The sequence below is a fragment of the Schistocerca cancellata genome, chromosome 1, assembly GCF_023864275.1.
Source record: "Schistocerca cancellata isolate TAMUIC-IGC-003103 chromosome 1, iqSchCanc2.1, whole genome shotgun sequence".
NCBI classification, from domain to species: Eukaryota; Metazoa; Arthropoda; class Insecta; order Orthoptera; family Acrididae; genus Schistocerca; species Schistocerca cancellata.
Window position 1 is genome coordinate 410,844,541 of NC_064626.1, and position 288,358 is coordinate 411,132,898.

Sequence of the window (288,358 nt, forward strand, 5' to 3'; positions counted from 1 at the left end):
TTACAGCGACCATGTCTCCGGTTGGGACTACTTCCTATTAAGACGTAGTGTTCAAAACGAAATATTTAGCACAATTTGTCGTCTGTGTCTTCAGTTGCGCCTGCTCTCCCAGTTCATCCGTTTTCCTGACGACAGGTGCGACACCACCCACAATACTGGTTCTACTGCCCTCGGACTGATTTCGCAGGAAGAGCGCCTTCCAAAACTCGAATTCTTCAGGTTGCCGTGTCTTCTTATAGACAAACATGTTCTCGTGTGATTAAGTTCGGAATACTGCTTGAATTTAACAGATAACTGTTTCATACTGATTTAGTTTATGCTAAACAGTCGAGATGATTGTTTGATCTGGAGGCCACTAGTTACTACAAGCCAACAGAGATATACTACATTGTGCATACATCTCTGAAAAAAAAAATTGGAAAGTTATGTGGAGCTACGAACTGTCAAAATAAACGGTATAAAAAGTTAACTACATGCATTGAACCACAGCAAATGGGTTAAACAGCATGACAAAACGCTGACACTGGGAGACAGAATGAGAAAAACAAAATATCGACTGGCTTCTGAGAAAGCAGAATTCTTCCAGGATGGTTGTCTACAGTGAGACGAGACTTACAAAGAGGCCGAGGAACAGCATCTACAGCGATTGATGAAGGTCGTGCCGTCCAGATGCTGGTAACGGCGACGTCTTGTGTCAGCCTGTGGAGCTCGCATGCTCCGCGTCCTCTGCTAAATGCTGCGAATCTCGGACCGCCTGAAAGCAGACCAGCGGTGCCATCAACAGCGTAACGTAGACAAGACGGCTGTGGCAGGCGCTGGCAAGACTACCATCTCCCACCAGCAGCTGCCAGTGAGGTACCATGACTCCTCCAACCCGTGTGCCGTTTTCTTCTCCAAGGCTCCATTCAAACTGAACTCCCTTGCAAATTTTTTTTTTATTTTTTTTAATGATCTGCCAAAGTAATTCATTCAGAAACACGCTGTTGTCGGAATTTCCCTGTTCGGCTACCACCTGCTTCTGCCCTATTAGGACGACTAGGTTTCCTTCGAATCGCCATTTTTTAGCGCCGCTTTCATATTCTTCCGTTGGGTGTGAATGTTGCTTCGAACTGTCAGAATGGTATAGCCGTTCTCCCATCCAAGAGGATTCGATTGGCAAGCGACGAACTCAGAAAGCCGTCAAATGTGAGGGAGGTCACAGCAAGATAGATGAATTTCAGTAAAAGTCTTTTCTGATATACAGAGCTGCAGCGGAGTGATACGCCTGCCAACTCCCGGTGAGCATGACCTGGCGTCAACTCATGGCGTCTTTGTACCCGGTGCACTCGAGGCGGCCGTACAGATTGTACGCCAGGTGCAGCTCCTGCAGGCATGAGATCCATAAACCTGGCGGTGTTGAACCTCGGATACCAAGGAGCGTACGCAGCATTCACCTGATGGAGGCTGCCTGACCGATGCACGGACCAGCTGAACTCTTCGCTGCTGTTAGGTCATCGAGCCTTTTCCTGGCGGCAAAAGCAATCGCCGACAATTGGTGCAATGCTGTGTCAGTACGTTGTTAAGGAGTCTTGCCACACATGGATGTAAAGTGGGCGGAATTTCGGTCAGGTGTGTCGTCAGCCGCGTGCCTTCGAGGACGGTAAGTGGATCACCGTGCTTCGAAACAGCACTGCGCTGCAGTTTTCTGTCCGCACCGCAACAGCGCAGATGTGCCACCCTGTCACCGTCGTTCTTCAAAGACAGACGATTCCAGAGTCTGAAGGGACAGCCTGAGGTGCACATTTGTGTAAAACACGGCTAACCGCCTCTTCCCAGAAAACCATCATAGGAATTTTCCTTCCTTTTCCACGTAAAGGTACTCTCACTGCCTACTCCAGTGATCAGTATCACCAAAACATCAAATCAGTTCGCTCCCACGTTTACCATCATACGAGTATGCACCCATTTCTGTCATGGAGCGTAGAACTGCTACCAGGACGTGGATGACTTCGCCGTTTGGCCTCGTAAACCACTAACCATCATCATCATCATCATCATCAGAATTGTTACCAGAAAATGTGATTCCAGAAGCATTTGATACAGCAAGTGAATAGGTTAACTACAGTGTGGCGCACGAAAAAACGGCCCCGAGTGCGGACTGCTCGCCATTTAGGCACGAATTGGTGCCCACCACGAGCAGATACAACAACAAACAGGTAAATACGTAATAATTAGACCATAAAGAAATAACAAATAAACCAGTTCACTGGAACCCATAAACCAGGCGGTGTCGAACGTCGGTCGCCAAGAAGCGTACCCAGCATTTTCTAGGCGGGGGCTGCCTGACCCGATGCACAGACCCGCTGAGCTCTGTTGCCGGACTCTTCACGGCCTGCAGGTCATCTAGCTATATTTACTGAATTGATCTAGTCTTTTACATTACATTACATTAAGCGCAGAAAATGACCTCCTCGTGCTTCGATGCGCTTTTGCGTGTGCCCTAACATGTTGATAAACACTTTGCACAACTCTGCCTCATAAATTCTCAAAATTTCATTACGAATATTGCCCTTAAACTCATTCAGGATTATTGGGGTATTTGCGTACGCTTTTCCCTTTACCTTGCCCCACAGATAAAAGTCACAAGTGGTTAGCTCCGGCGAAAGCGGAGCCTACAGTCCTTTGCAGACAGTCATTTCCTCTGTGAATCTTTCTTGAATTTGTGAGACTGACTCGCGTGAAGTGTGACGGGTCACCTCATCCTCCTGAAAGATAGCATACGTCGTTCAACGGGGGTGAGGAGTCAACTGTACATAAAATTCCTCAAAGATTCTCAAGTACACACCAGTGTCTACTGTTTAAAACAATATGAAACCCATAGTCCGAGCTGCTGATACGGGACACCACGATCTGATTTTTTTTTATTTACTATGGATACGTTCCTCAGTTGTCGTACAGTGATTGCTTGTTGACCAATATCTAGTGTTCTGGGAGTTCACATGTCCACTCAGATGGAACCAGGCTTCATCACTCATGAAATACAGCATCAGATCCAACATACCACTATCAATTGTTTGACATAGCCACGAACAGCAATCCACATCTTTTGCCTTACCTTTCTCCTTCCGCTCTTGGACACGTGTCATTTTGTAGGACTTCATCCCTACACGTTGTAAAATACATTACAGGACTTAAGCGGAACATTCACTTGTTGCGACTATTTACGTGTCGAATTCTTTGGATTCTTGATCATTCGTGCTCGATCACAGCAGGTGTACGAACGAACAGCTCTCGACTCGTTTTTGTGTTTGAAACTGGCCCCATAGTACGTCAGCTTATCACCAAATCCTGTGCACTGCTCTTTGCTGGTATGGAAACGCTAGGAAACTCCTTTGAAAAAAATACCCCCGTTTCCTTAAACGAACCGGTACACGTATACCCCTCACTACTACGATTCTTTCTTGAAGAGGATACATCTCGCTAAGATTTTTACTTCCCACGCCTTAAACAAGTAGCAACGACTTTTGTACTGACGATATAAAAAGTAGTTGCAACAGCTTCGAAACAACAGATAACAACTGGGGGGTGACAATGAGCAGTCTAGTACTCTGAGTCGATTTTTCATGCGCCACCCTGTAGTAATCATCACACCTGCGAAACGATGTCAAGGATTTTTTATGGCCACAGCGCGTTTCCGTCACCGAATCAGTGTTGTTGCATGTTCTAGGGTGACTGAGATACATAGTGGCACGTGGCTGATTCGATACGCAGAGTGTCTATAAATCCTATGTTGCATGATGATGTGTTTCAAAGCAGATGAGTGCTCGAGTGCGAACTAAATTACGTAATGATGGAGAATTAAAAACTGCCGCCTTATTTACTTACGGAAGTAGTCCCAAATGGTTGAATCTACTCGCAGTAGATCATGGCAGTGACACTTACAATGACAGTTACGTACAGTTGTGTATTCTTATTACGCCGGGTATGTGCTTGATCCGCTTTTCACGAATGACGTTATGTAGCGACCAGAATAATGTTAAGTAATGATGTTTACTTTCTGTCATTTGCCATCTTGAATTTCAATATCAGAAAATAGTCTGTCCCCACTGTTGTTTTCCTATCTTCACTGGACATCGCTTTAGCTAGCGTACGACAAAATTAAAAAGGTATCACAGCGGCTATTACTTTCAATGGCAGAGTGTGTACTGTTCGCGCAAGAACAGAACTGCCGTTGTCCTAGTATTGATTCTTCGGGCGGAAGCAGCAACATCTGTTTTCCCAGTAAACAAAGAATAAAATGAAGAAATATGTAATTTCCTCACAGCGAGAAGAAATGCAATTAATTTGCGAACGAGTGGTAAGAGGTGGTGAGTTTATGTGTACAGTTTCTTTGAATCTCTTCCGTAATAGAGGCATGCATCACTAAAAGATTTGTTATGCAGGTTTCCTGGCGATTTAGTTTTCTAATCTTATTTATTTGTGAGCTCATGAGAGCCAAAGTTATTGGGCCATGGAACTAGTCAGTACACATTTCAAAAAGTGCTGATTAAAAATTTATGATCAAAGAATTAAAGAAACAACTCGATTGTAAGAGAGTGCGCGAATAAAAAAAACATTACAGAGAAAAGTTATCGACCAGTGCGAGTAATTCCTGTACAGAATAGAAGTGTGCCTCAAGAAAACCTTTCACCTTGGGATTGAATACTTGAGGTTTATCACTGAGTTATTCAGATTCTATTGAAAATGAAACATGTTGAACAGTCCACTCCTTTCTGTAAAATGCTTAGCGAAGTGTTATCGAGGTTCCTACTGTTTTCCGCCTAGTGTGCAGTGAATTGACGTTCCTGATTCTTCTGAATGAGTCACTATTGTAAACAACAAATTCCGTGATGGAATTTACACATTATGATGGGAAAAAATCTCGACTCACCGTGAAGGAGTTATCCGAATGGGATGTAAATTGGTAGATGTGATGTGACTGTACAGACAAACGAATGGTTACAATGTCAGAAAAGTTGGATGAGTTATCCAAGAGAAAGAGCTTCCAAATTGAGCATATCAATAAGCATTGGTCCACCTCTGGCCGTAATGCAAGCTGTTATTCGGCTTGGTATTGACTGACAGAGTTGTTGGATGTCCTCCTGAGGGATGTCGTGTCAAATTCTGTCCAGTTGGCGCGTCACATCATGAAAATCCCAAGACGGTTGGAGGGCCCTGCCCAGAATGGTCCAAACATTTTCAGTTTGGGTTGGGGGCCGGGGTTTGGCAAGCACGAAGGGCAACAAAATGGCACATAGAACATCGTCTTCGGCCTGGGATCTTATTGACTGGAGTGGAATTGTCTTCAGTGATGAGCCCCACTTCGAACTGACCCTCGATGACCGGCGGAGACGTGTCTGGAGACGCCCCGATAAACGATGGGATACCAGCCTGACTTTCGCCGGCCACACAACTGAACGACCAAGAGTGATTGTCTAATCATAGTGGGACCGCTTTGACTGTGATTTACAGCACCCTTGCAGCACAGCTGTTCGTCGACGATATTCTAAGTCCCTTTTTGTTACCATTCGTGGAAAGCCATCCTCGGCTTACATTTCAGCAAGATGATACCCTCCCGCACAGGGTGAGTGTTTCTAATGCTTGCCTTTGTGCTTGCCAGTTGCAAACGTTTGGATCATTATGGACCAAAAATCCCGGGATTTTCACGATCTAACACACCAATTGGACACAATCCGGCATGATATCCCTCAGGAAGACATCCAGCAACTCTATAAGTCAGTGTCAAGCCCAACAACAGCTTGCGTAATGGCCGGGGATGGACCAACGACTTTTTTAGTTTGTGAAACTCTTTTTCATGAATAAATCATTCAACTTTTTCTGAAATTGTAATCATTTGTTTATCTATGAGTGTCAACCGCATCTACCGTTTTCCGTTCCATTCGGGTAATTGCTTTGTGGTGCATCGTCTGGCATAGTTAAAGTAAGCAAACAAACCTTTGCGTTTCAGTGTCAGAGACAGTGGAGATCATTCTTTCAGTGAAGATAGTAGCATTCAGTTTCTGCACAAGATCTTCAACGTGATACTTTCAGGAAAGCCTTCCATCCACCCTCATTCCTAAGAATTTTAAATGGTCGCCTACATTGTTTGACCGTCTTGGGACAATAAAATTTCTCTTTTACAAGAAATTCGTGTCAAAAAATGTATGCACTGCATTTTGTTGTAGTTCAGCATTAATCCGCTCCCTGAAAGCCACATGCTAATTTTATTGACTGCCCTATTAGCTATAACGTTCACATTACCTCGCACGTCTTTCACAATAACATTTGTGTCATATTCAAACAGAAAAATATTTTGAGTCATGTATCAAGTTCAGTGGCAGATCATTGATATATATTTAGAAAATCAAATACTCTAGAATAGAATGCTGTGAGAATCTATCCCCCTCCCTCCGTCTTACAGTCACAGTCAGTGTAAAATCTCTTCCCTGTCTATTGACGATGGAGGACAACAATCTGCATCCTGCTTTCCAGATATGAACCACTGTTAAGCATGTTCTCTAATCTCGTGATGTTCCAACTAATGCAAAAGTGTTGCATAGTCACACATTCAGATAGTGGGAAAACTTTGAGTAGAGAAAGTTTTATTTCCAGCACTAGTAGACTAGAGTGCTGTCGGACGAACATATCATGTGGAGCAGAATGCAACGCAGACGTGATTCTTAATGAATGGGTAAAAGTTACATCATGGATACCGTTAGGAATAGCTGACAATCGGAATAACACCTTTCCTTAAACAGCGCAGCTGGTGGCAAGAATTTTAACAACATGGCAGTAAAATACTGGGAAGGTCTTACTTTTAGCTTACAACTCGATCAGCGGCTTGGTGAACAGAGCGAGGAGGCACTGTGCTTAAAAACATTGAATTTGCATTCGCGAGGAGCGCGGCTCAAATTTCCGTCCGGCTTTTCAAATTTTGGTTTTCCTTGGTTGTCCTAAATACCTTACGGCAAATGCCTAAGTGGCCCCTTAGAGAATGACAGAGTCGAATTTCATTCCATTCTGCTTCCAATCCGAACTCGAGCTCCATCTGCAACGATCGTTTCGTTAATGGGGCCTCAAACTCCTAATCTGTCTTCCTACGTGTCAGGTGAGTCATTGTGGATGGCGAGCCTCGCTTTCCTTGCTATCACTTCATTTTGACAAAGAGCAAACACTGTTACATAGTACAGTTACTTTGTGAACCGTAATCGATGTCGGTTCCGGTACGAGACAATGTGGCTCGCCGTTCGCTTCATTTGTGAAAGCCAGTGATCAGTTCTATTTTAATTTAATGGTGATGGCAGAAACATATCAATGATAGCAGTTAATTGGCGAAATAATTGAAAGCAGCTGTACATGATTTTTCAGAAAATATGACTGAAGATTAATATATTTTCTGTACAACTGAAGATAGAAATCTGAGATGGATTTTAACTTACGCACAGGATTATTAAGCTTTTGTTTTCAGAAGAACCATCCCATTTTACAAAGATATATCTTCTTCTAGCACGCACATACAAACTTAGGGTAAATTTTACAATTGCGTTTGCTATTGAAGTAATTATTTCTATTCACAAGCGTTTAATGTACTATCCGCTGGGTACATGATAAACATCCAGATGATAAACTCATCGCCTACTTTTACGAGTATGTGCAGAGCTATAGCAGACAGTGCCGTTGCTATACGGCGTCAGAGTTCAACCAAACTTTTTTAAAAGGGAGGCACACAGACGGAGTCTTCCACAAAACACAACAAACATCACATACCATGAGTTAGGCGACCTTGGCTGCCAATGACGCACTGCGATAGCCGTACACTCTTACGGCCGATCCTTCGTTGAGGAAATACTCTTACACAGATGTGTCAGTGCGATGGTGTTCCGCCTTATAGCCGAAGCAAATTTTCAGGACTTCCTTGAAATTGAGGAGAAAACAATATTTACAACACATCCAGGTACGTAATCCCTCAAACCGTTCTTTTGACAAAAATAACAGGCTATAAATCTTTTCTCCGGGAACGATGCAGAATACACGAAGCTTTTGAAGGACTCTTCCATAATCGACTACGGTATATGACTTTTTTCCCCCCACATACTGCCGGCCGAAGTGGCCGAGCGGTTCTAGGCGCTACAGTCTGGAACCGCGGGACCGCTACGGTCGCAGGTTCGAATCCTGCGTCGGGCATGGATGTGTGTGATGTCCTTAGGTTAGTTAGGTTTAAGTAGTTCTAAGTTCTAGAGGACTCATGACCTCAGAAGTTAAGTCCCATAGTGCTCAGAGCCATTTGAACCATTTTGAACCCCCACATACTTACGTTATGACGGTTCACTGTCCCACTTAAATGAAATAAAGTTGTTGCTTTCCATCTGTACACCCAGAAGGAAGTAACAAGACTCTACATGTTGCTGTTTGTCATCGTAATAAGAGACTTTTAGCAGTTGAATACTGTATGGTTTGAAAAACAATGTCGCAGCATATGATACCGGAGAGACACTTGAGGAATGGCTTGCTCTTCCTGCCGCGACGACTAGGCTTCTGTGGATTGCTGCTATGTTAAATGTGCTCTTGGTCTTGAACGTGTACGTGGGAGCGACCCGTTTATTTCCCTTTACATAAACAATCTGTCTCTTGAAAATCCTGGTACCATCGTCGTATGTTCTGAGTTGTTTGTGGTACAAGACCGTATTCTCGGCGAAAATTCACATCGCTTAGTTGTAAATGAACTGCATCTGTTGAAACGGCGAACGCAAAGTGCCTTTTGTTTCTTTGTTATCGTCATCTCGAAAGAATGAGCGAGCCGGAGAGCTATTGCATCAGGGAGACTCCTGCTGGCGGCCACATGAACCAGGAACTTACTTCTGGCGTCCAGGTAGACTTTCAGTTTCGATACTTGTGTTAAAATGTACCCCCAAGTTTAAGTCTTTATTCGTGTTGAAGGGATAGAGGAAACGAGTGAACATTTTGTTACACCCTGTCTGGAACAGATAATCTTTATATGTAGTGGAAGTCAGGCGTACTACAGAAGAATTTTAATCGAAATTTAATTGTCAAGGCAGTCAGCCAACGTGTAACGTATCATTTCCGGCCGTCGACCGTCGGCTATTGTGAACTGCAGCGACGGTTTCCCTGTTTCCGAAGAACGGGGGCTGTTCTCCAGCCTGGATACAATGGGCTGGGATCCCTCAATCCGGCTACATTGGTAATGGTCTGGATCAACCGTGCTGTCGTCAAAGGCGATTGATTTCTGCAGAAAGGCCAGTGTTTCCTAACACACTTTGAGCAGCAAATTTCTCAATGTGTCGACAGGAAGCAGTACTTCACTAGAAGTAAGCAGGAAAAGGCTAGTTTAAGTGCCTACATTCTGCTCTGTAAACTAACTGTAGGTTAAAATAATTTCGTGGAGCAGTTATAGAACTCGAAAGATTGCGAGCCGGGCTGTAGCCCACGTGTAACACTGTAGTGGAGACATTGCTTTCGTTGTGTATTTTAGAAACCACGATCAGACAGATTATTGCTGACAGTACGGGAAATTGGGAGAATCAGAATTTTCTAGGCTTAGTGAATGTGAAAACGTTTAGTCATGGTGCCAGTAAATAGTTGAACAGCCATGTTTTAGTGAACGAGACAGACTTGGAGAAGTTTGATGGTAGCCAATAAATTACGTGTCATTGAAAAGTTGACAATGATGTATTTATGTGATCCCTTCCTTATCGGATTTGAACTGCATTCTTGTTTTGTTGTTGTGGTGATTATTAGTGGGCGTACTTGGTAGCCAGTTGGATGGAGGTGGTATCTGAACTGTTACTGTTGAATCTACTCTAGTCCAGTGGTCGGATTTCGGAATCTTTCAGATGGTATCTCCTGAAAGGTAATTCTGCCACTTAACTGTTTATAACGTATTTATTTCACTGTCTAAATTTTGATCTTAGACCATTTTCGAGTGTTACACCGTCAAAAATCGTCCAAGTTGCGTGCAACAGAAGTCGTCGTCGAAAAATACGTATGACGTTATGTCACGGTACCTTACGAGGACAAATGGTTTATGTAACACGGTATGTACTTTTCGACGATGGCTTGTGTTGCACACATCGGACGATTTTTGACGTTGTAGCACCTGAAAGTGGTCTAAGACCGAAATCTAGATAGCGAAAAAACACGTTATGTACAGAAATTTACATGACTGTAGCTCTAGAAAAAGAAAAAAAAATCATCGATTTCGTGTGGTAGCTTGGTTTCCTATAGGGCTTTGATTAACAGTAAAGGAGTAATGATTTCAAACTCACCTCGTTTGTCGAAGCAAGGTTGACGATATTGTGTTAAGAAGTACGATGCGATGTTCTCTCGGACACGCGTGCATATCCAAAGGAACAGGCACTGCGGCGACTACAGCAGTCATGAAATACACGACATGTATTCACAGTTGTGAATGTGGACAACCACCAGCTGTAGAACGGAATGACGACTGTGAATATTTGTGCCGAGCCGGGATTTCCCGCTTTACGAGGGCGGTCGCCTCAATCGTTTTCGCTATCTGCGCACGATTCACGGCCGACCCAAACTTCCATACGTCGTCGTTCATGTGTCAAATAGTTCTAAGCACTAAGAGACTTAACATCTGAGGTCATCAGTCCCCTAGACTTAGAAATACTTAGACCTAACTAACCTAAGGACATAACACACATCCATGCCCGGGGCAGGATAATAAGGGTAGAAAGACGGATCCTCAAAATTACAGACCAATATCCTTAACATCGTTTTGTTGCAGGATTCTCGAACATATTCTCAGTTTGAATATAATGAATTTCCTTGAGACAGAGAAGTTGCTGTCCATGCATCAGCACGGCTTTAGAAAGCATCGCTCCTGCGAAACGCAACTCGCCCTTTTTTCACATATTATCTTGGATGAAGGGTATCAGACGGATGCCATATTCCTTGACTTCCGGAAAGCATTTGACTCGGTGCCCCACTGCAGACTCCTAACTAAGGTACAAGCATATGGGATTGGTTCCCAAATATATGAGTGGCTCGAAGACTTCTTAAGTAATAGAACCCAGTACGTTGTCCTCGATGATGACTGTTCCTCGGAGGTGAGGGTATCGTCTGGAGTGCCCCAGAGAAGTGTCGTGGGTCCGATGTTGTTTTCTATCTACATAAATGGTCTTTTGGATAGGGTGGATAGCAATGTGCGGCTGTTTGCTGATGATGCTGTGGTGTACGGGAAGGTGTCGTAGTTGAGTAACTGTAGGAGGATACAAGATGACTTGGACAGGATTTGTGATTGGTGTAAAGAATGGCCGATAACTCTAAATATAGATAAATGTAAATTAATGCAGATGAATAGGAAAAGATTCGCGTAATGTTTGAATACTCCATTAGTAGTGTAGCGCTTGACACAGTCACGTCGATTAAATATTTGGGCGTAACATTGCAGAGCGATATGAAGCGGGACAAGCATGTAATGGCGGTTGTGGGGAAGGCGGATAGTCGTCTTCGGTTCATTGGTAGAATTTTGGGAAGATGTGGTTCATCTGCAAAGGAGACCTCTTATAAAACACTAATACGAACTATTCTTGAGTACTGCTCGAGCGTTTGGGATCCCTATCAGGTCGGATTGAGGGAGGACATAGAAGCAATTCAGAGGCGGGCTGCTAGATTTGTTACTGGTAGGTTTGATCATCACGCGAGTGTTACGGAAATGCTTCAGGAAGTCGGGTGGGAGTCTCTGGAGGAAAGGAAGCGTTCTTTTCGTGAATCGCTACTGAGGAAATTTAGAGAACCAGCATTTGAGGCTGACTGCAGTACAATTTTACTGCCACCAACTTATATTTCGCGGAAAGACCACAAAGATAAGATAAGAGAGATTAGGGCTCGTACAGAGGCATATAGGCAGTCATTTTTCCCTCGTTCTGTTTGGGAGTGGAACAGGGAGAGAAAATGCTAGTTGTGGTACGAGGTACCCTCCGCCACGCAACGTATGGTGGATTGCGGAGTATGTATGTACATGTAGATGTAGATGTACATGTAGAACCTGCGACCGTAGCAGCAGCGCGGTTCCGGACTGAAGCGCCTAGAACCGCTCGGTCACAGCGGCCGTCCGTTCATGTGTCACAACTTGGACTTGTACACATTGCGAAATTCCCGTACGAGGGGAGGATATTTTAGTAGAAAGTAGCTGCCTGGTATCGGTAGATATACGATATTGCATATGAGATGCAAGCATGTCCAAAGGAATACAGCATCGTTCTTCTTAACAATACAGGCACTGCAATATCCTATGTATCCGCCGATACCAGTCAGCGACTTTCAACTAAAATGTTGTCGTTATGGACGAGATTTGCCTATTGTGTGTACGAGTCGAGGTTACGACACGTTGTAGTCTGGATTTGGCCGTGATTCGTGCTCGTATAGCCAGGGCAGTTAAGGCGTCCGCTCGCGTAAAGCGGGTCCCGGCCTGGCTCAGCTTTTCATTGTCGTCATTCTCTCATACAGCTGATGGTTGACTGCAGTCGCAACTGCGAGACTGGCGGTTCGTGCGTAGCAGTGCTGAGAAATAATCTGGGTTCGTCAACAAACGTTTCCAAGGAAGTCTACTCAATAATACGACGCCCAATTTGTCTCTTTCATTGCTAAGTCCGCCCCGTTAGCTGAATGATCAGCGTGATGGATTGTCAATGCTATAGGTCCGGGTTCGATTCCCGGCTGAGTCGGGGAGTTTTCTCCTCCCAGGGACTGGGTGTTGTGCTGTCCTCATCGACGTCCTATCACCCTCATCGACTGCAGGTCGCCAAAGTGGCGTCAAATTGAAGGCCGGCACCCGGCGAACGGCCTGCCTGAAAGGGGGGGGGGGGGTGGGTGGGGTGGGGAGGGGGCTGGCCATACGATTAAATAAATTAATTAATTAATTGCTAAGAGTGTGTGGGTTCTGGTCGCGACCGTGAATGGTTCTTCGCACGGCAGCTCCGACCGAGAGAAGGGAAGGAACATTTCAAGCTGCTCGTAAGTATTCGTGGCTCTCCTCTAGTGTCCCAAAAGCATCGAATTCGTGAGCTACAGAGCTCGCTTTCAACGCCGGCAGTCGCACCACGTTCACGTGTGCGCCGATGCCATTTACTGATAGCGAGCAGCGCTAGAAAGTGTTCCCCCGCGACTTGTGCAGAGCGAAAGCAGCGGCGTGCGCCGGCCCAGCCACGGCGGGCGGGCGACGAGCGAGCGCGTGCGATGATGTCAGCCGTGGGCGGCCGTGGCAGCAGCCGGCGCTGGCTGGCCTCACTAGCGACGTCAGCGGCAACACAGACCACTGGCCGCCTGCCACAGCGCGGCTCGCTGCCGACCGCTCTGTATTTATAGTCGCGTTGCTGGACAGAAGAGTCACAGCGCCGACTCTAGCGCACTGCTCCGTGTCCTACTAATGTTCGACCGCCCAATACTTTATACACTACTGGCCATTAAAATTGCTACACCAAGAAGAAATGCAGATGATAAACGGGTATTCATTAGACAAATATATTATACTAGAACTGACATGTGATTACCTTTTCACGCAATTTGGGTGCATAGATCCTGAGAAATCAATACCCAGAACAACCACCTTTGGCCGTAATAACGGCCTTGATACGCCTGAGCATTGAGTCAATCAGAGCTTCGATGGGGTGTACAGGTACAGCTGCCCATGCAGCTTCAACACGATAACACCGTTCATCAAGACTAGTGACTGGCGTATTGTGACGAGCCAGTTGCTCGACCACCATTGACTAGACTTTTTCAGATGGTGAGAGATCTGGAGAATGTGCTGGCCGGGGCAGCAGTCGAACATTTTCTGTATCCAGAAAGGCCTGTACAGGACCTGCAACATGCGGTCGTGCATTATCCTGCTGAAATGTAGGGTTTCGCAGGGATCGAATGAAGGGTAGACCCACGGGTCGTAACACATCTGAAATGTAACGTCCACAGCCGGACGGTGTGGCCGAGCGGTTCTAGGGGCTTCAGTCTGGAACCGCGCGACCGGTATGGTCGCAGGTTCGAATCCTGCCTCGGACATGGATGTGTGTGATGTCCTTAGGTTAGTTAGGTTTAAGTAGTTCTAACTTCTAGGGGACTGATGACCTCAGATGTTAAGTCCCATAGCGCTCAGAGCCATTTTTTTTTTTTTTTTAACGTCCACTGTTCAAAGTGCCGTCAATGCGAACAAGAGGTGACCGAGACGTGTAACCAATGGCAACCCATACCAAACCATACCATCACAGCCGGGTGATACGCCAGTATGGCGATGACGAATACACGCTTCCAAAGTGCGTTCACCGCGATGTCGCCAAACACGGATGCGACCATCATGATACTCTAAACAGAACCTGTATTCATCCGAAAAAATGACGTTTTGCCATTCGTGCACCCAGGTTCGTCGTTGAGTACACCATCGCACGTGCTCCTGTCTGTGATGCAGCGTCAAGGGTAACCGCTGCCATGGTCTCCGAGCTGATAGTCCATGCTGCTGCAAACGTCGTCGAACTGTTGGTGCAGATGGTTGTTGTCTTGCAAACGTCCCCATCTGTTGACTCAGGGATCGAGACGTGGGTGCACGATCTGTTACAGCCATGCGGATGAGATGCCTGTCATCTCGACTGCTAGTGATACAAGGCCGTTGGTATCCAGCACGGCGTTCCGTATTACCCTCCTGAACCCACCGATTCCATATTCTGCTAACAGTCACTTGATCTCGACCAACGCGAGCAGCATTGTCGCGATACGATAAACCGCAATCGCGATAGGCTACAATCCGATCTTTATCAAAGTGGGAAACGTGATCTTAACGCATTTCTCCTCCTTACACGAGGCATCACAACAACGCTTCACCAGCCAACGCCGGTCAACTGCTGTTTGTGTATGAGAAATCGGTTGGAAACTTTCCTCATGTCAGCACGTTGTAGGTGTCGCCACCGGCGCCAACCTTGTGTGAATGCTCTGAAAAGCTAATCATTTGCATATCACAGCAGTTTCTTCCTGTCGGTTAAAGTTCGCGTCTGTAGCACGTCATCTTCCTCGTGTAGCAGTTTTAATGGTCAGTAGTGTAAATCGGAGTTTGAACTATCTGTGGACTAACAGTCACCATGTACAAAGGACCACGATGAAAAGTTACGGGAAGCCAACGAGGAACTTGACCTAACAGACTGGCACCAATACTCGCAAATGAAGTACTATTCAGAAATCGTTCAGCCTTAGCCAAATCCGCTATTACATTAAACTTTGGATAATCTACATTTACATCTATACTATACAAGCCACCTCACACTGAGGTGACAAAAGTTACGCTACACCTCATAATGTCTTGTCGGATCTCCTTTGGCCCGGCGTGCTGCAGCAACTCGACGTAGCATGGGCTCAACAAATCCCCTGCAGAAATATTAAGCCATGCCACCTCTATAGCTGTCCATTATTGCGGAAGTATTTTCTGTCAGGATCAGAAGTGATCCCTCGATTGTGTCCCACAAATGTCGGATGGGCTTAAGTCGATCGATCTTGGTGACCATATCATTCGCGCGAATTGTCCAGAATGATCTTTAAATCAGTCGTGAACAGTTGTGGCCCGGTGACGCGGTGCTTTGTCATCCATAAAAATTCTATCGTTGTTGGGGATCATGAAGCCCATGAACGGCTACAAAATCGTCTCCAAGAGCCGAACATAACCATTTTCAGTCAATGATCGGTTAAGTTGGACCAGACGATCCAGTCCATGCAATGTAAACACTGCCTACATTATTATGAAGCCACCAACAGCTTGCACAGTGCCTTATTGACAACTTATGTCGGTGGTTTTCTTGGGCCTGCACTACATTCTAACCCTACCATCAGCTCCTACTAACTGAAATCGGGATTCATCTGACCAGGTCGCGGTTCTCCAGCCGTCTATGGTCCAACCGATGCAGTCACGAGCCCAGGAGAGGCTCTGCAGGTGATGCGCTGTCAGCAAAGGTACTCGCGTCGGCCGTCTACTGCCGTAGCCTCTTAGCGCCAAATTTCGACGCACTGCCCTAAAGTATACGTTCTTCGTTTGTCCCACATTGATTTCTGCGGTTTTTCCCGCAGTGTTCCTTGCATGTTAGCACTGATAACTGCACGCAATATTGAATTCTCTAACGATTTCCGAACAGGTATCACCCGTTCTTCTAGCGCCAACGACGATTCTGCGTTCAAAGTCTGTCAATTCTTGTTGTGAAGCCATAATTAATTCGGACACCTTTTCATATCAATCATCTGAGTACAAATGACAGGTCCGCCTGTGCACTGGTACATCTGGTGTACGCGATACTACTGTCAACTGTGTAAATACATTCGTTATCCCATAACTTGTCACCTCATTGTACTGTTTGAGGCGCGGGATATTTTGGATACCATTATCATTTCTCTTCTTCCCGTTTCCACTCTCGAATGTTCCGTCCCAAGAACAACTCCTCTCCAAGAGTCTAATTTCTCTTGAAATATTTTATATAGGCGGTATTGAACAACTTTAATAAACTTCCTGACAGATTAAAACTGTGTGCCGGACCGAGACTCGAACTCGGGACCTTTGCCTTTCGCGGGCAAGTGCTCTACCATCTGAGCTACCCAAGAACGACTCACGCCCCGTCCTCACTGCTTTACTTCTGCCAGTATCTCGTCTCCTACCTTCCAAACTTTACAGAAGTTCTCCTGCGAAACTTGCAGAACTAGCACTCCTGAAAGAAAGGAATCTGCCAGGAAGTTTCATATCAGCGCACACTCCGCTGCAGAGTGAAAATCTCATTCTGCCAGCTTTAATAAAGGTTATAAACTGCATCAAGTAATACATAGCTGTACTTGTTTTTATGTTAACTACCGAGCATGATCGTCGTGTCATAAAAGACGTATTTACTTGTGCATTTCTCAACTGCAATAATTAATCAAAGCTTTGAAATGCTCCATTTTGGTATAAACTGTAATATAAAATAACCATGACGCCGTCCATGGAGACGAGGCGCTCGCCGGAGCTTCAGTCTTGGTGGTGACTTAGTACCTATGTACCGCATTTTTAAAATGTGACTACGCCTATTCAGGATGTTTTAGTTTTATTTCTAGACCATGCCCTTGTAGACATACTATAGAATCAGGTTTATCTTCTGAAGAAGTCTAAATTACTTGGGCTGAAACCTAGGTAAAAGTTGGTTTCATTACTGCAGTCGAGGCTGACAGTTTCTTTTATATTAGATCATCACCATTGCTGACTTGGCTGCAATGTTGAAAGTACTAAAACAAAATAGGTTTTTCCCAAAAATCCGAGGTCTAATAATAACACTGATTAATGTGCCCCTACTAACCATACAACATTTGCTTGACGTGTCTTTTATTTTGTTTCCGGACAAAAACTTATTTGGGTTAGCCAAGATAGACGTGACATCTTTTCTTCAGCTATAATGAACACGGCATATTGGTACACAAGGCCGTGCCCGAGGCGGGACACAAAACCACGATGTCCTTTTCACGAGGCAGCGATGAAATCAGAGAAGCCATTGACTCTTTGCTGTATGTGCCGTCCAACCAGATTAATGAATACACGGGACTGCTTTCAGAAACACTCACTACTGACTGAACAGGCCGGGCTTTTGTTTCGTAGGTTTGATGACATTCGTTTGATCAGCACTACCTCCACAACGGCATTCCTCTAGCCTTGTGTTATAAGCAGTGAGTTCGTTATCTCATAATACAATAATACGATTTCTGTGATATGGGTGTAACTGGCACACGTCTTTTCATATTACGGAAGTACCAAGTATTTCCGTACTGTTAAATTTCTTACTATGGGCAGTATTCACAATGTAAATCTGAAGAGATATGGAAGACTCTTCATTTTAGGCCAGCACACTGACTATTAACTGCAACTATTTTATTTTAAAAATTAAAGTCATTTTAATATTCTAATGTTCAAGACGTTGTATACATTTTTCACATTTTGACACCACATTTTGTCGTCTCATAGTTTAGCCTTACCTGAAACACTGTCTTACTCTATTACAGTACATCATCAGATGATGTACCGTTAGTCGCTTTATATGTTATGGATACTTGCAGATAACTCCATATACATACTTTTTCATTTTTTTAGTTTCTTCCCATACAATGAGCCACTAAGCTGTTAAATTCATGATACAAGATTGCGCTCACTACAAAAACTATCAGAAAGTAAATTAAAATTGTACTGCCTTCGCGGCTATATTGGGTCGTAGCTTATTCATTAATTGCTACAGAGCTGCACATGGTGCTGTCAGTCTTTGAGTACGTACTAACAGCAAATATGTGTGTGTGCTTCTTTTCTGATACACTTCGTCACTTACACAACTTAGTACGCAAGGTGTTAAACAGGATATAGCCATTCCATTACTGGTAAACGACACCACCAGTCCGTTCATCTCCTGGGGTGTATTGCAGGACCAAATCTATACAGCGATACAAAATTCTACACTTTGCAAGCGGGAAGCTCACCCGTTGAAAGACATAGATACGAATGATGTTCAAAGAAAAGAAATAAAGTTTAAGTAGAAACTTGAAATATTAGTAAGGTAAGTATTGCTAATTTACTATTGTAACGATACCGTAATGCTATCGAGGATTAAATGTGATGAAACTAAACCTTAGGTAGCCTCACCAAAGAAATCATCTGGACGTAATGGCACTCTCCAGTTCTTAAAATCCTAGGAATGTATTCCAATCTTGTGGGGTGACTGAGCTGCCCAAACTACTGCTGCCGTATTTTATTTTAGTATGCTACTAAAAGCAACAGCATTCACCAGAATATTTCCCCTCTAAAAAAACTCGATACTAATGTCTCCTTTACAGGTCTAGTACTCGTTGAACTAGAGTCTGCTGCTACTACGTCATGTATAGGTCAACTGGAAACAACGGCATAACTAGCTATAATTGCAATATGTGACATCAAGAAGGGAGCACCCGTGGTCTAGGGGTAGAGACTTTGATTCATAATCAAAACGTCTTCGGTCCCGGGTTAGATCCCCGCCACTGCCTAAATTTTGATAAATAATCAGCATTGGCGGCCGAAGACTTCCGGCATAAGAAGTCAGCCTCATTCTGCCAACGGCCTTGTCAAAGAGGGCGGAGGAGCGGATAGAGGTTCAGGGCACTCTCTTGTCCTAGGGGTGGGACATTGCCCCTAAAGGCGGAAGAATCAGCAATGATCAACGACATGAGGATGCAGAAGGCAATGGAAACCACTGCATTAAAGACACTTAACGTGTATCCACAGGACATGTGGCCTGTAATTGAAGAAGTGTCATGATGATCTCTCCATTGGCAAAAGATTCCGGAATAGTCCCCCATTCGGATCTCCGGGAGAGGACTGCCAAGGGGGAGAAAAAGATTGAATAATCAACGAAAGGATAACGTTCTAAGAGTCGGGGCGTGAAATGTCAGAAGCTTGAACGTGGTAGGGAAACTAGAAAATCTGAAAATGGAAATGCAAAGGCTAAATCTAGATATAGTAGGGGTCAGTGAAGTGAAGTGGAAGGAAGACAAGGATTTCTGGTCAGATGAGTATCGAGTAATATCAACAGCAGCAGAAAATGGTATAACAGGTGTAGGATTCGTTATGAATAGGAAGGTAGGGCAGAGGGTGTGTTACTGTGAACAGTTCAGTGACCGGTTTGTTCTAATCAGAATCGACAGCAGACCAACACCGACAACGATAGTTCAGGTATACATGCCGACGTCGCAAGCTGAAGATGAACAGATAGAGAAAGTGTATGAGGATATTGAAAGGGTAAAGCAGTATGTAAAGGGGGACGAAAATCTAATAGTCATGGGCGACTGGAATGCAGTTGTAGGGGAAGGAGTAGAAGAAAAGGTTACAGGAGAATATGGGCTTGGGACAAGGAATGAAAGACGAGAAAGACTAATTGAGTTCTGTAACAAGTTTCAGTTAGTAATAGCGAATACCCTGTTCAAGAATCACAAGAGGAGGAGGTATACTTGGAAAAGGCCGGGAGATACGGGAAGATTTCAATTAGATTACATCATGGTCAGACAGAGATTCCGAAATCAGATACTGGATTGTAAGGCGTACCCAAGAGCAGATATAGACTCAGATCACAATATAGTAGTGATGAAGAGTAGGCTGAAGTTCAAGACAGTAGTCAGGAAGCATCAATACGCAAAGAAGTGGGATACGGAAGTACTAAGGAATGACGAGATACGTTTGAAGTTCTCTAACGCTATAGATACAGCAATAAGGAATAGCGCAGTAGGCAGTACAGTTGAAGAGGAATGGACATCTCTAAAAAGAGCCATCACAGAAGTTGGGAAGGAAAACATAGGTACAAAGAAGGTGGCTGCGAAGAAACTATGGGTAACAAAAGAAATACTTCAGTTGATTGATGAAAGGAGGAAGTACAAACATGTTCCAGGAAAATCAGGAATACAGAAATACAAGTCGCTGAGGAATGAAATAAATAGGAAGTGCAGGGAAGCTAAGACGAAATGGCTGCAGGAAAAATGTGAAGACATCGAAAAGATATGATTGTCGGAAGGACAGACTCAGCATACAGGAAAGTCAAAACAATCTTTGGTGACATTAAAAGCAACGGTGGTAACATTAAGAGTGCAACGGGAATTCCACTGTTAAATGCAGAGGACAGAGCAGATAGGTGGAAAGAATACATTGAAAGCATCTATGAGGGTGAAGATTTGTCTGATGTGATAGAAGAAGAAACAGGAGTCGATTTAGAAGAAATAGGGGATCCAGTATTAGAATCGGAATTTAAAAGAACTTTGGAGGACTTACGGTCAAATAAGGCAGAAGGGATAGATAACATTCCATCAGAATTTCTAAAATCATTGGGAGAAGTGGCAACAAAACGACTATTCACGTTGGTGTGTAGAATATATGAGTCTGGCGATATACCATCTGACTTTCGGGAAAGCATCATCCACACAATTCCGAAGACGGTAAAAGCTGACAAGAGCGAGAATTATCGCACAATCAGCTTAACAGCTCATGCATCGAAGCTGCTTACAAGAATAATATACAGAAGAATGGAAAAGAAAATTGAGAATGCGCTAGGTGACCATCAGTTTGGCTTTAGGAAAAGTAAAGGGACGAGAGAGGCAATTCTGACGTTACGGCTAATAATGGAAGCAAGGCTAAAGAAAAATCAAGACACTTTCATAGGATTTGTCGACCTGGAAAAAGCGTTCGACAATATACACTCCTGGAAATTGAAATAAGAACAACGTGAATTCATTGTCCCAGGAAGGGGAAACTTTATTGACACATTCCTGGGGTCAGATACATCACATGATCACACTGACAGAACCACAGGCACATAGACACAGGCAACAGAGCATGCACAATGTCGGCACTAGTACAGTGTATATCCACCTTTCGCAGCAATGCAGGCTGCTATTCTCCCATGGAGACGATCGTAGAGATGCTGGATGTAGTCCTGTGGAACGGCTTGCCATGCCATTTCCACCTGGCGCCTCAGTTGGACCAGCGTTCGTGCTGGACGTGCAGACCGCGTGAGACGACGCTTCATCCAGTCCCAAACATGCTCAATGGGGGACAGATCCGGAGATCTTGCTGGCCAGGGTAGTTGACTTACACCTTCTAGAGCACGTTGGGTGGCACGGGACACATGCGGACGTGCATTGTCCTGTTGGAACAGCAAGTTCCCTTGCCGGCCTAGGAATGGTAGAACGATGGGTTCGATGACGGTTTGGATGTACCGTGCACTATTCAGTGTCCCCTCGACGATCATCAGTGGTGTACGGCCAGTGTAGGAGATCGCTCCCCACACCATGATGCCGGGTGTTGGCCCTGTGTGCCTCGGTCGTATGCAGTCCTGATTGTGGCGCTCACCTGCACGGCGCCAAACACGCATACGACCATCATTGGCACCAAGGCAGAAGCGACTCTCATCGCTGAAGACGACACGTCTCCATTCGTCCCTCCATTCACGCCTGTCGCGACACCACTGGAGGCGGGCTGCACGATGTTGGGGCGTGAGCGGAAGACGGCCTAACGGTGTGCGGGACCGTAGCCCAGCTTCATGGAGACGGTTGCGAATGGTCCTCGCCGATACCCCAGGAGCAACAGTGTCCCTAATTTGCTGGGAAGTGGCGGTGCGGTCCCCTACGGCACTGCGTAGGATCCTACGGTCTTGGCGTGCATCCGTGCGTCGCTGCGGTCCGGTCCCAGGTCGACGGGCACGTGCACCTTCCGCCGACCACTGGCGACAACATCGATGTACTGTGGAGACCTCACGCCCCACGTGTTGAGCAATTCGGCGGTACGTCCACCCGGCCTCCCGCATGCCCACTATACGCCCTCGCTCAAAGTCCGTCAACTGCACATACGGTTCACGTCCACGCTGTCGCGGCATGCTACCAATGTTAAAGACTGCGATGGAGCTCCGTATGCCACGGCAAACTGGCTGACACTGACGGCGGCGGTGCGCAAATGCTGCGCAGCTAGCGCCATTCGACGGCCAACACCGCAGTTCCTGGTGTGTCCGCTGTGCCGTGCGTGTGATCATTGCTTGTACAGCTCTCTCGCAGTGTCCGGAGCAAGTATGGTGGGTCTGACACACCGGTGTCAATGTGTTCTTTTTTCCATTTCCAGGAGTGTAAAATGGTGCAAGCTGTTCGAGATTCTGAAAAAAAGTAGGGGTAAGCTATAGGGAGAGACGGGTCATATACAATATGTACAACAACCAAGAGGGAATAATAAGAGTGGACGATCAAGAACGAAGTGCTCGTATTAATAAGGGTGTAAGACAAGGCTGTAGCCTTTTGCCCCTACTCTTCAATCTGTACATCGAGGAAGCAATGATGGAAATAAAAGAAAGGTTCAGGAGTGGAATTAAAATACAAGGTGAAAGGATATCAATGATACGATTCGCTGATGACATTGCTATCCTGAGTGAAGAAGAATTAAATGGTCTGCTGAACGGAATGAACAGCCTAATGAGTACACAGTATGGTTTGAGAGTAAATCGGAGAAAGACGAAGGTAATGAGAAGTAGTAGAAGTGAGAACAGCGAGAAACTTAACATCAGGATTGATGGTCACGAAGTCAATGAAGTTAAGGAATTCTGCTACCTAGGCAGTAAAATAACCAATGACGGACGGAGCAAGGAGGACATCAAAAGCAGACTCGCTATGGCAAAAAAGGCATTTCTGGCCAAGAGAAGTCTACTAATATCAAATACCGGTCTTAATTTGAGGAAGAAATTTCTGAGGATGTACGTCTGGAGTACAGCATTGTATGGTAGTGAAACATGGACTGTGGGGAAACCGGAACAGAAGAGAATCGAAGCATTTGAGATGTGGTGCTATAGATGAATGTTGAAAATTAGGTGGACTGATAAGGTAAGGAATGAGGAGGTTCTACGCAGAATCGGAGAGGAAAGGAATACGTGGAAAACACTGATAAGGAGAAGGGACAGGATGATACGACATCTGCTAAGACATGAGGGAATGACTTTCATGATACTAGAGGGAGCTGTAGAGGGCTAAAACTGTAGAGGAAGACAGAGATTGGAATACGTCAAGCAAATAATTGAGGACGTAGGTTGCAAGTGCTACTCTGAGATGAAGAGGTTAGCACAGGAAAGGAATTCGTGGCGGGCCGCAACGAACCAGTCAGTAGACTGATGACAAAAAAAAAAAAAAAAAAGAAGGGAAGAAATACGAATGACAATCTTTGAAGGCGCCGTCGCCGACGAGGTCATTTGAGACGTGACACGAGCTCGGATTCCTGGTGGTAGAATAGGAAATCTGTCGTGTTGTTCCCGATGAAACCAACCCAGCGTTAGTCTTAACCTGTTTAAGACGACTATGGACTGTATGTCCGGAAGGAGATTTGACTGGCAGCCTTACCGAATGTGCGTCCAGCGTCTTGAGACCGTCACTTCGCTTAGTGCAACGGGTAGCAGACTGCCTATTTAACAGCTGATTCCCTCATGTATAGTACCCTAGATTGGTGTCATAGTAATGAATGAGTCAAAGCTACCTCAGAGAAAAAGAAAAGTTTTGCTGTACGCGTCACAGAAACGGCTGTGGTTTATAGCTCATATACCCCTATTGGCACATAGCACGGATTCAGAAAATATCATTCTTGTCAAACGCAATTGGCTCTTTATTCAACGGAGTGACAAGTTCTATCTACAGTGGACCTCAGGTTGATTCAAAATTTATAGGTTTCTTAGAAGGCTTCTGACATCTTTCCGAGCAAGTGGCTTGTAATCAAATTACGTGCCCATATAGTACGACTGGAGTCGTGATTTGTTGCCAGAAAAATCACGGTTGGCAGCAATTGTCGAGTGAAACACAAGTGACATCTGGCGTACCGCAAGAAAGTATTAGAGACCATCTGCCGCTCCTGTTCTACAGAGTGCCAAGGGGCATAAGCGCAGATATAGTGATCGTTGGTATCTTAGTACACTCAAGTGCCCAAGAAACTGGTAAACAGGCAGAATACGGCGCTGCGGTCGGCAACGCTATGTAAGACAAGTGTCTGGCGCAGTTGTTAGATCGTTTACTACTGTTACTATGGCAGATTATCAAGATTTAAGTAAGTGTTATAGTCTGCGCGATGGTACACAGAATCTCCAAGGTAACGTTGAAGTAGGGATTTTCCCGTACGACCATTTTCACGAATGTACCGTGAATATCAGCAATCCGGTAAAACAGGTAAAACATCAAATCTCAGACATCGCTGCGGCCGGAAAAAGATCCTGCAAGAATGGAACCAACGACGACTGAAGATAATCGTTCAACGTGACAAAAGTGCAACCCTTCGGCAAATCGCTGCAGATTTCAATGCCGAGCCATCAACAAGTGTCAGCGTGTGAACCATTCAACGAAACATCATCGATTTGGGCTTTCGGAGCCGAGTACCCTTAATGACTCCACGACAGAGCTTTACGACTCGCCTGGGGTCCGACATTGGACTGTTGATGACTGGAAACAAGTTGCCTGGGCGGAAGAGTCTCGTTTCAAATTGTATCGAGCAGATGGCCGTGTACTGGTTTGGAGACAATCTCATGAATCCGTGGACTCTCTTTGTTAGCAGGGAACTATTGAAGCCGGTGGAGGCTCTGTAATGGTGTGGGGCGTATACAGTTGGAGTGATGTGGGATCCTGATTCGTCTAGATACGACTCTGACAAGTAGAACGTACGTAAGCGTCATATCTGATCACCTGCATCCATTCATGTCCATTATGCATTCCGACGGACTTGGGCAATTCCAGCAGAACAATGGGACATCCCACACGCTCAGAATTGCTACAGAGTGGCTCCAGGAACACTCTTCTGGGTTTAAACACTACCGCTGACCACCGAACTCCCCAAACATGAACATTATTGAGCATATATCTGGGATGCTTTGCAACGTACTGTTCAGAGACCTCCCCCCTCCCCTCCCCCACTCGTAGTACTCTTACGGATTTAGAGACAGCCCTGCAGGATTCATGGTGTCAGTTTGCTCCAGCACAACTTCAGACATTAGTCGAGTCCAACGTCGTGTTGCGGCATTTCTGAGTGCTCGAGGAGGCCCTAACGATGTTAGGCACGTATACCAGTTTCTTTGGCTCTTCAGTGTATGTACCTACCTCCGTGCGTTAGTTGGTTTTCCTCTGCTTGTAATAGTCTTCCCGAAAACACATCACATAATTTACTACCTGATTTTCCTGCACAGTTGTAACTGCACCGCTAAGTGGACTATGCTTCTGAGTATAGACTAATTGTTTTGCGTTCACGTGTCCACATTTCAACAACTGATCCGCTGCTCAGGAGTAAATAAACGTTAATAGCTTACTCTTCCCACACATGCTTGGAGATACTAACCACCCTAAAAACATACTACTCCTAATAGCTATAATTATTACATCAACACAGTCACCATAAACTGCTTTCATTCTCTGATGAATCTCCTTTGAGGTGACACCTTCTGCTATCAAGAGTACAATAATTGCAAGTTGCTTGATTCGCACTGACCGTCCATCTGCGCAGGGTTCCATACTTAACACCGTATCAACACATCCGCCAACTGGAGCTATAGAGAAGAGGCTACGGAACAAGCCAGTACCTGCTGCATACCAATGCTCCCAACTGTTGAAGAGTTTCGAAGGTGGAGGCATTACTTTTCAGGCAACCCTCAAACCACAAGCAGTTGGAAAGACATGAATGCCACAATAATCGCTTACCTAAATGTCGGTGTTTGTACACCCATATCGAATCGCGCTATGTTGGATATACGCTGAAGCAACGCCTCCATACATTAAGTTTTTTATCGCCCGTCATACAGTATAAACGATTTATTAATCTGCGTACCGTCTCTTTGATTGCTGAACAGATGATGTTACCATTCCCCAACTAGCAGATAGGCAACCATCTACAACACATTCAAGACAAGATTTTCACACATATGAACAAATATTAATGAGCATTTAGCATCACAGGGTGCCCCAGGAGCCCCAGAGAGCTACAAAACCGAGAAGAATCGCTTCACCGATTTTGGCAAGATCAATGTGTAGTTTTTTTTTAATAGATAGTGATTAAGGTTAAGGAAGAGAACTTTATTTAATTTCTATAGTAATGAGTCAGATCACCAACGAGTGCTATCTTTCTACAGTTGTCAACAACTTTCACCCACACTGAGACAGATTCCGATTCATTTATTTTACGACGATTCCTGGTCCTGAGAACCAAAGGCATAGTCGACATGTAATTCGATGAACCCTTATCTCTGTTGTACACTTCACAAATCTGAAATGTCCGATAACCGATGACATCACGTGAATTGAAATTGTCTAGCCCTTTTACTTTATCGACTTTTGGTTGGTTCAAATGGCTCTGAGCACTATGGGACTTAACTGCTATGGTCATCAGTCCCCTAGAACTTAGAACTACTTAAACCTAACTAACCTAAGGACGGCACACAACACCCAGCCATCACGAGGCAGAGAAAATCCCTGACCCCGCCGGGAATCGAACCCGGGAACCCGGGCGTGGGAAGCGAGAACGCTACCGCACGACCACGAGATGCGGGCCGACTTTTGGTCCACGTACAAGAGCAACGGTGACCCATCCGTTACCGTGTTCATTCGTATCCTTGTTCGCGAGAGTGAAGTTCAAAACTCCACCGCAAAACACCGATGGACCATGCAAGATGACTTGGGCGCCTACGAAATCCTTAGTAGTAATAGAAATGTTGTCTATTGCAAGACGCGAACGCCTACTCTCCTAACGTACCGCGCATGATTTAGGTAAGACATCTGTACGGTGCTAAAAGTGACGATTGACGCTAAACAATGAAATGTGAGGTCCACGACATGAGTATTAAGAAGAATCTGTTGCAGTATTTTGGGAGTATCAGAACATACTAGAAGCCAATATTTCGTTGAGGCTTCTACTAGAGCCATCTCATTCTATCCACAGCAAATTGTTCAAATGGCTCTGAGCACTATGGGACTTAACAACTGAGGTCACCAGTCCCCTAGACTTAGAGCTACTTAAACCTAACTTACCTAAGGAGAGCACACACATCCATGCTCGAGGCAGTATTCGAACCTGCGACCGTAGCAGCTGCGCGCTTCCGGACTGAAGCGCCTAGAACCGCTCGGCCACACCGGTCAGCTATCCACAACAAAATATTGGCTCATAGCATGTTCTGGCACAGGTATCAGCCAAGCAATACTCACGGGCTGCTGATAATGACTAGACAGACGAATATGTTATAGTCACCTGACAGTTTATGTGAGCAATTGTTTGGCAGATATGAACAAACATGTAAATCTTACAACTTGTTATGCCCTTTGTACGTTGGTTTTTTTTTTTTTTTGGCATTATTTGCATCTCCACTTCATGACTGGATATGAAACAGTCTGTCAGCATCAGTGAGCGCAAAGCCGCTCGCGTGTAATGATTATTCAGGCGGCGCTGCGGAGCGAATGTGGTTGAGGAAGGCCGTGCCAGGTGAAAGCCGTTTCGCAAGCGAGCATCTGCGGCCGGCCTTAACACCTGAGCGGGCGCGAACTGTTGCGCTGCCGCGGGCCCCCACCCCCCGCCGCTGACGGCTGCTGACGTCACGGCGAGTGGAAGGCCTCCGCAGAGTCCGCCGCCAGCCGCAGCGCACTCGGCCGCCAGCGTTCGCCCCCGCCGGGCTACTCCCGCGGCACCGCTCGGCCGCCACTTGTTTACTTGGATCGCGGCCCACTGTGCCGGAACCGCGACTGTAGTCCTGCCCGCTCGGACGACTCTAGTCTTACAAGTTTATCGTCTGCAACCTAACAAATGACTCAGTCTATTTTATATTTCTAACAGGCACAGTGACGTAAGCCAGTCGTGGAGAAAAATGGAACGACACTGGTATTCGCTGTTCAAATGATGTCGACTGGAGCGCGACCTCTACGAAACGGCACAGTACCCCGTTCTCATCCTGTTTCTCTTTTGAGACGCCATCGGACTGAAACTGAACTTTCGTCCTCGTGCGGACTGTGTAGCACAATTTCTGCGTACGACTGACAGTAGCCGTGTATCGGGTGTCGGCAAGAAGGCACGCAGCAGTTTCAGCTCGCCTCGCCGAAGAGTGACGTAACGCGACCGCAGTAGCCACTTGCTGACGCGATGCCGCCCAGCCAGAGAGTCGCCGGTGGCGAACTGAGTGGCGCCATTCGTGTGCAGGCGGAGGCGAAGGTGCCGTGCGGCGTCGGCGGCGGCGGCGGCGTGATGGAGGCGTCGGCCGCGGAGGCGCTGCTGGTGGCGGAGGCGGCGGGGGCGGCGGCCGGCGACCCCGAGCTGCAGGCGCTGGCGCCCTCGTCCGCCCCCTCGCCCTCGGCTCGCCGGCCGCAGCAGTCGCAGCGCCACAGGCCGGCGCAGCCCCAGGACGGCCACGGCTGGCGCTGGAGGCCGCCCTGGTTCACCATCGCCGTCAGCATCGTTGAGGTCAGTACCTCTAGCTGCCAAACGTACCGCTTTGTAACGAGTCTTGCAAACTACAACATTTTGCACTTAGGCTCTTTAACCCTTTCGCCCGTAATAATTTACTAGCCTCAAATGGTTCAAATGGCTCTGAGCACTATGGGACTTAACATCTGAGGTCATCAGTCCCCTAGACAGAACTACTTAAACCTAACTAACCTAAGGACATCACACACATCCATGCCCGAGGCAGGATTCGAACCTGCGACCGTAGCAGTCACGCGGTTCCGGAATGAAGCGCCTACAACCGCACGGCCACCGCGGCCGGCTACTAGCCTCACTTATAAAATTTTGCGTATCACCTAAAACTAAAGAATGATCTGTTACCAATAGATACCAAAAACATTTAATATTTCAGTGTTCCATTCACTGGAAGAGCTTCTTATAAAATTGCCATTCAGTTAAAAGGTGTTGCATCAAAATAAGCTGTTACTACAGTTGCGCTCTACTAAAACTACGATTCTGTGGTTTTGGTGCAGTACGTAAATGACGTACGTAGTGAATGATAGGTTTACCGATAGTACTGGTAACACTGTTAGGAAAGAAACATAGCTGAATCTCAAGATTTTAAACATGGCTGAAACAGCAACTGTTGAAATTCTTCACGGTAAATGATGACAGCCAAAACAGTTGCAGGATAAAGATTTATTAAAAATCTTGACCAAGATTTCGGTATATATAAATATACCTTCATCAGCAGTAAAATATCCTGAACAGGAAGACATTTTCATTAGCAAAAACTTAGCATCGGAAATGAGTAAGAAAAAACACTATAACTTAAGTAACCGTAAAATTACCAGCGTATTACAGGCACAAAATTACTTGGCATTAAATCCGGAGTTTACAAAATTACGTGTAACGACTGCCCAAACTATTACATTGGACAGACAAATGGTTCAAATGGCTCTGACCACTATGGGACTCAACTTCTGAGGTCATTAGTCTCCTAGAACTTAGAACTAGTTAAACCTAACTAACCTAAGGACATCACACACATCCATGCCCGAGGCAGGATTCGAACCTGCGACCGTAGCGGTCCCGCGGTTCCAGACTGCAGCGCCTAGAACCGCATGGCTACTTCGGCCGGCTTGGACAGACAGGTAGACCCATTAAAGTAAAGTATAAAGAACATATGCTAGGTAAAAATGGGGAAAACGTACATAATTCCACGTTTGCCGAACATCTATGGCTCTTACAGCATACGCCACATAAACTGGATGACGTAGCATTGCTTCATGAAGCGAGTGAGGGTTACAAACTGGACCTGCTGGAAGAATTAAAGATTTTCAAGTATCTGTCTCAAAAAGATGGTTTTGTTCTTAATAAACAGGTGCAGATTAGAAAAAAAATTTTTTAGACAGTTTCAAACCCCTCCTTGCTTTACTGTAATATAGTATGGCTGACTACAAGTTAGTTTTCTTGCCTGTTGATGCCGGTAAAATGCGCTTTTCCTGTCTTGTTGGGATTTTACGTATTTTTGATGTTTGCTGTTTGTGATTTTCGATGGTTGTGTGTGGTTAATTGACTATTATGTTTTTATTCACAACGACAGATGGTTTCGTTTTACTTTAACATTTTGATTGTTTTCACTAGTATGTATTTTACCGTTTTACGTTACGCGAGATTCTCGCGCAGAACACTAGTGCCCTCTCTCGTTAGATGTGTTCCACAGCGCAAGCTTCATCTGCTTGACACTACGACACATGTAAACTGGTTTCATATTTTCTATTTTACATAAATGTTTTTAAATGGTTCTGATATGTTTTATTTATTAAGACAGAAGGTTTGAATTAGCATAACTTTTAATAATTTTGCTGCGCATGTGTATGTATCCATAGATTTTAATGTCCGCGAGTATCTGGCACATACCACAAGTGCCCTCTTTCGGCCAAACCATCTGCCCTAGGGCTTTCACACCCTCGTCACGATAGTTCATAGGCGAAGTACAGATGCTAAACTGTGTTCAAATTGACCCTGTGTCCATAATCACGTTGTATAAATGGAGATGTTGTCTTAACTGCTAACGACGCCTTTGGCACAATTGTTTTATTAATCTCCATTGCAAGATGTAATTTTAGTAAGTGACTAAAAGTTTATGTGCCTGTAATACTCTGGTAATTTTACGGTTACTTAAGCTATAGTGGTTTTTTTTTCTTTCTCATTTCCGATGCTAAGTTTTTGCTAGTGAAAATGTCTTCCTGTTCAGGATATTTATATATACCGAAACATTGGCCAAGAATTTTAATAAATCTTTATCCTGCAACTGTTTTGGATGTCATCATTTACCGTGAATAGATGAATGTGTGAGAGAAAAACTGCCAACCGACAACTTCTCTTTCTTTTTGTTTGTTTTGCACGTAATTGGAACCGCTCATCGTTCAGTGTTAGTCCATTGTGTATTTTTATCCTTACAAAATATATATAATGCATTTATGAGGTAATAAAAATTAGCTCCTCGCGTAGCTCTACCGCATTTATGTAACCAAAGCAACTGTTTACAATGCAAGTACACTTTACATGCACAAACACAAATAATCTATGTAAAAATGGAAATGCCGTGTGGCTAGGGCCTCCCGTCGGGTAGACCGTTAGCCTGCTGCAAATCTTTTTAGTTGACACCACTTCGGCGACTTCCGTGTCGCTGGGGATGAAATGGTGATGATAACGACAGCACAACACCCAGTCTCTGAGCGGAGGAAACCTGCGACCCCGCCGGGAATCGCACCCGGGCCGTTAAGCATGACATTCCGTCACGCTCACCACTTAGTTACCAGGGGCGGACAATTATCATTGTAATTATTGTTGTTATTTTGTACTCAATAGAACGTTCTTCATCATGATCAAAGGCAAGAGCTTCCTGTTATTACTGATAAGCGCGTAAGTTGTTTAGGAATAACAGAAACGTTTTTTATATAAGCTCGATGATGTACTGAACCGTTGTTTGATATGTTTTGGTTTTGTGGGTTTTTTTCCAATTATACCTGCTTTTGAGAAATTTGCGTTTCCTAGCGCTAAATGAAAACCCTGTATTGTTTTCTTATTTTTACATCTCTGTGTTTGGCGTTACAACTAAGTAATTTTCGAATAAAACGTGAACTATACATTAACAGTATCAGTTTTTCTACAAATACTGTTTTTAAGTAACAGACAGGAGAATAACTACGTAGAACAAAAATTTTTCTGTGTTATGTGGTTTTTTTTTAATCCTCATTTAGTTTCTAGACGGTTCACAGCTTCTGGTTACTAAGGGTATCTAATAAGACACTGATTGCTTATGCAAAACAAACCGATTGTAATGAGGTGACGCCCGACAGGCATGCAACACGTCTAATGTACAGGTAACGCGGTTGTGATCTTAACTGACCAAAGCTACTAGGAAAACTACTGTAATGTACAGTCTACGGTAGCCTACGATAGTTTTACAACTCTACCTATTACACGTCTCATAAAAGAAAGCATATCCTGCCTCACAGTTGCAACAAACTTGATAAACATAAACAAGCTGGTGTTTCATCGATCACATGTCCACACTGTTTCGGTTTTTACGCAGATAGGTCAGGTAGACTATTTGATATTCGACACAATGAAGACATGTCAGCTCTTTGGTTGAATGTACATCATAAATCTGCAGTGGCAACTCGTCTTCATGACAGCAAACGCGGCATTATAAACATCAATAAAGATCTCACATTCTGTCATAGACAACCTTCAAGCACAAAACTCAATCTACTAGAGGCACTTGAGATACACAGATAATGATTCTCCAACTGACTGACATGGTGAATGAACAGACAGGTAGTGAATACAGTACATTACTTTCTGTATTGTGTAACTACTGTCCCTTAATACAACAGTCTCACTAGCAGCAATGAACACAATTTCGTGAGCCCTGGCTCAAAAAAGAAATACTCCCTGTAGTGTCCATATCATTTCACTTACCACGGTCGCTTCCTCTCGCCCCCTCCCTCCTCTTCAAACACAACCCCCAGAACGCACAAAGTGCCACTTTGTAGGCAATTTCATTTACGGATAACTGAAATAGTGTGAACTTATGAACGCAAAAAGCAGTAGAAGTAGTAAACTCTAACGATTATTAAGTCACTACATACGTAAATCAACATGTCAAATTTCGTCTTTAATATATAAGCATGTCAAATTTAAATTCTTAACAGTCACTTCTCTAAATAAACTTTTAATTTCGTATTTTATATCGTCAGTTATGTAAATGGAAATTACAGTAGATCTAATACTCCATCATATCACTGTAACACATGTTGATATGCACAATTTGAGCCATATAGTACTGTAATACGCGTGTTAAACAGCGCAAATGTGGACGTTTTCAGCAGTGCAGAAGACGAAAACGTATCGTCAGACGCAGGTAATATGTTACTTGCATTAATTTCTATCATTCCTCTTCCTTCATCTCATTAATGACATAGATGAATAGTTAATGTCACTGCATCTAGCAACTGTGACGATCTGTCATTGTTAGGTGAAAAACTGAAGCAGATGTGAGGCTCAGTATATCCACAGTCCTTGAAAATGGAGCTGCAGCTCCAAAAGACGTTGGACAGCAATTAGAAAAATATGTGACTGACGACGGAATGTTATTAATTAATAATCCCTAACCTAGAGTTACAGTCGCGGATAACTCATGACGTAATGCCCAGAAAAATATAAAGATTATTTAACTGTACTGTCTTTCTAATAAATACCTCGCAGGCTGTCCTACCATTCGCACGACTCGTACCATTCTGTTTAACAGCTGTGTTCACTGCTTTTGCCCAAAAATGCTTAGGCAAACCCTGAGCTAGCATGGTTCGAGCACTGCAGCAGTCCTGTTCGTACCATCAGCACGTCCATTTTGCTCTGAAGTGTAATGATTTGTGGCGATGAGTTGTACACCACATTATTTCATCAAATCTCAGTAGTCAGTATTCTCAAATTCGCTTACGTCATCACACTGAAATGTTTTTGGTGCTAGACAACAAAAATTCTTCACAACTTCTGGTTGAGAAAATAAGCCATGTGTAGCCATCAAAAATCATACGTAAGGCACAGAAAATATTCACATCCTCCCAGCGATTTGCACTCCATAGGTCCATACAAATCAGTGCAAATCTCTTCTCCATCTTGTGTAGCACACTACTTACGCGACTGAAAACTGCTCCGACTGTGCTTACCCTTATTAACACAAGCCTCGTAAAATTTTTCGACAATGTCTTCAGCACCACATTGCTTCTAGAATTGTTGAACATGACGTTTATTCTTGTAAATCAAGTGTTCGTGTCAAATTCTCTGATATTCTTTCGATGCAACATTTACGTCAGGATTACAAGGATGAATTGGTTTTGTCACTTGACTCAATGTCTTCAACAAACTGCTACTGCATATGCCACACGCTTTAACAACGCCATTTATTCGGAACTCACACTTGTCTTTTGATGGATAAAAGTCGGATGACCTGTCCATTGCAGATGACACAGAAAAGATATTTATTCAAGAGATTTATTCACGCTTCTGGAGTACACAAAACATTATCTGTGACTTCCATTGTTCATCGACAAAAGCTTCAACATAAATAGTCTATTTTCCTGGTGTCTCGATAGTCGAATTATTGCCCATACGTATCTGCAGTGATTTTGCAGACTTAGCACACGATTTGTAGCACTCAGTTTTCTTAGCCGTGTGATTTGTTGCTCCACAATCGGCGATCGACGGGTCCTCGTCTAATTCTACACACATTACTTCACCAATAAAAGGCTGGTAAGGCAATTTAATTTTGTTTATTTTACACCTTGTTTCTGTTTGACACTTGGACGTATTTTTTAACATGAACAAACCCACGATAAGCGAAAAATTCAAGCTTCGTTTTGTTTGTCGTCTTTTCCTACTTACTTGATGAAGTAAAGTTCATGCCGGTGGCGCCGTCTCTATTTCTCGTTTCTTGAAAATTACTTTGGTACCGAACACGTCCATTAAATGTTTTAGTTTCTATTGATCTTTATTTCTTGCCCACTACGACTGTCGCAGACTTTCATAACTGTCAGGCACAGTCGAGTAGTCACACCATTCATGTTGAGCCATCAGGGTGCACAATGTTACTGCAAGCGAAGAAGCTTTTGAGTCGAGCGAGATGTGTCACCATGACATTACCTGAAATCACATGACAGTTGAAAAATTATGACTGAACATAATGTGTAGCCTGCTTTGTTTTCTGTTCAGACGCAGTATGTAACAGCTTGTCCCACATACCTCGCGCACTCACACGCAACCAACAACGCCTTGACTTATGCTCCAACAGTTCTAGCGACGATCTGACTCACTGCACCACCAACTTTGTCCAGAATTTTTAGTGCAGCATCTATTTGTGCTGTTGCAGCATCCTCTCACGAATCCCCTGTTTTTGCGGATGGCCAGTACACTCCTCGTCTGCACCGTCTGAAGCGCGTAATATGTTTTGTAATGCTAACTTCCATATGGTCCAATTTTCAGCCCCACACAGTTTCTCAATCCCATGGAAATACATTGCAGTCTCATAAAACAACTCAGATTTACAGTTGCAAAAATTCCAGACCAGAAAGTGCCGGACAATTGTTTACATTCAATACGAGCCGTGTAAATCATACAACACAACTGCGTTTCTGGTCTCAGGAGATGTGCAGTAACAGTACCTTATATACCGGGTGTACAGAAAGTGCGGAAACACTTTCACTTATTTATTGCACAAGAACCAAACATTGTACAGATATCATACGTATGTCGTTTTGAAGAGAAACCCTGAAAGTTTTTTTTTTTTTTCGCCGCCACAGCGTAGTTTGATAATTTGCCGATAGTCAGCGCTAGTCGCAAACATGGCGAGTTCTGGTGTGGAGCGAGCTTTCTGTGTGTTGGAGTTCGACAAAAACAAGTGTGCTACAGCAGTTCAACGGATGTTTAGAACCAAGTACGGTAAGAAGCCACCAACAAGGAAGGCCTTTTACCACTGGCACAACAAATTCGTTACGACGGGTTGCTTGTGCCCGGCAAAGAGAAGAGGACGTCCCAGCGTGAGTGAAGTGAATGTGGAGCGCGTACGAGAAACATTCATAACGAGTGAGGTGCGTCGTGCAACCCGAGAACTCTAAATGGCTCCATTGACAGTGTGGCAAGTCCTGCGACAGAAACTGTACATGAAACCATTCAAATTGGAGCTAGTGGAGAAGCTCAATGACGACGACAAAGACAAGCGTTATGAGTTTTGTTCTCAGTTGCAGCAATTGAATGAGAAAGGGGGTGGCATTGTTGATTGCTTAATTTTCAGCGACGAAGCAACTTTTCACACTAATGGGAAAGAGAAGAGGCATAACTGTCGAATCTGGGGTACAAAGCATCCATTAGAATGCATTGAATTTGAGTGTGGTTCCCCAAAGGTAAATTTTTTTGTGCCTTGTCACGTCGAAAACTGTGCAGGCCATAGGCCATTCTTCTTCGCCGAGAGCACTGTCACTGGATATTCCTACTTGGACATGTTGCAGCGATGGCTGATGCCTCAAATGCAGTCGGACACTCCGATCATCTTTCAGCAGGATGGGGCTCCACCCCACTTTCATCATGAAGTTCATGGGTACCCAAACACGGAGCTGCCGCATCGATGGGTCGGCCGTGCTACAGAAGGGGACAGCTGTTTCATGAAATGGCTTCCCCGATCAGCAGAGCTCACTTCGTGTAACTTTTTTCTGTGGGGACACATTAAGGATCGGGTGCATGTACCACCTCTACCACGCGATGTAGCAGAGCTCCGGGAGAGAATACAGGAAGCGACTGCCACATCCGACGATGCCATGCAGGGACAGGCATGGCAAGAATTCGATTATCATATTGATGTCTGTCGGGTCGCTCATGGTTCACGTGAGTAAAAAACCTTTAAGTTTCTCTTCAAAATGCAGTATGTATGGCATCTGTACAATGTTTTGTTCTTGTGCAATAAATAATTGAAAGTATTCCTGGACTTTATGCACACCCTGTATTTGAGCGGTGTATGTTCTGTCGGACATCACATTGACATTAAATATTATCCGAATTCCTTCGGGAATCAGTAAGTTACGAGTAGGGCTTTAATGGACGCCGATCTTCAGCATGCGATAAGTTGGAAATCTGGGTGATCAGGGACCGTGTCCGGATGGCCGAAGCGATTAAAGCGGCCGATCACGAGAACCGGTAAACCCGGGCTCGAGTCATGGTCGGCACAAATTTTCAACTTTCGCCAGTGCATTACCAGTGTAGCTGGAGGTCATGAATTCCCATTTATACCATACCTTTCATTCCCCATTCACTATTTCTTATAAATCATCATCATCATCATCATCAGCCAATTCAATCATTAAATGATGTGGCCTCTTCGAGTCGTGGATTCAGGTAGGCTTTCAGAAGTCTTCTCCAAGTGGGACGGTCTTGGGCAGTTCTCTGCCAGGTGTTACCAGCGATCTTCTTGATGTCTTTGTCTCATCTGTCTGGTGGCCTTCCTCTAGGCCTCCGGTGCTCTCTCGGACTCCACTCCAGTACTAGCTTCGTCCATCTGTTGTCTTTTCTTCTTGCGACGTGGCCAGCCCACTGCCATTTCAAGGAACCTACTCTCTCTAAGATGTCATTAACCTTCGTCACAGACCGGATGTCATCTGCCCTTTTCCTGTCCTTTCTTGTATAGCCCAGCATTGATCTCTCCATAGCTCTCTGTGCTGTCCTAAGTTTCCCTTTTGTGAATGAGTTCAGTGTCCATGTCTCGCATCCGTACGTCATCACAGGAAGAATGCATTGATCAAATACTGCTTTCTTCAGATGGTGACATGGTGGCGTATTCCGAACTATGTAAGGCAGTGCGAAGAGAAATGAAAACTGACATACAGAAATTCACTGAAGACACCTTACGAGCAAGCTTGGAGAACAAGACAAGTTTAAAGTCAGCCAAACGCAAACTCGCAATCGGTAAAAAGCAGATTATCGCACTCGATGGAAATCACAGTCGAATCACTGAAAAGGAGGCGGTTTTGAAGTTCATCAGAGACTTTTATAGCAATTTGTATAGCAATCCAGGGGAAAATTTGAGTGTATCTAATTTAAATGATATATCTAGTGTTCCAGATATACTCCCATCGGAAGTCAAGTGTGCTCTAGATAGCATGAAGAAGGGAACAATGCCGGGTGATGATGAGCTCAGCGTTGACATCCTCAAACTGGCAGGAGAGGTAACAATAAATCACTTGGCAAAAGTATTTACTTCCTGCCTGCACTGTGCTTCAATCCCACAATCGTGGAACAAGGCTAAGATTATTTTGATACACAAGAAAGGAAGTATTCACAATATTAAAAACTACCGTCCTATCAGCTTGCTCTCAATTTTGTACAAAATTTTTACAAAGATCTTGTTAAACCGAATTAGTTCCACCCTAGACTCAGCCCAACCTATAGAACAAGCTGGATTCCGAAACAATTTTAGCACTATTGACCACATTCTGACCGTTAGTGAAGTGATAAGCAGAGCGAATGAATACCAACTGCCTCTCTGCATTGCCTTTGTTGACTTTGAAAAGGCATTTGACTCCGTTAGCCATGTAGCTGTCCTCCAAGCTTTGAGTGAGCAAGGAGTGGGAGCAGCATACATTGAAGTGCTCAGCTTATGTTAACATCGGCGAATCAACTCAAGAATTCCGCATCATGAGGGGTGTCAAGCAAGGCGATCCCATCTCCCCAAAACTGTTCTCTGCTGTATTGGAAATGGCTATGTCAAAGCTGAGCTGGGAAGGTAAGGGAATTAGAATTAATGGAAGAAGGCTTACCAACTTGAGATTTGCTGATGATATTGCCTTACTGGCCAAAGACTTCGCAGAGCTCCAAAACTTAGTTACAGATCTTGCATCGGAATGTCAGCTGGTTGGCTTGAACATGAACCTTTCCAAAACAAAAGTAATATCCAACAAATGGGTCCCAGCTGGAGATGTGAAAGTCAAGGACAGTCTACTAGAAGAGGTCAGTGAATATGTCTACCTTGGCCAGATTATAAATATGAAGGGAGACATAAGACCAGAAATCTATCGACGCATCAAGCTTGGTTGGCAAGCATTTGGGAAGAATTCAGAAGTATTCAGATTTCTTATAAATAACAGTACCCAATTCCTTTCCTGAACCGCGGATTGAGTCCGCAGCCTATTGCAGAAACTCACATAAAAGGGGACAACATGAAGCAAGCGCACAACATAGTTCTTACAGCACGACATGCATATAATGAAAAACATCGCATACGCAGATGTGCTACATAGCAAAGAGGTTATTATAAACGTTTCACGTCAACGTCTAATACTGTTGGTGATGAGACTCAATATGTTAACGCGCACCCACGGCCCAAGTTGCCCCCCCCCCTCTACTATCATCAGTGTGAGCTTTCTTCTATCGTTATTTGTACATCTACTGTGGAACGCATCAGTGTTCCCCATGCCAGACGACAACTGAACCGTGCTCGTGAATGTGTAATTTTACTGCTATTGCGACAGACATGCCGGCGTCGTTTAACTGCCAGCTCACATGACACTGCTGCTCCTGACTAAACTCAACGTCCGAACGTTAATAACACCCTAAGTATCATCGACGTTAACACTGTCGCCGCTGTTGTCATTGCAGTACCACAGACCAGTTATTCAAGTTCCTTAGATAATTGTACGAGATATTTTCGAGTTCTTCTTATCATTCTGCATTTCCTTGTTGGAGTACGACAAACATGTAACGGAGCGTCGAATTGCTATGGAAAATACTATTTTATTCTCTGAAAGTCCGGGTCGTCAGTCCTTTCTCTGTTATTCTAACAACATGATGCCTGTGAGATTCCAATGCCTGCCTGCGAGATGCCACTCTTCACTTGAACGCTACAGCAGGGGCGTCCGCCCCCAGAACGCGACGAAGTAAAATACGTTGATGCAATATGAAAAGTATATAAGTTGTCTATTGATTTAATAATAAAATCTGTTTTAAATGGTTGCCTAGTAACTGTCGTATTAGGCATTTGCCACCATGGTTGCTTTTTCAAGTTTCATATGTCAATACTGAGGATATGTTTTAAAATAAGCCAGTTCTTATTGGGATAAACTGAGATGTAAAGACCACGGGGCAATCTGACGCGCTGGCATTGGGCCAGTTTTGAGTAATCTCGTTGCCCATTGTTCACACCAGTTGCAACTGCCGGCGGTTATGAAATCACGCCGAGCAGGCAGATGAGATCTGGACTCGTGTTTTGCGGATGTAATTAATGTTGTGAATACCATTCCCTTACGCTCCCCCCCCCCCTCCTGCCCATTCTCTCCTGGACAAACAGCAACGTTCAGAGAAACGATGGTCAACCGAGAAATAACGCTAAATTTGAATGGTATGCTACATAATGTACTTGCGGATTCCTCAAGTCTTAACTATAAGCAAAGCATTTAGATGAGAAAGAAGATAAAATGATTCAAAATAATGGATACTTTGATGTGGTACGTTGAGTATGTACAGTCGAGCTCTGTAGGATGCATCTGGATATCTCTATGTGTTCCTTGTCGTTGAAATGACAAAGAACATTGGTTTCCTGTAAAATGTGCTTAATGGGAATATCCACGAATTGAAGAATTATTTCTAAGTTTTGATATCTATTCCTTTTTTATTTCTCGGTGTTCTTTTCAGTTCATCTACTGCATGTTGCGTGCTGAATATTCTTACCACGATGTATGTCGTCCGACACGCTCCGCTGGACGCATGTCTGGGAAATCAGACGGCCAGGTACGCTACCTGAAAGTCTTAGTCCTACCCTCCTAACTACTGTCGTACGTCCCCGTTGTTTCACGTGTGGAAACTTCCCTCTACTCCTAAGAAGATGTGCGCGTGGTAACCGTAATCTGCAATGATCAGTTCATAACCTAATCCATGAAGAATGTCTTGTACATTGGTACGCAGTTTCAAACAAAGTTCATCAGACCAAAAAACTGACACGACGAACTATGTGGTGTGTACAAAACAAGGCGGACAGTGGTGCGATGCATAGTGTGACGCTCCAGCCGTTAGCACCGCTCTCACGCTTCCGTAGTGTGAGCTTCAGGGTGGTCGTAGGATATTTAACTGTATTTTCATATTCGTTCATTTAGGTACGATGACGCTACTTAGCCATTGTAGTGTTCATTATGGGTGGTATATAGCAATCACAAGTACTATCCCAAAGAAGGTTAGCCTCCCTCCGATTGGCAGGGTGTGACGGGCGGTATCGCGCAATAGGATGATTCACTCCGACAGCATCCCTGGGCGTTTTGATTTTATGAAGCATCGCAGTTCCTGCAAAGTGCCTTCATAGCGCTGCTTATTGATTGCTGTTCCACGCTTGAGGAATTCAACGAGTAGAGGGCCCCTGCAATCGACGGAGGAGGTCATCATCCCCTTATCGGAACTTGCGTGAACAGCTATGGCTTTCTTTATCAGGCGATGTGGAATGTTTCCCATACTGGCTTTGCCCACGAGCTGTCGGTATGCTATCGGCCGGAATCATCCTGTCGCACGATAACATTCGCCCCCACACTGCCAATTGGCGAATGGTACGCTTCAATGTTTTGGTTGGACATCCTTCGTAGAGTCGGGATCTCGCACCCTGAAATTTTGACATCTTCGGTAACCTGAAGAAAGAAATGCGTGGACGTCGGTTTCATTCGGACGAGGAAGTGCAGGAACGGGTGCGGTTGGGGATCCATCAGAGGCCAACAGCGATCTATGCAGCAGGAACTGATCGTCCCGTCTCCCAGTGGGAGATTGTTCTAGTGAGCGTCAGAAGAATGAGCTGTTTTCCAAAGTGGCGCTTACCCCAGCATTGCCGTTTACCAGGGTAGGCAACAGCTGGAGCGTGAGACATGGCTCAAAGACAGAGACCACACTGTCGGTGCTTCAGAGTGCTTTCCGTGTCTCTCTGCGCAGAACGCATCGCGTAGTCTGCCTTCTCACGTACATCAAGCTATAACGTTCGTAGAAGAGTCGCTCTGGCATTTTTCACGTCTAACGCAGCGCAGCTGACAGCAGTGACTCCTCCCCTTTCCTTTCCACCCCTCTCTACCTTCAATTTACATACCTTGAAACGGTATTTGTCAAGTGTGTGTAGAAAGATAAGATCATGTGCTTCACACGATAAGTCAGTGGTCTATGAATTATTGTTCTTTCTCATTGCACAATGGTGTTTTCTTTCTTTCTTTTTTCTTTTCAGAACACCGTGAACTGTATTTTAAATTCGCATGATGTACGTATGATCAAAGTTAACCAACTGTAGTATCTTAAACGTCTCTTGCAGTGAATGTGTAATCTTTTCATTGTAATTCAAACTCCGAGAAAATCTAATGGATAGGGTGAATTGATCAGACACACACGAAAGAATCTCACGCACATGACATATGAAGCTGTGAAATCAGGTAGTAACCGCTACTTTCATGATACATTTACCGCAAAGCACCGTTCAGAAAGTAAATCATTATATTCTGTGGTCCGGACAAAAGCTACTCGATCTGGAAGCAAATACAAACTTCAGTCATTTGGAGAACGATTTCGACTTTTGTGTACTCTTGAAGCGTCGGGGTCTTGCGGTTTTCGAATCCTTCCTTAAAATCAGCTTCCAATAGAGACGAGGAGTTCAGGATTGTCGCTGAATTACGGTCAGCACTTAAAAGCAGGAGGTCAGAATGATTACGCAGAGGATCCATAAACTTAAGTCAGAATACGCAACATCACACAAACGAAACTGCAGAATGGATCCTATATGCTTATCATTCGTGCGGTTTCTCTTGACCTTATCTTCATTAACTGTTAAACTTCGTTAGAAAAATGGACGAAGAGAATGTTAGGGTTTAACGTCCTACCTACTACGAGGGCATTGGAGTACAATCTCGTATTAAGTAAAGATGGAAAGCAAATCGGCCATCCTCGGTAAACCTAAGTCTGGGTAGCCGGACGGGGATTTTAACCGTCGTCGCTGGCCGGAGTGGCCTTGCGGTTCTAGGCGCTACAGTCTGGAGCCGAGCGACCGCTACGGTCGCAGGTTCTAATCCTGCCTCGGGCATGGATGTGTGTGATGTCCTTAGGTTAGTTAGGCTTAAGTAGTTCTAAGTTCTAGGCGACTGATGACCTCAGAAGTTAAGTCGCATAGTGCTCAGAGCCATTTGAACCATTTAACAGTCGTCCTTCCGAATGAGAGTTCTGAACCTTACCTCTGCGCCACATCGCTCTCTACCAGAAAGAGGTGCGTTGGGATGTGACGAAGAATGTTTACGAAGCTATGTGGACAAACAAACAGCTGCATGTTGTATGCTTGGCATAAGCAAACAGGAATAAAACTTAGTCGCGGCCAGAAGTGTACCACCGCTTCTAGCCTTTGACAATCGCCTGTAATCGGCGAGGATCGACGCTTGGTGCAGGGATTGGCTGTTGATCCTCAACGTAAATGAGCGTGACGTACTGTGCATGCATAAGCAGAAATACTCAAGACAGCAGAGCAACCATTGACAGCAGCCACGTCCATAGAATACCTAGAGGTATGCATTTAAAGCGGAATGACGATATAAAACAAATCGCAGATAAGATACCATCTTTGAAAGAATCCTCAGGAAATGCAGTCCATCAACAAAGGAGGTAGCTTATAAAACCCTCATTCGACCAATACTTCCATATTGCTAGTCAGTCCATACCAGATAGGATAGAGGAAATAGAGAACATCCAAAGAAGAGCAGCGAGTTTCGTTTCAAGTTCGTTTAGTACGGATGAAAGTGCGACGAAGATGTTCAGCCAACTCCAGTGGCATACGCTGCAAGAGAGATGTTCTGCATCACTCTGTGGTTTAATGTTACACTTCCGATAGCGTACGTTCTTAGAAGAGTCAATCAATCGCCCTACGTATATCTCTCGAACAGACCATGAACGTAAAATAAGAGAGATTCGAGCTCATACGCATGCTTGTAGCAATCGTCCTTTTCGCGAACCATTCGCGACAGGAGCAGGAAAAGGGGGAAGCGACAGTGGTGCGCACTGCGCCAAGTCCCCTCCGCCGCACACCGAAAGATGGGTTTTCGGAGTAATGACGTAGTTACAGATGTAGAGGAGAGACTCCTCAGGCTCCCTGAGGTATGCCGTAAGCAGCTGAATCCACTCATTGCTGATTACACCGTGCAGAGGTTCCAAATTGCGAGGGAGTTGACTGCTTCGTTTCACTTGTTGTTCCAAATAGTCCCACACATTTTGTAACTGTTGGCGATTGAGTGATTTAGCGGGCCACTCGAGGTGCGACCGGATGCCTGAATTATCGTCAAACCAGGAGCGTATGCGTGCAGCCCTCTCAACGAGCTTTTATCATCATGAAAGATGGAAGTGCCGCTTATGTTGAAGATGTAGAGGAAAGGGCAGCCATTGGTTGCAGAGAATATTGGAAGCTATTGTGGTCCTAGTTCATGCTAACCATAATGATTGGTCCCATATCACAGCAGGAATAAGATCCCAATATTTCAGTGAACCACCTCTGGCCTGAAGGATAACCAGTACACACTGTGCTGTAAACGCCTCTTTGCGTCATCGGTGCCCCCGATGGATGCATCGTTCTGTAAGATACAAAACAGCGACTCGTCGGACCACGCTACACGGCTCCATGCAGGTGTTACCCAGTTTCTGTTGTTGGGTGTACTACAGGCGTGCAGCTTTATGTGCCGCTGAGAGCATTAATCTTTTGAAAGCGATTGTCATTGATCAGGCGTGACAGTCATCTTCAGTCGCTGTCAGGTAGCACATGTTTGCGACCACTGTTCTTACGCTGTGTTACATGTCTGAGAGTGGTGGACTGCTGTTTATAGATAATGTAGACAGTTCGATTTCGTACACAAACAAAAAAAAAATGTTCAAATGTGTGTGAAATCTTACGGGACTTAACTGCTAAGGCCATCAGTCCCTAAGCTTACACACTACTTAACCTAAATTATCCTAAGGACAAACACACACACCCATGCCCGAGGGAGGACTCGAACCTCCGCCGGAACCAGCCGCACAGTCCATGACTGCAGCGCCTTTGACCGCTCGGCTGATCCCGCGCGGCCACAAACAAATTAGGCAACTTAATTCGGGAGGGGAGGGAAGTAACATGAATGAGCTTCCTGTCATTCTGTCACGTCGATCTATCTTACCGCGCAGATTACTCGTAACAAACTGGTAGCTTCACACCGCTTCACTGTGATAACTTACGTCAGCGCCGAAAGGTCCCACGATAGCCTGATACCAGTTCCATACCGCCTATAAAGGCTGCGTATCTGTCGATCACAGGGGTTGGACGAAGATATTGGGAATGCCGCGAGAAATTCATGCTTGAACATAAATGCAGAGGCTAGCCAATTCTGCAGATTGCGCTGTTGTTCCTGATCAAGAACGACCCCTGTGCAGTGCCCTCAACACATTGCAAGAGTCAGTCGTCTTCTGTGTAGTTGTGAGTGTATTATGCCAGAGTTAAGTGAATTCGAACGGGGGCAAATTGTTGGTATTCGTACGGTGGGTGTTTTACTAACTAAGGTTGTCGAAATGTTTGGTATGACAAGAGGCACCGATTGAAGCGGAAAGACATCAATTGCCAAGTCACAACGCGAAGTGTGTGCTGAGTGATCGTGACAGGCGGTCATTCAAGAGGATTTTGAAAAAAATAAAAATAAAAAAATAAAAAAAGAGGACACAGCTGCAGGAGACAGCGCGGGACTGAGTGTTACAGTCACGAACCCTAGAAACGCCAAAACAACAAGAAGGAAACCCCATGATTAGGGCGAGCTGAAATACTATAACCACTTATATGTGACGCAAATGCCCTTAACAGGAAGACGTGGTGCTGAAGCCATAAAACCTGGACTACATGGCAACACAATAAAGTTATTTGGTCGGATGATACTTTTTTCAAACTGTCTGCAGCTTATGGAAATGTTAACGTCCCAAGAGTGGATCATGGCTGCGCTCGCTGATGATCCGTGTCCCATGGTTACTCTGCAAGGTCGCATTAATGCATAGGATTAAGTGACTAGTTTCGCTAATCATGTACGCCCCACGCTACATTGTTTGTTTCCCATTGCGATGCTGTGTTCGAAGATGTCTAAGCACCTGTTCACAAAGCTCGCATCACCCAGGACTGGATTTGTGAGCACGATGATGAATTGTCACATCTCCTCAGACCAACACAGTAAGGAGATCGCAACATTATCGCACCTTTGTGGTCTGTGTGATTGATATCCACGTCGTTCAACGTTACCTGTACTTGACACTATTTTGCAGGAAGAATGGCATGATTCCTGTGGTGACATCCGAAGAACTAGGTCCCATGTCGAAGGCGATGAAATCACAAGCAGAGACAATCGCTGCCACACCCAGCAAAGGATTAGGTGTAGGCGAAGACACACTCTCAGTATGTTCCAGACGCCACCGCAGCAGCAAGATTACTCACGTCAGAGCGGAGCGCCGCTTTCCCCCTTTGCTAACATTGCCTAAAACGAGCACATCGTCATACTCCAGATCCAAGAGCGCGAGTCGTGTTAGAAGTCAGAACGGTTTATAGTCTACTGAACACTGGGATGAGACTGTGATTCCGTACCGTTATCAAGTGATAAGTTAGGTGCTCAGCCACAGTGGCATATACACACACACCAAAAAAAAGTTTTGCGTCACCTCGGTTCCGAGAGTTCCGGAACCTGTACAGAAAATTGGAATAGACGTCAACATAAATATCATTTCCGCCCTTTTTATTGCTCATGAAAACCACACATAGAATGTTGTACCACCACACAGTGAGAACTTCAGAGGTGGTGGTCCAGATTGCTGTCCACACCCGTACCTCTAATAGCCAGTAGCACGTCCTCTTGCACTGATTCGTGCCTGTATTCGTTATGGCATACTATCCACAAGTTCATCAAGGCACTGTTGATCTAGATTGTCTCTCTCCTCAACGGCGATTCGGCGTAGATCCTTCAGAGTGGTTGGTGGGTCACGTCGTCCATAAACAGCCCTTTTCAATATATCCCAGGCATGTTCGAGAGGATTTATGTCTGGAGAACATGCTGGCCACTCAATTCGAGCGATGTCGCTATCCTGAAGGAGGTCATTCACAAGATGTGCACGATGGGGGCGCGAATTATCGACCATGAAGACATATACCTCTCCAGTATTCTGGCGATATGTTTGCACTATTGGTTGGAGGATGGCATTCACGTATCGTACAGCCATTACGGTCCCTTCCTTGACCACCGGCGGCGTACGTCGGCCCCACGTAATGCCACCTCAAAACAGCAGGTAACCTCCACCTTGCTGCACTCTCTGGACAGCGCGTGTAAGGCGTTCAGCCTGACGAGGTTGCCTCCAAACGCGTCTCCGACGATTGTCCGGTTGAAGGCATATGCGACACTCATCGGCGAAGAGAACGTGATGCCTATCCTGAGCGGTCCATTCGGCATGTTGCTGGGTCCATCAGTACCACGCTGCATGGTGTCGTGTTTGCGAATATAGACCTCACCATGTACGTCGGGAGTGAAGTTGCGCATAATGCAGCCAACTGCATACAGTTTGAGCCGTAGCACGACGTCCTGTGGCTGCACGAAAAGCATTATTCAACATGGTGGCGTTGTAGTCAAGCTTCCTCCGAGCCATAATCCGGTCATCCACTGCAGTAGTAGCCCTTGGGCGGCCTGAGTGAGGCATGTCATCGACAGTTCCTGTCTCTCTGTCCGAACAACATCGCTTTGGTTCACTCAGAGACGCCTGGGCACTTCCCTTGTTGAGAGCCCTTCCTGGCGCAAAGTAACAATGCGGACGCGATCGAACCGCGGTATGGTTGACCTACAGACAACACGAGCCGTGTACCTCCGTCCTGGTGGAATGACTTGAACTGATCTTCTGTTGGACCCTCTCCATCTATTAGGCGCTGCTCATGCATGGTTGTTTATATCTTTGGGCGAGTTTAGTGACATCTCTGAACAGTCAAAGGGACTGCGTCTGTGATACAATATCCACAGTCACCATATATCTTCAGGAGTTCTGGGCACTGGGGTGACGCAAACTTTTTTTTATGCGTGTAAATAGACTTTACTGTGCACGTGGATTACTACCAATGTAAGTATTTCAAATTGTGCAAGTTTTAATAAAGCGATCTAATACTTTGTGTGTTGTAGCACCTGCTCGACCTCCTCCAGAAGTATGCCTAGAGACGCTAGGAGCCACTATAGTACCGAAGTGAATGTCTGAAATGTTTTTCGGTCCGAGACTGCAATTCCCCTGAAAACCATACCGCACTTGTTTTGAATGCCAACGGGTTTCCTACACCATATTGGGCATTGTAATGTGCTGTGTTTTTGGTGTTTCCCTATTTTTGTCCTCCTCCTGTATTTGCCTGATAGACCGCGTGTAGAAAGGAATTCGTTCGGTGTTGAAAACTGTGCGAAGGAAGAGTCTTCGCTGTAGTTTCGTAATGTGACATCAGAGAAGTTGCTAAGAGGCCGCCTTGAGTTGGTGGCGTTTGAAGTGCTGGCTTTGAGCTGGCGCAGACGTGCTCCACATTACGCTCTTGCCTGCAGGCCTCGCTTCCGCCCGGCTCGCCGTGTTTGGACGCGCAGCCGGTACGTCACCGCGGAGGAGAGCCGCGATGTTTATTTTCCGCGTCCCGCTTCTTTCTTGCGCGCTGCACGTTTTTGCCACCGGCGCGTGGCCTCAGCGCGATGCATAAATAACCTCGCCGGCCGAGCGCGCACAGTGCCGCGCCGGTGTGCCGTAGGCTAGAGGGCGCTGCGATCGTTGTCCTCGGCTGAATTGTGTGCACCTCCGCGAAACCCCTCCCCGTCCCCCAACCATGCTTTTGTGCCCGCCTCTTTCTTTGTCGTATACGTCGCTAGTCGACTTCAAATTCTGCTGTTAGGCGCCGTTATCGATTCTCCGCGGTAGCAATGGCAATATACGGCCACTGCAACTGACTAAAATAAACCGAATACGTAAATTTATCGACGCGTGAAAGTTTACTTCCCCTAGATTGTTAAACGCGTCCTCGTGTTCGTTTACACGAGCTTTGTGTGGGTCGGAACATCAGGATTTAATACTGATTAATAAAGGCGAAGCACTCAGAACACAAGATCGCACGTCAGTGTAATTTCCTACACCCACACACCTTCGGCGTGTACGTAAATGACTAGAACTGCAATTCTCCGTGACAAGAAGAACAGTCACCAGAATGAATCAGTTTCTTTAGTGTTGTTACCAGGCTCGGTGGGTTATGTAAGAGTCAGATGTTGAGTGATTACTGTGAAGGACAAGGAGATAGCGCAAAATGGTATGGGGCAGTGTTATGAGCACCTGACAGAGTCTGAAAGCCCTGGCAGGTACACTCAGCGTGAAAGTTCCGGTTGACCACGTCCACAAGAGAGGATCGCCGTCGAACCCACCAAGCACGTAGTAACTCCTTCATACCTGTTCCTGTCATCCAGAAAGAAGTAGTGCACTCCCAGCAACATTCTGCGTCATCCTGAACCATTCATTCATTACTGTTCCGCAATGAACTGTAGTCGAATTATCTCACGTGATGCTGGAGGAAATGTATTGGGAACGAGTAGATGATTACGTTTTTCGGCCGCGAAATAAGTGATGATGCGTGAAGTAAGTGGATATCAAGTGTAGACTGGTAGTGGCAAGAAAAGCGTTTCTGAAGAAGAGAAATTTGTTAACATCCAATATAAATTTAAGTGTTAGTCTTTTTTGAAAGTATTTGTATGGCATGTATGCACGTGAGACATGGACGATAAGCAGTTTAGACAAGTAGAGAATAGGAGCTTTTGAAATGTGGTGCTACAGAAGAAAGCTGAAGATAACATGATAGATCTTGTAGTTAATGAGGAGGCACTGAGTAGAAGTGAGGAGATTGTGTCACAACATGACTAGAGGAAGGGCTCGATAGATAGCATACATTTTGAGACATCAAGGGATCACCAATTTAGTATTGGAGGGAAGTGTATGTATAGGGCGCGAGGGGGGGGGGGGAGGGGGGGACGAGTGATGAACGCAGTAAGCAGATTGAGAAGGATGTACTTTGCACTATTTATTCTGAGACGAAGAGGCTTGCACGGGATAGAGTAGCGTGGAGAGATGCGTCAAACCAGCCTCTGAACTGAAGACCACAACAACAACGTACTCTTAAGTTGCCATCAATATCACAATACAACGGCTGTGTTTGGAGTGATACTGTGATCTGGAAGCATGGGCTCCTGACGTATGGCAGCACACTGTCTTCAGCGATGAATCGTGGTTTTCCACTACCTCGGACGATCATCACAGGCGAACAAGTTTGCGAAAGGCCTCAGTCATCCAATGTTTTGGAGAGGCAGAAAGTGTTACTCGTGCCGTCATGCTGTGGGGAGCCATGGTTAAGACTTCACGTCACGGCTGGTACAGATTGAGGAAATTCTGACGGCACATTCGAGCTCAGAGACGCAATGTGTATCGTGGTGTTGTTTTCAACGGGACATTGTTCGTCCACCTGTGGTATATGTCTCTACGAACTGTCTGCATGATGTTGAAGTACTCCCACGGCCAGCAAGGTCAGTTACAATTGTTGTGGGCCAAGCTGCTTCAGGAGAGGAATAAGAACCTTTTGACATCTTAGCTTGCAAGTCGATGAATTCATCCAGGCCAGAGAGGGTTCAAAATCATAGTGATAAGTGAAACCATACAGCCAAGTTCTTTGTTACATTAACTCGATTTTGTAGTCACGAAAATGAAGCCACATATACTCTCAACCCGCGAAGTTTCCTCCTCTCTTTCCAGGTTAATCACTTTTTTTGTCAGGCTGCGTATCTCAAAATATCAGAATGATTGACAGTCGATAACAGAATGGGACGATGTTGTCGGTTCGCTTTGGCCAGCGCGCACATTATGGCTGAGGCAGGAACAGTTTCGCACTTCATTTCTGGATGCGTTGACTCGCACTCCTCGCGAACCACCACTAATGGTTTTGCTTAGCGGGATGGTAATAGCTTTAACAACGTCCTGCACACTTCCGTAACTAATTTCAGACATCTGTCACATAAAATAAACGCGCTAAGTACAGATATAATACACACAAACTAATACGAATCACGTTATTACGTTACTCTCCTAAAGCGTCGCCTGCAGCTGTCTGTGGTACTTCAGGTAGCAGAGCGATATGAGAGCATTGTACAGAAGCGTGATCAAGCTCTTTCCCTGATAGCTTGCTGCTATGATAGCTGTTCTCCAAACAATAGCTGTCAGGCACTGTGATTATGATACAGGTATAGCGCCAGAGCACAGGTACTCGTATAAGGGACGATCATAAAGTTTAAGTTTGAGGTCATTGCTGCAGTGTAAATGCAACCCAGAGCGACTACGATGCGTGTACATAAGCACCGACATGTAGGGGTTAGTGTGGCCTCCAAACGGAAACGTTTGGATAGCTCCTTATATTTCAAAGGAAACTGGGCGCACGTGCTCCTGGCTTTCGATGAAATAAATTTAGGGAAATCACGGTAAACCTAAATCTAATTGTCAAAATAAAGGGAAGCGATCTGCAGACTGAAAATGGACAGTTTTGAATAAATCTAGCTGACGTAAGGCGAGTTTGAATCCGCCCCCTCCCCAGTATAGATGCGGTGAGTATACTGTTGCGCTACCCGGCTCAGTCTAAGAAATTGACGCATACGACTCAGTGCACCATTCACAAAGCCCACCATTCTGTACGTTGCTAAGAATTATAGCCTCTCGGAAAAATTTAAAAACAAAAACAAACAGTAAGTAGTCGATATAACCGATTTTAGAGAAACACAAAAAGGTATCGCAGTAGCGTCCACTAGTAACACTGTCGCGAGCGACATAAAAACAGTATACGTAACCAGTAACATAAAGATTTCACACAACTATAACCGTTGGCATACTCGTTGATCATCACTGTACACTGCAGAAGTTCCGTTACCCTAGCAGTTACTACATTCGCGAAGAATGGAATATCGTTAACCTGAACTAAATGTAACGAAATCATGCAACAATTTAACATAACATTTTTTTCTCAGAGTAATCCACGTGTATAGTTACGCACATTATTATTTTTCGGGACTATCTGCGAAGACTGCTGGTGCATATTTATTGGGGAATTACGCTACTAAACACGCTGATTCAAGGAACAGTAGGATCTTCAACCAAAGAAAACTGCTACTCAAAGGTGGAGCTATAGGATAGGTGAGGTGGCATAAACACTTGTTTTGTTTACAAAAGAAACGGCAGTTCTCTTTGCTTTGACAGATTTACAATGGTGGTCGAGGAGTATGCAAATACTCGCAGTACTGTGATAGCCTTGTATTACTGGTTATGTTTATTGCAGAAAAGTAAATCTTTGGATCGTGAAGCTTAAACTGATACAAGGAACTGTCATTGTTCAAGAATTAATGCTTGGATGTTCAATGGAACGATGATCATACGTCCGTTCTTCGTGATAATCATTTTCTTCCCACTACAGTTAATGTTTTTTTCATTTTGACAGAGAAGCTGGAGCAAGTCCCAGACTTGGAAGAATCAGACCGTGATTTCAGGCCATATCCCCTCGTTTTGCAGAAAATGTTCTTGAAGACGTATGTAACTGAGCACAACTGACTGTCAGGCTCTGAGGAATTCACGACGTAGATGAGAACTGCTGATGGACTGGCCCTTTGAGCTTGTATCTCGATTCCTCAGTAGTAATGTACATAACGTAAATATGTACAATTATTTGTGCTCCAGTCTCATCCATGTCTGCAAATATTATATTAGAGTCATGTACCTCAAACTTTCTTGCAACACCTACGATTTTTGTATCATTTCTTAGTAAGACGTCCAGAATGTGAGTCATCTGTTAGAGACAGTCCTCCTTCTTCCACATTCAAATTACCCCCCACCCTTCCCCTGGTAGCAGAGGACCGCTTCCGAAAAAGTGGAGGTAAGCCCGACACAGATCGAATTAGTTTCACGAATTAACGACGAGAACTGGTAAACTGGCCAGCCTGGATGTGGTTTTTACTCGGTTTTACCCATCCCACTAGCTGAACACTGGGTTGGTACCCATGTGCTGCCTCAGAGACACGTTATGCAAATATATAGAAAACATTTTCGCACTTCCACATAGGATTCAATCCAGTCACAGATAAATAGGATACACAGATTCCGTCTAGAGGGGTCAATAAGTGACATAACCTTAGATCTCTTCAAAAAAAAAAAAAAAATGGTTCAAATGGTTCTGAGCACTATGGGACTCAACATCTATGGTCATCAGTCCCCTAGAACTTAGAACTATTTAAACCTAACTAACCTAAGGACATCACACAACACCCAGTCATCACGAGGCCTTAGATCTCTTCAAACCCTTAATGTTGAGCAGCTGCAACGAAACTCATGGAACTAAAACCCAAGTGTCGCTCTCTATAAAAAGCCACGTGTCAAAGGGCGAACAACAGCTTTATTCGGCGACCAAATCTGTTGTTCCTAATCGTAAAATATTGTGAGAAGCCCATATCGACATGTGGCTTGTTCGCTACTAACGCTTTTTACTCCTTTGCATTTGCGCCATTCTAACAGTTCGAGATCCATATTAATGTACGATAAGTGTTTAGAAGTTGTTAAATGATTCTGAAACTGCTCTTGTCCATTCCAGGATGACATTAGAACTTCAAGCGTCGTCAAAAATATTGAAAGCACAGCATAGCAGGCAAATTGATCTTCGCCCTTACTCTTAAAGTAAAAAAGCGTGAAAGGAGGTATTTTTCTTATTACCGAGTAAATCCGTCCAAATATATGTGAAACAAACATTCGTAACAGAATCGCAGAATTATGACAACAGGGAGGAAGGAACGTTATTTGAAGTACAGTACACGGTACATCACATCTGTCATCAATATTCCTCTCCTGCCGTCTGTTGGTAAAACTGGCGATTAACCTGAACTACAACTTGTGATTATCTGCTGTCGGATTATGGTACTGCATCTGAAACAACAGTGCGCAATTACACCGCCTTCTTTTGTGATGGAAGTTTACAGCGAGTCTGCATTTAAAACTGTTGCAATAATAATAGTCGAGAATGAGATTTTCACTCTGCAGCGGAGTGTGCGCTGATATGAAACTTCCTGGCAGATTAAAACTGTGTGCCGGACCGAGACTCGAACTCGGGATCTTCGCCTTTTTAATAATTTTTTATTTTTTATTTTTTTCATTTTGAGCTTTTCCTCATTACAGAGGCTTATCCCCAACATAATAATTTACTCGGAAATTACTATACAAAGAATAAACGTTCTTAAACTATATTTTCAAAATATTCCTCCAGTTGTTTCGATCTTGTGTGTCTTCTTCTGCGCCCATTCTCTTCATTGAGTGCTGCACATTTTGGAGCTAGGTGGTCATAGGTCGTCCTCTTCTTCTCCTTCTCCCCTCCGGTTCGCACTCCAGTGCCAATTTTGGTATTCTGGCTTCCTCCATTCGTCGTACATGCCCGTACCACTGTAATGTCTTCCTATCCATTACGTCATATATTCTTTCTTTTATTTCCATTCTCATTATTTCGGTGTTCCTTATCTCCTCTTTCCTGGAGATTCTTGCCGATATTCTCCAGAAGTCCTTGTCTAGAACTTGTAATTTTTTAATGTGCTTCAGGTTAATTGTCCAGGTCTCCGTTCAATACAGAACCACACTCTCTAGTATGGATATGTATATTAATTTTTAATTCTGCTCATTACATTCCTGCTCAATAAGACTCAGTTGAGCATCCGAATGACCTTCCGTCCTCTATTAATTCTTTTATCGATTTCTGACTCCGATTTTCCCTCTATTTCTTAAATGGATCCCAAATGACAGGAAGTGTTTGTCTTTTTTATTTTCTTTCCTTCAATGAATCATTAGTGAAGTATTCTGTTTTTTCATAATTAATCTTCAAACCCCAAGTTTTGTATGCTTACTGCTAGTTGATTGCGCATATAGTCAGCATCCTCCCCATCCTGTGCTACGACTACTTGATCATCAGGAAACAATAAAAGATGTAGGTAAACTCCATCTCTTATTTCTAATTCCATACTATTACATTTACGAGACCTTTTTCTAAGGCTAATATCTATATAGGTTTTAAATAATGATGGCGACATGGGACAGCTCTGTAAAAGGCCTTTGCTTGTTCTAAATTTCTGTGAAAGTTTATTACCAACTTTCACTTGGCAAATGTTATCTTTATACATGTGTTGCATTATTTTAATCAAGGAAGGGTTTATGTTTGCCATATGTAGTGCGCTCCAAAGTAATTTTCTTGGAACAGTACCATACGCTTTTTCTAGATCTATGAAAATTAATCCTATGTTTTTTGATTTTTCCCTATGTCTCTCCAAAATTTGTCGTAATGTGAAAATATTGTCAACACGTGATCTCCCAGCCAAGAAATCACATTGTTCTTCTTGGGTTCTTTTTTTTCCACTTTGTTTTTAATTACTTTCTCAAATTCCCATTAATGTGTTTGTAACACAAATTTCTCGATAGTTCGAACAAATTTTGCGATCCCCTTTCTTAAATATGGTATTAATGGAACCTAGCTTTATCTCGTTGGGTATTGAATCTCCATGTATCATTTTGTTGAAGAGCTGTGTTATCAGTTTCACAATTTTGTCACCGCCATATTTCAGACACTCCAGATTGATATTGCCTGGTCCCGGTGATTTACCATTCTTTCCTGTTCTCAACGCTTGAAGTACTTCACATCCTAAAATCTGGATCTCATCATCTTCTTCTAGATATTGTTCTCTATCCTTATTTAATAATTTTTGGGAATTCTTCTCCCATTCCTTTTGTGTTATCAGTTGGAGATTGGTTTTGCTTTTTGTATCCTGTTGAAGCCGTTTTAATACTGACCATGCTTCTCTTGCTTTCCCAAATCCTAATTTGCTATTAACCTCGGCACATGTTCTTTCCCATGCTTCATTTTTTGCCATCCTTGTTTTTTTTATCACTTCATTCTTCTTTTCTTTGTATATTGATCTCGTTTCTTCTGATTTATCATTCAACCACTGAAGGAACGCATTTAGTTTTTCTCTAACGAAGACCTCTATTTCCTCTGACCACCACTCTGCTGCACGGTTGTGGTTGTAATCTTTTTTGCCCAACACCTCTGTTGCTATGATTTTCACGTTAGTTTTTATATAGTCATATATTTCCTCTGAACATCCTTCAAATTATTCAACCAGTTTCCTTTCCATCCTGGCCGCAAAGAGTGTTCTGATACTTTCGTCTTGTAGCCTGACAATATTAAAATAGTAATAATAATAATAGCAGAACTACCATTCCCACAGTAAACAATAGGGTGCCAGATGTGTTTTCAAACGAACACGTTACTGAATTGTGCCACTTATGGGTCCCAAGACGAATGGATAATGTCCCCACTGCAGAAATACTCCTATGGTATTTGGCTGGAAAGTCCCTACCCATCCAATGAGTCTTTACATCAACAGCCTGCTCTATTTTTAGGATAAGGGAATGAAACGTATTAATAAGACAACTATTCTATCAAAGATAGGGCGGTGAAAACAGCTTCAATTTACACGTCAGTATTGGAGAAAATCGCTGAATCTTTACCTCTGACTCTTGCGGAGAGATTTCCTGCTTGATGAGACCCGGAAATAGACATTCCGCAATATTTCTGCCAAAGAGAGTAACTTAACCTCCCTCATCTTGTAGTTTGAAGATTATTTTCGCTGCATTCTTCAGGGTACAGCTCGACATGCCAAGGTGTTCTGATTTTACCAGTTTCAATCATAAATCTATTCTTGATTATTATGTACAACCATGTGAGCTTATTATCTACCCAGCACCATTTGAGTTTGAACACGTCATATGACCAGAACTGTGTGCTACTAAACCTCGATCGTAATTGACAACAAATTCATTTAAAGCTTGTACTACAATGGCCCGCCCGGCTAGCTGTGTGGTCTAACGCACTGCTTCCCGAGCGAAAGGCGTGCCGGTCCCCGGCACGAACCCATCCGGCGGATTAGTGTCGAAGTCCGGTGTGCCGGCCAGCCTGTGGATGGTTTATAAGGCGGTTTTCCACCTACCTCGGCGAATGCGGACTGGTTTCCCATATTCCGCCTCAGTTACACTATGTCGGCGATTGCTGCGCAAACAGTGTCGCCGGGCGGGATTAGCCGAGCGGTCTGGGGCGCTGCAGTCATGGACTGTGCGGCTAATCCCGGCGGAGGTTCGAGTCCTCCCTCGGGCATGGGTGTGTGTGTTTGTCCTTAGGATAATTTAGGTTAAGTAGTGTGTAAGCTTAGGGACTGATGACCTTAGCAGTTAAGTCCCATAAGATTTCACACACATTTGAACATTTTTTGAACAAACTGTGTCTCCACGTACGCGTACACCATAATTACTATACCACGCAAACATTTGGGGCCGAACCGCACAATAACCATGGGTTCGGTGTGGCGGCGGTGGGGTGGGTGGACTGCTGTGCCCTGTTGTGGGGTTGTGTACCACTGATGGCTACGGCGGGGCGGAGTCTCTCCGTCGTTTCTAGGTCCCAGGTTTAATACACAGTACACTGTATGTACTGTAGTTTTAATGGCTTTTGATCGTAGAGTTTACTGACAAGTTTATAGATGCAAATAAACTTTGTCGAGTTTAATTCTCTGCTGTCAACGTGGTCTTTCCACAAAATTTTCTTGTTCTCTACAAGGATCGTTACGTAGTGGGTATTGGTTTCGTGGGAAGACTAAATCGATCACCGGGAAAGAAAGTATTATTGAAATAGAGGCAACAGAGACATCTTTTTGAACTCCAGTTATTTCGAATGTGTTTTTTTTTACGTTCTACTGACTCGACCTAGAGTGCGACTTGTTGGTATGATATTGGTATTTTGAAATTTCTGGCATTTCTTAAATATTTGATTTGTCTTGTCATTATCACTACAGTGAAAAGATTTGAAAAAAATACAATTCCACCATATTATGCTTTAGTTGGTGCAAATTCATTTAATGATAGTATCTGAAGTCACTTGTTTAAGTAATTTAGCTACACCGCACATTGTTCCTCCGAGTCCAACGAATTTCTGGTGAGTAGGCAATTACATGCAAAAGCAGAAATAGCATACACAGTTCCGTTGTTTTTTCTTTATTTCCATGAAAGTTGTAGCAGAGTCGAAGAACATCGCTCCGAGTAGACGTCTCCTGACCCGTGTCGTGTTTCTTCGTTCTGTATTCTGTTCCAGTCATTTCCTGGTGAAGGAGACGCCAGCTAAAATGTGGGATTTAAAGTGTTTTTATTGTGCGCGCGCGCTCGCGCGCGCGCGCCCCTGTGTGTGTATGTGTGTGTGTGTGTGTGTGTGTGTGTGTGTGTGTGTAACGGTATTCATCTGTGAGTGAAGTTTCAGCTCGATAACCCACATTACCGTGACACAATAGATGACCCATGCTGCATCCAGCGCGGGCTGCCTTAAGAGCTGTTATACATTGTGACAGTGAACGAGAGATCTGCTGGAGATGTTCCAAGGGGATTCCCCGCCAGGCTGTTTCGGTCCGATTCCACTGTCTGCTATCGCCGAGTAGTGGAGGACATACGTTGTTCTACGAGCAAGGCAGTACTCAACTCGAGTTAGACTTGTGGCATGTATGGAAGAGAAGAGAGACAAGGAGAAATATGTCTGTGAAGTCCTCCTTTATTCTCCAGATAAAACATGACTCCGTGTTGTCTTAGTAGAAGATATTACTAGAAGACGTCGTGGTTTTAAATTCTACTGCATCTCTAAACTAGCACATGCTGTTTCGTGTATCCACAAATGGTACACCTGAGTTGATTTATGACGTTCTACAGTCTTGATTAATAGATGGTACATTTCAGAGTGACAAACGGAAATGAAGCTTAAGCAGCAATCACACGAAGCACCATTGCTGGCTGCAGCAGACTAGGTAAGTCATCGAAATATTGGACAAAAAATTGAGTCACTAGCTCGACTGGAGACCTGAATTTGTGTCAGTTAGTAACCGAATTAATGTGTGGTACACGGATAAAATAAAATCCTCAAATATCGCCTAATACAATGCTCCAGAACGCTTGCGGCAACACGACGTTGGGTTACCAACAGAGCAGCAAACAATGGGCTCATCGATGGAGATAGTAAGAATAGGTTGGGGAACAGGTTTTATGTTTCACACAGTCTAGCTGTTTCTTGCAAATTAACTACGACCTTAATACTACTGCATAGTGAAATGCAGACAATCATATTCCGAATGGCATTTTGGGGAGAGGGAGGAATATTATTGCGTGAGTAGCAGTTGCAGTGATGACAGAAGATGTTAATGACTGCTTTTTCTAAGGGCTACTTACCATCCCAACCGCAACAGTAACTTTCAGGTGAACTGTAGGGCTCCACTTAATGTCCAACGTTTCAATGCAACTTATACAGGGTGGTCAGAAACGGTCTGAAATCCTGTAAGGGTGTTGCAGGGGAGGCTGTGCCGTGAAATAACTAAGAAAAAAATGTTATGCGTTGCGCCGATTCGGTGTTATTTAGCCCTGAAATAAGCCAATCAGGTCGTCACGCGCGCAATTTCAAGCAGCCTGTCGGAGGAGAAGTCACCAAACGTGTTCTTCGTTTGGTTTCCTCAGACCTAGCACGTAGCTTTTGCTCAGCTAGCTTAAATGTATCACTCCCTAAAAAGGCACATTTTAACTGGTAATGAGCATTTCAATAAGTGGTAACACACAGATCCCGAAATGTCTGTGCATTATCACATTTTAGCGCGTGTAAACGGTTGAATTGGCGAGCGCCACGATCTGATTGGCTAGCTTCAATAGTGAATAGCTACGAAGCGGGGCAACGTATCAAATTTTTTTCTTAATTATTTCTCAGCACAACCTTCCCTGCAAGGCGCTTACAAGCTTCTCATACTGTTACCTTAATTTAATGTTCAGAAGTAATATCGGCCGAATATGTTTGGTTCACCATCAATGAGCAACTGATTACTCTTAGTGCGTCAGTAAGTAAAACGGATGAGAATTGAGATGAAACAAATCTGGTAGCAGTGTTTCACGAACAGCTACAGTTCCTTTTTTTATTCGATGTTATGACCTACTGCACCATTGTGAAGCTACGGTCATAAAGTGACAGAAAATCTGCGACGAACGCGCAAAAATGATTCCGTTTAACTTCCCCCAGCTAATACCCGATATTTTGAAGTGAGCGGTTAATAATTAAATTAACTTAATATTATGTTTTCAGCTGAATAGGCAGAACCCGACAAACTTTCATTTTGTACCCATGATTCGTACCATAAGACGTGAATTTTCTGTGTTTACCGGGTAAAGCTTCACTGTTACTGAGCTCAAAGTACTGCCCCCTAATGCCGTTAATGTCAAATTCATACACTGAGGTGACAATAGTCATGGTATAATTCCTAACATCGTGTCTGACCTTTTGACTGACGTAGTGCAGCAACTCGACGTGGCTTGCACTTAACAAGTCGTTGGAAGTCCTCTGCTGGAATGTTCAGCCATGCACACTGTATAGCCGGCCATAGCTCTGGAAATGTTGCCTGTGCAGTATTTTTTGCACTAACTGACCTGTCGATTATACCCCAAAAATGTCAAATTGGGCTCAAGTCAGGCGATCTGGGTGGCCAGACCATTCACACAAACTGTCCTTAATGTTCTTGAAACCAATCAGTTGTGACACGTTGACATCACGCATTGTCATCCACAAAACTTGCGTCGTTGTTTGGGAACTTGACGCCCATGAATGGCCCCAAATGGTCTCCAAGTAGCCCAACATCCAGAGGACGCAGTCCATTCCATGTAAACACAGCCCACACCATTATGGAGCCACCGCCAGCTTACACAGTGCCTTGTTGACGAGTCGATGGCTTCGTGGGGTCTACGCCATACTCCAACCCTACCCTCAGCTCTTGTTGTTGTTGCTCTTTTGTGGTCTTCAGTCCTGAGACTGGTTGGATGCAGCTTTCCATGCTACTCTATTCTGTACAACCTTCTTCATCTCCGAGTAACTACTGTAACTTACATCCTTCTGAATCTGCTTAGTGTATTAATCTCTTTGTCTCCCTCTACGATTTTTACCCTCCACGCTTCCCTCCAATGCTAAATTGGTGATCCCTTGATGCTTCAGAACATGTCCTACCAACCGATCTCTTCTTTTAGTCAGGTTGTGCCACAAATGCCTGTTCTCCCCAATTCTATTCAATACCACCTCATCAGTTACGTGATCTACCCATCTTATCTTCAGCATTCTTCTATAGCATCACATTTCGAAAGCTTCTATTCTCTTTTTGTCTAAATTATTTATCGATCATGTTTCGCTTTCATGCATGACTATACTCCAAACAAATATTTTCAAAAAACGCTTCCTGACACTTAAATCTACACTTGATGTGAACAAATTTCTCTTCTTCTGAAATGCTTTCCTTGCCAGAGCCAGTCTACATCTTATATCCTTTCTACTTCAACCATCATCAGTTATTTTGCTCCCCAGATAGCAAAACACATTAACTACTTCATATGTCTCATTTTCTCATCTAATTCCCTCAGCATCACCTGATTTAATTTGACTACGTTCGATTATCCTCGTTTTGCTTTTGTTGATGTTCATCTAATATTCTCCTTTCAAGACACTGTTCATTCCGTTCAATTGCTCTTCCAGGTCCTTTGCTGTCTGACAGAATTAAAATGTCATCGGCGAACTTCAAAGTTTCCTTTTTTTTCCATGGATTTTAATTCCTAGTCAAATTTTTTCTTTTGTCTCCTTTACTGCTTGCTCAATATACAGATTGAATAACATCGGGGACAGGCTACAACCATGTCTCACTCCCTTCCTAACCACTGTTTCCCTTTGATGCCCCTCGACCCTTATAACTGCCATCTGGTTTCTGCACAAATTATAAATAGCCTTTCGCTCCCTGTATTTTACCCCTGCCACCTTCAGAATTTGAAAGAGTGTATTCCAATCAACAATGTCAAAAACTTTCACTAACTCTACAAATGCTCAAATGCTAGAAACGTAGGTTTGCCTTTCCTTAAACTATCTTAAAAGATACGTCGTAGGGTCAGTATTGAGTCGCGTGTTCCAACATTTCTGTGGAATCCAAACTGATCATCTCCGAGGTCGGCTTCTACCAGTTTTTCCATTCGTATGTAAAGAATTCGTGTTAGTATTTTTCAGCCATGACTTATTAAACTTACTGTTCGGTAGTTTTCGCACCTGCTTTCTTTGGGATTGGAATTATTATGTTCTTCTTGAAGTCTGAGCGTATTTCACCTGTCTCATACATCTTGCTCACCAGATGGTAGAGTTTTGTCATGGCTGGATCTCCCAAGGATATCAGTAGTTCTAATGGAATGTTGTGTACTCCCGTGGCTTTTTTTTTTTTTACTTAGGTCTTTCAGTGCTCTGTCGAATTCTTCATGCAGTATCATATCTCCCATTTCATCTTCATCTATGTCCTCTTCCATTTCCATAATATTGTCCTCAAGTACATCGCCCTTATAGACCTTCTATATACTCCTTCCACCTTTCTGCTTTCCCTCCTTTGCTTCTGACTGGTTTTCCATCTGCAGTCTTGATAGTCATACAGGTGGTTTTCTTTTCTCCAAAGGTCTCTTTAATTTTCCTGTAGGCAGCACCTATCTTACCCCCTAGTGATACATGCCTCTACATCCTTACATTTGTCCTCTAGCCATCCTTGCTTAGTCATTTTGCACTTCCTGCCGATCTCATTTTTGAACGTTTGTATTCACTTTCGATCGCCAACGGTCTTTCCGCAGTGGTAACACCGGTTCCCATTAGATCACCCAAGTTAAGCGCTGTCGGGCTGGGCTAGCACTTGGATGGGTGACCATCCGGTCTGCCGAGCGCTGAGGGCAAGGGTGTACTCAGTCCTTGTGAGGTAAACTAAGGACTTGATTGACAAGTAGCGGCTCCGGTCTCGTAAACTGACTTACGGTCGGGAGAGAGGTGTGTTGGCCACATGCCCCTCCAGATCCGCATCCAGTGACACCTGTAGGCTGAGGATGACACGGTGGCCGGTCAGTACCCTTGGGCCATCCGGCCTGTTCGGACGGAGTTTAGTTTTTAGTATTCCTTTTCGTCTGCTTCATTTACTGCATTTTTATATTTTCTCCTTTCATCAATTAAATTCAATACCTCTTCGGTTATCCAAGGATTTCTGCTAGCTCTCGTCTTTTTACCTACTTGATCTGCTGTTGCAGCCACTGTTTCATCTCTAAAAGCTACCCATTCTTCTTCTATTGTATTTGGTTTCCCTGTATTTGTCAATCGTTCCATAATGCTCTCTCTGAAAGTCTCTAAAATCTCCGGTTCTTTCAGTTTATCCACGTCCCATCTCCTTAAATTCCTATCTTTCTGCAGTTTCTTCAGTTTTAGTCTACAGTTCACAACCAGTAAATAGTAGTCAGAGTCCAAAAAAAAAAAATGTTCAAATGTGTGTGCATTCCTAAGGGACCAAATTGCTGAGATCATCGGTCCCTAGACTCACATACTACTTCAACTTATGGTAAGAACAACACACACACCCATGCCCGAGGGAGGACTCGAGCCTCCGGCTGGAGGGTCCACACACTCCGTCACATGTCGCCTCAAACCGCGCGGCTGGTCAGAGTCCACATCTGCCCCTGGAAATGTCTTACAATATAAAACCATGGTTCCTATAGGTCTGTCTTCCCATTATATAATCTATCTGAAATCTTCTAGTGGCTCCAGGACTCTTCCACGTATACAACCTTCTTTCATGGTTCTTAAACCAAGTTTTAGCTATGATTAAATTGTGCTCTAGACAAAATTCTACCAGGTGGCTTCCTGTTTCGTTCCTTACACCAGTCCATATTCAGCTACTACTTTTCCTTCTTTTCCTTTCCCCACTATCACATTCCAGTCCCCCATGACAATTAAGTTTTCGTCTCTCTTAACTATCTGAATAATTTCTTTTATCGCATCATACATTTCTACAATCTCTTCATCATCTGCGGAGCTATTTAGCGTATTAACTTGTACTACTGTGTTAGGCGTGAGCTTCATGTTTATCTTGGCTACAATAATGCGTTCACTATGCTTTTCGTGGTAGCTTATCATTCATTATTAATCCTACTCCTGCATTACCTCTATTTGATGTTGTATTAACAATCCTGTATTCACCTGACCAGAAGTCCTGTTCTTCCTGCCACCGAACTTCACTAATTGCCACTATAAATTTAACCTACCTATTTCCCTTTTTAAATTTTCTAACCTATCTGCCCGATGAATGGATCTGACATTCCACGCTCCGATCTGTAGAACGCCAGTTTTCTTTCTCCTGATAACGACGTCCTCCTGAGTAGCCACCGCCCCGAAACCCGAATGGAGGACTATTTTACCTCCGGAATATTTTACCCAAGAGGAGCCGTCATCGTTTAACAATACAGTAAATCTACATGACCTCAGGGAAAGTTGCGACTGTAGTTTCCCCTTGCTTTCAGCCGTTAGCAGTACCATCACAGCAAGGCCGGTTTGTTTAATGTTACAAGGCCAGGTCATTCAATCACCAGACTGTTTCCCCTGCAGCTACTGAAAAGGCTGCTGCCCCTCTTCAGGAACCAGACATTTATCTGGCCTCTCAACAGATAACCCTCCATTGTGGCTGCACCTACGGTACGGCTATCTGTATCGCTAAGGCACGCAAGCCTCTCCACCAACGGTAAGGTCCATTGTTCATGGGGGGGCATCAGCTCTTAGCAACTGAAATCGGGAGTCATCTGACCAGGCCATGGCTCTCCAGTCGCCTAGTGTCCAACCGATACGGTAAGGATCCCAGGAGAGGCTCTGCAGGCGATGTCGTGCTGGTTGCAAAGACACTCGCGTCGACCGTCTGCTGCCATAGCCCATTAACCTCAGATTTCGACACATTGGTCTTACGGATATTATCATTGTACGTCCTACATTGATATCTGCGGTTATTTCACGCAGTGTTGTTTATCTGTTAGCACTGACAACTGCATGCAAACGCCGCTGCTCTCAGTCGTTAAGTGAAGGCCATCATCCACTGCGTTGTCTGCGGTGAGAGGTAATACCTGAAATGTATTCTCGGCACATTCCTGACACTGTGGATCGCGGAATGTTGAATTCCCTAACGATTTGCGAAATTAATGGCCCATACGTCTAGCGACAACAACCATTCCGCGTCCGAAGTCTGTCAATTACCGTCGTGCGGCCATAATCACGCCGGAAACCTTTTCACATGAATAAAGTGAGTACAAATGAAAGATCCGCCAATGCACTGCCCTTTTATACCTTGTGTACGCGATACTACCGCCAACTGTATATGTGTGTAATTTTCTCGCATGTCTTCTATCAGCTCAGTGTTAACTATACTGCAGAATCAGCGCTGCCGTAAGGTAGTTGACTTTGGACACTGTAAAGTGCAATGATATTATGAACTGTAAAGGTCCCATGTTTCAATTTTTGTCAACATGCAGTACGAGAGAAATATTAGTCTAATGTGCACAGTTACTTTGCCAATCGGGCACTGCTAGAAACAAATGAAGTCGTTCGCTTCGCTTAGCCGACAAATTTCCACGACTCATCGATGATTGGCTGTCGCTGTACATCTGCAGCTTCACAACGGCCCCTTTCCGACCTAGAAAATTATGCTCGATTCGACATGCTATAGTGCTCTGAAACTATTATGCGGTTGTTTATTCCCACTCTGTACAGAATCAGTAATTTAGCCAGCACTCTGTACAGAATCAGTAATTTAGCCAGAAATAAGAATACTGAAGCTTCTTTGCTGTCAAAATCATAGGCCTAATGAAAGCGACAAAGTGCTTCTTGCCTGGGCTTTAATCAGAGGTGGGTGCTGTGTTCCATTACCATCTGTGGGAGGTGGGAGGCGTAGAGCTATGAGGCAGGCAGACAGGCACGGGTCGCGAGCGGTGGATCGTGGAACCGTAGACTCGCAGCCGAGTCATAGAAATTACTACACACAGGAAAAGAAGACGCCTCACTGGGCTCCAAGGCATACTACGAATGTATCTTATAGGTTAAAAATTCTATGGTGCTTCCGGCTGTAAGTACCGCTAGAATGACCTCCGAAAAATATTTCTAATTAAGAAACTGTTCGGTTTTCCGCTCTGTTAGAATCTGCAACCAGTAGTCTTGTATTTCACATCCACAACCCCAATCTAATCAACTGCCGATGTGTCCGGTAATCGTAGTGATGTCGCAGAGGAATGGTTCTGTCTCTTTTGACAACAGGAATACCTCACAAGGTAGTTCTCAGTTCGTTGCCTCTGGGGAACGAAAGGAAGGTTATAGTAAACGTTTCATTGATGTCGAGATCATCAGACACCAGCCGTGAGCACAGAGAATCCGGTGCAGTCCTGATTTTTTCCTGAAATAATTTAGAAAGAGCATCCGTATCAGTATTTGAATCATGTTCCTCCAGAATGCGTAGCCTGTGTCTTAAGAAGTGGGGCAACTCGTTTGATATATCTCCAAAAATGTCGTTTCCAGTCCTGGCCAACCAACTGAAGGACGTTATGGGTCATAGAGTGTACGCCACTCTGTGTAGGAGAAAAACATCGATCCCGATATTCATCTCCGAATGACGAAGGCAGTGCAAATCTTTTCAAGCTCGAGTAACGCGGCTTGATAGTAAAGAGAGGGTCTGCCCCAATAGCTGCACGGTCAGCGCGTTGGAAAGCCACGCACGGGTGCCCGGGTTCGATTCCCGCCTGGGGAGAGTTTGTCCGCTCAGGGACTGGGTGTTGTGTTGCCCTCATCATCATTTCCATCCCCATTTTCGACGCGCAAGTCGCGCAATGTGGCTTCGCACTCAATAAGACCTGCACTTGGAGGCCGAATTTCCGGCCTGGGAACTCCCGGCCACTGACGCCATACGATCATTTCCATTTCCAGAGAAGAGAGGGAGGCTTGACTACGTTAAGCAGGATCAAGCGGATGTGGGGTGCAGTAGTTACCCAGTCTTGTGAGACTAGATTCGCTATTTATTTATGCCTCAGGACGTGTCGTATCTACCGATCCTTTCTTTTAGTCAAGTTGTGCCATAAATTTCCTTTCTCCCCAGTTCGATTCAGTACCGCATCCTAACGTTTAAAATTATTTTAGAGTCTAAATATTGCTGTTTCTCATAAACGCTTTTTTTGTGTTGTCACTTTGCATATTATATCCTCGCTCCTTCACGTACTTTGCTGCCTGAACAACAAAATTCCTCTACTACTTCAACTGTCTATTTCCTACCTAACTTCCTCTCAGTAAATCGCAAACCTTTCGGGCAATCAGATGGAGTAGCCGTATGCAGGGAACTTCGTTGGCCATTTCGCGCTCGTACTAGTAAATAAATATTCTTGCTCCGCCATCCCGAAGAAAGTCGCTCGACCTTCAATAGACTTCGTAGGCCTCCACAAACCATTTATGATCATTGTGGAAAGGGGAGTCCTCATCTCCAAGCTGGAGTACAAAAAAACGCTCCCCCTCGTATCAGAAATTGTGCACGAGATTATATGCCCCCCTCCCCAGGGACGGAATTTGTATGCCATAACTGTCTGCGTCTAGTGTTAACCCATCCGAAAGTGACGATTGTTCTCTAAATGCTTGAGAATCGTGTACCTGAGGTGAGAGATGGTTACCTAGTCGGATGCGGAAAACCACCTATAAATCACATCCAAGTTGGTCGACATATCGGCCCTCGACCTTAGTCGGCAGGGCGAATTCTATCTGGGGCCCACGCAGCTCCCAGAATCCTGGACGCGACGTGGTAACGCACGAGGCTATCTGGACCGGTCGTTTCACTCACCTGTAAAATAACGTTCCTTGTCAATGGATACGACCTATGGCTAGTCGTGGCGCCAACAGTCAACTTAGCTCAAAAATTTTTGCAAATAGAAATTTTTGAGCCAAATTGACAGTTGGCGACCCGTTTATGCACACGTTGTTTTACTGACTTACAGTGAACGATATTTTACAAGTTCTAAGTTTTGTCCTGATTACGACACTAACCGAAACAGTGCTATAAAGAAAGAAATACATTAAGCGAGTAGACGGTTTTACTCACGAAATATCAACAATGTTTGCGCACTCATTTAAGAAGTCTATTCCTTCATTAATAAACCAGAGATTGACACAGAGTGAGCACGGATTCAGAAACTATCGTTCTTGTTAGACACAACTAGCTCTTTATACTCACGAAGTACAAGTGCTATCCACAGGGGATGTCAAAACTGATTCCATATTTTTAGATTTCCAGAAGGCTTTCTACACCGTTCCTCAAAAGCGTCCTCTAACTAAACTCCGAGCCTACGGAGTATCGCCTTAGTTGTGCGACTGCATTCGTGATTTCCTGTCAGAAAGGTAGTAATAGACGGAAAATCATCGAGTATAACAGAAGTAATATCAGGGTTTTCCCAAGGAAGTGTTATAGGCCCTCTATTGTTCCTGATCTATATTAACGATATAGGAGACAATCTGAGTAGCCCTCTCAGATTGTTTGCAGATGATGCTGTCACTTACCGTCTTGTAAAGTTACCAGATGATGAAAACGACTTGCAAAATGATTTAGATAAGATATCTGTATGGTGCGAAAAGTGGCAATTGGCCGCGCGGGATTAGCCGAGCGGTTTGGGGCGCTGCAGTCATGGACTGTGCGGCTGATCTCGGCGGAGGTTCGAGCCCTACCTAGGGCATGGGTGTGTGTGTTTGTCCTTAGGATAATTTAGGTTACGTAGTGTGTAACCTTAAGGACTGATGACCTTAGCAGTTAAGTCCCATAAGATTTCACACACATTTGAACATTTGAAGTGGCAATTGATCCTGAATAGGGAAAAGTGTGAAGTTATTTACATGAGTACTAAAAGAAATCAGCTGAATTTCGATTACGCGATAAGTGACACAAATCTGAAGGCTGTAAATTCAGCTAAATACTTAGGGATTACAATTACAAATAACGTAAATTGGAACGATCACATAGACAATATTGTGGGTAGAGAAAACCAAAGACGGCGATTCATTGGCAGAACACTTAGAAGGTGCAACATGTCTACCAAAGAGACTGCTTACACCACGCTTGTACGCCCTATCTAGAGTATTGCTCTGCGGTGTGGGATCCTCAGTAGATGGGACTGACGGATGACGTCGAAAAAGTACAAAGAAGAGCAGCTCATTTTGTATTAACGCGAAATAGGGGAGATAGTGTCACAGATATGATACGGGAATTGTAGTGGCAATCATTAAAACAAAGGCGTTTTTCGTTGCGACGGGATCTTCTCATGAAATTTCAATCACCAGTTTTCTCCTCCGATTGCGAAAACATTCCGTTGGCACACACCTACGTAGGGAGAAATGATCATCACGATAAAATAAGAGAAATCAGGGCTTGCGCAGAAAAATTTAAGTGCTCGTTTTTCCCGCGTGCCGTTCGAGAGTGGAACGGTAGAGAGACAGCATGAAGGTGGTTCATTGAACCCTTTGCCAGGCACTTTATCATGGATAGCAGAGTAATCACGTAGATGTAGATGTAGAGATCAACTAAACTAGAAGCTTTCAGAGCGCGGTTAGTATATAAGTTGTTTCCGCTATTAGGATCCGCTTATTGAAACCCCTTGCGGGACGTCGTTACGCCATCGTGATTTTAACAGCTCATATCACGGACGGGATGCCGGGAGTAACTGATTCGCAGCAACAGACGCGCGGCCGGACAGCTTACACGTAACCGGAGAGCAGCGAACTGGAGACTGGTTCAGGATGCGGGCAGCACGGCACCGCACGGTGTGGTGTGGTGTGGAGTGACATGGCGGCGGACACGGAGCCGCGGGAGGCGCTGGGCGTCCGCCCGCATGAGTGGCGGCTGCGCGCACAAAGGCAGGCGCCGCCAGATGGACGCGGCACGGGTCACCGGCCATCCGTCAGGGCGCCGACCAGTCAGCAGCCAGTAGCCGGGCTCACGGCCGCTGCGCCAGACCCCAGCTCCCCGCAGGCACTGCCGGTGGGGTTGCTAGGGGCGGGGGAGGGGCAGCAGGGGCGTACCTTCCGGTCGCCGGATCTACTTTTTGATGAAGTATGAATTTAAAGTAATAATCTGCTCATAAAGCTCAATGTGCAACACTATGCATCGACGTTACGTTAGAAGTAATTAGAACTAAGTATTAGATACTTCAGTTTCTACACCGAATACTTTCAGAGTCCAATCATTCTTACGACACTTACTCGGTATCGAAAGGAAAAGACTTGTATCGAACATATTTTACGTATGTTAAAATATCCAGAATTATACTAATGATTAATGACTATTGATGTGTTATTCCTTTCGACACATCGAAATTAAACACATAACCAGTTTGCAGTTGCCATACACTTCTTTATTACAAACACATACTCTTAATGAAACTAACAGTGGCAACGTTTATAATAAAAGGCACCTGCTCTACCGAACCACCAGCAGGATTCAGATTAAAACATTAATGTGCGAGGTGCCGGGGCTAGCGGTGTATTTAACACTAAATTCTTCTAGAATCTTCATATGGAAATGATGCTCTAAGCCCCCCCTTTTCTAACTCCGACCTTTGCTGTTGCACATGGATTAAGAAGAAACGCGAACTGACTGTAATCGACCCTGCAAGTGGAGTAGAAAAGAGTTTGGCACCTGCAATAATTTAATTTGATAGACATTAATTAAATAAAGGGAAGTTTCAGTAACGTAGTGAGAAATGAAAGGGTTGCTTTACCGATCCACAGAATGAAGATTCTGTCCAAAATAACAATTTGATTTATTATGACTAAACTCAAAATAATAAACAAAACACATGAAACATTTACAATACGTCAAATTGGATACTCAAATAAATGCTGTGAAGGTGAAATTGTCCATAAACTAGATTGTGACATTTATGACCAAGTGATATGTGGAGCCAATTCCTTGCAACTCAAATCTTAAGGCTAGGCGCAAATTGAGAAGCGTATAGCACGTGTGACGTGACACGACAATACAGCGCGACACGCACGTTCCGCACGGGTCGCGCGGGTGCAGCGCATATTGCGACGCGTACACCATACGAGTACTTCGCACGCGCCGACTGGCGACGCTCTGCGCTGACTGAACCGAAGCGCGCGCAACCTCTCATTTTTCTCAAACGATTTTACAGAAACTATTCTCTGAAAATATATGATTTTTGCCTTACTTGTAGCGTCAGCTTCGTGACGAAGTGCCCATCACCTCGCTAATGATCATTCTTATTGTGATGTACACATTTTAGTAAGACACTACGCAAAACTCAAAAAGTTTGCAACGAAAATTAGGGGTCGCTATGATTTTGCGTTTGGTGCGTATTACACCATATGTTGCTGCGTATGAAATTTAGCTAACATGCTGAATTTTTGTTTAGACTTGGGAGGAGATCTCTATCTGTCTCCGATCTCGAGAAAATGGATCCCATGTAGCGCGCTCACTTCCGATCTCACGCCCGCGAGAATGAAATACTCGCAACATCTCTCGTATCTCATAAACCGCTCGAGACATCGAAACGAAAGTTTGGCGAATGATAGCACACAAGGAGGAGAGTGTTTTGCCAATTATGAAACACACGGAACTTTCTTATCAATGGCGATATATCACTACTTATACTTCTTTTTTTATTTATTTCACTCCAGTGACTATAATTTTTTAATAGTTATCGACAGCTGGCGAAACAATAGCTTCCTAGTATGAAAATAAACATGAAATTTCTCCTTTTATGTTACTGCAAACCGATACTATGAGGTTTTTCGTAAGCTATTGAGCTCTGTGATTACCAATTACTTGTTTAATGAGGCCCTCTGTTTCGGAATTCTGTCTCAATAGCTGCTGTGAGATGAGTTTGGCAAATTACATTGTGACAAAGCAAGTACAATTAAACCAGTCACCCAGAGAAATGTGGCCTTTACTCATAAATGGTGATGCTTCTTCGAATGAGAAAAGGTTAACAACTCACACAAAAACAGATTGGCAATTCTGTTGGAATTTTGGTGGAATCCCCGTAACCCATCGTATTTTTATCACTGAGCGACTGGGATGGAAACTTACCAAAGGATTTTAGTCCTTCTCTTGATCTGAGCAGTATTAAAATAATGACGAGCGTTCCTTCAGGCGGAATGATGGGCACGTGCCAGATACTGTTTACTCACCTAGGGCTTGCCAAACTGACAATGCGTGATCGCGAATAAAATAGTTGTTATTGAGAAAAATAAACAATTGATCTGTCGCACAACACAATGGTCAGTGTATTGTCAGCAGCTAAGGATAATGCGCGCCACAGGAATGCACAAGCTAGCCATGTGTGCCTTGTGAAATGGTTCAAATGGCTCTGAGCACTATGGGACTTAACTGCTGTGGTCATCAGTCCCCTAGAACTTAGAACTACTTAAACCTAACTAATCTAAGGACATCACACACATCCATGCCCGAGGAAGGATTCGAACCTGCGACCGTAGCGGTCGCGCGGTTCCAGACTGTAGCGCCTAGAACCTCTCGGCCACTCTGGCCGGCGTGCCTCGTGAGATGCAGTTCGACAAACATTGTCATGAAAGTAGATCTGCACTTGTCAGCAGCACATTTCAACAAATTAATTATATCTAATCATAACACTCTTTTTGGATATTCCTACTTTCGTAATACTACCGACCAATTTCTTCATTTGTGTTGCCTGTTGTTGTATACTTAGTTTATTAATGCTGATAATGTCCATGCAACAATTGAAATGCTTTTTCTCATCACGGCGAACCAATTAAAACATTATTATTTGTGACTGCTTTTCGACTGTTTCTAGCTTGCAGTGGAAATATGTTGTTCACATGCATGTAGTACAGTGTGTCGTATTACATTATTACATTCATATCAGCGTAATCACAGTGAAACTTCCATACTTCAGATCTTGGACGCTTTTTACCGGAAGCACAAAGGAATCACACCTGTGGAGATTATCCCTTTCTAAATTTTTGTAACAGATCGTACAGATACGCTAGCTTACTAGGCAGCGAGAAGATAACCTTGCTTTACTCTCCTGCCTTGATTCTTAATCACATGATTTTATAATATTCCTTGCTTCCTTATTCACTACCCTCTGTCCCTTCTTGCGATCTAAAACATCGCGGAGGCATATGGTGCAATTCCAGCGGCCAATGGCTCATCAGTTACTGAAGTATATATTTTTCTTGACAGAAGAAAAACAAAACAAAACTATGCAGATATAAATAACAGAAAAGTATAACGTGCTAACGAAGAAAGCTGGAGCGTTTAAATGGCGAAAAACGAAACACTACCCAAAGGCAATAAAATTCAGTACACAGTAAGACAAAATTTATCGTATGGGCAATATTACCACTGCTCATATGCGCCGTTCCGATGTGAGCATATGGCGGGGCTACTTTTCCGCTCCCCGCCTCAAATTTCCCACGGTGCTAGCGAGGCAAGCGCGACGCGCGGCGCGAGAAACTGTGCCTCAACCACAACGCCGCGCGACCTGGCGCAGGCGCGTGTCGCGTCCCAGTCGCGTCGCGTCGCAATTTGCGCGGTCCCATTTGAACCTGTGATGTTACAAAAACGCGTGCTGCGCTGCGTCGCGCCACACGCGCTATACGCTTCTCAATTTGCGCCTAGCCTAAGAGAAACACCCAGCCAACCCAACATTAATTGCTGCTACAGTAGTGAGAACTCACACAATGAACACCCAAGACAGAACAAATTTAGAAAAGACGAAGAGGCGCGCTCTGCTAAGCTCTGATTGTCACCTTGTAAAATGCCCTAATCTGCCGGTGCTGCGGACATACATTAACAAGCTGTCTTCTTAACTGCAAGTACTCGATCTGGCATACCGGTGGCGATGGCTGGTTGTTTCGACGTCCCGTCGTGGTGATGATAATTTCGCGAGTATAGCCCGAAACAAATTATCCTGGTCTGGTTGTTCCAGACTAAAGACTTCCTAGCAACACAAATACGCCTCTGATGGAGACGAAGAAGGCTCGCTACACAATCACTGACGGAACAGTGAGTGATTTTAACAAGCGAAGTCACACAGTAACTCCGATACAGTCAACTTTAGTCAAAACTGCTCAAGACAGACAACATAGGCCGCTTGTACGCAGAACGGTCAATTACCAACTGTACTCGGAAACTTACGTTGAAGTCGAAACTTCAGCAACTTCATCAAACAGTTACAGTTAAATGAAAGTATATCAGACAGCTAACGGAAGGCAGGCTGTCCAGAACAGCGAGAGCTGAGTCTTGTAACCTACTCCGACCGAAAGGCGGGAGCCGACCCTCTCAAGAGCACCCGTAGAAACCCAACACAGAACATTCCCGCCAAACGACAGCGGTCGTGTTTAACGTTCCAATCAGCAACTCGAAAACCGGCGGAAAACTCCACTCTATGCTGACGCACAACTGTTCCACCAATGGAGATACTTGGCGCCAATTTCTGCGCCGATTTTGCTACGTAAAAGAGCTATCCCCTGAGCAAGCCAATCACAGTTATGATTTTGCAGAAAACGCGGGAATTTACCCGCCAAGACCGCCTGGGAACACAAGGCATTCTCACTCCTCGCTGGTAGGTCGCCAGAAAGTGTTTTCACTAACTTTCTGCAAAGTAGCGGAAGCTCTAGCCCAGCCGCTCCGTCAGGCCCCTGTGGGCGTGTCGCCCCAGCTCTGATGACAGTGTCGGCGTCTGGAAAGCATCCACTCGACTCCCTCACACCCATCGGCTTAACCCTTTCAAGATCAGCAGAACCCGCCTGTCACCGGACCACCCAAGTGACGAGAGACGCTGTGTGGGAAGTCCGCATGTGAAGGAATAGCAACTTTTCACCGCATGCAATTAGAGAGGAAAATCGAATTACTCAGAATAAAATAGAAATATGAGAGGGGGCTCATGCCACCTCTCAAATGCATTTAAGTCCCATAGACACAGATCTTTCAAAATTTACTCAACCAAGTTTCCCTAATTAAAGCAATGTTCATAAAACCACCATTAATCAAATTTAACTGATATAACTGAATCACACAAACCTTTCAAACATGCTTCATGACTTACATAGAAACTGGCTCTCACATAACTCATATCATATTCTAAAACTACTTCCAACAACTAAGACATCTTCCATGGACTTATCTTAAGCAATTCCAACAAATTAAAAGTATTATCAGATTAATATAATCAACTAGGCTTCTCTTTAGTATTACATACAGGTACGAGGTTCACACACATATCATCCTCATAATATAATAATAGCATATTAAATAGTCTTAAAATTGGGCATTTCAATTTTACGTTGAGAATTAGTGATGGACGCGAGCAGACCGAAGGTTCTAACCGATACAAGAGATTCACAGACCAGAAGGTGAAGTAGAACTATACTCAACTTTGAATTACAATTAAGCTTCCGGAAAACCACAACGCTCCACGGGAAAGATGGGATTGCAGGACACTAACAACATAACTATAGACGCCGATCCAGGTCCTTAAATTTCCCTCTTCCACTGTGGTACACCGATCGGAGTTTGCTTGCGTCGACCACTGACAATTATCTGAAACATAAACACGTCAGCCGTAGACAATATTCTGGCGCATCAGATACACAAAAAATATCTGCCCAGCTGGTTATAAATAAACCTTTAATTATACACGGCACAAAATGAACCCAAGCAGAACTGACCTATGTGACCACTTGCCCAGTAACGGCTCTTAAAATTTGTTTAGCCAATTCTGTAGAACAAAGAAATAAAATAACTACATAGAAAAAGGAAATAGGGAAAATTATTTCGGCCCGCTCTCGAAAGCCAGTCACAGACTTAACGTACTGCTTGGTATGACCTCTAGCTACGCATTTAGCAGGGCTTCATGTCTATTTGTTGTGTGTAGCTAGCACTCCCTTAAATGCCGTCAACATATCAGGCGGCCAGACCAAATAGAGTGACAAGTAACTGGAACAATCAAGATAGTTTTCAGTGCACACGGGTATTCAATTAACATGAACAGAACCCACCAAGGAACAAGTCGACGACTCCAGTTCATTCACTTTGAGTAACATGTAACAGACGCGAAGGAAATCTATCCTTCAAATGTCAAGGAAATCCCAATCACCGTCGGCAGCGGATCTGCATTTCAACGGCTAAAAACGCCGCAGCAACGGCCCACGCTCCTCCACCGTACCGATTCGGCCACTCACCACGCTGCACACATCCACAGCGCCACACGTCACTGTCGCTCACACAGCTGATACCTCAACGCGAGCCCCAGCAGAGCGCGCGCGCGCCGCACTTAAGTAGCCATCCGCCAAAGGTGCAAAGAAGACTAGCGGGCATCGAAAGTCTACTCACAACGATTGGGATTACAATGGAGACTGGCGCCAGCTGCGCACCAGCTCAACCTACATCCCACAAAGATGAACAGGGGCACAGCCAAGAAAACGGTGGAATAGACTAGGAGGTGCTCCGGTCCCCGAGATTAAGCTGGCTAAGGTGGACCCGAGATTTACGACCAGATACGACCTCAAAATTGATGGGATTCAGAATCTTCACACTCCGCCAAGAATCTTGGAATTGTGGCCTAATTTTCCCCTTAAGACCGAACCCTGTTTTACTGGCGACATCCCTCACAAACACCACATCACCAATCCTCCCCTGAAAGGGCCGTCTACCCTTATTGTACTGAGCTGCTTCACATTGGTCGGCAAGATCGATGTTATGCTTGGCCCGTTGCCAATTCTCGCGCAAGCTAGCAGGGGTGACCTGAAGTGGGAGAAGGTCATTTATCTCACACAAATTAGAGAGAGGGGAGTTGGGAATGTAAGCAAACATCAGTCGACTGGGTACAGTGCCAGTGGACTCGTGTCTGGCAGAATTAAACGCCTGATTGAGCCAAGAAAATGTATTGTCCAATCGAGTAGGTGTGAGGGAATGGTAAACACAGAGAGCAGCCTTAATATTGCGGTTGATGCGCTCCCCGAAGGAACCCTTGGGATAATAGGGAATGGTAGTTATATGCTTAATCCCGTTAGTAAAACAGAAATCCTTGAAGATCTTAGACAAGAATGCAGGAGCATTATCTCTCACCAAACTCTTCAGAGGACCAAACCAGGAAACGATCCGGGACAGTTGCTGTACCGTAATTTCGGCCGTTGTGCCTCGGGTGGGTAGGAGCCGTATAAAGCAGGAAAAGGCATCAACAGCTACAAGTATGTAGCTATTTCCCCTGTTGATACGGGCTAGTGGTCCGATATACTCGATAAAAATGAGGTCAAAAGGATGCTGCTCCCTAACAGACTGTAGTAGGCCCCTGCACGGTCCCACATCGAGCTTAGCACGTTTACACTGGCTACAGCTACCCGAAATGCCTGACATCGCGAAACAAGTGTAAGATAGCAAGAACTATGCCCCTTAGATGAAGTCATTAAAGATCACCTAACTCATGTTGAGTGAACAGTAGGGCTGAACAAAAATGACTGACAAGGCACAATGCATCTTGTAGAGGGTATAGTATGGACGTATTGGAATAATTAATGTCGGGTGATGTAAAGTAATTCACACGACATGAAAACTTTGTGGAAACACGTCGATTTACTGGAGGCTAGTTTATCCCAGGGAAGTATTCAGAGCTGAACGTGGCCAGCTGGGGAGCGGCGAAGGGAAGCGACAATAGGCAGCTTAGGGCGGCTCAAGCTCTGAGAAAGTGGTAACGGGGCACAGCCTCCAGCTGCCTTAAGATGAGTGACAGTGAGTGGGTGGTTGACCCCATGCTGGTGTACCGGGAAGCAGATGGAGAACTTGTACACCTGTTGATAAATGTCCGTCGTCCCGCTCTCAGTGAAACATGCGAGAAAGCCGCACAAAGCTACAGTGGAGGGGTCAACAGAGGACAAAATATGCGTGTTCGTGACTATAGCAACTTCACGCTGAATTCACGGTCTGCAGAGTCTGAAGTAAATCAGGTGAAGAGCGACAGAATAAAATACGCCAGCCTTCAATGGGAATGTAGGACCAAGGAATCTGAAGTACTCTCCTGGGAGTCAGAATTCCGGAAAAATTGGTGTTTTGTGCAGACGCTAATCTTGATGGATGGCCTGGGAGGAGCTAAATAGCAGAAGTTGAGAGGAAGGGAAATTTTGTGGGAATCTATTTACTTCCCAGAGCAGGCATTGGTCGGTGCTGGGAAGCGACGCATAATTAACGCGACTTGTGCTGCAGTTGGTGTAAGTGATTTGCTGGAGGGGAAACCAAGGCAAAGAGCGGACTGGGAGAAGTCCCCATAGAGGTCTTCTGTTCCCAGCTTGCCTAGAATGCGGACGTGGCGCTCTTTACTCAGCTTGCCTGAGAAAGAGTGAGCATCTCTGCAGTTTAGGACTTAGCAAATGGAATGATTGAGCTTGGAGATAGAAAGTTTTGGTTCAGCTATGTACTGAGCAAGATAGCTAGGAGTGAATAGACGAGCACAGCCTTGCAGCACCATGAGGCTGGCCGACGTCCTCACAACGACGCCGGCCCGCCACGCTGAATTCGGTGATATTGCACCTGCTCCGGCTGATTAATTTGTTGGATCACGTCGGCAAAGTTTCCATGAGGGTTTCATGGGCCGTGTATTGGGGAATTCTTCTCGCACTTCGCATTACGCCTGGGTCAGTCGATAGGAATTAATTTTAATTTATCGCGCTTTACTCCACGCAGACGCAATTTATTACCGCTGCCTGATAGGAGAGTCTTGTAATGTGATGATTGAAGGTCGGGAGTTAAAATAAATTTGTGCTAATCGACTGCATCTGTTTTCAATCAAATAGTTGTAATCCCAAGTCACTTTCTTAATTAATGTTAGGGTCCACATTTGCATCTGGTGTTCAATAGCTGAATATAAAATCAATGTGCACCCCTTTTTAATTAAAAGTGATCAATTCTGAATCAATTAATGTCAACACTGCCACCGCAGTTCAATCAGGAGTCACAGGGCCCTATTACTGTTTTTGCGTTATCCGATATTGCGGCAGTTTTGCACTCTCTGTTGATCTGTTAGACAATTGGCTGGGGTGAACACACGCCAAAACCAGATAAGTGACGGGTGGGCTGTTACGCAAGATGGGCCAAAACATGTGTTCACAAACTCGGTTCAAAGTATCTTGTAGAGCCCCAAATGTCCCCTGACCTCCGAATCATGAAAATATCTGAGGACTATGCTAACTAATTCTTGAGGAATATACACCTTCAATTCATCATCATTGCCAGCCCTTTTACACAAGAGGCCCCTGCGACTCACAACGATCGGGATGACAATCGATGGAGGCTGGCGCCAGCAGCGCACCAGCTCAGTTGTGAAGATAATAATAATAAAAAATAAAAAAACCAACTCGTCATTATCATCGTTTTGCAACTCCAGTGTCCTGGATGTTTTGTTCAAGCGCTCGCCATCTAATTCTGACTTCATACATCTTCTGTTCCAGGACAGCTTCCTATTTGTATCCTTTCTACTCTACATCTGATATTAAAGTCTCAATCAAGCGTTTTCTTGGTCTTCCCCGTGGTCTTCTTCCTATGATGTTCAGGGTGAAATACCTTTTGGCTGTTCATTCTCATTATGTTCCCATACCACTGAAGCCCTTCGTTTCTTTGTGATAATGGTAATAGGAACCTCAACACCAGCTAATTTTCTATTCACCTCAACCTCATTCTTGATTTTGGCTGGTTCAAATGGCTCTGAGCACTATGGGACTCAACTGCTGTGGTCATAAGTCCCCTAGAACTTAGACTTCTTAAACCTAACTAACCTAAGGACATCACACACATCCATGCCCGAGGCAGGATTCGAACCTGCGACCGTAGCGGTCGTGCGGTTCCAGACTGTAGCGCCTTTAACCGCTCGGCCACTCCGGCCGGCCATTCTTGATTTTGTCCTTTCTAGTTGTTTGGTTCATAGTTCTAATGAATCTCATTTCTATTGTCAGAATTCTGCTGAGGTCTTTGTTTAGTAGGGTACAGGTTTCTAAATCATATGCTAGGACTCATATGAAATTGGCATGGTACATGGTCCCTTTTGCTTTTCGAGGCATTATATCATCCCAGAGAAGATTTCTTATTTGATTGTTAAAATTGGATATTTTGTGTGCCATGCCGAGTACTTCCTGCTTAATGGTGTTGTCCTTCGAAATCATGCTTTTTAGGTACTTGAAATGTGTAACAGATTCTACTTCTACTATGACTCGTTCTAGAAATATAATGGAGGTTGTTGCTTTCCTGTTGATGGTCATTTCTACTGTCTTTGTTTTACTTGTTTTTAGTGCGAAATTTTTTAATGTGTTGTTCCAATCATTAAGTTTCTTCTGTGCTTCAGCTTCTGTCTCTCCCAATACTATCAAATCATCAGCAAAAACCAGAGCATTTGGTTCGCTGTCTACTTTCTTGATAGATTTTATGATCTTGTCCAAACTATTCCAAACAGGAGTGGTGCACTTCCTTGTTGGACACCTCTCTTTGTTTCAAACCATTCTCATCGTCCGTAGCCTATCTGGACACAGCTCTTACACTTTTAGTACAGCATCTTGACTTTATCAGTTAGGTACTTTGGCACCTTTAGGTCTTCCAAACATTCCCGCATCTTATTTCGAGGAACACTGCCATACGCTTTTTTCAATGTTCACAAATACTGTCATAAGATTTCTTCCATATTCGCAGTATTTTTCTGTCAGCATTCTTACTGCAAAAATAAGATCCTTAGTATCTCGGTCCTCCCTGAATCTATTCTTCCTCAAGCGAAAGTTCTACTGTATTTCTACATCTCATCTCTGTGACCTTTTCTAACAGCTTCAGGGTATGTGACAGCAGCGTGATGCCTCTCTAATTTTCACATTTTCGACGATTGCCCTTTTCGAACAGAGGGATGATGACTCCTTTATTCCAATCTTCTGGGATTTTGTTTTCTTCCCAAACCAAACACTCTATATAGCCAATTTAAGCCTAATATTCTAGCTTCCTCATCATATCTGAGCTGAAATCATCAAAGCCTGTAGACTTTCCATTGCGCATGCTCTTCACTGATGCTTCTACCATGTTAATGGGTCTCCATCGGTTTGGACTTCATTAATTACTCTACAGTCGTTGGTGGTTGTGTTGTCCCCATGTCCGTTTAGCAGCATATTGAAGTACTTTTTCATTTCACCCCTGATTCCTTCCTCTGTTCGTATTAAGTTACTGCCATCTGCTTCCAAGGCAAGGATATTTACAAATTCATTTCGTTTACTCTTCAGTACCTTGTATGTAGCTACTCTTTCTCCGGTATTCCTGACTTAGATGTTCAATTCCGAATTCGTTTAATCTATCATCTGTCCTCTGTTTTCCACATTTTCTTTACAACTAGTTCTTATCTCTTACTACTTTCTTTATCCGATCATTCCACCAAGGTGTTTCCTCCTCGTTTGTTTTGGCAGTTGTTTTCCCGCAGATGTCCGTGGCCTTTCTAACAAGGGTTTCTTAAAATAAGGTCCGTTCTTCTCCCACTCCCCCTTTCTCAGTTAATGTAGGTTAATTCTTACAAAGAAGAAGACAGCAACCAGCCACTATTAATACTGCTATTTGTTTAGGTAAATAGCGCCGTTACCGGTTTCGAACTGGCAAGTTCATCATCAGACGGCTGTTCACATGATTTTCAAGATACTCTTTACATTATCGTCCGTTTGCGATTTTTATTCTTCCACTGTAGCGAAGTATTTTTGGTGTGTTGTTGCCCTACGATAGAAAACAGTGTTAGAAGCGCCATATATAATGTGGTATTCACAGGTAATCACGCTCTAACATCATGCGTTCTCAGAAATGATAAGTTCACAAAGGTACATGTATCACATTGGAACAACCGAAATAAAATGTTCAAACGTACCTACACTCTGTATTTTAATTTAAAAATCCTACCTGTTACCAACTGTTCGTCTACAATTGTGAGCCATATGTTTGTGACTATTACAGCGCCATCTATCACAAAGCGAAAAACGTGGTCCAACTAAAACATTCATATTTCTTTACGTACTACACGAATATGTAATAAAAATGGGGGTTCCTATTAAAAAAAACGCAGTTGATATCCGTTTCACCTGTGGCAGCGCCATCTAGCGGGCCAAACATCTGGTTTCCCCCTTCAAGCTAGACGAGTTTCGTTCTTTGTAGTTTTTTGTTTGACATTATTTCGTGAGATATTTGGCCCGGACACGACCAATGGACCACCCTATATATGTAGTTAATCGCTAAACTCAGATATCATAAGAAGAATGTAATAATCCAACTCGAAAGAAGGCAGGTGTTGCCGAGACAAAAGCTTAATAAGTGACGGTTGCACGATAAAATCACGAATTATTGTAATGGCACATGAACTGAAGACTAGTAGGAACCAACCTTGGAGAAAATTAATTTGGTTTCCTGACAAATATGGGACCACGTAAGGATAATAATAATGGCGTGTGACAAGGGCCTCCCATCGGATAGACCGCCCGCCGGGTGCAAGTATTTCGATTTGACGTTACTTCGGCGACTTGCGCGTCGATGGGGATGAAATGATGATGATTAGGACAACATAACACCCAGTCCCTGAGCGGAGAAAATATCCGACCCAGCCGGGAATCGAACCCTGGCCCTAAGGTTTGACAGTCTGTCGCACTGACCACTTTTTTTTTATTATTGTTGTGTGTGGTCGTTGCGGACATCACATGACATCCGTTCAAGTTCTTTGTTGATCCTTTCACTCAGTTTTTTTCTTACAGAGGCCAACCAGCTCTCTGACCTAACATGCTGAGTTACCGTGCCGGCGTATTTAATGTTTCTGCTAAGATAAGCCGTAGTATTACCTTTCATGGTGTCCGCCCCCGGTAGCTGACCACTCAGCTACCGGGGGCGGACATCACGTAAAGTAATACTACGGCTTTTCTTACTAGACACATTAAAGAGAGGCAAACCTATGTTTACGACTTTTGTAGGTTTAGAGAAAGCTTTTTTCAGTGTTGACTAGATAGCGTTTGTCGAAATTCTGAACGCAGAGGAGCTAACGATGGCAAAACATTTGCCAGATTCGGCGAGTAAACCGCTGTCTTATCAGTATCCACGCTTAATAATGTGTTCAAAGCTACTGTTAACACACCGATGTTATAATATGGTAAATCTGTTTTGGCATTTTGGTACATAGGTGTAATGCCTACCTCATTCGAAACTACGAACTATAAATTTTGTATTGTGATCTTTTCTGCCTTCTTGCCATTCTCGACCAAAACGCTTTCAGAGATGCCACAGGTTGCTTACGCCCGCGTCACGCAGGCTGTCATTAGGCTTCAACTCGACCGACTGCACAGGATTGCCTGGCCGGTTGATACAGGTGCGCGGGTGGGGGGAGTGGCGGCAAGGGGCGAGCTGTCGGCCAGTAATCGGCGGAAATGGCCGTCGTTAAGGAGGGCCGTACTGCGCCAGATACCATCAGATACCGCACCAGCCGCGCCTCTGCGTGACAACGGGCCGCTCTCTGAAAGGCGGCGGTTGATTATGACGCCCTGCCTCCCCGTCACGTGGTGGCGGCGCCTGCGCCCTGCACACACCACAGAAGGGTGCTCGGCACAAACCAGTCGACTGTGCTCTGGCTGCGAGTCACCTGTTAGCCGCGCTAACAGTTGAAGGGTTCATTGTTTTCCTGTTTACTATGGTCTTATGGCGGTATCACTGCAATGTCCAGTCGCGTAAGGAAGAAGAAAGATGTGGTTTAGCGTCCCGTCGGCATCGAGGTCATTAGAGAAGGAGCCCAAGCTCGGCTGGTGTCAAGGATGGGGAAGGTGATCGGCCGTGCCCTTTCAAAGGAACCATCCCGGAATTTGCCTGGGGCGATTCAGGGAAATCACGGGAAACCTACATCTGGATGACCAGACGCAAGTCTGAACCGTCGTCCTCCAGACTGCGAGTCCAGTGTACTAACAACTGCGCCACCTCGCTGGGTATCAAGTTGTGCTTGCCTGAATTATGTTGTAGTAGTGGAAGATTCTGTGTTAAATTAGACGCCAGTGACGTACTCTTATATTATTGTTAAGTTACATTTTAGTGGTCAACTTTTCTTATAGGTAAACTGGGAGCATAGTGTTTCCGCATTTGGCAAAAAAAAAAAATATGGTTTCCACCATATTGCAGCATCGTGTAGGCCTTTCTCTGCTATGTTTAAACCGCCTGTTTCTTGCGCCCTTTGGTTCTGATTTGCTTGCTAAATTAGCCTTAGCTTCTGTATGTCTTCTGTCATCTCTCTTTTATACTTAGGAAAGAGTATCCGGGGCTTGTGCCCACCGACTTTGCTTTATTACTTCTGTGCTTGTATAGTTAATTAGTTGTAGGTTTCTTGATTTACTTTGTGCTCTCATTTCACTGCTAAAGCGATGTTTATTTAAGAAATCAACATGTTTGTAGAGTTGACATTTAATGGAAGATGTACTGTTCATGTTTTGTTCGTTCGAGTTGAGTGCAAGTAATATGTCCTTATTTTGTTATTTAAACTGACGCACTCTGATTAGCTGCGTTGTATTATAAATAAGTATTACAGAAGTTGATAAATCTTCACTCTCTCACAACCCCCAGTCACTTACCATTCCCAAAGTTTCCTGAGCCAAAGGCACTATCGTAAATCAATGTCATAATCGTTCATCGTTGTCATTGTCGTCGTCGTCGTCATCATCATCATCATCTATCTTTATCGTCATCTAGCTTTATCAATTTCACTTAACTTAATCATCATTGAATGAGATAACATCATCCTTAAAAATCAGAGTCATGTTCAGGATTTCCATGATTGTCACATCCACTATTATCTGCAACTATCGCCATCCACTATCACTCTCCATTTTGTGATCCACTATTATCCCTGATTGGCCATCCTTTACAATGTTATCTGCAATTGTTGACACCCACTAGATTCCATAATCGTCACCGTCCACAGTAATATTATTCACGGTTGTTACCATCCACTATTATCAATGTATGTCACTATCCACTATTATCCAGACCTGTCGTCATCCACTGTTATCCACAACTGTCACTATCCACTATTATTTTCGTTTCTGCCATCCACTGTTACTTTCGTTTGTGCCATCCAGTTTTATCCCCAATTGTTGCTATCCATTATTGTCAACGATTGCCTCTATCCACTACAGTACTATCCACAGTTATTGTCATTCGCTACATTCCATGATTGTTACCATACACTACGCTCCATGATTGTCATGATCCACTATTATCCACAACTGTCGCCATCCACTATTATCCACAACTGTCATCATTCACTGTTACCCTCAGTTGTGGCATCCACTATTACCCTCAGATTGTTGCCATGCACTACAATATTATCACCATTATTGCCATCCACTATATTCCACTATTGTCACCACCCATTATTATCCGCGACTGTTACTATCCAATATCATCCACAACTGTCACCATCTACTATTACCCGCGATTGTGCCATCCACTATTATCAGTGACTGTCACCATCCACTACAGTATTATCCGCAATTGCCGCCATCCACTACATTATTATCCTTGACTGTTGCCATCCACTAGTTTCCATGATTGTCATCATCCACCATTACTCATGACTGCATCCACTATAGTCCAAGATTGTTACTGTCCACTAGTATCCACAACTGTCGTCTACTATTATCCTCAGCTGTGCCACCCACGATTACCATCGGTTGTACCTTCCACTGGTGTCCCTGATGGTTGAAATCCACTATTACCCACGATGGTTTCGATCCATTGTTATCCACAATTGTCTCCAGCCACTATTATCGCCACTGTCGCAATGCATATGTGGTGTGAAGAGGAGCTTTTGTGAAGTTTGCGAAGAAGTAGAGAGGTGCTTGGTGAACTGTACCTGAGAAGGTGCATCGTGAATCACCCCTGAAGAGCTTAGTTGTTGTGTTTTCCGTGATTTCCCTAAACTGGTTTAAGCAAATGATGGGATTCTTCCTGTGAATAGGAGGTGGTTGACTGCCTTCGCCAATCGGAGTTTGTGCTCCGTCTCTAATGATCTCGTCGTGCACTGCACGTTAAACTTTCATCTTTGTTTTTTAACTATAAGTTACTTGGGAGTAGTACAAAATTGTTCGTTTCTACACTGAATGCAGTGGTTATGGTGGTACGTTAAATGTGAACGAGTCAGTTGTATACTTCATGTTTAAACTACCATTCCTCAACAGCAGCAAGGGCGATAATTTATTATATGAACGTAGAAAAAATATACATCCTGAGACAGAATGTGTGCTTCATATTCAACTTCATGCACATTTCCGTGCATATAGCCTGATCTACACAGCTACCTGGAATCATCTCTGAGGAACTTACTTATTCTACTCACTACTTGGTAAGTACATACCATTATTTACCTTCTTTGTAAGTCGTTGAAATGGGGCATAATGTAGAACGTAGAAAATGTCTAACACCCCTAACATGATAAACAGCCTTGCACTGACTATATCGTGCAAGTAACGACTGGCATAACAGTCTGCAATCTTGTAAATTTTGTTCCTGTTCGTTACTCATGCCGTACCTGCTGCGACTCCCCTGCTAAACAATTCATCTTCAAATATTTGTTATAGATCCTGAACAAAGTTAGTTCCTCTTTTCTAAAGTTTTATGTCAGAACTAGAGATAAATACCAACGACGTTTCATTAGTGGGCCTCACTGTCAAAGTGTTTTCTATGTTGTCGATGAAGACTTTTCTGTTTGTTAGGAAATAAATAACAGTAACGGTAGGAGCCAGCACCAAAACATTTTCGCATTGGCCATAGAATCAAAGGTATGGTCCATTACTGAGACAGAAGTCAATCGGTCTGGAACTACAAGGGTGTTCTGATCTAGAGATGTAGCAGACATTATGAGGGATAAAGGTGGTTGTTTTTTCTCTCTCTCTCTCTCTCTCTCTCTCTTTTCTTCTTTTTTTACAGCTATAATTTTGTGGCTAAACTAATGAAGGTTTTCTTAAAGGAGCCCTGCGCTATGCTTCATGGCTAATAGAAAGCTGGAAAGTACGTTAAAACGTAGACAAAACGTATTTTTTCTGTAGAAACTGAAGAGTTTCTTTGTGGCTGTCCGATTTTCATTTTTTTAACTGAAATTTCGAGACGTTTCTGGGATCGGAGAATATTTCAAACGTCCAGTTAAGTGGGTAAATGGTGTGTTATCAATATATAACATCCGGCCCACTGATCAGACCAGGTTGTTTCCCTGACTTCAGGCAAATAGCTATAGGACACAGATCAGCGGGGTAGAATTTGTGGCCTGTGGATCCTGTCTCCTATGGCAAAGGCAGGCTAGTGACCTGAATAGGGTTCACATGTATGGTAACACGCTTGATATTACGCACACATCTCGTACGATGGCCACCGTTATCCTTAAGACTTAACGAGAGAGGAGGAAAGATCGTTATAACTTGTTTGGTCGTCTGGATACACCTACCTCCAATCACGTACTACATACTAACGTCCACGTCGTGAGAAAATTAGCTGTTTTGCTGGAGGTTAGTGGACGCAGTCAATGTTCTGTGGATGCTCGTAATGTTCTAATTAGTGTACGTCATCGCATGGTGCTGTTTGAATGAAAGAGACGACAACTTTTCTCTTTCACAAAAAAAAACTGAGTTAAGCAACACCAAGAAAGTTGCCACAGTGTTTTGAAGCAAGGAAGTTCTCAGTTGCTGATTGGAAGAGTGATGTGCGATTGTTTGCTGCACCCAAACTTCATATCTGTCATTGTTGCCATCTTTGTTGCTTGATACGTGTGGGAGGCATAAAGAACAAGTACTTCCGGAAGAGATCCATACACTAAAAAACTAGTTCAAGGTAGATCTATTTGTCACTGGAGAAGCACTTAATGTTGTCTATGTACTTACCGCACAGATCGATGGTAACGCTTCTGGGGCTCTTGATCGCGCTACGTTTCTATCTTGCAGCAGTTTCGAACATTTGAATTATTTATTTGATGATTGTCAGCATGCACAGGAGCTTGATATTGGTTTTCCTGTCATTTGTAGCAAATAAAGAAAAAAAACTGGCAGGGAAACACGGCAAAGGATGGAAACAGCCGTGAGTTGTGCATGCAGACAACACATTCTTATGTGAGTGAGTTACAGACTTGTGCTACCGTAAGTAAGTGAATCTGACGTGTTTCACTAACGGACTGTTTAACTCCAACGAAACCATGTTGTAAAGTACTCGTATGTTTAATTTTCAGACAACTGACACTTTTAACTGGATAAAACTAAACATGCTTAATGACGAAAGACTTCATTTTAGTAGCTGTATAGATATGCCCACACATTCACAAGTCTCACTAATTTTGTTTGTATTCTCCTATATCTCGACGTCATCCTTTCAGAGGCTCATGAACAAGTGACACTGTGGTAATTTTGGTTCACAGAAAACACCTTGGATGCTCCCTGTATTTGTCCGCCATCTCGTTTTACGCTATGAGTTTTCAAGTTCATACTACATTTTTATGGAATAGTATTTATGTCTCTGGCGCACAAAATAGTGTTCCTTTTAATAAAATATAGTTATACCTGCCTCGGTGGCCGAACTCGCAAACTCGCGATAATAAGGTAGCGCTCCACAAAGAGATGAACTTTACAAATTCCGATAGAAGAAGAAGTTCCTATACCCATAATTTTCTTTGCAAGGAGACTGAAATAGTATCGTCCAGCCTCTGATTACTAGGCTGTGTGTCAGTGTGTTAGTTTGAACAATATTATTAACAGATATCCGCGCCGGCCGGTGTGGCCGTGCGGTTCTAGGCGCTACAGTCTGGAACCGCGTGACCGCTACGTTCGCAGGTTCGAATCCTGCCTCGGGCATGGATGTGTGTGATGTCCTTAGATTAGTTAGGTTTAAGTAGTTCTAAGTTCTAGGGGACTGATGACCACAGATATTAAGTCCCATAGTGCTCAGAGCCATTTGCACCATTTGAACAGATATCCGCAATGCTTTATTGAGTGAGCGCCCGTTACAGTTTTGATGGTGATCAAATCGTCGAACAGGAATGCTGAGTCCACCTGCACCCTTGACTCCACTGGAGGGGTAGGCAGTGTGTAAACCATTGGCTTTCACATTCCCTTTCATTACATGTTTATCCATAACAACACAATGAAGTTATGCTGGCAGGTATTCGTCAGAGTCAACCATACTAGACGAGTAGATACTTGAAATTTTACCGTTAGGTAGGAGGGACACGACATCTCCGTGTGGACTTCGTGTGCATTGAAGAATTTCCGCATTACCTTCATCCACCATGAACTTGTATAAGACGTAGTTTCATTTTAACATGATTCAATATTTCTCAGACATAATCAACACAAATAATAATAGTTTTCTTTTCCACTTTCGCCTCTATATTGTGACTGGAATTAAGTCAGTTGAACTTCGAAAGGTAGGAGTTACTTGGCTGTACGAAAACAATACATTGTCGCAAACACCTTAACTGTCATTTGGTTCGGTACTGAGAGTGATTCTGGCGAGCTGTATATTAATGACCTGCCAGTCAATACTGATAGTAACTCACACTTTTTATAGGTGGAGCTGTTAGATGTAATGAAATAGTATCGGAAAACAACTGTGTAAGCCGACTGGGCCCAGAATGAGTGGGCCTGACAAAGTTAGGTAAGCAAACAAAACTCCCTGTAGCACAAATAAATTCCAGTAAGTGCAAGCTCAAGTCACAGCCAAAATTATAGTAAACGATAATTAGTGCAGTTTCTTACGGAGCAATATTCTAAATTTAACAGTCTTCTAACAAGTTAGTAGTCTGTTAAGAAAACTTCAGAATTAAATAGTTATTCCAAATCCTACTTGAAAACATGATTGAGCCAACCCCGAGCCAAAATTCTACGGCTCGTGGGCTAGTACACAGTCCAAGCCAATGTCAGAACGGAGAATGTGTCCTAAAACTAAAGTGGCCATATAAGTCACTTAAAAGTAACACACAATATACATTACCTGAATTAGAATAAACAATACATTAGCCTCAATAAGACACAGTGAAGCCAAGTACAGAAAGACGGTTCATGTACCGCCAAACGGCAACTACAAATTGAGCACAGCGTTTATCCAAAATATTCAAATTAAACATAAGTCACACGGTTCTTCACTCTAACCCTGATAACATTCGAGCTATATGAAAGTCTACTTTCAAACCAGGAATTGGCAGGCTGTGATGAAATTAACCATCGACTACACCGTGCACCAGAATTAATATCAGCTAATAGTTATTTGCCTCGACGAAGGTGAGAATTGATAACAGACAGATGCAAGCACTTAATCACAAAGTAGAGACCGACATTAACATAACCCAAATTAAAGTCGCCACGAACATTTAAAATTTCCAATAAAATGCAGTATACAAAGATCTAATTAAAATACACTCCTGGAAATTGAAATAAGAACACCGTGAATTCATTGTCCCAGGAAGGGGAAACTTTATTGACACATTCCTGGGGTCAGATACATCTCATGATCACACTGACAGAACCACACAGGCAACAGAGCATGCACAATGTCGGCACTAGTACAGTGTATATCCACCTTTCGCAGCAATGCAGGCTGCTATTCTCCCATGGAGACGATCGTAGAGATGCTGGATGTAGTCCTGTGGAACGGCTTGCCATGCCATTTCCACCTGGCGCCTCAGTTGGACCAGCGTTCGTGCTGGACGTGCAGACCGCGTGAGACGACGCTTCATCCAGTCCCAAACATGCTCAATGGGGGACAGATCCGGAGATCATGCTGGCCAGGGTAGCTGACTTACACCTTCTAGAGCACGTTGGGTGGCACGGGATACATGCGGACGTGCATTGTCCTGTTGGAACAGCAAGTTCCCTTGCCGGTCTAGGAATGGTAGAACGATGGGTTCGATGACGGTTTGGATGTACCGTGCAATATTCAGTGTCCCCTCGACGATCACCAGTGGTGTACGGCCAGTGTAGGAGATCGCTCCCCACACCATGATGCCGGGTGTTGGCCATGTGTGCCTCGGTCGTATGCAGTCCTGATTGTGGCGCTCACCTGCACGGCGCCAAACACGCATACGACCATCATTGGCACCAAGGCAGAAGCGACTCTCATCGCTTAAGACGACACGTCTCCATTCGTCCCTCCATTCACGCCTGTCGCGACACCACTGGAGGCGGGCTGCACGATGTTGGGGCGTGAGCGGAAGACGGCCTAACGGTGTGCGGGACCGTAGCCCAGCTTCATGGAGACGGTTGCGAATGGTCCTCGCCGATACCCCAGGAGCAACAGTGTCCCTAATTTGCTGGGAAGTGGCGGTGCGGTCCCCTACGGCACTGCGTAGGATCCTACGGTCTTGGCGTGCATCCGTGCGTCGCTGCGGTCCGGTCCCAGGTCGACGGGCACGTGCACCTTCCGCCGACCACTGGCGACAACATCGATGTACTGTGGAGACCTCACGCCCCACGTGTTGAGCAATTCGGCGGTACGTCCACCCGGCCTCCCGCATGCCCACTATACGCCCTCGCTCAAAGTCCGTCAACTGCACATACGGTTCACGTCCACGCTGTCGCGGCATTCTACCAGTGTTAAAGACTGCGATGGAGCTCCGTATGCCACGGCAAACTGGCTGACACTGACGGCGGCGGTGCACAAATGCTGCGCAGCTAGCGCCATTCGACGGCCAACACCGCGGTTCCTGGTGTGTCCGCTGTGCCGTGCGTGTGATCATTGCTTGTACAGCCCTCTCGCAGTGTCCGGAGCAAGTATGGTGGGTCTGACACACCGGTGTCAATGTGTTCTTTTTTCCGTTTCCAGGAGTGTATTTAACAGAATTTCTTAACACATATATTCTTGCTCATGCAATTCGGAGTCGCGGACTTCAGCACCGATAAACAGAATCGGCGCATCCAGAAATTCCGGTAAAGCCTCTGACTCTCGACAGGTTTTTAATAATCCACTCGTGAGATTCTTCGGTACTTCAAGCCAAACACAGGCCAACATGGCCCCTGCATATCCTTGCCAGTTTTCGCCTACAGCCGTGCGGTCTCGGACGCCTTGTCACGGTCCGAGTGGCTCCATCCGTCGGAGGTTCGAGTCCTCCGTCGGGCATCGGTGTGTGTGTTGTCCCTAGCATAAATTAGTTTAAGTTAGATTGCGTAGTGCGTAAGCTTAGGGACCTATGACCTCAACAGTTTGGTCCCATAAGACCTTACCACAAATTTCCAAATTTACGCCAACACAGAAACAGGTGGATGGCGGCGCAAGGCCTCCTTTCCGCTTGATTCCTCCATTGATACTCCCATCATCGTATCAACGCTCATGCTGTACTTCTGGGCCCAGCAAGCACGAACTCCAGGCCATGCCAGAGGGAGATACGCTCGCTGGGCGACATCTTAGAGCCAAAGATAACAGCATGTCGATATCGATACAGTACGACAAGCCGCCCCGGCTCACTGGATTTGTTAGTAGGGAGTGGCTGCAGTGTGTACAGTGGTTATGAATCTGGCATGCGGCTTCGTTTCAATAATACACGGAAAAGCCAAAAAACTGGTACATCTGCTGAATATCGTGTATGGCCCCCGCGAGCACGCAGAAGTACCGCAGCACGACGTAGCATGGACTCGTCTAATGTCTGAGGTAGTGCTAGGGGGGCGGAACCGCGCTGCTGCTACGGTCGCAGGTTCACATCCTGCCTCGGACATGGTTGTGTGTGATGTCCTTAGGTTGGTCAGGTTTAAGTAGTTCTAAGTCTAGGGGACTGATGACCTCAGATGTTAAGTCCCATAGTGCTTAGAGCCATTTGAACCATTTTTTTGCTAGGGGGAATGGACACCATGAATCCTGCAGGGCTTTCCATATGTCTGTAAGAGTACCAGGGGACGGAGATCCCTTGTGAACCGCGCGTTGCATGGAACCCCAGATATGCTCAATAATGTTCATGTCTAGGGAGTTTGGTGGCCAGTGGAAGTGTTTAAACTCAGAAGAGCGTTCCCGGAGACACTCTGTAGCAATTCTGAACGTGTGGGATGTCTCAGTGTTGTTACAGTCGTATCTAGACGAATCAGGATCCCATATCGCTCCAACTACACACGCCCGACACTATTACAGAGCCTCCACCAGCTTCAATAGCTCCCTGCTGACAAGCAGGTTCTACGGATTCATGAGACTGTCTCCATACCTGTACACGGCCAACTGCTCGATACAATTTGAAACGATATTTGCCCGACCAGGCAAAATGTTTCCAGTCATCAACAGTCCAATGTCGGAGTTGATGGGCCCAGGCGAGGCGTAAAGCTCTGTGTCATGCAGTCATCAAGGGTACTCTCTTAGTGGGCCTTCGGCTCCGAAAGTCCATATCGATGATGTTTCGTTGAATGAATCACACGCTGACACTTGTTGATGGCTCAGCATTGAAATATGCAGAAATCTGCGGAAGAGTTGCACTCCTGTCACGTTGAACGAGTCCCTTCAGTCGTCGTTGGTCCCGTTCTTGCAGGACCTTTTTCCGTCCGTAGTGACGTCTGAGATTTGATGTTTTACCGGACTGCAGATATTCACGGTACACTCGTGAAAAGGTCGTAAAAAAGGGAAAATATCCATTTCATCCCTACCTTGGAGATTCTGTGTCCCATCGCTCGTGCGCCGACTATAACACCTCGTTCAATCTCACTTGATTCTTGATAAAAACTGCCATTGTAGCACCAATGAACGATCTAAGAACTGCACCAGACACTTGTTGTATTATATAGGTGTTGGCGACCGCAGGGCCGTATTCTATCTGTTACGTATCTGTGTATTTGAATATGCATGCCTATACGAGTTTCTTTGGCGGTTCAGTGTATAGGCGTAATGGTATAGCACGCATATTTCGACCTATGCCACCTCGCATTTAAAGTGAGCAAGCTTGACGTGTGCATGTAATTAATAGTAATGAGTATAGTATGTGACCCACAATTATCTGCTTTTGTAATCCGATTCTTGTAATGAGGAGGGAAAATTTATTCATTTTGAAAGTCGAATTAACAGGATAGTGAGATCTTTTGCTTTTGATACTAGAAAAGACATATCTGCAGAAAAATCCCTTTAGCGAATTTAATTTCGTCAGTATGTATGAAACTTTCGCATAGCTGAGATGTATAGTCCCTTTAAAAGGCTAGTAGGAATTTTCTTCAACGAGATAGCAACGATACCGGACGCAAAAAGCTTTGGGTGTGCGCGGGCCTCTCTCTTTGTAGCTATGCTATTAAAGGCACTGGAGTTCAAAAATGGTTCAAATGGTTCTTAGCACTATGGGACTCAACTGCTGAGGTCATTAGTCCCCTAGAACTTAGAACTAGTTAAACCTAACTAACCTAGTGACATCACAAACATCCATGCCCGCGGCAGGATTCGAACCTGCGCCCGTAGCGGTCTTGCGGTTCCAGGCTGCAGCGCCTTTAACCGCACGGCCACTTCGGCTGGCGCATTGGAGTCTCCAGAAGAAATACCTCTGGTCAGTCTAAATTAATTGCAACTAAATTCACCATTCAGACAACTTTCGACCAGTCACAACCACGGGAATGTCTGCGTCGACCACATTCGCGTTATTCTGAGAGTTGCTCGAAAGAACCTCATGGGAAGTGAAGTGATGGTGCTGAGACGTTCCATGTGGCTTGCGTGTTTTGAATGGGGACAAAGCGCTCTCCTTCGGTTCTAATATGCTTCTAATATGTGTTCTTGATGGAAGGTTTATGTTTGCCTGTGTGAGATATGTTGTGCTAATGGACGTGGTTGTATTGCGCTATCCTGGGAAAGAGTCCTTTCCCACGCGTCTACTGTGGCACTGAAGGTAGCATTTTTCTACAGCTACAATCGCACCAAAAAGTATTGGCACAGTTACATTTCAGTGGTTGTAGGTCAAATGAAACATATATTTCAGAACAGACCCCAGACACGTGCCACCTTACATTACATAGGTTACAAATATGTCCAAATCACCTGTCCGTAAAGTAACATACAGTATTATGAAAATAAATATCGCTCTTCTACATCCAAAAAAGTATTGGCACACGCGTATGAATCGCACAGTGTGTTCTTTTTGTTCATTGGTGTTCACCTTCTAATAGCTAGTGTGCATCCCTTTAACATCTATAACAACACGTAAACGCCTAGGAATGCTTTGTATTAAATTCCGGGTGATATCAGGGGTAATTTTCGACCATTCCTCCAGGAGCACTTCCTCCGAGTCTTTTTTACTGGACGGACGCCTTTTTCTGACTTGTGTGTCAAGATGCAACCTACGCATCAATGGGGCTCAAATCAGGGCTCTGAGGTGGTGTTAGAACCCTTCTGGGGGCATTGTACAGTAACCACTCCCGGGCTTTCATGGTGGTATGTTTTGGGTCGTTGTCTTGCTGGGAATGAAACACCCCCGTAAGGCCCAATGTCTGTGCACTAGTGTGTAAATTACCTCGCAACACGTCGATGTATCTCATATGACCCATTGTACCGTGGATTACAGCTAGATTTCCAACGCCGGACGCCGCCATACAGCCCCAGACCATGATACCGCTTCCACCTTGTTTGACTGTGGGATGCATGTGTTTGATGTCGAATTACGTATTCGGCTTGCGCCAAATTTTCTTTCTTGCATCAAATCCGAACACATTGAACTTCGATTCGTCGCTAAATATCACAGTGCTCCAAAACTCCATCGGCTTGCTGATGCAGTCCTTGGCAAACTGCAGGCGTTTCTGCCGGTTAATTTCCGATATGTATGGCTTTTTCCTGGGAGAACGTCCATGCATGTCAGCCTCATTCAACACATTTCGTATAGTTTGAACACTAACCGTCTTGTCGGACGTTGTCTGTACAACCTCAGCAATAGTTGCTGCACTTGCAGCAGGTTCCTTCCGAGCAAGTGCGATGATACGACGACGCTCTCGGGTTGTAAGCACTTTTAGACGTCCAGGACGACACTTATTCACTGTTGTTCCAGTCTCTCTATATTTATGAATGATGGCTCTTACCGTGGTGTAGCCAACAGACACCTCTGGTCCGATTTGTCGATAGCTTCTCCCTTGTGAATGGAGCAATACCACTCTCTCACCCAACGCCACTGAACGTTCCTTCTTCGGCCCCATGCTGAGCACTATCGCGCAACACAGCAACATACCAGCGAGTGAGCCGTCAACAACACGCAGTGTCTATTGCGTAAGCAGATGGCGTTGCGGTACCTGAAAACCCAGCAATATACTGAGAAGCCACGCTCTGTGCCAATACTTTTCGTGTGCAGAGGAGATACATGTTTGCCCTTAACACTGCATTTCTTTGTTAACTGTAGGCACTGTGGACAGAATTGTAATGTCTGGTATGTGAGGTAGCACGTACATGTGCTGTGTACCGGAAGGTGCGGCGTTTGTAACCAACAACGATAAATAGGCACGTGTGCCAATACTTTTTGATGCTATTGTATGTGCTTGACGAGGCATATTGAAACAGGTGGATTTCTTAGCCAGTGGTCTTTGCACTCAGAATTAATGCGGAGCAGATTCTGTTTCATTTACGTACTATATTTGATTCGTTATCGGATGAAGCAAGCCCGTATTTCATTCACCATTTTTTTTTGTATCGTATATGTCCTTTTAATTTACCTTATGTAGTAGGTCTTTGTTTGAGTATGCCATAGCCACCAATGTGCGTCATGTAATCTAAATATTCTGTATTCTTAGCATCCAATAAAATGCAAGGTTAAATAGAATCTCAAATCTTTATTTCTGTTTCATTCGTTCCACCAATTTATTTAAATGAACTATCGTTTTTCAAGATGATATTATTGAATACGAATTATTCCTCATAGCAGTCCGGTCGCGTAGTAAAACAATTAGGGATTTTATAAAAGGCTGATCTTTAGTCACGGCAATTTCTAGAGGAACTTAAACGTCACTTACTACAAACACTAATCACCAATTAGTCACTATACACCGACAGATGTTATGTGTACAAATTGGCGATTCGAAGCCACGATGGTGGACAGCTAGGGATAACTTTGGGTCGCCCAGCAGCTAATTCGGTACATATGCCCAGCTGCTGGGCTGGAGCGGAATGGGAGCGGGTGGTGATGGGCTATCTCACGCTACAGATAGCGCGCTTCCAGTGTGTACGTAATCCACTTTTAACCGCGCAACAGAAGCCGCAAGCAGCCGGTAAACAGCCCCGCGCAGCACTCTGGCCGCTCGTAAAGCGTCCCGCCGGGGGAAGCCCGCCAGACCAGGGCAGAGCAGCAGCGGCACACGCGTCCCATTGTTTGCGAAGACCGCAGAACGGGCGGCGCACCCATGTAAATACTGCACCGCCTGCGCTGCTCCCCCCACAGTTGGTGGGCGACCACAGTCCCGCTCCGTCGCGGCGTGTTTGGGCGCGAGTCTAAGCGTCCCAGTGTTTACTCTGCTTAGAGTGTCCACAACTTGGCGAGAAGGCTGCCGTGAAATACTCGTACACGACGGCCTTCATGAACCAACATCTCTAATAGTTTGGAGTATTCACTTATGTTGTGTATAAACAGAATATTTACCGTGATACAACAAAGGCTTACTATTTTCGTATCTGAAAACTGTCCAATGAACACGCAATGGAGACCTCAAATGTATTTCAGTGCTAAAGACCTAGGACTGTGAAACATCCCCTTAGAAAAATTAAGAATGACAGTGCTGGTAAACCTCTTACGCTATTTGATTTTCAAACAGCTGAGCAAAACTGAACATACTCACACATTTCTCTCTTTACTTGTTCTGACCAACACTAAACTGACACACAATATTCTTAGCGCAACGCAATGACCGTGACTAACAATAACCTATAACTTTCATGAATCACTTACCTCACAAATGGCTCTGAGCACTATGGGACTTAACATCTATGGTCATCAGTCACCTAGAACTTAGAACGACTTAAACCTAACTAACCTAAGGACAACACACAACACCCAGCCATCACGAGGCAGTACCTCACAAAAATCTTCTTTACTCGAACTATTGCAATACAGCGAGCGCTAATACTGCCATCTAAATAAAAGATTCTAACTACTGAAGGCACTAACTACTGATAGGCATAGTTAGCAAATGAAAGATTTTGATAGAGAACGAACAATGTATTTACCTTAATAGTGTTCAAAAGTCATAGTATATATATATCAGTTCATGACATCCAGTCTCACAAATTTCAAAAAAATGGTTCAAATGGCTCTGAGCACTATGGGACTTAACTTCTGAGGTCATCAGTCCCCTAGAACTTAGAAATGCTTAAAGCTAACTAACCTAAGGACATCACACACATCCATGCCCGAGGCAGGATTCGAACCTGCGACCGTAGCGGTCGCGTGGTTCCGGACTGGAGCGCCTAGAACCGAAACTCTGTGTAGAACGTTCTCCATTACCTTACTCAGTTTTAGACATACACTATACTCTGAGATGGCAAAAATCGTGAAATGCCTCCAAATATCGTGTCAGACCACCTTTTTTCCGTACCGTTGCCGGAAGTGTGTGGCACCAAAAGTCTACGCACTGGTCACAAAATTCCGTTAGACTGCAGGGCTCGGAGCTAGCATCCGATAGAGTCCCAGATGTGTATCATCATATTCAGATCAGGCGAATTTTGTGGCAAAGACATCAGTACGAATTCTGACCACTGTAACATGACTCTCTCGTGACAACGACAGTTATCCTGCTGGAAGGTGGCATTGCCGTCGGGGAAGGCATCGAGCGTGAAGGAATGCAGCCTATCCGCAGTAACATTCAGGTAGTCCACTGCTGTCATGGTGCCCTCGATTACTGCCACAGGTCCCATGGGAGCTCCGGTGAACGTGATCCATAGCGTAATACTACCGCCACCGACTTGCGTCCGCGGCGAAGTGTATGTTTCGAGCGGGCACTCGCCTGAGTGCTAGTGGATCCGGACACGGTTGTCAATCTGGCGTAATGAGGAATGTCATTCAACCGACCGGCGACACGTTCCCATTGACCCAATGTCCAGTTTTGATTGTTCCTTGTCCACTACAACATCCAGTCGTAATTGTCGATGTCGTTGGCTGGATATGGAAACAGTGGAGACCATCTGCTGTGGAGCGCCTTGTACAAGAACGGTGTGCTCCGAGACAGTTGTGCCTGCACCAGCCCTGTACTCTGTTGTCAATCTGGCACAGATAGCCGCCTACCCTTCTCTTAGACTGGGTAAGCCGCCGACTTTCACGTTCTGTGACAAGGTTTGACGTACAACATCTTGCCTGCTCGTCGTTTTCACTGTTCTTCACGGCTTCACCCATTTTCCACAGATGCTCACGACAGCAGCGCGCAAAAGTCGACCAACTTCACCGTTTCCTACACACGGCTGGCTGGCTCTGAGCACTATGGGACTTAACATCTGTGGTCATCAGTCCCCTAGAACTTAGAACTACTTAAACCTAACTAACCTAAGGACATCACACACATCCATGCCCGAGGCAGGATTCGAACCTGCGACCGTAGCAGTCCCGCGGTACGGACTGAGCGCCTAGAACCGCTAGACCACCGCGGCCGGCGTTTCCTAGACACGCGATCCAGTCACATCAATGTGACAACAGCCTATGTTCGAAGTCAAAGTGCAATAACCACTCACAGACGGCAGATTGCAGCACTAGCAATGAAGAGGATATAAAACGTGCCAGGGAAGCGAAGCGCAAAAACAGTGCAGGCGTTGTCGTAACGCGGAAACGGAGCGCTTCATCTGACGTCCAAAAGGGCATAATCATGAGCTTTCGAACCAAAGATGGAAGCACTTCCAAAACGGCTAAGTTTGTAAACTATTCTCTTGCTGCCGTGGTTAGTACATACCGTCTTCGGCGAAATGGCGCTATACAAAACCACCGCCGAAGCAACTGTGGCGCACCACGGGCCGTAGATGACAGGGGCGAACGACGACTGTGGAGATGTCTACGGGCAAACAGATGTGCAAGTATTGAGCAACTGACCGCAGAGGCGAACCAATGGGCTACCAACAGTGTCTCCCCAACGACCGGTCAGTGAACTTCGCTTCGTATGGGCTTCTGCAGCAAGCGGCTAGTTCATGCACGCATGCTGACTGTTGTTCATCGGCGGCACTGGAATTTGCATGCTAATGTCGCAAGCGTACGTCCGTGGAGTAGAGATGACCACGTTTTATGGCCCATCTGACAGTTGGTCGTTAGCGCGTACGGCGTGAAACGCATGCATTCTGGTCTGGGGAATATTCTCTTAGTATTGCGCGAGTAATCTGGTCTTTCTGACAGGCACAGTGGATCAATACAAGTACGCATCTGTCCCTGGGGACCATGTGCGTCCTGCATGGAGATTGATTTTTCACTGCACGATGGCATCTATCAGCAGAACAATGCTATGTGTCACACAGCTCTTAGTGTACGTGCGCGGTTTGAAGAGCACCACGGTGAATCTACCGTATTTCTCTGCCCACCAAACTCCTCGGATTTGAAGCCCATCCGTAATCTTTAGGACCACTTCGATCGAGCTCTTCGCGGCACGGATCCTCACCCGAGAAATTCAGTGCAGCCGGCCACACCACTGGAGTCGGCAGGGCTTCACGTGCCTGTCGGTACGTTCCAGAACATCACTGACTCTTCTTGCACGTTTCGCAGCGTTCCCGCTGTGAAAGGTGGTTATTCAGTCTTTTGACTGGTGCTCACAATGGGCTTTGTTAAATTTGCTGGTGTCAGTGCATTTCGTCATTTGCGACCCATATGGTCCTTAGAATGACTTCATTTAAGTCTTTGCTCCTGTGACTTACCGCGTCGCGTTCCCATACAGCACGAGGCGGCATTCAATCTCGCGTTGGGTAGTAGTCCTATTGCTTTGGTTCACCAGTAGAGCGAAGCCATTTCTGGGTTAACAGAACTGCAAGCACATGTCTCTAGTCCTCAAATGTCCTTCGTCTTGAGCCATACGAATTTCCGTCAAAATATCATACAAATAAAAATCCAACCGTCTTAAATAAGGAGTTCTGGTAGAATACTCTAAAAATTATCTTTGGATCAACTGTTGCGTAAAGTATTACACATATTGGAAGGACAGTGTGAATCGATTTCAGCGTCCAGCGCGCAGAATAACAGAATGTGATCCCTTTTCATGAATTCGATCGCAGCTGGCTATTGGAAAGTTTCACAATGAAGGACGAAGGTTGCTGCCTAAGACTGTCGGCTAGTTGAAGAGTCCGAAGGATTTCCGTCCGAAGGATTTCCCGTGACATCATGAAATTACTGGACGCTGAACGGGAAAAACAGTAGAAAAGACTTTTTTATCTCTACATCCTATACGTGATTCTAGTTAGTGGAAGAGTGGAGTTGGAAATTTTATATATTTTGTGGAGTTCCAAGAATGTATTTTCCACTTTGCAGCGAAGTGTGCGCTGTTTTGAGGCGTCCGGGTAGAATAGAACTGTATCAGACATCGGCTCGAGCCCAGTACCTTGCCTTGCCAATTTCCCGAATTCAGCGCTGTTTTAAACAGTTAGCAGCTTGCATTTACTCGAATTACTTGAAACATGTTAAGGCGAGGTGCCTCTCATAGGTTCAAAAATGGCTCTGAGCACTATGGGACTCAACTGCTGAGGTCATTAGTCCCCTAGAACTTAGAACTAGTTAAACCTAACTAACCTAAGGACATCACACACATCCATGCCTGAGGCAGGATTCGAACCTGCGACCGTAGCGGTCTCGCGGTTCCAGGCTGCAGCGCCAGAACCGCGCGGCCACTTCAGCCGGCCCTCTCATAGGTCCTTGCGAAGTGAAGTTTTGTAGCATATAGATGGATAAATTTCAGCAGTTACACCAGCTTGTAGAAACAAGAAGGGTGTTCCACAGTGGTCGTCAAAATCACTTTCAACGGTGTAGAGTTTGTATGAAAGCGCAGCTAAGTTCCGTTTCCGTAGGTACGGAGTCGCACCAGCAATTCCGATTTTTAGGCCGAATACTCTTATTCTGTGTCGGCACGGGTGATTAACCGGCGGCACCCAGCATTTCATTGCGAAGCTATTAGCTAGCAAGAGGCGGCACAAGTCGAAGAAACAGTCTTGATGAGTGTTGTTGAAAATTAACCTTATTTTTTCTTCAAAACATATCCTAGATTTTGAGCATCTCTTCAAGTCTCAAATGTTTTAAAACGTGTCCTGAGACTTAAATTTTGCTCCGAGGATGCTGCAAGGCACCGGTACGAAGGTGAAGGAGAGACTGCTCGTGGTGTATTATTTCCGCTCTAGTGGCCGGATGACAGGTCTGGTTGCTATCAAATTACTGCAAGACGATAATCAGCGATTATATAACAAAGTCGAGCGGTATTATATGAAACCAGTGAAGTGATTCTCTTTCACAAGTGTAGGAATGCAAAAGATAGATCTTGTTAACCTGTTGTTTACGGACGGTTGCGTAATTACGTCATCCAGCCACACCCTCGCCTGGTGCGTATCTATACAGAAATATTACCTGAAAGAAGCTGCACAGATATTCAGTCAGATTTTAATAAGATTTCAAAGTGGTGCGAAGATTACCAACTTCCTTTAAATGTTCAGACATGTAAAATTTTTCTCTTCGCAAAACGAAAGTATGTAGAATACTATGGTTATAACAACGATGAGACCCAGTTAGAATTATTTGACTCACACAAATAGCTGGGTGCAGCAGTCTGTGGAGATATGAACTGGAATGATTACTTACGCTTAGGTGGCAGACTTCGGTTTGTTGTTAGAATTCGAGAGAAATGCAACCAGTCTACAAAAGAGATTCCTTACAAATCACCTGTGCGACCCATTCTAGAATATTCTTCAAGTTTGTGAAACCCAGGAGTAATGCAGTATAAAGAGAACGGCAGCACGGGTAGTCAGAGGATTGTCTCACCCGTGGCAGAGTGTCAGAGAGAGAGTGAAGAAACTGAATTGGCGGCCTCTTGAAGATAGACAAACTATACTAATAAACCCTGGTTACAAAGTTTCAAGAACCAATTTTAAGAGGTGAATCTAGGAATATACAACAACTCCCTACTTTTCGCTCCCTTATGGACTGTGAGAACAAGATTAATTAATTACAGCACACAGGGAGGCAATTAAACGTGCATTGTTCCTATCCTCCATACGTGAATGGAGCGGGAAAATCTCTAATAACTGGTACAATGGGACATACTCTCTACCAGGCACTTTACAGTGGTTTTCAGATTGTAGACGTAGATGTGGACGTAGACGAGCACGCGTTGTAAATGTTTGTGTATCGTATTTTCTGTGGCGAAGATTGGGGACTATACTTTCATTTGCCCAAACAAGTGCGGGAAACGGACTAAAAACGACACACAGGATGGCACAATGGCCGATATTACAGACAAGAGTCGTTCATCCGCCGTGCGGTTCCGATCTGGATCTGACTGTGGTGACTCCGTTTCTTAAAATTAAGAGTAGATTTTTTAAAATGTTATTGAAGATTGCCTCCCATCCCGGGCGCTAAAGTTCAAATGGTTAAATGGCTCTGAGCACTATGGGACTTAACATCTGTGGTCATCAGTCCCCTAGAACTTGGAACTACTTAAACCTAACTAACCTAAGGACATCACACACATCCATGCCCGAGGCAGGATTCGAACCTGCGACCGTAGCGGTCACGCGGTTCCAGACTGAAGCGCCTGGAACCGCACGGCCACACCAGCCGGCGAGCTAAAGTTAATCGATAATACAGTTATTACAATTTGACTGCGGTGAGTCAGCGCAAAATGAAGCCTAATTAAAATATCTTGCAGGAAAATTAAGTTACCAGTACAAAAATAACTATTGCCCCAGATTCATCATATGACTACCTTAAAAATATCTCGCCTCTACAGGTGTTGCAGATATAACAACTGAAACCAAAACGTTAAATTAAAGAATAAGTGTTTGCACTAGCCTCACGTAGTGATTTGAAAACTGCACATTTCTCAAAGATACTGAAAATAATGAACCAATTCTACATCAGTTAATCTGAGAAATAAATCATTGATCACTGATTTAAAACACTATTTCTTCTTCAGTAACTTGCAGCCAATGCACCGAGTAGAAATTACTGCAATAGCTCTGGTGCAGTTATAATCTGCATCAATACTCCGCAAATCACACTTACGTGCTTGGCAGAGGGTTCATCGAACCACCTTCACAATAATTCTCTATTATTCCAATCTCGAACAGCGCGCGGAAAAACCTAACACTTATATATTTCCGTGCGAGCTCTGATTTCCCATATTTTATTATAATGATCGTCCTCCTTTGTAGATCGGCGTCAACAAAATAATTTCGCATTCGGTGGAGAAAGTTGATGATTGCAATTTCGTGAGAAAATTCCGCTGCAACGAAAAACGCCTTTGTTTTAATGATGCCCAACCCAACCAAATCCTGTATCACGTCAGTGACACTCTCTCCCCTATTTCGCAATAATGCAAAATGTGCTGCTCTTCTTTGAACTTTCTCGATGTACTTCGTTAGTCCTATCTGGTAAGGATCCCTGACCGCTCAGAAATACTCGAAAAGAGGACGGACAAGCGTAGTGTAGGCGCCCTCTGTAGCAGATCTGTTACATTTTCTAAGTGTTCTGCCAATAAAACGCAATTTAAGCTGTAATTTTAATTCCTAGGCATTTAGTTGAAATTAGGACCAATAGATTTGACTGATTTATCCTGTAACCAAAGTTTAACGGATTCCTTTTAACACTAATGTGGATGACCTCACACTTCTCATTATTTAGGGTCAATTGTCAATTTTCGCACCATACAGATATCTTTTCTGAATCAGTCAGTTTTTGTACTGTTTTCATTCTGGACTATTTTACAACGCCATGTTTGTCTTCCTTCTCGACAGAACACCCTATGGTTGTTGATACCGTGCCTCTTACATCATTGTTCCGCACACCCAACCCACATTCACTTGAGTTTCCCAACTATATTGCATTCCCCGGAACGCGCAGCTGTACACCGGCTCGGAAGTTTCTTGCAGTATAACTCTAATAAATCTTTTACAACATTATTAATGAGAGGGTATTTTTTCCCAACTGTCGCCGTTCTCCCATTACTCAGCAACAGCTTAAGATTTATTACCCTCTCTTTTCGATGCGAAATTAATGTGTTAGCGAGGAATAATAATCAAAAAAATATATGTAACTGGACCGTCATATCCAGGCCCACCTAAACGAAAACAAATTGTGCCGAATTTGCTGAGTCGAGGGAACCAGCTAAAGGTCAGTTGGTTGCCAGTGATTCGTAAAATACGAGTATTTCAAATGCTCAAGGAACTGCGAGGTTGCAGTAGAACAGTCCACAGACATAGGCTGCACCTCTTCCTCTAGATCACCACTTTCCAATACTGAACACCTTTGCACAGTACATAAGGTTAAATGACAAACATTAATTATCTAAAGATATCTTAAATCATTTTTGGCGCATCCAATAAATTCTCACAATTCTTCTGGGTACTTCAATCCCAGGAACGCGGAGTCGGCTGGCGGCTTCGACTTCCTAGCAATAGACATGCAACAAATCTATTAAAACTTCATTAATAAAAGGATATTTTTCTGACCTCTCGCCCTATTCCCATTATTCACCAACAGAGTGAGCTTCATGATCGTCTCTTTTCCATAAGGAATAAAAAACAGTTTGTAACTGGACCGTTACCTGGTTCTTTCCACTGTCTCGCCAGATTGTGCTCTTTGCGATAAGCCATAAAGTAGGTCTGCGATTTATACTTTAATCAACAATAAAGAAACACGCGAGAATTTCAACACAGAGATATAGGACCGATACGTGACTCAAAAACGTTTTCGGGTTTCGAAGGTACGAAAGACGTTATTCTTAATTACACACGACAGAACGATCTACTTATTACGGTAATTCCTTACGTAATGTAAGTTGCTTCGATCGTCAACTGCAGCACCTACTATACTAAACAGTCATTCATCTCTGACGCCCCTTTCGTACCGTTACTCATAAGAGCGGAGGTGGTTTATCGATGTTGCTCTTGTAGCACATGCTTTGGGCCTTGCAGTTTCAAGAGCACCGAAATGCATAATTTGCTGGGGTGGAGGTGAGAGGGGGGGGGGGAGGAGTTACGGTTAGCAGTTTTGAATCGTAAATTACTGCAAAGACTCGTGGGGCTGGGTGGTTCAACAACAGTTTCTACACCACTCTTGGTTTATTAACTCGGTGCTCACGAGAAAATAAAGAGACCAAGAGCAGGCACGTGTATAATAATAATAAAACAAGGGAAATTTGTATAAATTTCGACAATCTCCAAACTGTGATTTATGCTTCTAAGCTGCAGGGAGTGAAAAGATACTGTGACCACCAAATAAAGTGTACTTGAACAGCAATTTGTTATCAGAAACAATTAAACACTTTACAATAATAAAACACACAATAATCGATGCACTGATAACTAATGAACAATGCAGTTAAGCCCAAGGCTCACCACACCAATGAAAACAATCCTTGATATGCATGCAAGATGATATTAAAAAAGAAAGGAACAAACATCTGAAAGAACAAACACCACGCAGAATCCACAGCCGTGAAACGTTGTACGTAAACTGAAGGGGATCACTGCTGTCAGCTGTAGCAGGACATTAGAGGTATCAGAGGCGAAGAGCGAAAATGTGTACCGGCGATAACGCTGTGTCCCGGATGGTGCGGTGGATAACGCACCTGCCTGTTAAGCAGGAGATCCCGGACTCGAATCCCAGTCCGGTACTCAATTCCGCTGGTCGCCGCTGATCCCGCGCAATGTCCCGCTGCAGCTGCAGCAGTGATCCCCTTCAATTTACAAGCAACAAATATCGCAAAAATAAAACTTTCCAGTAAGTTAAAGTATGAGCAGTTCCAGTAAACTTACGAACTGTCATAGGGCATTGCTCCTTAACGGACAATTACAGGTCAAGACCATAAACTGATCAAGCAAACGGCTTAATGTCCAATGATAAGTGTCTACCACGAAGAAGCCGAACAAATTTAAAGTACTTAAATTTTACATACAAATTTTACTAAGGAACGCGATTATTCCACCATAAAGACTAGTTTACAGCAACACTGACCAAACTCAAGTGAACGAATTTCACTAAAGTAACTGTAATAACACATAAGACAGATGCAGGATAACTCAATTGATGACCGGAGGTCTTGGAAACAAGTTTTACAATTGGAGACGGTGATCTATGACTTATATGAAATTTGCTTAAAATACAAGAAATACATTAGTAACTATTTTGAGCGTTCTCAAGCTTACGTCTGAACACGCCTTCGTGGGTAGGCAGGTTATCAAGCTAACAAACATAATGAGCTTTACGCCACAGCGGTCGACCCAGACATGGTGGCTTTAGAAGACATCATTATCTTATAAGGGAAATTAATTGTAAATACAAAGTTTCCCGTATATGTACGGTGATGATGATGAGGTCCCATACTCCGAGGAGCGTAGGGAACGATGCCGGAAACCCGCACCGCCGAACTAGGCAAGGTTCTAGGTTCTAACGGAGGTGGTTTGCAATTACCTTCCTCCGACCGTAATGGGAATGAATGATGATGATGAAGACGGTACAACAACATCCAGTCATCTCGAGGCAGGGAAAATCCCTGACCCCGCTGGGAATCGAACCCGGGATCCCGCGCGCGGGAAGCGAGAACGCTACTGTAAGACCACGAGCTGAGGACTATATCTACCGTATACAACTGAAATTAGAACAATAAAGCAAGGCGAACCCTTAATCACAGAGATTATAAGGAAGTAAACAATGGTAGTAGCCGATGAAATGTACAGAAGGAATCAGCTAAGCTCAACGAGCAGAAACAGCAAACAAACAAATCACAAAATAATTATTAAACAGGCGATAGTTCTAAAAACAGCTAACAACAAGTAATGTGGTCAGTTGTCTTACCAAACTAGATATCTCGTCGATATATGTATGAGGAATTTACATTACAAATTGATTTGGTGAACGCCACAGCCGGCCGCGGTGGATGTTGATCGCCATTTCGATAATTCAAACGATGTTAAAAATATGGAACACCAATTACCCTGCGCTTTCTACGAGTATTTTACGAAAGCAAAAGTAAGAGCATCCTACTCAAGCCGTCAGTTCCACTGTAGACGTGCCCTCAGTAGGTTGTGTTCCGAAAATATAATTTCAGTTTTGTGACGAGAAGACCAATTATTTGTAATAAGAGTAAACTATGGCATTTAATTATAGTGTATTGAAACGCTGACTATATCGCTCGGATAATAGTGAAATATTCTTTATGTATAGCGTCTGTTAATGCTTAAATTAATGATATTAAATTATACTAGACGCTGCCTCAAGTATTCTACGCAAAATAAAGTAATACGTTAAAATACGTACACGTATTGATGAATAGAAATTCCGCAGTTCATCGCTGCTACAGACCCCACGGGAACTCAAACAGGTCCTATCTAAAACAAAGTTTACACAGCAGGCACTAGAGAAAAGGCGAGACGAAGACGTCTGCGGGTAGTTTTCTGATTTGGTGAATGAAGAATACTTTAAGCTCTTGCAGAGGTTAACCCTAGCAATACCAAGGGGGAGGGGGAGGTACTTTGCTCCCACACTTTGAAAATGCTTAGTTCGTTACCTTATATCTTAAAATTTTGAACAAAATATTTATTGTTTTCGATGAATTCTGCCAAATTCCATATATTTTTAAATTTTTCAGCTATACTAAATCCAAAAGTTTAAGTTTAGTAGTAGATATCAGTTTCTGCCCCCCCCCCCTCTCACCCCCTCCCATTAGTAACGCTCGTTATGGAAAATTCCGTAGTATTGCTAAGTTAACACAATCATGGTCCAAATTTGCACACTTTCGTACAATCTACTTATGAACATTCATTCTGCTGCTATTCCTGTAGCTGCGACGTGCTGTCTCTAAGTTGTGGTGTGGGAGTAGCGAAGGATGACTAACGGCTCTCCTTGACATTTACTCTGGCTCATGCAGCACGCCGCCGCGTAGTCTTGGCCTTAATCCCCTGGTGCTCTCACGGCTGTTTAACAACAAGACGCCACAGCCGCCTGCCTTTCGCAAGCGCTTGCATACACTTGTAGCACAGCGCCACTGGTTGGTAGACGGGAGGTCACACACACACACACACACACACACACACACACACACGGCGCAGCCGCCTCCGTTTTCTTGCCCAGGGCCTGCAGCCTGTTTCCTGTTGACAGACACAGAGGCCGTTCTGGCTGGCCGCCTCCACACGTGTACACACACTGGCCCTCTGTGTGCTTCCAATTGACTTCCGGCCATTAAAATAAGCCCATCTTCTGTGTGGAATCCCTACCGCGCCATATCGTGGCCAGTGAACTACCCATTTTTTCATTAGGACCTAACTATAATCGCCTTTCGTATTTACCATTAAAATATTACGACTAAATCTGTGTTATATTACATTCCGTCTAGGCCTCCGCTGGATCACCTCATTCTTAATTCCGGCAAGCTTTTCTCTTACGCAGTACTCTCAGCTCCTGTCCTGTGTCTGTTTTCCCTGGTACACTTCGCCGCAGCGTCTGTACACATTTTTACTTCTGTTAATGATCTGTTAATTACTCTACAGACTCTGATATTGTGATGATAATTCTGTACTGATGTCTGTCTTGAATGCCGCCGTAGTCCTTTTCCAGTAGTTCAATATCTTTTCTAACTAGTCTTGCCCACTTGGTGCATGTTAGTTTCCCTCTAGAAATACCGTTCAAGATCACTTATATAGTTCTCCAGTTGTCCATCATGAATATACCATGTCATTCCAAACAGTTTCGAGACTGTATTAATTAAAAATAGAGGAAATGTGCTCTACACGGCCTCCCCCCATTGGAGCACATCGCATTGACGTTCATAAAACCATATGAAACTGAAAAGTCCTTCTTTGAGATGTTGAACTCGCACCTAGCATTGGCTTGAATGTCCGTTATGTAGTCACCATATTTTCCGGAAAGATATTCTCTGGGTTTTTTATTTCAAGCAAGACGCGGCAGGTGTTTAGGCATCGTTGTTGTGGTTCGGGCGACAAGATGTGGAGACCACACTTTGTACACACTTTATTCTTCTTTAAAACATACTGAAGAATGTCTTGGACGACTTGATTTAGAGATTTTCCGCCACTGCGATTTCTGACACAGCTCTTTTGACACATTGCAGCCGTACGTCCACTGCTTAACACTAGCTGCTCACAACTGACTGATCAAATGCACATCTGTTGTTTACACTTGCTAGTTCAAGCTGCCAGCATAGTTTCTGCCCTGACGGCGCTTATACGACAGGAATAAAATACCACCAGCGTTCAATAAGTAGTGCCCTATATTTTTCTTCTCGGCCAGATTCGGTTGAAAAAATGCGGAATTTGTTGTGGAACATCGTGGAATATTCCAACTTCAGCCTCTGTAACAGAGGTAATTTCCTAGCAGAGAGCTGTTATTGAGTTTCTTTTGGCGGAAAATCAGGACATCTTTGATACTCATAGGCGCTTGCAGAAAGTCTACGGAGACCTGGCAGTGAACAAAATCTCAGTGAGTCGTTGGGCGAGGCGTCTGTCTTCAACGCAACAAGGTCGCGCAAACCTGTCCGGCCGCACACAGCTGTGATTCCTGCAATGGTGGAACGTGCGGACACTCTCATTCGAAGTGGTCGATGCATCACAATCAAACACCTCGCTACTCATCTGGACGCCTCTGTTGGTAGTGCTGACACACACACCCACCAGTAAGGGTTCTTAGAGGTGTGCGTCCGATTAGTTGCTCGTCGCCTAGCAGCAGACTATATTTTTTTGAGTCATCAGTCTTCTGAGTGGCTTGATGCAACCCCTCACGAATTCCTCTCCTGTGCAGACCTCTTTATCCCAGAATAGCACCTGCAACCATAAAGAGCAACAAAGGACCATCTGTGCGGAATTGCAAGCGCGTTACGAAGCTGGTCGCAACAATTTTTTGCCGAACATCGTCACAGGTCGTGAAACGTGGGTTTTTCATCCATGTAATGACGCCACACCGCTTCACCAACGAAGGACAAGTTCATAGCCGCACCCTCAGCTGGTAAACTTATCGCGACGGTCTTCTGGGACTATGAAGGGGTTATTCTCTTTGACGTCCTCCTGCGTGGTGTAACGACCTATTCTGAAGTGTGTTGTGCTACCCTCAGGAAACTGAAGAAACGACTTCATCGCGTTCGTCGCCACAAAAATACAAACGAACTGCTCCTCCTCCGTGACAACGCAAGGTCTCACGCAAGTCTGCAAGTTCGAGAGAGCTCGCAAAACTTCGTTGGACTAATATTCCTCATTCACCGTACGGCCCGCATCTTCCGACTTCCGTCAATTTGGCCCAATGGAGGATGCACTTCGCGTGAAGTAGTACGTGCACGATGGGGAAATTATTGGTGCAGCAAGACGTCGACCATTAGAGCGGTGCCATGGGAGCATACAAGCCCTCTCAGTAACGAGATGTAGGCTGTCACTTTGAACGGAGATTATGTTGAGAAATAGGGTTTTGTATCCAAAAGAGCCTCCCCATGAACCATGGACCTTGCCGTTGGTGGGGAGGCTTGCGTGCCTCAGCGATACAGATAGCCGTACCGTAGGTGCAACCACAATGGAGGGGTATCTGTTGAGAGGCCAGACAAACGTGTGGTTCCTGAAGAGGGGCAGCAGCCTTTTCAGTAGTTGCAAGGGCAACAGTCTGGATGATTGACTGATCTGGCCTTGTAACAATAACCAAACGGCCTTGCTGTGCTGGTACTGCGAACGGCTGAAAGCAAGGGGAAACTACGGCCGTAATTTTTCCCGAGGGCATGCAGCTTTACTGTACGATTAAATGATGATGGCGTCCTCTTGGGTAAAATATTCCGGAGGTAAAATAGTCCCCCATTCGGATCTCCGGGCGGGGACTACTCAAGAGGATGTCGTTATCAGGAGAAAGAAAACTGGCGTTCTACGAATCGGAGCGTGGAATGTCAGATCCCTTAATCGGGCAGGTAGGTTAGAAAATTTAAAAAGGGAAATGGATAGGTTAAAGTTAGATATAGTGGGAATTAGTGAAGTTCGGTGGCAGGAGGAACAAGACTTTTGGTCAGGTGAATACAGGGTTATAAATACAAAATCAAATAGGGGTAATGCAGGAGTAGGTTTAATAATGAATAGGAAAATAGGAGTGCGGGTAAGCTACTACAAACAGCATAGTGAACGCATTATTGTGACCAAGATAGATACGAAGCCCACACCTACTACAGTAGTACAAGTTTATATGCCAACTAGCTCTGCAGATGACGAAGAAATTGAAGAAATGTATGATGAAATAAAAGAAATTATTCAGATAGTGAAGGGAGACGAAAATTTAATAGTCATGGGTGACTGGAATTCGAGTGTAGGAAAAAGGGAGAGAAGGAAACGTAGTAGGTGAATATGGATTGGGGCTAAGAAATGAAAGAGGAAGCCGCCTGGTAGAATTTTGCACAGAGCACAACTTAATCATAGCTAACACTTGGTTTAAGAATCATGATAGAAGGTTGTATACATGGAAGAACCCTGGAGATACTAAAAGGTATCAGATAGATTATATAACGGTAAGACAGAGATTTAGGAACCAGGTTTTAAATTGTAAGACATTTCCAGGGGCAGATGTGGACTCTGACCACAATCTATTGGTTATGACCTGTAGATTAAAACTGAAGAAACTGCAAAAAGGTGGGAATTTTAGGAGATGGGACCTGGATAAACTGAAAGAACCAGAGGTTGTACAGAGTTTCGGGGAGAGCATTAGGGAACAATTGAAAGGAATGGGGGAAAGAAATACAGTAGAAGAAGAATGGGTAGCTTTGAGGCAGCAGAGGATCAAGTAGGTAGAAAGACGGGGGCTAGTAGAAATCCTTGGGTAACAGAAGAAATATTGAATTTAATTGATGAAAGGAGAAAATATAAAAATGCAGTAAATGAAGCAGGCAAAAAAGAATACAAACGACTCAAAAATGAGATCGACAGGAAGTGCAAAATGGCTAAGCAGGGATGGCTAGAGGACAAATGTAAGGATGTAGAGGCTTATCTCACTAGGGGTAAGATAGATACTGCCTACAGGAAAATTAAAGAGACCTTTGGAGATAAGAGAACCACTTGTATGAACATCAAGAGCTCAGATGGAAACCCAGTTCTGAGCAAAGAAGGGAAAGCAGAAAGGTGGAAGGAGTATATAGAGGGTCTATACAAGGGCGATGAACTTGAGGACAATATTATGGAAATGGAAGAGGATGTAGATGAAGATGAAATGGGAGATACGATACTGCGTGAAGAGTTTGACAGAGCACTGAAAGACCTGAGTCGAAATAAGGCCCCCGGAGTAGACAACATTCCATTGGAACTACTGACGGCCTTGGGAGAGCCAGTCCTGACAAAACTCTACCATCTGGTGAGCAAAATGTATGAAACAGGAGAAATACCCTCAGACTTCAAGAAGAATATAATAATTCCAATCCCAAAGAAAGCAGGTGTTGACAGATGTGAAAATTACCGAACAATCAGCTTAATAAGCCACAGCTGCAAAGTACTAACACGAATTCTTTACAGACGAATGGAAAAACTAGTAGAAGCCGACCTCGGGGAAGATCAGTTTGGATTCCGTAGAAATACTGGAACACGTGAGGCAATACTGACCTTACGACTTATCTTAGAAGAAAGATTAAGGAAAAGAAAACCTACGTTTCTAGCATTTGTAGACTTAGAGAAAGCTTTTGACAATGTTGACTGGAATACTCTCTTTCAAATTCTAAAGGTGGCAGGGGTAAAATACAGGGAGCGAAAGGCTATATACAATTTGTACAGAAACCAGATGGCAGTTATAAGAGTCGAGGGACATGAAAGGGATGCAGTGGTTGGGAAGGGAGTAAGACAGGGTTGTACTCTCTCCCCGATGTTATTCAATCTGTATATTGAGCAAGCAGTAAAGGAAACAAAAGAAAAATTTGGAGTAGGTATTAAAATCCATGGAGAAGAAATAAAAACTTTGAGGTTCGCCGATGACATTGCAATTCTGTCAGAGACAGCAAAGGACTTGGAAGAGCAGTTGAACGGAATGGATGGTGTCTTGAAGGGAGGATATAAGATGAACATCAACAAAAGCAAAACAAGGATAATGGAATGTAGTCGAATTAAGTCGGGTGATGCTGAGGGAATTAGATTAGGGAATGAGACACTTAAAGTAGTAAAGGAGTTTTGCTATTTGGGGACCAAATAACTGATGATGGTCGAAGTAGAGAGGATATTAAATGTAGACTGGCAATGGCAAGGAAAGCGTTTCTGAAGAAGAGAAATTTGTTAACATCGAGTATAGATTTAAGTGTCAGGAAGTCATTTCTGAAAGTATTTGTATGGAATGTAGCCATGTATGGAAGTGAAACATGGACGGTAAATAGTTTGGAGAAGAAGAGAATAGAAGCTTTTGAAATGTGGTGCTACAGAAGAATGCTGAAGATTAGATGGGTAGATCACATAACTAATGAGGAAGTATTGAATAGGATTGGGGAGAAGAGAAGTTTGTGGCACAACTTGACCAGAAGAAGGGATCGGTTGGTAGGACATGTTCTGAGGCATCAAGGGTTCACCAATTTGGTATTGGAGGGCAGTGTGGAGGGTAAAAATCGTAGGGGGAGACCAAGAGACGAATACACTAAGCAGATTCAGAAGGATGTAGGTTGCAGTAGGTACTGGGAGATGAAGAAGCTTGCACAGGATAGAGTAGCATGGAGAGCTGCATCAAACCAGTCTCAGGACTGAAGACCACAACAACAACAACAACAACACATCCAAAAGAGTGGGGAATATACGCTGAATTCGAAACCTGATTCTGTATAAATCACGTTCTTTAACAGAAAGCATAATTTTTTTCTGAATCTTTGTATTCTTCTAGTTTACTGAGTTGTTTTTCTCTATGTCCAGGCGTCCTGAGCATTCAGTACTGAAAGTCTCGCCGCGGTACCGCAGTGTCGGAATCTTGGGTTGAGGGTAACCGAATTCGATCTGCAATTGTTTCTAGTGGTCTTCTCCATCACTTTTTGAGGACAATTTTACTGACGGGGCTGTAGCTGATAAAGCGTTTTGCAAAAATATGTTCCACGTCTACGCTTTCTTTCGTTGGTGTTAGTTTTGGGTACGTAGCCCCATTTTCAAGCAACCATTCCTGCCATCGGGCAAGCGGACAGGGTGGCGTCTGGTATCACCATCGGTCATAAATGTTCTTGCAGAGATAGTAGCCTTTCTCCGATTGCGTGTGTATCATTCATGGTCATATGCTCATTGATTTTCGGAATTATCGATTCTCTGAGGTATTTTAAGGGGTCGGTTGTCGGTACTAACATATTACCCAAGTGGACCGTGTCAGGTGCGTCTCCGATCTTTGTGATGTACTCTGTCTAGCTAATGGCTATCTTCAACCGAACTCGAACTGCTATGCGGATGCTAAAAGTGAGGACAAAGACTAGTCAGTTGACTAGTAACTTCTCCTTTTTGTAACCAATTCTCATACGACAGTCATCTGTGTCTTTGTCCGTTCACGAATAACTTTCTCCAGGAGGCACTTGAAGAGATGTGGGGACAGGCCATCTCCTTGTGTAACACCACATTTCTAGAGTGAAGACATATTTTTATAATTGAAAATCCATCCAAAATTTTAGTCAACATACGCCAATGAGTACTTGACATTGTTTACTTTCAAATTGAGTGCGCTTAAAATGGGTTAGCACTGCCCTAAAATATAAATTCGAACTGTTTCAGTTTGTGATAATAAGATTTTCATTATCATTTTTTGCAATAATAAAGAGTAACAACCTCAAAAATCAATTTTATGATTCAGCACAATATAAAATCAATTTTATTTTCGCCTTACTACAGCACGTAATGTTACGGATGGCTCTTAATGCTTCTGTTATAACAGCGTCACGTAAATTCGCGTAAACTCTAATAAGGGACACGATCTAACGTTGTTTACTTGTTTAAAATTTAGAAATTCGCGGTAACGTCTTATGGGACCAAACTGCTGAGGTCATCGGTCCCTAAGCTTACCCACTACTTAATCTAACTTAAACTATCCTTTGCTTAAGACAACACACACATCCATGCCCAAGGGAATACTCGAACCTCCGACGGGGGGAGCCGCGCGGATTACTTGTTTAAATAATTATTCACATTTACCTGATTAGCAACTTCTCGTGAAGCACATTTCCGTTCAAGAACGTACCTAGGATTTCTATCTGAGCTGTCGTTATCCACATCATCCTCGGATTCGTACAAATCGTCCCCGAAAATCATTTTCCTGGCAGCTGTGCCTTTGGCATTTACCGCTATTTACATGTTGCCGTTGGTGAGACTCTGAAATTACAGATAGTGATGTGATTTCTCGCTTTATCGTGGAACTGTCAAATAATATGAGTAAAGCACATCACGTATCACCTTTTACATGCAATAACCGTTTTTCTCATCAATTGTCCCTTACCATCGTTTAAGCCGAGATCTTCAGATAGATGAGTGGCGCGCCAGGCATGCTGATCCGCGTATTTAATCGTAACCCGGATTCATTCCGTGCGCTGGCACACTATGTGATCAAAAGTATCCGGACTCCCCCAAAATCACACGTTTTTCATGTTAGGTGCATTGTGCTGCCAGGTACTCATTATCAGCAACATCGTGAAAGAGCAGAATAGGTCGCTCCGCAGAACTCACGGACTTCGAACGTTGTCAGGTGACCGGGTGTCACTTGTGTCATACGTCTGTGCGCGAGATTTCGACACTCGTAAACATCCCTAGGTCCACTGGTTCCGATGTGATAGTGAAGTGAAACGTGAAGGGACACGTACAGCACAAAAGCGTACAGGCCGAGCTCGTCTCTTGACTGACAGAGACCGCCACAGTTGAACAGGGTCGTGATGCATAACAGGCAGACATTACTCAGAAATTCCAAACAGTATCAGGATCCACTGCCAGTACTAAGACAGTTAGGCGGGAGGTAAGAAAACTTGTATTTCACGGTCGAGTGGCTGCTCGTAAGTCACACATCACGCCGGTAAATGCCAAACGTCGCCTCGCTTGGTGTAAGGAGCGTAAACATTGGGCGGTTGAACACTGGAAAAACTTTGTGCGGAGTGACGAATCACGGTATACAATGTGGCGGTCCGATGGCAGGGTGTGGGTATGGCGAATGCACGGTGAACGTCATCTGCCAGCGTGTGTAAAGCCAACAGAAAATTCGGAGGAGGGGGTGCTATGGTATGGTCGTGTTTTTCATGGAGGGGGCTTGCACCCCTTGTTGCTTTGCGTGATTGATGTTTTAAGTACCTCCTCTCTTGCCACTGTTGAAGAGAAATTTGGGGATGGCGATTACATCTTTCAACACGATCGAGCACCTGTTCATAATGCACGTCCTGTGGCGCAGTGGTTGCACGACAATAACAACTCTGCAATGGACTGGCCTGCAGAGAGTCTTGACCTTAATCCTATAGAACTCCTATGGGATGTTTTGGAACGCCGACTTCGTGCCAGGCCTCACCGACCGACTTCGATACCTTTCCTCAGTGGGCTGCCATTCCCCAAGAAACCTTCCAGCACCTGACTGAACGTATACCTGTGAGAATGGAAGCTGTCATCAAGGCTAATTGTGGGCCAACACCATATTGAATTCCAGCATTACCGATGGAGGGCGCCACGAACTTGTAAGTCATTTTCAGCCAGGTGTCCGGATACTTTTGATCACATAGCGAAGACTATCAGGTCAGCTTAAATAAGGATCGTTAGCCTCGCGTTGACACGCGAGACGGAGTTAAAAATCTAACAACTACGGAGTCAATAATTAGGTGCCCTGTAGTTATTCAACTACATTCAGGAGAGATTACGAGACCTGACCACTGGACTGGAATATGTTCGCCGCTAACAGTTCAAGACATTGCCTCCAGCTATCGCCTAGTAACGGCTGGCGATACTCTCCAGCACATCGTAACTGGAACACCGTGCAGTTTAAAGTCAATAGGATAAAAATGCACAAAAATATGACAGTCAGATTTGCTCGGAAACAAATTTAATGTGTTATCTTCACTTAAATGTCGTGAAGTCCATCTTGATAACCAAAAACTACCGTCCAACTAGCTATCTGGGCTTTAAAGTCTGATTTTAAATGTCTGCCTGTTGAAGATTTGTACACTCGCTAAACGGTAACACCGCCTAGATACCCAGAATGGCTCAACCCGAAATCCATGCCCGCCCAGGGGAATGCACTTTCGGATTCTCTCATTTTTTCTTACTGCAAGAAATAACTGTTGATGACGAAGGATCACTCTGCTGACTTCTACACCCCAAAATGGCTCCCGTCTGACTCCTTGATTTTGTGAGCTTTAGAGGGCTCCACAAAATTGTTTAACGTTACGCCTTTCGGCCAATCCGACTCGGTAGCCACATACAGGAAATTTCATTCGCCACCCCCACCCTCAAACCAATCGCTACACTGCCAGGTACGTTGAAAATTTTTCTTCTCAGTAGGTTCTTGGAAACACCGGCCATCCAGCAAAAATCTCTCGCCCATGAGCTAATGTTTTCTGACTCTTCGGTAACACATTTAGGATGACCAGGGAAAGATTGGACTATTGTACTATCACCTCCATGTTGGAGAAACTTCCTTCACCCAAAAGGTGACTCTTGGCATAGACAACTGCCACAAGAAAGCCTACACTGTTTCTTTTCATCAAAGAAGATGAATGTGCTTCCGATTATCTTACTACATCCTAGCCAACAACTGATATGAATGTCACAGAGTTTGTTGGTGGTTCTCGCTACCTTGACTGCTTACGTCTCTCTCGTAGAAGGGTGGGACCCAACAAGCGCCACACTGAGCAAGTAATTTTCACTGCAAACCTTATTATCTGAAAAAATTAGTCACATAATTGTTAACAAACAACGTAATTCAGGTTGTTTGTCTCTAATTCATCTACTTAGCCTTAAAATATCAATAATGTATACTTAGTGAAAGATTCACCAACTTGATGGTTGACCTGAAAACTAATTCGTTTCATTGTTCTATTCCTAAACTTTCTATGACTTTGCTTCCCTATGTCCTTCTAACCCGTTTACTGTCATAGTAACAGACGATCTTACACTTTATTTTTCAAAGTTACTTGCTTTCTACCTCCAAGTTCTCTCAAAGGCATGTGAAAAATGATTGGTCTTAGAACAGTTAAGTCAGCAACGCCCAAACATAGACCATGCATAAATCTCCTTCTTCAAATTTGATCTGGCAATGTTCACCTGACAAGCGCTGTTCGCATGGCACAGAACTCACAAAAGGAAGATCCGACATGCAGGTGAATGAGACACAGACCTGTTCTCTAGAGTGTAGTAACCTTTTCTGTCTTTCGACGGCGTCAGCGTCTAATGGCATCGACACCACGACATACTGAAGGTATTACAGATATGTAATGACAGATAAGTCGTCTCCCACACCTTACGGCCCTCAGTCTGAGCTGGGTGACTAATGCACAAATCACGCTCATTGGCCTCCTATGTGTAGGACTGTGGTCGGCTGACATAGGGGAGCACCGAAGAACATAAACACCCTCATATCTGTGGAGTGTTCCTCAAACCGTTCTGACACAGACCAGATGGTAATGTGGTGTATTGTCTTGCCGAAGTTGCAGATGTGCTGTAGGCGAAAGTATAGATACTAAATGATTGGAGAGTATGCCTCTGTGTCGTTAATCAACCACATAAGTACTAAGATGATGATGATTGGTTTGTGGGGCGCTCAACTCCGCGGTCATCAGCGCCCGTACAACGTCCAAATTTTTGCACATTCGAACTTTAGCCACATTCACGAGTGATGATGATGATGAGACGATGGGGACAACACAAACACCCAGTTCCAGGTCAGAGAAAATCCCAAACCCGGCCGGGAATCGAACCCGGGACAGCCGGCCGTGGTGGCCACGCTAAGGACGTCGTCAGTTACGACTGCACGGGATATTCGAGACTGGACTGTGGATCAATAGTAACGTGTCGCCTGATCGGATGATTCACGTCTCTTGTCAGACCAGGTCGATGGCCGTGTCCGGACATACCATCATCTAGGCGGCTGGCTGCTCGAAGCATGCACCGCGCTTGGGCGCACGCCAGTTGTGGCAGTATCATGATACTGGGGACACTTGCCTGGGCCTGATGCCTGTGGTAATAAGAGAAAGTGCGGTGACAGCTGTGGACTACGGGAACGTTATTATGGATCACCTGCATTCCTTCATGCTGCATGAATTCCCTGTCGCTGTCGGCACCTTACAGCAGAATTACTGTCCGCGCCGCAGTGCCAGAAGCGTGATACAGTATCCGAAGAGCGTGATAGTGAAGTCACTCTGATGTCTTGGCCACCAAATTCGCCTGATCTGGACGCGTCGGAACACATCTGGGACAGTATGGCGCGCCAGCTGCGCGATCACAGACCTTCTATTCCACATTTACGGGAACTACGTGATTCGTGAGCAGACATCTGGTGCCGCATACTTTGAAAAATCTACCAACGACTTGTCGAATCCATGCCACGCAGAATCTCTGTTGTATTACGTTTCAAATGTGTGCCAATACTCTGTCAAACAGTGGCCGTAACGTTTAGTTCATTAGTAGTGGTACATTCACACGTGCACACGCAAAAGATTTTCGACCACCTGGGTATACCCATGTAATTGCCTGAATTCTGTTAATTTTCATTGAAATGAAATGTGTATTGTGAAGCATCGCCACTAGTACAAGGACGCGTAAAAGGCAGCGCTCGGCGTAGCCGGCGCCTGTGGCAACGACCGGGCCGGCCTGTGAACTGCGGCCAGTACAAACGCGGGCGCGACCGACCGGAACTGCAGGAAATTGAGAGACCCGCCCAGACGCGGCGGCGGCTGCCAGGCGCTGCAAATGCACCCTGCCCCATGTTCTTGTTTCTCTGGACTTCCTGTCCAGCTCTAGGGGCACGGCAGCTAACAATACAAGCTTCTGCTTCACACGAAGTCCACTCCAATACCGCTGGTGTAAGGGCGTTTACACCATTCTGATAATTAGTTCGTCCGATGCAGTAATCTGGACACCACTATGTACTATGGAGTCGACCACTGCATGTCACGAGAGGCGGACCCTCCAGTATGAAAGGAAGCGGGGGGGGGAGTGAGTGTTGTGCTGTTAGTAGAGAAGCGACAGCAGCAGAATGAGTCGGTCACGAGAGTTCAGTGGCCACGAACGTAGACTATCACTGGATATCATCTGAGTACCATATCCATGAGGAGCGTTTCAATCCTTCTAAAGCTGCCCAAGTCGACAGTTTGTGACGTAATTATGAAGTGGAAACGCAAAGGATCAACTAGAGATAAACCAACACCAGGCAGACCTAATCTAATGACGGACGTGGACCGTCGAACTTTGCGGAAGTAGTCTGTAAAAGGTACTTGAAATCAGCGAAATAAGTCATTCGTGAGTTACAAAGTCCTATCAGCAGTCCTGCTAGCAAAACCACTGTGTGTAGGGGGTTCAGTGGTCCAGCTGCTCCTAATACGCGGCACGTTTCTTAGTCAGTGGTAAGTGATACTTCGGTTGGTGTAAAGAGCGACGTTACAAAACTGTGGATGACTGGAAACTAGTGATTTGGATTGATGAATGACGCTATACTCTGCGGTTTGGATTGGCGAATGCCTGGGCAACGTTACCTGCCGTCAAGTGCAGCGCCAACAGTTAAGTACGGAGGAGATGGTCTTAATGCTATGGGGGTGTTTCTCGTGGCTAGGGCGTGGTCCGCTTGCTCTCTTTAAGAAAACGCTAAATGCGGAGTAATAAGAAAACATTTTACAGCGTTGTGTACAGCGTTATGAAAAGTTCGGAGACGATGATTGTTTACATCAATATGACAATACATTCTGTCGTAAACCAACGTCTCTGAGGCAGTGGTTGTGGACAATAACATTCCTGAAACGGACAAGCCTACCCAGAAGTCGAACTCTATGGAACACCTTTGGAATGAATTAGAACATTGACTTCACTCCAGACTTCAGCGTTCATCGTCATCCTTCCCTGGTTTTGGCTCTTGCGGAATAATCGGTTGCCATTCCTCCAGACATTCAAACACCTCATTCGAAGTGCCCCAGCACAGTTGTAAAAGCTAAGGGTGAATAAATGTCAATAATGTGAATAAATGTTATTAATGTTCACTTTTGATTAGATTATATGAATGTCGGAGAGCGTCCGTCTTGGTAGGACACGTTTGTCTGCCAGGCAACGGTTAACCAGTAGTAAAAACTGGAAGAAAAGTATTATCATGATTTAACTCCCACGAAAGTGTAACAAAGATGCTCAGGAAAAATAAATGCGAGTCTCTGGAAGAAAAGTTACGTTATAATCATGAAACCCTGTTGTGTAAATTTAGAAAATCGATATTTCTACATCTACACCTACATATACACGGATACTCTGCAAATCACATTCAAGTGCATGGCACAGGGTTCATCGGACCACCTTCACAATTCTCTATTGTTCCAATCTCGTACAGCGCGCGGAGAGAATGAACACCTATAGCTTCCCGTACGAGCTCTGATTTCCCTTCTTTTTTCTAGGTGATTGTTCCTCCTTATGTAGGTCGATGTCAATAAAATATTTTCATATTCGGAGGAGAAAGTTGGTGATTGGAATTTCGTGAGAAGATTCCGTCACAACGAAGAACGCCTTTCTTTTAATGATGACCAGCCCAAATCCTGTATCATTTCTGTGACGCTCTCTCCCAAATTTCGCGATAGTACAAAACGTGCTGCCTTTCTTTGAACTTTTTCGGTGTACTCTGTCTGTCCTATCTGGTAAGGATCTCACACTGCGCAGCAGTATTCAAAAAGAGGACGGACAAGCGTAGTGTAGGCAGTCTCCTTACTGGATCTGTTACATTTTCTAAGTGTCCTGCCAATAAAACGCAGTCTTTGGTTAGCAAATGGTTCAAATGGCTCTGAGCACTATGGGACTTAACATCGATGGTCATCAGTCCCCTAGAACTTAGAACTACTTAAACCTAACTAACCTAAGGACGGCACACAACACCCAGCCATCACGAGGCAGAGAAAATCTCTGACCCCGCCGGGAATCGAACTCGGGAACCCGGGCGTGGGAAGCGAGAACGCTACCGCACGACCACGAGATACGGGCTTTGGTTAGCCTTCCCCACAACATTTTCTGTGTGTTCCTTCCAATTTAAGTTGTTCGTAATTGTAATACCTAGGTATTTAGTTGAATTTACGGCTTTTAGATTAGACTGATTCATCGTGTAGCCGAAGTTTGAGTTCCTTTCAGCACTCATGTGGATGACCTAACACTTTTCATTATTTAGGGTCAACTGTCACTTTTCGCACCATTCAGATATTTTTTGTAAATCGTTTTTTGGCCGCATCTCGTGGTCGTGCGGTAGCGTTCTCGCTTCCCACGCCCGGGTTCCCGGGTTCGATTCCCGGCGGGGTCAGGGATTTTCTCTGCCTCGTGGTGGCTGAGTGTTGTGTGCTGTTCTTAGGTTAGTTAGGTTTAAGTAGTTCTAAGTTCTAGGGGACTTGTGACCACAGCAGTTGAGTCCCATAGTGCTCAGAGCCATTTGAACCATTTTTTAAATCGTTTTGCAGTTTGTTTTGGTCTTCTGAAGACTTTAGTCGATAAACGACAGCGTCATCTGCAAACAACCGAAGACGGCTGCTGAGATTGTCTGCAAAATCATTAATATAGATAAGGAACAGCAAAGGTTGTATAACACTACCTTCGGAAACGCAAGAAATCACTTCTGTTTTACTCGACGACTTTCCGTCAATTACTACGAACTGTGACCTCTCTGACAGGATATCACAAATCCAGTCACATAACTGAGACGATATTCCATAAGCAAGCAATTTCATTACGAGCCGCTTGTGTGGTACAGTGTCAAAAGCCTTCCGGAAATCCAGAAATATGGAATCGACGAAGAATTTTCTGGAATTTTACTGCCACCATTGTACTTCTCGCTTACAGATCACAAGAATCAGGGACGGTGCTTACAGGAGCATCTACTCTGTAATTCTTCCCTCGCTTTTTACGCGAATGGAGTGGGATATAAACTTGCTGAAATTGATGTGAAGCTACGTTCACCACGCGCTGTGCAGTGACTTGCATAGAATTCGTCGCTACGCAAGTTTATTAGCCTGTGGCTTGCCTGATCTGAGTGCCATTTGCGTACACGAGTTTTTTAATGGCCACCATGTCATGTTTTCGTTGACCCTGCACGTATTTTCCCTCATTAGTCTAATATTTTCCGCGTCAGCCGTTGAGTGATGTAGTCAGTTACTAACGGAAATTCAGCTTGGCCTTCCACGCCGAATTAGTGTACTGCTGGAAACAGCAAGTAAGAGTTTGTTCCGTCTAAAGCTGCTAACGTTTCATATATAGGTTCCTTAAATAAACACACGATGTGAGTCGTCCTAACCGCAACCCTGACTTACCCGCCACGGTACGGTGTGTTGTGTCGAGGGCCTGCTCTCGGATCGCAGTCTGTGGTGGCGCTCTGCCAGGAACCAGTCATCGCTTACTTTGCCCGAGGAGCCCAGTACGAGCCACTGCTTTTTCAGTTTTGTCCACGCGTCATCTGTCATTTCACATGTGACTCTTCACATGACAAGTCGAACGTTGCTCGCAATTCATAAAAAAAATGTGCAGTATTCCAATTAATATTCAATACATTAAAATAAATTTTTAAAAGTCACGATCTGCTCAACAATAATTACCTGATCACTGACCACAGATGAAAGCTATCGAACGATTGATTTTGCTTCATCCTTTCGATTTCTTAATATGCACTGCCACCTCAAGACATACAAAACACGAACAAGGGCCTGCCACATATAAATCGCTGACAGTGCATCAAACAAGATACCATAACGCCTCCAAGTAGTTCCATTTGTCTGTCTCTGCAGTAAATAATATGAATGCTCCAGAATCAATCTTTCGTGAAGCATTGAAAAGTGTGCTCATGGGGAAGTTGCTATCAGATTAAGAATGCATGCTGCACTTTAACTCAAACCTGGACCCCTACTTTTAGCTGGCAGTGCTGTTACCGCCTGAGCTATCCAACCAGTCTTCACAGATTCTGTTCCTGTCTCCAACTTTCCAAACTCCAGTGGTCTTCTACAAACATTGCCAGAATAGGACTTATGGGAGAAATGTTTGCTAGAGAGCTTCTGCACAGTTTAGGAAGTACAAACCTTGATGTGGTAGCATAGAAGCTATGAGTCTGAGTCGTAGTCATATCTCAGTAGTCTTGTTGTCGCCGGCCGGGGTGGCCGAGTGGTTCTAGGCGCTACAGACTGGAACCGCGCGACCGCTACGATCGCAGGTTCGAATCCTGCCTCGGGCATGGATGTGTGTGATGTCCTTAGGTTAGTTAGGTTTAAGTAGTTCTAAGTTCTAGGGGCTGATGCCCTCAGATGTTAAGGCCCATAGTGCTCAGAGCCATTTGAGCCATGTTACCACATACAGGCAAACATTCTGTTTCCCTTCACCAATACCTAATTCAGTCCTGTTGTATTCGGTACCTCCCGCATGATGATTCCAGGAGTTCGGGTGGCTGGGTCTCGATTATCACTGCTTCCTGTGACCTTCCACCAAGTCGTCTTCGGACACACGGGAACAGATCTGTCCGCCACACACAGCGCCGAGACTCATCACTGAACATCACAGACGGTCACGCGATGTCCTACTTGACTCTGGATTCGTAGCATGCGAGTATCGAGTATCTGTTGTCTGTGATGTGATGTCAGCGATAAACGACACACGGTAATCCACGATCCCAACTTCCTGTAACCAGCTCCTGACTGTTCGTGGTGGTACTCTGCCGTGATTTCAGATGTTCTCATCCCTCCTATGACCTTCTCATTGTGTAGACCTTCTAGGGCGACTGTCCTACTTTTCTGAGTCCATCTCGACGCTTCTGGTTTTGCAGCCAGTACACTTCAGCCGCCTGTGTGTGCGTCTGTCGGTATGAAGTTCCAGCGTCCCTCATGCCAATGATTCGACTTTTCTCAAAGCCCTAAGGACGGCGATAAGTCGCACGTTCACTTCCTTTGGGCATGCTGTGTTACGGTCTCCACCTGAGTAGTTGCAGTAATTTTAAACGTGCCCAATAATCATAGTTTTCTATCGCTATTCTTTATCTGTGGAGGCTTTATACTGAAAATATGCTCGAATAAAGATGAATTCTTGATCACTATATCCCACAGTCATGGAAATACTGCAATTCGTATTGCTATCGTTTGGTTCAGATGTTATTTCTGTAAAGCTTTCCATTTCCACCAGTGAATCCATCTCTGACTGACGTTTTAAATTTTGAAAAAAGGCTGTCTTATCTTCTCCATCACTGATCAACATACTACGACGAAAAATAAACAGTCAGTTACATATATTCTCTAACTATACAAAGGTCCTGTACTCTTCGTTTCACGTTATGAATACCTAAACCCTGCTGACAAAGTATGTAAACAGGGATTAGAAGGCATAATTGTATTCTTCAAAGGATTAAACGTCACACAGTAACTCATGAGGTTAAAGAGCCGTTAGTTCTTTCGTATCTAACATAAGTAGTTTATGGTGAGAAGGACAATATTGTGTAACGGGAGTAGTCAACGACCAAGAGCATCTAAGGAAAACATCGATTATCTTAGAAAGATCCAGCTTTAGCTGAGATTCGGCACTGTCCCAACACCGAGAACGTTTTACTCGAGGATGCCTCCGCGAACAACTTCGACATTATATCGATCGTATAACATGAGCCTTCGATCATTCTCCTAGAGGTCTATTGGACCCTCTGCGAGACACAGCTACCGTTTTTAGCAGTGTAGAACATCCTACATCAGAATTTGCAACTGCATACTTAAAAGTGGGGTTGCTACAGTCCTAGGAGTTCACTGATAAATAAAAAGAAAAAAAATTAGCACTTAATATGCGGGAAAGGATAATGCGGATGAAACATTACTTACCGGAGTTTGCTTCAGCGATGAGCAACTTATCGTATTTCAGGAAAACTGAGCATACACTGCTTGAGAATCTGGGGATCATAAACCCCCATGTGACCAGGAAAGCACAGCGACATAGCTCAAAGGCGAATGCATAGTTTGGGATCATGTGTAACATCATTGGTCTTTTTTTTTTCTTCGTTCAGATACTAATAACGTCAATTGCTTATGTGGGCCTTTTGGTGAAATATATGGTGCTACAACTACAAGACCATGAAGCAACGATATTTTCTAGCAAGAGAATGGACCATCACATTGGCAACTATATGCTTGTGATTTTAAAAATGAACCATATCCCAACTAGTGGACTGGAGAAGTAGCCTCGTTCTACACACATCACAGCCCTCGAATTATTTTTATGAGGCTAAGTTAAAGATATCACATGGTTCAAATGCCTCTGAGCACTATGGGACTCAACATCTGAGGTCATCAGTCCCCTAGAACTTAGAACTACTTAAACCTAACTAACCTAAGGACATCACACACATCCATGCCCGAAGCAGGATTCGAACCTGCGACCGTAGCGGTGACGCGGTTCCAGAATGAAGCGCCTAGAACCACTCTGCCACACCGGCCGGCTAAAGACATCATGTATCGAACGAAAGTACGGGTCCTCACTGGTGTCAAGAAGTGGATTACTGATCCCCTTGGCAACGCTGATGAGAGTCTGCTACAATGAGCGTGTCAAGAAATGGAGTAACCGCTTGATGTGCTTCGTGCAGTTTATGGTTTCCAATTACAGGTATCTTAAGTAAGGGGAAAATTTGAATATGTATGTCTCACCTCGAAATAAATTTCACAAGGATTTCCTTTCATTTGCATGTGTAATAAATTTTTGCGTTTTTAGAGAGGCTTTGTGAACACCGTGTACAACGCTGACTGACAAGGAAGGTGGAGCATCCACAAGGGGAGGAGGGAACACAACCTACGACCAGGTTAGAAACAGAAGTGATGACACTTTCTGCAGGACCTGACCATCATTTTGGAGGACAATGCTCAAGCATGTACAGTGTAAGCTGTTACGGATTTGTTTGATTGATGGGGCTCCTAAGTGCTGTATCACCTACTGCACTCCCCTGACTTAAGACCTCGTGAGTTCAGCTCGATTTCTAAACTGAAGGAAACACTTCACGGCATTCACTTCAGAGCTGCTACAAATTCGTCGGGCAATAGACCGCGCCGCTCTAACTGCCAACACAACTGGCACTGCTAAGAGTATGCTACGACTTCCACATCACTGGCAACGGTTTACACACAATGTTGGTGACTACTTTCAAGGTCAGCAAAACTTTGAAACACGTATCTATTTTGTACGAGCTGTAAATAAATAGTTGCCACTATTAAAGTCCCAACCCTCGTATAAATGATCTAGTAGAAAGCGTCGGATGCTCTTTACGGCTATTCGCAGATGATGCAGTTGTTTATACCAAAGTAGCAACACCAGAAGATAGTAAGAATTTGCAGAACGTCCTGCAGAGAATTGATGAATGGTGAAGACTCTGGCAGTTGAACCTGAACGTAAATAAATGTAACACATTGCGCATAAATAGGAAAAGAAATCCACTACTGTACAGCTACACAATTCATGACAAAAAGCTGGAGACAGCGTCTGCCGTAAAATATCTAGACGTAAGTATCGAGAGCGACCTTAAGTGGAGTGACCATAAAAAAATGTAGTGGGAAAAGTAGACACAAAACTCAGATTAATCGGAAGAATCTTAAGGAAATGTGACTCATCCGCCGGACGGTGTGGCCGAGCGGTTCTAGGCGTTTCAGTTTGGAACCGTGCGACCGCTACGGTCGCAGCTTCGAAATCTGCCTCGGACATTGATGTGTGTGATGTCCTTAGGTTAGTTAGGTTTAAGTAGTTCTAAGTTCTAGGGGACTGATGACCTGAGATGTTAAGTCCCATAGTGCTCAGAGCCATTTGAACCATTTATAACTCATCCACGAAAGAAGTGGCTTATAAAGCGCTTGTTCGCCCGATTCTGGAGTATTGTTCATCTATATGGGATCCCTGTCAGGTAGGACTGATAGAGAAGATAGTGCAGATCCAACGAAAAGCGGACCGTTTCGTCACGGGATCGTTTAGCTGGCGAGAGAGCGTTAAGCAGATGCTAAACAAACTCTACTGGCAGACGTTAAAAGAGAGATGTTATGCATCACCGAGAGATTTTCTATTGAAATTTTGGAACAGCACGTTTCAGGAGGACTCGGACAACATATGACTTCCCCTCCCATATACATCTCGCGTATTGATCACGAGGAGAAAATTCGAGAAATCAGAGCCAATACAGAGGCTTACCGACAATCATTTTTCCCACGCACTGTTCGCGAGTGGAATAGGACTGGAGGGATCAGTTAGTGGTACCGAAAGGACCCTCCGCCACACACCATTAGGTGGCTTGCAGAGTATGATGTAGATGTAGATAACCGTCGATGATATGCACGCGTTAAAAGTGACACTGACATCGGACCATGTCTTCTAGCTGCTTCACTTTTTTTTTCTCAGGCGTTGTTTATGTGCACTTCTGAAGTTTCCTGATTACTTATCGTTACCACCCACGAATAATCTTCGAGCTCCAATATTAAGCGGGCAACGGCCTTGCCACAGTGGATACACTGGTTCCCGTGAGATCATCGAAGTTGAGGGTGGTCGGCACTTGGATGGGTGACCATCCAGGCCGCCATGAGCTGTTACCATTTTTCGAGGTGCACTCAGCCTCGTGATGCCAATTGAGGAGCTACTCGACCGAATAGTAGCGGCTTCGGTCAAGAATATCATCATAACGACCGGGAGAGCGGTGTGCTGACCACACGCCTCTCCTATGCGCATCCTCCAGTGAGGATGACACGGCGGTCGGATGGTCCCGGTAGGCCACTCGTGGCCTGAAGACGGAGTGCTCCAGTATTAAGCAGTAATGCTGAAAACATCTTTAAAGAGGGGCATCGACCCAGTGATATCGTGTTTTAATAGAAACAGCAACCGCAAAAAGACGTGTTCCGTGGGTGGCGGCCTGCGGGCCGCAAACTGCAGACTTCCAGGAATACAGTCGCTGCCAGTGTAGACAGCTGCGGATGCTGTAAAAATAGCCGTGCCTGCGGTTTCTCCGACCTGCCACCAACACCGCGTAATCTGGCGACGGTTCGAGCCACCGCTCAACCCATGTCATACAGTCACTGCTAAACGTGCCACGATGTTTATTTTGATAATATTTTCCTCTGTCTTATCGGAAATTTCTTACGGTCTCACAATATAGGTGTCTATACACAGAATACCTCCAACGTTTCGCAACATATAGGGTGTCCAGAAAAGGACTCCCTGATTTCAAAATTAAATATCTCGAAAACAAAGATCGATGGAGGAATGCAGTAAACGGTATGTTTGTTTTGCAAGCTGTAAGACGTTTATACAGCAGTTTGAAATAATAGTTACAAAAGCTGCTAACAGATGACGCTGTAATCGCCATACGTAATGCCTAGTATAAATAGTGATCCGAAGCCCAGAGCGATCAGTTCCACTATTGAAACGTGAAAGGAGGTTAGCGTACCGAGGGAAGAGATTAAAACCATGTACTCCATTGAACAACGCGTTTTTCTGGTGCTAGAGTACCACAGGTTAGAAGAGAGTTCTACGGCAACTAGGCGAAATTTTCAAGCACGATTTAATGTTCCAAAAGGACCCGATGCGAAAACCATTCGTTAGCTCTTCGCAAAATTTCAACGAACAGGCAGCGTAACTGATGATCTAGTGGGGCATGTTGGCCGCAAGCAACCCGCAGTTACGCCTGAAAATATCGCCACAGTCTCTGGAATTATTCAGCGAAATCCAACGTCATCCGTCCGTAGAATTGCATCTGAGACTGGTTTGAAACGTTCCAGCACGCAAAAAATACTGAGAAAGAGCCTACACATGTTTTCATTCAAAATTCAAACGCACCAGGCCATACCCGTACGAGCTGTGCAACAAAGGGTTGCCTTTGCTAATCAGATGCTCACAATGATTGATAGTGAAGGATTTGATGTTGTCTGCATCTGGTTTACAGATGAAGCACACTTCCACCTGAATGGATACGTGAATAAGCAGAACTGGCGATTTTGGGGTTCCGAAAAGCCATATTGGTGTGAAGCGAAACCCCTGTATTCTCCTAAAGTTACTGTGCGGGCTGCAGTATGCAACAGAGGCATTATTGGCCCTTTTTTCATTCGAGAAGCAGTCACTGGTGCACGTTACATTGCAATTTTGGAACAATTTGTCGCCACACAGCAAGCGTTAGAGGATCGGCCAGGTACTGAATGGTTTATGCTAGAATGAGCCCGACCACATCGGACCGAACAAGTGTTTCGCTTCCTTGAGGAATACTTCGGGAATCGAGTCATTGCTTTGGAATATCCCAAATTTACTGGTGCAGGCATGGATTGGCCTCCATATTCGCCGGATTTGACTCCCTGTGACTTTTTTTGTGGGGCACAGTGAAAGACATGGTCTACCCGAAGCATCCCGCCACGCTGGACGAGCTTGAATCAGCGATCTCTGTGGCATGTGAATCCATTTCGGTTGAAACACTATGAAATGTGATGGCGAATTTCATTCTTCGTTTGCGCCACCTATGTAGTGCGAATGGTAAACATTTTGAAAACATTGTGATGTGATTGTTTGCAAAGATTGTTTTCATACGATTATTTCACTTATGTCTGCTGATATGAGCTGTACAGCGTACAGCGCCATCTGTTAGCAGCTTTTGTAACAATTATTTCAAACTGCTGTATAACCTTCTTACAGCTTTCACAATAAACATACCGTTTACTGCATTCCTCTATCGATCTTTGTTTTCGAGATATTTAATTTTGAAATCAGGGAGCCCTTTTCTGGACACCCTGTAGGTGCAGTTAAAAAATGGATGCTGAACATCGGTAAGACAAGAACCTGTCGTGGTTTCAGAAATAAAACAGTTCAACAGTTTATCCACTGTAGGTACCGCACCTATATAGTAGAGAACCAAACAGCCTACTAGCTAATGGAGATGTATTATACACTCCGTAAGTTCCTTTTTACTAAGAAAAACTTTTTACTAAGATAGTTAGTTCTTAACGTAGATCCAAGAAAGATGTAATTTCCTTCGTGATCTAATGATTCGGCACTAGCATTTATATGTTCTTTTAAGACGTTGGTATGTGTTTTGTGATTCATCGTATCCTCTATAAAATGTACACTACTAGATATAAAAATTGCTACACGAAGAGGAAATGCAGATGATAAACGGATATTCCTTGGACAAATATATTATACTAGAACTGACATGTGATTACATTTTCACGCAATTTGGGTGCATAGATCCTGAGAAATCAGTACCCAGAACAACCACCTCTGACCGTAATAACGGCCTTGATAGGCCTGGGCATTGACTCAAACAGAGCTTGGATGGCGTGTACAGGTACAGCTGCCCATGCAACTTCAACACGATACCACAATTTATCAAGAGTACTAACTGGCGTATTGTGACGAGCCAGTTGCTCGGCCACCATTGACCACACGTTTTCACTTGGTGAGAGATCTGGAGAATGTGCTGGCCACGGCAGCAGTCGAACCTTTTCTGTATCCAGAAAGGCCCGTACAGGACCTGCAACATGAGGTCGTGCATTATCCTGCTGAAATGTAGGGCTTCGCAGGGATCGAATAAAGTGTAGAGCCACGGGTCGTAACACATCTGAAATTTAACGTCCACTGTTCAAAGTGCCGTCAGTGCGAACAAGAGGTGACCGAGACGTGTAACCAATAGCACACCATACCATCACGCCGGGTGATACGCCAGTATGGCGATGGCGAATACACGCTTCCAATGTGCGTTCACTGCGATGTTGCCAAACACGGATGCGGCCATGATGATGCTATAAACAGAACCTGGATTCATCCGAAAAAATGACGTTTTGCCATTCGCGCACCCAGGTTTGTCGTTGAGTACACCATCGCAGCGCTCCTGTATATGTTGCACCGTCAAGGGTAACCGCAGCCATCGTCTCCGAGCTGATAGTCCATGCTGCTACAAACGTCGTCGAACTGTTCGTGCAGATGGTTGTCGTCTTCCAAACGTCACCATCTGATGACTCAGGGATCGAGATGTGGCTGCACGATCCGTTACAGCCATGCGGATAAGATGCCTGTCATCTCGACTGCTAGTGATACGAGGCCTTTGGGATCCAGCATGGCGTTCCGTATTACCCTGCTGAACCCACCGATTCCATATTCTGCTAACAGTCATTGGATCTCGACCAACAGGAGCAGCAATGTCGCGATACGATAAACCGCAATCGCGACAGACTACAATCCGACCTTTATCAAAGTCGGAAACGTGATGGTACGCATTTCTCCTCCTTACACGAGGCATCACAACAACGTTTCACCAGGCAACGCCGATCAACTGCTGTTTGTGTATGAGAAATTGGTTGGAAACTTTCCTCATGTCAGCACGTTGTAGGTGTCACCACCGGCGCCAACCTTGTGTGAATGCTCTGAAAAGCTAATCATTTGCATATCACAGCATCTTCTTCCTGTCGATTAAATTTCGCGTCTGTAGCACATCATCTTCGTGGTGTATCAGTTTTAATGGCCAGTAATGTAGTTTTCCAGCACCTACAGGACTCGCACACCTTCGGACCATCGGAAAACCTCCGTCGTTTTTCACCGTTGGCACAAGGGTCTGCGGCAGCATCCCCATGTTATTCATATGCCACACCTCTCGGCTGCCATCCGACCCGCACATGTTATATTTACTTTCATTATAAATTATCATTCTATTCCAGAACTCTTCTTTCTTGGATCTAAATTCCTGGGTAAAATCAAGACGTTTCTTCCGATTCTGTTAACTGATCCAACATTTCTTGCGAGCTACTCAGCCATTATAACCTTACTTCTTGCAGGTATTTCTGGCTGTGTGGGCACATATCTTCTTGCCTCTTGACCCTAACCCCAAAGCCAACTTGGCTGCGCTGATTTGAGGATTTATTGATTTCCCTCACAATAAACGTCACGCTTGCATCGGTCAGTGAGCAAGAGCGTTCGTTCCGTGGTTGGTTTCTCAATGATTACGTTATTAAAAAACGATATATTATCGAGTGAACCGTCTATCTAGATGTACCGACTAATTTAGCAATCTCGCAAGATGATTTTCACTCGATATTCAGAGTAGGTTAAGTTTTGTTTCAGTTAGGGTTGTCTCACTAATCTTACTGCCCATGTTGCAAACTACACTGTCCCGGCGCCGCTCAAGCAACAACAGGAGGCAGACTGTGGTTGTAGAGGGTTGACGCCAGAGTGCTTCGTGGGTCAGCATTAAAGTTTCGTCCCCGGATGAGAATTTGAGGCATATTTATATGGTGGAAGAATCTTTTATGCAGTAGAATTTTTACGAAACTTTCTATTTTGTTAACTTTTTCGTCACTGTGAATGTATTCTGTTCCTTGTCTTTCAGTAAAAATTATTTACTGAGGTACTTTCCACAGGATTAGCTGCTCAGAATTTTGCATTCCTTTCTTTTCGCGTGTTACAGTTTTACTTTTTTTTTTTAAAAAATGCATCTAGACGAAACCTTTTGGACTCACTGTAATCATTTGCGTGTCCACTGATTCCGATCGTCCTCTCTGTACGAGTTAACCTCGGCGACGGTGAATCCTTGATGACATTCACTGCACTCAGAATATTCATCTCAGCTGTATTAGGTACAGTTGTGGTCTCTCTTACACTGTCTGTATTTTTTAAACATTTTGTAAGTCCTATATTAGATACCTTTTTATGTCATTTGGTGTTCCCAAGCCTGTCATTTCAGTCCAAAGATCTTCATGAGCACGGCACTGTAGAATGATATTGTCTAGTGTACCAGTAGCAACTATGGCAGCCAGCAGAATAAACGAGTGCTTTTAGATGACTTACGTGGGTCTCCCAGCAAGAGCTAGTTTGATAAGGAGGAGGGGAGGAGGGGTAGAGGGGAGGCGGGACTATGGACAACTAACATGCACGTCTGAAAGTACAGACAGTGTTGAGGATCCACAGCTATACGAAATACTTCGAAACTAATTCGCTGACTGCGAATTGTTTGAGATCAACTGTATTTGGTATAGAACTCTTACCCAGCGGCGACAAGAAAATTTGTGTCGGGCCGGTACTCGAGCCCGTGTTTCCCGCTTAACGCGAGCGATCACCTTAACCATTTTGGCTATCCGTGTTGATGTCAAGGAATTCGCAGTCATCGAATTAATTTCGAAGTATTGTGGACAGCGGCCCCACCTCACAGCTGACACGTAGAGACGGAGGTGGTACAGGTTTCTATCGCTGACTCATTCTCGTAGACGTAATTACTGTTAGCAAATGTGAAACATAGGAGTTGAAGAATAAAACTAACTTAAGTTTGAGGAGTCCCAGAGGCTAATTTCTACAAATGAAGAAGCGAGTGAATAACTTGAATACAACATAGAAGCGAGTGGTTATCTACAATCGTATACAACTTTCTCTAGTTATGTCGGAAAAGACCCCCAGGCAGCAAGTAATAATAAAGTCGAATACAATGTCCAAGCGTGTAGTCCACGTCTTGGCAATCTGACATGCGTTACGTGCCGACTTGACGGTGCTGTGATTTTGGTGGCGAGCAGTTAATCAGCGAGAGACGGGTGGCAGTGGCTCGGTGGCCGCACGCTCTTGTTGTCGCGTGACCTGCCTGTGGGGAAGCGACGCTGCTGCTGGCGCTGGCCGCGGCGGAAATGAGATGAGCGACTCGCCTGGCTATGCCGCGCCACGCCACGCCACCCACACGGCGCTGCACTACGCCTCGCCGGCGCCTCCCTCACAGCGAATATCGGGGCGATGCCAGTGACAATGCACATCCTCAGCTGTACTTGTTCGCACTACCCTCCTCAACTCAGGGTCTTGTACATCATATATCAAATAGCCTTTTTTTTCTTTTTTGCGTCAACATCTTGATGTTTGATATGCGGCCCGCCACCAATTCCTCTCCTGTGCCACCCTTTTCGTTTCAAAGTAGCATTTGCAATCTACGTCCTCAATTAATGCTGAATGTACTCCAACCTCTATCTTCCTGTACTGTTTTTACCCTCTACAGCTCCCTGTACTGCCATGGATGTTATTCCCTTATGTCTTAACACATGTCCATCATCCTATCCCTTCTTCCTGGCAGTATTTTCCATATATCCCTTTCCTCGCTGATTCTACGGAGAACCTCCTGGTACCTGTTTTCTGTTTGTGCAATAATAATATAGTACTGGTTTTGATAAGGGTGCGCCTAGCAGTGAGTGGCGGAGAGTACATCTGGAACCACTAACTGACCCTCTCTTCTCTGTTTCAATAGCGAATGGCACTTGGGAAGAGTGATTGACGGTTTCTAGAATTTTCTAGTCGTGGTCCTTTCGGGCAGTGAATGTGGGAGCAAGCAATATGTTGACCGACTCTTTCCGGAAAGTATTCTTTCTAAAAATTTCAGTATGTAAGCCGGGCAGACACGGACGGGGGATCCCCCAAGCGAAGATATGGACTGCAAATGGGGAAATCCATTGACGTAAGTGACTTTGACAAGGGGCAGATTATTATTACGCAGAGTCTGTGAACGAGTGTCTCGAAAACGGCTAGGGTGGTCGAATGTTCACGCGCTACTGTCGTGAGCATCTGCGGAAAGAGGCAGAAGGACAGTGAAACTATCACTAGGCGCCAAGTGGTTGGACGTCCACAACTCTTCACAAGACCTGGGGTTCGGAGGCTTGTCTGCTCTGTAAAGTAGGATAGACAGTGATTTGTGGCATCTCAGCCGAAAGAACCCAAGTGATCCGGAACACACCGTTCATCGTACATTGTTGAAGGTGGAGCTTCACAGCAGACCGACGCTACGTGTTCACAAGTTGATCGAACGACACCGTCAATTACGACTGCAGTGGGCACGGGACATCGGGAATCGGCCGTCGATCAATGGAACCGTGTCGGTTCTTCGGCTGAATCGCATTTTTACTACACTAGGCCGATGGTCGTATTCGCAAACGCCGTTATCGAGGTGCACGGCGACTCGAAACGTGCAGCGGACCACGGACGCAGACTGGTGGGAGCAGTATTATGCTATGGGAGACATTCTCCTGCGCTTGCCTTGGACCTGTGGTAGTAATCGAAGACACGCTGAAAACTGCGAACCACCTGCGTCGCTTCACGCTTGATATCTTCCACGACGGAGATGTCATCTTTCACCAATATAATTGTCCAAGTCTTGGTGCCAGAAGCATGCTACAGTTGTTTGAGGAGCATTGTACTTAACGCACGTTGATGTCTCGGCGACCAAATTCGCCTGATGTAAATCCTATGGAACTCATCTTGGTCGCTATCGGACGCCATCATTGCGTACGTACATCGGCGGCGCGCTATTTAGGCGAGTTAAATGACCTGTTCTTTGACATCTGATGCTACGTACCTCCAAAAACCTACCAACAAACTGGTCGGTCCCAGGTACACAGAATCGGTCATGTATTTCGTTTCAAAGATGGACAAACAAGCTATTAAGCAGGTGGTCATAAAGTTTTGGCTCATCAGTGTTTAGAGGGTAATTTAGCTGCATCTATGCATGGGTTTTATGCAATCACATGCTTTCAAATAGCATGGACATGATTTTCATATTCTCTCTGTTGCTACATGCAATATGTTAGTCCTACAGAAAAAAGATACAGGACTTTCTGCTACGAAAGTTAATGTACTTAAATTTTGTGCTGCGATACGTTTTCGCTGGAGACTGTAGTTTTTGAATTATTCAAGAAAAACGTACAAAAGTGACCTTCAGATGCGTTTTACTTGAATAATTCGAAAACTATGGATAATCCAAAAGATCGAAACATGTCATTTAATTTAAAAAAGGGCAACTCACTCAGTAATAAATTACAGCTATTTTAAACACAATGCTTTCATCAAATTCTATAATTCCGGTTTCCCCATCGTCAATCAAACAAATGATTTTTAAGTATTCCAGAAACATGTTATGTACCTTTAGTTCGACGTCCCGTTCTATGCACATGACCTATACCATTTCATTTTCACAGTAGAATGACGATCATAATATTTGGCTCCAACTGTTAGTAGTTCTGCCTTAAATAAAAAGAAAAATACCAACTTTCAATGCGACTGAGTTCCACTATCCATAGTGATGAGCACCACTTCGTTACGTCGTACCAAACTAAACATCTACCTGGTTAGGCGCAACCCAACAAAACTCTTACTCGTGTCATGCAGCGGACTAAGTTTTACAGCGATAATACGGCGTGCTTATAAGCTGTTTTGCCCATTCGTTAAAACTATTTCCACTCAATGTTTTGTAGCAGGAATTCATATTTACACATGTAAGGGTGCAACGGGCGTCATTTATATAATGTGCAGTTTTAGATTCACTTTGGGAAACTATTTCATAGTAATTATATTTGTTAGTTGTTGAATTATTTCAAATTATATTGTATCAACAACGTTTCTTCTTCCTTAGTACGCACTCAGTGCAACATTTTCCGTTAACAAATATGTGATTAGATACACCAGCGGCAGGAATGTAAATAGAGCATATTGCATTATTTCACAAAATATTTCTCTTTTGGACAGTCGATAGAGTCTTTACAGAACTAAATTACTAAACAATTGCCTTCCTTCCATCACGTACTAATATTATAATGAAACACAATATACCACACCGTTAATTATTTCAGGATCCGTTTCCAAGATGTTTATTAGGCAAACAAAACATTGGCAGTCAGATTTTTAATGGAATTCTGTTGTGCGTGTCATCAAAGCACTGCACGGTGGCGAAATTACGTCACGAGACTCGGGTGACAGCGGCCCCTGGTATTTAATGAATAAAACCGTCGACGGCCGCTGTGGCAGAGCGGTTCTAGGCGCTACTGTCTGGAACCGCGGGACCGCTACGGTCGCAGGTTAGAATCCTGCCTCGGGCATGGATGTGTGTGATGTCCTTAGGTTAGTTACGTTTAAGTAGTTCTAAGTTCTAGGGGACTGATGACCTCAGATGTTAAGTCCCATAGTGCTCAGAGCCATTTGAACCATTTGAATAAAACCGTCGAGATCATTTAATATATTACTTGATCTATAACGTGGTTTCGGGTATTGCCATCATCAGATCGAAGCTTAGAACTTGTAAAACGTTATTCAGTGTCACTCAACACAGCCTATGCTTAAGCAGGGCGACAACTGTTAACTTGGTTGGTGGTGACTTTAATTTACCCTCGGTATGTTGGCGAAAATATATGTTTAATTCTGGCGGTACTCTTAAAACATCATCAGAAATTGTGCTAAACGCATTCTATGAAAATTATTTCGATTAGTTAGTTCATGAGCCCACACGAACAGTAAACGGTTGTGAAAACACATTTGATCTCTTAGCAATAAATTATCCTGGGCTAATAACGAGCATCAAAACGGATACAGAGATTAATGAACAAAGGGTTGCCGTAGCGAGATTGACTACTGTAACCATCAAATCCTCCAAAAATAAAAAAATTAAAATACCTATTCAAAAAAAGCAGATAAAAATTCCCTTGACGCTTTCCCGAGAGACAATCTCCACTCCATTCAAATTAAAAATGTAAGTATGGACCATATGTGGCTTGGATTCAAAGAAATAGTATCAACCAGAACTAAGAGATTTATTCCAAATAAATTAACGGAGCTGATCCTGCTTGGGACATAAAACGGGTCAGAACACTGTTGCAGAAACAACGAAAAAAGCTCGCCAAATTTAAACGAACGCAAAATCTCCAAGATTGGCTATCTTTTACAGAATCTCGAAATTTAGCGCGGACTTCAATGCTAGAGTCTTATAATAGTTTCCAAAACGAAACTTTGTCTCGAAAGGCGGCAGAAAATCCAAAGAGATTCTGATCGTATGCAATGTATGCTAGCGGCGAGACACAATCAATGCCTTCTCTGCGCGATAGCAATGTAAATACTATCTATCACAGTGCTGCCAAAGCAGAGTTGCTAAACACAGCCTTCCGGAGTTTCTTCATCAAACAAAAGGAAGCAAATATTCCAGAATTCGAATCAAGAACAGCTGTCAACATGAGTAACGTAGAGGTAGATATCCTGGTAGCAGTGAAGCAACTTAAATCACTTAATAGAGCAAGTCTTCCGGTCCAGACTGTATACCAATTATGTTCCTTTGAAAGTATGCTGATGCAACAGCTCCATACTTAACAATCATATACAACATCTCCCTTGGTGAAAGATTCCTACCCAAAGACTGGAAAGTTGCACAGGACACACCAAAACGTAGTAGGAGCAATCCACTAAATTACAGGCCCATACCATTAATGTCGTTATGCAGCAGAAATGCGTAACATATATCGTATTCGAACATTATACATTACCTCTAAAAGAACGGTATATTGACACACAGGGGTCGCAACGCGACGTGAAACATTTCCGCAAATAAATTAGCTTGCTGTGGCTGTGTCTGGCATTTGGCAGCTGCCGAGAGACCACATTTCTGCGTTGGCAAAATACTCTGGGAATTTCCACAACCACTATGTTTCCAAAATGACTGAAGGCGTCTTTACAAACATTTCTGATAACGGGTTGAGTTCTGTGTGTCCAGCTTTCCCAGAGCCCTCGTCCCCGAGCGCAAGCGAGCAGCCAGCCAGTCACCCCCTCCATCACAGGAATCCGTTAGCCAGCTAGCTATTCTCCTCGAGGCCGGATTGTTTTCCACCTTGTCCCTTTGGCTAAAGCATGCCCAGTTTAGAGCTTAACTACATCTCCAGCTATAGTCTCGCTAAATGAGACGTCGCAACAGAGACGGAATCTGGCGCAACTCGTCAGACGGGCTTCAGCATGCGAACTGAACGGGCTTTGACTTTGTTGTCCACTTAGGACTGACAAAGGTACATACTCTTTATCAGCCACGGGTGAAGCGAATGGGAAGGGAGGGTATGCATTTAACATTTTACGACGAATGAGCTCGTGTGTACAATGTTTGGCTTAGTAAGGTGGCGTATAACTTCGCGAGAAACATTCCATGTACTAACCATGACTTAAAGAAGTTAGTCGTGGACTGTAGCATAAACAAAGGTGCAAGAATACATTGGAGATGAGATTCTTCTGAGAGTAGTGGGCTACAGCTATCTGACAGGAGGAGGAATACGACATCAGGAAGCAACGTGGAGTGAAAAACTAAAATTAGCCGTTTCAGAAATACAGAAATAACTGGAAGACCATGTCACCAGACTGGAAGACGACAGAATACCAAAATAAATAATGAGGCAGAATGCTTTTAGGAAACGGTAGAAAGATCAGTAATTTCAAGGAACAGACCGTAATACCTAATTTATATAGAAAGAAGAAGGAGAAGAAGAAATAGAACTACAGAGAATCCCGAGGGTTCTTTGTCCAATTGATTGATGTATACAGGTTGTAACGTGTATAAACGGAGATATTTTTATGTGTGGTACCTCAATTTGTAACACACCAGCATGTTGGCTGTTTTGTCTCTGCTTGGAACGTCACAAACCTTATTATCTGATTTTTCTGCACAGTCGTAAGTGCATCAGTAAGTGGACAATGGCCGTGAGTATAGATTAACCGTTTTGTGTCCGTGGTCCAGACTTCAAAACCTGACCTGCTGCCCAGGGCAAAATAAGTTTTAATGAGTTGCTCTTGCCTAGAGTTGTAAAACTACCGTAGACTATCATAAGTCAATGTAGATTACGGTAGTTTTCTTAGTAACTGTGGCCAGTTAAACCTGTATCTGGGCTACCTATTGGGCGTAACCTCATAATGATCGCTTTCTTTACTTACGCGATCAGTCTCTTACTAGATTCAGTATTTTGTAGATTCCCCTACAAACTGGAAACGTTGAACTGTCCGGAAACTGAGAAAGAAACTGTAAAGTGCCAGGTAACATACAGAACATTTTTATTCCACATATTTATCCTCCTGTTTGTTACTTAAAAATAAACTATAGTTATAGAAAATTTGAAACTGTCAATGTTTAATTCAAGTTTTATTCGCAAGTTATTGATTTGTGACGTGAGCCGGCCGAAGTGGACGAGTGGTTCTAGGCGCTACAGTCTGGAACCGCGCGACCGCTACGGTCGCAGGTTCGAATCCTGCCTCGAGCATGGATGTGTGTGGTGTCCTTAGGTTAGTTAGGTTTAAGTAGTTCTAAGTTCTAGGGGACTGATGACCTCAGTCGTTAAGTCCCATAGTGCTCAGAGCCATTTTTTTTTGTGACGTGAAACAGGCGGATATCCTAGAAAAACTAAAGAAAACAATACAGATTTATCATATAGCGCTAGAAAAAGCAATTTCGTCAACGAAAAGACAAATTTAGAAAAAAAGTGCACTGGATAAATATATCAAACATCGCGTCAACACTTCATCGAACTTACATAAAACAGGTTTCCGTTATTCATAAACAACTTTCGCATTTATCAATAATAACGGAAACTCACGCCTTTGAGTATGATGAAGAACGTTTCTGTTGAGTAGGAAATAACAACAATAATTACATATTTTTAAGCTTTTGCTTTTAGACTGTACTTGCATCAAAACTAATTGCTTTGATTAGAAGAAAAACGAGGAAAATACTCGATCAATTAATTTTTATTACTTTTTAAATGCAATGTATTTTGTAAGGATATAAAATACACAATAGATTAACACCGATCTCGGTTCTAAATATCTACAAAATGAAAAATCAAACGAACAAAAAAGCAAAGAGAAGTCATCGGAATCGTCGGCTCTCAGTTTGTCTCTTACATATTCATTGTTTCTTCGCTACCACTGTTGCCAATACAATCGGAAACCCTAACGCTTACTACGCAGTTTACGTAGAGTACTACAACTACTGAAGCTGTTTGGTACTAAACTATGTCCCAATAGGCCTCGGGAGGCCCATCGGCACCGATCGATCGCCGTGTCAAATTCAGCCCATAGGCATCACTGGATGCGTATATGGAAGGGCATGTGGTCAGCCTACCGCTCACCCGGGCGTTGTCAGTTTTCAAGACCAGAGCCGCTACTTCTCACTCAGTTGGCCTCACAAGGGTTGAGTGCAGCAGTAGCACTCCGTGTTCAGGCCACAAGTAGCCCATCGGGACCGTCCGATCGCCGTTTAATCCCCAATGAGAATGCAGATAGGATGGGCGTGTTGTCAGCACACCGCTCTCCCAAAGGTTGAGTGCAATGGGTGGCATACCCGGACCGTCACCGAACCAGGTACTAGCCAAGCTTGACAGCAATTAACTACGGTGATCTGACGCGAAAAGGTGTCAGCATTGTGGCGAGGCCAATGGCACTTGTAGGCACTACTAAACCTAAAAACATATCACTTGCAATAAGTATAATTTAATCTGAAAAGACGTAAATACTCTTTTTATGCTGACCAATGTACCGTCCTGAGTCACCAACAGAAATATCTATATTTATACTTGTTACACCCTGTATTGTTAGGTCTTTTTACAGTGAAATATTGTAAACCAATAAGCTAGATGCACATCTGGTCCCCAAGACATGTAACGGTGCTAGGGGGCGTCCACAGAACATCGTTTTCTAGGGAAAGGCCTTCAATGTCTCATCTTCGATCCACTACTCCTCACTCCCACCCTCACAGAAGCCCAGTCTCTCCACAGAGACTCCAAGAAATGTGTAATGATAAGTTTCCAGTGTAACTTCCTTTTGTTATCGTTATTTTTCACTGAAGATACTCACTTGCTGCATCAAACGTTTCCGTTACCATCAGGATAGAATACTGCTGGAATTTTAGTTATAGCCCTTAAGGCCAGGGAACTTTCTGGGTATCTAAAGGAATGTAGCGCCATTGTGGGATGTCTCAGTTGCAATTGTGGATACATACGTGGTCAAATTAACGTGACCTCCTGACAGTGAAACGTTCTTAACGAACAACCTTGCTGCCAGCCTCGTACTCCTCCGTAATATCAGAGGAGCGCGCCGGCCGCTGTGGCCGAGCGGTCCTAGGCCATTCAGTCCGGTACCACGCGGCTGCTACGGTCGCAGGTTCGAATCCTGCCTCGGGCATGGATGTGTGTGATGTCCTTAGGTTAGTTAGGTTTAAGTAGTTCTAAGTCTAGGGGACTGATGACCTCAGATGTTAAGTCCCATAGTGCTCAGAGCTATTTTAGAGGATCGCGACAAGGGCGTGCTGCAGCAGCTTCCTGTGCCGCGTGGTGCCAGCGTGTGTCTGCGTCGCAGGTGCTGGCGTACGTGTGCGTGGACGCGCGCCACGTGCTGGTGTTCAACCCGGGCCGACGGCGCGAGGCGTGGCGCTTCGTGTCGTACATGCTGGTGCACTCTGGCGCGCTGCACCTGGCGCTCAACGTCGCCATCCAGCTGCTGCTCGCCACGCCGCTCGAGACCGAGCAGGGCTGCTGGCGCACCGCGCTCGTCTACCTGGGCGGCGGGCTCGCAGGTAACCCACGCTGCGCCGAGCTTTGCTAGAGCTGCTCCACCTCGACACTGGACCGTATTGTAGGCACACGATTACATCAACTCTTTCATAATTCAGTAGACTGTAAAGCTCCAGCATTTTGCAATTATAATCACTAAACACGAGGGTAAGGCTTTCTTCTTTTTTTCTTTTTTTTTTTGGGTGATACTGCTGCTGCCATAAATTGTATGTCTTACGTAAAAAAAACTGTATTACAAGGTAGAAATTCCATGTTTACTACAAATATACGTGGAGGAGCTGGAAAATAAGTTTCCCCTGTCGACTGTGGTCAGAGTTGTGTGTGAAAGGAAAAAAAGAGGATGAGACATTAAAGATAACACATGTCTTTACTTTTCTACATAATTTCCAAGTACATTGAGACATTTGTCATGCCGCTTTATAATCTTCAAAAAGTCTTCCATGAAAAAATCATGGCGTTGCATACGGAAGAAGCGTTGAACGGCTCGTTTGACGTCAGCATTGCTTCCAAAGCGCCTTCCGCAGAGAGTCTTCTTCAAAGCAGGAAACAGATGGAAGTCACTTGATGCGGGATCTGGACTGTAAGGCGGATGGTGTAGGCGCTCCCAACGAAGAGTTGCAATATGGTTTTGCGTTGCCGTCGCCGTGTGTGGTCTCGCACTGTCATCCAACAGCAGAACGCCAGATCTGAGAAGGCCAGGCCGCTTTTTCCGAATAACCTCTTTCAATTTCGACAGAGTGGCACAGTACCGCGCAGCATTGACGGTTGCATCCTCCAGAAAGTCCAGCAGCAAAACTCCTTTGGCGTCCCAGAAAACGGTGAGTAGCACTACCTGCAGACGGAGTGCTTTTGAAGTTATTTCAGACAGGTGATAACGGATGTTTACACACCATGGATGCGGCCTTCGATTCGGGCGTGTAATGGTGGACCCACGTTTCGTCCCCTGTCACAATCCGAAAGAGAAGGTCATAGCCAGATTCATGATAACGCACGAGCTGTTCCAGGCTGAACGCCATGCGCTGTTCTATGTGTGTCGGGGTCAGTTGGCGGGGCACCCATCGTGCTGACACCTTCCTCCATCCATTTCTTTTGTCGTTTTAATCTTTCTACCTGTTTCTTGTGTTTCTGCGGTTTTCTTCTCAACTTTTGTCCATTTAAGTGTTTGTTGCTCTTCCGTCGTTGTTGTGGTTTTTCCTTTCTCTCCGTTTTGTGTTGTCAGTCTCGCTTGTTTTATTCTCACCCTTGTGGCATTGTTTTATTCGGAACAAGGGACCGATGACCTAGCAATCTGGTCCCTTACCCCCTCTGTTAAACCAACCAGCCAACCAACCATATCACTCCAGCTGCACACATCTCACACCATTACAGAGCCTCCACCAGCCTGAACAGTCCCCTGTTGACATGCAAGGTCCAAGGATTCATGAGGTTGTCTCCATTACAGTACACGTCCATCCGCTCGATACACTTTGAAACGAGATTCGTCCGACCGTGCAACATGTGTCCAGTCATCAACAGACAATGTCGGTGTTGACGCGCTCAGGCGAGGCGTAAAGTTTTGTGTCGTACACGAGTGGGCCTTATCGATGACGTTTCTTTGAATGGTTCGCAAGCTAACACTGGTTGATAGCCCAGCATTAAAGTCTGCAGCAATTTGCAGAAGGGTTGCACCTCTGTCACGTTGAACGATTCTCTTCAGTCGTCGTTGGCCACGTTCTTGTAGGATCTTTTTCGGGCCACAGTGATGTCGGAGAATTGATGTTTCATCGGATTCCCGATACTCACGGTACACTCGTGAAATGGTCGTACGGGAAAATCGCCACTTCATAGCTACATCGGAGATGCTGTGTCCCATCGGTAGTGCGCCGTCTATAACACCACGTTCAAACTCACTTATATTTTGATAACCTGCCATTGTAGCAGCAGTAACCGATCTAACAACTGCGCCAGACACTTGTTGTCTTATATAGGCGTTAACTCAAATTACGGGTGCTCAGTACGGTCACCATTTGCCACGCGACAATCGTCAGTACGTGCGTGTAATTCATTGACACGAATTGTCTGGGAGGCCTGCTTTGCAAATCTGTTCTAGGAAGCAGGGGTTTAAGAATGAGACTTGGAGATGTTAGAATTTTGAAAACAATTAACAGGCTTTCCTTTGCCAGTGGAACATTGGTACATAACAATAATACGCAGAAAATTCCTATTGGTTCTCTTGCAACCCGTCGCGGGACACGTATGACCCAATGGTGGTGTAAAGGCTTAGGAAACGTACGCGTTAGTTACTTGTTCTGTATGTCATATTCACGACAAACGTTGCTATGTAAAACGTGTCAACGGTTCAAATGGCTCTGAGTACTATGGGACTTAACATCTGAGGTCATCAGTCCCGTAGACTTAGAACTACTTAAACCTAACTAACCTAAGGACATCATACACATCCATGCCCGAGGCAGGATTCGAACCTGCGACCGTAGCATTCGCGCGGTTCCGGACTGAAGCGCCTAGAACTGCTCGGCCACAACGGCCGGCGAACGTGTCAATAGAACAAACATAGAACACACATAAATATCTAAAAATAGGGATATAAAATACAATATTAACATGTCTACATGCTGACAATTTACAAGTTTTTCCCGATTTTCAACGTTTTCGGTGACGAAGTGAAACCATTCCTTCTACGGTAGGCAGTGGACACTCTTGTCTTCCAATCTAACAACAGCCATGTTCAGAGGACTACTAGCATACATCTCTAGTTTGACGAACGCTCAGCAGCCCTATAGATTGGTCCATTAATTCACGTGTTTTCTAAATCCCATAGAAAGCGTCTGGGACTGTTTGGAACAGGGGGTGAAAATTTCGACAATTACTGTTTCTGTCCAAGGATTGCTCTGTGATGTAGAAGATGTTGTTAAGGCGAAATATGTTTACTCATAATTTCAAAATACTTCTACTATCTGTCAGACTTTTTTTCCATGCTTGGATTGTCAAAGAATTTTGTAGCTGCATATTTCACCCCTTTCTGTGCTAAAGCTAGATTCGTTAGAAGGTAAAGCGGATAAATTTTTCCTTCTAGTGTTGTAATGGGAATATCTCTATTACTCTCAGACTCATAAAATTTCATAAGTGATTAAAGGTACTGTGACGCTATGTGGATGATATTTCTAACTGCTTGAAGAGAAGCCTGCAAGATGTACTTGTGTGAACTTCATACATAATTCTAGTTGTGCGAAAGAACAAACACCACGTGAAATCCGCAGCTGTGACACATATTATGTAAACTGAAAATGTGGGGAGGGGGAGAAAGAAAAAGAAAGGGAAGGAACTAATGATATCAGCTGCATCTGCACTTTATGCAGAATCAGCGGTGATGAGAAAAAATGTGTGCTGCATCGAAACTCGAACCTGGGATCTATTGCTTACGAGGCAGTTGTTTTAATCACTGCACCACCCAGACAAAGTGTTTATCGCAAATGCGCGGACTGTCTTGATACGTTCCGTGGCTAACCCACACTGTCGTCTAGCACCACCTATCCGCAATTCCCGTCCATATCCTCCAAGCTCGCTAATTTTAGATTCCCTCTGGAGGTCGTCCGTAAATGTCCATCCACACTGAAGGTTGTAGAGTCATTGTCCATTGAGGTGAGTCACTTATTCGGACATGGACAAGAGAACAAAAAAATGGTTCAAATGGCTCTAAGCAATATGGGACTTAACATCTGAGGTCATCAGTCCCCTACACTTAGAACTACTTAAACCTAAGTAACCTAAGGACATCACACACAGCCATGTCCGAGGCAGGATTCAACCTATGACTGTGGCAGCAGCGCGGTTCCGGACTAAAGCGCCTAGAACCGCTCGGCCACAGCGGCCGGCCACAAGAGAACAAGCACCATGTATTCATATAACAGATTCACCTCGATGGGCAATAAATCCACAACCTGTTGTGAGGATGTACACTTACGGTCCATGTCCAGCGGGAATTTAAAATTAGCGAAGATAAAGGACATTGGCGGGGACTGCGAATTTGTGGCGGTAGGTCGGCATATGAGTCGACCGGGTAGCGTGCCAAGATAGTTTGCGTATTTGCGATAAACACTGCGTCTCGGTGGCGTAGTGGTTAACGCAACTGCCCATTAAGCAGGCGATCCCGGCTTAGAGTCCTAGTCCGGCATACATTTCCACTCGTCACTGCTAATTCCTCATAAAGTCTCGATGCAACTGGTATCATTAGTTCCTATCCTTTCCTCTCCACCACTCCCCCTCCTCAATTTTCAGGAGGATAATTCTGATCAGTGATTTCTGTGCAATAAATGCTTCTTGACGACGTAAAGCGTAAATTTGATTGGTCAGATGGGTATCTGCGCCACAGTCCACTCTAAATGGAATGCGGTGCTTTACCTAGTACACCCTCTTGCTCGGTATTTACCATTATGTCTACGTCAATATTCAATGTTTACTTTCATAATTTTTTGTGGCCTAAACGAATTTCGAAGCACACATGTCTCTTTTGTAGTTGACACTATATTTTCGAATTTACCAGCAGTATTAAGGTGGGGCTTGTGGTACCTTCTGACAAAGGGGAGTCAAAATCTAGAACCCGAGTAACAGCTTGATAATCTCAGTGGACAGTTAAAGACGTAGTTGGTTTTAACATGTTTTATGGGTGTTTTCGTACCATGATTTGGGCTTAGTCACTCAGGTGACCGTGAACTTGGGCTAGGATGTTAATTTCAACATTCTCGACGAGAAACTGAATCTCTTCCTTCTGCATCTTTGCGATAGTTGTGCAGGTGCATTAGCGTCTTCCAAGTTGCCAACAGCGGTTTTCAAAGGGCTACACGCATTCATTTGAAGTTTGACTATCACTCAGTAGCCCTATCGACTGGTCTGCTAAATTACACTTTTTTTTTCTAAATCCCATAGCAAACGTTTCGGACTGTTTGAAACAGTGAATGAAAAATTTCAGTAAACATCTTCGCAATTTGGTAGCTCTGTCGGATGTACCAGCAAGAGACTTCAGCTGGATATGGAATTGAGGCCATTATGGAAGCTAGAGGCAGTGTTACACGTTACACTACTTTGTTGTCACCTGTGGAGGAGGGAGAGGGGGGGGGGGATGGTGACTAATTTCTTGACTGGTATGCTTACAAAGGAGCAACTTGGCGAAATGGGTCCTTTTAGTGGCAAGAGGCTAGTCCGCTATAAACAGGCAGGTAATTTTGTACTGTATATTGCCAGAGTGGCATTACACTAGCGAGTGAAAGTAGCGAGCGGCCTCCATTGGCAGGTGAGGGTGGAGGGGATGCCTTTCTAATGAGAGGACCGGCATGGCTGGGGAAGCAGTGGCAGCGGCAGCGGCAGCGGCAGGCGGTGTTTATTTATAAGCCGCGTGCTGAGGGCCATTAGGCGGGCGGAGCTGGGACCGCGCCGTCTCGTCTCGGGGGCCCACTGGCTCCTGATGGCTCCTCGGGGCCCACCTTCCTCATTACCGCTATTTTTCCTCCCTGGCGCCCCCTGCTCTCCGACAAGTGCCCTCCCGGCTCCCCGTCTGCCTCCCGCGCCTGCTCGCTGCCCTTCAGTGGGCGTTGTGCTCTCCTGCACCTGCCTTCTCTCCTTACGGCAGCTCTCGCTATTTACGTACGAAAGGGAGAGTCCTGTGGAGGAGCCTCGGAAGGTGATGCGCTAATCCACACACCCATATAATGGCTGAGTCAGCTGCCCTACTGATGGATTTTAAGCAACCCGTAATGTCTTCAAATACCATTCGCAAGAATTTCACAGTCTCTCGCTCGCTGCGTGGCAAACTAGTAGTCCTACAGATATAAAGAACAGAAAATTTAATATAGTTAAATTTTGTACTAGGATGCATTCTCGCTAGAATCTGTAGTTTCCGAATTATTCAAGAGAACCTACAAAAGTGACCTTCAAATGCGTTTTTCCTGACTAACTCAAAAACTGTGGCCTCAATGGAAAACATATCCCAGTACAAAATTTAACCACATTAAAATTCATACAAAAAGGTCCTGTTCATTTTTTCTGTAGACTAGCAGTATTCGCTTAGCGAGGGAGATGCGAAAATTCTGCGCATGGTATTTGAAGGCGTTGCGGGCAGCACAAAACGCAGAGACAGGGCCAGCTGAAATCACCCTGTAGAGAAGACCCACATTACTAACGTCGATTTGCTGTAGGATTTTGGAACATATAATGTGTTCGAAGATTACGAGTTACCCCAAAGACAGACAAACAGCCAACATGCGTTCAGAAAATTTCGTTCTTGTGAAACACAATTAGCTCTTTATTCTCACAAAGAAATTAGTGCTATTGACAGGAGATGTCAAACTGCCAGCAGGCTTTTGACGCTCTTCCTCTAAAACGAGTTCTAATCAAATTGCGCCCCTATGGAGTATCATCTCAGTTGTGCGACTGGATTCGTTCACAGTACGTAGCAGTTCACGGAAAAAGAAGTAATATCTGAGGCTTCCCAAGGAAGTGTTATAGGCTTTCTGTTTATCCTGATCTATATAAGCGTTTTTAATAGACAATCTTAGTAGCTGTCTTAGATTGTTTGCGATGATCATTTACCGTGTTGTAATGTCATCAGTTGATCAAAACCAAACACAAAGTTATTTTGACAAGATACTTGTATGGTGCGAAAACTGGCAATTGACTCTAAATAATGGGAAGTGTGAAGTCTTCCACAATAGTACAAAAAAAAACAGCTAAATTTTTGTTATACCATATAGCACACAACTCGAAAGGCTATAAAGTCAGCTAAATTCTTAGTATCTACAATTACGAATAACTTACAATGAAACACTCACTTCATAAATTTGTGGGAAGGCAAGTCAAAGACTGATTTATTCGCGAAACACGTACAAAGTGCAACAGGATTGCTTACATTATGCTTGTCCGCCCACTTCTTATGGTTCAAATGGCTCTAAGAACTATGGGACTTAACATCTGTCATCAGTCCCCTAGGCCGGCCGAAGTGGCCGTGCGGTTAAAGGCGCTGCAGCCTGGAACCGCAAGACCGCTACGGTCGCAGGTTCGAATCCTGCCTCGGGCATGGATGTTTGTGATGTCACTAGGTTAGTTAGGTTTAACTAGTTCTAAGTTCTAGGGGACTAATGACCTCAGCAGTTGAGTCCCATAGTGCTCAGAACCATTTGAACCATTTTTATCAGTCCCCTAGACTTAGAACTACTTAAACCTAACTAACCTAAGGACATCACACACATACATGCCCGAGGCAAGATTCGAAACTGCGACCATAGCAACAGCGCGGTTCCGGACTGAAGAGCCTAGAACCGCTCGGTCACGGCGGCCGGCCGCCCTCTTCTGAAGTATTGCTCTGCTTTATGGGATCCGCATCAGATAGGACTGTTGAAGACATCGAAAAAATTCAAAAAATGGCAGTTCGTTTTGCATTGCCGCGAAATGGGGGAGAGAGTGCTACGGATATGATACGCGAATTGGGTTGGCAATCATCAAAACAAAGGCGTTTTTCGTTGCGGCAGGATCTTCTCAAGTAATTTCAATCACCACTATTCTCCTGAGAGAGTGAAAATATTTCGTTGGGGCCCACATACACGGGGAGAAATGATCAACTAAAATAAGAGAAACCAGAGCTCGCCGCGCGGAGTGGCCGCGCGGTTTGAGGCGCCATGTCAAGGACTGCGCGGCACCTCCCGCAGGAGGTTCGAGTGCTCCCTCGGGGATGGGTGTGTGTGCGTTGTTCTTAGCATAAGTTAGTTTAAGTTGTTTGTGAGTCTAGGGACCGATGACCTCAGCAGTTTGGTCCCTTGGGAATTCACACACATTTGAACATTTTTGAAACCACAGCTCGCACGGGAAGACTGAAGTGTTCGTTTTCCCCACGCGCTGTTCGGGAAGGTACCTGAAGAGAATAGCTTGAAGGTGGTTCGATGAATCCTCTGCCAGGCACTTACTTGTGAATTGGGATCTCATCAGGGTTATGACAGAAACAATCATCCGAAGCAAAAAATCGAGTAAACATGGGCTCGCCGGCCGCGGTGGCCGGGCGGTTCTAGGCTCTTCAGTCCGGAACCGCGCTGCTGCTACGGTCGCAGGTTCGAATCCTGCCTCGGCCATGGATGTGTGTGATGTTCTTAGGTTAGTTAGGTTTAAGTAGTTCTAAGTTCTAGGGGACTGATGACCACAGATGTTATGTCCCATAGTGCTCAGAGCCATTTGAACCATTTTTTGAAACATGGGCTCTAAAATACATTTCTTAAAAGCTACGAGCACTTGTTCACTTCGCTACCAAACAAGTGCTCATCTACAGGCATACATTTTAGAGCCCGTGTTTATTTTACTTTTTTCCTTGCTTCGAATGATCGTTCTGTCATGTCTTCTAATATTGACCTTTCGTTCTGGGACGTCCTGTACATACAGGACGCCCTCCTGAGAGCCGTCACGAGCATTTTCTCTCGTATTTCGGCAGATATATGTAACTTGGTTGTTGCAATACGTAGCTCGAGTCAGTCCATACAGAAACCGCTCATCACGTCTTTCATGTGATGCCTGGTTTGGACGGAAAACGTCAGTTTGTTTCCCTTTACAAACAACGAAAAATATTTTTAAAGTGAAATAGTACCAGTGACGGCATCGTCGTGGTCCGCACCGGCTGCTACCACTATGCATGAGCGCTGCCAGTCCCTGCTGGACATCTAGTTACTATACGTGTTCTGCAGTCCCTGTTAACACATGTCGATAAAACGAATGTCGCACTGGGCTAATTTGGGATTACTCTATGGAATGTGTTAAAATCATATTGTTTGCAACGGCAAACAAGCCGCCGCGTTCCGTCGAAACTGGGCGTCCCTTCGCCCTCCCCGCCCCCCCCCCCCCGCCCCCCCGCCCCCCGCCCCCCCCCCCATAAATACAATGCACGAAACGTTCATATAGCCATGCGAAGCAGAATGAAAAATCCTTCTGAATACTTTCAACTCGCGTATCAAATTGGCTAGAATGTCGGTTATGTCGTCAAATAGTTGATAACATCAAGCCTGGTCACCCGTGATGATTTTTCCCACAAAAGAATTGCGCGCTTTTTACTATTGAATCAACTCGCGGCAGACCTCCACGCACCGTTATTTCTTGTTCGAGAGTCAAGGTGCAAGTGACAAATTTTGTACAGACTTTTCTCTTCTTCAAACATCCTTTAGAATATCTTGAACTCTTGATTTAGAGATGTCGTACTACTGCGATTTGTGACACAACAATGTTGACGCACTAGGCCACACGTCTTCTACTTCAACACAGCCTGCTCGCAGCTGACTGGTCTAATGCAAATCCGTTGTTTACATTTGATAGTTCTAGCTGCCGTCGTAGTTACTACGGTGGTTGTGAAGGTAAATAATTATTACTAAATAATCTTACTCATTATTTCTTACATGACAGTCGTAATAAATCACTGACCAAAATCTTTCACTAATCAAAACTGTTCTCACTGTCAGCCAGGTGATACGCGATCTGTTGTATTTTTTTATTGTTTATGTTAGGGATTGAAAACCCATGAAGTCAAGATAGCACATGACATTTATCTGGATTGGTTACTAGTTTCGGGTAACCATCTACCTTTAGGTCTAAGATAAGAAACAGATTTTTCCTCATGTCAGAAACATCAAAAGCTTACAGAACTGCACAAGATTATTTGTCTTATCAGACAGTCTGTGAAAAAATGAGCCTTAACATCGTTGCAGAAGATGCTCAGGGTCATTTTTTCACACACTATCTGAGCAGACAAATCAGCTTGGTGGCACTAACATACATGTTAGAGGCAGCACCTGTGGCATGCTTCTGTGTTGTGATCTACTTCTTTTTTTGTGTCAGCATTGCATGTTCGATGCACTGCTATACTAAACAACAATTACGAAATATATAAATATATAATATAAATGTATTTTCACTTTAACAGGATTAATCTAGTTTCAGTATATCCGAATAATATGAAATCGACCTTCGTTTCAAAGTTTCCGGAACTTATTCTCATGAAGTTATTTATACCTCAAACAGTGTCCTTCCGTTTCATTTTCTCTCCGTGCAGTGTAACTGTAAAGTCATAGACAGTCACTACACTACTAAAGAAGTTTAACACGGAAATTAAGCAACTGTACCAGGGAGTTGGGCTTATTTGATTCCACAAATGTGCTACCCTGCAAAGCTATCACTCTATCTACAGTAAGCCTTCTTCACACAGTCTCTCAAGAAAGTTTCTTAAAGAGTTGTCTGAATAACTAGGCTGTCATTTATTACCTCACTGAAAGTAATGGAACAAACCGTTGAGCATTAACTTTCTGCTTGATAAGAATGTAATACTATGACTGTCAACGCCATAGAGGACTAAATTTAATTTGTAACATTTTTTTTTAAATTTATCGTGGTCGAATATTTTACATGTTCAGTCGTCATAATGGGACGTTGCAGTCAGAACTCACTGTAAATAAAGAAAAATGAAAATAAAGAAAATTGTCGTGAAGGAGAGATGGCTAATTACTGCGAGAGTAAAATAATGTATAGTATTCAATGAAGTTAAATCAGTTTTTAGAATTACTTTTAGTCACTGATCACATATGCGCTTTATTATTATTATTACTAGCTTCAGCATTAGCCATCTTATGATCAATTTTTGCCACTGCTCCATAGAAAATGTATCTTGTAGTTGCACGCACACGTCACACTTCTAAACTGTATTAGACTACAAACGCAAAAATAGTAGATTCGATACCAAGCTGATTCTGTGACATTCATTTCTCACAGGCACTGTGACATTAGTAACTACTGACAACGCTGTGTGTCCATGAAAAAATAAAGGTGCTTCATGGTTCAGAATACAAGTTAAACTTTAGACTCCCCTAGAGATGTTGAGGTGAACCAGACCAAGAGTAGCCGGATGGCAAGAGCATATACAGTATGTTGAGAATGAATTAGACTGTGGTGTTATCCATTTGTGAGTCAAGGCATCTGTGCCCTGCTCATTGTTTTTATGTCTTGAGCTGGACATAATTCATTAAAATTAATTGACAATGTCACTGGAATAAACAACAGAATATTATTGTCAATTACACTGAAGTGCCAAAGAAACTGGTATAGGCATGCGTTTTCAAAACCAGAGATACGTAAACAGGCAGAATACGGTGCTGCGGTCGGCAACGCCTATATAAGATAACAAGGGTCTGGTGCAATTGTTCGATCGGTTAGTGCTGCTACAATGGCAGGTTATCAAGATTTAAGTGATTTTGAACGTGGTGTTATAGTCCTCGAACGAGCGACGGGACACAGCATCTCCGAGGTAGCAATGAAATGGGGCTTTTCCCATCGACAGTTCCACGTGTGTACTGTGAGTATCAGAAATCCGGTGAAACATCAGATCTCGACTACTCTGCGGCAGGAAAAAATCCTAAAAGAACGGGACCAACGACAGCTGAAGAGAATAATTCAACGTGGCAGAAGTGCAACCCTTCCGCAAACTGCTGCAGATTTCAATGTTCTGTCAGCTTGCGAACCATTCAACGAAACATCATCGATATGGGCTTTCGTGTACTCTTGATTACTGCGCGACACAAAGCTCTACGCCTCGCCGAGCACGTTGCCTTTTCAGACGAGTCTCGTTTCAAGTTGTATTGAGGCTGAATCCATGGAATGTCAGCAGGGGACTGTTCAAGCTGGTGGAGGCTTTGAAATGATGTGGGACGTGTGCAGTGGGAGTGATACGGAACCCCTGATACGTCTAGATATGACTGACAGTTGACACGTACCTAAGCATCCTGTCTGATCACCTACAACCATTTATGTCCAGTGTGGATTCCGACGGACTTGGGAAATTCCTGCAGAACAAATGCGACATCCCACACGTCCAGAAATGCTACAGAGTGCCTCCAGAAAAACACTTCTGATTTTAAACACATCCGCTGCCCAGCAAACTCCCCAGACTTAACCTTATCTGGGATGCCTTGCAACGTGGTCTCCCCACGAATTTATGGACAGCCCTGTAGGATGCATGCTACCAGTTCCCTCCAGCGCTACCTCAGAGTCGGCCCGGGTGGCCGAGCGGTTCTAGGCGCTACAGTCTGGAACCGCGCGACCGCTACGGTCGCGGGTTCGAATCCTGCCTCGGGCATGGATGTGTGTGATGTCCTTAGGTTAGTTAGGTTTAAGTAGTTCTAAGTTCTAGGGGACAGATGACCTCAGATGTTAAGTCCAATAGTGCTCAGAGCCATTTGAGCTACCTCAGACAATAGTCAAGTCCATGCCACGTCGTGTTGCGGCACTCCTGCGTGCTCGAGGGGCTCTACACGATATTACGCGATATCTCTTCAGTGTAATACCGCATAGGGTACTTGCAATTTACACAATAGACAGCTCTTCGGTACACGTAATGCACGTAAACGGAACATAAGTTACAGTCCAAAGGCAACTTAAAAACAATACAGATTTCAGTAGGTATGAACGGGTAGGAATATGTCAGTTTGTGCTAGTACTCAATCTGGAGCCACGCGATGAAGCGCCAGCACCGAAGGCGGCAGACCTGCCTGTGTCTCCACCATCCCTTGATAGAGCATGTTTTCATACACTCCAGTGGTGCTTGAATTCTGGGTGTCCAGCTGGGACAACAGACGTCTGTTTTTGGGTGCTGTATGGATATACAAACAACTAGTGAACCCGGCTACGCTTCGAAATCGCTAAATATGCATGGAAATTGTATGAACATGTATTCCGCTTCTCCCTCATCTGTCTGTCCATCTTCTCGTCACGTTATCTTTGTCCATCTCCTCGTCCTCTCCCCACTATTAAATAATGTGTAGTTTAATTGTGAAAAAATTTGAAATAAAATGGACTCTTTGAATTTTCTAGTAATAACCTTTCTACACTCCTGGAAATTGAAATAAGAACACCGTGAATTCATTGTCCCAGGAAGGGGAAACTTTATTGACACATTCCTGGGGTCAGATACATCACATGATCACACTGACAGAACCACAGGCACATAGACACAGGCAACAGAGCATGCACAATGTCGACACTAGTACAGTGTATATCCACCTTTCGCAGCAATGCAGGCTGCTATTCTCCCATGGAGACGATCGTAGAGATGCTGGATGTAGTCCTGTGGAACGGTTTGCCATGCCATTTCCACCTGGCGCCTCAGTTGGACCAGCGTTCGTGCTGGACGTGCAGACCGCGTGAGACGACGCTTCATCCAGTTCCAAACATGCTCAATGGGGGACTACATCCAGCATCTCTACGATCGTCTCCATGGGAGAATAGCAGCCTGCATTCCTGCGAAACGTGGATATACACTGTACTAGTGCCGACATTGTGCATGCTCTGTTGCCTGTGTCTATGTGCCTGTGGTTCTGTCAGTGTGATCATGTGATGTATCTGACCCCAGGAATGTGTCAATAAAGTTTCCCCTTCCTGGGACAATGAATTCACGGTGTTCTTATTTCAATTTCCAGGAGTGTATATGGTCATGGTAGGTTACAGAGTTAATGATAGAACTTCTTCTAATGGACACAATAGTGGAAGAAAAACGGAACGTCGGCCGCTGTGGCCGAGCGGTTCTGGGGGCTTCAGTCTGGAAACACGCTGCTGCTGCGGTCACAGGTTCGAATCCTGCCTCTGGCATGGATGTGTGTGATGTGCTTCGGTTAGTTAGGTTTAAGTAGTTCTAAGTCTAGGGGACTGATGACCTCAGATGTTAAGTCCCATAGCGCTTAGAGTCATTTGAACCAATTTGAAAAAGGGAACATATTGACCGATGTAGGGAGATTTTAACATGGCCAGTTACATCTAAAAAGATTTTACTATAACTGTAACTGTTTTGACGAAGCAAGTGCGATGAGAATTGGATAAAACAAAAGCATCGTAGAATAGCTATTGTCTTTTTGGTTGCAAATAGGTAACGCAAAGAAGAGGCTTTAATGTAGCAAAGAGCTTAAAAGATCTAGCAACAAACTGTTACAGTGTAGTACATTACAATCAAAACAAAATTATAATCTGGTGAGTCTATTTCGACGCTGTCGCCTACCGCAGGACGTGTGAAACGTACAACACATATTGTCTTCTTCTGTGTGACTAGTGTGGTGGAACTTTGTGAAGGTCATGTAATAATTTTGCAGTTGCTCGTACAGTTACACTGAAAGGAAGAAGAATACGACCTATGAAATCATAAAAGTATGTTGAAATCATAAAAGATGATGGTGTTAATTCAATGATGTCGGCATTACCTTTCAAGATGAGAATAGCTCATTTCACTGGACAAATATTATCCAGGACTGTTTTGATGAGAATGAGGCTGGAACTCCATGTATTTCGCTCTATTCACAATAGCAGGGTTTGAATATTACTGAACCTTTGGGGTCTGTATTACAAAAGCAGCCTGTTGCTATTCTGTGGCATCGCTCAAATAAATGGAATAGTTACTTCACGAAACATGGTATAAAATCCCTTTGACGCACTTTACATGCTGGAATCCCAGATGGAGCTGATCCTGTAGCACTGTAGACAGATTTTATACTAGTTTCAATAATCCCTACACACGGTGATTCAACTGTGCAACGCACAACACCTTCGAAAACCACGCACGAGACTTTTATATTATTACAGTCGCTATGCACACACTGTTATTCCTACATAAAAAATTCACAGGACCCTTGTGTAGGAAATTTAATGTGGTTAGACTTTGTACTGGGATAGGTTTTCGCTGGAGGCCACGGTTTTCAAGTTATTCCAGAAAAGAACGTTTGAAGATGACTCTTGTACATTTTTCTCGAATTATTCGAAATCTACGGCCTCCAGTGAAAACATATCTCAGTGCAAAATTTAACTACATTAAATTTCGTACCAAAAGGTGCTGTTCATTTCTTCTGTAGGTTAATAGTTTAGGCATATTAAGTGAGAGAATATGAAAATCTAGCACACGGTGTTTGAATGTGTTGAGTGTTGCATAAATCCAGTGATAGGGAAAGCTGAATTACCCTATAATGAGGTTGACCACGAGACTACAGGAAGCTGCTTTGGCGCATTTAGTTAACTGCTTAGCCCCCTCCCCCTGCATTCCCCTATTCTGTTGGACATTCAGAACTGGCGTCTGTGTGTTGCTGTCTCTGATAGACGACGTCAAGTCGGGCGTTGGTACTCGAATGTACGTAGTCTTCCATTTGTAATTCAAAAATATCCCAACAGCGGAACAGCAACAGACATCAATAACGGAACACGGTATTGACGCCGTGTTAAAATGGTTCATGTTGCCTATGTTTTGAAGACATTTGAGAATCGCAGGAAGTAGGCCGCCGGCGTAAAGAACGAGCCTGTGCTCAGCATGCTGCACACATTCAAATTTCCGACACGAGAAGTGTCCAGAGAAGCTCACTGTTCATGGGGTGGCAGAAAGAATATGGTCATTTGATCTCACCACTAGGGGTGCCCTTCTAGATGATCTGATGTGTGTCTTGTAAGCAAAGGCACCATGCGTTTCTGATATCATAATTTTCTCAATTTTCGTTCATTCATAAGATGATTTAGTGCAGAGATTTCTCATATTTCTTATTGTCATCATGCCTATGAATCCTGAAAAGCGAACTGAGATCTAGCGGGATGCGCAAGTTCTCTTACTACGAGTTCATGTTTCTGATCAGACGCCACTGAAATTTCTACACATCTTGGAATTGTCTTAATTTCTTTCTTCAGTTCCTAGTTTGCCTAAAATCTTTCTCCTTCTGGAACAACATCGGAGACTACCTAGGTATATATAGTATTTTATATACTCTAATATACAGAAGAGACAGTGAAAATAAAGTAATACTTGTATAAGGAACAATCCACCAGAGCCGGCCGGTGTGGCCGTGCGGTTCTAGGCGCTTCAGTCCGGAACCATGTGACAGCTACGGTCGCAGGTTCGAATCCTGCCTCGGGCATGGACGTGTGTGATGTCCTTAGGTTAGTTCGGTTTAATTAGTTCTAAGTTCTAGGCGACTGATGACCTCAGAAGTTAAGTCGCATAGTGCTCAGAGCCATTTGAACCATTTGAATCCACCAGAATGACTAAATGTCAAATATATCGTCTTACCAACGTTGTTACGGCTCTATAGCTTAGTAACTAACACAGTATTTACATCATTTCGTAACAAACATCATCATATAAAAGTTGGTTTAACGTGGTACATGCAAATAGTATGGCAAATGATGCCCAATACAACGTTCAAGAAACGAAACATTTTGCACATTCATAGCCTACACACGTGTGGCCAATAGTGTGACAAAATGGAAACTGACGGCCACTGGGTTTTGAGACGTTGCTTGAGGCGAAGACTGCTAGGTGACGTTAGCAACTGGCCATATAACTGCATGAAATCAACAAATACTAACCTAACAACAACTTTAGGAACAAGATGTAAATGTGCGATCTTGACCTCATGCATTTTTAGTCCCTAACGTAAAGGGAAAAAAAAGAAATTTTTCATCCAGTTACACACAGCCACTTCGGATTCTATGAATCCATCTTCAGGTGCTGTGATGATATGTAAGACTTCATTGGACTTTGTGCTTAAATTCTAGGAGACAAAACAACTGTTACGGATAGGACATGTTCCACATGTGTGTATTAATTTTTGGAGTAATCATTTGCCACTGCGTCAGTGAGCCGCAATTTCAGACACAATAACGAGTTTTGTGGTGGTGAAACTGTTATCTTTTGATAGCAATGCAGTGTCCTACATGTTAATAGGTTTGATATGTGATTCTTAAAAGGTGTGCATCATGACATGTAATAAATAGCTATATAACTAAATTACTTTCGTATTAACGTTGATGTCTTCATATATGCGTTCCTCTGTGCCACATGTTCTATCTGTCCCTGCCTATACATATTTTTATAAATTTGCTTGGTGTGGTGTGTGTGTGTGTGTGTGTGTGTGTGTGTGTGTGTGTGTGTGTGTGTGAAGATTGATTTCGTTTCGACTTGTATAATTAGTACATAACAAATAGGCTAAGAATGTTCTTCCTTTCGCTTGCTAACAGTAAAAAATATGGAGTGGCATTTATCTACATGCATACATACTCCGCAAGCCACAGTACGGTGCTTGGCGGAGAGTACCTTGCACCACTGCTAGTCATTTCCTTTCCTGTTCCACTCTCAAATACAGTGAGGGAAAAATGACTGTCTGCATGCCTCCGTACGATCCCTAATTTCTCTGATCTTATCTTCGTAGTCCCCTCGTGAAATGAAAGTTCGCGTCGGTAGAATCGTTCTGCAGTAGGCCTCGAATGCCGGTTCTCTAAATTTTCTCAATAGTGCTCCTCGAAAGGAAAGTCGCCTTCCCTCCACTGATTCCCATTTGAGTTCCCCAAGCATCTACGTAATACTTGCGTGGTGTTCGAACCTACCTGTAAAAAATCTAACAGCCCGCCGGTGAATTGCTTCGATGTCTTCCTTTAATCCGATTTGGTTCAGAGCCCAAACACTCGAATAGTACTCAACAGTGGGTCGTAATAGCGTCCTACATGCGGTCTCCTTTACAGATGAACCACACTTTTCTAAAATTCTCGCAATGAACCGAAATCGACCGTTTGTCTTCCCTACAGTAATCTTTACGTGCTCATTCCATTTCACTTTGCTTTGAAGATTTAATCAACGTGACTGAGTCAAGAAACACACTATTATTAGTGTATTAGAACATTATGGGCTTGTTTTCCCTACTCATCTACACTAACTTACATTTTGCTCCAGTTGGAGCTAGTTGCCGTTCACCACACCAATTAGCAATTTGCTCTCTGTCACCTTGTATCCTCCTACAGTCACTCAGCGACGAAACCTTCCAGTATACCACAGCATCATCAACAAACAGTTGCAGACTACGCTCACCCTGTCCGTCAGATCATACCTCTATAAAAAACAGCGGTCCTTTCACACTTCCCTGGCGTTCTCCTGACAATACCCTTGGCTCTGATTGGCATGGTTGGCACGGAGACTCCTTGAGGTGGTTCAGCCACCCACCTGGAATGGTTTTTCTCTGTTTCACGCACACTGTGGCACCGTTCCTTCGTGTTAAGCTTGTGTGTTAAGTGTATCTCTAACATGACTGTACGGATGTGTTTGTACAGTGTGGTGTCGTATAACAATGAGAGAAGTGCGAGGGTGAAACACTCCTCTGGAACAGCACCAAGCAGCCGCTGAGTGTAACGTCCCAGTCCGACAGATTACCACCATTTCATGCTCTGACTCCATGAGACACTGCGGAAAAATTCGGAATTTAATACAACTGCCGTAAAGCCTGGTGATTAGAAACTTTACGCCACCTCTTCCCTCCCCTTAGTGGCCAAATACTGGAGGTGATAATTTCTTTCACTTCTAGGATTCGAACAGACTTACCTACAAGCCGAGCGCCAACGCACACGAGTTCGTTAGCGACCTCGACTAAGGAGGATGGAAGCTATCAGTTGCTGATGTTTCACGTAACTCAGCGAACTGATACGCGCACTCAAGTGTCCTGCAGGCTTTACACAGAGGTATTCTGGCGATGCAGCCAAGGCCGACGGCGGCAGAATTGAGCGGTAAAATTAAGCGCAAGGCCGTTGATGAAGCCACCGCCCCTCGCATACCTGCCGCGCCAGCACTCTGCCGCCCCCACGTAATTCCGTTGCCTCCCCCAACAGAGCGTGTTTTGTGGGGGGAGCTGTGAAAAGCTTTCAGCAACAGTTGCCACGTTACGGAACACTCCGTACGATGTTGCCCCGCCTAGAATTCTTTCGAAAAAAAGTTAAAATGCTTCTGTTGAGCCTGTACTGGCCAAACCTGAACTGTTCATTGTTTTCAATATTTGTGGCTGCAGTTCACGATAGACAAAGTAGTGCTGCGGCTGAATTTTGTGACCTACACACTACAGGGTGTGCCAAGAAGAATGGGAAATCTCCAGTGGTATGACAGGAACGATCATTCGAAGAGAAGTCTAGTAAACATGGACTCCAAAATGCGTATGTCGAGAGCTACGAGCACCTGTTCAGTAGAAGAAATGTGTTTCACAGTTGCGACGATGAACAAGTACTCAAAGTCCTTAAGATATATACTTTAGAGCCAATGTTTGCTTGGAATTTTTTTCTTGTTTTCGTCCGTACTACCACCCTTCTATGAGAGTTTGCAGTAAAAGAGATTTGCTTCACAGTAGCGAAGATGAAAACTTGTTCATAGATCTTAAAGTATGCATTTTAGAGACCATGTTTACTAACTTCTTTGCTTCGAATGAAGCAAAAGGAAATTCCTTAACAATCGTTACGAAAAAATATATTTCAGCCTTAGATCACACAAACGGCAGAATTAGTGGTTTCGACAGTTTACCAAGTCATCACCTCATTATTTCAACGCGTCCATATAATATAGACCTCTAAATTCCCAACCACCGCCCCCTTCCCCTCCCCCTCCCCCGGCCCCACGGGCCTCTGTACTCCCATGTGTAAAACGACATACCTTCCGAACTATGTATTGTAAAATAATATAATTTTGTAAGTATATTCAATGGCATATGTGAATACGGTCTTTAAAATGTGTTGCGAATGCATTTAATAGTAGAGAAATAACTTAAACCGTCATGCCTAATGATGCAATTTTACTGCATAAACAGTGAAAATATACACTCCTGGAAATTGAAATAAGAACACCGTGAATTCATTGTCCCAGGAAGGGGAAACTTTATTGACACATTCCTGGGGTCAGATACATCACATGATCACACTGACAGAACCACAGGCACATAGACACAGGCAACAGAGCATGCACAATGTCGGCACTAGTACAGTGTATATCCACCTTTCGCAGCAATGCAGGCTGCTATTCTCCCATGGAGACGATCGTAGAGATGCTGGATGTAGTCCTGTGGAACGGCTTGCCATGCCATTTCCACCTGGCGCCTCAGTTGGACCAGCGTTCGTGCTGGACGTGCAGACCGCGTGAGACGACGCTTCATCCAGTCCCAAACATGCTCAATGGGGGACAGATCCGGAGATCTTGCTGGCCAGGGTAGTTGACTTACACCTTCGAGAGCACGTTGGGTGGCACGGGATACATGCGGACGTGCATTGTCCTGTTGGAACAGCAAGTTCCCTTGCCGGTCTAGGAATGGTAGAACGATGGGTTCGATGACGGTTTGGATGTACCGTGCACTATTCAGTGTCCCCTCGACGATCACCAGTGGTGTACGGCAGTGTAGGAGATCGCTCCCCACACCATGATGCCGGGTGTTGGCCCTGTGTGCCTCGGTCGTATGCAGTCCTGATTGTGGCGCTCACCTGCACGGCGCCAAACACGCATACGACCATCATTGGCACCAAGGCAGAAGCGACTCTCATCGCTGAAGACGACACGTCTCCATTCGTCCCTCCATTCACGCCTGTCGCGACACCACTGGAGGTGGGCTGCACGATGTTGGGGCGTGAGCGGAAGACGGCCTAACGGTGTGCGGGACCGTAGCCCAGCCTCATGGAGACGGTTGCGAATGGTCCTCGCCGATACCCCAGGAGCAACAGTGTCCCTAATTTGCTGGGAAGTGGCGGTGCGGTCCCCTACGGCACTGCGTAGGATCCTACGGTCGTGGCGTGCATCCGTGCGTCGCTGCGGTCCGGTCCCAGGTCGACGGGCACGTGCACCTTCCGCCGACCACTGGCGACAACATCGATGTACTGTGGAGACCTCACGCCCCACGTGTTGAGCAATTCGGCGGTACGTCCACCCGGCCTCCCGCATGCCCACTATACGCCCTCGCTCAAAGTCCGTCAACTGCACATACGGTTCACGTCCACGCTGTCGCGGCATGCTACCAGTGTTAAAGACTGCGATGGAGCTCCGTATGCCACGGCAAACTGGCTGACACTGACGGCGGCGGTGCACAAATGCTGCGCAGCTAGCGCCATTCGACGGCCAACACCGCGGTTCCTGGTGTGTCCGCTGTGCCGTGCGTGTGATCGTTGCTTGTACAGCCCTCTCGCAGTGTCCGGAGCAAGTATGGTGGGTCTGACACACCGGTGTCAATGTGTTCTTTTTTCCATTTCCAGGAGTGTAGTAAGCGACAATCTTTCTCCCTTTCGTCGCATTGTGGCCGGTGTCAGCGACAAAATTTTCCTTAAGGTTTTAAATTACGTGTAATGTTTGTTATAGTCGGTAAGTCTTCTCATTCTCAAACATTGGACTGTTTTCAAAGAATACCGTACATAGACAATACCGCGACCAGAGTGAAGCGAGTGGAACAACCCACCGCCATGTTTTCGCGGAGTAAAGGGGCATGGTAGGCGAAAGTGCGTAAGGAAATTAGAAAACCTGTGGTAAAATTATAAATTCACATATTCACGAATAGTTACATATATGAATATTCTTTCCGTCCTGATTTATAACCCAAAAGTACAGAACTACTAACGGACAATATTTTTAAACAGTACACATTTGCAATAAGATTTATCCGTAGTATTCTTGTTTCTGTGAGCATACTTATACGTTGTGCAAGCCTTACGAATGATTTCGAAAAGAAATTCGGCTGTTGATTATCTCAGAAGTTCGTACACGTACTATCTCGCTTTTAAAACGCTCCCTGAATGCCGAGTGACTAAAAGACGAATCCACAGCCGCTTTCGACTGACTGTTGGCTGAAATCGGAACTCGGTCATAGGTCGTCCTTCGCTCGATGCATTTGAGACGATTCATCGTTTTCGTTGTTTTCACATTATAACCAGGGCCGGTTCGCGAACATTTTTCTACACAAGCGACTTTTTTATTTGACGCGCCCCTTCCCCTTTTCCTTCGTACAGTTTCACGCCTGTCAGTCTTCGCCACTATTTGTGATACACAAGTCTTTCAACTGCTCGATGCCCTCTCAGCTTGGCGCCCTAAACGGCTGCAACTAATTGTGATGCAACCTGTATAGGAACCCCACATTTGCGGCGACTCTGGCGCCCCTCCGAGCCAGGTGCCCCTGAAGGCGGCTTGCGTCGCTCCTGGCTTAAACGGACCCTGATTATGACTTGCGTGTCATGACAGTATGCTGTTTGAAGGCAGCGGTACACTGAAGATTTATCCCAGACGCGTCCCTAGGTACGATTTCTTGCAATTAAAGTCAGTTAAAGACACATCAGTGAAAAAAGTTGTTAGGAGATTCGAAGATGAACGATAATAACGTTCGAAATTACATGCGATCGCTGTGGTCATATGGTTAGAGACATGCTGTTAAAGAAGAAATCGAAGAAAGTGCGTTCGCGTCCTGGTACGTGAAGTGTTTTTTCTCTTTACGTTTGTAACGCGTGCTGGGACTTTCTTATTAATCCACGAGATGTAGGTCCTGCAATATTCCGGTTCTAGGCGCTTCATTCTGGAACTGCGCGACCGCTACGGTCGCAGGTTCGCATTCTGCCTCGGGCATGTATGTGTGTGATGTCCTTAAGTTAGTTAGGTTTAAGTAGTTCTAAGTTCTAGGGGAATGATGACCTCATATGTTAAGTCCCATAGTGCTCAGAGCCATTTGAACTATTTTGCTATATTCGATGTTATTTACATAAAAGTCCGTGCTCTACCAGGAATGAGTCTCTTTGATTTCGTGACTTAAGTATGATTAAAAACCGAAACATGAAACTGCTGCGAGTGAACCAATCAACAATGACGTTTATATTCTTTCTAGTCACAAATGTTTGTCTGTTTTTTCCGAATGTTTTGCGATTTCCGATATGTGATTAGGCAGGAACCTAAGAGTGCAGCTTAAATTACCGAGAATGAAATAAGCAGCAATCAAATTTATGGTATTGTCTGTAACTAATATTTAACTGCGATCTAATCCTTAACAACGTTTTCGTAAATGTGGCGGTCAAGACAAAGATCGCTCCACGCCGCGTGACGTCATATGACCTATTTCCGATTTTAGCCAGTTGGCACGCCAGGATAGTTTCCCGTTTTAGTCAACTGTACACAATGACTTCCGAAAATGTGTCAGATTATTGTATAGCGTGACACAGCAGGGAGATCTAACTAACGTGCCACAGCGTCTCTATTTATACCCTTTACTATATTAGCTTGGATAATTTGTGCGCCGCGAGTTAATGCCTCAGGATATATACTTAATTAACAGCAATGTAATTTTTGAAATTCAGTTATTAGCTGTATCAATCAAGGATAACCACATTTTTATTGCCCAAGAAAGCCGTTGTACAGACAACCTGCAACCTGCTTCATGTTACTGAGTTATATACTATTATCTTTTTTATTTCCACCCAACAAGCTTTGGATATGTTGTATACATCAAGTTTACGTTGAGACCGACATGCAGTCACTGCCAAGGTCGGTGTGGTTGGGTACTGAGAAGATTCCTGACGGAACAGAAAGAATGCGGACATGTTTACGCTTGGACCACAGAATGTATCTATGACAGAGGAGTCTTATTTTTACCCGTTTAATTTCTTATCGGACGTGAAGAAATGGTGATATCGCTTAATCTATCAAATTGAAAACTGCTGTCCACGTGCCAGGAAGTGACTTGTTCTGTCTGAAGGACACCATCGAATATTTTATGTCGGTGGTTACAGAGGCTTCGAGGGCGTGTTGTTCATTATTTTATGAGCCTACCTCTGCCTGGAATTCAGGTAGGATCCCCCGTTGCGTTCTCCAATACAGCTGGAGAGCTTCTGAATTGCTGTTCGAGTTTAGGAGGAATACCAAGTTATCTGAGGCGTGAAAGAGGAGGCGTCCACGGGTAGTACGTGCGGCTTTACAAAGCCACTATTTCAGGATGGCGTAGTGTTCAACGCATCTGCCTAGTGAGCAAGAAACCTGGGATCGAGTCCTATCGTAGGTACAAATTTTCATTCGTCGCTTCATTATACATACAGTACCTACAGTTAGTAAAACTGTTGCTGCGCGTTCTGTCATCGGTAGAAACTTGTATTTTCAGACAAATTTCAGTTTCTTATTGAATCGATCGTGTATACATATACATGCTTCCTGCCATTTACTCGCGCTGATAGTTACAAAAGTTTAATGACTGTACGACACACACACCAAAGAAATACTTAATCACTCTCAGAAAACATCTCACTAAGTAACACCGTCTCTAACCTAGATGATGGACTCAAACCGGCCAGGGAGAGAGTCCATACGTTTCTTCAGGAATGCCATATCCACCTGAAAAAAATTTGGAAGTTTGTGGTAAGGTCTTACGGGTCCAAACTGTTGAGGTCATCGGTCCCTAAATCTACACACTACTTAATCTAACTTAAACTAACTTACGTTATGGGCAACACACAGACCCATGCCCGAAGGAGGACTCGAACCTCCGGCGGGGGCAGCCGCACGGACCGTGACAAGGCGCCGTAGACCGCGCGGCTACCCGGCTCGGCTATCTACCTGAAGTCGCTCATAATTATATTCAGTATACCTCTAAAATTGCAGGAATACTTATTGCTATGTTCCACCAACTGTTCGAAATACTCCTGAATATTTGGCATGAGAGTATGATCGGATGATTTAGCAGGTCATTTACGGTGTAATAAGGTGTCTGGGTGTTCCTCAAGGAACCTACGCGCTCAGTCGTGGAAGCAGGACTGTTGTCATCTTGGAAGACGGAAGAGCGTCCACAGGACGTTCATCGCGAAGATGCAGAAGACGGTGCAACACTTCATCACCGAGAACACTGAAATAAACATCATGGTTCACGTTCACGGCAACTGGAATGAAAGGGGCCGAATCAGGGTAAGAGAAACACCACCAGAACATTGCAGAATCACCTCGGGCTAGAGATGCGCCCTCCACAGTCTGCGGGTTAAACACCTCAATGTGTTACTGTTTGCACTCGACACTTTGCACATTTGAAAAGAGGCAAAATCGCGATCCACCGGACTACACTACAAGCCTCTAGTCAGCAACTGTTCAATGTTTTGCCCATGAAGATGCCAAGTTTTACCTGCCATTGGGAGCAATGGCCTTTTAGCGGGTACCGGGCTCCAAATTTAAACTGCGCGCATTTCCTTTCGCAATATCCACTCAGAAACTGCGCCTGCATTCAGTAACAGGGACAATTCACTTCGGTTTTGAAGCATACTGCCACTGGCAATGCCGGACTCTCGTATCCGGCCCTTGTCTGTTAGGATCTTTTCAAGACCGTTACATGGCTCCGCCATGCAACCTATCGTGGATTGCGGAGTATGTATGTAGATGTGGATGATAGACCATTTCTTGTAGACTAGGGGGACAGTTTGCGTTGATACACCAAGAAATCGGGCAACTTCGTTCACGATAGGGTCATAGGCATATTCGAACACGGTAGTTCCTTCTTTTATGTCTCTACACAGACCCCAGTTATGGCTCCGTTTCCGCACAACCAACTAGCACGTACACATCGCTTCTCTGCCGTCTCAAATTTCAGTGGTGGAGAGGCACGTAGCCACTTGCACCAAATCTACACCATATAAACAGTTCCAGAGTAACCAGTTCGCTTCTTTCAGGTCGTCACGAACACACTCTAAGATAAAAAAAAAGATGCACCACGCAGGAATTATCTGAATGGGATGGAAATCGGTAGAAGTGATCTACATGTACAGAAAACAAATTACTGCGGTTTGAAAAAAACTGGATGATTAGTTCAAAAGAAAGAATTTCACAGACTGAGCGGGACAATAACCTCTGGACCTTATGCAAGCTGTCATTCGGCGTGGCATTGACTGACAGAGTTTCTGGACATCCTCCTGAGGAATATCGTGCCAAATTCCGTCTAATTGGGGCGTTAAATCGTCAGTGTCCGGGGCTGGTTGGAGGACCCTGCTGATAACGCTGCAAACGTTCCCAGTTGGATCAATATCCGGCGACCTTGCTGGCCAAGATAGGGTTTGAGAAGCGCGAAGGCAAGCAGTAGAAACTCTCGCTGTGTGTCAGCGTTATCTTGTTGAAATATAAGCCCAGGATGGCTTGCCCTGAAGGGTAGCAAAACGGGGCGTAGAGTGTCGTCAACGTACCGCTGTGCTGTAAGGGTGCCGAGCAGACGGTCTCCTTTTTTTTTTTTTTTTTTTTTTTTTTTGGCATCAGTCTTCTGGCTGGTGGTTTGATGCGGCCCGCCACGAATTCCTCTCCTGTGCTAATCTCTTCATCTCAGAGCAGCACTTGCAACTTACATCCTCAATTATCTGCTGGATATATTGCAATCTCTGTCTTCCTCTACAGTTTTTGCCCCCTACAGCTCGCTCTAGTACCACGGAAGTCATTCCCTCATGCCTTAACAGATGTCCTATCATCCTGTCCCTTCTCCTTATCAGTGTTTTCCACATATTCCTTTCCTATCCGATTCTGCACAGAACCTCCTCATCCCTTACCTTATCAGTCCACTTAATTTTCAACATTCGTCTGTAGCACCACATCTCAAATGCTTCGATTCTCTTCTATTCCGGTTTTCCCACAGTCCATGTTTCACTACCATACAATGCTGTGCTTCAAACGTACATTCTCAGAAATTTCTCCCTCAAATTAAGGCCGATATTTGATATTAGTAGAGTTCTCTTGGCCAGGAATGCTTTTGCCTTTCCTAGTCTGCTTTTGATGTCTTCCTTGCTCCGTCCATCATTGGTAAACTGCGTAAGTAGCAGAACTCCTTAACTTCATCTACTTCGTGACCGTCAATCCTTATGTTAAGTTTCTCGCTGCTCTCGTTTCTACTACTTTTCATTACCTTCGTCTCTCTTCGGTTTACTCTCAATCCATACTCTGTACTCATCAGACTGTTCATTCCGTTCAGCAGATCATTCAATTCTTTTTCACTTGCGCTCGGGATAGCAATGGAATCGGCGAATCGTATCATTCATATCCTTTCACCTTGAATTTTAATTCCACTCCTCTACCTTTCTTTTATTTCCATCATTTCTTCTTCTGCTGCTCGTGGTCTCGGTAGCGTTATCGCTTCCCGAGCGCGGGGTCCCGGGTTTGATTCCCGGCGGGGTCAGGGATTTTTCCTGCCTTGAGATGACTGGGTGTTGTTGTGTCGTCTTCATCATCATCATTCATCCCCATCACGGTCGGAGGAAGGCAATGGCAAACCACGTCCACTAGGACCTTGCCTAGTAAAGCGGTGCGGGTCTCCCGCATCGTTCCCCTACGCTCTGTAAAAAGCATGGGACTTCATTTCCATTTTCATGTACGGATTGAACAGTAGGGGCGGAAGGCTGCATCCTTCTCTTAAACCCTTTTTAATACGAGTACTTCGTTCTTGATCGTCCACTCTTATTATTCCCTCTCGGTTGTAGTACATATTGTATATGACCCGTCTCTCTCTATAGCTTACCCCTACTTTTTTTCAGAATTTCGAACATCTTGCACTATTTTACGTTGTCGAACACTTTTTCTAGGTCGACTAATTCTATTAACGTGTCTTGATTTTTCTTTAGTCTAGCTTCCATTATTAACGGCAACGTCAGAATTGCCTCTCTCGTGCTTTTACCTTTCCTAAAGCCAATCCGATCGTCATCTAGCGCCTTCTTAATTTTCTTTCCCATTCTTCTGTATATTATTCATGTAAGCAACTTGGATGCATGAGCTGTTAACCTGATTGTGCGGTAATTCTCGCACTTGTCAGCTCTTCCCGTCTTTGGAATTGTGTGGATGATGCTTTTCCGAAAGTCAGATGGTGTGTCGCCAGACTCATACATTCTACACACCAACATGAATAGTCGTTTTGTTACCAATTTCCCCAATGATTTTAGAAATTTTGATGGAATGTTATCTATCCCTTCTGCGTTACTTGATCTTAAGTACTCCAAAGCTCTTTTAAATTCTGATTCTAATACTGGATCCCATATCTCTTCTAAATCGATTCCTGTTTCTTCTTCTATCACATTGCCGGCCGCGGTGGCCGAGCGGTTCTAGGCGCTCAGTCCGGAACCGCACGACTGCTACGGTCGCAGGTTCGAATCCTGCCTCGGGCATGGATGTGTGTGATGTCCTTAGGTTAGTTAGGTTTAAGTAGTTCTAAGTTCTAGGGGACTGATGACCACAGATGTTAAGTCCCATAGTGCTCAGAGCCATTTGAACCATTTCTTCTATCACATCAGATAAATCTTCCCCCTCATAGAGGCTTTCAATGTATTCTTTCCACCTATCCGCTCTCTCCTCTGCATTTAACAGTGAAATTCTCGTTGCACTCTTAATGTTATCACCCTAGCTTTTAATGTCATCGAAGGTTGTTTTGACTTCCTGTATGCTGAATCTGTCCTTCCGACTATTTCTTTTTCTATTCACATTTTTCCTGCAGCCATTTCATCTTAGCTTCCCTGCACTTCCTGTTTATTTCATTCCTCTGCGACTTGTATTTCTGTATTCCTGAGTTTCACGGAACATTTTTGTACTTCCTCGTTTCCTCGATCAATTGAAGTATTTCTTCTGTTACCCATGATTTCTTCGCAGTTACCTTCTTTGTACCTATGTTTTCCTTTCCAACTTCTGAGATGGCCCTTTTTAGAGATCTCTAATCCACTTCAACTGTACTGCCTTCTGAGCTATTCCTTACTGCTGTATCTAAAGCCTTAGAGCACTTCAACTGTATCTCGTGATAACTTCGTACTTCCGAATCCCACTTCTTTGCGTATTGATTCTGCCTGACTAATGTCTTACACTTCAGCCTACTCTTCATCACTAGTATATTATGATCTGGGTCTACGTCTGCTCCTGGGTACGTCTTACAATCCAGTATCTGATTTCGGAATATCTGTCTGACTATGACGTAATATAACTGAAATCTTCCCGTATGACCCGGCCTTTTCCAAGTATACCTCCTCCTCTTGTGGTTCTTGAACAGATGTATTCGCTATTACTAGCTGAAACTTGTTACAGAACTCAATTAGTCTTTCTCCTCTCTCATTCCTTGTTCCAAGCCCATATTCTCTTGTAACCTTTTCTCCTACTCCTTCCCCTACAACTGCATTCCAGTCACCCATGACTGTTAGATTTTCATATTCCTTTACATACTGTATATCCTTTCAGTATCCCCATGCACCTTCTCTCTCTCTTAATCTTCTGCTTGCGAAGACGGCATGTGTACCTGAATTATCGTTTTCGGTGTTGGTCGATTCTGATAAGAACACCCCTATCACTCTGAACTGTTCACAGTAACACACATTCTCTCTCTCCTGCCTTCCTGTTCATAACGAATCCTGTTCCCTTTACACCATTTTCTGCTGCTGTTGATAGTACTCTATGTTCATCTGACCAGAAATCCATGTCTTCTCTCGACTTTACTTCACTGACACATACCGCATCTACACTCCTGGAAATTGAAATAAGAACACCGTGAATTCATTGTCCCAGGAAGGGGAAACTTTATTGACACATTCCTGGTGTCAGATACATCACATGATCACACTGACAGAACCACAGGCACATAGACACAGGCAACAGAGCATGCACAATGTCGGCACTAGTACAGTGTATATCCACCTTTCGCAGCAATGCAGGCTGCTATTCTCCCATGGAGACGATCGTAGAGATGCTGGATGTAGTCCTGTGGAACGGCTTGCCATGCCATTTCCACTTGGCGCCTCAGTTGGACCAGCGTTCGTGCTGGACGTGCAGACCGCGTGAGACGACGCTTCATCCAGTCCCAAACATGCTCAATGGGGGACAGATCCGGAGATCTTGCTGGCCAGGGTAGTTGACTTACACCTTCTAGAGCACGTTGGGTGGCACGGGATACATGCGGACGTGCATTGTCCTGTTGGAACAGCAAGTTCCCTTGCCGGTCTAGGAATGGTAGAACGATGGGTTCGATGACGGTTTGGATGTACCGTGCACTATTCAGTGTCCCCTCGACGAACACCAGTGGTGTACGGCCAGTGTAGGAGATCGCTCCCCACACCATGATGCCGGGTGTTGACCCTGTGTGCCTCGGTCGTATGCAGTCCTGATTGTGGCGCTCACCTGCACGGCGCCAAACACGCATACGATCATCATTGGCACCAAGGCAGAAGCGACTCTCATCGCTGAAGACGACACGTCTCCATTCGTCCCTCCATTCACGCCTGTCGCGACACCACTGGAGGCGGGCTGCACGATGTTGGGGCGTGAGCGGAAGACGGCCTAACGGTGTGCGGGACCGTAGCCCAGCTTCATGGAGACGGTTGCGAATGGTCCTCGCCAATACCCCAGGAGCAACAGTGTCCCTAATTTGCTGGGAAGTGGCGGTTCGGTCCCCTACGGCACTGCGTAGGATCCTACGGTCTTGGCGTGCATCCGTGCGTCGCTGCGGTCCGGTCCCAGGTCGACGGGCACGTGCACCTTCCGCCGACCACTGGCGACAACATCGATGTACTGTGGAGACCTCACGCCCCACGTATTGAGCAATTCGGCGGTACGTCCACCCGGCCTCCCGCATGCCCACTATACGCCCTCGCTCAAAGTCCGTCAACTGCACATACGGTTCACGTCCACGCTGTCGCGGCATGCTACCAGTGTTAAAGACTGCGATGGAGCTCCGTATGCCACGGCAAACTGGCTGACACTGACGGCGGCGGTGCACAAATGCTGCGCAGCTAGCGCCATTCGACGGCCAACACCGCGGTTCCTGGTGTGTCCGCTGTGCCGTGCGTGTGATCGTTGCTTGTACAGCCCTCTCGCAGTGTCCGGAGCAAGTATGGTGGGTCTGACACACCGGTGTCAATGTGTTCTTTTTTCCATTTCCAGGAGTGTAGATTGAGCCTTTACATTTTCAGATTTTTTAGTTTCCCGACCACGTTCAAGCTTCTGACATTCCACGCCCCGACTCGTAGAACGTTATCCTCCCGTTGATTATTCAATTTTTTCTCATGGTAACTTTCCCCTTGGCAGTCCCCTGCCGGAGATCCGAATGGGGGACTATTCCGGAATCTTTTGGCAATGGAGAGATCATCATGACACTTCTCCAATTAGAGGCCATATGTCCTGTGGAAACACATTATATGTCTTTAAAGCAGTGGTTTACATTGCCTTCTGCATCCTCATGCTGTTGATCATTGTTGTTTCTTCCACCTTTAGGGTCAGTTTCCCATCCCTAGGACAAGAGAGTGCCGTGAACCTCTGTCGGCTCCTCGACCCTCTTTGACAAGGCCGTTGACAGAATGAGGGGTGACTTCTTATGCCGGAAAGCTTCGGCCGCCAGTGCTGATTATTAATCAAAATGTAAGCAGCGGCGGGACTCGAACCCGGGACCGAAGACGTTTTGATTGGGAATGAAAGACGCTGCCCCTAGACCACGGGGGTATGAAAAGAAATGACACCTTTGACTTTTACTTCTGGGTCGGACCATATGGCGGGTGACAGACACCGCTATCTGGGGCGTCTCCAGACACGTTTTCGGCCTGGAATCTGATTGACTGGAGTAGGCTTATCTTCAGTGATGAGTCTCGCTTCGAACTGAGGCCCGAGGACCGGCCAACACGTGTCTGGAGACGCTCTGGACAGCTGTGGGCTACTAACCGGACTGTTGCCCGCTGTACGGCCCCACAACCGACTGGACTGCCATTTATTTTCGTTGAAGGACACCTTTGGTTGCCATCCACGGCACCCTAAAAGCACAATGGTATTTTCACGCTATTCTACCCTCCGTTTTGTCGTCCCTCATGGCAAGCCATCTTAGGTTTGCATTTCAGCAACATAATAAACTCCCACACATGGGGAGAGTATCTGTTGCTTATCTTCCTGCTTGTCAAACCCTACCTTGGCCAGCACTGTCGCTGGATACCTCCCCAACTGAGTACGTTTGGGGCATTATAGTCAGGGCCCTCTGGCCAGCTCGGGATTTTGACGATATAATGTGCGAACTGGACAGAACTTCGCATCATATCCATCAGGAGGCGCTCCAACAAATTTATCAATCAATGCCAAGCCGAATAACTGCTTGCGTCATTGCCAGAGGTGTACTAACGCGTTATTGACCTGTTCAGTTTCTGAATATCTTTCTCTTGAATAAATCATCGAAAAATGGTTCAAATGGCTCTAAGCACTATGGGACTTAACATCTGAGGTCATCAGTCCCCTAGAAGTTACAACTACTTAAACCTAACTAACCTAAGGACATCGGACACGTCCATGCCCGAGACAGGATTCGAACCTGCGACCGTAGCGGTCGCGCGGTTCCAGAATGAAGCGCCTAGAACCGCTCGGCCAATGCGGCCGGCAAATTATCCAATTTTTCTGAAACTATAATCATTTATTTGTCTGTAGATTTACATAACAGCAACCTATTTCCGTGTCAGTCCCATAATTCCTTCGTGGTGTGTCGAATTCTTTCTTTTTTTTCTATTTGGTAGCTTGTTTGCTCTGAGGCTCTGTGAGAGGCGCTATCTCCAGTCATGTTATTGTATGTCTATCCTCGAGTTACAATGGACAGCTGAAGATTATATTAAATCTACAACTCGTCCCAACAAAACCGTTCTGGCGTATGGTAGCCCATTATTGGCAATGCGTATCTGAGAATCGGGTGTTAGACAACGAAATGCGTTGTAAAACACTACTCTTGATCGGTGCGTCGTGAGACAGCAGCATCGGAACGCGGGTACATAAGGAAGGGTCGGCATCTGTCCAGAGGCCTGCCTTCTCGCTATCTGGGCTGGCCGCCAGCCTGTGCTGCGGGATGCAGAGCTCCAGGGCGCACGGGCAGAAGGCGTGCGGCGTCCCCGCGAACCGTTAAGTCTCCGTATGTACTACCCTCTCTCCTTCAGCGCCTCCAACGAGTCTCTGCTCCACTCCACTACCAGGGCAAATCTCCAGGGCTATGCCCTCTGAGGCATGGATTTCATCTCAGACGTGAAGACTAACAAGTTTGTGATCCGGCGAACTGATTACAGTTTGTGACATTATAAGTGACAATAGGAATGGTTAGGCTTGTCATGCTGATATCTGGATTGATTTTTCTCACTGTTAATCAACTTCGAAAAAAATTCCGTTAGGAAAATTTAAGATACTGACATGAACTGAAAGCCACTAAAAATGAACTACGACATTTCTTGCACCGTTTCCCCGCTTGAGACTTCATTGTGTAGGGCCCTGATTTCTCACTGTGCAGCATACGGTGCGCCGCTCTGTTGCCCCCGCATTGGTCCCTCACCTAGCTTGCATTTACCTTGAATCTCTTGCCCAGCACAACGTCCCAAGAGAATAGAATAAGGCGCAGGTGCCTCCAGTATATAAGAAGAGTAAAAGAATGGACCCGCAAAATTGCAGACCAACATACCTAACTTTTGTTTGTTGTGGAATCCTTGAACATATTCTCAGTTCGAATGTAATAATTTCTCTTCAGACTCAGAAGCTTATGTCCAAGAATCAGCATAATTTTAGAAAGCATCGCCGGTATAAAACTCAGCTCGCCCTTATGTCACATGATATACTGCGAACTATGGATGAAGGCAATACGCGGATTCCATTTTTTTAGACTTCCGGAAAGCATTTGAAACGATGCCCCACTGCAGGATGTTAACGACGGGACGATCATATGGAATAAGTTGACAGATACGTGAGTGACTCGAAGGCTTCTTAAATAATAGAACCCAGTATGTTGTGCTCAATGTTTGTAAAATATAACTGGGATTCCATCCGGACCTGGTGATTTATTTATTTTCAAATCTTTCAGTTGTTTCTCTACGCCAGGGATGCTTATTACTGTGTCGTCCATGCAGGAGTCTGTCCTATGGTCAAATAACGGTATGTCTGTATGGTTCTCTTGTGTGAACGTATTGTTGAACGTAAAATTTCAGACTTCACTTTCGTTTTGCTTTCTTCAACTGCCAGACCAGGCTGGTCAACAAGAGACTGAATGGAAGCCTTAGACCCGCTTAGCGGTTTTACATAAGACCAGATTTCTCGCGTTCTTTGCCAGATATTTTGCTAAGGTATGACGGTGGTAGTTGCTGTATGCTTGCGCATAGACCTTTTCACGGACTCCCGAATTTTTTTCTAACCTCCGCTTGAAGTCATTTGTTCATTCCCTTTGAACCGAGAGTGCAACACCCTCTGCTTCCTCAACATGCTCCGGATTTCGTTATTAAGCTATGGTGGGTCTTTTCCGTCCTTCATCCTTCATCCACTTACTGAGCGCATAACTCTAATGCTTCATCAAAAACGCTGATACTAGCCAAGCCTGCAGGTTGCGCTGTTGCATTTGACCGCGAAAGGCATCTTTGCTTTGTCCTTAACACATTATGTGATCAAAAGTATCCGAACACCCCCAAAAACATATGTTTTTCATATTAGGTGTATTGTGCTGCCACCTTCTGCCAGATACTCCACATCAGCGACCTCGCTAGTCATTGGACATCGTGAGAGCGCAGAATGGGGCGCTCCGCGGAACTCACGGACTTCAAAGTGTTCAGGTGATTGGGTGATACTGGTGGCTTACGTCTGTACGCAAAATTTCCACACTTCTAAACATCCCTAGGTCCACTGTTTCTGATGTGATAGTGAAGTGGAAACGTGAAGGGACACGTATAGCACAAAACCGTACAGGTCGACCTCGGTCGTTGACTGACAGAGACCGCCGACAGTTGAAGAGGGTCATAATGTGTAATAGGAAGATATCTATCCAGCCCATCACACAGGAATTCCAAACTGCATCAGGATCCACTGGAAGTACTATGACAGCTATGTGGGAGGTGAGAAAACTTGGATTTCATGGTGGAGTGGCTGCTCATAATCCACACATCGCGCCGGGAAATGCCGAACAAGGCCTCGCTTGGTGTAAGGAGCGTAAACATTAGACGATTGAACCGTGCAAAAACGTTGTGTGGAGTGACAAATCACGGTACACAATGTGGCGATCCGATGGCAGGGTGTGGGTATGGCGAATGTCCGGTGACCGTCGTCTGCCAGCGTGTGTAGTGCCAACAGTAAAATTCGGAGGCGCTGATGTTCCGGTGTGGTAGTGTTTCTTACGGAGGGGGCTTGCACCCCTCGTTGTTTTGCGTGGCACTAACACAGGACATGCCTATACTGACGTTCCAAGCACCTTATTGCTTCCCACTGTTGAAGAGTAATTCGGAGATGGTGATGGCGTCTTTCAACACGATCAAGCACCTGTTCATAATGCACGGCCTGTGACGGAGTGGTTACACGACAATAACATCCCTGTAAAGGACTGGCCTGCACAGAGTCCTGACCTGAATCCTATAGAACACCTTTGGGATGTTTTGGAACGCCGACTTCGTGCAGGCCTCGCCGGCCGACATCGATACCTGTGCTCAGTGCAGCACACCGTGAAGAACGGGATGCCATTCCCCAAGAAACCTTCCAGCACCTGATTGAACGTATTTCGCGCGAGTGGAAGCTGTCATAAAGACTAAGGGTGGGCCAACACCATACTGAATTCCAGCATTATCAATGGAGGGCGCCACAACTTGTAAGTCATTTTCAGCCAGGTGTCCGGATACTTTTGATCACATAGTTTACGTTGGAAGTGTCAATCGTGGTCAGAACAGTGTTCTTTGTAGTTATGAGTGTGCTGCGTCAGAGCTAAGTTAATTCAGACGTGGATAAATTATTGGTGTTCGTGTTGTGGGTGGTTCCGTAACCAAGGTAGACGACGTGTTTGGTGTTTCAAGAGTCACAGTATCGAAGATTTATACCGAATAGAGGGAAAGCTGAGAAACATCATCCACTAAGTCACAACACGGCACTGAGGAGGACTGCGAAGGAAAATAAGAGGACCACAGCTGCGAAAGTCGCTGCAGAACTGACTGTCCCACTCGCGAACTTGTCAGCACCAAAACAAAGCGAAGGAAGTGCATAGTTCGGGAATTGCAGGGCGAGCTGAAATTCCAAAACCACTCGTCAGTGATCCAAATGCCCGTAACAGGAAAACGTGATGCCGAAGCCATAAAATCTGGTCTATGGAACAATGGAAGAAAGCCATTCGAGTCTTGTTTCGTTTCACACTGTGTCCAGTGATGCGTCGAGTGACGCCCCAACAGTGAAAGATGCCGGAAGTTCGGTGACGGTTGGCTCTGAGCACTATGGAACTTAACTTCTAAGGTCATCAGTCCCCTAGAACTTAGAACTACTTAAACCTAACTAACCTAAGGACATCACACACATCCATGCCCGAGCCAGGATTCGAACTTGCGACCGTAGCGGTCGCGCGGTTCCAGACTGTAGCGCCTATAACCGCTCGGCACCGCGGCCGGCAGTTCGGTGACGATTTGGGAAGCTATATTGCGGTATTCCAGGGGTCATATATTTATCCACGCCTTGTGCTTTAACAGTGCCGTAATGCTTCTCATTAACTACACTTACAAAGCCTTTACAATCTCCCTGTATAAAAAAGTTACATTAGAAATCACGAGAAGTGTGACACTTGTTACACAGATCAGTCTTCAATGCCGTCCAGTGTTACTGCTGCAATTTTAGATTGATAGCTAAACGAGTCAGGTTTGATACTAAACATATCCACTTTTGCTAGTTCCACCATAACAAAACGAGAAAAAAAAACTGCGAAAGCGAAGTTATACTCGGCAGATGTGCATAATAAATCTTAACTCAGGACAATAATGATTAAAATGATTATTAGGCACCGCTGGTCATCGGGCTCAATTCGAAGCGGGATTCATCAAGACAATTCTACTCCAGTGAATGAGATTCCTGGCCGAAGACTTCTCTGGAGGCGCCCCGGACAGTGGTAGCCCGTCATATGAGCCGACAACCAGGACCCGTGGTCTGCTATGCCATTTCTTTTCATAGAACGTTGTCATCCGCGGCACCCTTACAGCTTAGCGATAAGTCGGTGTTATTCTATGCCTCGTTTTGTTGCCCTTCACTGCAAGCCATCCTCCGCTCACATTTCAGCGACATAATGTGTGCCGGCACTCGGTGAGAGTTTCTTTTGCTTGTCTTCGTGTTTGTTTAGCCCTACCTTGGCCAGCAAGGTCGCCGTATCTCTTGGCAATTGAAAACGTTTGGTACAATATGGGCAGGGCCCTCCCAAGTGTGACAACTAGGTTAACACACCAGTTGGACAGAATTTGGCACAGTATCCCTCAGGAGGACAACCAATAACTCTATCAATGCCAGGCTGAGTAACTGCTTACATTAGGGCCAGAAGCGGGCCAACGCGTTACTGACTTTATCAATTTGTGAAGAACTTTCTATTGAATAAATCGTCCAATTTTTTGCAACTGTAATCATTTTTTATCTGTACATGTACATCAAAACTACCGACTGCTGTCCCATTCGAGTAATTCCTTTGTGGTGCGTCTTTTTTTTTAAGTTTAATTTCTTATTATTACAGGAAAAAAAGAAAATTTTAATTTTTGGTGGTTTACAACTCCAGGTTCCCTTAATTACCTGCAGGAAAGTTCTGAGAAGCTTCTTCCTGGCAGACTACACCTACATCTACATTCATACTCCGCAAGCCACCTGACGGTGTGTGGCGGAGGGTACCTTGAATACCTCTATCGGTTCTCCCTTCTATTCCAGTCTTGTATAGTTCGTGGAAAGAAAGGTTGTCGGTATGCCTCTGTGTGGGCTCTAATCTCTCTGATTTTATCCTCATGGTCTCTTCGCGAGACATACGTAGGAGGGAGCAATGTACTGCTTGACTCCTCGGCGAAAGTATGTTCTCGAAACATCAACAAAAGCCTGTACCGAGCTACTGAGCGTCTCTCTTGAAGAGTCTTCCACTGGAGTCTATCTATCATCTCCGTAACGCTTTCGCGACTTCTAGATGATCCTATAACGAAGCGCGCTGCTCTCCGTTGGATCTTCTCTATCTCTTCTATCAACCCTATCTGGTACGGATCCCACACCGGTAAGCAGTATTCAAGCAGTGGGCGAACAAGTGTACTGTAACCTACTTCCTTTGTTTTCGACTGCATTTCCTTAGGATTCTTCCAATGAATCTCAGTCTGGCATCTGCTTTACCGACGATTAATTTTATATGGTCATTCCATTTTAAATCACTCCTAATGCCTACTCCCAGATAATTTATGGAATTAACTGCTTCCAGTTGCTGACCTGCTATATTGTAGCTAAATAATAAAGGATCTTTCTTTCTATCTATTCGCAGCACATTACACTTGTCTACATTGAGATTCAATTGCCATTCCCTGCACCATGCGTCAATTCGTTGCAGATCCTCCTGCATTTCAGTACAATTTTCCGTTGTTACAACCTCTCGATATACTACAGCATCATCCGGAAAAAGCCTCAGTGAACTTCCGATGTTATCCACAAGGTCATTTACATATAATGTGAATGGCAACGGTCCTACGACACACCCCTGCGGCACACCTGAAATCACTCTTACCTCGGGAGACTCCTCTCGATTGAGAATGACATGCTGCGTTCTGTTATCTAGGAACTTTTCAATCCAATCACACAATTGGTGTGATAGTCCATATGCTCTTACTTTGTTCGTTAAACGACTGTGGGGAACTGTATCAAACGCCTTGAGGAAGTCAAGAAACACGGCATCTACCTGGGAACCCGTGTCTATGGCCCTCTGAATCTCGTGGACGAATAGGGCGAGTTGGGTTTCACACCATCTTCTTTTTAGAAACCCATGCTGATTCCAACAGAGTAGATTTCTAGTCTCCAGAAAAATCATTATACTCGAACATAATACGTCTTCCAAAATTCTACAACTGATCGACGTTAGAGATATGGGTCTATAGTTTTGCACATCTGTTCGACGTCCCTTCTTGAAAACGGGGATGACCCGCGTCATTTTCCAATCTTTTGGAACGCTACGGTCTTCTAGAGACCTACGGTACACCGCTGCAAGAAGGGGGGCAAGTTCCTTCGCGTACTCTGTGTAAAGTCGAATTGGTATTCCATCAGGTCCAGCTGCCTTTCCTCTTTTGAGCGATTTTAATTGTAAAGGAATAATTTTAAGGCAAACGACCACACCAAGCCATGCATCAAGTATTTCTCGCCTGAAAATTTTGTCACGTGAAGCTTTTGGCATCGGAAAGAAACTGAATCCACATGCTTTGCCATGATATTTGTTTCATTTTCCTCCGCGTATAGAGCCTAAAGAATAAAGACGAATAAAACAAACAATACAGAGAAATACGGAAGAATAAGATGTAGTTTTATCGATATTAAATGCTGGATGATACCGTACGTCATTTCTTGCTACAGTATAAAAAGCCGCCGCATTTATTTTTAAGAAGTCAGCTAGAAGCTAAAGGCTTCTTGAGAGATTTATATTTTTCATTCCAGTCGTGGTGTAGCGGTGTAGCAAATGACGGTGAGTGTAATAAAATATACAGAACAGAGGCAGAACTGAAAAAAAAATCCAAACTTATGTTGCTCTTTCACCTGGCATACATATCACAATGATAATGGACATTCCGTGTTTGTTACAATAATTGTAGAGTAACACATATAATAGAAATACACTAATACACACGATAGTCATAAACGTACTAAGGCTTACAACACGTTGGCGTGCAACTTTCCTGGAGCTTCTACTAGGGTCTCAATAGTATGTAGAACCCGATTCTCCAAATCTGGTAAACGTACAGTCTGCCACCTCCATGTACTTTCATCTGTCTGAAAGGACCCACGATCACACAAACGCGCAAAAAGGGCTTGAAATGTTGTCTGATGTGGTCGGTGTCTATGAGGGTACTTGTGTTGGTTCTGCCGTGCTGCCTCTCGACCGTTTCTATCTGCTAGGCCGTACGCAAACACCATCTCGGCTCGTTCCTGACTTGAATACCGTATCATTCTGCTGTTTACAGTACGCTGCGTCGATCTCACAGCCTACAACACACAAACAACACACGGCACGTAGCCAGACAAACTTTCTTTTGTCAGCGGCATCTACGGTGGTAACGATGCATTTCCGGACATATGTTCGTAGGACGTTTTTCCCGCACTGCTGATCAAGAAACCGTCCCTGCAGTTTGTCGTTTTTATTAATGTTCAGCCTGTATGGTGGAGGTATATTCAGTTTATTGAGCACTTATTTGTAATTGTTAAGTGAGGTTTTATGTAAAATTCGTTCCTGTAAACAATGGCTAATATAAAGAAGTTACCTTTAAATCAACTCGCACCAACAATGCTCACGACCCACCGGTCAGAACTGTTAGTGTCTTGATCGGGACACTCCCTCCTATCTCTGTACAAAAATTTGTGACTACATGATTTTTCCCCTTAATCTTCCTTCTTTGGTCTTCGTCAGTTGGGTTATTGTATATTACTCCTCTGTCGCCGTAGCTTACTCCTATTTATCTCAGAATTTCGAACATGTAGCACCGTTTTACACTGTTTTTCTATGAACGTGTTCTGATATACTGTATGTATACGTTTGTAGATCTTATTGTCCGAAGTACGATCATATGGGACATCTTATGAAATTTGCGACTGGAGTTAGGACTTTTGGAGAGGGAGGACGCAGCATGTTATCTTGGATGGAGGCTCATCGTCACGTGTAGAAATAACTTCAGGTGCGTCCCAGGAAAGCGTGGTGGGATCCTCGCTATTCATGCTGTATATTAATGACCTTGTAAACAATATTAATAGTAACCTCTGACTTTTTGTAGATGATGCAGTTATCTATAATGAGGTACTTATGAAAGAAGCTGCATAAATGTTCAGTCAGATCTTGATAGCATTTCAAAGTGATTCAACGATTGGCAACTTGCATTAAATGGATAGAAATGTAACACTGTGCACTTCCCAAAACGAAAAATAATGTAGTATATAACTATAATATAAATGAGTCTCTATTGGAATAGACCAACTCATACAAATACATGGGTACAGCAGTTTATAGGGGTGTGAAGCGGAATGATCACAAGGCTCAATCGTGGATAAACCAGGTGGTAGACTTAGGTTTGTTGGTACAATACTGGGGAACTGCAATCAGTCTACGAAGGAGATTGCTTACAAATCACTCGTGCGACCGGTTATAGAATATTGCCCAAAAGTGCGGGACCCATACCAAGTAGAACTAAGAGGAGATACTGAATGTGTACATAGAAGGGCAGCACGAATGGTCACAGGTTTGTTTGATCCGTGGTAGAGTGTCACAGAGGTACTGAAGGAAATGAACTGGAAGACTCTTGAAGGAAGACCTAAACTGTCCCGAGAAAGTCTTGTAACAGAGTTTCAAGAACCAGCCTTAATTGACGGGTTTAGGAGTATAGTACAGCCCTCTACGTATCGCTCACATAGGGATCGTGAGGAAGAAATCACAATAATTACTGCAAGCACAGAAGCATGCAAACAATCATTCTATCCGTGCTCCATACTTGAATGCAATGGGAAGAAAGCCTAATAACTGGTACCCCCTGCCATTTACTTCACGCTCGTTTTCAGGCTGTAGATGTAGATCTACACTACTGGCCATTAAAATTGCTACACCAAGAAGAAATGCAGATGATAAACGGGTATTCATTGGACAAAAAATATTATCCTAGAACTGACATGTGATTACATTTTCACGCAATTTGGGTGCATAGATCCTGAGAAGTCAGTAGCCAGAAAAACCACCTCTGGCCATAATAACGGCCTTGATACGCCAGTGCATTGAGTCAAACAGAGCTTGGATGGCGTGTACAGGTACAGCTGCCCATGCAGCTTCAACACGATACCACAGTTCATAAAGAGTAGTGACTGGCGTATTGTGACGAGCCAGTTGCTCGGCCACCATTGACCACACGTGTTCAATTGGTGAGTGATCTGGAGACTGTGCTGGCCAGGGCAGCAGTCGAACATTTTCTGTATCCAGAAAGACCCGTACAGGACCTGCAACATGCGGTCGTGTACTATCATGCTGAAATGTAGGGTTTCGCAGGGATCGAATGAAGGGTAGAGCCACGGGTCGTAACACATCTGAAATGTAACGTCCACTGTTCAAAGTGCCGTCAATGCGAACAAGACGTGACCGAGACGTGTAACCAATGGTACCCCTTACCATCACGCCGGATGATATGCCAGTATGGCGATGACGAATACACGCTTCCAATGTGCGTTCACCGCGATGTCGCCAAACACGGATGCGACCATCATGATGCTGTAAACAGAACCTGGATTCATCCGAAAAATGACGTTTTGCCATTCGTGCAGCCAGGTTCGTCGTTGAGTACACCATGGCAGACGCTCCTGCCTGTGAAGCAGCGTCAAGGGTAACCGCAGCCATGGTCTCCGAGCTGATAGTCCATGCTGTTGCAACCGTCGTCGAACTGTTCGTGCAGATGGTTGTTGTCTTGCAAACGTTCCCATCTGTTGACTCAGGGATCGAGACGTGGGTGCACGATCCGTTACAGCCATGTGGATAAGATATCTGTCATCTCGACTGCTAGTGATACGAGGCCGTTGGGATCCAGCACGGCGTTCCGTATTACCCTCCTGAACCCACCGATTCCATATTCTGCTAACAGTCATTGGATCTCGACGAACAAGAGCAGCAATGTCGCGATACGATAAATCGCAATCGCGATAGACTACAATCCGACTATTATCAAAGCCGGAAACGTGATGGTACTCAGTTCTCCTCCTTACGCGAGGCATCACAACACCGTTTTACCAGGCAACGCCGATCAGCTGCTGTTTGTGTATGAGAAATCGGTTGGAAACATTCCTCATGTCAGCACTTTGTAGGTTTCGCCACCGGCGCCAACTTTGTGTGAATGCCCTGAAAAGCTAATCATTTGCATATCACAGCATCTTCTTCCTGTCGGTTAAATTACGCGTCTGTAGCACGTCATCTTCGTGGTGTAGCAATTTTAATGGCCAGTAGTGTAGATCTAGGTGAGGAGCTGTGAGTGTTCCTAGACAAGTGCCACTGCCGCTGCTGACCTAGCGCCGTGTTGCAGGCTCTCTGGGGACCTCGCTGCTGGAGCCCGACCTCTGCATCGAGGGCGCCTCTGCCGGCGTGTACGCGCTGCTCATCTCGCAGCTCGCCAACATCTGGCTGGTGAGTACTCCACCTCACTCGTGTCGTCAGCGCCGTGGTACTGAATGCTGCCAAACTCTGTGCTCACAGCAACTTGATTCTCTAAGCCTACGTAGAATGAGAACGACGATTACTTCTCTTTCGGAAATAGTGTGCACGTTATCAAACCTACTGAGAAATTAGAACAAAGGAAGGTGTTCGGCTGTAGAACTGGCTTACTATTTCGATCTGTCAGATGGTTTCATGCTCAAGATATCTTTGTTCTCAAATTAATCACTCACATATGCGCGTCGGTCGAAACACTTCAATCGTAATATCCAGTACCGACTTGCATCTACAAAAAGTGAAGTATGTTGCTGACCATTAAAACTGCAACTTCAAGAAGAATAATAAACAACGAAATTTTACTTATTGTACGAATCCTTATAGTAGGAATAATACATGATTAAAACTGTGATTAAGTGCTAAATTTAACAGGTGAGAGTGTGTACCGTGGAACACTTTACAGATTTCCGTCTCTAGTTAGCTCTGTGATAGAAGTTTAATTTGCTTTCTTAATCCATTCCGAAATGATACATTCATGTTAAGTGTGTTGCAGTATTTTCTTGAAACTACAAAGAGACTGTAAGACAAAAAAAAGAGAAAAAAAAGAAAAATAACGCACCGCAAAGGAATTACCCGAATGGCTCGGAAATCGGTAGATGTGATGTACAGGTATAGACGAACAAATGATTACAGTTTCAGAAATCTGGATGATTTATTGAAGAGGAAGAGCTGCACAAATTGAGCAAGTCAATAACTCGTTGGTCCACCTCTGACCCTTCTGCAAGCAGTTATTTGGCTTGGGATTGAGTGATTGAGTTGTTGGATGTCCTCCTGAGGAATATTGTGCCAAATTCTGTCCAGTTCGCGCATTAGATTGTCGAAATTTGGATTTAATAGCTGGTTGGAGGACTCTTCTCGTAAGGCTCCAAATCTTCTCAAGTGAGGAGAAATCAGGGTAAATAGCTGGCCAAGGTTGGGACTGGCAAGCACGAAGAAAAGCAGTAGCGTGTGCGAGCGGGCATTATCTTGCTGCAGGCAAGACGTGCAGAGCAACAAATCTGGACGTAGAATATTGTCGACGTACCACTGCCCCGTAAGGGTGCCGCAGATGACGACCAAAGGGCCGGCCGGTGTGGCCGTGCGGTTCTAGGCGCTTCAGTCTGGAACAGCGTGACCGCTACGGTCGCAGGTTCGAATCCTGCCTCGGGCATGGATGTGTTTGATGTCCTTAGGTTAGTTAGGTTTAAGTAGTTCTAAGTTCTTAGGGACTGATGACCTCTGATGTTAAGTCCCATAGTGCTCAGAGCCATTTGAACGACGAAAGGGATCTTGCTTTGAAATGAAATGACACCCCAGAGAGACGTCTACAGACATCAAAATAACCTCTGGCGTACCACAGGGGAGTGTTATGGGACCATTGCTTTTCACAATATATATATAAATGACCTAGTAGATAGTGTCGGCAGTTCCATGCGGCTTTTCGCGGATGATGCTGTAGTATACAGAGAAGTAGCAGCATTAGAAAATTGCAGCGAAATGCAGGAAGATCTGCAGCGGATAGGCACTTGGTGCAGGGACTGGCAACTGACTCTTAACATAGACAAATGTACTGTATTGCGAATACATAGAAAGAAGGATCCTTTATTGTATGGTTATATGATAGCGGAATAAACACTGGTAGCAGTTACTTTTGTAAAATATCTGGGAGTATGCGTACGGAACGATTTGAAGTGGGATGATCATATAAAATTAATTGTTGGGAAGGCGGGTGCCAGGTTGAGATTCATTGGGAGAGTCCTTAGAAAATGTAGTCCATAAACAAAGGAGGTGACTTACAAAACACTTGAGTATTGCTCATCAGTGTGGGATCGGTACCAGGTCGGGTTGACAGAGGAGATAGAGAAGATCCAAAGAAGAGCGGCGCGTTTCGTCACAGGGTTATTTGGTAAGCGTGATAGCGTTACAGAGATGTTTAGCAAACTCAAGTGGCAGACTCTTCAAGAGAGGCGCTCTACATCGCGGTGTAGCTTGCTGTCCAGGTTTCGAGAGGGTGCGTTTCTGGATGAGGTATCGAATATATTGCTTCCCCCTACTTATACCTCCCGAGGAGATCACGAATGTAAAATTAGAGAGATTCGAGCGCGCACGGAGGCTTTCCGGCAGTCGTTCTTCCCGCGAACCATACGCGAGTGGAACAGGAAAGGGGGGTAATGACAGTGGCACCTAAAGTGCCCTCCGCCACACACCGTTGGGTGGCTTGCGGAGTATAAATGTAGATCTAGATGTAGATCCCGTCCTAGTTGCCTAATTGTCAGGCCGTATGCCGAATGACAGTCAGGTTTGTGTCCCAGCGCTGTACGGGGCTTCTCCAGACACGTCTTCACTGGTCATCTGGGTTTATTTCGAAGCGGGACTCCTCTCTGAAGACAATTCTACTCCAGTAATATTACATGCCGAATGTGCCCTACTCTACTGCGACCGGGCTTCTTGAGGTGCAAAAGTCAAAGTAACCGGCGCGAGGGACGCCATGAGCTCGGTCCCCTTTCTATGTGCCGGCTACTATTGGTCCTTGTGGCCACTTAAGCACGTCGGGTCGATGATAATGATGAGTGCTTTTGTCACGATTGTTCGGTCCTCTTGTTCTGTCTGGGCGTTGTGTGATGTCCTTAGGTTAGTTAGGTTTAAGTAGTTCTGAGTTCTAGGGGACTGATGACCATAGCTGTTAAGTCTCATAGTGCTCAGAGCAATCTGAACCATTTTTTTTTTTTCTTGTTCTGTCGTCTTTCTAAGTCGGCGGCTTCCTTCTTGACGCTGTGCTCCGCCCTTTCCGCCAATATCGTTGAATATTGGCATCGCTCTGTTCAAATGTCGAGCGATTCGCCGATTATTCTATCGGGCCTCTTTGAGTTCAACTTCACGTTCTGTTTCAAATTCTGACATTTGCGTTTATTGTTCACGTGCCTGATTGCGAATCATAGTAACTGTCCAAAGGACCACACGGAATGAAATTCGCAAAGACTTTATTGCCTGGTATCGACATGTCCCGTGTTTACTATCATTGTCAACTGTGCAGCGAAATTACGCTGGTGCGTCACACATTCATCTACCGGCTTCCAGAGATTATAGAATTGCATTTTCCGTCGATACCTGTATGAATATCAATTTGTGACCAGTTTACAAAGCTCCTTCGTTATACGTCTTTTTTTTTGTTTATATTATAGTGTATTACACCAAAACAAACAAGTTTTTTTTCATAGGTGAAACACTATTCCGAGACCATCTACCAAGGAACAAATATTCTATTCAAATTTTAAAATGTTTCAATCGAGAAAATTTTGTCGATGCTATTTTTAATAGATGTAAGTCATTTCATTAACTACCACATACCAATAATCTGCAAGTGAGGTCAAATTAAGAAGTAGTATCATCAAAAATCAGTTACAAGTTAAAAATGGTAGCGGTCGCGCGGTTCCAGATTGAAGCGCCTAGAACCGCTCGGCCACACCGGCCGGCTGGTATAAGACGGTATGTAGTTTTTCACCTCTGTTGTTCAGTCTATACGTCGCAGAAGCAATCATAGAAATAAAAGATTAAATTCAATGCGGAAGTATATCAGTGTTAAAATTAGCCGATGACATTGTTGTCCTCAGTGCAAGTGAAGAATTACAGGATGAGTTGAATGAAATGGAGAGTGTAATGAGTACAGGATTTGGACTGAGAGTAAATCGAAGAAATACGAAGGTAATGAGAAGTGACAGAATTGAGAACAGTGAGAAACTTAATATTAAGACTGATTGTCGTGAAGTAGATCAAGTCAGAGAATTCTGCTACCTAGGCAGCAAAATAACCAATGATGGGCGAAGCAAGGAGGACATAAAAAAACAGACTAGCAGTGGCAAAAGCGGCATTCCTGGCCAAGAGAAGTCTACTACAGGGCTTCCCAACCTGTGGCCGGCTCTTTCTAGGGGTCCGCGGCCACCTTTCACCACATCGTGTAAAATAATGAGTAAAATTATTGAATAAAAATGTGGGAAAAAAATTCATCACTTTTTTTTCGTGTGAAAAACATGTGTACTTTTACTTCAGGTCTTATTCCCAAGCAGCCTATGCGGTTCCTGCTAACTGCCGGCTATGGACTGACAGCTGCCATTCAGTAGATACGCGAAGACGTAAAAATAACTAGACTTTCCGAGATGTTTACATGGGCATGAAAATCGATTGTGGAACTGGAAAACGGCTTTATAAAAGGAAATTTCCAGAATCGATTTTGAAGTGTTACCTGACCAACCAAAAGCGGAACTGGGACATCGGCTTACGAAATCCGGTTTTGAAAACGCATGTAAACTCGGTGAATGTATTCACACACATTGAACAACAGATGTCACAATAGTCCTTTAAAGGCAATTCCTTGGCCTCTTTTCTTTCGTGATGTGTTTGTATCCCGAATCATGGGTCTGATCTTTTCTTCACAGCTGCGCGGAATGGCCGCACAGTCTAAGGCGCCATATCGTCGTGGATTGCGCAGCCGCTCCCGCCGGAGGCTAAAGTCCTCCCTCGTGTTAGTGTGTGTGTGTGTGTGTGTGTGTGTTGTCCTTAGTGGAAGTTAAACTTACTTAATAGTGTGTAAGACTAGGGACTGATGACCTCAGCAGTTAAGTCCCATAGACTTTACATACATTTGAACATTTTTCCACACACACGACTGTTACGAAATGTGCATGCTCCTTACACAACAGTAGCCAAACAGTGGAAGTGAACAGACCACAAGCGGCAGTTTGTCAACAGCGAAGAGTTTCGACATGACGTTGATTGCTCTTGTAGGAAGGCAGCTCCAACGTGTGAAATGTCAATTACCAAGTAATTTTAATCAGGCTATAGTGTGATGAACGAAGGGAGTAAATCCACTAGTAAGTGTCTATATACAGTGGGAATTGACATTGGATCGTTAATTTCAAGTTGTTTTCATTCATCTCTAAACGAAAGACTATTGATACTTCGGGGGGGGGGGAGGGGGGGTAATTGGGAACATGGCACTTGCGTTAAGAAGCTTTCAGTTCCCATGGGTTTCGCTCTGAAATTTAAAGTTACTGTGCTCTTGACTGACTAGGGGTCCGCCATGGACTTTCGACTGAAGAAGGGGTCCGCCAGCTGAAAAGCTTGGGAAGCCCTGGTCTACTAGTATCAAAATAGGTCTTAATTAGAAGAAGAAATTTCTGAGAATGTAGGTCTGGAGCACAGCATTGTATGGTAGTGAAACATGGACTGTGGAAAAACGGGAACAGAAGAACGAAGCATTTGAGAAATGGTGATACAAAAGAATGTTGAATATTAGGTGTACTGATTAGGAATGAGGAGGTTCTCCGCAGAATTGGCGAGGAACGGAATGTGTGGAAAACACTGACAAGAAGAAGGGACAGGATGATAGGACATCTGTTAAGACTTCAGGGAATAACTTCCATGGTATTCTTCGGAGCTCCCAAGAGTAAACTGTAGGGGAAGACAGAGATTGAAATACATCGAGAAAATAATTGTGGACGTAGGTTGTAAGTGCTACTGTGAGATGAAAAAGTTGGCAAACATCACGTGTTCCTAGGTACACTATCCTCCAGGTACAACACTCACCCCCACACAGAGTTGCCACCTCTAGCACTAACAGTGGTTCAAACCTGGCTGGTCGTCGAGTCGAACTGAGCAGCAAGCTCGCCACACATGGATACGTCATTCTGCGCTGCTTCACCTCTACGCCACACTCATCAAACATAGCAGTTGGCCACACTCATCACACATAGCAGTTGGCAAGTAGTGGCGTCCCAATCTCGGCAACCCACTGCCAGATGTTTCCAGTGAGTGAGACCTGTAGAACGTGCTTGTGTGGTGAACGATCGAACACGCTCTGTATTTACGTATATCAGAACAACACGGACCCCATGCGGCCTTGAGTTACCTTGTACAAATAAAACATTACGGAGACCTCTAAAATGGTGTACAACCCCATCCTTACCACGTCGGATATGTAACGGATGCCGTCCAAATGGGCCGCCTTGCGAACCAAAGGTGGTCATGTTTTGCACCCCATAGTGTGACGCCAGATGATGGGGCAGTATGACGACGAATACCATATGCATCTGGTAACACTTCGTTCTCCTCGGAGACTCCGCTCGCGGACACGTCCATGGTGATCGCTGTACGTCGAATCGGGACTCGTCTGGAAATACGACGTGCTGCCACTCGTGTGTCCAGAGTTACCGTCTGGCGCACAACTGTCGTGACGGCTCTCTGTACTGCCGCAAGTCTGAGCAGCGGTCTCTGTGCTGCGCCCCACACGTCGTCTCACTGTCTGGATAATTATATTGCTGCAAACAAACCCATTTTCCCTCTCGAGGTATGTGACGCCGCTGTACGATTCTCCACGATCGAGCGAACAATGTCGTTTCGGGCGCTAATCACAAGCAGTAACATCCTGGGACGGTAGATCGCATCTCGATTAGTCTCGATCCTACCGCTGTCGTATTCCAGCATGCGCTTGTACGCGTTTCACCTACCTACACGAGACATAACATGATCTTCTCACAAACAAACAACATTGCAATATGATTTCTGAATTAAAAACTCTCTGCGTAACCTTTCCTTACACAGGGTGATTTCTTCCGCCGCGTACAAACTCTTAAGGACTGTTCGAGGAGAGGTTATGGAAAGAAGCTCTAATAAACTTATGTCCGTAAATGCATGGTTTCATGCTAGAGACCACTTATTCAATCATACACTGTTACAGAGATTGCGGTCTAATACGCGCTGTACCATGCAGCCACAGCATGTGTTGAAAGTGGTTTCCATATGCCTCAACGCATGCGTGTTCGCGCCGTAGCATGCTTTGTCTCACAGGTTCACATCGGCCGTGCTGCACCCCAACAGTGTCAAAGGCAGCACGACTACACTGCCCCAGTGTCTCCACATCTGGAATAGGCTCTGCATACACTATACTTTCGAGATGCCCCCATAACCAGAAATCGCACGGGTTTAGATCCGGTGTACGAGCAGGCCATCCAACTGAACTCCCTCGTCCGATCCATCGATCAGGGAGGGTACAATTGAGATGCGTCCTGACGATAACGGGAGAGTGGGCTGGAGCACCATCATGTAGCAGCCACATAACCCTTCTTCCAGCAGGGGAGGCAAAGTCACCCGCAAGAAATGCCGATTGTTCCGTCCTGTTAGGCGACAAGACTGGTCCCAAAATACGGATAGTGATTAAAATACGGCCCACGCATTCCGGCTGTACTGATGCTGATGATTCACTGTCACCATACCATTTGGATTCTATATACTATCCTACAGATGACTGTTAAGAAAATAGAAGATATCACTTCGCGTAAAGATGGTCTCATCTGTGAATGGGATGGATGACACAAATCCCGGAATAGTGGCTGCCTACTGAAGAAACCAGTGAAGAAACTGCTCCCGATGTGAAAAATCTGTCGCTAGTAAGCCCTGCAAACGCTGTAAGCTATAAGGGAAGTAACAAGTGTCGTGGAGAATGTTCTACACGGTAGTCTGGCTTACCCTTTATTGGCGGGCCAACTGGCTGGTACAATGGTTATCACATTTTCCTCCAAGTCTGGTGCAAACAAACGGCAAAACACTGTTGCAAATATTGAATGCTGTGATTGTTGTCGGCGGGGATAGGTCTCCTGATACAATCTTGCTGCCCACCGCCCGTTGCTATTTGCCTTTCCGAAAGTAAACACGATGTCAGCAAGTTCTCGATTCGAATAGGGAACCAGTGTGTGTGCAACGCTGTATCATATGCAATATAAGGTGAGTCAGCAAGAAAAGTGAATCGGACTCAACATTGCCTTTTACTATAGCAGGCGACGGCGCTGGGCACGACGTATGAGGAGCAGGACCACTCTCCAGGAGGAAACAATGCATGATGTAACTGTGGCTGCGTGGTACAGCGCGTATTAGACCGTAGTCTCTGGAACAAAGTATTACTGAATAAATGGTCTCTAGCATGGAAACCATGCATTTCCGGACACAAGTTCATGAGATCTTTTCTGTTGAGTGTTCTCTCATCGATCAATCCCTAGAGTTTGTACACGGTGGAAAAAAATCTCCCTGTATACAGACTGTAAATGGCGTTACTCCATGTGTTATTGAACTGAAACGCTGATCACGTGCATATCCAAGCATGTGGTACTCTTCACGCCAATTTGACGTTTGTTGCTTGTCATATTCATAGTGTAACAATTTTAATGGCCAATAGCGCCTACAGCATGATCATCGTTATCAGAAAGTACAAAGCAGATCCTATCTGTTCACTATTACAGTTTCTTCTCACGACGATCATTACGACCTTTCTGCAGTAAGTTAAGGTGTTAAAAAAAAACTCTGTAGGTACCATGTAGCTCGTAATAAATTAAACACATATTATGTAAGTACGAGGGTTACACGAGCGGTAGAAATACCAAGAATAGAAAGTACTTTGGAAGCTTTATATTTTTTGTAAACGTATCTGTAGAATGCAGTAAATGAAGCAGGCAAAAAGGAATACATATGTCTCAAAAATGAGATCGACAGGAAGGGCAAAATGGCTAAGCAGGGATGGCTAGAGGACAAATGTAAGGATGTAGACGTGCATATCATTAGGCGTAAGATAGATACTGCCTACAGGAAAATCAAAGAGACCTTTGGAGAAAAGAGAACCACTTGCATGAATATCAAGAGCTCTGATGGAAACCCAGTTCTAAGTAAAGAATGGAAAGCAGAAAGGTGGAAGGAGTATATTGAGGGTCTATACAAGGGCGATGTACTTGAGGACAATATTATGGAAATGGAAGAGTATGTAGATGAAGATGAAATGGGAGATATGATACTGCGTGAAGAATTTGACAGAGCACTGAAAGACCTGAGTCGAAACAAGGCCCCCGGAGTAGACAACATTCCATTGGAACTACTGACGGCCTTGGGAGAGCCAGTCCTGACAAAACTCTACCATCTGGTGAGCAAGATGTATGAGACAGGCGAAATACCCTCAGACTTTAAGAAGAATGTAATAATTCCAATCCCAAAGAAAGCAGGTGTTGACAGATGTGAAAATTAATGAACTATCATTTTAATAAGCCACGGCTGCAAAATATTAACACGAATTATTTACAGACTAATGGAAAAACTGGTAGAAGCCGTTCTCGGGGAAGATCAGTTTGGATTCCGTAGAAATGTTGGAACACGTGAGGCAATACTGACCCTACGACTTATCTTAGAAAGTAGATTAAGGAAAGGCAAACATACGTTTCTAGCATTTGTAGACTTAGAGAAATCTTTTGACAATGTTGACTGGAATACTCTCTTTCAAATTCTGAGGTGGCAGGGGTAAAATACAGGGAGCGAAAGGCTATTAACAATTTGTACAAAAACCAGATGGCAGTTATAAGAGTCGAGGGGCATGAAAGGGAAGCAGTGGTTGGGAAGGGAATGAGACAGGGTTTTAGCCTATCCCCGATGTTATTCAATCTGTATATTGAGCAAGCAGTAAAGGAAACAAAAGAAAAATTCGGAGTAGGAATTAAAATCCATGGAGAAGAATTAAAAACTTTGAGGATCGCCGATGACATTGTAATTCTGTCAGATACAGCAAAGGACCTGGAAGAGCAGCTGAACAGAATGGACAGTGTATTGAAAGGAGGATATCAGATGAACATCAACAAAAGCAAAACGAGGATATTGAAATGTAGTCGAATTAAATCGGGTGATGCTGCGGGCATTAGATTAGGAAAGGAGACGCTTTAGCCGGCCGGGTGACCGAGCGGTTCTAGGCGCTACAGTCTGGAGCCGCGCGACCACTACGGTCGCAGTTTCGAATCCTGCCTCGGGCATGGATGTGTGTGACGTCCTTCGGTTAGTTAGGTTTAAGTAGTTCTAAGTTCTAGGGGACTGATGACCATAGCTGTTAAGTCCCTTAGTGCTCAGAGCCATTTGAGCCACCGAAGTTCTATAATAGTTCCTACGCGGAAAACGTATAACTTCACATGGCAACCACATTTGTATACTTTCCTCGTTCCCCAACAAAGAAGCCCAGTTCGGGAATGAACGCCGCGTTTCTCAACGTGATAGATCAGCAGTTTATACTTCAAGATCTTGGAGTTGTTAATTTCTAGATGATAACATACGTGCGAGGACTGAATCGTTCGGACTCCTGATTTTTACTCGACTCGTCATTTTTGCAACGCTTTGGAACGCCGATCTCTCTTCTGACTACCAAATGTTCACATCTGTGGTTATTTTTCAACCTATCGCGAAGTACTGTTGGTTACTATGAGGCAAGTTTCGCCACCTGAACGGCAATTTCTCAACTGTAGAATCTCATGCCATCGGAGGAACACAGATTTATAAGCAAAGTCGTTCACACATTGATTCAGTCTGTCAATTTTTAGAGATATGCAACCCAGAATGGCCAATATAAACTGTCTGCAGTAACGCTTTCTGCGTACAGGTAGTTGATGGCCAAGGGAATTAGAGAAACCTGAAAAAGAAACAGACAATTTTCTTGTAGAGAAATTTCTATCGCTTTCTGAAGCGCAAGGTAAAAAAAGGGAAAGCCTCATAAGACCGAAGGGTATTGGAAGATCTCAATGTTTAAATTCGGTTCTGAACAATGGAGCAGCCTAACTTATTTTCTATTAATAAATCGCTGCTAAAGGCGAAAAAATAAATAGAATGCAGTAAAAATAATAGGGTATAGTAAGGATTGAACAGCGGGTATCTGGATTTATAGTTAGCGGCTAACCCACTTTTCCATCAAGCCACTCTTCAATGAATATTTGAGTTTTGTTTAACTGTTGGCCGTATCAAGACTTATGAATGATGAAATACAAGTATGGTTTTAAATAACGTATATCTGTTGCATGGAAAGCCGTATCGTCTTCCACTGAAGTTACGGCTCTCCTCACTCAGTTACCCTCAAGAGCGGTCCTTCCTAACATTCGCTCTACGCGTTCGTCACATAAGCAACATGCCGCAGAGCCTCTTACAGTTAATTACAGGTTACTCGCATTTGGGAGGATAGTGATTAAAATACTCTTCCAGCGATCTTGGTGCAAATTTTCCGTTCTTTCCATAACTCGCTTAATACAACTGCCGGGGTGATTGCTCTGAAAATAACGCTATCAATTTTCCTTCATATCCTTCGCCCATCTTAGCTTCCTCTCTAATGAACTAGTCGATGACGGGATATAAACTGAAAGTTTCCTCTTTCCTTAATTACATTTTAACTATGGACAGCAGGAGCCTGCTCGTGAAGTTGTCTCTTTGATGAACAGTCTCTTTACCACACAATAAAATAAGAATAGCCTAAACGAGTCGGTGTTCTAGGCAGGTGGTAAATAATCAACACAATTCATCGGTCATTTTGGCACAGTATAATTTATTTTCTTTTGATTCGACCAAGGATTCGACCAAGCGAGGTGGCGCAGTGGTTAGCACACTGAACTCGCTTTCGGGAAGATGACGGTTGGAATCTCCTTCCGGCCAACGATAATTAGATTTTCCGTGGTTTCCCTAAATAGCTTACGGCTAATTTTGGGACTGTTCATCTGAACAGGACACGAAAGATTTCCTTCCTCATCTTTCATTGTTCCAAGCTTGTGGTCCGTCTCTAATGACCTCGTTGTCCACGGGACTTCAGACTCTAGTCCTCATTCCTTTCTTCCTTCCTTCTCATTCGATCCACTATACCGAATGAGGTGATGCACAGACTAACTCTCTGGAGAAGCTGTTTTCAAATCTCTGTCCTGCTACTTGGTTTAGGTCGTCAACAGTTTTCCAAAATTCCTCAAGGCGAATGCTGTAATAAGGGACACTCCAGAAACTGTGGTCCGTCCTCAAAGATGTTGGCTCAGGAGGACGTTAAACTTTCTTCTTCCTATTTTCCAGTATCAGTCCAGTTTCGGTAATTTCAGGCCTTGAAGAATATCGGGTAACTTGTTTAAGCCATGTAAAATGTGTCCAGCTGTAGAGTGTTCGTTGTTCTTCTATTTTTGTCCTTGGAACATCACAACAATCACATCTCTAGGCTCCCGTATCAACTACTAGTGCCTCCTTACACCATTTGTTTCTTCCAGAAGCTACGATACCTTGTGCAAAAGAGCATCTTTCTTGCTCCAGGCACTAAGAAGGACAGTAACTCGAAGTTGGATCATCTACATTTATATTCTCGTGTGTGGCGAAGGATAATTCAGGTGGCACAACTTCCCCGCCCCATCCTCTTCACTGTTCAATTCGCGAATGATACAAGGGAATAATATTGGTAAACTATAATATCTCTGATTTACTCGTAGTGGAAATTTTGCGAAATGTACGAGGGAAGAGGTAATACATCGCCCTACACTTTTTCCAACGTACAGCAAACCTCTCTTGTAGCGTCCCCACCGGATTCTATTGAGCATCTCTGTAAGGGTCAAGCGCTTACTACACGATCTCGTGACGAAATGTACCGCTCTCTGTTGGATCTCCTTTATCTCCTCCATCCATCCAACCTGGAAAGGATTCGAGACTGATGAACAACATCGAAAAACTGGTCGAACAAGTTTTCTGCAAGCCCCTGCTTCCTAGAGGAATTAAACAAGACGCGCTACGAAGGAATTATCCGAATGGGAAGAAAAACCAGTAGATGTGACGTACGTGTCTAGACAAGCAAATGATTACAATATTATAAAAATTGGATGGTTAATTCAGGAAAAAGAACTTCACAAATTGAGCAAATCAATAACGCGTTAGTTCTCTTCTGATTCTCGTGAAAGCAGTTATTCGTCTTGTCTTCGATTGGTACAGATGCTGGATATCCTTCCGATGGGTATTCTGTCCAGTCGGTGCATTAGATCGTCAAAATCCTGGGCTGGTTTTACGGCACTGCTCATAATGCCCCAGACATACTCAGTTAGGGAGATAAGCGGCGACCTTGCTGCCAAAGCACGGAGGAAAGCAGGGAAAAATATCGCCGTGTGCGAGTGGGCACTGTCTTGCAAAAATGTAACCCCAGGATGGCTTGCCGTGAAAGGGCAAAAAAATGGAGCGTTGCCAATGTACCGCTGTGCTTAAAGGTGCCGCGGATGATAACCAAAGGGGTCCTGCAGTGGAAAGAAACGGCACTCCACACCATCACTTATACTTGGTACTTACTGCAGTTAAGGAAAACGTAGAAGGGAGAAACCACTAATATAACTTTCTCTTCACACAACCTGTTTATTTAACAATATATAAACTGTGTTTTACAGATAATCAAAGCATTTAACCATAAAATTTTCTTTAACAAAATGAATAAGTTTGAAAAATTCTTTTGACCTTAAACCTTAAGTTGAATAAGCTTTTAATCTTTTCAAAAACAATCTGAAGTGTTGTATTGCAAAACAGCAAACAACAAACATGACAATATGACCTGCAGTCCGCCCGTTATCTGGCGAAACAGTGGTGTTTACTACCGCGCTGGACACAGTCTTTCTTATTAAATGCCCTTCTGCAATACACAAAAACTATATAAGCACCATTGATGACAAGAGTGATCCAATTACTCAAAACTTAACTTTTAATTTGAAAGCTGTATGTCGAAAGGTTAAGATGCGCACCTGTGCTTAAAGGTTAATTAATAAATAAATAAATTTATTTATTTATTTATTTAACCTGATCAGATTAGGGACATCAGGCCCTCTCTTACATCGGACCGGTGTTCCACACATGCAGCATTTCACACATCAGAGTTACATCATGACAATAGCTTAAATGAGAAAATTAGATTACTGTAGTGACAATATGAAAAAAGAGTAGTGACTAAGACCTAATAAAGTAAATGTGGCAGCATTTTTACAACAAGTGCTATACATACAGATTACGATAAAAGCAATAATAATAACAGTAAAAAAATCAAATAATAATGATAAACATGAGAAAAATTGGCAATGGTAATGAAGATTTGTGCAGATGTACATTAATATCTTCGTGTGTAAAGTAGATGTTTACTAGTATAGCGAGTTTTTGGGAAGGGAGATTTAAGGAGGGGGAAAGAGGGAAGTAATGAGGTGAAGTGCATTCATGTACAGAGGAAGGCATTACTGTTGCTTAAGTAGATACATCATTAACTGTTTTTTGAAGCCGGACATGTTTTTAAGTTTTCTAACATAACGAGGGAGGTTATTCCAGAGTCGGGTTCCCGCTACTGTAAAGGACTTGGAGAAGGTGACTGAGCGATGCAGTGGAACAGAGAGGATTTTATTATAATGGGAACGTGTGTTTCTGTCATGTTGTTCCGACATGAGCGTTAGGGACGAGGAGAGATATGAGGGACAGTGTACATTTATAAGGCAGTGGATGAGACAGAGTGTATGGAAATCTCTGCGTTTGTCTGCACGCAGCCAGGACAATTTTGCATATGCTGGTGAAATGTGATCAAAAAGTCGAACGTCACAGATATATCGGACGCAGGCATTCATGACCAGTTCTAGACATCGCGAATTTTCCTGAGAGAGACCTTGTGGGATAATATCGCTGTAGTCAATGATTGGCTGTATAAGCGTTTGTACTAATTTCTTTTTCAGATCGAAAGGGAAGAGTTTTTTTTATATTTTTGTAGGGCATGAAGGGATGCTGATGCTTTTTTGCACACTGCAGTTACGTGCTCTGTCCAATTTAGATTTTCATCTATTATTACTCCCAAACTCTTTGCTGAGGGAGAGAAGTTAATATTTGTTCCATTTAGGATAAGAGATGTTACGGATTCCCGATGTTTTGGGCTAATGAGCTTAGAGTGACCAACAAGTAACGCTTGGGTTTTAGATGGGTTTAGTTTTAGAGCTATGTCCTGTGCCCATTTTGACAGTGCATCGAGGTCAATATTGAAATTTTCAATAGCTTTCTTGAGATTGCTTGGTTTCGCACTTAGATACAACTGAAGGTCATCAGCATACATATGATATTTGCAATAGGTCAGAACCGATGACACATCATTGACATACAGAGAGAAGAGTATAGGACCTAATACTGAGCCTTGGGGAACGCCTGACACTACCTGCCGCCATTGTGATTTTATATTCCAAGACAGGACGCGTTGCTGACGAGACGTCATGTATGGGCGAAACAATTGCACTGCACTTGGTGAGAAATTTAGACCGCTAATTTTGGATAATAAGATGTCGAAGTCGACAGTATCAAATGTTTTACTGAAATCTAAGAAGCAAATGATAGTCGCTTTTTGTCTGTCCATGGCAACTTTCAGGTCATCTGTCACCTTTATCAGTGCGGATGTTGTGCTTCGATGTTTACGGAAACCTGATTGGTATTCGTCTAGTAGGTTGTTAGTAGTTAGATAGTTGATGAGCTGGTCATGAACTATATATTCTAAGGTCTTTAATAGTGCAGGAAGAAGGCAGATGAGGCGGTAGTCAGAGGGTGCTGTGGCGATGTCCTTTTTAGGCAGTGACTTAATTTGTCACAGTTTCCAGGCCTCAGGGAAAACACTTGTGATTAATGAATCGTTGAAAATGTCTGTTATAGAGGGCAGTAGTTGGTCAATAATAAGTTTTACCATCTGGATAGTGATGCCATCATGTCCAGTAGATGCTGATCTAATCCGCATTATGGCTTTCTTGACAGTACTGCAAGTGACGTGCTGTAGATAAAATTTTTCTTTGCTACTGTCGTTCATCCCCATGAAGTAATCAATGATTCTCTGTTTTTTGCGGTTCACTTGTGGTTGTAGGTAATGTGAAGAATCGGTTTAGTTCTTCAGCTGGGACCATGGGATTTTCTGAAACTTTTATTTTGCCTAAACGGAGATTTTTCCACAGGATAGCAGGTCTACATCTATTGTCAGCTAATGTACGAGCATGCCTGAGATTAGCGTTTCTCACCGCTTGACTGACTTTGTTTCGTTTCTGCTTGTATACAGTATGATTTTCAGGTGTGGGGTGTATCTTGTATGCTCGATGTGCAGCGTCTCTGCGATTCATGAGCTGTTTTAGTTCATCAGTCAGCCAAGGTGCAGGTTGCCTTTTTACTTTTCTGGTCTTTATTGGAGCTTATTTGTCATATAGTTGAGTAATTTTGTTAGTGAAGCCCTGGAGTTTGTCGTTTATGTCCATGAGGGGAGTAGAGGTCATCCCCCAAACTATTTCTTGTGCCTCAGTTTCGAGTTCAGGCAAATTTATGCGTTTGAGGTCTCGGTATGTAGACAGTTTTTGTTTCTTTCTAGGACATTCTAGTGAATACGTCATGAAAATGATGTCATGGGCAGACATGCCAGGCGCAGATATTTGAGAGGTGCGGATTGTTCTGTTTGGAGATTTCGTTGCGAATATATCTATGAAAGTGTGACTGGTAGTCATGTGATGGGTAGGTGCCAGCTGAAGTAGCCTCATATTTGAGGAAGAAAGCATCCTCTTGAATTTCCCAGTGGAAGGACTATTGCGCAGAAAATTGATGTTAGTGTCACCTGCTATAATTACATGTTCATATGACGATTCGAGACTAGAGAGGGCAGTTTCGTAGCAGGCGAACCCACCTACTTTGGGAGGTTTGTAAAGGACACATATTAAGCGCTTTCTGTTAAGGGATTTGATCTCTATGAACATATATTCCTCTTGTTTATCTACATTGTTGTCGGATATGTGCAGTACTGATTAGCAAACAATATGACAATGATAAGGCTTACTGATTAGCAAACAATATGACAATGATAAGGCTTACTTCAGAGCAACCAACGTCTTAACTTCAATCGGCAACCAAGGTCCCTTTTATTTTGACTAAAGCCCTGGTGCTAGTTGACTGTTAATATTTTCAAAGTTATACTGATTGTCAGTTATTCAGACCGCTCTGAAGGAACGTCTTAAAACATTACTTGTTAACACTTATTACAAGAGAACCTACTCGGCGGAACCACAAGATACAGCTAAAATACACCAATAATGACCCGATTTTTCAAACACAGAAACTAACAGCTTAGTACAACAGGTTTTTCAGATTATAGCTAATGACTGAGAAATGCAAGTACAATCAAAGAATTGAATCGGTCAACAGCTAAATCTAACCACAAGGTCCTTCTTTGTTTAACGGCAACCTGTGCCTTAGTACAATTGTTCCGGATGTATTGCCGACCAAGAGCTGATTAATTAGTACATTAATGATCGGGTACAAACCAGAAAGGAAAGGCAATATAATAGCGGGACAGAGTTTCAAACGGCAACTATGTCTTAGTACAATACTACTGCCTATATTTATGACCAAAGAGCCGACCGAGTAACACTCTGAGGGTCGGGTACAAACCAGAAAATAATAAGGGGGGCAGGTAGACAATGAAACAAATAACCATGAGGATACAGAATGTTACTGCCGTTTATCAGCAAGTAGTTCCATGGATCCACGGCGCTTCGCAGCGATTACTGAGTCGTGTCGATGAAACCAGGTAGAAGAGGGCTGCAGACCATGAGCGTTCGTCCGACACGAATGCTGCCAACCAACTGATGGGATGTCGGCCTACTGCTTGTAGTCGACGCTGACCCTGGTGAAGTACTCCGGTATCTTCGCTCTGCGCAGGCCCTCCTTGCACAGCTCCTGGCTTCGGCCGCTCGGACCTCGTGACCACCTCTTGTCACGACGCTACAGTCAATTCCCGAACTTCGTGCCTCTTCCTCAGGACAGCGAACCCCGTATATACATCGGCAAGCAAAGACCTAAGGGCACAACCCACAGATACCAACTCTTCCTCATAGATATTGATAATGGGACCGCAAGTGGGACTGTCGATACTTCACTTGAGGCAGTGGGGCCAGACAGAACAGTCTACTAATTCAATGGCGCCACGGCTCAATCACGCCTGGTTGTCGGGCAGTATGGCGGGCGACAATCAGGTTGGTAACTCAACACTGTTCGGAGCGTCTCCAGACACGTCTTTGGCCTGGAATTTCATTGACTGGAACAGAACTGTATTCAGTGATCAGTCCCACTTCGAACTGAGCCCAGATGGCTGGCCAGGACGCGTCTGGAGACGCCTCGGACAGCAGTGGGATACTAATCTGACTGTTGCCCACCATGTGACCCGACAACCAATTCTGACTGTCTGGGTGCCATTTCATTTCATAACAGGACACCACCGGTTGTCATCCACAGTACCCATAAAGCACACCGGTACGTCGACGATATTCTACGCCCCGTTTTGTTGTCCGTCATGGCAAGCAATCCTGGGTTTACATTACAGCAAGATAATGCCCGCTCGCACATGGCGAGAGTTTCTATTACTTGTCTTGGCGCTTGTCCAAGCCTCCCTTACCCGTCAATGTCATCAGTTCTCTCTCAAATTGAGAACGTTTGGAGCTTTATGGGCAGGGACCTCCAACCATCTCGATATTTTCACGATCTAACGCTCAAATTAGACAGAATTTGGCACAATATCCCTCAAGAGGACATCCAACAACTCAGTTAATCAATGCCAAGCCATGTAACTGCTTGCATAAGGACTGGAGGTGGAGCAACGCGTTATTGACTTATTCAATTTGTGAAACTTTTTCTCGTGAATAAATTTTGCAGTTTTTCTGAAACTGTAATCATTTGTTTGTCTGTAAAGTACATCACGTCTACCGATTTCCGTCCCGTTCGGAAATCCTTCGTGATGCGGCGTTTTTTATCTTTTTACAGAGTGCAGTCATTAAGATTCTTACAATAAATCTAAACCTGGTGTTTTCTTTTCCTACAGTTAGTTTTATGTGTTCAACTTTAGGTCCCTCCGCATGATTCCTTCTATGTACTTTACAATTGCTACAGTTTCCAGCGATTTATCGCCAACTGTGTAATCGAACAGTAATGGATCTCGAGTCTTGCGAACTCATGTAGTAAAAGTGGAACGTTACTGACGGCGAGCTCTGAGAGTAACTTGGTGCTGTTACGCTGTGTAATGTTCTGCCGTTTCATGTTAAGTGGCTGGATACCTCAGGACAGAAGTTCGCGCGTCTACACGGTGACAGTGCTCGGACCGCGGGTGCGTTAGAGGTTAACTGGGTCTCGTTTATCCTTTTCCCCTTGTTCCCAGAGAGGCGGCATTCTTAAGCGCTACCGTAAGAGCAAAGGCTAATACAACTTCCCCACGAGTGGTGGCCCCCGTTGATACTGGAAAGTTATTCCCCGTTCTCGTTTCGACATGTTACTGTTTGCATAATCTCAAATTGCGAACATTTAGTCTTAACGCAGTACTGCAGTATCATACGCTACATTGGGTTATGTTAACCTATTTACAAATAAATCGATACTTTTCTCCACTACTTCTCTCGTCATTTTCAGCCAACTTTGTAATGCTTATATCTAGCATCTCCTGGTGCTGTGGGACCTGAGGCCATATGACGAACACACGGAGCGTCAAGCAGATATTGAACCGGCGCAAATGACCGCCTTAAAGAATTTCAAAACATTAACTTTTGTTTTCTCGAGAAAATACGTACATGCAAGAAAATGAAACAATATTGAGAATGCGGTACATAGAACATTTTTCACGGATCCCCTATTTCATGTTTTCTTTCAAATTGTCAAATAACGTCAAAAAATTATACTTTTTCCCGCGACATCATTTACTTTTCACTGTTGACATAATTTACACTGAAGCGAAAAAGAAACTGGTATAGGCATACATATTCAAATACAGAGATATGTAAACAGGCAGAATACGACGCTGTGGTCGGCAACGCCTATATCCGACAACAAGTGTCAGGCACAGTTGTTAGATCGGCTACTACTGCTACAATGCCAGGTTATCAAGATTTAAGTGAGTCTGAACGTGGTGTTATAATCTGCGCAGGAGCGATGGGACACAGCATCTTCGAGGCAGCGATGAAGCGGGGATTTTCCCGTACAACCAGTTCACGAGTGTCCCGTGAATAGCGAGAATCCGGTAAAACATCAAATCTCCGACATCGCTGCTGCCGGAAAAAGTTCCTGCAAGAACGGGACCAATGGCGACTGAAGAGACTCGTTCAACGTGACAGAAGTGCAACCCTTCCGCATATTGCTGCAGATTTCAATGCCCGCCCGTCAAGTGTCAGTGTGCGAACCATTCAACGAAACATCATCGATATGGGCTTTCAGAGCCGTAGACTGCACGGCACAAAGCTTTACGCCTCGCCTGGGTCCGTCAGCACCGACACTGGACTGTTGATGACTGGAAACAAGTTGCCTCGTCGGACGAGTCGCGTTTCAAATTGTATCGAGCGGATGGACCTGTACAGGTATGGAGACTACCTCATGAATCCATGAATCCTGCATGTCAGCAGGGCACTATTCAAGTTGATGGAGGCTCTGTAATGGTGTGGGGTGTGCGCAGTTTGAGTGATATGTGACCCCTGATAGGTCTAGATACAACTCTGACAGGTGACACGTACGTGAGCATCCCGTCTGATCACCTGCATCCATTCATGTCCATTGTGCATTGGGCAATTCCAGCAGAACAATGCGGCACCCCACACGTCCAGAATTGCTACAGAGTGGCTCCAGGAACACTCTTCTGGGTTTAAACAGTTCCGTTGGCCACCAAACTCCCCATAAATGAACATTATTGAGCACATCTGGGATGCTCTGCAAGGTGCTGTTCAGAAGAGATCTCCCTCCATCGTACTCTAACGGATTTATGGACAGCCCTGCAGGATTCATGGTGTCAATTCCCTCCACCACTACTTCAGACATTAGTCGAGTCCATACCCGTCTTGTTGCAGCACGTCTGAGTGCTCGCGGCACGATATTAGGCAGGTGTACCAATTTCTTTGGGTCTTCAGTGGCATTAAATTCCTTTTTATCTATTTCTTTTCTTGTTTATGCGCAAATACTGTAAAACCAATTTTTGTTTTGTTTTGAAGTATTTTACCTCTTTTCCGGGAGAAAACTTATGAAAATACAGTGCTGTTCAAAAAGAAGGAACAGATTTCAAACATTTATTGTTTCTACACTGCAATTCCAACGTTCCTGGATGGTACTCTCTAATGAGGTCCGACGTTACCTGAATGATACCATTACAGGACGTTGGATTGGAAGAGGAGGAGCAAAAGATGACCTTCATCACCGATGGCCTCCCAGGTCTCCATACATCACGTCTTGTGGGTTTTGCCAACGGTGTTACGTAAAAGACAGCATTTTTATCCTTCCCAAATTTGACACTCTTGAAAGTTTGTGACATTGCATCGTTGAACCTATGAATTCGATAACAATAGACTATCTGCTTCGTGTGTGGCAGGAAATGACCCACCGTTTTGATGTGTGTCGTGTAACACATGGTGCTCACATTGAATGCACAAAAATGTGAAATTTTTCCTGGAACGTTGAATTAGGTTTCTATCTTTTGTAGTTTGGAAACAATAAATCTTTGAAATCTGTGCCTTGTTTTTGAATAGCCCTGTAATTTCAAGGTCTCCTGAAATCTTCGCAGTGAGACACTGAAAAATAGCAAACCAACATAGATTAAGAAATAACGTGAGTGAGAGCCGCGAGAATAGGATAACTTCCCATGACATCAGATGACTTAAGGAACCTGGGTGATGAAGTGTGTAAGTCCCGCCATTTGAAAAGCATTGTGAAATGTTTTGACTTCCACTTCCGTGACATCCAATGTGGATCGATCTCATGCCTCTTTTAAAAATGAGTGTCTCTCTTGTCTCAGTCGCTTACTTGTGGAAAGTGAGTCTACAATAGCGTCACTGCAGTGTTATTCCCGTACCAAGACTCATCTGTAAGGAGTTGTCGTTTTTGCTTGCACTTTGGCGTCAAAATTGTGTATGTTGGCTGAGTGCTATCTGTTGTGCACTTCGACAGCGAGAGCGAGAGCACCAGCAGCAGCACAGTACTGTTTGTATAAAGCGTTTATTTTGCATTTTGTTTACGACCTTCCACTAAGGAAGGGATTCTATTTGTGTTTATCTGCTCTGCATAGTAACTAACAGTTCTTGATAAAACTTTACGTAGTTTTCGTGTTAGATTTCTTAGTGTTTTCTTGATCGTTTAGAACAGAAAGCGCCCTAAAACCGTCATTTGTTTGTTTCGCGGCCGTTAGCCACTAGTCACTTGAATCAGCAGTTGTCTTGTGACAGCGAGAGCGAGAGCACCAGCAGCAGCACAGTACTGTTTGTATAAAGCGTTTATTTTGCATTTTGTTTACGACCTTCCACTAAGGAAGGGATTCTATTTGTGTTTATCTGCTCTGCATAGTAACTAACAGTTCTTGATAAAACTTTACGTAGTTTTCGTGTTAGATTTCTTAGTGTTTTCTTGATCGTTAGAACAGAAAGCGCCCTAAAACCGTCTTTGTTTGTTTCGCGGCCGTTAGCCACTAGTCACTTGAATCAGCAGTTGTCTTGTCAGCCAGAGCGAGAGCACCAGCAGCAGCGAGTACTGTTTGTATAAAGCGTTTTTGTACTTATTTGCTGCGCTTAGCTTTTAAATAGTTTTTCTGGGAAAACCTAGCGTAGTTTTCGCGTCTCGTATTTCAGTGAGTGTTTCTTGATTATCAGAGTAGCTCATCATAAGATTATCTTGGGAATTTGTCACCGTATAGGGTAGGGTAAACATAGTCATGTCTAGGGACTGTGGTTGTTGTGAGCGGACGCAAGGAGAATTGGCCACTCTTCGGGGGCAGGTGGAGGCTTTGTCTGTTAGGCTCATCGAGCTCGAGGCGCAGGCGTCGGCTCGTAGTGGCGTTGGGGCAACTGTGGTGAGACCTATGCCTACTTCGGTGGCCTTGGAATCACATGGAACCCCTGATGTCGCTGCGTCTTCCGGCAGTGAGCATCTTACCGGTCAGCCATCACTCCAGGGTGAATGGCGGACAGTGGTGGGCTCTCGCGTGCCTGGCCGAAAGGCGAAGGTGGGATCTGGCCGCGTGGCAGCTGCCTTACCCCTTTCCAACAGGTACGGGGTGCTTCCTAGTGGTGATGACATCGTTTCCGAGCCACCACAGGATGCCTCGCCTGTTGGGCCAGTGGCCGATTCTCCGGCAAGGTCCCGACAGTCACAGAGGGCGGGCCTATTAGTTATAGGGAGCTCCAACGTTAGGCGGGTTATGGAGCCCCTCAGGAAAATAGCGGGTAGGTCGGGGAAGAATGCCAGTGTGCACTCGGTGTGCTTGCCGGGGGGTCTCGTCCGTAATGTGGAGGAGGCCCTTCCGGCAGCTATTGAACGCACTGGGTGTGACCGGCTGCAGATAGTAGCACATGTCGGAACGAATGACGCCTGCCGCTTGGGTTCTGAGGCCATCCTTGGTTCCTTCCGGCGGCTGGCTGATTTGGTGAAGACAACCAGCATCGCATGCGGAGTGCAAGCTGAGCTTAATATCTGCAGCATAGTGCCCAGAGTCGATCGCGGTCCTCTGGTTTGGAGCCGTGTGGAGGGTCTAAACCAGAGGCTCAGACGACTCTGCGACTATAATGGTTGCAAATTCATCGACCTCCGTTATTGGGTGGAGAACTGTAGGGCCCCCCTAGACAGGTCAGGCGTGCACTACACACCGGAAGCAGCTACTAGGGTAGCAGAGTACGTGTGGCGTGCACACGGGGGTTTTTTAGGTTAGAGGGACCCCCCCTTGGGCGAAACGATAAAATACCTGACGGCTTACCAGAGAGGACATTATCATCGTTGATAAAGAACGTCCGTCCTCAGAGACCAAAAACAGGAAAAGTTAACGTAATATTGGTAAACTGCAGGAGTATCCAGGGCAAGGTTCCTGAATTAGTATCTCTTATTGAAGGAAATAGTGCGCATATAGTATTAGGAACGGAAAGTTGGTTAAAACCGGAAGTGAACAGTAACGAAATCCTAGACACAGAATGGAATATATACCGCAAGGATAGGATAAACGCCAATGGTGGAGGAGTATTTATAGCAGTAAAGAATTCAATAATATCCAGTGAAGTTATTAGCGAATGCGAATGTGAAATAATCTGGGTTAAGCTAAGTATCAAAGGTGGGTCAGATATGATAGTCGGATGCTTCTATAGACCACCTGCATCAGCAACCGTAGTAGTTGAGCGCCTCAGAGAGAACCTGCAGAACGTCGTGAAGAAGTTTCGTGATCATACTATTGTAATAGGGGGAGACTTCAATCTACCAGGTATAGAATGGGATAGTCACACAATCAGAACTGGAGCCAGGGACAGAGACTCTTGTGACATTATCCTGACTGCCTTGTCCGAGAATTACTTCGAGCAGATAGTTAGAGAACCAACTCGTGAAGCTAACGTTTTAGACCTCATAGTAACAAATAGACCGGAACTTTTCGACTCCGTGAATGTAGAAGAGGGTATCAGTGATCATAAGTCAGTGGTTGCATCAATGACTACAAGTGTAATAAGAAATGCCAAGAAAGGAAGGAAAATATATTTGCTTAACAAGAGTGATAGGGCACAAATCGCAGAATATCTGAGTGACCACCATCAAACGTTCATTTCTGAGGAAGAGGATGTGGAACAAAAATGGAAAAAATTCAGAAACATCGTCCAGTACGCCTTAGATAAGTTCGTACCGACTAAGGTCCAAAGCGAGGGGAAAGATCCACCGTGGTATAACAATCATGTACGAAAGGTACTACGGAAACAAAGAAAGCTTCATCATAGGTTTAAGAGTAGTCGAATCATAGCTGATAAGGAAAAGCTGAACGAAGCGAAAAAGAGCGTAAAGAGAGCAATGAGAGAAGCATTCAACGAATTCGAACATAAAACATTGGCAAACAATCTAAACAAGAACCCTAAAAAGTTTTGGTCATATGTAAAATCGGTAAGCGGATCTAAATCCCCTATTCAGTCACTCGTTGACCACGATGGCACCGAAACAGAGGACGACCGAAGAAAGGCAGAAATACTGAATTCAGTGTTCCGAAACTGTTTCACTGCGGAAAATCGTAACACGGTCTCTGACTTCAGCCGTCGCACGGACGCCAAAATGGAAAATATTGAAATAAACGATATCGGAATTGAAAAACAACTGCTATCACTTAGTAGCGGAAAAGCATCCGGACCAGACGAGATACCCTTAAGATTCTACAGTGATTATGCTAAAGAACTTGCCCCCTTTCTATCAGCAATTTATCGTAGATCGCTGGAAGAACGTAAAGTACCTAGCGACTGGAAGAAAGCGCAGGTCGTTCCCATTTTCAAGAAGGGTCATAAATCAGATGCGAATAATTATAGGCCTATTTCGCTTACGTCAATCTGTTGTAGAATAATGGAACATGTTTTGTGTTCTCGTATTATGACGTTCTTAAATAATACAAATCTCCTTCATCATAACCAACATGGATTCCGCAAACAGAGATCATGTGAAACTCAGCTCGCCCTATTTGCCCAAGAAATTCACAGTGCCGTAGACACTGGCGAGCAGATTGATGCCGTATTCCTGGACTTCAGGAAGGCATTTGATACGGTTCCGCACTTACGTTTAATGAAAAAAATACGAGCTTACGGAATATCGGACCAGGTTTGTGATTGGATTCAGGATTTCCTAGAAGAAAGAACACAACATGTCATTCTTAACGGTTCAAAATCTGCAGATGTAGAGGTAATTTCGGGAGTACCGCAAGGAAGCGTGATAGGACCTTTATTGTTTACAATATACATAAATGACTTAGTTGACAACATCGGTAGCTCCGTGAGGCTATTTGCAGATGACACGGTTGTCTACAAGAAAGTAGCAACATCAGAAGACTCGTACGTACTCCAGGAAGACCTGCAGAGGATTAATGCATGGTGCGACAGCTGGCAGCTTTCCCTAAACGTAGATAAATGTAATATAATGCGCATACATAGGGGCAGAAATCCATTCCAGTACGATTATGCCATAGGTGGTAAATCATTGGAAGCAGTAACGACCGTAAAATACTTAGGAGTTACTATCCGGAGCGATCTGAAGTGGAATGATCACATAAAACAAATAGTGGGAAAAGCAGGCGCCAGGTTGAGATTCATAGGAAGAATTCTAAGAAAATGTGACTCATCGACGAAAGAAGTAGCTTACAAAACGCTTGTTCGTCCGATTCTTGAGTATTGCTCATCAGTATGGGACCCCTACCAGGTGGGATTAATAGAAGAGATAGACATGATCCAGCGAAAAGCAGCGCGATTCGTCATGGGGACATTCAGTCAGCGCGAGAGCGTTACGGAGATGCTGAACAAGCTCCAGTGGCGGACACTTCAAGAAAGGCGTTACGCAATACGGAGAGGTTTATTATCGAAATTACGAGAGAGCACATTCCGGGAAGAGATGGGCAACATATTACTACCGCCCACATATATCTCGCGTAATGATCACAACGAAAAGATCCGAGAAATTAGAGCAAATACGGAGACTTACAAGCAGTCGTTCTTCCCACGCACAATTCGTGAATGGAACAGGGAAGGGGGGATCAGATAGTGGTACAATAAGTACCCTCCGCCACACACCGTAAGGTGGCTCGCGGAGTATAGATGTAGATGATGTAGATGTAGACACCTGAACAGTAAATGTGAGGATATGAGCAATCATTTGTTGCAAAAGGTAGACCATAGTCACAGAGTTAAAGAAACAGCAATGGTACTAGAATTTAAAGACAAAAACAATGTCATAATGAATGATCTTGACAAAGGTCGTACGACAAATTCTCATACTAACGAGAACTGAAAGAATAGGAAAATTCTCGTCCAAACATTTCAACTGATATTCTTGCGACCGTACATTCTCGTTGCTACCGCTGCCAGCAGTCACGTACGGTGGCTGCATTCCTACCAAGTCTTTCTGCAGTATCGCAAAGGAACATTCAGCTTCTCGTATCCCTATTGCAGGACCTCTTTCAAACTCAGTGTGGTGTTGATAATGCCGTCCTTGTTCCCTTAAAGGTATTCTTGACTAACTTCAAGTCTCCATGTCCAGTCTCAAAGGTAATTAACGCTCACGACCGGTACAGCCTGTCCTTAAAGCAAACCTATTTGCATCCTCGTAGTGGCGTTACTAGCGCCACACTTACGCGACCGGCGCGAAATTTGAAAAGTCGCTTTCTTTCAAATGTAGAAACACGCCTATCAACTTTCGTTTATGTCGCAGAACTCCTCCTTGGTGTTGTGATTTTTTCCATCAATGTAGCAAGGACGAAAATAGTTCAGTTAGTCCATTTACATGCTCAGATGTGACGTGATGTAAGCAAATTCATTGTTATAAATGGCATTATAGCTGAATAGGCATTTTTAAAACTTTATTTGCCATTTGTCCATTTACAAGAGATTTGGTATGGTATTACTGCATTATTTTTGCTTTGAAACAGAAGTTTCTCAACCATTCAGAATTTTTCTGTTTCGAATTTTTAATGTCTTTGCAAACTTAACACTCTCGAATGATATCAGTTATCTCAATGCCCTTTATTTTAAGGCTTAAACAATCCACTTATTTTACACTGGTGTGCAAAATTTAAAGTACGAAAGTATTCGTAACTTTCGCATGACGTATTACTGCCAAGTACCATATCTCGAAACTTGGAGAATACACGGAAAGAACTGCTACACTACAGTACAAAAGGTAATTTTAAGAAACACACAATGGGACGAACAGAAGAGACACGTTTATTCAAAGACAATAATTACACTGAAGTCATCACGACTTAAAGTACACTACTGGCCTTTAAAATTGCTGCACCAAGAAGAAATGCAGATGATAAACGGGTATTCATGGATAAATATATTATACTAGAACTGACATGTGATTACAATTTCACGCAATTTGGGTGCATAGATCCTGAGAAATCAGTACCCATAAAAACCACCTCTGGCCGTAAAACGGCCTCCATACGCCTGGGCATTGAGCCAAACAGAGCTTGAATGACGTGTACAGGTTCAGCTGCCCATGCAGCTTCAACACGATACCACAGTTCATCAAGAGTAGTGACTGGCGTATTGTGACGAGCCAGTTGCTCGGCCACCATTGACCACACGTTTTCAATTGGTGAGAGATCTGGAGAATGTGCTGGCCACGGCATCAGTCGAACATTTTCTGTGTCCAGAAAGGCCCGTACAGGACCTGCAACATGCGGTCGTGCATTATCTTGCTGAAATGTAGGGTTTCGCCGGGATCGAATGAAGGGTAGAGCCACGGGTCGTAACACATCTGAAATGTAACTTCCACCGTTCAAAGTGCCGTCAGTGCGAACAAGAGGTGAACGAGACGTGTAACCAATGGCACGCCATACCATCACGCCGGGTGATACGCCAGTATGGCGATGACGAATACACGCTTCCTATGTGCGTTCACCGCGATGTCGCCAAACATGGATGCGACCATCATGATGCTGTAAACAGAACCTGGATTCATCCGAAAAATGACGTTTTGCCATTCGTGCACCCAGGTTCGTCGTTGAGTACACCATGCCAGGCGCTCCTGCCTGTGAAGCAGCGTCAAGGGTAACCGCAGCCATGGTCTCCGAGCTGATAGTCCATGCTGCTGCAAACGTCGTCGAATTGTTCGTGCAGATGGTTGTTGTCTTGAAAACGTCTCCATCTGTTGACTCAGGGATCGAGACGTGGTTGCACGATCCGTTACAGCCATGCCGATAAGATGCCTGTCATCTTGACTGCTAGTGATACGAGGCCATTGGGTTCCAGCACGGCGTTCCGTTTTACACTCCTGAACCCACCGGTTCCATATTCTGCTAACAGTCATTGGATCTTGACCAACGCGAGCAGCTATGTCGCGATCGACAAACCGCAATCGCGATAGGATACAATCCGACCTTTATCAAAGGCGGAAACGTGATGGTACGCATTTATCCTCCTTACACGAGGCATCACAACAACGTTTCACCAGGCAAATCCGGTCAGCTGCTGTTTGTGTATGAGAAATCGGTTGGAAACTTTCCTCATGTCAGCACGTTGTAGGTGTCGCCACCGGCGCCAACCTTGTGTGAATGCTCTGCAAAGTTAATCATTTGCATATCACAGCATCTTCTTCCTTTCGGTTAAATTACGCGTCTGTAGCACGTCATCTTCGTGGTGTAGCAATTTTAATGGTCAGTAGTGTATCATAGTCCCCTGGAAATTCCAAGAGCGGGGCACGGTTCTTAAAAGCGAGTGTGATCACCATGGACAGAAATGCATGCTCTGCAACGTACTCCCTTGCTGGTCACAAAGTAGGTAAGGGGCTCTTGTGTTACGGAGTTCCATTCTTCCACCAGTGCGATTGACAACAGCTGAATGGTTGTCGGTGCATGTGGACGTGGCCCAGAGCATCCCCCAAGTTTTCGAGGTGTTCAAGCCAGGGGAATGAGCAGAACTGTCCATTCGCCGAATGTCTGCCTGTTCCCAGCGTTCCTCCACCTGTGCTGTTCCATTTAGTCGCGCCTTGTCATCCGTAAAAATGAAGTCAAGGCCAAATACACCCGTGAAAAACACACTTGGGATAGGAGTACAGTGTCTCAATAACGCTGACGGACGAGTGTACCGTGTTCAAATATTTGGAGGTCAGTACGCCCATGCAACGTTACGCCTCCACACATCATAACATTTGGACCGATCGCGTTCGACAGTGCTAGATGTACCATCCAGAGGGCGCCGCTGTCGATGTTTAAGATCCGCAAAAGATAAACGGCATCCTCTAGCTACACCAGGTGTCTATAAAGTCCCGTGCAGTTGTGGAATGGTCTATATAGGCACAACAAAAAGAAGCGTCAACACCCGTCTGGGTGAACATAAAATGAACTGCCGCCTCGGACATATTGATAAATCGGCTGTAGCGGAACGTGTGTTTCAGAAAGGTGATCGTGAAATAAACTTTAGTGAGACGACCGTCATAGAAAAAACGTCGCATTATTATGCGCGAATGTACAGAGAGGCCATTGAGATTGCCAAACACTGCAATAATTTTAATAGAAAAGATGAAGGCATTGCGCTGGATAAGATATGGATGTCAACATTGCAGCAACAGCGTGACAATCGATTAATTTCAATGGAGAAAGTTGGCAATATCAGAGATCATAGTACAGCCGACGTCACGTGATCGACAGCGGCGCCCTCTGGATGGCTTACATATACGGCGCTCACTCGCCCTCTCGTTGCAGTTCGCCTATTGTCCTCGGAGGATGCCTTCCGCAGTCGAAGGCGAAACGTCAGGGAAGAGTCTTACGTATGGACCACGGCATCTCAACCTGGAAGTGTTAAGTGATGACAATGCATGCATGTTTTCACGCATGTATTTAACATTCTGGCGGCTACAGCGGTTATTAAATTACCAGCATTTCACATTTGCAGTGGCGTGTCTCGCGCTTACATTAACCTCTGATTTTGCAATGTTATTCGCTTAAATATGTTACCTAGACAAATTTATTCCCCAAAATTTCATTACTCTACATTAATTATATTTGGTGTTGTGACTTTCTTTCCATCAGCGTATTTTTTGGTTTGTGGTACATTCTTTTTATAAAGAACACGTTTGATTTGATTTAATTTCATTACAAGCCAAATACACTACTGGTCATTGAAATTACTACACAACGAAGATGAAGTGCTACAGACGCGAAATTTAACCGACAGGAAGAAGATGCTGTGATATGCAAATGATTAACTTTGCAGAGCATTCACACAAGGTTGGCGCCGGTGGCGATGCCTACAACTTGCTGACATGAGGAAAGTTTCCAACCGATTTCTCATACACAAACAGGAGTTGACCGGATTTGCCTGGTGAATCGGTTTGAGATGCCTCGAGTAAGGAGAAGAAATGCTTACCATCACGTTTCCGACGTAGATAAAGGTCGGATTGTAGCCTATCACGATTGCGGTTTATCGTATCGCGACATTGCTGCTCGCGTTGGTCGAGATCCAATGACTGTTAGCAGAATATGGAATCGGTGGGTTCAGTAGGGTAATACGGAACGCCGTGCTGGATCCCAACGTCCTCGTATCACTAGCAGTTGAGATGACAGGCATCTTATCGGCATGGCTGTAACGGATCGTGCAACCACGTCTCGATCCCTGAGTCAACAGATGTGGACGTTTACAAGACAACAACCATCTGCACGAACAGTTCGACGACGTTTGCAGCAGCATGGACTATCAGCTCGGAGACCATGGCTGCGGTTACCCTTGACGCTGCTTCACAGGCAGGAGCGCTTGCCATGGTGTACTCAACGACGAACCTGGGTGCACGAATGGCAAAACGTCATTTTTCGGATGAATCCAGGTTCTGTTTACAGCATCATGATGGTCACATCCATGTTTGGCGACATCGCGGTGAACGCACATTGGAAGCGTGTATTCGTCATCGCCATACTGGCGTATCACGCGGCGTGATGGTATGGGGTGCCATTGGTTACACGTCTCGTTCACCTCTTGCTCGCAGTGACGGCACTTTGAGCAGTGGACGTTACATTTCAGATGTGTTACGACCCGTGGCTCTACCCTTCATTCGATCCCTGCGTAACCCTACATTTCAGCAGGATAATGCACGACCGCATGTTGCAGGTCCTGTACGGGCCTTTCTGGATACAGAAAATGTTTGACTGCTGCCCTGGCCAGCACATTCTCCAGATTTCTCACCAATTGAAAACGTCTGGTCAATGGTGGCCGAGCAACTGGCTCGTCACAATACGCCAGTCACTACTCTTGATGAACTGTGGTTTCGTGTTGAAGCTGCATGGGCAGCTGTACCTGTACACGCCATCCAAGCTCTGTTTGACTCAATGCCCAGGCCTATCAAGGCCGTTATTACCGTCAGAGGTGGTTGTTCTGGGTACTGATTTCTCAGGATCTATGCATCCAAATTGCGTGAAAATGTAATCACATGTCAGTTATAGTATAATATCTTTGTTCAATGAATATCCGTTTATCATCTGCATTTCTTCTTGGTGCAGCAATTTTAATGGCCAGTAGTGTACTTTTCATAGATACAATAAGCTAGCAAAGGTACAATTTAAATCGCTACGCTTATACAGGGTGAAAAGTATTTAAGCCGACGACCCCTGGAATGTTGTAGGGGACATCAAAACAAATACTTTTCCCTAATGTCATTTTTTTCCAATGAGGGGTATTTAAACCGGTAGAGGAAGATTTCTCTGGCGGCAAATTAATGAAACCAACAAACACTCTTCCATTTTTTTATGACCAAGAGACAACACATTAACACAACCCAATTTCAATTACAGTAGATTTTCAAAAACGCCTCCATTGACACGTAAACAAAGGTTACACCGTCGGATCATGTTCTGGCTGACACGGGCAAAAACCCCAGGAGTATCCTCAATTGTTCCTGCTGTTGCTACTATCCGGGCGACCACATCCTCTTCTGACGCAACAGGAGTTGCGTAAAGAAGGTTGCGCGTCTCTCCCCACACAAAAAGTCCAGAGGGGACATATCTGGGGATCGAGCAGGCCATGGTACAGGACCACCTCTGCCAATGCACGTTTCTGCGAACTGTCGGTCCAGGAATCATACGACGACTGAAATGTGCCGGCGCCCCGTCATGCTGGAACCACATACGCTGTCTTGTAGGGATCGGGACGTCTTCCAGCAATTCTGGCAATGCTCTGGCGAGGAAATTGTAATAGTGCCTGCCATTTAATGGCCTGGGTAGCAGATACGACTCAATTAAACAGTCCCCAACAACACCGACCCACACATTAACGAAGAACGGCACTTGATGAGCGCTAGTAACTGTGGCATTTGGGTTATCCTCACTATAAACATGCGAATTGTGCGTGTTGAAGACTCCATCACGCCCGAACGTTGCTTCATCGGTAAACAATGCAGAGGATGGAAATGTAGGATGCATTTCACACTGTTACAGGTACCACTGCGAAAACTGTGCTCTGGGTGGATAATCAACTGGTTCCAGGTTGTGGACACGCTGTAAGTGAAATGGACGGAACAGTTGCTCTCGAAGGACTGTTCTTACATTATTAAAAAAAACTATATTAAAAAACTAGAAACCCCCCCTCGATTGCGAAAAAAGCGCCTAGTGTTAACCTAGGTTTCGGCGGAGAAAATCACACCATCTTCAGAACAATAAAACCCAGAAGTGCCTAAGAAGACCTTTGTCAATGATTATAAATGTATAGCTATGGTGTTCTTTTAAACGGAAAAAAGGAAAACACAAACAGTACGTATGTACAAAGTCAAAACCACTACTTAACTTAATGGTGTACGCTCCACCTCACACCAGCCTATGTTCGATGGGCCATGACCCGCCATAAACTGCAGCTACAAATGGTCGCTCACTTACAAGCCCGACCCGCCACCTATGCACATGCGCAAGACAAGGGAAGTTACTTGAATGCGCATGCGCATACGAATACGAGAAAGTTTATACATGGGTCGGGGCTAAATAGCCCATATATTCCCAACCGTGGATCAACGTATATCAAAAAATAGAATGGATAGAATAAGTGACGAGCTAAAGAGAAGATGAAACCTAAAAATAATCGCACACGGTTGCTTATGCTATGAAAGAAACATATATGAAGCTACCTATGACAACAGGAGGAACTCTTAAAAACTATTGCTAAAGCCAGTAGTTAGCCTGGGGAGGGGGGGGGAGGGGATGATGGGACGTAATCTAAAGACGCCGTGGTAATAAAGATATAGGGATAAAACGTGAGGTGTTCAACGGGCTGGAGGTTCAAATGGCTCTGAGCACTATGGGACTTAACTACTGAGGTCATCAGTCCCCTAGAACTTAGACCTACTTAAACCTAACTAACCTAAGGACATGACACACATCCATGCCCAAGGCAGAATTCGAACCTGCGACCGTAGCGGTCACGCGGTTCCAAACTGACGCGCTTAGAACCACACGGCCACACCGGCCGGCATTCAACGGGCTAAAATCACCTTCATCGTAAAAGGAAAATGAGGAAAAAAAGATGAACAGCTTGACCAACCGCGCTCTCCAATCAGCGCACGCATGTGAAAATCCCCAGATCATCAGATTTACAAGTATGATGAAGAAATTAAAGGTGCGAAACCTTCAAAGAAATTTCTGTTTCTTAGTAGGAATTGGTCGTTAAGGATATTGTCTTTATCATGTTGCAGATGCTTAAAGATGTGCATTTCTTCCAAAACATCCAGTTTTAAGCCCTTTAACCTCGGCATGAAGTAACTCGATATTAACTAGAGGGCTCGGCGCATGAGCCGTTTGCACAAGGTGTTCCACATAAGTAGAGCCCTTAGTACCGTCACCGCTTCTAGTAGGAATATGCTCTTTATACCTGAGACACAGAGCTCGTCCCGTTTGCCCGATGTAAAATTTTGGACAATCCCAGCATGTAATTTTATATACTCCTGATTGGGAAAGTTTATCGCTCTTATTGTGAAAGGAGTGGATTAAATTCCTATGTAAACTATTATTAGTAGAATAGGAGACTCTGAAATTATGGTCTCTGAGTTAACGCCCCAATTTATAACTTATATTGCCTATGTAAGGGATAGATATCGTTGCCACTTGTTTGTCATCTAACGCATCCCCTAGGGTGGAAGACGTAATATTATTTTTATTTATTTTCTTGTTATACATCTGTCTTACCAACTGAGGCCTATAGCCATTATTTATAGCAATATTCTCAAGTGTGACCAGTTCAGTTTGTACCGCATCTGGTGCAAGAGGGATAGCTGTAACTCTGTGAATATTAGAATGAAAAAAGGCCATCGTATGGGCGATTAGGATATTGTTGTTGATAAACCCGCTGTGCAGCTCGTCGGTTGTGGTGCGCTACGTAGTACGCACCAACCATATCAGTGTACTCACTCCAGGTGTATCGCCCCATTAGTAGGGAGAGACAATGCGCTACTACACTGGTGAACAGCAGTTGCCTACAACTGAAGATCGTAATACGGCCTCCACCGGTTTAAATAATCCTCATAGGAAAAAATGACATTAGGGAAAAATATTTGTTTTGATTTCCCCTACAAATACTTTTCACCCTGTATAACTTCGCGTAAACATCACGTGACAGTACTGCAATGTTCGATATGTGAGGAGTGGTTCCGTGTGCCCTGTTCTGCTGCATTACGAACTGTTGTGGCAACGTGTTGCAGAACTACCGGGCGCTGCGCTACAAGGTGTACCGCGGCGTGTCGGTGGCGGTGCTGCTGCTGGCGGACGTGGGCTTCTCGCTGCACCACCACTACGCGACGGGCAACAAGGGCCCGCGCATCTGCTGGGCGGCGCACGCGGCGGGCGCGCTCGCCGGCCTGCTGCTGGGGCTCGTGGCGTTCCGCGCGCAGCCCAAGCCGGGCGCCCTCGAGCCGCCCGCCTTCGGCGCCGGCTGGCCGCGGCTCGCCGTCCGCGTGGCGGCGCTGGCGCTGCTCGGCGCCGCCTTCTGCGCCGCGCTCGCCTGCAACGTGCTGCGCCCGGACAACCTGCGCCTCGTCGCTGCCTGCCCCCGGCCTTCCTGAGGGGACCGCTCACTCAGCTTTATGGTCGAGTCTCAACAGTGCGTTTTACGCGAGCGGTTTCCTAGTCCCTACCGACTGCTCGTGGAAACGGGCGCCGTATTCCTGTACTAAGACTCCACTGTCACGACTGGTCCCACCTGTTTAGACGTCGGGCGCCAAAATAGCGTGTGTTCCGAGTGCCATCTGCTGTGAAAGTATGGTTATGAGGGACTGTCCTTTAAAAAATTGGTGTATACCAACACCATTAAGGAATTAGGAATAACAGTAGAGTTCGTTAATAACCAATCACCGTAGTGAACATTCTTGTCAAAGATGTACGCTAAGTCCTTGACCCTGCTGAAAATTGAAGGAACACTGTTAGGAAAAGTGTGAACAGAACATTAGCACTTATTTTCTCGAAGAAAAATACAATCAAACGCATTAAACAATATTTAAAAGGCAGTAAATAGAGCATTTTTAGTTTATTCTTTATGCCATATTTTCCTTTGAGTGACAAACAGTATCCAACGTTCTTTTCTGCTTCAATAGGGCTGACTTATTCACTCGTGAAACAATTTCCATTCGGCCATTACGTTTATGTTACAATCTGTCTTTTTCTCGTATCAGATCTTAGTCCGTCTTTTATGAGGATATTCGTAATATAAAATATCAAATCGTCATGTAACCTGCGCTTTGTATCGCGAAAACGAAGCAAACAGTCACATAAAGATTGAGAAAACACCAAAGGACTATATCTGTTTCTATAGCATGGGTGAGCGTGGCCAGAGGTGGGTAGCTACTGACGTTGGCAGGCCGCCTCCTGTTTTGCGCGTGCGGAGTATTCAGCATACTCAGGACTTCAGAATTCTACACTCGCCACCATCTGTTGATCACTGACGTCAGTGACTGACTCGCAGCGTGGGTGGCGACTGTTTTACACGCAGGTACTTGACACGCACCCAGTATGAGTAGCCGCATTTGACCAGAAAGTCGCTCGTGCAAAAGGATCCTTAATTTATGCTTGCCAGGGTCTGCGGCATGACCCAGTACAAATAGTCTGAAGGACACGAGCAGTTATCTGCCGATATAGTCTTCTTTTCTTCCGTGCTGTTCGCAGCAATTTGCCATTACATTTTTCTCCGCGTTTGTGTTGCGTTAGCGCTGCGTGGGAAACTAGGATAGAAGGCTACCGAAATTTTGACAGTATGGTCACGCTGCCGCCACTATACAGCATAAGGGAAGCAGAGACAATCATATGATTCCTCACATAACGTAGCCCACGCACTGAATTTAAATTCGCAAACAGTTCATCCGTCCTGCAGGTTTTGCTACTTTGAACAAACATCGTTCTGTGTACTTACTGGTACCTGTAATAAGGAACCCATAAATCTAACGTAACACTGACCTGTGATGTGTACCCTCGCAGGATTCCGAGATACTGAAATAATGTTTGTGTATACTGGTGGAGCGTTATTCTTCAGATCTTTTATGTTTTCCTAACCCCGGAACATCCGTATTATGGTATTAATCATCAGCGCATGCCACCCTAGAGGTACTCCAAACAGCAACTCAAATGAGTCACTGGGATGATATTTTTCCTAGTGAAGATGCAGAAAGCTGCTTATGTAGCTCTAATATAGCCAGTCATGCACTTCTGCATCGAAACAACTCTAGAAAATTGTGACGCAGCTGAATTTGTCTTCCACTTTTTTCCGGTTTTCGTCAATGTCCGTGTATCGTTGAGCATCTTATTACGTGAAGCATGAAACACATAGCATAACTGCTTGCCTCGGTGCCTTTCCACTACATGGAAATCGGGTTCTATATTCCTCAAGAATTTTATCATCTTACCAAAAATTACAATTGTCAACGTTAAACTTTATGTTTGTTCCCAGTATAGTGCGACGTCTATGCATAACCAAACCCTTTCTACAAGTGATTACTACCACTGCACATGTTCCACACCATTCATATACACGAAACGTTTATAGTTCACAAGCTGCAACACTGTTTCAGTCTTTTGACAAATACACAGCACTAAGCACTTCGCCGTTAAAACACAAACACACACACACACACACACACAAGCGCGCCCGCGTACGCACACACGATCATTAACCATCACAATGGGCATGTGTTCCTGTGGGAACTTCGGTTCTGAAAATCAATATAAGTGAGCGACATAAACTAGAACGTCTTCTAAAGATATATTTTCTTGCCAAATTAGGAATGACATTTCAGCAGTCTACCAAAACTGCTGTTTTCTGTGTTATGATTTCCAGAAACAAAATATAGGGATTTCATTTACAAACAGATATTTAGTTTGTTATCAGAAACTACTAAATGATGGAGACTATTGTTCATTCACCAAGGCATGAAAGATGAGTCTCTGGTTCTGGGCCGCTTAAGCTCGTGTAAGTCGGTTGATTTCGGGCCACGATTGCTTAGTGTCTGGTTGCTGTCAACAGTGGCTATCTAAACAACGGTGCGCCTATGTCTGTCGTAGCCGTTAGGAAGTGATTGCTGTGTGGTACCGTGCCAAAACAAGCAAGTAGGTTTGTAGTGCTAGTACTGTGTGACGAAAGTGCAGCTTGTTCCCCTCGCAACGCCTCTTCCACGCAGAAACCGATGTTCTGGTAGACTGTGGGTGCAGCTTGCTTCCTCCCGTTTCTGCACCAGCTTGAGGATTCGTTCATGACGTTTTAAAGAAATGTAGAGTCCTCCTTCCTTTTTGTGTACTTCCCTAGTAATATAGAAACATTAATTGACTCTGAGTCACTGTTATGATATGTGTCCTAGTAAATATTCATAAAGCTGTTTGTGTAGCTCTAATACAGTTACGATGAAGAACGCAGTGCCAAAATGTTTTTGATGGCAGGTCTTCTCAGACAACATATGTACAAAATGTTGAAATACCAAATGAAAATAACTTTATTCACATCAATGTCCTTTTATGTGTTTCGGCTAAGCATTTCAAAACTATGAACAAGTCTTAAAACGTCCACTCAGCTACTCCAATGCTAAGGTTTCGACAGGAAGCCCCTCTACTGTAATAGCTGCACAACTGGTGTTATCTAAGCGTCTAATGCTGTATAAGATATAGTCTTTGTTCATTGATAGCAGAGGATGAAGTTTAGTGATATTTGTTCTATATCATTTTGCTTGGTTCATTTTAACAAGTCCTGATGACAATTACAGCCGTCCCATAATATTGAATTGCTCAAGTACAATCATCTCCTCTAATTAATAATCGTATCTCACCCAGTGGATCCGTCGATCTGGTATGACCAATGGCATGCGACAACCAACGAATAAGACTGGAAATCTACAAGAGAGGCATGATTTCACCTTATGGTGTATAAATTAAAAAGTGAAACTTGGAATTCTCTCACTTGCTCAAGTCGCATATTACCCTTATGAATATAAATGATTATTTTCCGACACTTTTGTGAAAGGGATATTGAGAAGTATAATTGTTCGAAAGGACAGAGATTTTTCTTGTTTGCACGTACAAGAAAATAAGAGACTTTCAGTAAGGTTAACAAAATTTTCATTGAGCATTATTGTTAAACACATTACAAAAAATTTTTAGAGCTACAGTAAGTGATTTGCAGGACTGAAAATGAAGAAAGCGAAGAACAGATCTCTGCTAAAGCAAATGTGCTGTTGCATTTACCATTGCTTTTATTAATAGTTTTCCAATGGCAGCTGCATTCCGTTTCTTGTTGGCAGAATAGTAAGAGTATTATGGATTTAAATTCTAAACTTAGTTGCATGTTGCACAAATATTTTTGACATTTATACTAATTATAATCTGTGTTGAGGATGGCAGAAAATATGTGGTATTTGTATACATGAAGTATTGCTTGCTCATGAACATTTGTGTCTTTAATTTACGACACATGTTGTTTTCTTGTAGAAGAAATTGTATAAGAAACAAATATTTAATATGCCCTCATTGTTTATAAGTAGAAATCGCACATCAGCAAACCAACATGCTCAAGAATAAGCACTTGAAAGAACAATGTAATAAATTTGGTAAGTCCATTACCATAATCTGTGGTTTATCATAAAATGCTCAGTTGTATTTTGACATTTAATTAACTGACTCTTCAGCAACAACATAGTAAACTGCGTACACATCTTTCATAGGTTTGTGGAATATCTTTCATAGGTCACTGTAGCTCCACAAAAACTCTTGATAGAACAAATGTGCAAACAGCATTATTATAGAGACTTCACTGTAAATGGTGTCTACAAGATGTTGTATAATTGTAGATCCTTTTAGTGCCATATCATAAAGTAATCAAACAGTACCAGTAGCTTAGCCTGAATTTTCAAGAAATGGTTTCTGAACATTTGTATGTTCTGTATTTCTCATGTTTAGGGAATAACTAGTGTTAAACTGTAACATAAAATGAATTTTGTAAACTGTATGGGGGTACTGGTTTTTACACAGTGGAAATGTACCAATATATTTACCCTCATAATTAACATATTCAATTTTAATTCTTCATTAAGTCACTGTACTTTTATTTGTCTTTCTTTCTTTTACCTTGCACTTCACTTCTCATGAACTGTTGACTTTTTCGGTAATTCTTAGAGCACTGTATTATGAATATTACTATTAATCTTTCTCACTAGGTCTTTGTTATATGTGATGCAGAATCATGTAAGACTACTATACAACCTGTATATTGGCTGTTGCCATGATAAAGATAAAATTTCATGTGATACATATTATCCCCTAATTACCTATATGTTAGCTGTTGTATCACCAGGGTACATTGGTGTGAAATTACCTATAGAAAAAGCTTTATACTTTAATTTCATTTCTTGTGACTCAACAATTTAAAGAAATAGTTAGAAAACTCTACCAAAATCATTAACTACATACTTTTAAGAAAATGCTCCCTTTCTTGCTTCATTATATCCCACTTAAAAAATATATATAATGTCTAATTGAATGGCTGAAATTGTTTACCTGCTTTCTCTTCACAACCAGTCTAATAAACAATACTGACATCCTGTTCTTAGCAGATACATCTTACTTCCCCTAACCTACATTTTGTGTAATAAACATGATGAAGACAGAAAATGTAGACTTACACAGGGGATACTAACAATCTACTTCTGTGTATCAATCACAAAAAAAAGAAATAGGGTGAGATGACTCTGTTATACAAGCGAACTGAAATGCGTGTGTAATTGTAAGTAGAATTTCGAGACTGTGACAGTTTTGCAAGACAGGAAAACAAAAGGAAGTTCCAGAAGTTTCTTAGTCTTTCCTAATACTGCTAATTTTAAAACTGTATCAGTTTCAAAGTATTTAAATAGGAGCAAATTGTTTAAATGATTCTGGTTCTAGCTTCACCCTTTGTATTGCTGATAAATGTATTTTTTCGTTGTGTAAATGTAGTATTTTTAATGAAAATTCCTTTTCCGCCTCAGTGTAATGTAATAAATGTTAAAAGTTAAATACTGCACTTTTAAACACTCATATATATTTATTTTGTAATTCAATGGATGATTTCCTGAAGATAAATGAACTACCCATGTCTATATTTTTATTTGTACTTACAATATAGGTATGGAGTACATCATCTCATGCATTGTTTGCCACACATATAACATAATATCACTCGCTCACTAACATGGCATTTTTTCCATAAAAGTTGTTGCCAGGTAAATTTTAATCTGACATAGGTTTAGGAATGCTCAAGACTGCCAAACATTAGGTATATAAAATTATAAGAAGTAGCATAGTTATTTGTACAACAGGTTTTTTATAAGACGTGTAGTCAGAGTGAATGTGAGTCATTATCAGCAGTATTACAATAACAAGTACTTTTTCTCTTCATACTGAGCCTTTGTTTCATATGTCAATGTCCAGTGCATAATGATAGGTATAATATCTAAAGCTTTAATATGAATATCTAATGAGTTTACTTATGAGATGCTGATTATCCTTTTTAGTTATTCCCCTCAATCTTCTCATAATAAATTGTCAAAAATCATTTCCCTGCTAAATGTTAAAATGAAAAAGTATGTAACAGAATATATATATGAGATGTATTTCTGAAATTTATGAAATTATTATTAACATTTTTAAATAAATTTTGAATAGATAAATTAAAATCTGAAGTCTCTGAAAAATGTCAAGGACATAATTATTTAATTTAATAAAAGTTTCTGAGAGCAATTCTTTTTATCTTTTATTTTAATTTGACAACATAGTTTCACCTTATCTTACAAAAAGATGTTTGCAACATTTAACCAATAGTGGAACAGTACATTTAAATACACAAACTTTAACCAGACTGGATGATAACATTTGCTTTTCAGTATTCTCTCACATAAATTTGCTATGTGGTTGACTTCTGTCTAGTAGCTTAGTACTTCAGTGAAATAAGAGTTGTGAGTGTTTATGCTTTCCTGGCAGATCTGTTCAGAATACGGCTCTTGTTTCTGTCACATCAGGAGATATGCTTTGTAATTCCCACAACATTTCTTCGAGGCATCTGCTCAATATCATCAGGTGGTGGCTGCTACTAGCTATAGGCAAGCAGCAACTGCTCCAGCAGTTTCTTATTTCCAGTAGTGATGAGTAGCAATCACTTGCTGACATCTAGTGGTTGCCTTGAAGAAATACTGTTGAAATTACACATTTTGATCCAGCAACAGATCTGACAGCCATATAATGAAGTAATAGTTGATTGTAAGTTAAAATTTAGTGCCTCTGCAGCTGTTCAGGTGTTATCATGCACATGTTTGTGGTAATTATCAAACAGTGATAAAAGACATTGTTCCAAGGACAAGTCTTCAGTAGTGTAGAAGAAATAGTCAAATTTCGCAAAGACCTGTTTTATGCATACCAACTACAAGATTCTCATTAATTAGAGAATGAAAGTAACTAATTGTATTCCTATATATATTGTCTTCTATGTACTTGTATAGTGAACGCAACTTCAACTAATCTTAGGCTCTGCTACAGTTTCATACAGGAAACATCTTCTTTTGTTGGAAAGTATTTAGTAACATATTGTTAGCTCAATAATATTTCTATATCACATACCAGCACCTGTTGATAAAATGAAGTATAAAGTTAGACACTCATAGCAAAAAAAAAAAGAAAAAAAGAAAACAGAAAATAGTCGTAGAACCACAATTTTTATTGAGCACCTGTCTGTACATAATCTGTCTGCACAGAAAAATTATCACCACACTTGACAAGAATGGAAACTTTGGCAGAGTAGTGGGAAGAAAACGGAAGTATGAAGACTGCCTATGCTTTTCCCATGTTGCATATTCGGAAGTAAACAGATAGAATGGAGATTGTCCCATACTAGTTTTGATTTTTAGTCAACAGTTGTGGAGAAAGACCAGCTGATCCCAAGTTTCTTAGCTGGCTTTATTACGGCATATTTAACGTTAGGAAATATCCCTGAGGCATAGAGTGGTAACATGAATTGCATAAGGTAGACCTGAGGTATAGAGTGGTAACATGAATAGCGTAAGGTAGACCTTGGGTTAAACCTTGGTTGCAGTCCTGTGGTTTTATTTCTCCTGCGGTTATCGTGATAATGTTGCTGTCCTCTCTGTGAGGGGCAGCAGCAGCGTGTATCGATGCTAGTACTGTTGTACTATCTTTGGTGTGGCGGATATAGTTTCCAACTGGACGGTGTGTGACCACTCGGTCGGTTGGCGTGGAGCAGCAAGGATGTCTCCGTCGCACGAACACTGGCCGGGGCGCTGGCGGTGTGCACGCGCGCTTGGAGAATGAGGTGCTGCTTGCGAGTGCTACGAAGTTCGTCGCCCACCGATCTTGGACATGAAAGTTGTGTCGTCACTTAACCTACTATCGAGCGTCAACTGTTTACATTTCTTTGTTTGATCCTGCTTGTCGCTTTTGGGACATTCCGGCGAGCAGCAAAGTATGTTTATTCAAGTTGGCTTAGATTACAGCCGTCTTCCTGTGGAATTTAACTTAATTTATTCCCTGTTATTGTAGTTGACCAGCGATATTTTAGCCTTGTGGCCATTGACGTTCCGGTTATCTGCCCTGGTCGTTGACGTAATTTTCGGCAGTGTATTTTCCTCAGCGTGGCGTGTAGTTCGACAGCTGAGGTGTTGTTGGTAGTTGTGGGCGCCAGTATTCTGTGTGTCATTGTATTGAAATCTTGTGGTCGTTTTGCTGGTTGGGTGGAGCGGAACTGATCTTGTTGATTGGTCGGTTGGTTGGCTGTCTGTCGGTTGGGTTGCCTTCAGTTTAAGAAGTCGTTGGACAGGCTGCCTGTCTCACCTAAACGGGCGTGTTAACAATCTCAGGCCGACCCTTGGAAACTTCTGAGCGCCGTTCCTTGTGTGTTACATAGTAATTTCCCTGTTTGGGTTTTAGTTATTTGGTTGATGTGTGGCCTTCAGCCGAGTATCAGTAGCTCTTAAATTAATGTCTTTGTCTTGCCCTTAAGCCATGAGATTGTTATTCCTTTATATGAGGCCTTCAGCCGAATTTTACATGAGATGTTTTCAAGATAAGGCCATCTGCCTTTTAAATTGAAACTCCTTGTCTAGGCCTTAAGCCTAGATATGTGACCTTCAGCCGAGTGTTGATATCTCTTAAATTAATGTTTTTGTCTTGCGCTTAAGACATGAGATTGTTATTCTTTATAGGGGCCTTGAGCCGAATTTTATATGAAATGTTTTAAGATACGGCCTTCTGCCTTTAGGTTGAAACTCTTCTTATAGCTTAATATGCGGCCTCCAGCCAAGTTCCATTAAACTTAAATTGCTAAGGCCTTTAGCCTATTTAGATTGAAGATTTAGAAAATATGTTTGGGTGAAACCTCCAGAAGAACCTTGTATTTCAATTTCTTGCTTAGGCCTTGTGTCTTGAATTTTGAGCGTGGCCTTCAGCCAATTTAGAGTTAATCAAAGGAGGTCGATTAAAGTTCTGAGTGTTTTACGTCCTTGTTGTAATATTGTGTGTAGATAAATAAAGTTTATATGTTGAGTGCAACTGGCAGCAACTTATTTTGCCCCCTTTCCACAACCGAATCCGCTCTGTCCTGCTAGCCCAGTCATTTCACTAACATCCCTAATGCCCATGGCCTTACTGCTATTGAACACTGCCCTTCCCAACGCCCAACGCATTCCAAACCAACCATGACCGACTATATCATCACCCACAGCTATGGTCACCCACATCGCACCATCCTATGCCAACCTAATCATGGGCCATCTAGTGGAATCCTTCCTAAACACACAGAATCGTAAACCCCTCACCTGGTTCAGATTCATTAATGACATCTTTGCGATCTGGATACAGGATGAAGACACCCTTTCCACATTCCTTTCCTAGTTTGCTTCACCTAGTCCTCCGAAGTCCAACAAGCCACCTTCCTAGACGTTGCCCTCCACCTTAAAGATGACTACATCAGTACCTCCATGCATATCAACACTACAAACTAGCAGCAATATCTCCACTTCGACAGCTGCTACCTGTTCCATACTAAGAAGTCCCTTCCATGCAGCCTATCCATGCGTGGTTATCGCGTCTGCAGTGACGAGTGGTCCCTCTCGAAATATACCGACGGTCTCACTGAAGCCTTCACATACTGTAATTATCATCCCAACATTGTACAAAAACAAATCTCATATGCCTTATCTTTTTAGTCTCCCACCACCTGCCTAAGTCTCACCATCCAGCTATAGAGGAGCCTGCTCCTCATAACTCAGTACCATCCAGGACTGAAGCAACTTAATTACATTCTGTGCCAGGGTTTAGACTACCTCTCATTGTGCCCTGATATGAGAAATCCACTATCCTTCCTACCTCTCCCACAGTGGTATTCCACCATCGACCAAACCTACCGTACTCAATATACTCGTCCATCCCTACACGAACCCTGCTCCCAACTCCTTACCACATGGTTCATATCCCTGTAATAGACCTAGATGCAGGACTTGTCCCATACATCCTACCACCACCTACTCCAGTCTGGTCACAAACATCACCTATCCCACCAAAGGCAGGGCTACCTGTGAAACCAGCCATGTGAACTACAAGTTAAGCTGCAACTACTGTGCTGCATTCTAAGTTGGCATGACAACCAACAAGCTGTCTGTCCACATGAATGGTCACTGACAAACTGTGGCCAAAAAACAAGTGGATCACCTCGTTGCTGAGCACGCTGCCCAACATGACTTCTTCATTTCAATGACTGCTTCACAACCTGTGCCATGTAGATCCTTCCCACCAACATCAGCTTTTCCGAACTGTGCAGGTGGGAACTCTCCCTACAATATATTCTACATTCCTGTAACCCTCCTGGTGTGAATCTTCGTTAGTCATTGTCCTCATCCATGCAGCCCCTTCCCTGTTCCCATGCCGGCAATTCATAGCTCTCATTTCCCCAACGCACCCAGTCTTTTTACTTCTCCCGTGCGCCCCACCTCTCCCCTGCCCATCATCTAACCTCCTGACTGCTCCTAACTGCCCTACCCTCTCCTCACCTCATCCCTGTGCACTCCCCAGATGCACTTCACTGTTCCCAACCCCTACCCTACTATCGATTCCCCCCTCCCTGCCACAGCCACCTCCTTACCCCTACACAGTTACCATTCCTACCATACACTACTGCTGCCACTCGCAGTGTGGCTTCAGCTGCCAGAGACTGCAGTCATTTGTGTGTGAGTTGCACTTGCGTGAATGTGTGTGTGTGTGTGTGTGTGTGTGTGTGTGTGTGTTTTTAGTTTTGCCAAAGGCGTTGTTGGCCGAAAGCTTATTTGTGACAGTCGTTTTGTTGTGCCTATCTGCGACTCAGCATCTCCACTGTAAGGTGAGTAGCGACTATCCTTTCCAAAAGACTGTTGGATTTCGATAATATTAGTTCTGGTTTGTTGTTACTATGGGCTCCGTTTGTGTTGTGTAGGTCAAGTGAAATTTCCACCATTCGGTTTTGGAGTTGTGTACCGGTTCTTGGTGTCATCGACTTTATTTGGGCTATATAGGTCAAGTGAAATTACCGACACCCATTTTTTGTAGATTTTTGTTTGTTTGTGGCGCTGTGCTCTTCAAGCTATAAAAAGTAAAGTGAAATTTCCGACATCGGATTTTCAAGTTATATGCGAGTTCTTGGTATTGTTGACTTTGTTAGAGCTATTAAGTGAAATTTCCGATACCAATTCATCTTTTTTCAGTTTTCTGTTGTTGAGGTGTTGTTGATGTTTTCATATAGTTGTTCTTTGCGTTAATATTTCTTTTGATGTGTCAACACTCGCACAAAGACAAAAACACCACGCACAGTGAAGGAATTATTCGAATGGGGTGGAAGTCGCTAGATATGATGTGCATGTGCAGACGAGCAAATGTCTACAAATTCAGAATAATTAGACGATTTATTCAAGAGAAAAAGCTTCTCAAATTGAGCAAGCCAATAACGTGTTGGTCTATCTCTGACCCTTATACAAGCAACTGTTCAGCTTGACATTGACTGACAAAGTTGTTGGATGTCCTCTTGGGGGATATCGAGCCAAACTCTGTCCAATTGGCTCGTTATATCGTCAAAATCCCGAGCTGGTTGGAGGACTGTGCCCATAATGCTCCAAATGTTCTCATTCGGGGAGAGATCCAGAGACCTTGCTATCCAAAGTAGGGTTTGAGAAGCACAAAGACAAGCAGTGGCTATCAGGGATATATTCAGGACTCATCACTAAAGACAATCCTACTCCAGTCAATGAGATTCCGGGCCAGAGACGTGTCTAGAGATGCCCTGAACAGTGGTGGGATACCAACCAGACTGTCACCCAACATTCGGTCTGACAAACGGGATTGATGATCTGAGGTGCCATTTCATTTCATATCAGGTTCAAATGTTTCAAATGGCTCTGAGCACTATGGGACTTAACTGCTGTGGTCATCAGTCCCCTAGAACTTAGAACTACTTAAACCTAACTAACCTAAGGACATCACACACATCCATGCCCAAGGCAGGATTCGAACCTGCGACCGTAGCGGTCGCGCGGTTCCGGACTGTAGCGCCTAGAACCGCTCGGCAATTCCGGCCGGCTTCATATCAGGACCACTTTGGTTGTCATCCTTGGCACTCTTACAGCGCAGTGATACGTCGGCGACATTATACTCTCCATTTTGTTGTCCTTCATGGCAAGCCATCACCAGCTTACATTTCAGTAAAATAATGTCCGCTAGCACACGGCGAGAGTTTCCACTGCTCGTCTTCATGCTTACTTAACACTACCTTGACCAGTGAGGTCGCTGGATCTCTCCCTAGGTGATAGCGTCTGGGCAGTGCTCTCGATCCATCTCGGGATTTGACGATCGAACGCGCTAATTGGACAGAATTTGGAACGATAACCCTCATTCAACAACTCGTCAATCAATGCCAAACTGAATAACTACTTACATGAGGGCCAGTGATGGATCAACTGGTTACTGACTTGCTCAATTTATGAAGCTCTTTCTCTTGAATAAATCATCCATTTGTTTTAAAACTGCCGGCCGGAGTGGCCGAGCGGTTCTAGGCGCTACAGTCGGGCACCGCGCGACCGCTACGGTCGCAGGTTCGAATCCTGCCTCGGGCATGGATGTGTGTGATGTCCTTAGGTTAGTTAGGTTTAAGTAGTTCCAAGTTCTATGGGACTGATGACCTCAGATGTTGAGTCCCATAGTGCTCAGAGCCATTTGAACCATTTGTTTGTTTTGAAACTGTAATCATTTGTTTGTTTGTACAAGTACATTGTATGTACCGATATCCGTTCCATTCGGATAACAGCTTTGTGGCAACTATGAAGATAAGCAGAAGAAACTCTCGTCGTGTGTGAGCGGGCATCATCTTGCTGAAGTGTAAGCCCAGGATGGCTTGCCGTGAAGGGCAACAAAACGGGGTGTAGAATATCATCGACGCACCTCAGTGCTGTAAGCGTGAAATAACAATGTGCATGTGAGCCACATTAAGAAACCCGTTGATCACTTGAGTATAATGTAACACATGGAGGTGAAATAAATAAGGAAGTGTCATTACGTCTCAAACTTGAAGCCGATGTCCGGAATCTTAACTACCACAAAACGTCAGGTTCACCGCTATGATCATTCCCCATGGCGTCACTCAGATGTGCCCGTGCCCAGTTTAGGCAGCGTTGGGTGCTTTGATTGTGTGTAGACGCAGTTGTTTCACCATAAACGTAGCTTGCGTTGCTTACGGGTTACTAATCGATCCGATCGTAATGTTAAGTTTAAAGGAATCGCGTTTCACTCGTGAGTGGAGTGGTTCAAGCAGTATTTTCTTTTGTATACATGAATTATTGTTGCACTGTTTACTTTCACTGTAATGATTTATTTCTGACATTTCACTTTAGATTTACCTTACTGAACTTAGTGTTCGTTCTTTCTCTTCTTTCCTATGTTTTTCATTGCCTTCCAAGTCGCAGATGCTCCGACATCCGAGTCACACTGTATCAACGGCCTCGTCCCCGCACAACACACGTCTACGTGACCGCGCTGATTGTTGGGGCAGCATCTGCTGCCCTAAATTCCTCTCGCCGATAATTCTTATTCACTGTCCACATTTCCTCCCCCTTTAAAAAGATTCGGGATAGAACAACCGGAGACAGCGGTCATGGGTCCGTGAGTCTTACGTCGATAATTGTATGGGTTAGTGTGTGGTGTGCTTTGGCTGAAAATTCATGTGAACACACTTTTCCTTTCACGTGGCTTGTGCTCGGCGTGTGAGAAGCAATCTATCCGTTTCATGTGGCGTTTTTTCGTGGCGTAATGAATGTAAAGTTGCCTGTAGCACAAATAGGGGTGCATGTAACTGCAACCAAAAGTTTTTATTACATACCCATTGATATAAATAACTGACACACACAGCAAAGTAAAATTTGAAACTAAACTGAAAATCTCTTTGATAACTCCTCCTAGTCCGCAGAAGGTTATATATTACCGAAACGTGTAGGTGGTGATGGGCAGGAATTACTGACTAACGTCTGTCGGTCTTTGATTTAAAAAACGCAAAGACTAATAAAAGATCAGCATGGAGACATATTTACAAAAAAAAAAAAAAATTATCTCAATACGCAATGATTCGTTCCATATCATTACGATTTATCGTGCAAATGATACATGGAACATGGAACTAACTAACTATTGGTATATCACAATGCGTGGTATAGACTTATACAGGGTGGTCCATTGACAGTGACCGGGCCAAATATCTCACGAAATAGGCATCAAACGAAGAAACTACAAAGAACGAAAATCGTGTAGCTTGAAGGGGGAAACCAGATGGCGGTATGGTTGGCCCGCTAGATGGCGCTGCCATAGGTCAAACGGATATCAACAGGGCCACTGGGCACAAGAGAAATTACGGGACGATGACAGATTTTTTGCACGCGTTCTATTTAGCGACGAAGCGTCATCCACCAACAGCGGTAACGTAAACCGGCATAATATGCACTATTGGGCAACGGAAAATCCACGATGGCTGCGACAAGCGGAACATCAGTGACCTTGGAGGGTTAATGTATGGTGCGGCATTATGGGAGGAAGGATAGTTGGCCCCCATTTATATTGATGGCAATGTAATGGTGCAATGTATGCTGATTTCCTACCTAATGATCTACCGATGTTACTACAAGATGTTCCACTGCATGACAGAATGGCGATGTACTTCCAACATGATGGATGTCCGGCACATAGCTCGCGTGCGAACGAAGCGGTATTTCATGACAGGTGAAATGGTCGTCGAAGCACCATACCATGGCCCGGACGTTCACTGGTTCTGACGTCCCCGGATTTCTTTCTGTAGGAAAAGTTGAAGGACATTTGCTATCATGATCCACCGACAACGCCTGACAACATGGGTCAGCGCATTGTCAATGCATGTGCGAACATTACGGAAGGCGAACTACTCGCTGTTGAGAGGAGTGTCGTTACACGTATTGCCAAATGCATTGAGTTTGACGGACATCATTTTGAGCATTTATTGCATTAATGTGGTATTTACAGGTAATCACTCTGTAACAGCATGCGTTCTCAGAAATGATAAGTTCAGAAAGGTACATGTATCACATCGGAACAACTGAAATAAAATGTTCAAACGTACCTACGTTCTGTATTTTAATTTAAAAAACCTACCTGTTACCAACTGTTCGCCTAAAATTGTGAGTCATATGTTTGTGACTATTACAGCGCCATCTATCACAAAGCGAAAAAAGTGGTCCAACTAAAACATTCATATTTCTTTACGTACTACACGAATATGTAATAAAAAATGGGGGTTCCTATTTTTAAAAAAACGCTGTTGATATCCGTTTGACCTATGGCAGCGCCATCTAGCGGGCCAACAATAGCGCCATCTGGTTTCCCTCTTCAAGCTAGACAAGTTTCGTTCTTTGTAGTTTTTTTCGTTTGACGCTTATTTCGTGAGAAATTTGACCCGGTCACGATCAATAGACCACCCTGTATACTTTGAAAACATCGAAATGAAATTCAAAAGTAAAATCAAGCAGATGATCAATGTATACGTACATTTCAATTCGGCTATGTCTGGTTATTCCTGAAAAACTGACAGTTGTTGTTGTTGTTGTTGTTGTTGTTGTTGTTGTTGTTGTGGTCTTCAGTCCAGAGACTGGTTTGATGCAGCTCTCCAGGCTACTCTACCCTGTGCAAGCTTCTTCATCTCCGAGTAGCTACTGCAACCTACCTTCTTCTGAATCTGTTTAGTGTATTCATGCCTTGGTCTCCCTCTACCATTTTTACCCTCCACGCTTCCCTCAATACTAAATTTATGATCCCTTGATGCCTCAGAACATGTCCTACCAACCGATCCCTTTTTCTAGTCAAGTTGTGCCACAAATTCCTCTTCTCCCCAATTCTATTCAGCACCTTCTTACTAGCTATGTGATCTACCCATCTAATCTTCAGCATTGTTCTTTAGTACCACATTTCGAAAGCTTCTATGTCTTCTTGTCTAAACAATTTATCGTCCATGTTTCACTTCTATACATGGCTACCCTCCATGCAAATACTTTCAGAAAAGACTTCCTGACACTTAAATCTACACTAGATGATAACAGACTTCCCTTCTTCGGAAATGCTTTCCTTGTCATTGTCAGTTTACATTTTATATCCTCTCTACTTCGACCATCATCAGTTTCTTCCCAAATAGCAAAACTCATCTACTGCTTTAAGTGTCTCATTTCCTAATCTAATTCCTTCAGCATCACCTGATTTAATTCGACTACATTCCGTTATCCCCGTTTTGCTTCTGTTGTTTATTCATCTTACATCCTCCTTTCAAGACACTGTCCATTCCATGCAATAGCTCTTCCAGGTGCTTTGCTGTCTCTGACAGAATTACAATGTCGTTGGCAAACCTCAAAAATTTTTATTTCTTCTTCATGGATTTTAATTCCTACTACAAATTTTTCTTTTGTTTGCTTTACTGTTTGCTCAATATACAGATTTAAAACATCGGGGATAGGCTACAATCCTGTCTCACTCCCTTTTCAATCACTGCTTCCCTTTCGTGCCCCTCAACTCATGACAGCCATCTGGTTTCTGTACAAATTGTAAATAGCTTTCGCTCCGTGTATTTGACCCCTGGCACCTTCAGAATTTGGAAGAGAGTATTCCAGTCCACATCGTAAAAAGCTTTCTGTAAGCCTACAGATGCTAGAAAGGTAGGTTTGCCTTTCCTTAATCTATGTTCTAAGATAATTCGTAGGATCAGTATTGCCTCACGTTTTCCAGCATTTCTACGGAATGCAAACTGATCTACTCCGAGTTCGCCTTCTCCCCGTTTTTCCATTCGTCTATATAGAATTCGGGTTAGTATTTTGCAGCCGAGACTTATTAAATTGATTGATCAGTAATTTTCACACCTGTCAACATTGCTTTCTTTGGGATTGGAATTATTATGTTCTTCTTGAAGTCTGAGGGTATTTCGCCTATCTCATACATCTTGCTCACCAGATGGTAGAGTTTTGTCATGGCTGGCTCTCCGAAGGCTATCAATAGTTCTAATGGAATGTTGTCTACTCCCAGGCTCTTGTTACGACTTAGGTCTTTCAGTGCTCTGTCACACTCTTCAAGTAGTATCATGTCTCCCATTTCATCTTCATCTACATTCGCTTCATTTCCATAATATTGCCCTCAAGTACATTACCTTTGTATAGATCCCTTATATACTCCTTCCACCTTTATGCCTTCCTTTCTTTGCCCCCCCCCCCCCCACCCCTGTGTGGGTCTAGGGGTTAGAATAGGCCCAAGGTATTCCTGCCTGTCGTACGAGGCGACTAAAAGGAGTTTCACACGTTTCGGCCTTCATGCGATGTTCCCCTGTAGGATTTGACCTCCATTCTTCAAAATTTTCCCGAAGAGTGAGCCAATTGGGGAAGGGCGCATTACAAGGTGCATCGTGTCCATCATGCATTGAGATCTTTAGTCCACTTTCTCGTCGTCGCATTGCGGTCCTGCCTATTCTCCATCTCTTGGGCGAGGACACCTTCCTGGGTGCGTTTTACACCATGCACTATGAAGTGTCAATTTCTGCGTTGACGATGACCATGGCCTTCTTTGCACCTGATACCCAGCACGGTAGCTAGTCGGTTGTGGTGGGGCCGCCATGTACCCTCTTGGTTGTAGCCCCCTGACCACACAGGGATCGGTCTGCTGATGCCTGCACTGTTAACTCCCCATCCTCCTGGGGCATCGGGACTCCTGGCAATGGCCATCCTGCCAGGTGGCTTTTGCTGTGGCTGGGTGGCGCCCGTGGGGAGGGCCCCTGTTTGGAGTGGGTGGCATCAGAATGGATGATACGCAATGAAGTGTGGTCCATCATCTCATGCTGGTGGTGAAACACCAGCAGTCTGTAAGCGATCACGAGCTCAACTCAACACACAAAGGTCCGGCCACAAATCGTTCCCCTCCCTGGCCACACCATGGGGGGAACGTCAGGCTAAGGATGGCAGTGGATCTTATTCGCCCCGGTACCTTGTATGTTCGAGAGCTGATGGGGAATCTTTCATGATGATGAAGCCTCAGTTTTTTGTTGAGCATTTAGAGGACAAGTTGGGGGAGGTGGAGGGATTGTCCAAAATGAGATCTGAGTCAGTCTTGATCAAAACAGCATCCTCTGCCCGGTCACGGGAGTTACTCGCTTGTGACAATCTGGGAGATGTTTCTGTAACCATCATGCCCCATAAGAGCTTAAATATGGTCCAGGGTATCATATTTCACAGAGACCTTCTTTTGAAGTCCGACGATGAGCTGCACGCCAATTTAGAGCGGCGAGGTGTACATTTCGTCTGGCGTGCCCAACGGGGTCTGAAGGATAATCAGGTTGCCACCGGTGCCTTCATCTTGGCCTTTGAGGGTGATACATTGCCCGAGAAGGTCAAGGTGATGGTCTACCGGTGTGATGTAAAGCCCTATATCCCTCCTCCAATGCGGTGCTTTAAGTGCTGAAGTTCATTCATATGTCTTCCCGCCGTACTTCCAGCGTCACATGCCGAGATTGCGGAAGCCAATCATATGCCTATACTCCATGTGTCCTGCCTCCCATCTGTGTCAACTGCGGAGAGCACCATTCACCTTGCTCTCCTGACTGCAGGATTCTCCAGAAAGAAAGGAAAATCATGGAGTACAAGACCCTGGAACGACTGACCTAAACTGAGGCTAAGAGATCATCTGAACGCATCCTGTGGGTATGACATCGTCTTACGCCGCCGCTATAACAGTTCTGGCTCCATCAGCTCCACCAACCCAGGTCACATCTCAGAGCCAGAAGACTACACATGCACCCTTGATGGTGGGGGGCATTTCCCTCCCTGTTGCTCTGCACCACCTACTTTAGGAGCAACACCCCCACCCCAACCATCGGGGATGTTCGTCCCCACTTCTAAGCAGGAGAAGCGTAAGTCTTCTCCAGCTTCTCTCGCTAGAAAGGGGTCCTTTGGGCCACTCCCTTCCCAGGTTTCTTCTAGTGGGAAAGATGACACCCACCAGTGGCTGAAGAGCCCAAAAGCAACTGGTTGTAGGACTTCACGCTCATCCTCAGTCCAGGAGACTGAGCCAGTGAAGTCCTCCCAGGCGAGGAAACCCAAGGAGCAGCGAGAGAAATCCAAAAATAAAACCCCTAAGACCAAGGAAATTGCGGTGGCACCCACACCACCCCTACCTACAACCTCTGCTGCTGAGGATGGGGTGGAGATTTTGGCTTCTGCTGAGAACCTAGATCTCGCCAGACCCTCAGACATAATGGTCATAGACTGCTCAGGCAATAAATCGGTGGCAGCAGGTGACTCAGAGGCGTAAACTGCCCCACTGAATATTCCATGCCTTCCCAGTCTCACGATGTCATCCTCCAGTGGAATTACGGAGGTTTTTTCCACCACCTGGCTGAGCTAGGGCAACTGTTAAGTTTTACACCTGCTATCTGCATTGCCCTCTTGGAAACATGGTTCCCAGCAAAGCCCAACCCTGCCCTCTGCAGCCATAAGGGATATTACAGGAACCATAGCGACTATAATCGAGTGTCAGCTGGAGTTTGCGTTTATGTCCTAAACTCGGTCTGTAGTGAACATGTGCCCCTTCAAACCCCTCTTGAAGCTTTGGCTGTCAGAATAAGGACGACACAGGAAATAACTGTCTGCAATGTATATCTTCCTCCAGACAGTGCAGTACCCCTAAATGTATTAGCTTCACCAATTGATCAACTCCATAAACCTTTCCTACTTCTGGGAGATTTTAATGCCCATAACCCCTTGTGGGGTGGTACCATGCTTACTGGCCGAGACAGAGATGTCGAAACTTTACTGTCGCAATTCGACCTCTGCCTCTTAAATACTGGGGTCGCCACACATTTCAGTGTGGCTCATGGTAGTTACTCGGCCATTGATTTATCAACTTGCAGCCCAGAACTTCTCCCATCTATCCACTGGAGAGCACATGATGACCTGTGTGGTAGTGACCACTTCCCCATCTTCTTGTCACTGCCCCAGCGCCAGGCACACGGACGCCTGCCCAGATGGGCTCTGAACAAGGCGGACTGGGGAACTTTCACCTCTGCTGTCACCGCTGAATCTCCGTCACACGGTAACATCGATGTGATGGTTGAGCAGTGACAAGCACAATTGTTTCTGTGGCAGAAAACGCGATCCCTCGCTCTTTAGGCTGCCCGAGGCGTAAGGCAGTCCTTTGGTGGTCGCCAGAAGCCGCTGAAGCAATTAAGTAGCGTCAGCGAGCAGTACAGTGGCATACGTGGCACCCTTCTCACAGCTTTTCAATGGCTCCGTGCCCGTGTTCGCTACCTTATCAAACAACGGAAACAGCAGTGTTGGGAGAGATACGTCTCCACCATTGCGTGCCACAAGTCACCTTCTCAAGCCTGGGCAAAGATCTTTTTGGGTACCAGGCCCCAACAGCTGTCCCCAGTGTTACCATAAATGGCGAGTTATGTACCGACGCAAACGTGATTGCTGAGCACTTTGTTCAAACCTCTGTGTCGGAGAATTACTCCCCCAGCCTTTCGCACACTCAAACGGCGGCTGGAGGGGAACGTCCTCTCATCCACTACACGCTGCAGCGAATCCTATAACGCTCCATTTACAGAGTTGGAGCTTCTCAGCGTCCTTGCACATTGCCCCAACACAGCTTCTGGGCCTGATCTCATCCACGCCAGATGATTAAACATCTCTCATCTGACTACAAGCGACATCTTATCGTCAGCTTCAACCGGCTCTGGTGCGATGGCATCTTTCCATCACAATGGCGGGAGGGCATCATCATTCCGGTGCTCAAACCCTGTAAAATCCCGCTTGATGTGGATAGCTATCGGCCCATCAGCCTCACCAACGTTCTTTGTAAGCTGCTGGAACGTATGGCATGTCAGCGGTTGGGTTGGGTCTTGGAATCACGTGGCTTTGCCTGCTCCATGTCAGGGCGACTTCCGTCAGGGTCGCTCTACCACTGATAATCTTGCGTCCACCGAGTCTGCCATCCGAACAGCCTTTTCCAGACGACAATACCTAATTGCCGTCTTTTTTGACTTACGTAAAGCATACGAGACGAATTGGCGACATCATATCCTTGCCACATTGTATGAGTGGGCTCTCCGGGGACCACTCCCAATTTTTATCTGAAACTTCCTGCCGCTCTGTACTTTCCAAGTTGGTGACTCCCATCGTTCCATCCATATCCAGGAGAATAGAGTCCTGCAGGGCTCTGTATTGAGTGTCTCTCTATTTTTAGTGGCCATTAACGGTCTAGCAGCAACTGTCGGGTTCTCCATCTCACCTTCACTGTATGCAGACGACTTCTGCATTTCGTACTGTTGTTCCTGTACTGTTTTTGCTGAGCGGTGCCTCCAGGGAGCCATCCACAAGGTGCAGTCGTGAGCTCTAGCCCGCTGCTTCCAGTTTTCAGCTACAAAGTCGTGTGTCATGCACTTCTGTCGGCGTCGTACCGTTCATTTGGAACCTGCACTTTACCTTAATGACAATCCACTCACTGTAGTGGAGACAAATCAAATCCTAGGACTGGTTTTCGACGCTCGATTGACTTGGCTCCCTTACCGCCGTCAGCTTAAGCAGAAGTGCTGGCAGCATCTCAATGCCCTCTGTTGCCTGAGCAACACCAATTGGGGTGCAGATCGCTCTACGCTGCTGCAGCTCTACAGAGTCCTTGTCCAATCCCGAATTGACTATGGGAGTGTGGTTTATGGTTCGTCAGCACCTTCAGTATTGCATTTACTCGACCCTATGCACCACTGTGGGGTTCGATTAGCGACAGCTTTTACGACGAGTCCGGCGACCAGCGTCCTGGTGGAGGCTGGTGTCCCCTCCACTGCAGATCAGACGTGCGCAACTGCTCGCCAGTTACGCAGCACACATTTATAGCTCCCCTGAGCATCCGAATTACCGTCTGCTTTTCCCACACGCGGCAGTCCGTCTCCCGCATCGGCGGCCCAGATCGGGGCTAACGACAGTGGTTCGCGTGCGGTCCCTTCTCTCCGAACTGGAGTCCTTCCCCTTACCACCTCTACTTGCGGTCCGTTCACGTGCACCTCCATGGTGTACGCCTCGGCCTCATCTTTGTCTGGACCTTTGGATGGCCCTAAGGACTCCGTTAACCCCGCCACTCTCCACCGTCACTTCCTTTCGATTCTTGACGTGTTCCGGGACTCTGAAGCGGTTTACATCGACGGCTCAATGACTGATGGTCACGTAGGCTTCGCATATGTTCATGGAGGACATATTGAACAGCACTCCTTGCCAGAGGGTTGTAGTGTTTTCACTGCAGAGCTGGCGGCCATATCTCGTGCTCTTGAGTGCATCCGCTCATGTCCTGGCGAGTCATTTCTCCTATGTACTGACTCACTGAGCAGCCTACAAGCTATCGACCAGTGCTACCCTCGCCACCCTCTGGTAGCGTCCATTGAGGAGTCTATGCCCTCGAACAGCCCCGCCTTTCCATGGTGCTTGTATGGACCCCAGGACACGTCGGAATCCCCAGCAATGAACTTGCCAACAGGATGACCAAACAGGCGTCGCGGAAACCGCTTCTGGAAATAGGCATCTCCGAAGCTGACCTGCATTCTGTCTTACACTGCAGGGTTTTCCGGCTTTGGAAGATGGAATGGCATAACAGCACGCACAACAAACTGCATATCATAAAGGAGACTATGAATGTGTGGAAGTCTTCCAAGCAGGCCTCTTGCAGGGAATCATTGTCCTCTGCCGGCTCTGCATTGGCCCTACGTGGCTAATGCATGGTTACCTACTCCGTCGCGAGGACCCACCTTAGTGTCGCTGTGGCTCCCAAATGACAGTCGTCCATCTCTCCCTGGGCTGCCCACTTTTAGCCGCTTTGCGGCAGACTTATAACTTTCCCAGCACCCTTCCTTCGGTGTTGGGCGACAATGCCTCCAGAACAGCTTAGTTTTACGTTTTACCCGTCAGAGTGGGTTTTATACTTCTTTGTAGGTTTTAGCGCATGTCCTTTGTCCCACTGTGTCCTCCACCCTAGTGTCTTGTGAAGTGGCTGGCTTTCCCTTTTTATTCTCGTCGTTGGCCAGCCACTGTAATCTGCTTTCATGTTTTACTCTCTTCTGTTTCTAGCGTCTCTGTTGTTTTCTTGTCCTCTTTTGTTCCTTTTAGTGTTCGTTGCCTTCCCTTCGTTCTTGCGGCTTTTGCTTTCTTGCCGTTTTGTGTCATATGTTTCGTCCGTTTTATTCTCACACTTGTGGCATTTTTTATTAGGAACAAGGGACCGATGACCTCGTAGTTTGGTCCCTTCTCCCGACTTCAGACCAACCAACCTTTCTTTGCTTAGAAATCGGCTTCCATCTAAGCTCTAGATATTCATACAAGTGGTTCTCTTTTCTCCAAATATCTCTTTAATTTTCCTGTAGGCAGTATCTATCTTACCCCTAGTGATATATGCCTCTACATTCTTACATTTGTCCTGTAGTCATCCCTGCTTAGCCATTTTGCTCTTCCTGTCGATCTCATTTTTGAGACGCTTGTATTCCTTTTGGCCTGCTTCATTTACTGCATTTTTATATTTTCTCCTTTCATCAATAAAATTTTATGTCCCTTTTGTTACCCAAGCGTTTCTACTAGCCCTCGTCTTTTCACCTACTTGATCCTCTGTTGTCTCACTATTTCATCTCTCAAAGCTACCCATTCTTCTTCTACTGTACTTCTTTCCCTCGTTCTTGTCAATCGTTCCCTAATGCTCTCTCTGAAAATCTCTGCAACCTCTGGTTCTTTCAGTTTATCCAGGCCCTATCTCCTTAAATTGTTACCTTTTTGCGGTTTCTTCAGTTTTAATCAACAGTTCAGAACGAATAGATTGTGGTCAAGAGTCCACATCTGCCCCTGGAAATGCCTTACAATTTAAAACCTGGTTCCTAAATCTCTGTCTTACCATTATATAATCTATCCAAAACCTTCCTGGCCTCTTCCACGTATACAATCTTCTTTCATGATTCTTAAACCAAGTGCTAGCTATGATTAAGTTATGATCTGTGCAAAATTCTACCATGTGGCTTCCTCTTTCATTCCTTACCCCCATTCCATGTTCACCTACTACTTTTCTTTCTCTTCCATACGAGTTGAAAGCTAGAAGTACCGATACCAGTAAGCAAACAAGCATTGGTTTCGGAGTTCCAGTTTCATTTGATATCGATACAAATACAGTAACAGTGGAATTAAATGCTTTTCACACCACTTCCATCTGTTTTTGGTTATCCGAAATGAAGCAGCAAAAAAAAGAAGGTTACTTTAACAAGGCCAAATGTCGTATTACTAGAGCAAATACGCATTGAAGATCAGTAAAACGTTCGAAAATGCCTTCCTGGCATTATGTTATTTATGTAAGCTCTATAATTTTTAGTATTTAAAACAGTTGTTGCACGCACACGACAGAAATAATGAACAAGTAGCAATCTAAAACAGTAGTCTACTAATGTTTTGGACTATTTGAAATGGGGGCAACCCCCGCCCACTATGGCTTCAAAATAATGTACATTGTTATTAGTCTGTAGTGCGAACACCCTTCTTTTGTAACCTCCATGACGCAACATCATCTTTGAATTGTTTTATCTTTGGCTAAAGTAACAATGAGCTAGAGCAATGTTTCTTTACTTATCACAGGCAGTATAAACAATTGAACAGTGTTGACAGATCCTCCGAATTTTCAAAAGATCCGTCAGTTTTTTTAATTATCCAAGAAATACGAAATTTTGCGTAAATATTGCCGAAATTTTCCTATCTTCCTGAAATTCGTCCGATCTTCTTTTGTCGACAGGGTCATTCCATCTCAAATCAACTAATAGTCTGAACCATGATATCCCAGATTTGGATAAATTTTTTCTCAGGTAATGTACCCACTAACAGTAGTTTAAATTTTAATTTTCAAATTTTTCTGACCTTTGGTTTTTGAGTTTCAAGGGTTTAAAAATAAAAAAACCTCTGTTTTTGATAAATCGATGATTGTTTTAAAATGCTGTAGCTCAAAAACTATACAACCTAGAGAGCTCAAACTTGCACCATTGTTTTCCTCTAAAACGTCCCTTCAGTTTGATATGTAACATGATTATACTAGCTAAATCTGACAATTTTTAACTATTCCAAAAAAATATTTTTTTGAAATTTGCAAAATACGTACCCTCGGATTTTTTTACAAAAATTATATGTGTTGTCCAGTCTAACTGCCTACATGCATGCAAAATTTCAAGACGGGATCTCAATGGGTTCTTGTATAAAATAATATTTTACTACCGCAAAACACACTAATGAGGTGAAAAGCAGACTATTTCTAGGCAATGAATACTAAGGTAGGCCTATGTAATCCTAACAAGCTTAAATTATTATGTTAGCCTTTTTTGCAACATTACCCTCTTATTGTTTATTAATTCATTCAATAATATTTTAATATGAGAATAAAATACATAAAAAATAATAACTTAAGAATCTTATGATTTTATACGACATTCACTTTTTATTTTAAAAAAACGTGAGATTTTCATATAGGGTCAAGGCTCTAGTTTTGGCCACTACCCCACTTATGGCCACCTTGATGTAACGGGTGCAATTTTAAGCAATTTTAAAAGTACTGATTACTTTATGGGTGAGTTTTTGGACACTCTAATGAAGGTAAAAAATCATTCATTTGTAGATAGTCAGCAGAAAGAATACTACAGCGAAATCAAGGACAATTTAACTGAAGGCCATGTAGTAGTCAACTGTGATTTTGCAGAAAACTACTCTTTCATAGTACAAGATGAAACACAATCATTCCACTGGACTACAACTTGAGCTACACTGCATCCTTTCATCATATATTATAAATGGGAGGGAAAACTAAAACATGTGCAGTATGTCTTCATATCAGATTGCCTGAAACATAATACAGTCGCTTTCTATGTATTCCAGAAAAAACTGCTAGAAATCATAAAGCAAAACCTTGCCTTTTGCACTTAAAAAGATTCCTTACTTTTCTGATGGCAGTGCTGCACAATATAAAAATAAGAAAAACTTCCTTAATTTGTGTTTGGATGAAACTGATTTTGAAGTTGAAGCAAAGTGGGAGTTCTTTGCAACATCCCATGGCAAGAGTACATGCAATGGCCGTGGTGAAACTTTTAAGCAGCTAGCTGCTGAAGCCAGCTTACAAAGGCCATATGACCAACAAATCTTAACACCCAAATCACTTTATGTATTTGCCATGGAAAAAATAAAAAACACTGACTTTGAATATTGCACAACAGAGGACTATGAACTGACCAACGAATACTTACTTCCTCAGTTTAGTGAATCAAAAGCGATTGTGGGAACACAAAAGTTTCACTGATATGAACCCTGCACAGAGAGTCAAATTACTGTCAAGCCTTATCATTTTAGTCTGGATGATTCTCTTGAATATGTGACAACACTGAACCAAATAACATGGTCACATATGGAAAATATTGCTGCTAGTTTTGTGACAGTAGCATATGATGACTCTTGGTGGCTAGGATGAGTTGAAGAAAGATACAATAACATGTACCAAATAAATTTTTTACACCCAACGAGTCCAGCCCAATCTTTTACTATCCACAAACAAGAGATATATTAGATGTCCCAGGAAATACTCCTTTACAAACAGCGAATCCAACAACAGCTACAGGAAGAACCTACACTTGAAGTGCTAAAGAAATGAAGTTGTCTGCTCTTGCTTTATAAAAATATCTTAAAAGATCATAAAAGAAGCACGTTTAAATTATGTTACACCTACCATCACTAAACACTGGGTTGTATAAATACCATGTGTATTACATTTGTAAATACTAATAAGTATTATAAATACAGTTATATCCATGCTAATATCAACAAGTCAATCTTTTTCTCAAGAGAAATTACTTGTATGCCAATTTCTAATATAAGGAACTTGTTGTAAATGATTACCAATAACACTGGAAAACCAAGAAAAAGGTAATCACTCTCATTTACAACTAAGGATGAAGGTGAGTGGCTTTATTCAAAATTTTAACTTGTAGCAAGTATATTATCAATTAAAATGTGTTCACTTCCTTCTGATGCATAGTTAAAAGAATCATGAACATTAAATTAAAACAACACTATATCATTAAATGAATTAATAAACAATAAGAGGGTGATGTTGCATAAAAAGGCTAACATAATAATTTAAGTTTGTTAGAATTACATAGGCCTACCTTGGTATTCATAGCCTAGAAATAGTCTGCTTTTCACCTCACTAGTGTGTATTGCGGTAGTAAAATATTATTTTATACAAGAACCCATTGAGATCCCATCTTGAAATTTTGCATGCATGTAGTCAGTTAGACTGGACAACACATATAATTTTTTTTTTAAAAATCCGAGTGTACGTATATTGCAAATTTCAAAAAATGTTTTTTTGGAATAGTTAAAAATTGTCAGATTTAGCTAGTATAATCATGTTACATATCAAACTGAAGGGAATTTTTAGAGGAAAACAATGGTGCAAGTTTGAGCTCTCTAGGTTGTATAGTTTTTCAGCTACAGCATTTTAAATCAATCATCGATGTATCAAAAACAGAGGGTTTTTTTATTTTTAAACTCAAAACCCAAAGGTCAGAAAAATTTGAAAATTCAAATTTAAACTACTGTTAGTGGGTACATTATCTAAAAAAACTTCATCCAAATCCGAGAGGTCATGATTCAAATCATGTAGTACAATTGGTTGATTTGAAATGGAATGACCCGACAGTGAATGCTGCTACTTAACACAAGCGTATCCATTCGATCATAACGAAACGTTGCGTTGACAACAACGAAACATTGCGTTAACAATTACTTACGTTGTACCACTATAGTATTGTTTGGACGCAATGGCCGCCAAAGACATGAAAAACAAACGCTGCCCAGTTGATGTATTCAAAGTTTTGCCCGTTCAACAAAGGAGCATAAGGACAGCAAAGCGCTTGCAAGGGACTGGGCAGTTCGTAACCGTTACCAGGTGACATCATAAGCTGTTGGAAGGTATTGGAGTGCTGTGCTTGTTTAAATATGAATTCGAAGTCGGATGCTGAATCTGTGATGACAGCACCCAAAAAGGTAAAACTAGCTACGAAATATAATCCCAATGAGGAAAAGAAAGTGTCACGTGGTTGCTGCTCAGAAGCAGCACGAAAGGTCTTTATAACGCCTTGATAAGTTTCAATAAACAAATTGACACACTTAAGACAAATAAATTTAGCCTCATCGTTGATAAATCAATAGATAAAGGTTGCTTAAGACATTTGTGCTTACTAGTAAATGTTCTGAGTGAAGGATACGAAATAACTAATGCCTTCTGTGACTGATTTCACTTACTGGTGCCAGTAGTGATACATTATATCAGGAGATTATCAAGTTCTTGTGTGACAATAATATTTCTTACAAAAAGAATGTGATTGGTTTCGCAGCGGAGGAAGCGAATGCTATGTTAGGGGCATTCCTTATCCACTTTGTTTAAATAAGATATCCCAGAACTTTTCATGATGAAATGTATTTGCCATTCATTTGCACTGTGCCTTTCCTATGCCTGCTTAACCCTTCCTAGAGATAGAGAAGACCTAGCGAGGGATGTGTAGAATTATTTCTAGTGTAGCTCTAAAGATTTTGGTAAACTGAAGGTGTTTCAGAACTTCATAAAAGTGAAACCATACAAATTACTTCATTCCAACCAGAACGCAGGCTGTCTTTACATATTGTTATATCCATACTTCTTGAGCAATATGATTCTCTGACATTGTTTTCATCCACGCTGTTACTAACGACAGACTTCTGGCAAGTAAAAAATCCTGCAGAAATTAAATGGTATACTACAAGTCTCTTCCTCAATTTTTTTGGATTTTGTGTTGCCTGTCTTGAACACACATGATCGAAAGATGCTGTCAGTGTCTTTTCAAATCCACTCCATGTGTCGTGACGTTGAGGCAACACTGAATGTAATGTTAGAACATTACACGAAAGAAAATTATCTAGAATTAACCCCCTTGTATCGAAATCCCACTCATTCTAAATCTCTTGATGAAGTGCATTTTGGAGCAAAGGTTTCTTTGAACATTGACATAAATACAGATCTGATTTGTGAGCAGCTGAAGAACTGGATACGTTGACTCTTTGACTTTTTGATTCAAACGATTTCCTTTCAGCCATAGCGTTTTAAACGATTTGGAGGCTCAGGATGCAATCTGCGTTAGCGTCAAGAGAATTCCGACCGTTGCCAGTGTTGTATTAAAGTTCACGCGTTCAATTAAAAATTACATTCAAGAACTTGATAGTGAATGGAGGCTATTGACAAAAATATACAGGTGGGATCAAAGAGTATGGATCTGGCAGAATTCTTCAGTGCTGTCTGTAAGCTGAAATGGGGACATGAAACAATTTTGTACCCAGAGTTATCAGCCATGGTGACGTCGCTGTTGTGCTTACCCCACTCCTTGGCTAGTGTGTTTTCGGCAGTAAACGTAATGAAGACTGAAGTAAGAAACAGACTGAACACTAGAACGACAACAGGAGTTCCACGTTCCAAAAGGAATACGAGATCTGAAGAAACCTATAACCTGTAACTGGTATGTTGATGTCATGTGGACTGGCATTTTGTTTTTTGTTTAGATTGAGAGTTTATGACATTGTAGTGCTGCACATCTCACAAGGAAATGGTACAATTCGATATATTAAAACTCATCCAGACAGTTTTTATCCAGGAAGGATACAATGAAAGACGTACACTATAAAAATTTTAGCCATTAAGATGCACTGTAAGTATTTTTAAAAATTGCTACTCATTTTCGCGTCACGAGTAACTGCCTATAACAGCCTTTAGTACATATAGCCCTTCCTGTCCAGCGACAAATTGGCCATGCAAGAGAGCTAAATGCAAATATTCCGGATGACAACACGAATTTTTGAAAACTTAAACCATAGAAAAAATGGCACACATCTTAACGTTTTGAATAACAGGCAGTTCATATCGACAGCTAAACTGTTGCAGACGTAATCCTTACACAGGTGACTAGCGGAGATAATAAAGGCAGTATTTGATGTTACATTACAGATGACTTCCATCAGCACGGACCTTAACTTGTTGAAATAAAATAGTTCTTACACATACATCATCTTATAACAATTGTTCTAGGAAAGTTATTAACCAGTTGGGGGCAGATTAAGGTTGGCATGATGACTATTAATGAAATGTCGCTATATCGATAATCTTTGAAAATATATCGATATATGTCGGAACATTTTATTCCACTATATATCGATATCGAAAGGGCTACATCGGGTGCCGATATTTTTGTTTTATATTACATTTTTTCGCAATTTATCATAAATATTGGAAATTATTCTTTTGAAATTGAGTAGAACATAATTTTACTTTGAGTGTACGAAGGAGTCTTGTCTACTGTTTGAGCTTTTACCGTGCCCAGTCTTTCTCTTTGACTGTGTGAAGCAATTAGTGGTGGCACAAAGAAGAAGTCTGATTGTAGTGTGTGTGTGGCGGTGGTAGGGGGGGGGGCGCTGTGAATAGAATAACAACACATCCGGCGTGAAGAAATGGCACACCAGTTGCGTTAAAAAACAATTTATAATCCAACTAATGTGCTATTTCTCCACTTTGGCATTGTTTCAAAAACATTTTATGAAAATGATGAACAAAAATCTAAAGAACAACATTGGTCTTTGTGGTGAGCGGAGATATTTGAGGGGAAATGCTGTCGTAATCAGCACTTGGTGCTACCAGCAGAAACTGCAACATTTAGTTTCACCACGCAATTTTGACACAACTGCTAGGCCACTGGCGTTGGCAGAAATGAAAAAAATAGGGAAGTCCACATGAAATGTTCCAGATAAATTCGGTATGTGACGAAACCGAACGACAGACCCATCGGACACCTTTTACTGTGCCCTTACAAGCAATTACCATTGTTAGCAAAATGGTTATCACCAAGTATGAACGTGCATCTTTTCCGTTCAGCTTGCTCTAAGGGGGATAGGCAGACTGCTAGCTCGATGATGTACAGAATTTTAATAATAAATAAATTTATAGATACATTGTTTCAGTATATCGAGATGCGATAGTGATATTTTTTTTAAATAGTGATATATCGGACTCCTGCTTTTTTTTTTTTAATTATCAGCATACCTAGTTGCAATCCGTCCAGATATAACAGGACCACTATCGTTATGGACCTTCTTGTCCTGACATCCCACGAAGATCCAGTTTTGTCCTGATTTTACAAAATACTGTTATGAGCTTGGCTGAAGTACTGAAGTAACGCCATTTATTAGCGCAACATGTAAATACAGCCTCAGTTTCACTTATGTCAACAAGTTTACATTGACAAGGTTGTCTCACAGATGGCGTTGAATGATGCGTATCCCGTTTCGCCGATGCAAACACCTTCTAGATCTAGCAGCATCATTCGAGAAAATACCAGACTTCTTCTGTACAACGGGGGTGAAACTTTTTATTCAGCGACAAGCCGAAGAATCGGGCAGTTTCTTTTGAGTAACGATCTGATAAGACGATTCTTTCTAAACGCAATACGAACAACGTGTGCAAGTTAGCAATGTTTTAAGGGTTTACTGCAGGTATACAGAGCCTGAAGTGTATAGTGATGTGTGACTAAAGTGTTAACTGTCGACTGTTTACTGTCTAGTAAACATATCTTATTATAGCTTACAAAAATGCCTAAGGATGGAAAGAGCAAGTATTACCTTTAGGATGATTACACAAAAGAGTTGCCTTTTGTCGAAAAAGGGCGTACTGTTCTGGAAGCGTTGGGTGAGATTTTAGCTGTTTTATCTCAGTAATTCACGGAGGTAAGGCAGATGTGATGTGAGGCGTCACATTTCTACGAAGAATCACAAAAAACGACCTGAAGTAGCATCAATACAAAAGCCTGTTTCTACATTCATGATTAAAGAAGATACCCAGGAATAACTGCTCGTTGCTGTTGCAAAACAAACAAGAGCTTATAAAGTTGTCAAGCATCATCAGGCTTCAGTTCCCTTGACTGTACTGTAATACTGAACACCACAAAGTGTCGTGACTCCAAAGCCGCCACAAAGCAGTCTACAGCAATTTTTAAAAATATTCCCACTCCACTCTCCGTGTCCGAAAGCATACAACGACTGCAGTAAGCTTCTTTTAACGGCACAGGCACCGACGCATCGAATAAACAAAGCTGAAAAGATTTGCCCAATAGTTGTTCAATATTTTACTGAAACTGACGGACTCCAACAGAAGCTGTTGAAGTTTGACTCCCTGAAACACAAAACGTCGGAGACATTTTTAAAGTTGTGTCCAGACTCTTTAAGACAACTGCAAGTTTCGTTACATAAATTAATCCCTTTTGTAGATACTATACCAATACCAACTTCATAGGGTTCGTCAGTGCGACCAGTGGGATGTGTTTCACTAAATTACAGTTGAACTAGGAAAACATGTCTAAGGAATTGGATGCACTGCCCATATTCTCCATTATACTATATCAAGCATTGCGGGAGTCCTAACTGTCGACATTGAAATAATCGTCATGACAGTGTTTAACTGTTTTTCAAGAAACACAGTAAGGACAGAGAAGCTGAAAGAGTCCTGCTTATACGTTGATGTCAGTCATCAGACTGTTCCATCTCACTCAAAAACAAGATATCTTGTTGAGAGAATTCTTAAGCTTTATTTCCCGTTAAAACAATTTTTTGGCACCGAAGACAGGCCACTAAAATAATTTCAGATTTTTTTCAGTAGTCCGATCAATGAAATTTCCTTCATGTTTCTGCAGTCAAACTAGTCTCTGTTTGAAAAAAATATACAAAAAGCTGGAGAGGAATAAAGTCTCGAAAATTCAAATAAATGGTATATTAATAGACACCGAAAGATGTCCGAATGAAAGGAAGACTAACAATGTTATTAGCATGCAAACCAGGACCAATATGAACAAATTAAAGAATGAGTACCCTAACCAAGAAATGATTAATGTGATTTCGAAATCTGAGGAAGAGACAATGTGTTACTGTAGCATAGCATTTGATTACTGAGAGAAATGGGCTATTTGATTGGATGATGCTATCTGGAACTCAAGGTTGGGTGATGACTGAAAATGCTATTAGGTACCTGACTAGAAATATTGTGAAGATTTCAGGTGACAATTGCTTTCAGGAAGAGATTTTTAGAAACTATGCATGACTCCGAAGAATAGACGTCTAAACTCTCTGTGAAAGAAAGGTGGATTTACTTTCCTAAGGAAATTGAAAGATCTGAATTTAAATTCCAACTGTTAAAATTATGCAAGTATATTCCTGGACACAACGCCACTGTGGAATGAGCACAGTGGACTGATGAAAGAAATCGACTCTTGCCTGGGACTGTGGAATTAATCTTACAATGCCAGCTTAACAACAAGCTGACTTGCATGAAGTTTTATAAATACACAAAAGGGGAAAAAATACTTGCTGAAAAAGGCGAAATCTTTCAAAAAATACTTCTGCCATAATAAGTTCCCTGTAATTGTGTTCTAAATAAAAAATAATTATATTAAACAAATGACTAGCTTCATTTCTACACCCACATCTCAGAATGTCTCGATGAGGTCCCATCTAGATATGGCGAGCCTGGTCCAGACTGACCCTACCACACCAAGTATGAGATATTTTAACAAAGTGTTTTCTGCTATATGAGACTGAATGGCATTATGTTCTTGTAATGAAATAAAGGTATTCGACCATGAACTTGATAAATGTGTTCAGTCAATGTTTGATGAAGTAGAGAATGACGACTGCGATCTTGAACAAAATTATAAAAGCAAACATGACAGTCATTCAGAGTGATGCCAAAGAAGGAAATGAAAATAAGATGGAATATATAGGCATATTAGAAGCAAGTAAGACAAAAGACTGGAAAATAAGAGTTTGCTGTTTTAGTTGTAGCAAACCAACATGAAATGACTGTTGAAAAAAAGTTTAAAAACTCTATTTGGCTTTGTTTACTTCTTGGTTCAAGAAGTTTACAACTTATATTATCTCACTGCTAATGATACTATTGTTGTAATCCATTAATAATTTCTGACTCAACAATTTTGTGGCAGTAAAGAGCATACCAATTCTTTGCATACAGAATTTTTGTTACTTTAAAGTATATATAAAAGAAGAAAATGTTTACAGTAGTATGAAGTAGGTCCTCTCAGTGCACTAGGAGATAATTTACTGAGCAAGCCTACCTTCTCATAAAACGAAGACTAACAAACAAGAAAAAATATGAGTTTAATTATTATTCATTAAATTTCATTAAAATATTTTAATATCTAGAAGGTACCATATCATAATTTTCTAGAAGTACTCTTTTATCATTCTGAAAGGAGAATTATTTCTTAACCCATTTGTTGAAAAGATTTTTTAGCTTCAACATCTTGACTGATGTGCTGTGCTCTAACTGTATCTTTTCCTCCATTTCACTCCCTACTAACCTTATCATAGATTCATCATTCAACTTTTGATCTTTTTTGTAGTTTAGAGCAAACCTTTTACCTTCATCACAGTGCTTTTATAATTTTTCTCACAATAATAATTTTTTGGGCTAGTCAATTTGTTACCCTTTTATTATCTTCTAACTCATCTGTCCATAAATTCAGTGCACTAAGAAATAATTCACTGAAAAAGCCCAACCCTCTGACAAAATTGTTATAAAAATAAAAATAATTTAATCTCACACAATGAACTCCAGATCCTAAAATTCATTTACCTTTAAGTTTATTCATTCCTTCATATCTTAATTTTAATATTATCTTCTTCAAAAAATTGAAAATCCCAACTGGTAATTAACGTATTATATCTGGTTGGTAAAGTAATTTTAAATTTACTTCCGAGTTACATATCAATTTTCTTCCCATATCCAGTTTTTAAATATTCACATCCTGTAGTGCAATAAGAGTGGTTTACTTCTAGCTCACTAATCTTTCTAAACAAATTAAATTTGCTTGCATTATTAAGCTTCTTCAGTAGCGTATTCATTTATATAGAACAAGGAATAATAAGATTAAAAATTTTCATTCAAAATTCTATGCTGCGCATCAAACATAAAATTTTCTTCCCATACATGTCTATAAAGCTAACCATATCATTCGCAATTTTATCATTAAAACTTTCAATTAATTTCATTGTAGTTTTCTGCTTGCGTAACAGATTCATTCTCTTAGACCTATTTATAACAAAAATAGGATATTTACCAGTAAAATGAAATGGAGTTACATTGACATCACCATTCGATTGAATGATTAAAATCTAGGAAATCATAATATGCTTTCAGATAATTATTTGGTGGATCTAGATTTCACATTTCATGAGTAAAAACGTCATTTCATCCATTAGATATTCTGTAATATAACATGATCGAATAAAGAAGACTCAATTAGCTGATTATTTTTTTTGGCTTGTCTAAAACACAAAAAAATAAAATAAGGCATATCACATTCTGAAGAATAATAATTACTAGTAATATCAAGTTCAAAATTTCTTTTTCCATCTAATCTGGCTACTTCAACTGTTTGTGATTCAAAGACAGAAATTGGAATTTCTCGACCTTTTAGTCTTCCTTCTTCTAGCTCTAGTGAATATTTGGGTTCATGTTTTATGTCTGAAGCACGAATTTCCATAGATTCTACTGCAATTTCACCTTCTTTGGAAACAGTACATTTTGTTTCAACTCCAGCATAGTTTTTATCAACCTATCTAAGAATACCATTTCCAGCACTTCAAATCCAAGTAAAAATTACTGTTAAATTTCCTTCCCACATCACTTCTTTATACTCTCTAAAAAACACCATACAAATCTACTGGAAAAGATACTTCTTCTTTCTAACTTTTTGTATTATCATTATTGAAGATATATCCTTCCAAGGTTAACTCACAAGTTAGAGACGAAGTCAATCACATCCAGAGAGATCAAGAAATGAATAGATGTTCCATTCTAGACAAAATATTGTTTCCTTTCTTTATAGTGATGACATTGAACAACCTTGACACATAGTTATAAATTAATTTTTCATTGGATTCTCCATCATATGTAGGATAAGAAACTTCCTGACAGATTAAATCTGTGTGCCAGACCAAGACTCAAACTCGGGTCCAGCACACAGTTTTAATCTGTCAGGAAGTTTCATATCAGTGCACACTCCACTGCAGAGTGAAAATCTCATATGTTCGATAATCTGTACTATCAGCTCCAATAATACTATCAATTATGTAAACTTCAGGATGATTAATCTCCATGCTCTTGTTGGAGAGCTTTAGATTATTTTTAGTCTTCTCATTCACAAGGAATGAGTAAAACTGATAACTCTCGGTTTTACTCATGATTTAATAAGGAAAAATTTTATTAACACATTTCTAAAACAACTGTTACATGAGCACCATGTTAATTCAATTCAAATAATCAATCTCATCTGTTACAGTAACTACTAAATCTTGAATAGCATCAAAAATTGGAATATATACAGGATAATGTGGTTCATGAATTATTGGTCCACCAAATTCTGCATTAAGCTTGAAAGATACAGTTATATTAGTTTCACAGTGAAAGTTATTATTATGCTTTATGAATATTCCATCAGCTAGATTAAATTCAAATTAATTAATTCGAATGGAATAATATTAGGAACATTATTAGCAACAGCCTTTTTATTAGCTTTATAATTTGATTATCAAGTCGTAGCACACTAGCAACATTATCTTCTTTAAAGAAAATATATCTGTATACAACTGAACATCACTGTCAAAAGCAACTCTATTTAAATTTTCATCTACTTTCATAAAAAATATTCGACTTTTTTGAATTAATAAATTTTTTCTAAATTTTTTTAAACTACACTGATCTACAGGAATTTCTATCGTTTTTCCATCACAATACAATTTATTATTTTTTGATATAATATACAAGGTGATGCACAAACATAGGCAAATATTTTAGTATGTTATTCTACAAGAAAAACTAAAGACGAAGTTCATATAAACATAGGACCCCAAATGTTTTGTTATGGAGTTACAGCTAACAAAAGATTTTGCCTGAAATTGAGCATTTTTGCTAATATGAAGCGATAACAGAACTTTACAAGCCTAAAGTAAAGTACGATTTCCATTTATTTTATTGTTATTGGGGTGGTGAATTTAATGACATATCCCAGATGGGTAAATGCTGTAGTTTTCCAAAACCTACAGAAAAGCAAGGAAGTAATTTCGTAAAATTTTATTTTACTATCTACATGGCCCAATTTGTTATTTGAATTCCAGCCAATTGCACAAAATTTTCAACGTAAGTTGTAGAGAATTTAATTTTCGAGAAATGATGGTCATAACGTTAATTGTAACTGTATGAATGTGTCAGAATATCTGCTTTTATTACTACCATAGCACATGTGAATTCATGTTAAACCAGAAAAAACAAAGCTCAGTGTTAAGGAAGTTGTACAGTGTACATACAGTTCACAATACATTCACAACTAATGTATAAAAATTTCCCCACTGAGTTCAAGGCATTTAGCTGCACATGTATGAAAAATTTTTTTTGCTCATTCCGGTTTCACAGGGTTGTTCTTAATTTTGTCTATTGCATTCAAAATGTGATCAAGTAATGCCTCACATGTATTGACTTCGTCCTCATAAACTATGTGTTTCATCCAGCCCCATGCACAAAAATCCACAGTGTTAAATAGTGCAATCTGGGTAGCCACGGACTTGTAGCACCATGACCAATCCATTTATGGGGAGAATTTCTTTTAAATGCGTATTAATGGCGCTGGTGGAACGTGGAGTTGCGTCATCGTGTTGAATATACATTTGCAATCACGTAGCAAGTGACACATCTTCGAGCAAGTGTGGCATTTCTTCTTGAAGGAATTGTAAGTATGTCTCGCCAGTAGACGTCCTGGGAAAATGAATGGTCCAATAAAGTGTGTGTTGAGTATACCACACCAGACATTTATGCTAAATCGCTGCTGGGAATTGCTTTGCAATGTTGCATGCGGGTTTGCTTCAGACCATATGTGCTCGTTTTGTAAATTGTTTATATTATCTCAACCAAACTGTTTCTCCTCAGTAAGTAAAACGTATTTGTGTACTGCTGATTAGTATTTAACCAGTTGCACAACTCCAAGGGAAGGGCATAATCTCCTGGATGTAAATGAGGTACTTTTTGTTTATGGTAAGGATAGAGTTTATTGTACTTCTGTATACACCATACCTTAGATCGTGAAATGCCTAATTGTTAATAGGTACGTCAAGTACTGGTACCAGGGCTATGTTGAACAGCATCCCTAATATCCTCATCATAATCTTCACATATCGAGGGCTTGTACTGATTATGAACGTTAGGTGGAGAACCTGTCTCCTGTAACATTCAAAATGATCCATCAATCATTCATGCATTCAGAATCCTCTGAATTGGATAACGTATGCGATATTCATTAACTGCAGCCATAGGATTACCATCACATTTGCCATAAATAAAAACGATATTGGCGTATTCCTCTGTCGTAAATTTGAAAGACATCCCTATTTTCATAGATAATTTACAAACTGTAACAGTTACTATGTGGTTTCACGCTTGTTATTATGCTCTTTCAATTAATAATACAGAACTATAACTCACTGCAAGCTTAGGAATCGACTGAAACAACTCACTAACGGTTGCCATCAATGACATAAATGTTTCTACATTCTTAATGGCAAGTAAACAAATTTACTTGTATAACAATCTTTGCTTCTCTGGATGTTCTGGAAAACTACTGCAGATTCACGTCTGGGACATGTTTCATTAGATTCACCAGACCAATAACAACAAAATAAATGGAAATTGTGCTTTACTTTAACCTCGTACAGTTTTGCGATGGCTCCATATTAGCGATGTTGCTATATTTCAGGGAAAATCTTTTATTAGCCATAACACCTTAACTAAACTGTTGTGGATCTATGTTTATATGAACTTTTAATCTTTAGTTTCAATTGTAGAATATCATAATAAAAAATTTATGTACATATTTGTGAACCACCCTGTATGTAGTTAAAAAAGTTGAATAAAAAAATATTAGTGCAACATTGTTATCAGTTTCTTGTATTAGCACAGTTAACCTTTTCATGAATAGAGGGTTTACCTCTCAACTCAAATAATTTACTCATTTTCTATTAAAAATGTTATTAAATGAATAAACCCGACCAGGAACCAAAATAAGAATTACAGAAAAGAAACAAAAAATAAACTAGGTAAATTTTTACCATATTCTACTCAATGTGCAATAATAGGACCAAGTGGTTGTGGAAATAATACAGTAATGATTGAAAATTATCTTAGCTCCAGAATGGTTGAACTGGGAGAAAATTAATCATTTGTACATTTGTTCCAAAAGCTTAGATCAACCAAAATACCCTAAATTTATAAAAATGTGTAAACAATTGAAGATAAGCATAATGAAAAAATGGCTACTTGTATTGTAAATAATGATGAAATTATTCCATTAGAACACTGTCAAGAAAATTCAGTTGTAGTTTCTGATAACTATATTCCTGAAAATCAAGATATAGTTAAAGAATATTTCACTGAAGGTGGACAAAAAGGAATAGACTGTTTTACTTAGCTCAAACTTATTCAAAAATACTAAAACAATTAGTCAGTGATAATCCTAATTTGTTAATTATTTTCACACACAATGATACCAATTAGATCAAAGTATCCGGACACACCCAAAAGCATACGTTTTGGATATTAGGTGCATTGTGCTGCCACCTACTGCCTGGTACTCCACATCAGCGACCTCAATAGTTACTATGCATCGTGAGAGAGCAGAAAGGGGTGTTCTGTAGAACTCATGGACTGCTAATATAGTCAGGAGATTGGGTGTCACTTGTGTCATACGTCTGCATGCGAGATTTCCAAACTCTCAAACATCCCTAGGTCAACCGTTTCTGATGTGATAGTCAAGTGGAAACCTGAAGGGAGACGTACAGCACTAAAGCGTCGACCTCTTCTGTTGACTGACAGAGACTGCCAACACTTGAAGAGTGCAATGTGTAATGTGTAATCTGCAGACATCCATCCAGACCACCACACAGGAATTCCAAACTGCATCAGGTTCCACTACAAGTACTATGACAGTTAAGCGGGAGGTGAGAAAACTTGGATTTCTTGGACGAGCAGCTGGTCATAAGCCCCACGTCACGCTAGTAAATGCCAAATGACGCCTCCCTTGCTGTAAGGAGCGTAAACATTAGACGATTGAGCAGTGGAAAAATGTTGTGTGAAGTGACAAATCATGGTACACAATGTAGCCATCCGACAGCAGGGTGTGGGTACGGCAAATGCCCGGTGAACGTCATCTGCCAGCATGTGTAGTGCCAAAAGGAAAATCTGGAAGCGGTGGTGTCACGGTGTGGTCGTGTTTTTTATGACGGGGCCTTGCACCCCTTGTTGTTTTGCATGGTACTATCACATCACAGGTCTACATTGATGTTTTAAGCACCTTCTTGCTTCCCACTGTTGAAGAGCAATTTGGGGATGGCAATTGCATCTTTCAACACGATTGTGCAGCTGTTCATAATGCATGGCCTGCGGTGGAGTGGTTACACGACAATAAAATCCCTGTAATGGACTGACCTGCGCAGAGTCCTGACCTGAATCCTATACAACGCCTTTGGGATGTTTTGCAATGCCAGCTTCATGCCAGGTTTCACTGACCGACCTCGATATCTGTGCTCAGTGCAGCACTCCATGAGAATGGGCTGCCATTCCCCAAGAAACATTCCAGCACCTGATTGAACATAATCCTGCGAGAGTGGAAACTGTCATCACAGCTGAGTGTGGAACAACACCATATTGAATTCCAGCATTACTGATGGAGGTCGCCACTAACTTATAAGTCATCTTCAGCTAGGTGTCCAAAAACATTTGATCACATAGTGTATTTATTGTGAGTTTGTTGGTAGTGAGTTGAAGACTGATAATTTTGGAGAAATGTGAAGTAAAATTTGGAATGATGAGATCGGATTTTTTACAATAGACATGACTAGGACACCAAATGAAGGAAAATATGGGGGAAGAATAAAAATATTAAGAACATAACTGTTGATCATAGCTGTTAATCATTATCATTGATCACAATCATTTATCACAATCGTCAATCATAATCATTGATTGATAAAGCAAATGTTAGTTAATGTTTGCAAAATACTACCCAGACGAAATAGAGCAATAAAAGAATTATTAAAAGAGTAATTTGAACGTGGAAAAAACAATCTAGAACAGAGTATGAAAAATATAAGAAAGATTTCAACCCGATGTCGATCCAACAGAACAAGTAAAACAAAAAATCGCAGGATTAAGTGATAAAATATTGAGAGTAATTGAAGAAAATAGAGAAGTTGAAAAACAAATGGTTCCTTATTCTTAATATCAGTTAGAAGAATTTAATGATAGCACACCAATTAAACAATATTAAAGTCGTGATTCTTCAGTTTCTCCAGGCATATTTCTTGCTCGAACAGTCCATGGGTGTACTGCTGCTCCATAGTGTCCAACAGGCACAGTATTTCCGCGATCAGACATGTCGCCATCGTCAGCTCCTGAGGGTGGGAGGCCATCTTAAATCCCCTCCCCTCGGGAGGCGTTCTCTCCGCAGTCAGCGCCCGCACATCTGCGATCGGTGAGACGCTGGCATTGGCGTCTGTGTGCGCGCCCTCTTCCTCACGTGGTAGCACATTGGAGTGTGAATGTATAGTGCAAGAGGACTTACTGTCCTCCCCTTGTTTCCACTCACAATAACTAGACGGAACAAGTAGTCTGGTATAATTGTTTATTACATTAAACTTGCACAGGCAGTGTGCCAACTGTGGCTCCTGGCTTAGCTGGAAGACATACACGTCCGTCCGCTACAGGGTCTCGCAGTGACCTGCACGGCCGTTACAATGGCTAATCCTACCTGCGCGCACAAAGGACCTGAGAGATCCACTTCCGCACATAGGTTTGCAAGTTTTTCCAACAGGGAGCAGACTATGCTGGACAGTCTGACCCGCCCAGTTTGAAGCTACCACTAGATGGCAGTTGGAGTGAGTAGCAGAGTCCAAACAGCGTCTTTGGTGGCGTCCGCCCTAGTCGCCCATTCGTTTCCTTTGCAGAGTGTCTTTTTTAATTAGACTCAGTGCTGCTTCCCATGCCCTGCTGAGGCTGTAGTCGCAATCTCAGTTGATGAGTCGTCCCTGGTACGTATTTCGATAGCCTCTCTAACGACGCTGTCCCAGTATTTAGATGTCTGTGCCAAGACCCTGGTGTGTTGGTAGTCCATTTCATGATTTTCGGACGAATACTGCTCTGTCTAATTGATGAATACAACAACACAAGGCATTCAACAGTAAAAGTGAAGCCAATAGAATATAATGAAAAAAATATAAACCCACTACTTTTGTGTCTAATGAAGACGCTAAATGTAAAATACAAGAAAAAGTTAGAATCAGTAAACTTAAAGGACTTTCCGAAAAAGGATGCACAGCTAATGGGTCAACATAAAGTTCTTAAACTGAATCTGTTACTCTTTCCAATCTAATCAGATATAAACTGAAGTTAAAATTTAAAACAGTCTTGATCGCAATCTTGTTAACATATTTTTATATTGGATTGAGTGACCGGTTTTGACTCTATGAAAGAGTCATCTTTAGACCCCAGAGCTATGGATGGACACTGCTAGATAAGTTCCGTCAACCCTCAATGCTCGTCTTTTAAGATCGCTGACTATGTCTTCATAAATATTATATAAACTTAAAGACATGGAATGAAATTTTTACGAACTAGAACTGCAGAAGGCGAAATATCCAGATGTATATCTTACTGAAAAAGTATTAAGAAAGAAAGGAGATAAAGTATATGTTAAATGACTGGGGTTTGATAATTCACATAATAATTGGGTACATAAAGAAAAAATTATCTCATAAAATTTTTTATATATATAAATGACTATACTGAGAATGAAAAAGCATGGACTGTCATTCTTCTTAGTCATATGTTATTCTAAACAAGATACATCTAAACTCATAAATCAGCTAACTGCATAAAATGTGAATTATTTGTATGACCGAAATGGGGAAGACATTCATATTGTTTATGAATACTTTAAAAAACAGATTATCGATAGTTAAAATGTTTAAAAATTCAATGCTCGAGTTTTTCAATCACTACCTTTCCTTACAGTTACAACAGAGAAATAGTTGAATTTTTGTGACTGTAATGAGTAACTACCCATTATTTATAGACAAAAAATAGTGAACAAACTGTTTTTGAGTTTTTGTGGAGGGACTGAATAGGAACCCTCCTATTTTTTTATAAGTTTAATTTTTGTGGGGTAGTTGAAGGGATGTGTTAAAACTGCAACTCAGTCTGGTGAAGATTTATTACATCATTAATCAGTTATTCTTGTGTTTAATCATTTGAAATATTAAAATAAATATGATAGCGAATGAAGTGGAAATTTTCTTTCATTCTTTGGTATAAATTACTGACTTAGGAACATTATTAAGACTTAACATTTCTTCACAATGTGGATGTCTAGTGTGAATAACGAGCAATTGTTTTTGTAAATTTTTGCTTTGTGTTCTAATGACATAGTAAGTGTAATCACTGTCATCACCAAATCATTTAAAAAACTTTGATCTTAAATTATTAACAGTGCATCTATTTCTCTGTTTCTTCTATTTAATACATCTAAAGCCACATTGAGTATTTCACTTTCAATGAACACTATGTGAACGTGAATACTGTGCAAGACTATTATTACACAGTGATTTTGAAACTGCCGTACGCGACGATTCAATGACGCTATGGTGCATGCGCAAAGACTACGTGCTGCCAGAGATGCATTGGGAAACCAACGCTGGAAGCACACAACATTAACTGTGCTGGCGAGCAGCTTGCTCAAACAAACTCTATGTAAGTATATTTATATTAATTTTGTAAAATGAATAAAAACTTTAACAACTGTATTTAATATATAGGTTTAGAAAAAAGTATTAACAAAGATTATCCCCTATGAATGCACGTGGCCTTTTCTACGAAAATATGTATACATATATTGACATTTAGGTACATCTATTATATTGTTTGCTAGCCTGGAACACTAAATATTTTAGCATGACAGTCAAGGGGGCGATGTAGTGGGACTTTGAATTTCGCCACACTACACTCATTCCGTCAGATATAAATTATACCGTCGCAGCTGTATGAGCGCTCGATGGCAGAGAAAATATATAATAAAATGAAGGTACAATAATTGTAACTCTTTTTGTTTTCTACCCGCTATTGTCTCTTGAGAGCGGAAGCTTAATTTCACTTATTCGCTAGTCATAGTTTGATTCAGACATAAAAACTTATTCGTTAGTCTTGGTATGATTCAGACGTAAAAACTTATTGGTGTGCAGACATTGTATTGTGGAAGCTTGTATGAAATTTGGGGGATGGAAGCAGCCGTAAGGTACATTGCATTCAATACCAAGATGGTTTTAATTCCTGGACGATGAAATTTACTGCAAGATTTTGGAGCAGCTACGACTTTTCATGCAGAAATGAAGCAGGAGATTGTTGGAGAACAAGACCTGGACGCCGCACGAGAGAAGACATATTAAATTGGTAATGAATGAACTCTTATCTACGCCATTTTCCCCTGTTAATCACATTTGTTATTCTCTGTTCTCTTTCAAATAATTTTTGTAGTGGAAATTGGTTTGACTTTTGCTCAGAAACGCCAAAAGGACCACCCAACAATATCTTTCCCGAATCACTAAGTCCGATAGCTTTTCTGTAATACGAAGTCCGATTTGCACTTCATTCTTTCCATTTTTTACGGTCATTAACGATTTTAAAAACCTCTTTTATTCACCATTTCTTTCGACATTTTCAACCCTTTCTTTTCTTCTCTTTTTTCTTTTTTATTACCCATTAGAGTAGCGCCTAGAACTGCACGGCCACTCCAGCTGGCTATATGGTGGGCAGACTCAAAATTTCCTCATAAATATTTTTTCACTTCTTATTTGTTTTATCAGCAGTATCATTGGACTTGTCGCATAGTTTCTCAATGATAAAAGATACACTGTAAATGTGAATATTGTATATTTCTTTACTTTTATCTACTCTGTGTACATCAAAATAAATATTATGCATATGCTCTACTAATTTATAGTTGGTACTTCATACTCTCGAACATAAAATATTTTACCTAATGTAGGTCTTCCACTATCATAACCAGGTAATCTTTCTGAAAGAATGTTTTTAGACAATAAGACAACAACTTTCAAACATTTTTTCTTGGCATACTGCTTGGATGTGGTTATGTAAATAATTTGTTCTTTCTTCATCTCTACTCTTTCAGTTACTACATCTTTGAAATGTAACCATTCTTTTTCCTTTTCTTGCAGTTGTAATCGTTTTTTTTCAACAGATGCTGTATCGTTTAGATAATTGACTAATATATCCTCAACTGTTATATAATAATCTTTCATTCCATTTGCAACCTTAGTTCTTAAATTCACGTTTTTTGGAATAAATTAGAGGTGTTTTAATCTCGTTTTGAATATATTCATATTATAAAGCTAGAGGATTGTCACGTTAATTTCGATATATTCTAGGTTGTATTTTTTTTAATCTATTAATTATATTTTATGTTTTTCAATTTTTTAGGACATGGCATCCTGCACCCTGAAATTAAATACTTAATAAAAATAAAATGTCGTTACTAATTAAAATATTCTTTTGATTAAATAAAGAAATGCAAATATCTTTAAACCGGTTACCCAACTGATAATTGTTATGGTTAATAAATTCAAAAATATTCGTTATAGGCCATTCTGAAGTAGATGTGCTTTGGATTGTTGCATTTATTCTATTTTAAATTTTTTTAATTCTAGCTAATTTTTAAGTGGGAAATTTTTCCCATCTGGAAATCCATACAAAAAAGTTAAAATATCATTTTAATCAACACATTATTTTCTTCAAATGTCTTTAAACCAACTTTCTAAATTCAGTTGATAATTCTTATGATTAATGCATTCGGAAATGTTTAGCTATGTTTCAGTAATTTCTTTAAGAGTGTGTCATTATGAATCACAATTTCCTTTCCATGAAATGCTTGATGTACTGAAAACTCATAAATGATATACAAAATACATAGTAGAAATGCTAGTACAGTTAAAAGATTAAGTGTGTAAATATTTTATCTACATGGTTATCTAGCACACAACGACACTAACATGATTCATTTATTAATGAATAATTTTAAGTGAAATAATGGTATTTCTCTCAAATAATGTAAGTGTATCAGATGTGTAAAAAATGTGAAATAGAGAAGTCAACTGATAATTTTTATCCATACATATATACAAGGGATAATTACTCACATATTTGTAAAGAATGTGAGGAAAACTATAAAAAATATGTACAATAATAATTGAGTTCTCTGTGTATAGGGAAAATATATTGCAACTAAATATTATAAGAATCATTTAAAACAAATATCAAAGGATGACCATTCTGAAATATTGATTCATGAACAATAATGACTGTGATAATTCAACAAAGAAACGTATTGGCAGTCAATAAATTAAAGATTTTAGTTGTTTTTAATTAAATCCACTATCTAGTGACAAGCACTCAAGTAGATGCAAGACTTATCTTCAGAATTATTATAAACAACGGTGGAAGTTACCTAAAATTAATAGAACTTCGAATGATTGACAACAAACAGGCTGTAAAAAATGTATAATCTGTCAAGAAAGTAGAGGCATTCTTTATTTTTACTTTAACTGTGGATCTACATACAAACTCTCATGTAGAGGCAAGATATGTCAACTAGAAGATAAGCAAAAAGATAAATAGCACGTAAGTGTGGAAAAGAAACAAGTAAAATGATCTAAAAAAGCATTTACTCACAGCCAAGGACATAACACTGACTGAAAACAAAATTTCGTGACTTCCCATTCTTTCAGAAGTCTATTTTTTTACCTGGAATAAGTGCCTGCGAGTTGAGAGAGCCTACTGTCACTCAACTTCATCGTTGTTGCACAAGGAATAATTTACAAGCGTATACCAGATTTATAAAAGATGATGTTATTAATTTAATTATTTCACATAATTTGCCACCACTTAAAGGTCCCCTTTTTCAGAAATCTAAAGAAAAAATTTCTTTAATAAAAGGGAATAAAATGGGAGCTTTGTTGAGGAAGTTTACAGTCGCTCAACTCCGTGATTATTGCAGAAGGAATAACTAGTGAGTATACAGCATATTTAAAAAAGATGATTTATTTAATTTAGAATTTGAAGCCATTTTTACTATTTTTCGACTGTGACTGTTTCATGAACTATGTAAAGGTTTTTTTAAATTACCGATCCCAGTCACAAACTTTGTTAACCATTGTATTACTTATTTATTTAGCGACATGGTTCAAATGGCTCTGAGCACTATGCGACTTAACTTTTAAGGTCATCAGTCGTCTAGAACTTAGAACTAATTAAACTTAACTAACCTAAGGACATCACACACATCCATGCCCGAGGCAGGATTCGAACCTGCGACCATAGCGGTCACTCGGTTCCAGACTGTAGCGCCCAGAACCGCATGGACACTCCGGCCAGCTTTTAGCGAGATGTTTCAAGAGAATATCTCATCTTCAGGCTAAATGGCATTACAAAAACAATTTTACAATAAGGTCATACTGATGTTACATGGTCCTTTCATTATTACTGTGGTTATCTTTGCAATGCCAGAAGAGTAAAGATAACCAAAACAATAATGAAAAGACTATGTAACATCAGGATGACATTATTGTACAATTGTTTTTGTAATGCCATTTAACCTGAAGATGTGGTATTCCCTCAAAACATGTCGCTAAATAAATAAGTAATACAATAGTTAACGAAGTTTGTGACTGGTAGTTGTAATTTAAATAACCTTTACTTAATTAATAACCACCAAGACAAGAAAAATAGTAACACTAGAGCAAATTTATGCATTCAGCAGCAAAGTATATGAGCAAGAAAAAAAGGTCAAATCATTTAAAACGATTTTTTTGAGATAAAAGACATAAGATTGAGATTTACTGAAAAATTTAAAGATTGTTCTGTAGACTAAAAAAATTGTCTTTAAGGATACAGGGTACTTTTCTGGCTCAATATTATGTAAAAATCAACACAGATATCTTTCAGGCACTGTTTATAATGTTTGTGTTTTACAGATTGTTGATATCAGGTAATGCAGCACACTTTCTAAACAAATTAGAAGTATTTTGAATATTTTTGAACCTGTTTAGGATTATTAAAAAAATTACAAAAAATTGATGCATTTTTTCCCAAAAAGCTTCATTTAATTGAGGTACCATTTAATCCAATGTTATATGTTTGTAGGAAACCAATTTCTTAACAGATATGCATGACATGATGGAACAAGTACTAAACCTATTTAATTCCACCTATTATGTATATTACAAGGATAAAAAAATATTATGCACTACATTTTAATTTTTATAATTTCTTTCCTAATAAAACTGTTATTTTTCCCTAATTTATTTGATTCTTCAATAAAGCTTAGGACTACTACTTAAGAATAGACTATTTCAAGTTACAGAAAAAAATTAGAGCAATGCTTTATAAACTTTAGGAAATATTTGTACCTGATTCCTGAACAATACAATTGCTAATGAAGTAAAGAGTCCAATTAAACAGTGCTTCATAAAATTCCTGAAGCATAGTCTTCATTCTGAAGCATTTCTTCATCTTAAAGCTTATTCTTTGTATTCCTCTTAGCACTTCTTGGTTCTTTGGTAACTTGAAGAGCGAATCTTTCAGGTTCAAGCGACCATTGTCTGTCACACACAAGCAATTGATTTTCCATATTAGAGCCAATTTTACGCCTGAATTTCTCAGGACTTCAAACCTTCCTATCACCCCATCATTAAAACATATCACTGCATCTAGTACACCAATTTTTAATGTATTTAGTCCTACAAAAACATTCTTGGGTACCTTTCCCATATGCAATGGTTGAAACTTTTATTTGTATTCTGAGTGGCCTCATGAAGACTTTACTAAGCAAAACAGGGTCACTCAGGTCTCTAAAAATAGATATTATTTCATTTGTAACAGGCACAGGAAGAGAAACCTTAAGGTTATTTAACCACTTCTTTTGCTTTTTTGTAACCACACCAAGAATCTGCTCCTTTAGGGCAAAGTCCAAGAACAGGGTGGTCATCTGTGGACAACTTATGACAGCAGATGGCTCATAAAGCTTTTCTCGTTGCTGTAACATCATTCAGAGTAGCAGTTAGTATAATGGGCAGTCCATAATAACTCTGAAGAAAGTCCATTTCAGTTTCTGTCAATCTGCCTCAGCCACAGTCAGATTTTCCATCAGATAGCAACTTTCCTTTTATTTCTCTTCATAGCTTCCTCAATCTAGCACCATCCATCTTTTCCACCTGTCTACAGCAGTCCAGTTTTGTTACCAAGGTATCACCATAAACATTGAACTCATTAATTTCGTTGAAAGCTTTAGAGTCCCCATTGCCTAGGTACTTCATATATCTAATGTTATAAATGGGCACCGACCACTGAAATATTTGTAGAGCTCCACCACACTCCATACCTCCACTATAACCATCACAATTCTTAGAACACTGGTGTTCAGTATGTCCTTCAGTGTTACCATGGCAGGTGTGGCAGTATGTATACAGGGTGCTACAAAAAGGTACGGCTAAACTTTCAGGAAACATTCCTCACACACAAAGAAAGAAAATATGTTATGTGGACATGTGTCCGGAAACGCTTACTTTCCATGTTAAAGCTCATTTTATTACTTCTCTTCAAATCACATTAATCATGGAACGGAAACACACAGCAACAGAACGTACCAGCGTGACTTCAAACACTTTGTTACAGGAAATGTTCAAAATGTCCTCTATTAGCGAGGATACATGCATCCACCTTCCATCGCATGGAATCCCTGATGTGCTGATGCAGCCCTGGAGAATGGCATATTGCATCACAGCCGTCCACAATACGAGCACGAAGAGTCTCTACACTTGGTACTGGGGTTGCTTAGACAAGAGCTTTCAAACGCCCACATAAATGAAAGTCAAGAGGGTTGAGGTCAGGAGAGCGTGGAGGCCATGGAATCGGTCCACGTCTACCAATCCATTGGTAACTGAATCTGTTGTTGAGAAGTGTACGAACACTTCGACTGAAATGTGCAGGAGCTCCATCGTGCATGAACCACATGTTGTGTCGTACTTGTAAAGGCACATGTTCTAGCAGCACAGGTAGAGTATCCCGTATGAAATCATGATAACGTGCTCCATTGAGCGTAGGTGGAAGAACATGGGGCCCAATCAAGACATCACCAACAATGCCTGCCCAAACGTTCACAGAAAATCTGTGTTGACGACGTGATTGCACAATTGCGTGCGGATTCTCGTCAGCCCACACATGTTGATTGTGAAAATTTACAATTTGATCACGTTGGAATGAAGCCTCATCCGTAAAGAGAACATTTGTGCTGAAATGAGGATTGACACATTGTTGGATGAACCATTCGCAGAAGTGTACCCGTGGAGGCCAATCAGCTGCTGATAGTGCCTGCACACGCTGTACATGGTACGGAAACAGCTGGTTCTCCCATAGCACTCTCCATACAGTGACGTGGTCAGCGTTACCTTGTACAGCAGCATCTTCTCTGACGCTGACATTAGGGTTATCGTCAACTGCTCGAAGAATTGCCTCGTCCGTTGCAAGTGTCCTCGTCGTTCTAGGTCTTCCCCAGTCGCGAGTCATAGGCTGGAATGTTCCGTGCTCCCTAAGACGCCGATCAATTGCTTCGAACGTCTTCCTGTCGGGACACCTTCGTTCTGGAAATCTGTCTCGATACAAACGTACCGCGCCACGGCTATTGCGCCGTGCTAATCCATACATCAAACGGGCATCTGCCAACTCCGCATTTGTAAACATTGCACTGACTGCAAAACCACGTTCGTGATGAACACTAACCTGTTGATGCTATGTACTGATGTGCTTGATGCTAGTACTGTAGAGCAATGAGTCGTATGTCAACACAAGCACCGAAGTCAACATTACCTTCCTTCAATTGGGCCAACTGGCGGTGAATCGAGGAAGTACAGTACATACTCAAGAAACTAAAATGAGCTCTAACATGGAAATTAAGCGTTTCCAGACACTTGTCCACATAACATCTTTTCTTTATTTGTGTGTGAGGAATGTTTCCTGAAAGTTTGGCCGTACCTTTTTGTAACACCCTGTATAAGTACTCAACATCAACAAATTTTCCATTCTCCATTGAAGTAGTACTTACAGCATCACTCAAGGAACAATGTCCTCGACATTGCCATGTCTCATTAAGTGCAACAGCAATGTCCCTGGTTCCACTAACATTTACAGTTTCCTCCACTGCACGTTTCATAGATGCTTTTAGACCCAACCATCAAGCACCTAAAAGTATTTTTATGTACTTGCTGAGCCTATTGAGAGGAGGAGGAAGGTCCATCAAACCACAAAACGTTTGAGCAGACTTTTTTCCTTTTGCTATTGCATGCGTTACATACACTAACTTCAAATTCACGTCATATGAATTATGTACAATGTTCGAAGTCATTTTTGAGGTAGATTTATTGCCCAATCTACATAGAACAACTAATTTTGACGCTAAACCCTTCCTGCTACTTTGTTGTTCAGTTATTTCCAGACAGCCTACACTATCTCATTGTTTACATTTCGTCACTTCCTTTATCAAAGAAGATCTGATGCCCATATCGACAACAACAAATCCAATACAAACCTTTCATGCTACTTTGCTGTTCAGTTATTTCCAGATAGCCTACACTATCAAATTGTTTACATTTCACCACTTCCTTTATTAAAGAAGATAAGATGCCCACATCAGCAACAACAAATCCTCTACAGACAGCACCATTGTTAAAACAAAAATTTGAATCGCCAGGAGGCATGTCATGTGGGAGTTTTTTCCCTGAAGAACTGATACATAGGTTACTTTGAACAGTGACAGCCACAGTGGCTGAGCAGTTCTATGCGCTTCAGTCCGGAACTGCATGACTTCTATTGTCGCAGGTTCGAATCCTGCCTCGGGCATGGGCGTGTGTGATGTCCTTAGGTTAGTTAGGTTTAAGTAGTTCTTAGTTCTAGTGGACTGAAGACCTCAGATGTTAAGTCCCATAGTGCTCAGAGCCACTTGTCCCATTTTTTTCAACAGTGTCGCTTGCTTTGTTTGTGACTTGGTTAACACGAAATTTCCTTACATTGAATTTCTTGATGTGTGGCATAGTTCTTATTTCCTGCACACTAAAGGATGTGTAGTTCTACAAATACATGTAGCACTTGGGCAATAAACATTCAGTAACACGTGAACAAACTGTTTCAGCGAAACAAAATTAAATACTAGGAAAGTTAACCATTGACAGACACTAGAAACCTGCGCTGTTACCAACATATACAATGTATCATACATTCAATAGCTGGAAACAGAAAGTTTACAGTTCTTTTCGAAATAATACTTGTTTCTGTAACAGAAATAAAGGGGTGTGGCGGCGTACATGACCGTAAATTTCAAATTTGGCATATGTACGTCATTTTTCGTTTCAAACACCCTATATATATATATATGTCTGCTTGTGTTTGTATATGTGTGGATGGATATGTGTGTGTGTGCGAGTGTATACCCGTCCTTTTTTCCCCTTAAGGTAAGTCTTTCCGCTCCCGGGACTGGAATGACTCCTTACCCTCTCCCTTAAAACCCACATCCTTTCGTCTTTCCCTCTCCTTCCCTCTTTCCTGATGAGGCAACAGTTTGTTGCGAAAGCTCGAATTTTGTGTGTATGTCTGTGTTCGTTTGTGTGTCTGTCGACCTGCCAGCACTTTCATTTGGTAAGTCACATCGTCTTTGTTTTTAGGTATATATATATATATATATATATATATATATATATATTGACTTTATTAAATTCGATAGCCTTCCCTAATTATGACTTTATTAAATTCTACCGAGCGAGGTAGCGCAGTGGTTAGCACACTGGACTCGCATTCGGGAGGACGACGGTTCAATCCCGCGTCCGGCCATCCTGATTTAGGTTTTCCGTGATTTCCCTAAATCGCTCCAGACAAATGCCGGGATGGTTCCTTTCAAAGGGCACGGCCGACTTCCTTCCCTAATCCAATGAGACCGATGACCTCGCTGTCTGGTCTCCTTCCCCGAAACAACCAACCAACCAACTATTAAATTCTATAGTCTTTTCTAACTCAATACCATTAGCGATAAAACAGATCATAGAAGAAAGCACTGAATCCAATAGTAGAAGCAGCAAAAAGGAGAACTAATTTTAAAACGTAGATAAGTTGGATATAACAAACAAAAACACAAAAATATTTTATCCAGTTCGTACAGGCTATAATGCATCAAATAATACTCGAGAATCTGTCCAAGTTTTGTGCAACAAAATCAGAGAATCTTAACATCTGATAAGACTATTGATATAGCAGATACCTCATTTAGTATTCAAAAGTTAGCGATTCCTAGAGGCAGCAGTGGAGGTAAAAAGCTAATAAATTTAGTTGATAATAAAAAGACTAAAACTGTATTAGTAGAATTAATAACAGTGATAATCTGTGTTGCCCTAGAGCAATAATAGTTGCATTAACATACCAGACAAATAATATTTTAGATAGAGAACCAACTACTGACGAAATTAAGAAAAATTGGAGAAGAATATAAATACAAATTACAAAAAGAGTTAACAAAGATATTATGTAGCCAATTAGGTGAATACAATGAAGAAGGATTTGCTCTAGATGATATTGAAAATGTTAAGTAACTACTAGATATTCAAGTTAATCTTGTATGTGCAAAAAATTTCAATTCTGTTACTACTGTGGTCCCACGAAAGCAATAAAGATATATCTGTATAATAATGAAAACCATTTTGATGTAATTAACTGTATGTGAGCATTCTTAGGGTCATCATACTTCTGTGATAAATGTAACAAACAATACAACAACAGGAACAAGCATAAATGCAAAATAGAGAGAGAAATCAGTATATTAGGCAATAAATAAGACCACAGTGATGAGAAAAATAAGATTTAATTTGAAAACTGCAATAGATACTGTTGTAATGAAGAATGTTTAAAAAATCACTAAAAAATTGTGACACAGCTTATAAACTTGAAAAGATTTGTTTGAGTCTCTAAGGAATGAAATAAATAGGAAGCGCAGAGAAGCTAAGACGAAATGGCTGCCTGAAAAATGTGAAGAAATCGCAAAAAGAAATGATAGTCGGCTGGACTGACTGAGCATGTAGGAAAATCAAAATAAACTTCTTTGACATTGAAAATGAAGGTTGGTAACATTAAGAGTGCAATGCAAATTCCACTGCTAAATGCAGAGGAGAGAGAGCGGATTAGTGGAAAGAGTACAATGTATACAGTAAGAAAGTAATAAGAATAATAACGGATTCTGATAAAACAGAACATTGTAAACCTCTGTTTATTAAATTGCAATGTCTTACAGTAGTAAACTTATTCATCTACAATGTTTTATTGTACATTAGAAACAATGTCTCTAATTTTGTGTTAAGAAGTGATATTCATAGCCATAATATTAGAAACAGAACATCTGTAGATGTACCATATCATAGATTATCAAAATCACAGAACTCCTACCTAGTTCTTTGACTAAGGATGTTTAATAGACTAAGTGCTGACTTTAAAGAACTACCTGTAAATATTTTTAAGCTAAATTATACAAGCTACTAGCAAACAATCTGTTTTACACCACTGATGAATTTTTTGAAGATGAAAATACTGTATTCTAATGTGTACCTATTTTATGTGAAACAATTTACATCAATATAGTAGTTTATGTAGAAACATATGCTCTTGACTTTCTCTATTGCTGTAATGAGCCGAATGACAATAAAATTGTATTATTATTATTATTATTATTATTATTATTATTATTATTAACGAAGGCCTCTATGAGGGGGAAGATACGTCTCATGTGACAGAAGAAGAAACGGGAGTTGATTCAGAAGAGATAGAGGATCCAGTAATAGAATTAAGAATTTAAAAGAGCTTTGGACAACCTAAGATCAAACAAGACAGAAGGGGTAGATAACATTCCATTAGAAATTCTAAAATCATTGGTGAAGTGACAACAAAACAACTAGTAACGTTGGTGTGTAGAACGTATGAGTCTGGCGACATACCATCCGACTTTTTGGAAAATATCATCCGGAGACTGCAAGAGCTGACAAGTGCAAGAATTATTGCACAATCAGCTTAACAGCTCATGCATCCAAGTTACATACAAGAATGATATACAGAAGAATGCAAAAGAAAATTGAGGGTATGTTACATGACAATCAGTTTGGCTTTAGGGAAGGTAAAGGCACCAGAGAGGTCATTCTGACATTGCAGTTGATAAGGGAAGCAAGACTAAAGAAAAGTCAAGACACATTGTTGACCTGGGAAAAGCATTCAACAATGTAAAATGCTGTAAGACGTTTGAAATTCTGAAGAAAATAGGGGTAAGCTATAGGGAGTGAGGGTAATATACAATATCTACAAGAGCCAAGAGGAATAATAAGAGTAGACGACCAAGAGCGAAGTGTTCAGATTAAAAAGGGTGTAAGACAGGGATGCAGTCTTTTGCCCATACTGTTCAATCTGTACATCAAAGAAGCAATGATGGAAATAAAAGAAAGATTAAGGAGTGGGATTAAAATTCGAGGTGAAAGGATACCAGTGATACGATTCACTCAAGGCATTACTATTCTGAGTGAAAGTGAAGTAGAATTGCATGAGATGCTGACTGGAATGAACAGTCTAATGAGTGCAGAGTATGGATTGAGAGTAAATCGAAGAAAGATGAATGTAATGAGAAGTAGCAGAAATGAAAACAGCAAGAACCTTAACATCAGGAGCGATGGTCATGAAGTAGATGAAGTTAAGGGATTCTGCTACCTAGGCAGCAAACTAAAAAGTGATGGACAAAGCAAGGAGCACATAAAAAGCAGCCTAGCACTGGAAAAAAGGGCATTCCTGGCCAAGAGAAGTCTGCTAGTCTCAAACATAGTCCTTAATTTGAGGGAAAAATTCCTGAGAATGTATATCTGGAGCACAGCATTGTATGGTAGTGAAACGTGGACTGTGGGAATCAAAGCATTTGAGATGTGGTGCTACAGATGAATGTTGGAACTTAAGTGGACCGATAAGGTAAGAAATGAGGAGGAAAAAAATAATTTGGACCTGGCAACACTGGACTCTGAACACAGCAAATAAAAGGAGCTCCAGGTACAGTGCTATTGGTGTGGAATTATTAGACAGGCGGCAAATGCACTTTTTAATAGCGTAGCCTTGAGGAAGACATAATCAGAGAGTTATCTCAGCAATCAAACATAGGTATAAGTTCAAAATGGTGAGGCATGTATTGTTATATCCTGCTAAAGGCACATCTTCTTTGCCTATACCATAATAATTTATGATCATCCACTAACTTTTCTAATAGTTGAGCAACCATTTTGATGTGTAGTACTTTATGTTCTACAAAAACTAATGTTTATATCAGTAGAATAATATGCTTACTGTTTGCATAACAGATTGATTACTTCAGGATCAGTAGCACTTAAAAGTGTGTTTTGCAGTGTTGTAGCAACCTATTTCTGAGAGCTATTGTTGGATTGTTATTACACACTACATGTAAGCCTTTGCGATAACTTTTGATGGTTCAGTATACATCCAGAACAGTGTACTTCCATACTCTGCTGTTTTGTTGTTATAACTGAATTATACCTTACACTGTGTTTCCTGATTGTCATGTTTATCTTATATTTAACTGCATAAATGTGTGTGGAACACACGCAGGATAGGGCTGGTCTGCTATTATCAGTATTATTCTCTTTTTCACTTCAAAACTCTTCACTACATGAAATTAACTGCTGAAAATACGTCATGCTGGAGAAATTACGGTATACTCTCCTTGCTATTTGGAAATCTGTGGGATTCTCCTCAAAGTTTTTCATTAGATATATTACCATTCTTCTGGCACAGCTCCTGTGTATTTGCAAATGGTGAAGTTCAGCTTTCCTATTACAAAATATTTCCAAATTACTTTTCAGAAAATTTGTGAATGTTGGTTCTTTACTGAAAGAACATTGCAGCAATGTTCATCAATATCACGTAAACTCTTATACACTGAAAGTTTAAAGGCTTATCAGCCAAATACCTTGAAGTCATTGTTAGTTTAATACTTCTTTTTCAGGAGAAGTACACTCCAGTGATCTTCTCATACAAACACCACACCAAATCCAGGATGCCCATACATCTGGACAACAGGCACTGCAGCCCTGTTTCCCCCTCCCCCTCCCCCTCCCCCTCCCCCCATGCCACTCTCAAAGCCAGGAAAAAATATTTTATATTCAGGTGTTGTTCTGTTTTTCTACCCCCCCCCCCCCTGCCTCCCCACCCACCAACCCTCTACAAACTATCATAGGCACCCTTGCACCCAATGCAGAGATGTCTCTACTATAATTTTCGTACTTAACATTGACTTAGTCACTAGTTTTGTTTGTTAAAAGACATGCTTCTGTACACTGTGAGCTCCATGTAAAAATATTTGATTGCAGGGTGTGTTTAACAGATAACTACAAGCTGCAGAACACCCAGCATATATGATTTCCAATTTCCTTTATTCATACTATTATCAAAATGGACACTTACCTCACAGATTCTCATCAAGCTGATACCTCAAAATGCTAGAATTCAAAGAATTTGTTCAAAAATTGTTTACATTGGACAACATAATTTTCAAGAAACTTTTGTACACTCAGAATCTCTAATGAGTGGAATTTCAACTCTCATTGTAGAATTTGATATGAGACAAGTTTGAAGTTAGAGCATAATGCTTAATGGAATGTTGAAAACTCTCAAGAATTGTTTTTCTAATTAGCTCTACATTTTCCATAGTCCAAGACTTCCAAATTTAATTACCGTATTTAATCGAATCTAAGCCGCACTCGAATCTAAGCCGCACCTGAGAAATGAAACTCGAAATCAAGGAAAAAAATTTTCCCGATTCTAAGCCGCACCTGAAATTTGAGACTCGAAATTCAAGGGGAGAGAAAAGTTTTAGGCCGCACCTCCAAATCGAAACAAAGTTGGTCCATTGTAATATGAAACACAATTTAGGTCAAATGAATGACGATACAGCTACAGTTGTTTGGTTCGAGTCGTAAGCTTAGCAGTTAGCTTTACCAGGTAGCCATTGCTATGCGTCAGGCGCTCCGTCTGTATTTATACGGGTACCCTTCCTTTTTCACGTGCTTCGTCTGGTTTGAATTGATTGCTTATTTTTCTTTGATCTGATAAGTGCCGTTCTCTTTGTTATAGGTGTTTACGTCACTCTAAGCTGAAAATGCATTACTGTGCTGTGTCATGCATTGTTTGTCGCATTCTGATAATGAGTGTTTACGACCTGTCGCCGCTCGCGGCATGGCTTGCTCTTGTGCACGCTACCGCCGCTTTTTTTTTTTTTTTTAAAGGAATCATCTTATTGGCGAAACAATGGCAAGAGACTGCTATTTGCTGTTGCTTACAATACTGCTTTCTTTGATAATGATCAAAAAGAACCAAATAATGGACTGCATATAATAGAAGATGTTCTGAACGAGAGTTTAGCGGAAATTTTTCTCCATTTGAAAATCTTTGCAGACGCCTCTTTGGCACATTAAATTCTGCACAGAACTTAGAGTCATCTTAGATTTAAAAATCTAGTCAATTGCCGTGCTTCATTTCTGACTGTATCACTATTAGGCATAAGAATAATACGAATATAAACATGACATGATATGTATATTCTTCCGCCTTTGCTGTTGTCTCACTCTAGTATTGTAGTTTATTAGGCAGACAGGATTTAAATGAGATGGCAGCAAACACGAAAGAATACATGGCAAAATGTTTATATCCGTATTATTCTTATGGTAAAGAGAATATTGCATGTGATTCACAATTCATAATAGTTCCTATTAGCAACCATCTCTTCTCACAGGTAGGAAAAAAATTCAGAAATCAGAAAGTAGAGTTGGCCATATTGAAAAAAATCCCAAACAGTCTTGCCAGTCAGATTTTCGTAGTACATTGAAATGCTGCTGCATTCGAAGATGAACAAAACGGAATTTGTATTTACTTCGTTGGATAATGTATGAAAATGCAGTGGTTGAAACTCGTGGCGGAGAAAAAAAGCTCGTCTTCCAACCTTTTTTTTTTAATTTATTTACTGACGCAGAGGTTTTGGCACCAGTATTTATCTTTGTGCCTGCAAAGCATGCTTGCGTAGCGCTACATATATTCGACGGCAGAAGTTAGTTGTGGCGGCACCTACCAACATTTTTCAGAACTTCCGCTTACTTTGCACTCGATTCTAAGCCGCAGGTGGTTTTTTGGATTACAAAAACTGGAAAAAAGTGCAGCTTAGATTCGATTAAATACGGTAGCTAATATTCTCATCATACCTAATTCCACTAATTCTGTTGTGTGAAATAATTTAAAAAGGACACTTATTAATAGCCAGAGATCACCCCCATTAAATATAACAACAATCTCCCAGAAACATACTGCAAAGTAATAACAGAATCATTATTTGTGACGCACTGCTCAATAGTCAAAACATTAAGTGTTCCTCATGAAAGTGCATAGTCTCAGGTAGTCACACGCAAGTGGGAGAGTGTCATTAAACCTGTCAGTACCACATTGAAAAACTTGTACATTTTGTGCCGTCTGTAGAAGCTCTTGTTATTCTCTGCATTTCAGCCATCATTATCCTTGCCTGCACAAAATGCTTTTCAGGTGATTAAAATAAAAGCAAGTTTATTTTTTGTCAGGAGTGAAACAAACAAAAACTAATGCTCATGGAAGTAACATTTTTTACAAACGCCTCTGTAGTAATAGCTTCATGGATTCTTGTAGTAACAGTGATACTGATTGTTTCTTAGGTACTATAGTTATTTCTACTCTCATAAACTTCAGTATATTTCTAAAAGAAGGAAACGGCAGTCACTTCACAGGCAGCAAAGAGTTTGCTTCAATGTGATCCTTTAGTTATGGTATGTTACAAAAAACAACAAAAAATAACAGCAAATTAAAGACTTGTTGAATGGAAAGTAAGAGCACACCATAAAACATTATGTAATAACACTATCAGACAAGGACCTGAGCATGCATTAAGAGTTAGGTATATGAAAAGTAAATGTTTAGGACTCATTTTTGTTACTATCAGTTTTTTCACTCCGTTTATTTTTTTGTTATAATTTGAACAATCATCATCCAAAATAACATAAATACATTAAGAATACACTATTATGAAATTAATCTCACGTGCGCATATTACTTTTAAAAGCTTTTTCTTCTTCTTCTTTTATTATGGAGTGTCTTACAGAACTAATAATTATGATGGTCAGAGTTGCAAATGTTAATTTGCACCAATGAATGACATTTCTCCATAAACTATTGCTTTATTTTACTAAAGTGCCTAACCTGTCACAGCACTCACTTTAAGAACTAACTACTTGCAATGTTTACTATTTAATAAGTCTACACACACACCAAAAAGCATTACAAAATAATGTAACAAAAATCAACAAGACAACATGGAAACACAAAACCAAGAACTTCCTTTGAGAGTTCTCCATTTATTCTGTATAATTAATTAAAGCCTCTGTTTGGCACCTTTTATCACCTCTTCATGATAAATATAAGTCTATCACTAAGTAACACTTTGGATATTTAAATATTACAGCAAAATATGTCCACAGTGCTCTATGAAATGCATATTCTGATATTCTACTTTAGAAACCTAAATAATAATAATATTATCACATTGAGTCTAAATTACTTTACAATACTCATGCAAATAAATAACCAAGCCATAATGTTATTCATTGCCAACACATTTTATTTTAAAAATTATAAGAAGCTAAATGTCACCAAGAGAACATTTTGAACAAATGTGTTGCTTAGTTAAGCTAAAAGGGGAATATAAAGCTACATTCAGTTCCAGTGATCTTGAAAAAATTAAATTATAATTCCATAAATATTACAGATTAAGTAAATACTTTAGGAGTAAAGGAGTCCACTCATTGAATAGCACTGTCCAGCCAGAACAACATAGAGTACTGGTGTGTGTGTGTGTGTGTGTGTGTGTGTGTGTGTGTGTGTGTGTGTTGTACTCTAACTCAACAAAGGATTTTTTCCAAATGCTAGCAAGTATTCTTCCTCTTTGGTGTGTTTTTGTTGATGACTCAATCTTATGGTATTTGGTGAGTGGTCTCCTTTATTCCTAAAGTATTTACATTTTGCCAGAACTTTCCTTACTATATTTAAAGATTACATAAAGAATTTTGAATTGGTTTGAACATCTCAGTTCCTTTTATAACAAAGCAAAGTGGACACATTCTCAAAAGACTGGAAGAACTTAATATCTACATATTATAATTTAAATAAAAGTTTAAACACAGTATCATAAAAATGTTACAGTCTTGATGAAAGAAGGTCTTTTTGTTATTTGTACATGTGTGATATAGTACTTTACTAAACAGATTACACAATTTTCATGGTATGAAGGAATGACAAGAATGCTGTGGCAAGAACTGATGGTGTTATTATGGTTAGTGACAAGATTTTTTTATCTCAAATAGATATAACTGGACTGAGGTAATACTGTAATCACATTTCCTGCACACAAGTAAATTCGGTGGGTGAGGCCTGTCAATGGTGGAAAATATGAGGTGCATGTATATTCACATAAAAAGATGCATTTCTTTCCCTTGCTGAATGGGCTTCTTTACAAAGTGAAATGCTCTTTTAACTGTTTGTAAATACTAGGCCAGACGAAATCTGCAGACTTTTATCTAACAAATTTTCACTAAAATGCTAAAATGCAACAAAAATAAAAGCTCTTTCTTGAATGAAATGCAGGACTGTGAATGCACATATATTAAAAAATAAATTAGCGTATGTCATTATATGACATGACTACAAAAATGTTCTCAGTGGACTCACTTATCCCAAAATCAAATCAAGATTTGATGATTTTCCATACTTTAGGCTCAAATACAGATTACTTAAAAAGTACTAAATATTGTAAAAGTGTTGTTAATACTTTTATTTTGCCACAAATATGTTATGAATGCTAGAGCCTTAATGACATTTTAAAAAAGTTGCAGATGTGAGCAAATGTGTTACCTTTCAATGTTTTTGTAACACATATTATGCTATATTAATATAAGATGCTATAATGTAAGAAATTTCTAAGCAAGTAAAAAAAATGGAACTTCTGCAGATATGTAACGCAACTATAATTTATTTGCAATTCTGGAATCTCTCTCCTCAGAAGTATTTGTTTATCTACATGAAACTCTTATACTAAATTTACAGATAAAATATTCAAAACCATGTGCACAGTAACACACAATAGTGAGCCCATCTGAGTGAACATTATAATGTGTAGTCCTTGTGCACCTGCTGTCATAAGTCTTATGCTGCTTTGCACTGACACTAAAGAAAGACGTTATGTCAGCAGTCAAGTGGTCTGCATTGAACCCCTACTTCAGTGCACATGCACTCCAGACATGGACCTGAGAGTTCAGAAATAATACGACCAACACGATACATGCGTCCATAGATATTGCACCCAGCCAGTTTCAGCAAACCTGAGGCAGCACCTGGGTCTGCAGACAGTATTTGTGGCTGGTCAGTAGTTGTTAGTGATCCATTTGGCAATGTTGTTAACATGTCTTTATCATTTTCATTTTTTTCTCTTTTGTGGGTACTAGAATCAGTAATGAAAACAGCTGACATTTCTGATGAGTCACTGACATTATGCAAATTATTTAAATTCATAGTATTTATATTACTGTGGTTTTTACTTATTGTAATCAGTGATGGAGGCTTTGAAGCGTTAAACATGTTTGGAGACATCTTTGTTGAAACATTAGGTGAATCAACAGGGAAGAGAAACTGCAAAACACTATCAAATAAATGAGCTGAATCATCTTCATCTTTCATTTCTGTTTCATTTTTCGAGCTATCATTAACTGGACCAGGACCTGTTAATAGAAAAGGTAATTTTTCAAGAGTGATGTTACTTCTTGGACTTGATGTTTCATGCTGTTCTGATGATTTATCAGTTGCAGGAGTCTCACTGGTAATAATTGGCATTGGAGTTGTAGAGGTGCGTAGGTCAAGTAACATCATATCACCAATGAGAGCCGGGAGATCAGGTGCTGGTTCTGTACGAATAACATCACGAAATGGGTCAGGTGTCACAACACCAGATGCCACAGTTACAGGCTTCCGTGTCACTCCTGGTATGATATTTGGTTTTATGGGGGGTGCAGGTAGCTGTGGTATGTCTACAGCTGTTGTTGGCGAACTCATATCACCTGCAAGTATTATAAATAGTATTAAAGAGTGAAGACACCAATAAAATTGAAACTTTGTTCATACTCTTACCACCTTGCTCTCATGCTGCAAACATTCACTTAATTTGTCTCTCCTAGTAAACAACATAGATAACTAAAGGATGTGTTAGCTTAACATAAAAAATCATAATTAAAAAACACTGAGATCTTAAGTCTAAAATTAATCAATTCCTCACTGAATAGACTGTATATTTCTGCACGTAAATGTTTGTAATGTACAAGCCTGTGTGCATGAATTCATTTATCATTGTTTAGTCAGTAATCGTAAGAGAACTTTACAGCCATGAGCTCTTGGCAGTGGAAGACAGGACCACTGTGGCAAGGTGAAAGAAGAGGGATGTAGTTCTTTGGAAATTGGCCTTTGACTGGGAAAAAACAAAGCTTTAGTGTGCAAGAAACTGAAATCAGTAAGCACTCATTTTAATTATGAATTTGGTTTCAAAGGTCTTAAAAAGTAACTATCATAAATTTACTGTAAAACCAACATCATGAGACCATTTTAATAATGTTTCTCCATCTGAGCAATAAAATGATACAGATCAGCAATAATGATCTGCAATCACTCAAGCTTTTGGCCATGAAACCTTCAAATATCAGGAACCTAGAAATGTAGGGATAATTTCTGATACAAAATCTTTTTGAGCCCAAACCACTGTAACTGCCTCTTCAAGAAATGACAGAAAAGTGAAGAGAGCAGAAGAGATCAAAAGAATAGAAGATCTTCTTGTACACAGAAAAATACTGTTTTGAAAAAAGAAATTTTCTAGCAGCTATTAAAAAAATATATTCCGAAGAAAATTATTTGTCTCTGAATAATTACCTACATGTGCTTGTGAGAGTACTTAAATGACAGTTTTGCTCCTGCATTATGTATTTCTTAATAGCAGAACTGCATTTATTTTTGCATTGGTGAATGTGTAAGAGCTTAGTTGATAGACAGACATACAATCAGTTACAATACAATATAATAGAAGATACACACACTAACAAGAAACATATACGTTCTTCCTTACCTATATACTCTTGTGCAAATAGCCCGTATCTAACAGTTCTTTTTTAAAAAAGAAAAGAAAAGAAATTTAGCTATTAAATCCTTATGTACCTCACAACCAATCTTGCTTGCCTTTTTTGAAACAGTTGCCAATACAGACAAATTCCCAAAGTCCTGGTAAATCTCATCTCAACTGCACAGTGTGAAGGACAGTACTACAGATGGTAGAACACACTGTTAATTCCCTTGTAGCCTTATAAGTCAAAGTTTTTAAAGCTTTGTTACTGTAACCTCAAAACAAGTAAAAGAAACTGAGTCTGTAATTTCAATATTCACACAGAGGAATCATGCAGTTTTATTAGTTTTAAAGATAAATGTGCTTGTTACTTGTATGTCGTATTATCAAAGTTAAGATGGGATACAGTGATCATGAGGCTGTCTTGTTATCACTGGAATTATTTTCAGAGAAAATATCTCCCATTAAAATAACTGAGTGCAGGGATTTCAGCGATGGCAATGTAGCAAACTTTTGCAACATGTTAAGCCGAGAAACATGGGATGAAGTGTTCAATGAAACAGATGTAAATAGAACGTTTGATAACTTTCATGGATCATATAAGTACTATTTCGACATAGGCTTCCCACTAAAACAGGGTAAATTAAAACCAATGAGAAACAAAAGTTTGATTACTAAGGGGATAAAAATCTCCAGCGCAAGGAAAATATTTCTACATTTGTATAAAAAACAAAAAAAT

The 288,358-nt window shown here is 43.1% G+C and overlaps 2 protein-coding genes across 3 annotated transcripts in view; one reads left to right on the plus strand and one right to left on the minus strand.

Annotated features, from left to right (window-relative positions):
* Positions 1 to 28,855: 28,855 nt before the first annotated feature.
* On the plus strand, positions 28,856 to 228,120 carry LOC126179985 (protein rhomboid-like; the record flags this gene model as incomplete). The annotated part of the gene is made up of 4 exons (XM_049924661.1): positions 28,856 to 28,984; positions 144,469 to 144,685; positions 187,491 to 187,591; positions 222,653 to 228,120. Coding segments are annotated over 4 exons (807 nt in total), but the record flags the coding sequence as incomplete, so codon positions are not given.
* Positions 228,121 to 283,087: 54,967 nt separating this feature from the next.
* Positions 283,088 to 288,358, minus strand: part of LOC126175750 (uncharacterized) — a 443,006-nt gene continuing 437,735 nt past the window's right edge. For both annotated transcript variants that reach the window (XM_049922727.1, XM_049922719.1), the window contains one exon: positions 283,088 to 286,573. In XM_049922727.1, the coding sequence (XP_049778684.1) occupies positions 285,705 to 286,573 (869 nt within the window). In that variant the 3' untranslated portion in view covers positions 283,088 to 285,704. The remainder of the gene's footprint in view (positions 286,574 to 288,358) is intronic.